The sequence below is a fragment of the Bos indicus x Bos taurus genome, chromosome 8 (genome assembly GCF_003369695.1).
Source record: "Bos indicus x Bos taurus breed Angus x Brahman F1 hybrid chromosome 8, Bos_hybrid_MaternalHap_v2.0, whole genome shotgun sequence".
NCBI lineage: Eukaryota > Metazoa > Chordata > Mammalia > Artiodactyla > Bovidae > Bos > Bos indicus x Bos taurus.
Genome location: NC_040083.1, coordinates 47,476 through 330,013, shown reverse-complemented (window position 1 = coordinate 330,013; position 282,538 = coordinate 47,476). Strand labels below are relative to the sequence as shown.

Genomic DNA, 282,538 nt, shown 5'->3' with positions numbered 1-282,538 from the left:
TCTTATCCATTGAAATAGCAAATATATTTTTTGCAAAATAATATTTCATTTTGATGTGTGACTGTGAAGTATTTAAGAAATAGACAAGCTAGAATTTACATATCTAGGCATGTGTTGTTGTTTGCCTTGGGAGATTATCAATGATGGCAGTGATGCCCTTGTTTCAGTGATAAAAGTGAATATTTTTTCAGCACCAAATGTGCCAGCTTTGTTCTAAAGACTTTAAATAGTTTAATTTGTTCCTATAAACAACCCTATGAAGTAGGCTTTATTATTTCTCCATAATATAGTTGGGGTTGAATAGATGGAAAATGAGATTCAGACGGTTGATGCTCTGTGGAGCATCCTTGTGTGATGTTTTAGTGAAGATAACGACCTGGAGTGGCAGGCAGGAGAGTCCAGACAAACTATGGGCTTCCATCGAGGCCCCCCACATGGGAGGATGCGACACCCACAGATGGGACCATCACCTGTGGATGTGTGTTGCTTTGGGAGACTTTGCTAGAAGTTTCCAGTGAGATCTTTCTGTCTCTGGTTATGCAGGCAAGCCAGGCTGACTCACCTGCACCAGCAGTTCCTAGTTGTTGTGGGAGTTGTCTGGGGTTAGTTTGGAAGTGCTGCAGTGTGACACCCGCCCTCGATGCAGTAAGGGGTTTCATGATGCAGCCCCTCGCTTTGGGCTTCTTTTCCTTTCAGGTGTCTCAGGCCCATTTTCTAGACAGCATCACAACCCCATGGCTCCTCTCCAACAACTGGCAAAAGCCACTTTTGCTGTTGGCGATTTCCTCTGACTGTGCAAGGAACACTGCTTAATTTTGCCCACACAGCAGGTTTTTCTTTTATCTCTTCAGTTAGTGTAATGCCATCAGCACATCAGCAGAGCACTGTTTTCTAGATGGAACACAGGTTGGTTATCTTGATCAGCGGTTCCCAACCTTTCGGGCACCAGAGACCAATTTTCTGGAAGACAATTTTTCCACCAGCTGGGGATGAGGGGTGTTTTCAGGATGATTCAAGCTTTACATTTACTGTGTGCTCTATTTTTAATCTAATCCCACTGCTGATGATGACAGGAAGTACCGAACCACAGCCTGGAGATTGGGGTCTCCTCCTCTAGATGGTCAATGACCGCCCACCATCCATGCCGAGTGGCAGTCTCTGATAGTGTCACAGGGAAGGGACCACCGGTAACATTCTTTCAATAGTCCACAGGGAAACGGAGGACCTGGAGGAACACCAGCCTCCTGAACATCCACGTGATGAGGTCGCCTAATATGCCCCCCTCCAACCCCCATGATGCTGTGAAAATGCTGCACTCAACATGCCAGCAAATTTGGAAAACTCAGCAGTGGCCACAGCACTGGAAAAGGTCAGTTTTCATTCCAATCCCAAAGAAAGGCAATGCCAAAGAATGCTCAGACTACTGCACAAGCTGCAGTCCATGGGGTCGCTAAGAGTTGGACATGACTGAGTGACTTCACTTTCACTTTTCACTTTCATGCATTGGAGAAGGAAATGGCAACCCACTCCAGTGTTTTTGCCTGGAGAATCCCATGGATGGGGGAGCCTGGTGGGCTGCCATCTATGAGGTCGCACAGAGTCGGACACAGCAGCAGCAGCAGCACACACTAGTAAAGTACTGCTCAAAATTCTCCAAGCCAGGCTTCAGCATTACGTGAACCATGAACTTTCAGATGTTCAAGATGGTTTTAGAAAAGGCAGAGGAACCAGAGATCAAATTGCCAAGATCCACTGGATCATCAAAAAAGCAAGAGAGTTCCAGAAAAACATCTATTTCTGCTTTATTGACTATGCCAAAGCCTTTGACTGTGGATCACATTAAACTGTGGAAAATGCTGAAAGAGATGGGAATACCAGACCACCTGATGCCGGAGTCCAGCCCCGGCTGATCCAGGGAGTTCGAAGGGGAGACGGCGTCAGCGATTAATTTAAATAATCATCAAATATATAAAGAGTAATAGAATGAGGATAGCTCAGTAGGAAAATTCAGCGGAGAAAAGAGGCTGAGTAGCTTGGTTTACGTGGAAAATCAATATAACCTGTGACATCAGGTTACCTCTGACCACAGAGGCTGCAGGCGCCCTCTCGAATAGCGGAAGGTGCCCCACCTTAGGCACCTTCTCGAGTGGGTCTTAGAAGCCCAGGCAAATAAATGGTCACAGAGGACCTCTGCACTCCAGATGGAGACTCAGCCAGAATTTGAAAGAAAGAATGACATGGGGAGACCAAGCTTTGGCGAGCAAGGCCAGTAGCTTTATTTTCAACAGGGGCTTTTATACCCTAAGTTGCACATAGAGGATAATAGGGGATGTGAAATCATGCAAAGTCAGCAGTCTTTGATCCTTATCGAAACCAGGGTTTCTTTTCTGCAAATTTATCATATACACATGGTTTAGGTGATTTACATCATCTTCTGGCTAGAAGGCCTATTAACATTTTATGACTCTGACAAAGATTTGTCAACCTTAAGACTTATTTTCTCTAAGAGTAATTATTTTAAGGTTTGGCGCCATCTTCCGAAGGTGTCAGATAAAGTCGCATTCCTATAGGGCAGAGGTGCAGTGGGTTTACAACAAAGGAAAGAATTTATTACCTTAAGGGTCTAAAGTTGCTAACGCCAAGGCCACTACTTATTTTTTCTACATACCAAGTATATTAATTAATACACTTTCAAGGATACAATACAGGGGATGTGGAAACTTGGCAGCAAGCATTGGCTCATCAATGAAATCTTTTACTAGTTTTATTCTGACAGTTTCTAACTCTCCAAGAGGCTCTAAGCTATTTGAATATCTTAAGCTTCCCATGCCTCTCGTGGTTGGGAGACTGTAAACAATCGTATGTATAGCTGTAGGAGTCCAGGTAAACTTGTCAGGCCAGTTAGAGAGCCATATGAGGGGTTTGGATTTAAACATTCCTATTATGCCCAGGAACTTTATTAACTGGAGCTGTAAGTTAACTCCTTTTCAGAGAGAGCAAGATGGTGGTGGGGGACAGCCCCCTGTAAAGTCAGAGGTGAGAGCACAAAGCAATACAGTAGGCAGACTCCGGTTTTTTTGGGGTAGATGCTCGAGAATATCCAGGGGGACTCCTGAGGCTCGATCCTGCCTTTGCGTATGCCGAGCCTCCTTCCTCATGACCTTTGCCATGGGCGGAGTTCCTCATGCTGGCTCCCGGCAACCTGACCTACCTCTTGAGAAACCTGCATGCAGGTCAGGAAGCAACAGTTAAAACTGGACATGAAACAACAGACTGGTTCCAAATAGGAAAAGGAGTACATCAAGACTGTATATTGTCACTCTGCTTATTTAATTTATACGAAGAGTTCTGCTGCTGCTAAGTCGCTTCAGTCATGTCCAACTCTGTGCGACCCCATAGACGGCAGCCCACCAGGCTCCCTCATCCCTGGGATTCTCCAGGCAAGAACACTGGAGTGGGGTGCCATTTCCTTGTCCAATGCATGAAAGTGGAAAGTGGAAGTGAAGTCACTCAGTTGCGTCCGACTCTTAGCGACCCCATGGACTGCCACCCACCAGGGTCCACCATCCATGGGATTTTCCAGGCAAGAGTACTGGAGTGGGTTGCCATTGCCTTCTCTGATGCTCCGATACTCTATGCAGAGTACATCATGAGAAACGCTGGGCTGGAGGAAGCACAAGCTGGAATCAAGATTGCCAGGAGAAATATCAATAACCTCAGATATGCAGATGACACCACCCTTATGGCAGAAAGTGAAGAAGAACTAAAGAGCCTCTTGATGAAAGTGAAAGAGGAGATTGAAAAAGTTGGCTTAAAGCTCAACATTCAGAAAACTAAGATCATGGCATCTGGTCCCACCACTTCATGGCAAATAGATGGGGCAACAGTGGAAACAGTGTCAGACTTTATATTTCTGGGCTCCAAAATCACTGTAGATGGTGATTGCAGCCATGAAATTAAAAGATGCTTGCTCCTTGGAAGGAAAGTTATGACCAACCTAGACAGCATATTAAAAAGCAGAGACATTACTTTGCCAATGAAGGTCCGTCTAGACAAGGCTATGGTTTTTCCAGTAGTCGTGTATGGATGTGAGAGTTTGACGATAAAGAAAGCTGAGTGCTGAAGAATTGATACTTTTGAACTGTGGTGTTGGAGAAGATTCTTGAGAGTCCCTTGGGCTGCAAGGAGATCCAACCAGTCCATCCTAAAGGATTCTTTGAAAGGACTGATGCTGAAGCTGAAACTCCAATACTTTGGCCACCTCATGTGGAGAGGTAACTCACTTGAAAAGACCCTGATGCTGGGAGGGATTGGGGGCAGGAGGAGAAGGGGACGACAGAGGATGAGATGGTTGGATGGCATCACCGACACAATGGACTCCAGGAGTTGGTGATGGACAGGGAGGAGGCCTGGCGTGCTGCAGTCTATGGGGACCCAGAGTCGGACACGACTAAGCGACTGAACTGAACTGAACTGAACCCCCGTTGTATGTTCTTGAATGTACCTTTTCTTTCAAAGACAATGAATTTCATTAAATTCTTCTCTCCATTTCCCTCCATGTAGGATGACGATGTGACATAACCCACAGTGATGGGCACCTCAAGTCTCATAATGCATCTGTGTCCTTCATAGTGGGCCCTGGTAACAGAAGCCAGTCCAGGGGTTGTCACTCCGTTTCCAGGGAATTACATCAGGTTACTGTCTAGTGCAAGTACCAGTGGACACCACTTGGTGGCAGTGTCAAACTTTTGCCAAGTGCTTGAGTCAGCTTTGATTTTTAGGTAATATGCATGTTACCAGATTTATCTGGGCTTCCCAGGTGGTGCTAGTGGTGAAGAATTGGCCTGCCATTGCTGGAGACTAAGAGATCTGGGTTTGATCCCTGGGTCAGGAAGATCCCCTGGAGGAGGGCATGGCAACCTACTCCAGTATTCTTGTCTGGAGAATCCCATGGGCAGGTTACAGCCCATGGGGTTGAAAAGAGTTGGATATGACTGAGCGACTAAGCACAGCTCAGTGTTCATAACATTAATCCCCCAGTGGTTCATTGGTAAAGAATCCGTCTGCCAAGCAGGAGACACAGGTTCAATCCCTGGGTTGGGAAGATCCCCTGAAGAAGTAAATGGCAACCCACTCCAGTATTCTTGCCTGGAGAATCCCATGGACAGAGGAGGCTGGCGGGCTACAGTCCCATGGGGTTGCAAAGAGTTGGACACGACTGAAGCAACTTAGCACATAACACAGATTTTTTTTTAATTTATATACAGTAATACTTGTTTCTTTTGGTGTATAGGTCAGTGAGTACTGAACTATACTTGACAGGTGCAGTGTCAGGTAACCATAACCACAAATGAGACACAATCTGTCACCTCAAAAATCTCCCTCCTTCACCAGCATCCTCTGATGATCACTAACCTGTTTGCCATCACTGGAGTGCTGCCTTTCCCAGAATGCTATGTAAGTGGGATAATGAATGCAGTGTCAGCCTTCTTGGATTCAGCCACGCTCTTGCACATATCAATAGTTCACTCCTTTCTGTGGCTGAGTGTTCTGTCATAGACGTGCCAGGCTTTGCTGGCCCATTCACCTAGTGAGGGCTATATGTCTTCTTTACAGCTTTGACTAGTATGATGGTGCTGAAACACTGATGGGACTCCCCGGCACTCCAGCAGTGAAGACTGAGCTCCCGGTGCAGGGCCCAGAGTCAGTCCCTGGCTGGCAATCCAAGGTCCTGTGTGCTGCATGGCATGGCCCCCCCCAAAATCACTGATGTATGGGATTTTGTGAAAACGTAAGTTTTCATTTCTCCTGAGTAAAACCTTAGAGTAAAACCTAAGTAGTTGCTTATAAGAGTCCGACAGACTGTCGTCCCAAATAGTGTCAGGAGGTATTTCCACCAAGAGCGTAAGAGTTCTAGTAGTTCTGCATCATCTCTGCTCCAGCCAGCTTTCAAGGGACAGTGGGAGAGTAGAGTTACAGAGGGCTTGATTGTGCTGTGGTTCTTTGGGAGCCTAAGAAAAAGAGCAAAACCTCTTGTTTCTCAAAGCCTCACTCAAATCTAATTTTTTTTTCCCTTGGTAATTTTATGAATGTGTGCATGCATACTCAGTCATTAAACCATGTCTGACTCTTTGTGACCCTATGGACTGTAGCCCACCAGGCTCCTCTGTCCACGGGGATTCTCCAGGCAAGAATACTGGAGTGGGTTGCCATTCCCTTCTCCAGGGGATCTTCCCAACCCAGGGATCGAACCCGTGTCTCCTGAATCTCCTGCTTGGCAGATGGATTCTTTATCACTGATCTACCAGGGATGTTATGTCCAGGATATTATGAATGCTGTGCTGTGTTTAGTTGCTCAATTTTGTCTGACTCTTTGCAACCCCATGGGCTGCAGCCTGCCAGGCTCCTCTGTTCATTGGATTCTCCAGGCAAAAATAATGGAACGAGTTGCCATGCTCTCCTCCAGGGGATTTTCCTCACCCAAGAATTGAACCCAGGTCTCCTGCACTGCAGCCAGATTCTTTACCAGCTGAATTCCTAGGGAAGTCCCAATGTTATAAATAGGGGCTGATAAATCTCTCAGATGTTATTATGTGGTTTTTCTAGAAATCACACAATCAATTTTCGGGCCCCTCACTTTGATTTTGCAGTTGGCAGGACCAATAACTTATTTCTGGTTGTCTGAGGCATGCCCTAGTCATCCCCGTCTTAGAGATGTTTGAGCATTTCATGGGTATCCTTTGCTGAGCCCTGTTCTTTAGTTGGCTTACCCAGCCTCTTCTGGTATTGTATGGCTAACCAGTACTTCCAGTTTAGTTTTAGTGTAGGGTTCAGGAGATCTGATCAGATTGAGAAATACACATAGCAATAATGTAATAAATAACTGTACTTTCAGTTGGATCAAGTTTATCTTTAATGGCAAAAATATGTACAGAATTCATACAAGTCAGCAGGAAAAAAACAATTTGATTAAAAAATGGAAAGAGGAACTGAATAGACATTTTCCCCAAAGAGTTAATTATACAAATGGCCAAGAGGTGTGTGAAAAAGTGTCCAACATTGTTAATCATCAGGGGAATACAAACCCAAATCACAATGAGCTATCACCTCACACCTGTCAGAATGGCCATCATCAAAAGACCAGAGATAATGAATACTGACAAGGGTGTAGAGAAAGGGAGCCCTCCTGCACTGGTGATGGGAATGTAGACTGGTGCAGGCACCATGGAGAACAGTGTGGAGGCTCCTCAAAAGACTAAAAACAGAGCTACCGTGTGACCCGGCAATCCCACTCCTGGGTGTACATATAAAGAAATGAAAACAGGATATCGAGGCGATACCTGCCCCCATGTTCACTGCAGCTTTATTCACAGTAATCAAAACACGAAAATTGCCTGAGTGTCTGTCAATGGATGAGTGGGCACAGAAGATGTGATATGGAATGTTGCCATTCAGCCACGAGGAAGAGGGAGACTCTGCCATTTGTGGCAAAAGGGCATTTGCTGAGTGCAGTAAGTCAGAGAGAGGCCCACACTGCATGATCTCGTGCGTGGACTCAGAGATCCAGAGAGTGGGATGGTGACTGCAGGGCTGAGGGCGGGAAATGGGGATGTCACTCAAGGGTAAAGACTTCCAGCTGTAAGATGAGTAAGTTCCCGAAACAGGACAATTTAAATACCCTCACGGAAACACAGTGCAAGTGTATTTTCCCATCTATCTCACATGAATGCAGCTTATCTTTGAATTTCTCTGTGAGTAGAAATGGAGAGAAAGCATTGACCAACCTCCTCATAGAACCACAGTCTCCTTCAGCACATCCCCCAGTTTGAATATTCATTGTTACACTCTGCACTGTTGTGGCCTGGGGGCCAGTATTTATTAAAATTTGTGTCATCTTCAGTAATGACACATCCAGGGTTCTTAAGCTTTTCTCACAGGACATTAAATGAGGAATTTTTGGGTATTGATGTACCTGCCTCTAGAAGAACTTTAATTAAAATCAAAATTTCTGTATGCCCCTCAGGTGTCCAACCCTGGTCTCTCCTAATTTTTTTAAATTAGACACTTGAGTGGGCTGAGAGAATTGTCAGAGTTACCATTACCCAGCCCTGTTAAAAGAGAATGAAGACCAGATTGGCAGGATACCATCCCCCCAGTCATTTGGGTGAGATAAGACCTTCCATTCGAGCATCACGTCTGTTCCAACAATACAGTCTGGTGGATGAAACAGCCAGACATACACACACACTCACACAAACACACACCCCTTTGATTCATACATCGCTGTGTTTAAGCCACACTCTTATCTGTAACAGGAAATGAGCAAGACCCTGGGAGCTCCTGAACACAGAAGCCTTTCTGAGTCCCCCAGTTTCTTGTTTGTAGGGAACAGACTCCAGCCTCCATGAGCTTCCCTGAGTCCCACAGGGAAGATGCAAACAGATGCTGTTCAGGGAAAGGGGTGGATGTAGAGACAAGGAAGGAGCAGCCGAGAAACAAAGGAGCAGCTTTGGAGCAGGTCCTGGTTTCCCCTCAAGGGATACAGATGACAATCTTTGAGCTCTTCTGCAGAACTTTTTAGTTCAGTCACTCAGTTCTGTCCGACTCTTTGTAACCCCATGGACTGCAGCACACCAGGCTTCTCTATCCTTCACCATCTCCTAGTTTGCTGAAACTCTTGTCCATTGAGTCGGTGATGCCATCCAACCATCTCGTCCTCTGTTGCCCCTTCTACTCCTGCCTTCAATCTTTCCTAGCACCCCCAACAGACGTAATATGTCAGCATTCTTCATTCCATAGAACGTCACAGATTGATGAGCTTAAGAAGCTCTTCAGGAGGCCAGTTGAGGCCAGATTAAAGGACTGCAGTTCTTGTACACACTCTGATTCTTGTCAGTACTCCCCCACCTTGAACTGTCACTATAAAACTCCTCACAAGATCTGCCCAGGTTGAGACAGTTTTTCAAGGCAGGGCCTCACTGTGGCCCCCTTTGCCTGTTGTTGTTGTTCAGCCACTCAGTCATGTCTGACTCTTTGTGACCCCATGGACTGCAGCATGCCAAGCTTCCCTGTCCTTCACTATCTCTTGGAGTTTGCTCAAACTCAATCCATTGTTAAAGTGCTGCACTCAATATGCCAGCAAATTTGGAAAACTCAGCAGTGGCCACAAGACTGGAAAAAATCACCTATCATTCAAATCCCAAATAAGGGCAATGCCAAAGAATGTTCAAACTACCGCATAATTGCACTCATCTCAGATGCTAGCAAAGTAATGCTCAAAATTCTCCAAGCTAGGCTTCAATAGTATGTGAGCTGAGAACTTCCAGATGTTCAAGCTGGATTTAGAAAAGGCAGAGGAAACAGAGATCAAATTGCCAACATCTGTTGGATCCTCAAAAAAGCAAGAGTGTTCCAGAAAAACATCTACTTCTGCTTCATTGACTACACTAACGGCTTTGACTGTGTGGATCACAACAAACTGTGGAAAATTCTTAAAGAGCTGGGAATACCAGACTACCTTACCTGCCTCCTGAGAAATCTGTATGCAGGTCAGGAAGCAACAGTTAGAATGGGACATGGAACAGCAGACTGGTTCCAAATTGGGAAAACAGTACGTCAAGGCTGTATATTGTCACCCTGCTTATTTAACTTATATGCAGAGTACATCATGAGAAATGCTGGGCTGGATGAAGCACAAGCTGGAATCAAGATTGCCAGGAGAAATATCAATAACCTCAGATATGCAGATGACACCACCCTTATGGCAGAAAATGAAGAGGACCTAAAGAGCCTATTAATAAGGGTGGAGGAGAGTGAACAAGCTGGCTGAAAATTTAGCATTCAATAATTAAGATCATGGCATCCAGTCCCATCACTTCATGGCAAATAGATGGGAAAAAAGTAGAAACAGTGACAGACTATTTCTTGGGATCCAGAGTTACTGCGGATGGTGACTGCATCCATGAAATTAAAATACACTTGCTCCTTGGAAGAAAAGCTATGACAAACCTAGACAGTGTATTAAAAACCAGACATTATTTTTCTGACAAAGGTTGGTCTAGTCAAAGCTATGGTTTTTCCAGTAGTCATATATGGATGTGAGAGTTGGACCATAGAGAAGGCTGAGCACCAAAGAATTGATGCTTTTGAAACGTGGTTTTGGAGAAGACTCTTGAGAGTCCCTTGGATGGCAAGGAGCTCAGTCATATTCATTGGGAGGACTAATGTGGAAGCTGAAGCTCCAATACTTTGACCACCTGATGTGAGGAACTGACTCAGAAAAGACCCTGATGCTGGGAAAGATTGAAGGCAGGAAGAGAAGGGGATGACAGAGAATAAAATGGTTGGATGGCATCATTGACTCAATGGCCATGAGTTTCACCAAGCTGTGGGAGATGGTAAAAGACAGGGAACCCTGGCATGCTGCAGTCCACGGGGTCACAAAGAGTCGGACACAACTGAGTGACTAAACAACAACCCACCTTTATTAACACCTGTTTCTGTTTCATGTATGGTTCACAAACAGGAACTGACTCACAGACAGAGAACAGGCTGGTGGCTGCCAAGAGGTGGGGGGTGAGGAGGGATGGAGTGAGAGTTTGGGATTAGCAGATGCATACTGTTATATACAAAATGGATAAACAATAAGGTCCTACTTACTGAAAAAGAATATATATATATATATATACACACACACACACACATATATATATGTATAAGTGAATCACTTTTCTCTACAGCAGAAACTAACACAGCATTGCAAATCAACTATATTTCAAATTAAAAACTTTAAAACAAAATAAAAAATAAAACCTTTGGGGGTGTGTGTTCTGTGGCCTCTTTTGAGTCCTCTCAGTTATGTAACCAGTTGCAATGTGCGCAGCTGGCAGACTTCACTCTAGAATTTAATTAACAGAGATGTCTGTTTTGGGGGAAATAAGCAGTGAAGAAGAGAGGGCCAGGAACCCAATGCCCTCTCTCCACATCCCTGGCAGGAACTGGCACCAACGTGGCAGCCACTGTGGGGAGGATGCCTATCAGTGGCCTGGGGGGCAGATCCCAGCCCCGGCAAACAGCTGGATGGATCTGAGTCGCCCCCTTGGCTGCTTTGTCTCTTGGGGAGAAAACGACACTGAAGAGAACTAGCTGGTTGCTTTCGAGGCCACAGACTGTGACACATAGCTCAGCTTGTGATGCCAGAGTGGGCTGGGGAGATACTTGTTTTGTCAAAATAACCTCACTAGCAGAAGTCAGTCTCTGTTCACCTGGGGGAAGGGTAACTACAGAAACCCAGGGACAGCCAGCTGCACAGTCACAGTACTGTGGAGACGGTCACACACTCACTTCTGAGCCACCTTGGAAACCACGCTCTGTGCATGGACACTGTCCAAGCACAAGCCTGTCCATCTGTGCCCACGGCCCCCACTTCCTGCAGCTTCAGCTGTGATGCAGAGGGCACACCCCAAAATGAATCTCTGCTACGGGAAAGGAGAATTGTCCTGACCCACCCTCAGATAGTGCAGCGCTTCTGAGGTCACCAAAGTGTGTCAATCAGCCAGTCAGTTCAGTCGCTCAGTCGTGTCCGACTCTTTGCGACCCCATGAATCCCAGCTTGCCAGGCTTCCCTGTCCATCACCAACTCCCAGAGCTTGCTCAAACTCATGTCCATCGAGTCAGTGATGCCATCCAGCCATCTCATCCTCTGTCGTCCCCTTCTCCTCCTGCCCGCAATCCCTCCCAGCATCAGAGTCTTTTCCAATGAGTCAACTCTGCGCATCAGGTGGCCAAAGTACTGGAGTTCAGCTTCAGCATCATTCCTTCCAAAGAAATCCTAGGGCTGATCTCCTTCAGAATGGACTGGTTGAATCTCCTTGCAGTCCAAGGGACTCTCAACAGTCTTCTCCAACACCACAGTTCAAAAGCATCAATTCTTTGGTGCTCAGCCTTCTTCACAGTCCAACTCTCACATCCATACATGACCACTGGAAAAACCATAACCTTGACTAGACGGACCTTTGTTGGCAAAGTAATGTCTCTGCTTTTGAATATGCTCTCTAGGTTGGTCATAACTTTCCTTCCAAGAAGTAAGCGCCTTTTAATTTCATGGCCGAAGTCACCATCTGTAGTGATTTTGGAGCCCAGAAAAATAAAGTCTGACACTGTTTCCCCTGTTTCCCCATCTATTTCCCATGAAGTGATGGGACCGGATGCCATGATCTTCATTTTCTGAATGTGGAGCTTTAAGCCAACTTTTTCACTCTCCACTTTCACTTTCATCAAGAGGCTTTTGAGTTCCTCTTCACTTTCTGTCATAAGGGTGGTGTCATCTGCATATCTGAGGTTATTGATATTTCTCCCAGCAATCTTGATTCCAGCTTGTGTTTTTTTCCAGTCCAACGTTTCTCATGATGTACTCTGCATATAAATTAAATAAACAGGGTGACAATATACAGCCTTGACGAACTCCTTTTTCTATTTGGAACCAGTCTGTTGTTCCATGTCCAGTTATAACTGTTGCTTCCTGACCAAGTATAGAGTACATTATTTTATTTGTTTGTATAAGATAAATGATTTTTATATTATTTTTGAAATTTTTGCCATCTGCAATTAATGAACTGAATCTATCTTCCTTCAAGACACGCTTGCTAGTATGGATGTTTTCCTTCTAATTAAATTTGAGTCAAACTGTATTTCATTGCACTTTTTATTTGCATTTTGAAATTATATTGTGTGTATCAAATTTTCAGTTTCACATTAATTGATTTTTACTCTTGTATGAATTGGAGGAGGAATTGGCAATCCATTCCTGTATTCTTGCCAGTATAATTCTATGGACAGAAGATCCTGGCAGGCTACAGTCCATGGGGTTGCAAAGAGTCAGACATGACTGAGATACTGAGCACGCACATGCACTTGTATGAATAGTTCATATGCTTAGCCCATTTTTCTTACCATATTTCTTGTAGATCTGAAGAGATTTTTTTTTTAATTTAATGTGCTGCTGCTGCTTCTGCTGCTTCTGCTAAGTCACTTCAGTCGGTCCGACTCTGCGACCCCATGGATGGCAGTCCACCAGGCTCCCCCGTCCCTGGGATTCTCCAGGCAAGAACACTGGACTAGGTTGCCATTTCCTTCTCCAATGCATGAAAGTGAAAAGTGAAAGTGAAGTCGCTCAGTTGTGTCTGACTCTTAGCGACCCCATGGACTGCAGCCTACCAGGCTCCTCCATCCATGGGATTTTCCAAGCAAGAGTACTGGAGCGGGGTGCCATTGCCTTCTCCAATTTAATGTGCACCATAATGTAGTTTATGTCAGTGCCCCAACAGTCCGTTGTGAAAGGTTGTAGTTGAATCACGTGAATGCACCGGGATTCTTGGCCCCCCGGAGGAGAAGAATTCAATCCGGGGCCAGAAACGAGGCTTGATCACTCAGAGCTTTTGTGTAATAAAGTTTTATTAAAGTATAAAGGAGATAGAGAAAGCTTCTGACATAGGCATCAGAAGGGGGCAGAAAGAGTACCCGCTTGCTAGTGTTAACAATGAAGTTATATAATACAAAGAATGTCTGGAGGTTGTAAAGACCTCATCAGACCTACTCCCATAATTTACATTTTAAGATAACACTGTCCTCAGGCAGGATACATCCTTGTAAAGACCAGGTCTACTCACATAATTTACATTTTAATGTAACAGAAGGTTTAATCCAAAGACTGTCCTTAGGCAGGATACATTATTGTTATATAATCCTAAGGAATGTGGAGAAAGAAAAAAAGCTTGTCCTTTCTTCCTCCTTGAGAATTCCAGACCCCTCTCTCCTTGGGGACCCCTAGACTCCTTATCAACCTGCCTAGGAAATGACTCTTTCAGTTGTAACACAGTTCCTGGTGAAGAAGTTACTCACTTTTGCCGTTAGGCAGTCCTGCTTGTGGCTGAGGTCTTTTTTGTCCTTCCATTCTGCGGAGGCTGGTACGGGACTGTGGGCATGAGAGAGCCTTGTTTAGAATATTCATGATCACCACATGTAATCCTGTTAGAAAGTGTCTCTTTTCCATTTATGACAACAAATGCAGAATCTTGGTGGGGTGGATTTATGTTGATCTACATGTGAATTTGAGATGGTGAGAAGGTGTATTAAAGCATGATTAAAATATGATGCTGCTGCCTGAAGGTGGTTGAGGACCAGTTTTCAAGACCAGGCAGTGGAGCGGGGAGTGGAAGGCAGTGGACAAGTCCATCATTACACAAAGTATGCTCCTGGCTCCTACCTCAGGAGTCATGAAGAATGTCGTGTGTTCAGCTGACCAATGTCCATACATGAACATTGTGACCAGCATGTGTGTTTTCACTTCTACACAAGATGGAGAGGTAGAGGTTTAAATATCCTGATAATCTTCATGCAATCCAGTGAGATGAGAATGGTCATGTCTTAGACTAGGAAACCAAGGCACCAAGAACTAGATCACAGCCACCAGGTTTATTAAGGATGATATTTATTTCAGTCTGTTTACTAGACTGCTGCATTGGAGTTCTCTAAAGGAGTTATTATAATGTGTGGAACAAAGTTACAAAGTATTATTGAATTGCTCTATATGACTGTTGAATTATTACAAGTACACTAAATGCTGGGCTGGAAGAAGCACAAGCTGGAATCAAGATTGCCCGGGGAAATATCAATAACCTCAGATATGCAGATGACACCACCCTTATGGCAGAAAGTGAAGAGGAACTCAAAAGCCTCTTGATGAAAGTGAAAGAGGAGAGTGAAAAAGTGGACTTAAAGCTCAACATCAGAAAACTAAGATCATGGCATCTGGTCCCATCACTTCATGGGAAATAGATGGGGAAACAGTGGAAACTGTCAGACTTTATTTTTGGGGGGTCCAAAATCACTGCAGATGGTGACTGCAGCCATGAAATTAAAAGACGCTTACTCCTCAGAAGGAAAGTTATGACCAACCTAGACAGCATATTAAAAAGCAGAGACATTACTTTGCCAACAAAGGTTCGTCTAGTCAAGGCTATGGTTTTTCCAGTAGTCATGTGTGGATGTGAGAGTTGGACTGTGAAGAAAGCTGAGCGCTGAAGAATCGATGCTTTTGAACTGTGGTGTTGGAGAAGACTCTTGAGAGTCCCTTGGATTGCAAGGAGATCCAACCAGTCCATTCTAAAGGAGATCAGTCCTGGGATTTCTTTGGAAGGAATGATGCTAAAGCTGAAACTCTAGTACTTTGGCCACCTCATGCGAAGAGTTGACTCATTGGAAAAGACTCTGATGCTGGGAGGGATTGGGGGCAGGAGGAGAAGGGAACGCCAGAGGATGAGATGGCTGGATGGCATCACCGACTAGATGGACGTGGGTTTGTGTGAACTCCAGGAGTTGGTGATGGACAGGGAGGCCTGGCGTGCTGTGATTCATGGGGTTGCAAAGAGTTGGACACGACTGAGTGACTGAACTGAACTGAACTGAACTGAATGGGGTTTATTTATTTTTTGATTTTAATATAATTGCTTTACAATGTCGTGTTAGTTTCTACCATGCAATGAAGTGAATCAGCTACATATGCCCTCTCTCTCTTGGACCTCTTCCCACCCCTCAGCCCCATCCCACCCCTCTAGGTTATCTAGGTTGAACTCCCTGTGCTATACAGCAGCTTCCCACTGGCTGTCTGTTTTACACATGGTAGTGTATGTATGTCAGTGCTACTCTCTCAATTCATTCCCCCCTCTCCTTCCTACTGTGTTCTCAAGTCTGTTCTCTATGTCTGCATCTCTATTCCTGCACTGCAAATAGATTCATCTGTACCATTTTTCTAGATTCCATAAGAAAGTGTTAGACGCTCAGTCGTGTTCAACTCTTTGCAACCCTGTGGACTGTAGCCCACCAGGCTCCTCTGTTCATGGGATACTCCAGGTAAGAATACTGGAGTGGGTAGCCATTCCTTTCTCCAGGGGATCTTTTCAATACAAGGATTGAACCCTGATTTCCTATGTGTTAGTATACAGTATTTATTTTTCTCTTTCTGATTTAGTTCACTCTGTATAACAGGCTCTAGGTTCATCTACCTCACTAGAACTGAATCAAAACCATTACTTTTTATGGCTGAATAATATTCCATTGTATATATGTACTGCAGCTTCTTTATCCATTCATCTGTTGATGGACATCTAGGTTGCTTCCATGTCTTGGCTACTGTACATAGTTCTGCAGTGAACACTGAAGTCCAGGTGTCTTTTTCACTTACAGTTTTCTTTTGGTATATGTCCAGTGTTGGGATTGTTGAGTCTCATGATAGTTTTACTCCTAGTTTTTTTAAGAAACCTCCATACTCACCTCCATAATGGCTGTATCAACTTACATTCCCACTAACAGTGAAGTAGGGTTCTCTTCTCTCCATGCCCTCTCCAGCATTTATTGTTTGTATATATATATACATATATATATATATATATATATATATATTTTTTTTTTATGATGGCCATTCTGACTGGTGTGAGGTGATACCTCATTGTAGTTTTGATTTCCTTTTTTTTAGTAATGAGCAATGCTGAATATCTTTTCATGTGTTTTTTGGCTATCCATGTGTCTTTGGAGATGTCTGTCTAGGTTTTCTGCCCATTTTTTGATTGGGTTGTTTGTTTTTCTGATATTGAGCTGTGTGAGCTGCTTGTATATTTTGGAGATTAATCCTTTGTCAGTTGCTTTATTTGGTTACTTTCCCTTCTATGGCAATACCATGCCGAACATGCCCAATTTTATCTGTCATTGCTGTCTCCTATTCTGAGCATTGTCTTTTCACCTTGTTTATGATTTCCTTTCCTGCAGTGCATTTGCTGAAATGTTTTGGTATGCTCAGTACACCTCCCCTATACCACACAATCCATTAGAGTGATCTGTATTTACATGTAGCCTTAAATATTATATTGCTTATTCACTTTATACTTTCAATTTATGTATCTCATTTCCAGGAATTTAATTAAACAAAGGAAAGGTCTTAGCCCCTACCTTGTTTTATATTAGTGTTCCTGATAAGTCTGTTTGACCTTGTTAATTTCTTTTTCTTTTTTTTTTATTGAAGTATAATTGTTTTCTCATTAGTTTCTTGAATTCGTGTTGTTTTACATATTTTTTCCAAATCCATGTATACAGACTAAGGATAAATAAATACTGCCAAGTTTTACAGTAATGTAATTGTATTACTTATAAAACCCACTTGAGTTTTGTATATATGTGCATATACTGAAACAGTCTGTTGGTTGGAATTGAGCTACAGAGACGCCACCAGAAAATTACTAGAACTAATCAATGAATATAGTAAAGTTGCAGTGTATAAAATTAACACAGAGAAATCCCTTGCATTTCTATACACTAACAATGAGAAAACAGAGAAATTAAGAAAGGAATCCCATTCACCATTGCAATGAAAAGAATAAAATACTTAGAAATATATGGACCTAAAGAAACAAAAGACCTATATATAGAAAACTATAAAACACTGATGAAAGAAATCAAGGGGGACACAAATAGATGGAGAAATATACCATGTTCATGGATCAGAAGAATCACCTTAGGATTGACTGGTCTGATCTTGCAGTATACTACCCAAAGCAATCTATAGATTCAATGCAATCCCTATCAAGCTACAATGGTATTTTTCACAGAACTAGAACAAATAATTTCACAATTTGTATGGAAATACAAAAAACCTCGAATAGCCAAAGCAATCTTGAGAAAGAAGAATGGAACTGGAGGAATCAACCTGCCTGACTTCAGGCTCTACTACAAAGCTACAGTCATCAAGACAGTATGGTACTGGCACAAAGACAGAAGTATAGATCAATGGAACAAAATAGAAAGCCCAGAGATAAACCCACACACCTATGGACACCTTATCTTTGACAAAGGAGGCAAGAATATACAAGGGAGAAAAGACAATCTCTTTAACAAGTGGTGCTGGGAAAACTGGTCAACCACTTGTAAAAGAATGAAACTAGAACACTTTCTAACACCACACACAAAAATAAACTCAAAATGGATTAAAGATCTAAACATAAGAGCAGAAACTATAAAATTCCTAGAGGAAAACATAGGCAAAACACTCTCTGACATAAATCACAGCAAGATCCTCTATGACCATCTCCCAGAGTAATGGACATAAAAACAAAAATAAACAAATAGGACCTAATTAAACTTAAAAGCTTTTGCACAACGAAGGAAACTATAAGCAAGGTGAAAAGACAGCCTTCAGAATGGGAAAAAATAATAGCAAATGAAGCAACTGACAAAGAATTAATCTCAAAAATACACAAGCAACTCCTGCAGCTCATTCCAGAAAAATAAACAACCCAATCAAAAAGCAGACCAAAGAATTAAACAGACATTACTTCAAAGAAGACATACAGATGGCTAGCAAACACATGAAAAGATGCTCAACATCACTCATTATCAGAGAAATGCAAATCAAAACCAAGTGAGGTACCATTTCACACCAGTCAGAATGGCTGCTATCCCGAAGTGTACAAGCAATAAATGCTGGAGAGGATATGGAGGAAAGGGAACCCTCTTACACTGTTGGTGGGAATGCAAACTAGTACAGCCACTATGGAGAACAGTGTGGAGATTCCATAAAAAAACTGGAAATAGAACTGCCACAGAAGCAGAAGATATTAAGAAGAGATGGCAAGAATACACAGAAGAACTGTACAAAAAACATCTTCACGACCCAGATAATCACGATGGTGTGATCACTGACCTAGAGCCAGACATCCTGGAACGTGAAGTCAAGTGGGCCTTAGAAAGCATCACTACGAACAAAGCTAGTGGAGGTGATGGAATTCCAGTTGAGCTATTCCAAATCCTGAAATATGATGCTGTGAAAGTGCTGCACTCAATGTGCCAGCAAATTTGGAAAACTCAGAAGTGGCCACAGGACTGGGAAAGGGCAGTTTTTATTCCAATCCCAAAGAAAGGCAATGCCAAAGAATGCTCAAACTACCACACAACTGCGCTCATCTCACACGCTAGTAAAGTAATGCTCAAAATTCTCCAAGCCAGGTTTCAGCAATACATGAACCATGAACTTCTTGATGTTCAAGCTCGTTTTAGAAAAGGCAGAGGAACCAGAGATCAAATTGCCAACATCTGCTGGATCATGGAAAAAGCAAGAGATATCCAGAAAAACATCTATTTCTGCTTTATTGACTATGCCAAAGCCTTTGACTGTGTGGATCACAAGAAACTGTGGAAAATTCTGAAAGAGATGGGAATACCAGACCACCTGATCTGCCTCTTGAGAAATTTGTATGCAGGTCAGGAAGCAACAGTTAGAACTGGACATGGAACAACAGACTGGTTCCAAATAGGAAAAGGAGTACGTCAAGGCTGTATATTGTCACCCTGCTTATTTAACTTCTATGCAGAGTACATCGTGAGAAACCCTGGACTGGAAGAAGCACAAGCTGGCATCAAGATTGCTGGGAGAAATATCAATAACCTCAGATATGCGGATGACACCACCCTTATGGCAGAAAGTGAAGAGGAACTAAAAGCCTCTTGATGAAAGTGAAAGTGGAGAGTGAAAAAGTTGGCTTAAAGCTCAACATTCAGAAAACGAAGATCATGGCATCCGGTCCCATCACTTCATGGGAAATAGATGGGGAAACAGTGGACACAGTGTCAGACTTTATTTTTCTGGGCTCCAAAATCACTACAGATGGTGACTGCAGCCATGAAATTAAAAGACGCTTACTCTTTGGAAGGAAAATTATGACCAACCTAGATAGCATATTCAAAAGCAGAGACATTACTTTGCCAAAAAAGGTCCATCTAGTCAAGGCTATGGTTTTTCCAGTGGTCATGTATGGATGTGAGAGTTGGACTGTGAAGAAAGCTGAGCACCGAAGAATTGATGCTTTTGAACTGTGGTGTTGGAGAAGACTCTTGAGAGTCCCTTGGACTGCAAGGAGATCAGCCCGGGGATTTCTTTGGAAGGAATGATGTTAAAGCTGAAACTCCAGTACTTTGGCCACCTCATGAGAAGATTTGACTCATTGGAAAAGACTCTGATGCTGGGAGGGATTGGGGACAGGAGGAGAAGGGGACAACAGAGGATGAGATGGCTGGATGACATCACTGACTCGATGGACGTGAGTCTGGGTGAACTCCAGGAGTTGGTGATGGACAGGGAGGCCTGGCAGGCTGCGATTCATGGGGTCGCAAAGAGTCGGACACGACTGAGCGACTGAACTGATGACCCAGCAATCCCGCTGCTGGGCATACACACCGAGGAAACCAGAATTAAAAGAGACACATGTACTCTAATATTCATCACAGCACTGTTTATAATAGCCAGGACATGGAAGCAACCTAAATGTCCATCAGCAGACGAATGGATAAGAAAGCTGTGGTACATATACACAATGGAATATTACTCAGCCATTAAAAAGAATACATTTGAATCAATTCTAATTAGGTGGATGAAACTGGAACCTATTATACAGAGTGAAGTAAACCAGAAAGAAAAACATCAATACAGTATACTAATGCATATATATGGAATTTAGAAAGATGGTTACGATAACCCTGTATGTGAGACAGCAAAAGAGACACAGATGTATAGAATAGTCTTTTAGACTCTGTGGGAGAGGGTGAGGGTGGGATGATTTGGGAGAATGGCATTGAAACATGTATATTATCATATGTGAAATAGATCACCAGTCCAGTTTCGATGCATTAGACAGGGTGCTCAGGGCTGGTGCACTGGGATGACCCTGAGGGATGGGATGGGGAGGGAGGTGGGAGGTGGGTTCAGGATGGGGAACACGTGAACACCCGTGGCTGATTCATGTCAATTTATGGGAAAACCAATACAGTATTTTAAAGTAATTAGCCTCCAATTAAAATAAATAAATTTATATTAAAAAAAAAAGAGAGAATACTGAATGAGTTGACATTCCCATCTCCAGAGAATCTTCCCAACCCAGGGATCAAACTTGAGTCTCTTGTTTCTCCTGCAGTGCAGATGGATTCTTTACCTGCTGAGCCCTCAGTGAAGCTCCTAAAATGAATGTTCAGTGCAGCTCAGTTGCTCAGTCATGTCTGACTCTTTGTGACCCCATGAACTGCAGCATGCCAGGCCTCTCTGTCCATTGTCAACCCCTGAAGTCTACTCAAACTCACGTCCATTGAGTCCATGATGCCATCCAAACATTTTATTCTCTGTACTCCCCTTCTTCTCCTGCCTTCAGTTTTTCCCAGCAGCAGGGTCTTTTCAAATGAGTCAGCTCTTCCCATCAAGTGGCCAAAGTATGACAGCTTCAGCTTTAGTATCAGTCCTTCCAATGAATATTCAGGATTGATTTCCCTTAGGATTGACTGGTTTGATCTTGCCGTCCAAGGGACTCTTAAGAAAGTCTTCCCCAGTACCGCAGTTCAAAAGCATTAATTCTTCGGGATTCAACCTTCTTTATGCTCCATTTCTCACATCCATACATGACAACTGGAAAAAACGTAGCTTTGACTATACAGACCTTTGTTGGCAAAGTGATGTCTCTGCTTTTTAATATGCTGTCTAGGCTTGTCATAGCTTTTCTTCCAAAGAGCAGATGTCTTTTAATTTCATGGCTGCAGTCACTGTCCACAATGATTTTGGAAACCAAGAAAATTAAGTCTGTCACATTTTTTCCTCTTCTGTTTGCCATGAAATTATGGGACCAGGTGCCATGATCTTCAATTTTTGAATGTTGAGTTTTAAGCCACCTTTTCTATTCTCCTCTTTGACCTTCATCAAGAGGCACTTTAGTGGAACTTCAGTTCCTCTTTGCTTTATACCATTAGGGTAGTGTCATCTGCATCTCTGAGGTTATTGATATCCTCAATCAAGCTTTATTCCAGCTTTGGATTTATCCAGCCTAGTGTTTCACATGATGTACTCTGCATATAAGTTAAATAAGCAGCGTGACAATATACAGCCTTGATATACTCCTATCCCAATTTGGAACCAGTTTGTTGTTCCATGTCCAGTTCTAACTGTTGCTTCTTGACCTGCATACAGATTTCTCAGGAGACAGTAAGGTGGCCTGGTATTCCCATCTCTTTAAAAATTTTCCACAGTTTGTTGTGATCCACAAGTCAAAGGCTTTAACACAGCCAATGAAGCAGAAGTAGATGTTTTTCTGAAATTTTCTTGCTTTTTCTATGATCCAGTGGACGTTGGCTACTTGATCTCTGGCTTTTCTGCTATGTGGAACCTTAGAAAGTTATATTAGTGATTTCTTGTTAATTACTAACACATGTGCCAGTTGTATTTACTTTTGTTTCAACTTTCACCAGAGACACAGAGAGAAGTTCTAGGAAGGCGAGCAATTCAAAGGAGCAATTCCTCTTGCTTCCTCTGGGTTGCCTGAGACCTCTGCTTCCTCCCAGGGAGCAAGGACAGTTTCATGAGCAGAAGCCAAGTCCATAATCCTCATCACGTTTTGGCTGCAGGTCCCCAGAGGTGAGGCTGCCCATGAAAGCAGATGTCAGCACAGTATTTCTGTTTGGGCAGGTCCTCTCCAGATTCCATTCGACACCAGAGCCTGAGCCTTGGGGCTGGGAGGTGACATGGAGTCCCTCCCTTCCCAGTGAGTGAAACATGCAAAAGAGAGAAAAGTATAAAAGGGGACCCTATTACACAGAAGCCTGGAATTACAAGGGAGGAAAAATAACATGCAGTTGTTTCCTTTTTACTATTGATTTTATTTTTTAAAATTAATTTTTATGGTTGATTTTCAGGCTTCCCTGGTGGCTCAGTGGTAGAGAATCCACTGGCAATGCAGGAGACATGGGTTTGATCCCAGGGTTGGGAAGATACCCTGCAATAGGAAATGGCAACCCACCCAGTATTCTTTCTTGGGGAATCCCATAGACAGAGGAGCCTGATGGGCTACAGTCCACAGGGTCACAAAGAGTTGGACATGACTTAGTGCTAAACCATCACCACCCCACCAGCTGACTTACAGTGTTGTGTTAGTTCCGGCGTACAGCAAAGCGAGTCAAGGGTATATATACAAACATATCCTCTGTTTCGTACTTCCTCCCACTCAGGTCACGGCAGAGCACTGAACAGAGTTCCCTGAGCTAGCCAGTAGGTTCTCAGTAGTCACCTATTAGTCTCAATAGTGTATATGTGTCAAGCCCAATCGTTTCTTATGGGACAATCAGTGCTATTGTTTTTCTTTCTCATATTGAGGCTGATTGAGATTGTAGTTTCCATATTCAGAAAGTTCCTACCTGTATCGTTTAACATCTTTAACTAAAAACTGGGAAACCTAGTACTGCAGGTCCTCATCCAAGTGTATTCACAGCTTGTATAATCTCATATATCATGAAGCCTGGAGCCAGTGAGCATTCCATGATAATCCTCCTAAGTTCCAGACATCACAGGCAAGAGATTTGTCTTCTGGTCTCCAGTTACCTAGAGAAACATTAAATCATCCCCTAAATTATAGGCATGTCCTATAAGTAGAAAATGGTCAGTTACCTAACCCAGTTGATGTGCCATTATTCAATGTTTAGTGATTTTCCTTGAAAAAAATATAATATGGCTATTTCCATTTAAATGCCCTGCCATGAAAGAAATGAAGTTTTGGGATCCCAGTGATATAACGATGGAAATAGGAACAAAGAAAACCATGAATTTATAGACATTGCTACTACCTCCTTTTCTTCTTATTGTCCTTCTAAGTTAATATTAATGTCCATCTTATTCATGGCTTCTCAGGCCAGATGTGGCAGATGTGGCAACACTCTAAGACCTGGGTCTTTCACCTGAAGGTTTCATACTAGTCACCCCACGGGTGCCCTCGGTGAGCCGGCCCCGCTGGAGGGCAGTGACGTGCTCTGAGCAGACAGTGACATCCTGTCCCAAGTCCATGGTCCCTGCACACAGAGACCTTACCAGCAACACCTCAGGACAGGGCAGTGGCTCCCCAACCATCATGGGAGGTAGGGGCCACACACAGGGTCATGGGAGTCTCCACAACATCACAGCAGAGGGAGGGTGGCCCCAAAAGGGGGTATAGTGAGATCTCCACATCACAGGAGGGAGAGGACTTCACATGGAGGGGCCTGTGAGGGTCTCTACAGCATCACTGGATGGGGATCCTCACGTGGGGCCCCCTGGGGGTCTCCACACTGTCACAGGAGAGAGGGGGTTGCACACGAGGGATTGTGAGGGTCTCAGGAACAGCTGTTACAGGACTCTGAGACTTCAGTCATGAGTTGTCAGAAAGTGGGGTGGTCCTTTGCTTGTCTCTCAGGAGATTTTGGCTTTTTGGCTGTGCTGTGTCTTCGTGGCCCTGCAGGCTTTTCTCTAGTTTGGTGAGCGGGAGGCTGCTCTCTAGTTACAGTGAGCAGGCTTCCCACTGGGAGGAGGAGGAGCCACTGCAGGCTGTCATTGGAAGTTGGAACAGGCACCGGCCAGCGTCTGCTCCCCTGACTCCCAGGAAGACCCTGTTCTGCTCTTGATGCCCTGGCCCATCTGTCCATGAGCCTTCTCTCTCCTTCATACCTGGTTCCAGCCCCAGCCTCGCTCATCTCCCTGTCCCCCTATTTCCCCAGCCCCCAAACCCCCAGCCTTGTCACCGTCTCTGCCCAGACAGGATCTTGGCTGCTCCTGCTCCCAAAGCTCAGTTCTCTGCAGGGCTCCAGTTCACAGTGCTTCAATCATGGCCAACTCTTTGTGGCCCCATGGACTGTAGCCCACCAGGCTCCTCTGTCCATACGGTTCTCCAGGCAAGAATATTGGAGTGGGTAGCCATTCCCTTCTCCAGGGGATCTTCCCAACCCAGGGGTCTAACTAGGGTCTCCTGCATTGCAGGCAGATTCTTGACCATCTGAGCAATATGGGAAGTCCGTTACTCCTGCATGTTGCCTCAGAAGCCACCATAGTAGTGGTAATGGGGTTTTGTGGATGAACTTCAGAGAAGTGTGGCCCTGGGTGCATAATGTAATCACATAGCAGTACCATAAGCAGGACCATCACACAGCAAAGCTAGGACCCCTCCCTGCTGGTTGGAGGTCTTCACAGTCCGCTTTCAGCATCTAGCAGGTAGACCGAGATTCAGGACTTCAGTCCCGTCCTGAGGAGGACTTCAAGGGTCACAGTGGGTTTTGTCCCTGTGCTTACTCTCGTGGGTCTGGTCTCACCCCAGTCCCCTCCAGCTGCCCCATGGGCTTCCCAGCATGCCCTTGCTCTTCTCCTCAGTGTCCTGCACTTTTTTTTTTCTTTTTTTTAAATTTTATTTTATTTTTAAACTTTACAATATCGTATTAGTTTTGCCAAATATCGAAATGAATCCGCCACAGGTATACCTGTGTTCCCCATCCTGAACCCTCCTCCCTCCTCCCTCCCCATATCCTCCCTCTGGGTTGTCCCAGTGCACCAGCCCCAAGCATCCAGTACCGTGCATCAAACCTGGACTGGCGACTCGTTTCATACATGATATTATACATGTTTCAATGCCATTCTCCCAAATCTCCCCACCCTCTCCCTCTCCCACAGAGTCCATAAGACTGATCTATACATCAGTGTCTCTTTTGCTGTCTCGTACACAGGGTTATTGTTACCATCTTTCTAAATTCCATATATGTACATTAGTATACTATATTGGTGTTTTTCTTTCTGGCTTACTTCACTCTGAATAATAGGTTCCAGTTTCATCCACCTCATTAGAACTGATTCAAATGTATTCTTTTTAATTGCTGAGTAATACTCCATTGTGTATATGTACCACAGCTTTCTTATCCATTCATCTGCTGATGGGCATCTAGGTTGCTTCCATGTGCTGGCTATTATAAACAGTGCTGCGATGAACATTGGGGTACATGTGTCTCTTTCCCTTCTGGTTTCCTCAGTGTGTATGCCCAGCAGTGGGATTGCTGGATCATAAGGCAGTTCTATTTCCAGTTTTTTAAGGAATCTCCACACTGTTCGCCATAGTGGCTGTACTAGTTTGCATTCCCACCAACAGTGTAAGAGAGTTCCCTTTTCTCCACACCCTCTCCAGCATTTATTGCTTGTAGACTTTTGGATTGCAGCCATTCTGACTGGCGTGAAATGGTACCTCATAGTGGTTTTGATTTGCATTTCTCTGATAATGAGTGATGTTGAGCATCTTTTCATGTGTTTGTTAGCCAGCGTCTGTCCTTTCTACTTCCCTCTGGGGGAGGCTCGCCCCATGGCTGAGAACCCCCTGTTACTTAAGCTTCCTGTAAATGTTCTCAGGGGTCATGACTGCTTGCTCTCCAGGAACCCTTGCCACATGAATGGAGAGCTGATCAATCTAAGTCACAGCTGGCTGGGGACAGTGGACACCTGTGGGCAGGTTACTTGTCAGCCCCTCCCTCAGTTCTGGTGCAGCAGACCACAGGTGGGCATTCTGCCATGCAAACCTACCTGTTTGTGGATGTGAAAAGCCTCAGGAGTAGGAAGCTGACTTGAGGGAAAAATACAGTCATATCTTTGGGTGAAAGTGTTAGTCCCTTAGTTGTGTCTGACTCTTTGCGACCCTAGGGACTGTAGCCCACCAGACTCCTCTCCAGGGGATCTTCCCAACCCAGAGATTGAACCTGGATCTCCTGCACTGCAGGCTGATTCTTAACCATCTGAGCTAAATAATAGCCAGGCCTGGAAAATGACAGGAGCAGAGATAACTGGTAAAAGGAAAACTCTCCATGGATGTCTTTATAAGAATTCACCTGCCTATCCAGACAGCAGAGTCTCTTGAGTTATTCTTTACAGAGATTTTTAACTCTACTTGGTGGTTTTTCAACTGTCTACATTCTTTTATCTTTATTACATATATGGCTTTCCACCCTGAGGCTGGTATACTTGGCTCTGCTCTGATTTAATACCCACATTAGCGTCTATTTTAAATATCCTATTAGTGCATGTTAGACATGGTGTCAGCAGACCCATAAAGAGCTGTGCTGATGTGTGAGGCAGCTTTAATTGTTCAGTTGCTAAGTCATGTCTGACTCTTTGCAACCCCATGGACTTCAGCATGCCAGGCTTTCTTGTTCTTCACGATCTCCAGGAGTTTGCTCAAACTCATGTGCATTGAATCAGTGATGCCATCCAACCATCTGTCATCCCCTTTTCTTCCTGCCTTCAATCTTTCCTGGGATCAGGGTCATTTCCAATGAGTCAGCTTTTTGCATCAGGTGGCCAACGTATTGGAACTTCAGCTTCAGCATCAGTCCTTCCAATGAACACCAGGAGTGATCTCCTTTAGAATGGACTGGTTGGATCTCCTTGCAGTCCAAGGGACTCTCAAGAGTCTTCTCCAGCAGCACACTTCAAAAGCATCAATTCTTCAGCACTCAGCTTTTGTTATGGTCCAACTCTGACATCTGTAATGACTACTGGAAAAATATAGCTTTGGCTATGTGTACCTTTGTTGGCAGAGTGATGTCTCTGCTTTTTAATACTCTGTTCTCTCATAGCTTTTCTTCCAGGAATTAAAGCTGAGCTCCCTGCATTGAGAGCACAGAATTTTTAACCACTGGACCACCAATAAAGTCCCTGTAATTCATTTTCATATGTGCAGACATATATTTCCTGTTCCTGCATTTGTTGATCTTGCTTCCTTGGTTGCTTCAGTTCTGTCCAATTCTTTGCGACCCCATGGACTGTCGCCAGCCTCTTCTGTCCATGGGATTTTCCAGGCAAGAAGACTGCAGTGGTTTGCCATTTTCTCCGCCAGGGGATCTTTCTGACCCAGAGATTGAACCCGCATCTGCTGTGTCAGCATATGCTGAATTGGCGGGCCTGTTTGTTTGTTGATAGGTGCTGCTTTTTGCTGATCGCAGACTGTGGGCGGAGGGATGAACTGACACTTGTCCTAAATCATAGCACATCAGAGGCAAAACATCATTCCTGATTTTCTCTCACCTTTATATCATAAGGCAAAATCTTAGCGTAGTTTTCCTCTAGCTGTCAAATTAGCTGAAATGTTCTCTGCCTTTTGGAGATGCAGTTTTTAATTATTCATTGGAGTCATTGTGTTCATCAGAAAGAATAGGCAACATAGATGTGTGACATGTGGGGACACACCTGTGCAGCTTTCATCTGTATCACATCCTTTAGAGCTGCTTCATGTGGGGGTGAGGTCACTGCTCTTTGCAGCCTGTGCTGGGTGGGGACAGAGGTGGGACCCAGTATTGTGCAGCCTTCCTAGCAGTTTGACTTGAATGTTTGTGCTAATATCTGTTTCTGTGGCTTAACTCCTATATTGATGAGTTTGGTTTTGTAGCTCATCCATCTGGCTTGGTTTCTTTCTTCAAACAGTTCCTTTTATTGTATTTTATGAAAAGCTTGTTCTGAAACAATTTGGGAAAAACAAACATCCTCCCCACAGCCTGACCCTTCTAAGGCCCTGCTGCTTCACACAGGCTGATGGTGAGGTGACTGAATCCTGAAGTTAAAGAGATGAGGCAGAGTTGAAATTCCTTTTCTAGAGAACCCTGAGGGTGGATAAATGAAGTGTTCTGTGTCCAAAGCATGGGAGGTCTCTAGCACCTGGAGCCTGCCCACCAGCCCCGCACCCCCATCCTAGTGGTCCTCCTTCTGGGCTTGGATGGGGCGGGTCCAGCCATAAGCTGTGAACAGGTCAGAGGAGCTGCAGTCCTGAGCTTAGAGTAGGGAGACCCTTCTGTGTGCCACGTTCCCGGGAGAGTCCTCACGTGGATGATGGCCTCCTGAGCCATCCTGAGGGGACCCCTTCCTTGTGGCAGGCAAGGGACTGAGCCAATGAGAAGTGGTACCCCCATTCAGAAGGGAGCGAGTATGCTACATTACTAAAGATGCCTGAATGTAGGCAGCTCTTGGTGAGGCCTCTAGAACAGAGTGTAACCTGGTTGGCCCCTTGCCTGCACCTGGCAGAGACTTTGAGCTGCACATTCTTCTTGACTTCCCAGAACTCCTAAGATGGATGGTTACTGTTCTAAACCTCTAGATTTTTCCCTGAAAGGTAGGCAAGCCTGCATTATCTTCTCCCTGTGTGCAGAGAAGCCGATGGCTCCTGGGGACTGTGTTTTAGTCACTATCCTCCATGTAATCCTTTCTTTACAGATTGCAGCTGTTGTTTTCAGCTTTCTGATCACAGGGCTGTTTTTAAAAACTACTCTGTGGATGGTGTCAATGGTATTGTTTCCATGTTTTAAGAAGTCTGAAATGTAAACCTTAAGTATTGAAACAAACTCTAAGCAGTATATATTACTGACTTTTTGAATTGAGCAAAGGGTCATTCTTTCATAAAGTCTTCTCTCAGCAACACCAGAGAAGAAGATTATAGTCACAAAGCAAAGCTTCTAGGGTGAGAATACAGCACACTTTGGTTCAAAGATTTTAAAAACCAGTAAACTGTGAGCTTCACACTTACTATATAGACAGTAGCAGACATGCATCAGAATCCCAGCTTATACATGAGAAAATAAAGTTACAGTAAACCATGAGCACAGGTCAGAAATTGTATTAAACATAAAAGTGACATCTCAGAGTGAGCAAAAGAGCTTCAGTTTGTGTCTAAATATGTGTTCAGAAAGGTTTCAGCATGAATAAGGACACAACTGTGTGTAACTGGGGTAAGTGTATAAGTATATCCTGCCTCCCCATTGGTGTAGCATCTAATATTTTAGATGTTGGGAATTTTTAAAAAGGATGTAAATATACAGTACCCTTTGTTTCTTAGCATAGCACATTCTAAAACAGAGAAATACTATGTTGCTTTCATTTATACTGAGTAACTTCCATTTTGTGTGTGTGTGCTAAGTCGCTTCAGTCATGCCTGACTCTTTGTGGCCCCATGGATTGTAGCCCATCAGGCTTCTCTGTTCATGGGATTCTCCAGGCAAGAATATTGGAGTGGGTTGCCCTGCTATCCTCCAGGGGATCTTTCCCAACCCAGGGATGGACTCTGAGTCTCTTTTGTCTCCTGCATTGGCAGATGTGTTCTTTACCGCAAGTGCCACTCGGGAAGCTCCAACTTTACATAGTATTTATGTTTTGAATATTGCTGTATTTTCATTTACTTTATGCTAATAATTAGTATCAGACTTATGGTAATATTTGTATATGATATGTGTGTGCTTAGTCACTCAGTCATGTCTGATTTTTTTGACCCCATGAACTGTAGCCCACCAGGTTCCTCTGTTCATGGGGATTCTCCAGGCAAGAATACTGGAGTGGGTTTCCATGCCCACCTCCAGAGAATCTTCCCAACCCAGGGATTGAACCCAGGTCTCCCTCAATGCAGGCAGATTCTTTACCAGCTGAGCCACAAGGGAAGCCCAAGAATATTGGAGTGGGTAGCCTATCCCTATCCCGGGGAACTTCCTGACCCAGGAATCAAACCAGGGTCTTCTGCATTGTAGAGTGATTCTTTACCAGCTGAGCTACCAGGGAAGCCCTTTATATGGTATAAACTTATTTACATTTGGTATGATGAAACATTAGTATATTTGAATTACGATGTATGATGAATATTTAGTTTCATGTATTTGTTCCATCAGTTTGCTTATGGTTTTCATTTTAAACGGAGGTTCATAATGTCATAGGGAATTCTGAGGCATCCAGTTGTCACACGTTTGCCATGTTAGCCTGAAATGCTTCTATTGTGTAAAAATAGTAAAGCTTTTTAGAATCATGCTCTTCCATGATTCTGGATTAGACATCTTGATTCCTTGTGCTGAAATATGGTAAACAGATCTGTGGTTTACATCCAGGGATATGTAATATAATTATGTTCAGAAAGTGGGAATGAAATACTTGGAAAGTCATAGGTCTTAACATTTGGAAATTTAATCACAGATTCAGAACATTAAATACATTAAACACCTTTTTCCTTCACCCAAAATACTTATTGTCCTACATTAATGGAAATAGAGAGGCATTCTGTTAAATCTTGTCTTTGTATTTTCACATGTGTTCTTTTATGAGGTGGAATAGACCAGTGCTTCCCTGCTAGCTCAGTTGGTAAAGAACCTGCCTGCAATGCAGGAAACTCTGGTTCGACTCCTGGGTTGGGAAGATCCACTGGAGAAGGGATAGGCTACCACTCCAGTATTCTTGGGCTCCCCTTGTGGCTCAGCTGGTAAAGTATCTGACTGCATTGAGGGAGACCTGGGTTCGATCCCTGGGTTGAGAAGATCCCCTGGAAAAGGAAAAGGCTACTCACTCCAGTATTCTGGCCTGGAGAACTCCATGGACTGTATAGTCCATGGGGTTGCAGAATCAGACACGACTAAGTGGCTTTCACTTTCACAAACCAGGATAGGGCTTCCCAGGTGGCTCAGTGGTAAAGAATCCATCTGCCAATTCAGGAGACATGGGTTTGATCCCTGGGTCAGAAGATCCCCTGGAGCAGGAAATGGCAAGCCACTCCAGTATTTTTTCCTGGAGAATCCCATGGACAGTGGGCCTGGCGGGCTATAGTCCATGGGGCTGCAGAGAGTTGGACATGACTGAAATGACTGAAAACAACACAGACCAGGTTAGGAGGATCTGTGTTTTCTTCTAGTTTAAGACCTGCTTTGCAGGCCTCAAGGGCTCAGTGAGTACGATTCCCCTGGGCTGTGGGGGGTGTCAGAGTGGCCTCATCTCAATAAAATTTTGTTTATAAAGACAGGTTCCAGAGGGAGGGGACATGTGTATACCTACAGAATGGGAAAGACTAGAGATCTCTTCAAGAAAATCAGAGATACCAAAGGAACATTTCATGCAAAAATGGGCTCGATAAAGGACAGAAATGGTATGGACCTAACAGAAGCAGAAGATATTAAGAAGAGATGGCAAGAATACACAGAAGAACTGTAAAAAAAACATCTTCACAACCAAGATAATCACGATGGTGTGATCACTGACCTAGAGCCAGACATCCTGGAATGTGAAGTTAAATGGGCCTTAGAAAGCATCACTACGAACAAAGCTAGTGGAGGTGATAGAATTCCAGTTGAGCTATTACAAATCGTGAAAGATGATGCTGTGAAAGTACTGCACTCAGTATGCCAGCAAATTTGGAAGACTCAGCAGTGGCCACAGGACTGGAAAAGGGCAGTTTTCATTCCAATCCCAAAGAAAGGCAATGCCAAAGAATGCTCAAACTACCGCACAATTGCACTCATCTCACACGCTAGTAAAGTAATGCTTAAAATTCTCCAAGCCAGGCTTCAGCAATACGTGAACCGTGAACTTCCTGATGTTCAAGCTGGTTTTAGAAAAGGCAGAGGAACCAGAGATCAAATTGCCAACATCCGCTGGATCATGGAAAAAGCAAGAGAGTTCCAGAAAAGCATCTATTTCTGCTTTATTGACTATGCCAAAGCCTTTGACTGTGTGGATCACAATAGACTATGGAAAATTCTGAAAGAGGTGGGAATACCAGACCACTGGATCTGCCTCTTGAGAAATTTGTATGCAGGTCAGGAAGCAACAGTTAGAACTGGACATGGAACAACAGACTGGTTCCAAATAGGAAAAGGAGTACGTCAAGGCTGTATATTGTCACCCTGTTTATTTAACTTATATGCAGAGTACATCATGAGAAATGCTGGACTGGAAGAAACACAAGCTGGAATCAAGATTGCCAGGGGAAATATCAATAACCTCAGATATGCAGATGATACCACCCTTATGGCAGAAAGTGAAGAGGAACTCAAAAGCCTCTTGATGAAAGTGAAAGTGGAGAGTGAGAAAGTTGGCTTAAAGCTCAACATTCAGAAAACGAAGATCATGGCATCTGGTCCCATCACTTCATGGGAAACAGATGGGGAAACAGTGGAAACAGTGTCAGACTTTATTTTTCTGGGCTCCAAAATCACTGCAGATGGTGACTGCAGCCGTGAAAGTAAAAGACGCTTACTCCTTGGAAGGAAAGTTATGACCAACCTCGATAGCATATTAAAAAGCAGAGACATTACTTTGCCAACAAATGTTCGTCTAGTCAAGGCTATGGTTTTTCCTGTGGTCATGTATGGATGTGAGAGTTGGACTGTGAAGAAGGCTGAGTGCTGAAGGATTGATGCTTTTGAACTGTGGTGTTGGAGAAGACTCTTGAGAGTCCCTTGGACTGCAAGGAGATCCAAGCAGTCCATTCTGAAGGAGATCAGCCCTGGGATTTCTTTGGAAGGAATGATGCTGAAGCTGAAACTCCAGTACTTTGGCCACCTCGTGCCAACAGTTGACTCATTGGAAAAGACTCTGATGCTGGGAGGGATTGGGGGCAGGAGGAGAAGGGGACAACAGAGGATGAGATGGTTGGATGGCATCACTGACTCGATGGACGTGAGTCTCAGTGAACTCCAGGAGTTGGTGATGGACAGGGAGGCCTGGCGTCCTGCAATTCATGGGGTTGCAAAGAGTCGGACACGACTGAGCGACTGATCTGATCTGATGGCTGATTCATATTGATGTATGGCAGAAACCAACACAATATTATAAAGCAATTATCCTCCCATTAAGAATAAAATAAAAAAGAATAGACTTGTTATTTTTTAGAATAGAATAAATGCATATCAACAATGAAAACAAACAAACAAACAGGCAGTGGCTGTCCCCTCTGCACGCTGCCTCACCTTTTCTGTCCGGGAGGGTGTATGTGTGTGGACCCAGCTTCACCTGCTCCGTGTCAGTGAGCTGAGCGCACGGCAGCAGGTGGCTGCCTTCCTCTGTTCCCTGGCCCCACCTGTGAAGCAGGGATGACAGGTGCTGAGAGGAGGGAGCTGCGAACCTGTTCCGGGGCCGGTGCGATGCTCCAGGCCACTGTCGCCAGGTTCAGTCTGTGTCAGTGTCCTTAAAGGTACATGCAGCCCAATACGCCCCATATTTCAAAGTCCTTTTTTATGTATTAAGGCAAGCTGTTCTGTGTGTCTTTCCTTGAAATCAGTGAATTGTACATTTTGTGTATGTGTAAAAGTAAGCAGCCTGCCCACATAGTCAGGAGAACTTTAGCTGCAATGTGTAGGGATTTTCAGACAGTTGAGAAATCACCCCCAATGCACATTCCTTTTGATACAATTTATTTTGTTTATGGGTTTAATCTGTGGTGAGTCAGGGAGCCTAAAATGCTCTCTGAAAAATAAAGGGCTCACAGAAGTAGTACGACTGAATTCTCTCAGGTCCTAGTACATCTGCTGGAGGGCTGAGTGGGGCTTCAGTCATACATGTGGAATCGTTGGTTGTCTCGTGGATAATTCCTCTGTTCCCAGACAGAGCTTACTTCCTCTATCTCAGGGTCAGATCTCGAGTTCAGGGGGGTCTCCTCTTTCTCATAATGTCTGGCTTCACTCTTAGATTTGACCTTCCTCTCACGATAGGTGAGGTGTGTCCATGAGGCTGTCACAACTGAGAACACATTCCACAAAGCAAACAGACTTTCCTTGCATATCTTCAGCTCAGAACTAGCAATCCTTGTGAGTTCACTGAGCAGTTGAAATACAGCAAAAACAAGAGGTCGTTTTAGTAGGAAAATCCTGAAGTTTAGCTTGGCGGGTTTAGAGGATGCAAACACAAATCACAGAAATTCTAGGAAACTCCCGCCCTGCACCCCAGTCCCTCAGCATAGACCCACACAGGTGTCGTCACACTGACTTTTGTGGACATTTATGAAGATTATGACACTCAATATGTCAGCAAATCTGGAAGACCCAGCAGTGGCCACAGACTGGGAAAGGTCAATCTCATCCCAGTTCCCAAGAAGGGAGTACTAAAGAATGTGCTATCAGACAGTCACATTTATTTCCTAGCCCAGTTAAGGTCATGCTTAAAATCTTGCATGTTAGGCTTCATCTTTATGTGAACCAAGAACTTCCTGAAGCCCAAGCTGAGTTTAGAAAAGGCTGAGAATTGCCAGCATTCACTGGATCATAGAGAAGGCATGGGAATTCTTGAAAAACGTCTACCTCTGTTTCATTGACTTTGCTAAGCCTTTGACTGTGTAGATCATGACAAACTGTGGAAAGCTCTAAGAGAGATGGGAATACCAGACCATCTTACATGTCTCCTGAGAAACCTTTTTGCGGTTCAAGAAGCAACAATTAGAACACTGTATGGAAAACTGATTGGTTCAGAATTAAGAAAGGAGTATGACAGGGCTCTCTGTTGTCACCCTGTTTGTTTAATCTATATACTGAGCACATCATGTGAAATGCCCAGCTGGATGAGTTACAAGCTGGAATCAAGACAGATGGGAGAAACATCAACAACCTCAGATTTGCAAATGATACCACTCTGAAGGCAGAAAGTGAAGAGGAACTAAAGAGCCTCTTGATGCGGGTGAAGGAGGAGAGTGAAAGAGCCGGCTTAGAACTAAATATTAAAAAAACTAAGATCATGGCATCTGGCCCCATTACTTCATGGCAAATAGAAGGAGAAAAGGTGGAAGTAGTGACAGACTTCCTCTTCTTGGGCTCTAAAATCACCGTGGATGGTGACTGTAGCAGTGAAATCAGAAGACAATTACTTCTCTTCAGGAAAACTATGACAAACCTAGACAGTGTGTTGAAAAGCAGAGACGTTACTCTGCCATGGTCCATATAGTCATGACTATGGTCTTCACAATGGTTACATATGGTTGTGAGAGATGGGCTGTAAAGAAGGCAGAATAACAAAGAATTGATGCTTTCAAACTGTGGTTCTGGAGAAGACTCCTGAAATCCCTCGGACTGCAAGGAGACCAAACCAGTCAATCCTAAAGGAAATCAACCGTGAATATTCAGTGGAAGTACTGATGCTGAAGCTCCAGTACTTTGGTCACCTGATGTGAAGAGCTGACCCTGACGCTCAGAAAGATTGAAGGCAGAAGGAAGAGAGGTCGTCAGAGGATGAAATGGTTGGATGGCACCACCAACTCAATGGACATGAGTTTGAACAAACTCCAGGAGATGGTGAAGGACAGAGAGGCCTGGCGTGCTGCAGTCCATGGGATCACAAAGAGTTGGACGTGACTGGGAGACTAAATAACAAAAACAATGAAGATTGTTTTCTTTTTTTAATAAGTGGAGCAATAGTTTCTCTTTGCTTTCATTCTGGAGGTTTGAATAAAAAAAATATGATTGTAGAATGGTTCAGAATTTGGTCATTCTGTCTTTTATGTTTTTACCAGATGTAGATGCTTTGCTGAGTCATGTGCTTCTGGGGAACAACAGAGCTTTCCTCTTCCCTGGAAGAGGACTGGGACCCAAATTACTCTCTTTAATTTTGACTGCATCTGTGACCATGTCTATTAGGGTGAGCAGGAAATCACTGTCTCCTACCACTTGTGAAAAAGTATTGGCAGTTGTGATGGTTGCCTGGAATTGGGACTTAATCAGATGGAGGCCAGAGGGTCTAGGCCGTGAAGTCAGGGGCTTGTGTGTGGACACTGAGTGACTGATGGGGGCCTGGGGACTCAGGGAAGTTCCAGAAACGGAAAGGATGTCAGAGGGTGAGCAGGGGAGTCAGAGAACAATGCATGGAGGACAGACTGACGTCCACACACAAAGTCGGGGTGCTGAGGACAATCAGGATGGACCCAGAGTCCCCCACAGGTCCAGGGGCCCAATTCAAGGCCAAAGCCATCATCCTGCATCAGAATCCCAGGGGGCCTCATCTGGGAAGGGTTTACCTGATGGATCTCAGCTGGAATCCTGCCAATAGGGGCTCTTTGGAGTCATGGACTGGGTATGGGGAGTGTGGCTGGGGGTGGAGAGCTGGTGTGCACCTCTTCATCCTCTAGCTCTCCAGCTCTTCATTATTTCTAATAGGCTAGCCCCAGAGTTAGGGTTTCCCAGGTAGTGCTACTGGTAAAGAACCCACTTGCATATGCAGGAGACATAAGAGATGTGGGTTCAATCCCTGGGTCAGGAAAATTCCCTGGAGGAGGGTATGGCAACCCACTCCAGTATTCTGGCCTGGAGAATCCCATGGACAAAGGAGCCTGGCAGACTACAGTCAATGGGGTTGCAAAAGAGTCATACATGAATGAAGCGACTTAGCATGCACATACACACAGCCCCCAGACTTAGTGGCTTAAAACCACAGATTTTTATTCTCTCTCATGGTTCTGAGTTCTGACTGCTCAGTGTGATATGTATCACTCTGAGTCTCTTAAGAGTGATGGCTGTTGATTTCAGATGCTGTTGGGAAACTCAGGACAGGATGGGGCAAGTGGCTTCTCCTCCCTACTTGCACAGCTCCCATTCCCTCCTGTGGCTGAGGCTGGTTTCCTACGGACCAGCCTTTGGTGTTCCTGAGACCTGCCCCCCATGTTCTGTTGGCCAGCAGGTCATGGGGCCAGGCTGGGCTCAGGGGAGGGGGATGCCCTGCACGCCTTGTAGGATCAGCAAGATGGATGGACACATGAGGGGAAAGCCTCTGATGGGCTCCGTCCATCGCCTTCTCCCCCGAGCCAGGGAGCAGGACAGGCTGTCAGAGCCCGGGGAAGCCCCCCTCAGGTCTCTGTAGGACATGGGTGTGGGAGATGGCTCACCCACATCTCAGGTTACCTGCTTGCTTCCTTTGAACCTCCGATTCCGTGTGGGCTGTGTCCTCCTTCATGTCGGGTTCTGAGCTCCCTGAAGTCACAGGCCCCGCGTCACTATGTTTTATTTTTCCTTAGCATTTGCTGTGTTGACCACAAATTTGGGTTGGGTTTTTCTGTAAGAGCTTATGGAAAAATGCAAAAGAACATTTTGGCCCACCCAGTACTAGAAGCAAAATAAATGTTAAGGTCAGAGTTGAAATATCAGAGCTAGTGGTAGATACAGGGTCTAAATATTTGCTTTTCTCATTCTTGGGCCTCATTCTTGGCCCTAATGTCCTATTATATGTTTCTCTTTATTTTTCTTTCCTTGTAGTTTTTACTCTAACTCATTAATTTAAGTTGTCTATGTGGATTTGCAAATTTGTAGCAAAATAAATTTATCTTTAAAACTTCCTAATTATTATTTTTGACATTTTGCAAACTTTCATTTTTTCATGGTAATACAGTCAAATATTTGAAACATAATTATTATATGAAAAGCATGACTGATGAAACTGTTGCTTTTGGAGGTATCCATTTTTTGGAAAAAAAATCAAAATGATATTTTAAATAGTGTATCACTAATGAAATACATTGTGTAAATTCTTAACATAATAAAATAGAGTTACAAATGCCTTGGAGTAAAAGATACAATCTAGGTGGGACTCTGCCAGTTAAAAGCAAGACTGGGAGAGGAATTCCTTGATTGACCAGTGGTTAGGACTCCATGCTTCCATTGCAGCGGGCACAGGTTCAATCCCTGGTGAGGGAACTAAGATCCCGCATGCTATGTGGCATGGTAAAAAAAAATAAACTAGAAAAAATAATAATAAAAGCAAGACTAGTAGAGAGCTGTTGTAAGGGGCTTTCCACTTCTTGGGCTGACACCATAACACCAGGGGAGAGTTTACCCCAAAACAGTTAATATAATGATAAATGTCAGTGCACGCAGTGGCTAATACCACAGATATCTGTATACTTTTTCACTTTTCTCTGGGGTAAGATTTTTGGGTTCCCTAGTCATAAATAGTAATTGTGCAAATCTTTGAAGAAATCTTCTCAATTTTATACCAAATGGATTTATTTTGGGGGGAGAAACTGATTGGGTAAAACATATCTGCTTGTTAGTGGCCTTATATGACTAAAATATTATTTATGTATCATTTAAATATAATACAAACACTAATAAAATGTACCTCTATAATGTGTTAGTCACTCTGTTGTGTCTGACTCTTTGCTACCCCATAGACTACTGTTGCCAGGCCCCTTTGTTCATGGAGTTCTCCAAGCAAGAATACTGGAGTAGGTTGCCATTCCCTTCTCCAGGGAATCTTCCCATTATAATAGACTCATCTATTTTAAATGTACATTTTTGTGTATGTATGTAGACTTCCCAGGTGGTGCTAATAGTAAAGAACTTGCCTGCCAGTGCATGAGACGTAAGAGATGCAGGTTTGATCCCTGGGTGGGAAGATCCCTGGAGGAAGAAATGGCAACCCACTCCAGTATTCTTGCCTGGAAAATCCTGTGGACAGAGGAGCCTGGTGGGCTACAGTTGATGGGACTGCATAGTCAGACATGACTGAAGTGACTATGCACACAGCACGTGTGTGTGTATTTCAGCATACATTCCTGAGTGTGTTGTGTGTATGTGTACGTGAGTGTTCTGAATGGATGACTAATACAGATGGCCTCCCATGACATCTTGGGTGCTCCAGTATCAGACTTCAGGGAGAGAAGATGGGTCCTGTGGAATACATTTGCCTAAGTGATCTTGATGCGGTTGACCCTAAATCCTATACCCCACCTGGAACAGGACTCTTGTATGCTGGGGATATGAGTACGGTGTTTCAGAAATCCCCACCATTGATAACCATCACTTATTTTATTTTTGTAATGTCTCCAAAAGTATTATCTTCTGTGTCTCAATTTTGTACTTGTATAATACTTTTTTTATAGCTTAAAAATACTTTAAAGCAGTTGTTTAATATAAATTGCAGCATGCTTATGGTAATATAGGACACAAGGTGTCCAGTAGTCATCAATAGTACCTCTATCGACTATTATTTAAAAGCTGCATGCCCTGTTAGTAATTTTCAGATAAACTTTTCAGAAAGGTTCCGTTGTGTACACATCCATTTATGGACTTGGGAGCAGGTTAGATGGTTAGCACCCGCTATGTGATGCCTGAGTGCAGCTCTTCTCCTATTCAGCTCTTGCTCTTGGGGGGTTCATGAGTGCCTGGAGTCTCCTTTTCCCCATCAGTCAAAGTTTCAGAATTCGTGAGGATCTCAGTAATCCCTGCCCTGCTTCCTCACCTGTATGATTCCTTCAGGCAACGTGAGAACTGATCACCACATGCTGCTACTGCTGCTAAGTTGCTTCAGTCGTGTCTGACTCTGTGCGACCCCATAGACAGCAGCCCACCAGGCTTCCCCGTCCCTGGGATTCTCCAGGCAAGAACACTGGAGTGGGTTGCCATTTCCTTCTCCAATGCATGAAAGTGAAAAGTGAAAGTGAAGTCGCCCAGTCGTGTCTGACTCTTAGCGACCCCATGGACTGCAGCCTACCAGGCTCCTCCATCCATGGGATTTTCCAGGAAAGAGTACTGGAGTGGGTTGCCATCGCGATCACCACATACATGTCAGTAAATGAATAATCCAGACTGTTCATCCACTTATAAAGTTGCTCTCCCCACCTGTTTCCCCTGGAGAAAACCTGGTTCTGACCAGCTAGGTTCTCTGTTCTGGGCAAAGAACAGAGTGTTTTGGATGTTTATTTCAAATACGTACTCTAAATGTATAAGAAGGTACTCGTGTGTGGGTGCTTAGTCGCTCAGTAGTGTTTGTGCAATCCTATGGACTGTGCTCCTCTGTCCATGGGATTTCCCAGGCAAGAATACTGGAGTGCATTGCCATTTCCTCCTTCAGCGGGGTTCCCAGGGATTGAACCTACATCTCTTGTGTCTCCTGCATTGGCAGGAGGGTTCTTTATCACTGTGCTACCTGGGAAGCCCAAGAAAGTACTTAGTCGGACATTTATGTGTGAATGGGCTGTCATTAAATATACAAACAATGTGAAAACATATCTATGAGGGGATAATTCCGTTCAGTTCAGTTCAGTCACTCAGTCGTGTCCGACTCTTTGCGACCCATGGACCACAGCATGCCAGGCCTCCCTATCCATCACCAACTCCCGGACTTTACCCAAACACATGTCCACTGAGTCGGTGATGCCATCCAACCATCTCATCCTCTGTCGTCCCCTTCTCCTCCCACCTTTAATCTTTCAAATGAGTCTTCAAATGAGGGTCTTTTCAAATGAGTCAGCTCTTAGCATCAGATGGCCGAAATACTGCAGTTTCAACCTCAACATCAGTCCTTCCAATGAACACTCAGGACTGATCTCCTTTAGGACGGACTGGTTGCACCTCGCTGCAGTCCAAGGGACTCTCAAGAGTCTTCTCCAACACCACAGTTCAAAAGCATCAATTCTTTGGCGCTCAGCTTTCTTTATGGTCCAACTCTCACATCCATACATGACTACTGGAAAAACCACAGCCTTGACTAGATGGGCCATTGTTCGCAAAGTAATGTCTCTGCTTTTGAATATGCTATCTAGGTTGGTCATAACTTTCCTTCCAAGGAATAAGTGTCTTTTAATTTCATGGCTGCAGTCACCATCTGCAATGATTTTGGACCCCCCAAAATAAATGCAGCCATTATTTCCACTGTCCCCATCTATTAGCCATGAAGTGATGGGGCCAGATGCCATGATCTTAGTTTGCTGAATGTTGAGCTTTAAGCTAACTTTTTCACTCTCCTCCTCTTTCACTTTTATCAAGAGGCTCTTTAGTTCTTCTTCAGTTTCTGCCATAAGGGTGGTGTCATCTGCATATCTGAGGTTATTGATATTTCTCCCAGCAATCTTGATTCCGGCTTGTGTTTCTTCCAGTCCAGCATTTCTCATGATGTACTCTGCATATAAGTTAAATAAGCAGGGTGACAACATACAGCCTTGACGTACTCCTTTCTCGATTTGGAACCGGTCTGTTGTGCCATGTCCAATTCTAACTGTTGCTTCCTGACCTGCATATAGGTTTCTCAAGAGGCAGGTCAGGTGGTCTGGTATTCCCATCTCTTTCAGAATTTTCCACAGTTTATTGTGATCCACACAGTCAAAGGCTTTGGCATAGTCAATAAAGCAGAAATAGATGCTTTTCTGGAACTCTCTTGCTTTTTCAGTGATTCATAAGATGTTGGCAATTTGATCTATGGTTCCTCTGCCTTTTCTAAAACCAGCTTGAACATCTAGAAGTTCACAGTTCATGTATTGCTGAAGCCTGGCTTGGAGAATTTTGAGCATTACTTTACTAGCATGTGAGATGAGTGCAATTGTGCAGTAGTTTGAGCATTCTTCGGCATTGCCTTGCTTTAGGATTGGAATGAAAACTAACTTTTTCCAGTCCTCTGGGCACTGCTGAGTTTTCCAAATTTGCTGGCATATTGAGTGCAGCACTTTCACAGCATCATCTTTCAGGATTTGAAATAGCTCAACTGGAATTCTATCACCTCCAGTAGCTTTGTTCGTAGTGATGCTTCTTAAGGCCCACTTGACTTCACATTCCAGGATGTCTGGCTCTAGGTCAGTGATCACACCATCATGATTATCTGGGTCATGAAGCTCTTTTTTGTACAGTTCTTCTGTGTATTCTTGCCATCTCTTCTTAATATCTTCTGCTTCTGTTAGGTCCATACCATTTCTGTCCTTTATGAAGCCCATCTTTGCATGAAATGTTCCCTTGTTATCTCTAATTTTCTTGAAGAGATCTCTTTCCCATTCTATTATTTTCCTCTATTTCTTTGCATTGATCACTGAAGAAGGCTTTCTTATCTCTTTTTGCTATTCTTTGCAATACTGCATTCAAATGGGTACATCTTTCCTCTCTCCTTTGCTTTTTGCTTCTCTTCTTTTTACAGCTATTTGTAAGGCCTCCTCAGACAGTCATTTTGCTTTTATGCATTTCTTTTTCTTGGGGATGGTCTTGATCCCTGTCTCCTGTACAATGTCATGAACCTCCGTCCATAGTTCATCAGGCACTCTATCAGATATAGTCTCTTAAATCTATTTGTCACTTCTACTGTATAATCATAAGGGATTTGATTTAGGTCATACCTGAATGGTCTAGTGGTTTCCCCCACTTTCTTCCATTTCAGTCTGAATTTGGCAATAAGGAGTTCATGATCTGAGCCACAGTCAGCTCCCAGTCTTGTTTTTGCTGACTGTATTTCCATCTTCGGCTGCAAAGAATATAATCAATCTGATTTCGGTGTTGAACATCTGGTGATGTCCATGTGTAGAGTCTTCTCTTGTGTTGTTGGAAGAGGGTGTTTGCTATGACCAGTGTGTTCTCTTGGCAGAACTCTGTTAGCCTTTGTCCTGCTTCATTCATATTCCAAAGCCAAATTTGCCTGTCACTCCAGGTGTTTCTTGACTTCCTACTTTTGCATTCCAGTCCCCTATAATGAAAAGGACATCTTTTTTGGGTGTTAGTTCTAAAAGGCCTTGTAGGTCTTCATAGAACTGTTCAATTTCAGCTTCTTCAGCATCACTGGTTGGGGCATAGGCTTGGATTACTGTGATATTGAATGGTTTGCCTTGGAAACAAACAGAGATCATTCTGTCATTTTTGAGATTGCATCCAAGTACTGCATGTCAGAGTCTTTGTTGACCATGATGGCTACTCCATTTCTTCTAAGGGATTCCTGCCCTCAGTAGTAGATACAATGGTCATCTGAGTTAAATTCACCCATTCCAGTCCATTTTAGTTTGCTTATTCCTAGAATGTCGATGTTTACTCTTGCCATCTCTTGTTTGACCACTTCCAATTTGCCTTGATTCATGGACCTGACATTCCAGGTTCCTATGCAATATTGCTCTTTACAGAATCGGATCTTGCTTCTATCACCAGTCATATCCACAACTGGGTATTGTTTTTGCTTTGGCTCCATCCCTTCATTCTTTCTGGAGTTATTTCTCCACTGATTTCCAGTAGCATATTGGGCACCTACCAACCTGGGAGTTCCTCCTTCAGTATCCTATCATTTTGCCTTTTCATACTGTTCATGGGGTTCTCAAGGCAAGAATACCTAAGTGGCTTGCCATTCCCTTCTCCAGTGGACCACATTCTTTCAGACCTCTCCACCATTACCCACCCATCCTGGGTGGCCCCACACAGCATGGCTTAGTTTCATTGAGTTAGACAAGGCTGTGGTCCTAGTGTGATTAGGTTGACTAGTTTTCTGTGAGTATGGTTTCAGCGTGTCTGCCCTCTGATGCCCTCTCGCAACACCTACCATCTTACTTGGGTTTCTCTTACCTTGGACGTGGGGTATCTCTTCATGGCTGCCCCAGCAAAGTGCAGCCACTGCTCCTTACCTTGGACGAGGGGTATCTCCTCACCGCCGCCCTTCCTGATCTTGAACGTGGAGTAGCTCCTCTTGGCCCTCCTGCACCTGCGCAGCCACCGCATGCCCCAAATAAATTGCTTTGGGTCTCTCTGCCTAGAATTTTCTGTGCAATTACTTCTGTTCTTTAGCCAACAGTACATAAATTGACTGAAAAATAGTTTTAATGTGGACATGCATCTTGAACAGGACATAAAAATTCTGTGTTTGCCAAGAGAAAATGAAGTAGTTCAGGGATAAACCCTAAGTGGTAGCTGAATACAGATTTTAAATAAGTTGATAAATGCTTTGGCTAAATGTGCTGTAGATTTAAAATACAGTCACTTTTTTCCTTTTCACCACATTCTTCCTGTCTTGTTTTTGGTTAGAGATTAATTTGGAGAATAGCTCAGTTGCTGAAATTTTGCCATCATTCTTTTGTGAAATTATTTGTAATTGATTAATGATTGGCTTACAATACTGGTTTGATTTCTCTCATACATCAATATGAATTAAACATAGGTGTACATATGTCTCCTCACTCTTGAACTTCCCTCCCACCTCCCACCTTTTCCCAACCCTCTAGTTTGTTACAGAGTCCCAGTTTGAGTTCCCTGAGTCACTGCAAATTTCCATTGGCTATCTATTTTACATATGGTAGTGTATATGTTTCCATGCTCCTCTGTGCATTCATCTCACCCTCTCCTTCCTGTCCCCAACCCTTGTCCATTAGTCTGTTCTTTATGTCTGCTTCTCCATTGCTGCCCTGCCAATAGGTTAGTCAATATCATCTTTATAGATTCCATATATATGCATTAATATACAATATTTGCTTTTCTTACTTATTTCACTCCATATAATAGGCTCTAGATTCATCTACCTCATTAGAACTGACTCGAATGCATTCCTTTTTATAGCTGAGTAATATTGCACTGTGTTTATCTACCACAACTTCTTTGTCCATTTATCTGTTGACGGATAACTAGGTTGCTTCCATGTTCTAGCTGCTGTAAGTGGTGTTGCAATGAATGGGGTACATGTGTCTTTTTAAGTTTTGGTTTCCTCAGGGTATATGCCTCAAAGTAGTATCGCTGGGTCATATGGTGGTTTTATTCCTAGGTTTTTAAGGAATCTCCATACTATTCTCCATAGTGGCTGTTTCAATTTTCATTCCTGACAGCAATGCAAGAGGATTCCCTTTACTCCGCACCATCTCCAGCACTTGTTGTTTGTGGATTTTTGGATGATGGCCATGGGGTGAGGTGATATCTCATTGTAGTTTTGATTTTTTAGCCATCATTAGTGAGCGCTGTTTAAGACATCTACTTGTCCTAAAGTACTATGTCTTTAAGGATCACTTTTTATCCAGAAGTTATTTTCTCCAGCATTTGATATCGAGGAGCCCCAAGATGAAAGGGTTTCAGGCTAAATATACTGTCTGTATTTCTCCAGTTCTGTCCTCCACACCAGCTCGGAGTCCTCTGGTTGGTCCTTACCATGCAGTGAATGACACTGAGAAGCTGAATTCAGTAGACGCAGGGACCACAGGCAGACAAGTTCCCTGTTATGATGTGTTTCACCTGCTGGTGTGGGTCTCCACTTCTGGGATGTGGAGCCAGACAGGTGATGTAGCCGAGCACTTTCCATCAGCGTCTCTGTGTCACTTTGGTTTTCTGCTGTGCTCTCTTTCTGAATCCTGACCTCTCTGCACTGGGCAGCCTGATTCTGCCTGGGTGGTGAAGTTGTATTTAAATTCAACAAGAGTTCCTGAACAGGTGATGTGCTGGGACACCATTCAAAATGCCAGCCACTCAAAATCTAACTGCAAGAGAAGTGTGGCAGTCATCCCTGGATTTATATGAGCCATTCTTTTTGTGGGGATGAGGGTTTTAGATTGGGGGCTTTCCAGGTGACAGCTAGTGGTAAAGAAGCTGCCTGCAAATGTAGGAAATACACAAAGGTTTGATCCCTGGATCAGGAAGATCCCCTGGAGGAGGAAATGGCAACCCACCCCAGTATTGTACCCTGGAGAATCCCATGGACAGAGGAACCTGGCAGACCACCGTCCATGAGGTCGCAAAGAGTCAAAAACAACTGAGCATGCAGATATACATGAACCATTCTTCAGGAGCGGAGGGCTGAGAAGACTTAGTTGTATACTCACCCACTGCTTCTGTGGAGAACCACGTGCTTCTCATTGCAGTGGCTTCTCTTGTTGTGGAGCATAGGCTTAGGGTGAGCAGGCTTCAGCAGCTGCAGCTCCCGAGCTCTGGAGCACAGGCTCAATAGCTGTGGCGCATGGACATAATTGCTCCGTGGCATGTGGAGTCTTCCCAGACCAGGTATGGAACCTGTGTCTCCAGCATTGGCAGGCAGATTCTTAACCACTGGCCCGTTGAGGAAGCCCTGTTTTTAGTTTATAAGCTACAATCAAGATGAATGTTACCTCACTTGAGTCATACCACGGTAGTCTATGTAGGTGGCAAGAAGGAGATTATATTCATTTCTTTTCATTCATCTTTTGTTGTTGTTCAGGTGCTAAGTCATGTCTGACTCTTTGTGACCCCATGGACTGCAGCATGCCGTATTTTCTTTTCCTTTACCATCTCCCAGAGTTTGCTCAAATTCGTGTCCATTGAGTTGGTGATGCCATCCAACCATCTCATACTCTGTCGTCCCCTTCTCCTCCTGCCCTCAATCTTTCCCAACATCAGGGTCTTTTCCAGTGAGTCAGCTCTTCACATCAGGTGGCCAAAGTATTGGAGCTTCAGCTTCAGCATCAGTCTCTCCAATGAATACTCAAGATTGATTTTCTTTAGGACGGACTGGTTGGATCTCCTTGCTCAGTCCAAAGGACTCTCAATAGTCTTCTCCAGCACCAGTTTGAAAGCATCAATTCTTCTGCATTCAGCCTTCTTTGAGTGACCTAATGTGTTACTAAATTGTGAATCAGGTTTATAGAGCTAGAGATTGATTAAAATACTTCAAAGTTGTTCCCATATATAAAAGATAATAGTTTTATCTAAACCTGGTTCATCTAACCTACTAATAAGTATTGGAAAGTGTGAAAACCAGTAGAGGTGTTCAAGAAGTGGTATCTCAACAAGAATCCTCTGCTAATTTGGAAAGATTTTCTTCCTGCCTCACACGAGAATCACCAAACACCCAGTTAAAGTGTAGCTGCTGGGGTTAATCCCTGAACATTTGACTTAATTTATGTGAGGCAGATTGGGTACACTTCCTGTGTGTTTTTGTGAAAAAATTGTGGTAAAATATACATAATATAAAATTTACTGTTTCACATATTTTCTGTGATGTTAAGTACATCACACTGCTGTGTAGCCATCACAACTGTCATCTCTAGGTCATATCCATCTTCCCAAACTAAAGCCCTGCCCCACCCATTAAACACCCCTTCCTCGTCCCCCTAACCCCACCCCCCACCCCCCGGCAACCATAGTCTACTTTCTGTCCATCTTATTTGACTCCTCTTAGTTCCTCTGTAAGTGGAATTATGCAGCATCTGTCCTTTTGTGACTGACAGTTCAGTTGACCTGATGTCTTCAAGATTCATCCTTGTAATGCTCAAAATTCCTTTCCTTTTTAAGGCTGAATAATGTGCCCTTGTATGTAGATGCCACAGTTTCTGGATCCATTCATCCATTCATGTCCCCAGGGGCTGCTTCCCTGTTTTGGCTATTGTGAAAATGGAGCTATGGACATTAGGCACAAATATCTGTTTAAATTTCTGCTTTCAGTTCTTCTGAGTATATACCCACACATGGAATTGCTGGAACTTGTGGTAGTTCCATGATTAATTATTTTTAGAACCATTATTCATTCTCCAGAGTACCTGTACCATTTTGCATTCCCTGAAGCAGTGCAGAAGAGTTCCAACTTCTCCATGTCTTTACCAGCATTTGTTATTTTGTGTGTGTGTGTGTGTTTTAACGACACTACCCCTCCTGATGGATACATACGTGTTTTAAGCTCTACAATTTTTTTATTTTATGCAAATACAGTTGAGAGTTACAGGGTACAAGCAATGATTTATTAAAATGGTTCCTCTCAATTCCTCTTTCCGTTCTGCAGCACTAGGAAGTTTTGGGTCTTCTTCAAAAAAATCTGCTGTTTCTTTGAAGGCAACCAAAAGTGTCACGGAATTTTATTATTCTGTCTGGAAATTTTATTTATTTGTTGTCAGGGAATTTTACATGCCTGCTTCACCATTTCAGATCTGGTTCCAGAAGCAGGTACAAAGGGATTTGAGGATGGACTGTGGGAATCCACCCCCCACCCCGCCAAACAAAGATGGAGTCATAGTTTCCAGGGAACAAGCTGCGCCTGTGTCAGCCTTTAAAAGTAGGCACATTCTTCACAGGGGAAACAAGTTGAGAGAAGTAGATAGAGGTCACCGAGCTGGTAGGCCTGGCTGGGTCTGAAGTCTTGTCTTACTACGCTATGCTGTGCTAAGTCGCTTCAGTTGTGTCCGACTCTGTGCGACTGCATAGACTGTACCCCGCCAGGCTCCTCTATCCATGGGATTCTCCAGGCAAGAAAACTGGAGTGGGTTGCCATTTCCTTCTCCACTTGTCTTACCGGGTGAAGTCTTTTTCTATATGCACCTGTTCAGTCTATATCTTAACTCAGACATAGTTTTTATGAAAACACATGGTAGGGATTGAAACTGAAGGATTGAGTGTATGCATAGGGGGAGATTTCCCAAGGGGTTCTGTATATCCAGGTGCAGAAAGAATTCATGTGTGTGTGCTAGGTTGCTTTAGTTGTGTCTGACTCTTTGAGGCCCCATGGACTGTAACCTGCCAGGCTCCTCTGTCCATGGGATTTTCCAGGCAGGAATACTAGAGTTGGTTGCCATGCCCTTCTCCAGGGGATCTTCCTGATCCAGTGGTAGAGCCAGGTCTCCTGCTTTGGCAGGTGAATTCTTTATTCTAGCACCACTTGGGAGGCCCCAAAAGATAGGTAAAAAATGATTTATTAGTATAGAATGCTTGTGAGAATTACTAGTGGGCTACATATTTACCATCAGAGGAAAATGGAGAGGGAGAGAGATCACCTTCTTCCTCATTCTTGAGTAGACATCAAGTTCCCACCATCAGCTCCTCTGCCATGTTGGTTTAGGGGAGTTCTCTTGTCCCTATGTGGTCCAGCCACAACTGTTCCGGTGCTGCTGAAATTAGAGAAGAGTGGTAACAAATGCCAAAATATGGTAAATCAGCTCAGATTCAGTCTAATGTCACCATTTCCTTGTATTTTTGTTTTTTGTGTGTCCGGAGGAGCATGTCCTAGGAATTATTAACTAACTGAGCTCACTGGGCAGGATGTGGTCTCCTGCCATCATAGTTTTATTGTTTTAGAGCACTTCATGTGCTTCTGTTGCTTGGTTTTGTTGTTAAGCAAGCATACTTTTCTGGAGTGGTCATTCACTTACAGGGTCTCCCATATACCTTTCTCTACTTACAGTCAACCCCCCAGTGGGAGTAACTGTCCACCTACTCCATCAGGATCAGGGTGACACAGTGATTGGACCCATCACCCAGTGCACATTGTGCCCTGTTTAGAGTCGGTCCACCACCAAGGAAAGGAGGTGTTTGTAACCTGTATTCTCATTATCACTTCAGTTCAGTCACTCAGTTGTGTCTGATTCTTTGTGACCCAATGGAATGCAGCACACCCAGGCTTCCCTGTCCATCACCAACTCCCAGAACTTGCTCAAGTTCATATCCATTGAGTCAGTGATGCCATCCAACCATCTCATCCTCTGTCGTCCCATTCTCCTTCTGCCTTTGATCTTTCCAAGCATCAGGTTCTTTTCCAATGAGTCAGTTCTTCACATCAGGTGGGCCTTAGGAAGTGGACCATCACTATGAATAAAGCTAGTGGAGGTGATGGAATTCCAGTTGAGCTATTTCAAATCCTGAAAGATGATGCTGTTAAAGTGCTACACTCAATATGCCAGCAAATTTGGAAAACTCAGCAGTGTCCACAGGACTGGAAAAGCTCAGTTCTTATTCCAATCCCAAAGAAAGGCAATGCCAAAGACTGTTCAAATTACCTTACAATTGCACTCGTCTCACATGCTAGCAAATTAATGCTTAAAATTCTCCAAGCCAGGCTTCAACAGTACATGAACCTAGAAGTTCCAAATGTTCAAGCTGGATTTAGAACGGGCAAAGGAATCAGAGATCAAATTGCCAACATCCATTGGATCATAGAAAAAGCAAGAGAGATCCAGAAAAACATTTATCTCTGCTTTATTGGCTATGTCAAAGCCTTTGACTGTGTGGATAAAATTACATATATGTAGAGCAGCTTTTTTTTCTTTGTAAATCATCTGTGCTGGATTCTTCATGTTCACTTTCTGTTATATTTTCCATCTCCTGACAAATGCTGCTGCTCTTTTATTTGACCATTTATGTAGAGTTTAATGTCAGACTTGCATGAAACTCTTTTTCATGTGCTATGTTTGTTCTGATGATTTCCTTTTTGCTATACAGCAATTTTGGGGTTTACTTTATTAAATAGGTACAATTTGAAAATCAACTAGTTGGGCTCTATAAGGTAAAGAAGACTGAATGAGATAACTGAATATAACCACCACGAGTCTGCATTCACTGTGCAAGTAGATTAGATGAACCATTATAGTTTTGTATGTACTATAATGTTCTATTTCAAGGTGGGAGCACTGCTTTTTCAGAATGATGTCCTAGATTAAATATATAAGTAGTAAAAAATATGACATGTATGTACAGATTATGCAATGACATTGTTTAATTGTTAGAATTGTTTAATTTTAATCAGTTTTTTAAAGTGATATTGATAATGAAAATCAAAATAAACTAAGGACAAGAAATATCTCTAAACAGTGCATACTACGTTGTTCTGTATTTTTCTTTTATGTTGTCATAAACAAGATATAATATAGTTCTAAGGTATAAAAGTTCAACAATACAGTTTTTAATTAATGACAGTTTAAACTCTGACAGCATGATGTGAATGAAATTTGCATTTCATACTGAGCAAAGAATGTTCAACATTTTACAGAGAATAAAGTAATATTGTTGACTTCAATTTTTGGTCTCCTTAGAAATTAAGAGAAATTATAATTGAGCCAATCATTGCTTGTCATGAAGTATTTTCCCTAGAGTGGAAGAAATGGAAGATTTATGTTGCAAATTCATTATTTAATATATTAACCATTTTATCATGATATATTATGTCTGTTAAGGCAATGGCAACCCACTCCAGTACTCTTGCCTGGAAAATCCCATGGACGGAGGAGCCTGGTAGGCTGCAGTCCATGGGGTCGCGAAGAGTCAGACACGACTGAGTGACTTCACTTTCACGCATTGGAGAAGGAAATGGCAACCCACTCCAGTGTTCTTGCCTGGAGAATCCCAGGGACGGCAGAGCCTGGTGGGCTGCCGTCTGTGGGGTTGCACAGAGTCTGACACAACTGAAGCAACTTAGCAGCAGCAGCAGCAGCAGCTATTTTATTGACTGTATGTGTTTGTATTCTTTATTTTAAACCTCATGGTTATTTGAAATCTCAAGCATTTTCCACAAATCTACTTTGCATTTTTAAAGGAAGAAAATATGTATACATTTACAGACACATAATACATACATATATATATATATATATATATATATATATATGTTTATATCTGTATTTTGTTACATTAACTGATTGTCAAAATGAACTCACTTATGTAGGTTATTGCCTAAACATTTCTACAGCTTCATGTTTGGAAAGGTAAGTTCAATTTTCAAGATAGATGTTCACTCCTGTTTATCCTAGATTTGTCCATAAAATATTGGCTCAAATCTACATTTCATGTACAGTGAAAAGCCCTGGGCCCTGTCAAATATTTTTCATATTCCAAATGCACATTTTTCTGGTTACTCTAGCTTCTACATGCACTGGAATGTTACTTTCAGCTTGCTGTCTTTCATGGATTCTTTCTCTCAACTTTGACCTGCACCCACACTGGACACTCAGCCTATTTCTCCCTTGCCCGAGTCCAGCTCCAGCAGCCAGGGTATCGGCCTGAAGAGATGAGCGGTGTCGGCGAGTAATGACGCAGCCTCTCAATTTTCTTGGACTGCGTATTTATTTCAAGTTTAAGATTCTCTTTTATACTTTTACAAAAGCATTATGTCAGAGGTTTGACATTTTCAGTTCCCCCTCATCCAGATTTATTATCTCCATAAATCATTATTGCCCTTCAAACAGAGTTCCTGCTTCAGCAATTCTCTAGCAATCAGCTTTACCATTTATTATCTACTTCCTCTTATGTGTCCTATAGTTAACTTGTGATTACATTGTAACTCATGCAACATTCCTCAGTTTATTTATCTTTATAAATCCTTTTTGCCCCTAACATCCTGAGCTCACTATCTCTTTAAATAGGCTTCTAGCTATTAGCATCTCTAAAATTCCTGACCTCTATAAGCTATAGTAAAATATGCTAACATTATGGAATTCCTTAAATCTTTAACTTCTAACTATTTTAATTATTTCTAAGCCCTAAATTCAGTAAACTCCTTTGCCATAAAAATTTTCCTCACAAATAGGCTTCAGATAGCAATCCCTCCTATGGCCTCAAGCTGTGGTCTATGTGCTCATCCTGGAACGCTCTTTTGTAAAAGTCCTTGAACAAATGTCAATAATTAACTTTATGAATTATTCTCTGAGCACAGCTGCAAAAGGCTTTGTGCCTCTCACGCTCCTCTCAAGAACAATAAGCACCTTAATATTCCTTTTCAGTCAACTCAGCCGAGGAAAGGGAAAAACAAGTCAGAATCACAAGGCCTAACTCCTTCATCCTAGGTCCGTGCCTGTGGGACAAAGAGAGGGGGTTGGGGCCATGCCTCCATTTTGTCAGTAATGTCTAACGCGGCTCCCGACATTCCCTCTCTGACACTGACCCCCAATCATAAATCAACAAAACTGCATTGATTATCTCTGATGTAGATCACCAACGGGTATATTATTTAAACTAAACAACACTCAGGAACAGCATGATACCTATCAACTATTGAATGGATAAATGGATATGGCGTAGCTGTGCAGTGGAATATTATTCAGCAGCATAAAAAATGAAGTAAAGATGCAGCTACAACATGGATGGACCTTGAAGACATTGTTCTAAATGTAGGAAACCACTCAGGAAGGACTACATAGTATACAATTCCAATGGTGTGCAATCTGCAGAGGCAAAAATCAGATTAGTGAGTGATATTGGTAGTCATCATAGGTTGGGAGGAGGATAACTCTTGGATGAGGCTAGTTTTTCTGATATAAGGAGCCTCTTCTAAAATTGATTATGTATGAACCCATACACCTGTGGGCACCCTATTTTGATAAAGGAGGTAAGAGTACACAGTGGAGAAAAGACAGCCTCTTCAGTAAGTGGTGCTGGGAAAATTGAACAGCTACATGTAAAAGAATGAAACTAGAACATTTTCTAACACCATACACAAAAATAAACTCAGAATGGATTAAAGACCTATGTAAGATTGCTGCTGCTGCTGCTAAGCCACTTCAGTCATATCGGATTCTGTGCGACCCCATAGATGGCATCCCACCAGGCTCCCCTGTCCCTGGGATTCTCCAGGCAAGAATTCTAGAGTGGGTTGCCATTTTCTTCTCCAATGTGTGAAAGTGAAAAGTGAAAGTGAAGTCACTCAGTCGTGTCTGACTCTTCGCGATCCCATGGACTGCAGCCAACAGTCTCCTCCGTCCATGGGATTTTCCAGGCAAGGGGACTGGAGTGGGGTGCCATCGCCTTCTCCGCTACATAAGACTAGAAGCTATACATCTCTTAGAGGAAAATATAAGCAAAACACTCTGTCATAAATTACAGCAAGATCTTCTATGACCCACCTCCTAAAGTAATGGAAATAAAAACAAAAACAAGCAAATGGAACCTAATTAAACTTAAAAGGTTTTGCACAGCAAAAGAAACGATAAACAGGATGAAAAGACAGCTCTCAGAATGTGAGAAAGTAATTGCAAATGAAACAACTGGCAAAGGATTAATCTCCAAAATATGCAAGCAGTTCATGCAGTTCAATATCAGAAGAACAACTGAATCAAAAAGTGGACAGAAGTAAACAGACATTTCTCCAAAAAAGACATACAGATGGCCAACAGACACATGAAAAGATGCTCAACATTCTCATTATTAGAGAAATGCAGATCAGTACCACAACAAGGTACGACCTCACCACAGTCAGAATGGCTGTCATCAAAACATCTATAAACAGGAAATGCTGAATGCTCTGTAAATTCCTTATTAAATTATTTAATGAGATTAAAACCTTCATTGTACAGAAATTCACTTTAATATTTCCTGTGCTTTTTTTTTGTTTTTTGTTTTTTAGCTTTCAGATCAGATCAGATCAGATCAGTCACTCAGTCGTGTCTGACTCTTTGCGACCCCATGAATCACAGCACGCCAGGCCTCCCTGTCCATCATCAACTCCTGGAGTTCACTCAGATTCACGTCCTTCGAGTCAGTGATGCCATCCAGCCATCTCATCCGCTGTCATCCACTTCTCCTCCTGCCCCCAATCCCTCCCAGCATCAGAGTCTTTTCCAAAGAGTCAACTCTTCACATGAGTGGCCAAAGTACTGGAGTTTCAGCTTCAGCATCATTCCTTCCAAAGAAATCCCAGGGCTGATCTCCTTCAGAATGGACTGGTTGGATCTCCTTGCAGTCCAAGGGACTCTCAAGAGTCTTCTCCAACACCACAGTTCAAAAGCATCAATTCTTCGGCGCTCAGCCTTCTTCATAGTCCAACTCTCACATCCATACATGACCATAGGAAAAACCATAACCTTGACTAGATGAACCTTTGTTGGCAAAGTAATGTCTCTGTTTTTGAATATGCTATCTAAGTTGGTCATAACTTTCCTTCCAAGGAGTAAGCGTCTTTTAATTTCATGGCTGCAATCACCATCTGTAGTGATTTTGGAGCCCAGAAAAATAAAGTCTGACACTGTTTCCACTGTCTCTCCATCTATTTCCCATGAAGTGATGGGACCAGATGCCATGATCTTCGTTTTCTGAATGTTGAGCTTTAAGCCAACTTTCTCACTCTCCACTTTCATTTTCATCAAGAGGCTTTTGAGTTCCTCTTCACTTTCTGCCATAAGGGTGGTGTCATCTGCATATCTGAAGTTATTGATATTTCTCCTGGCAATCTTGATTCCAGCTTGTGTTTCTTCCAGTCCAGGGTTTCTCATGATGTACTCTGCATATAAGTTAAATAAACAGGGTGACAATATACAGCCTTGACGTACTCCTTTTCCTATTTGGAACCAGTCTGTTGTTCCATGTCCAGTTCTAACTGTTGCTTCCTGACCTGCATACAGATTTCTCAAGAGGCAGATCAGGTGGTCTGGTATTCCCATCTCTTTCAGAATTTTCCACAGTTTATTGTGATCCACACAGTCAAAGGCTTTGGCATAGTCAACAAAGCAGAAATAGATGCTTTTCTGGAACTCTCTTGCTTTTTCCAGGATCCAGCGGATGTTGGCAATTTGATCTCTGGTTCTTCTGCCTTTTCTAAAACCAGCTTGAACATCAGGAAGTTCACGGTTCACATATTGCTGAAGTCTGGCTTGGAGAATTTTGAGCATTACTTTACTAGCATGTGAGATGAGTGCAATTGTGCGGTAGTTTTTAGCTTTAGACCCAACTAAAGACCCATGCTTAAGGGTGAAATGTAGTCACCATGAAGTGTGTGTAGTTCAAAGTTCTGAGACCGTGGTCTGCGTTGGTCAGTGGAGACTCACCCACAGGTAACCCTTGTGAAGTCAGTCCTACTGGCTGAATTGTAGGAGTCGCTTCAGAATGTAAAGGTTTGACAATGTCTGCTAAGCTTTTATCCAGAGTTCACTGAAACATTTGCAATTTTCTTAGCTAATACGGTTCACTTGGGTTAAACATCGTTATCTATCAGAACTACTACAGATTATAGAATTTTGGAATTTTCTGTTAGATAAAGAGGATTTTGGGAAGACTGAATTAAAGGATTACATCAGCATGCTTACACTTTTTTCAAGTTTAAGGAAAGTACAGTTTGTTTACGTTCTGAGTATTTCTGCTTATGCAAGCTCAAGCATATGATTTCCCTCAGGGAGAATTAGGAACAAAGTTCATAGGAAAGAAAGTGAATGATTGATATTCATTAAAAAGGAGAAAGAGAGGCAAAGCCACAGATAGAGATCTGTGTTTTCAAGGAAGCACTGGTACTAGTGAAGCCCTGTCATCCATTCCCTGAAGGCATATGCAATGTCCCAAGAGGAGAAAGGGTGTAGGTATCTCATGCAAGGATTAGCACTGCCTGTGTAGAGCAGGCTGCGTGTTGAGAAGTGTCAGTAGTTTAGAAACAGGCTGTAGAGTTTGATGCTGTGTCTTTAGGACAGAACATGCTTTTGAAACTGTGCACTCAGACTGGGACCTGAACCCACATGGCTGGGACCTCAGCTCGGCCAAAAGTCCTGGTCTTCTGGCCGAGGTCACACAGCTGGTCTCAGCACTTAATGAAGATCAGGTTGTTGATGTCTCATCTCAGAAAGTATTCAGTATGAGACAAAATGATAGGTAAGAAGTGGATTTATTTGGAGAGATACATGGTCCACAAAATGTGGTCCATCTCAGAGGGTGAGAACATCCCAACATCTGGTGAGGTTAGCTTTTAGGGGCTTGGTAATTTCATAGGCAATGTTCCAGCTATTTTGGGGAAGAGTTAGGGATTTCCAGGAACTTTTTGACGGTTGCCCACTTTTTGACGGTTTTGGTCACGGCGTCTCTGGGTGTGTCATTTAGCTGGCTGATGTGAGCATGTACTCAAGGTGCATGGAAATGGACTCGTCCACCATCTTGGACCCATTTAGGTGTAACCAGTTTATGTCAGGTCCTCAGGCTGTGTCATCCTTTAAAGGTTGTGCCCTGCCCCCTTCCCTCCTGTTTCACCAGGTAATCAATGGAGGAATCATTCCTGCCCATGTGGAACCAATGAGGCAGGCAAGTGTAATCACTCCCTCAGGTCCTCTAAAAGGAATCCTGTTTACAAGTTCACTGTATTCTGTGGTAGTGGCTGTAATTCATGTTTTGCATTTACATCAAAAGAGCAAGAGAATTTCACTATCTTTTGTATGTTCAGAGACAAATTGGGTTTTGATTTTAGTGTGCTGTGCTGTGTTTAATCGCTCATTCATGTCCAACTCTTTGCAACCCCATGAACTGTAGCTTACCAGGCTTCTCTGTCCATGGGGATTCTCTAGGGAAGACTACTGGAGTGGGTTGCCATGCCCTCCTCCAGGAGATCTTCCCAACCCAGGGATTGAACACAGGTCTCCGCATTGCAGATGGATTGTTCACCTTGTAAGCCACCAGGGAAGCCCAAGAAAACTGGACTGGGTAGCCTATCCCTTCTCCAGGCGATCTTGCCCTTCTCCAGGGGATCTTCCTGACCTATGGATTGAACCCATGTCTCTTGTATCTCTTTCATTGGCAGTGGGTTCTTTACTACTAGTGCCACCTGGGAAGCCATCTGCAGACAAAATGAAACTTTCTTAACCTGATAAAGACTCCTAGAGTCAAGAATTAAATAATATTGAGTATAAGTAGATATCGCATCCTGAATCAGGACCACAGCGAGCCCCACCTGGGCCACAGTGGGGAGCTGGAGGTTTGGGGGATGTGCTTTGAGAGAGTGGGCTTCAGAGAGTTTCTGCAAACAGTGTTTAGTTCCTTTCTGTTTCTGGTAGAGACTGTTTTCTTTTTTCTTTTTAAAAATTTATTTATTTTAATTGGAGGCTAATTACTTTACAATATTGTAGTGGTTTTTGCCATACATTGACATGAATCAGCCATGGGTGTACATGTGTTCCCCAGCCTGAACCCCCCTCCCACCTCCCTCCCCATCCCATCCCTCAGGGTCATCCCAGTGCACCAGCCTTGAGCACCCTGTCTCATGCATTGAACCCCGACTGGCGATCTGTTTCACATATGGTAATATACATGTTTCAGTGCCATTCTCCCAAATCATCCCACCCTCACCTTCTCCCACAGAGTCCAAAAGACTGTTCTATACATCTGTGTCTCTTTTGCTGTCTCGCATATAGGGTAATTGTTACCATCTTTCTAAATTCCATATATATGTGTTAGTATACTGCATTGGTGGTTTTCTTTTTGACTTCACTCTGTATAATAGGCTCCAGTTTCATCCACTTTATTAAAACTAATTCAAATGTATTCTTTTTAATGGCTGAGTAATATTCCATTGTGTACATGTACCACAGTTTTCTTATCCATTCATCTGCTGATGGGCATCTAGGTTGCTTCCATGTCCTGGCTATTATAAACAGCGCTGCTATGAACATTGGGGTACACGTGTCTCTTTCAATTATGGTTTCCTCAGTGTGTATGCCCAGCAGTGGGATTGCTGGGTCGTATGGCAGTTCTGTTTCCAGTTTTTTAAGGAATCTCCACACTGTTCTCCATAGTGGCTGTACTAGTTTGCATTCCCACCAACAGTGTAAGAGGGTTCCCTTTTCTCCACACCCCCTCCAGCATTTACTGTTTGTAGACTTCTAGATAGCAGCCATTCTGACCGGTGTGAGATGGTACCTCACTGTGGTTTTGATATGCATTTCTCTGATAATGAGTGATGTTGAGTATCTTTTCATGTTTGTTAGCCATCTGTATGTCTTCTTTGGAGAAATGTCTGTTTAGTTCTTTGGCTCATTTTTTATTGGGTTGTTTATTTTTCTGGAATTGAGCTTCAGGATCTGCTTGTATATTTTTGAGATTAATTCTTTGTCAGTTGCTTCATTTGCTATTATTTTTCCCATTCTGAAGGCTGTCTTCTCACCTTGCTTATAGTTTTCTTTGTTGTGCAAAAGCTTTTAAGTTTAATTATGTAGCATTTTAAAAATTTTTGCTTTTATTTCCATTACTCTGGAAGGTGGATCATAGAGGATCCTGCTGTGATTTATGTCAGGGAGCGTTTTGCCTGTTTTCCTCTAGGAGTTTTATAGTTTCTGGCCTTATGTTTAGATCTTTAATCCATTTTGAGTTTATTTTTGTGTATGGTGTTAGAAAGTGTTCTAGTTTCATTCTTTTACAAGTGGTTGACCAGTTTTCCCAGCACCACTTGTTAAAGAGATTGTCTTTTCTCCATTGTATATTATTGCCTCCTTTGTTAAAGATAAGGTGTCCATAGGTGCGTGGATTTATCTCTGGACTTTCTATTTTGTTCCATTGATCTATATTTCTGTCTTTGTACCAGTACCATACTTTCTTGATGACTGTAGCTTTGTAGTATAGTCTGAAGACAGGCAGGTTGATTCCTCCAGGTCCATTCTTCTTTCTCAAGATTGCTTTGGCTACTCGATGTTGTTTGTATTTCCATACAAATTGTGAAATTATTTGTTCTAGTTCTGTGAAAAATACCATTGGTAGCTTGATAGAGATTGCATTGAATCTATATATTGCTTTGGGTAGTATACTCATTTTCAATCAATATTATATTGATTCTTTTGATCCATGAACATGGTATATTTCTCCATCTATTTGTGTCATTTTGATTTCTTTCATCAGTGTTATATAGTTTTCTCTATATAGGTCTTTTGTTTCTTTAGGTAGATTTATTCATAAGTATTTTATTCTTTTTGTTACAATGGTGAATGGAATTGTTTCCTTAACTTCTCTTTCTGTTTTCTCAGTGTATAGGAATGCAAGGGATTTCTGTGTGTTAATTTTATATCCTGCAACTGTACTATATTCATTGATTAGCTCTAATAATTTTCTGGTGGAGTCTTTAGGGATTTCTATGTAGAGGATCATGCCATCTGCAAACAGTGAGAGTTTTACTTCTTCTTTTCCAATCTGGATTCCTTTTCTTTTTCTTCTCTGATTGCTGTGGCTAAAACTCCCAAAACTATGTCGAGTAGTAGTGGTGAGAGTGGGCACCCTATTTAAAACATTTTTAAAATGTCATGCAGGTGGGATTTAAATAGATAAGGAGCAGTTAGATACACATGCAGATAACTAACATTTGCTTTGCTAATATGGATCACTGTAAATCTAAGACGGGGCATAGAACAATAGATTAAAACATTTATGCAACCAACTAAACAGGAGAATTACCTACTTGCCATGGAATTTTTAATTGGAAAACTGCTGATTAGATCCAGGTATGGTTCACTTCAATTCAGTTGAGTTCAGTTCAGTTCAGTCGCTCAGTCGTGTCCAACTCTTTGCGACCCCATGGACTGCAGCACGCCAGTCCTCCCTGTCCATCACCAATTCCCAGAGTTTACTCAAACTCACATCCATCGAGTTAGTGACGCCATCCAACCATCTCATCCTCTGTCATCCCCTTTTCCTCCCACCTACAATCTTTCTCAGCATCAGGGTCTTTTCCAATGAGTCAGTTCTTTGCATCAGGTGGCCAAAGTATCGGAGTTTCAGCTTCAACATCAGTCCTTCCAATGAACATTCAGGACTGATTTCCTTTAGGATGGACTGGTTGGATCTCCTTGCAGTCCAAGGGATTCTCAAGAGTCTTCCCCAACACCACAGTCCAAAAGCATCAATTCTTCTCCGCTCAGCTTTCTTTATGGTCCAACTCTGACATGCAAACATGACTACTGGAAAAACCATAGCCTTGACTAGACAGACCTTTGTTGACAAAGTAATGTCTCTGTTTTTTAATATGCTGTCTAGGTTGGTCATAACTTTCCTTCCAAAGAGTAAGCATCTTTTAATTTCATGGCTGCAGTCACCATGCAGTGATTTTGGAGCCCCCCAAAATAGTCTGTAACTGTTTCCACTGTTTTCCCATCTATCTGCCATGAAATGATGGGGCCAGATGCCATGATCTTAGTTTTTTGAATGTTGATCTTTAAGCCAACTTGTTCACTCTCCTCTTTCACTTTCATCAAGAGGCTCTTTAGTTCTTCTTCACTTTCTGCCATAAGGGTGGTGTCATCTGCATATCTGAGGTTAGTGATATTTCTCACAACAGTCTTGATTCTAGCTTGTGCTTCATCCAGCCCAGCATTTCTCATGATGCATATAAGTTAAGTAAGCAAGGTGACAATATACAACTTTGATGTACTCCTTTCCCTATTTGGAACCAGTTGGTTGTTCCATGTCCAGTTCTAACTGTTGTTTTCTGACCTGCATACAGATTTCTCAAGAGGCAGGTCAGGTGGTCTGGTATTCCCATCTCTTTCAGAATTTTCCACAGTTTGTGGTTATCCACACAGTCAAAGGCTTTGGCATAGTCAATAAAGCAGAAATAGATGTTTTTCTGGAACTCTCTTGCTTTTTCAATGATCCAGCGGATGTTGGCAATTTGATCTCTGGTTCCTCTGCCTTTTCTAAAACCAGCGTGAACGTCTGGAAGTTCATGGTTCACGTACTGTTGAAGCCAGGTGTGGTATGGCATTTTAAATTAGTGTCTTCATTTATCAGGTAATTCAATAATTTGAGGATGTGAGAAAGAGCACCATAACTTTTGTCTTCCATAGTTCGTGATTGCCTGAAATGGATGTTGGATATTCTACATTCAAAAGAGTGGAATGCTCTTAGTCTTCAGGGCAGTAAGCAGTATGTTGTAACTCTGTTCCCTTGTGCTGGAACTTTAGAACTTCTCGTAAACCCAAGTTCAATGCTATTCCTTTGCTTAAGTCTCACACCTCTGAGTAAGCTGGTAGTCATGGTACCGTCAAGGAGCATGGGTAGACAAGTTTCATCTAGAGAACTAGAGTGCATGCTCACAGAATTTCATGGAGAGAGAAAACAATCCTTCATTCCGAAGCACGAGGTCTTGTCTAATAAACACAATGTGTATCTTCTTGGCTATTGCTCTTATCAAAACTCTAATAAAACTTCAAACAACCCAGTAGAATTAGGAGAAAATTTGGCTAAAAAAGGAGTCTATTTTCCCTGCCAGGAGAAAGCTCTAGATAACAATACTTGACCGAGAAATGTGTCCACTCTAGGCTATGTGACTACAGCAAATGTTTTCCGTTTTTCTTTCACATATTTATATGTATGGACTTCCCAAGTTGTGCAGTGATAAAGAATTTGCCTGCCAGTAAAGGAGGCACAGGAGATGAAGGCTGGGAAGTCCCTCTGGAGGAGGAAATGGCAACTCACTCCAGTACTTTTTCCTGGAGAATCCCATGGATAGAGGAATCTGGCGGGCTACATTCCATGAGGTTGCCAAAGAGTCTGACATGACTGAGCACAATCATTTAGTAGTTATTTAATTTTTAATTTGATAAAATAAAAGCTGATGCACGATTGAGTTCTCAGAAGCTAGAACTGGATATTCAGCCTATTAAACTGATCATGTCACCAAACATTAGCACAGTCCTTCATATTCCATTCTTACAAGCAACTCATTATCTGTACAGATTTTTAACAATGCAAGAACTGAAACAAAACAGAAGCTGGGAACACACAGTTTGCTTTGATCTGAAAATTCTATTAGCAAAAGAGCATTTTAAATGTTGAACAAGGAATGATGAAGCCCTCCAACTCTTTGGAACTGTCAGTTCCTGCTGATTAGTTTTATTTTCAGCACTGTTTGCAAAGTTTGTCTCAATATAGATAGATAATTGGAGGGAGAATTTTCTGAGTGGGGTCTGAGATCACCAGATCCAGGGCACTCTCTTACACCTTTAAAGACAAAACTAGAGCAAGCACTCCTGATTGATAACTTATTCTTGGCCTGTGGATCCATCAGACTGGTTTTTACCTGGAAGTTGCTAACATAAATGTGTGGTTTAATTTGCATCTCAAATCCAGGACACCTGAACACTTGCTCAAGATCCCCAAGTAAAACAGAGATCATGAGTGGACATAGCAGACTTCATCACCAGCTCCTTTGTGATGGTCTGCAGTGGTGGATGTGACAACATGAAGAACATGCTGACGTCACAATGTGCCCAGAGCCCAGGACCCCAGCAGGAGGACCACAGCCACAACCAAAGGTCACCCAACTGGCAGTATCAGACCTTTAGTCCCTACCATGTCTCCCAGCACACAACAAATAATTGATTTTGTTGAACGGATGAGACAGCATCACCCTCCTGACAATGAGAGATGATCTGGAGCAAAGGGCATGGAAGAAGGAAACCGTGCTTGTCTGATCACCTACTAGGGCTCATCCCCATGAAATGTGAGAGTCCATGGCCTTATTATGCACAACACACACACACAAAGAACACACACAGAGAACACAACAACATACACACAGCATACAGATGGAGCACACACACACACACACACCACACACACAAACAGAACATTTTTTAAGGGAGTAGAGTGAGGGGAGGGCCTTGGTTCCTTTGGGACTGCTGTAATAAAATGCCACAGCCTTGGTAAATTATAAACAAAGGTGATTCTGGAGGCTGAAACACAAGTGTGGTTGGGGTCAGGGTCAGGGCTGGGTCCCTGTGGGCCTCACAGGGAGGCAGACCTCACAGGGAGGGGCTCTGTGGTCCTCTGTAACAGCACTGACCCCATTCTTGAGGGCACTACTCTCACAATGAAGTGTCTCCCTTGGGTCCCACCTCCTAGTGCCATCACATGGGCATCAAGATCTCAACACATGAATCTGGGGGAGACACAAACATAGCAGGAGCCAAAGTGAACATCCCTGGGCCATACTTTTGACATTGCTTTTTATATCTTTTTACTTAATGAGATAAATTTAAAAGCCAGATGTGATCAACCAGGATTATTCTTCTTTTTAAAATTAATACAAATGTTGCACCAACTTTACATACTTGGGATGAATCACCCTTGATTATAGTATATAGTTATTTTTATACATTGTTGAGTTCTATTTGCTAATATTTTATGAAGATTTTTGCATTTATATTCGTAAGAGATTGATACGTAGTCTCCCTTCATTTTTTTAAAATTTATTTTTGAATGTGCTGGGCCTTCATTGCTGTGTGGACTTTTCTTTAGTTATGCAAGAAGGGGCTCCTCTCTGTTTGTGGTGCATGGGCTTCTCATTGTGGTGGCTTCTCTTGTGGAGCACAGGCTCCAGAGCACAGGTTCAGTAGTAGTGGCACACAGGCTTAGTTCTGTGGCATGTGAGAGCTTCCTGGACCAGGGATCAAACCTGGGTCCCCTGCATTGCCATGTGGATTCTTACCACTGTACCAACCTGGAAGTTCATTATATGATTTCTGTTCTTTTAAATTTGCTACAGTGTGTCTGTGGCCCAGAATGTGGCAGATCTTTGTAAATCTTCTGTGTGAGCATGAAGATAATGTGTGTTCTGCTGTTGCCATAATTCATAGATGTGCATTGTATCCAGTTGATGAAAGTTATTTTGTTGTTGTTGTTATTGTTCAGTTGTTCGGTTGTGTCCAACTCTTTGCCATCTGCAAAGACTGTGGCATGGCAGGCTTCCAGGTCCATAACCATCTCCTGGAGTTTGCTCAAACTCATGTCCATTGAGTCAGTGATGAAGTTATTTTTAATATTTGTTGATTTGGTTGTGTTGGCTCTTAGTTGTGGCATGCAGGATCTTCATTGTGCCATCTGAAATGGTTTGTTGCAGTGAACAGACTCTCTAGTTGGGACATGCAGGCTCATTAGTTGTGGGGTGTGGGCTCTAACGCTTGTGGCTTCAGTGGTTGCAGAACACAGGCTTAGTTGCTCTGTGGCATGTGGGATCTTAGTTCCCATGCCAGATTTTGAACACGTATCCCTTGCATTGCAAGGTGAATTCTTAACCACTGTACCACCGCAGGAGTCCCTAGATGTTATTGTTGAGTTGAACTGTGTCCTTCCTGATTTTCTGTCTGATGATCTGTCCATTTCTAACAGGTGCTGAAATCTCCAGCTCAGATAATGGTTTTACCTATGTCTTTTGCAGTTCTATTAGTTTCTGTTTCATGCAGTTTGTCCATCACTAGGTTCATTCATGTGGATTGTTATGTCTTCCTGATAACTGATCCCTTTATCATTATTTAATGCCCTCTTTAGCCCTGATATTCTTCCTTGATTTGAAGTTTGTTCTCTGTGAAATTAATAGGCTACTCCTGCTTTCTCTTGACTCCTGTTTACATGTGTATTTTCCTTCATCTGTTTGTCCTTATACTCAGCATGGGTTTCCTATAGACAATGTATGATTGAGTCTGCAGTTTTGACCCAGCTTACAGTCAATGATTGGTCATTTAGATCACTGACTTTCAAAGTGATAGTTGATGTAGTTGGATTAGTATCTACCATATTTGTTTCTGTAGTTTATTTGTTGCCATTTTCATCTAATTTTTCTACACTTTTTCTGCCTTTTGTGATTTTAACTGAGAATTTTGTATGATGTTATTTTCTCTCGTTGATTAACATACCACTTAATTTTTTTTTAACTCTTTTTAGTGGTTGTCCTAGAGTTTGCATCATACATTTACAACTCATTGAAGGCCACTTTCAAATAATGTCATATTCAATGGTAGTATAAATACCTTATAATAACAAAATAATCCTAGTCCATTCCTTCAAGTCTTGAATCTTTGCTGTCAGTTTTAAAATTTATATACAAGCATGTTATTTTTTAGTCACTAAATCATGTCCAACTCTTTGTGACCCCATGGACTATAGCCTGCCAGGGTCCTCTGTCCATGGTATTTCCCAGGCAAGAATACTGGAGCAGGTTGCCATTTCCTTCACCAGGGAATCTTCCTGACCCAGGGATCGAACCTGCATCTCCTGTATTGGCAGGCAGATTCTTCACTACTGAGTTACCTGGGAAGCCCATATGCAAGCATACACAAGCATATCTAGGTATGTAATATGTGCTTACATAATTGAATATATTGTTGGTAGTATTATTTAACAAACTGTTATCTGATAAGTGAGAAAAGAAAAATAGAAGTTTATTTTGACTTCATTTATTCTTTCCTCAGAGCTCTTTCTTACTTTATGTAAGCCTGAGTTTCTGACCTTCTCTCTAAACAACTTTTTTTCTCCCCTTCTGTCTAAACAATTTATTATTTTCCTTCTCTAAATTACTTATTTTTACCATTTCTTGCAAGGCAACAAATTCAGTCTGTGTGTGTCTAACAAAGTCGGTATTTCTCCTTTATCTTTGATAGATAATTTTGCAGGGTATGGAATTTGAAGTCGGTCATCTTTTCTTAACACTAAATACTGTACTCCTTGTTTTCATGGATTCTGAGATATCAAATGTAAACCTTAGCTTTGTTCCTCTAGGGTGTTAGAGAATGATTAAAGAAAGTTTAAGTGATATAAACAAATTTTAACCCTTCATGAAGCAGTCTCCATTTGGAAAACTACAAAATGGAGGAGAAGGAAAGAAGCTTTTATAGGAAAGAATGAAAATGAAAATGAAAACACAACAACCCAAAACCTGTGGGACACGGTAAAAGCAGTCCTAAGGGGAAAGTTCATAGCAAAACAGGCACACCTCAAGAAACAAGAAAAAAGTCAAATAAATAACCTAACTCTACACCTAAAGCAACTAGAAAAGGAAGAAATGAAGAACCCCAGGGTTAGTAGAAGGAAAGAAATCTTAAAAATTAGAGCAGAAATAAATGCAAAAGAAACAAAAGAGACCATAGCAAAAATGAACAAAGCCAAAAGCTGGTTCTTTGAAAGGATAAATAAAATTGACAAACCATTAGCCAGACTCATCAAGAAACAAAGGGAGAAAAGATCAAATCAATAAAATTAGAAACGAAAATGGAGAGATCACAACAGACAACACAGAAATACAAAGGATCATAAGAGACTATTATCAACAATTATATGCCAATAAAATGGACAACGAGGAAGAAATGGACAAATTCTTAGAAAAGTACAACTTTCCAAAACTCGACCAGGAAGAAATAGAAAACCTTAACAGACCCATCACAAGCACGGAAATTGAAACTGTAATCAAAAATCTTCCAGCAAACAGAAGCCCAGGTCCAGACGGCTTCACAGCTGAATTCTACCAAAAATTTAGAGAAGAGCTAACACCTATCCTGCTCAAACTCTTCCAGAAAATTGCAGAGGAAGGTAAACTTCCAAACTCATTCTATGAGGCCACCATCACCCTAATACCAAAACCTGTCAAAGATGCCACAAAAAAAAGAAAACTACAGGCCAATATCACTGATGAACATAGATGCAGAAATCCTAAACAAAATTCTAGCAATCAGAATCCAACAACACATTAAAAAGATCATACACCATGACCAAGTGGGCTTTATCCCAGAGATGCAAGGATTCTTTAATATCCACAAATCAATCAATGTAATACACCACATTAACAAATTGAAAAACAAAAACCATATGATTATCTCAATAGATGCAGAGAAAGCCTTTGACAAAATTCAACACCCATTTATGATAAAAACTCTCCAGAAAGCAGGAATAGAAGGAACATACCTCAACATAATAAAAGCCATATATGATAAACCCACAGCAAACATTATCCTCAATGGTGAAAAATTGAAAGCATTTCCTCTAAAGTCAGGAACAAGACAAGGGTGCCCACTTTCACCATTACTATTCAACATAGTTTTGGAAGTTTTGGCCACAGCAATCAGAGCAGAAAAAGAAATAAAAGGAATCCAAATTGGAAAAGAAGAAGTAAAACTCTCACTATTTGCAGATGACATGATCCTCTACATAGAAAACCCTAAAGACTCCACCAGAAAATTACTAGAAATAATCAATGATTATAGTAAAGTTGCAGGATATAAAATCAACACACAGAAATCCCTTGCATTCCTATACACTAATAATGAGAAAACAGAAAGAGAAATTAAGGAAACAATTCCATTCACCATTGCAACGAAAAGAATAAAATACTTAGGAATATATCTACCTAAAGAAACTAAAGACCTATATATAGAAAACTATAAAACACTGGTGAAAGAAATCAAAGAGGACACTAATAGATGGAGAAATATACCATGTTCATGGATTGGAAGAATCAATATAGTGAAAATGAGTATACTACCCAAAGCAATTTATAGATTCAACGCAATCCCTATCAAGCTACCAACAGTATTCTTCACAGAGCTAGAACAAATAATTTCACAATTTGTATGGAAATACAAAAAACCTCGAATAGCCAAAGCGATCTTGAGAAAGAAAAATGGAACTGGAGGAATCAACCTACCTGACTTCAGGCTCTACTACAAAGCCACAGTTATCAAGACAGTATGGTACTGGCACAAAGACAGAAATATAGATCAATGGAATAAAATAGAAAGCCCAGAGATAAATCCACGCACATATGGACACCTTATCTTTGACAAAGGAGGCAAGAATATACAATGGATTAAGGACAATCTCTTTAACAAGTGGTGCTGGGAAATCTGGTCAACCACTTGTAAAAGAATGAAACTAGAACACTTTCTAACACCATATACAAAAATAAACTCAAAATGGATTAAAGATCTCAACGTAAGACCAGAAACTATAAAACTCCTAGAGGAGAACATAGGCAAAACACTCTCTGACATACATCACAGCAGGATCCTCTATGATCCACCTCCCAGAATATTGGAAATAAAAGTAAAAATAAACAAATGGGACCTAATTAAACTTAAAATCTTCTGCACATCAAAGGAAACTATTAGCAAGGTGAAAAGACAGCCTTCAGAATGGGAGAAAATAATAGCAAATGAAGCAAGAAAAAAAAAAAAAAAGGAAAGAATGAAGAACAAGATGGAGACAAATAGAAAATTTCTGGTTGTCTGGGCAACACAGTCAACCTTGTTTAGGATGAGAGGGAGCAAGGTAATAAGTCTAGAGCAGAGAATTAGCTTGACCTTTCAGGACTGACTGACTGGATATGCAGTGTTTCTGGTCAAGAGGAACATGTCCAGAGACACAAAAGTCATGTAAGTTTCAACTTGCTGTCATGGCTTCCCAGGCAGGAGCAGCTCCATCTTGGACCTAGAAAGTTACTTCAACACCAGAAAAAGTATTTTATTTTTGCTTTCCCCCATCATGTCTTTCAGGATTTCTTGTTTATCTTTGGTCTTATGTAGATTGAGCATAAAATTCCAGCCAGTATCCTTTCATAACCCTAAAAATGATGATGCCATTAAAGTGCTACACTCAATATGCCAGAAAATTTGGAAAACTCAGCAGCGGCCATAGGACTGGAGGGCAACGCCAAAGAATGTCCAAACTACCGCACAACTGTGCTCATTTCACATGCTAGCAGGGTAACCTTCAAAATCCTTCAAGCTGGGCTTCAGCAGTATGTGAACAAGAACTGCCAGATGCACAAACTGCATTTAGAAAAGGCAGAAGAATCAGAGATCAAATTTTCAACACTTATTGGGTCATAGAAAAAGCAAGAGAATTCCAGAAAAACATCTACTTCTGTTTCATTAACTATGCTAAAGCCTTTGAGTGTGTGGCTTACAAAAAAATGCGAAAAATTCTTAAAGAGATGGGACTACCAGGCCATCTTATCTGCTTCCTAAGAGACTTGTATGCAGTCAGCAACAATTGAAGAAGCAACGATTAGAACCAGAGATGAAGCCAAGAACTGGTTCCAAATTGGGAAAGAAGTACATCAAGGCTGTATATTGTTACCTTGCTTATTTAACTTCTATGATGAGTACATCATGCAAAATGCAAGGCTGGATGAGTCACAAGCTGGAATCAAGACTGCTGGGAGAAATAACAACCACCTCAGGTATGCAGATGATACCAGAAAGTGAAGAGAAACTAAAGAGCCTCTTGATGAGAGTGAAAGAGGAGAGTGAAAAAGCTGGCTTAAAACTCAACATTCAAACAACAAAAATCATGGCATCTGGTCCCATCACTTCATGGTGAATAGATGAGGAAAAAATGGAAGCAGTGATAGACTGTATTTTCTTGGGCTCCAAAATTACTGCTTATGGTGACTACAGCCATGAAATTAAAAGATGCTTGCTCCTTGGAAGAAAAGCTATGAGAAACCTATTAAAAAGCAGAGACATCACTTTGCTGACAGGGGTGTGTATAGTCAAAGCTATGTTTTTTCCAGTAGTCATGTATGGATGTGAGAGTTGGATCATAAAGAAGGCTGAGTGATGAAGAATTGATACTTTCAAATTGTGGTACTGGAGAAGACTCTTGAGAGTTCCTTGGACAGCAAAGTGATCAAACCAGTCAATTCTAAAGGAAATCAACCCTGAATGCTCATTGGAAGGACTGATGCTGAAGCTCCAATACTTTGGCCACCTGATGTCAAGAGCCAACTCGTTGGAAAAGACTCTGATGCTGGGAAAGATTGAAGGCAGGAGGAGAAGGGACAACAGAGGATGAGATGGTTTGATGACATCACTGACTCAATGGACATGAGTTTGAGCAAACTCCAGGAGATAGTGAAAGACAGAAAAGGTTGGCTTGTCTATGGGGTTGCAAAGAGTTGGACACAACTTATTGACTGAGCAACAACAAACTGTTTCATATATTTAACTTGTTTCTTTCTCTCCCCTTTCAGTTAGGCTCTGATGATCCCCAGGTGGTGTTCTCATTCCTAGGCTTCCCCAAGTGCAGCCTTATTAATAAGAACAGAGTGCCCTGTTAGAGCATAAAGGATTTTCTCACTGATTTTTAATGTGAGGGCCTAGTTGAGCTCCTCAGGGTAAACTCCACAATCTTAAAGATGTCCCTCCATCACTAGGTCCTTCTGGAGTTTTTAACAGTTTGTCCCCACTGAGCTTCCAACAATTCCTAAATTATAGTTAAGGCTTTCCTACCCAGGGACTGGCTCCTATGGTACCTTCTACTTGTGTGTCTCCACTCCAGATGTTTTGTTCTCCCATGTGAGATGCAGGAGAGGAACCGAGGTTGGTAGTTCCTGGCCCTAGGGCAGCTAGGCAGTGAGGAAACCTGAGTAAGTTAGTCTCCGTAAAGTGATTTCTCTTGAGTTCAGGTCTGGTGAAGTCCTGTAGCATTGGGAACAAACGATACTCAAACATAAAAGTCAAGAGAAGTCCATGGACAGTATAAGCAAAAGTAACATTCCTTAGTGCCAATAAAAAGTGTGTATTAGGTTTTGACTTGATTTACTGATCATCAATCCTTGAATCAAGAAGACCCCTTGGAAAACAGAATGACTACCCAGTCCATATTCTTGCCTGGAGAATTCCATGGACAGAGGAGTCCATGAGGTTGCAAAGAGTTGGATGCGACTGAAGTGACTGACACTCTTTTACTTACCCAGTGTAATGGAGTAAGATGTCACCAGTGACATTACTTTTTCAATGACATTTATATAATAATAACTTTTGAGGCTTTAAAAATGCAGTTTTGCTAGTCCAACATCATCTTCTCTATACTAAGAAACCACACATTGTAAGCACAAGTTGGGAAGACATCTGTGCAAGTAATTCAGGGAAGCTTGAGAACATGACTGTGTTGGCAAGATGTGATGAACTCCATAGCAAACAAGTGTGTGTGAGTGACTGGTTGTCTTGGAGATGAGATATTCAAGGCCACATAGGAAGACAATTCAGACATTTTCTTGACCAAGGCCTTCCCAACAGGGTGACAGACTCTAAAGAATAAGTAGTCTGTTCCTGGAAACTAGATGAACATCTTCTCATTAGATGTTTGTTTATGTAAGGAATCATTGCCTGAGATACTGAACCACCCTGAATCCTTGACACACTGCTTGTGTGCAACATAGAAACTCAGAAGTGTTGTCTTATGTGACTGTACAAGCCACCTAAAATATTTTAGCAGGCTCAAGGCCACTTCTGCTTTCACTTGACTCATTTTTCTCGAGAGACCTGTTTTGAAGGTACAGTTTAAATGGTGCCTAAGACCAGAATCTCTTGTTTTCTTTTGTAAAAAAAATTATTGGAGTAGAGTTGCCTTACAATGTTGTGTTAGTTTCTACTGTACAGCAAAGCGAATCAGCTCTGTGTATAGCTATATTCCCTCTTTTTTGGGTTTCCTTCTCATTTAGGTCACCAAGGGGGACAGAGGGATGGGACGATTTGAGAGATTGAGATTAACACATATACATATACACTATTGATACTATGAAAAAATAGATAACTAATGAGAACCTACTGTCCAGCACAGAACCTTTTTAATTTTTTTTTCTTAATTTGTTTATGGCTGTGCTGGGTCTTCATTGCTGCACAGGTTTTTCTCTGGTTGTGGTGCTCGGGCTTCTCATTGTGGTGGCTTCTCTTTTTGCATCTCCCGGGCTCTAGAGCACAGGCTCAATAGTTGTGGCACAAGTTTAGTTGCTCTGCAGCAGGTGGGATCTTCCCGGACCAGTGATTGAACTCATGTCTCCTGCATTGGCAAGTGGATTCTTTACCACTGAGCCACCAGAGAAGCCCCCAGAATCTTTTTAGAATACTCTTCCCTCAGCCATTAACACACTCTGGCAATCAGATTGATATACTTTTTAAATTTGTTTCTTTTTCTCTGAGTAAGGGAAGTTAATACTGCTTCAAATATTTTATACAATTAGGTTTTAAATTTCCAGGAGGTAGGCAGGACTTTCCAAACTATGACAGTAAGGGCCAACCACACTTAAATTCATGTATAATCATAACATGCATACATTGTGGAAATGTGCATAAATTATTAATTATAGCTCATTGCTGCTAAGTCACTTCAGTCGTGTCCCACTCTGTGCGACCCCAAAGATGGCAGCCCACCAGGCTCCCCCGTCCCTCAGATTCTCCAGGCAAGAACACTGGAGTGGGTTGCCATTTCCTTCTCCAATGCATGAAAGTGAAAAGTGAAAGTGAAGTCGCTCAGTCGTGTCTGACTCTTAGCGACCCCATGGACTGCAGCCTACCAGGCTCCTCCGTCCATGGGATTTTTCCAGGTAAGAGTACTGGAGTGGGGTGCCATTGCCTTCTCCATTTTCACAAAAGGCAACCCACTCCAGTGTTCTTGCCTGGAGAAACCCATGGACAGAGGAGCCTGGCAAGCTACAGTCCATGGGGGTGCAAAGAATCGAACACAACTGAGTGACTAACACTTTCACTGTCAACTTTTCTTAAGCAGAAAAATCTAGACATCTAGGCATCTTTTGTTCTTACTCTCATAAATTAAAAGACTGCCTTGTTAAAATCTGTTGGAACTGTAGCTTGATCTTCATGGTCTGAGTTTCTGTGGCCTCTTCTCAGAATACCTCCAGCTTAGGCCAGACCTGCTCTGAGTCTCTGCTCAAAACCTGCCATCCCCCACTCTTAGCAGGAATGAGCATACATCTTTACATTAAAGCATCCAGCCATCTCAAGCCCAGCCCCTCAAGAAGTTTCCAGTCTGTTTTTCAGGGGCTGTAAACCTAATTCCAGAATACCGACCAAGATGACAGCTCTCACAGGAGACAACATCTCCAGAAGACCCAGAAGGCAAGCTCCCAGTATCAGAGACAGGTTGTCCTCTTTTGGTCTGCTCTCCTGAGTCCCCTCCTTGCATCTCACTGTCTTCTCCACTTACTTAAGGATCTAGATTATTAACAGATACTCAAACCTCTTATCCACAGTGTGTATGTTTCCCATCTCTCATTTTTCTTTTCATGCTTTGAGTCAGTCCTTTGTGTGTCTTTTGATTAAGATGCACATTCAATATATTTATTGTTTATGCTTGTGTTCCTTTGAATGACAACCAGCTTCCTCTGATGCTAGTTCATTGCATTAAGAAAGGCGATTTTCTGTGTAATTGGAATCAAGCAATAAGTGCTTTGTAAATGATTAATTAAACAATGGGTCAAATGGCCAGAAAAAGAAAATTTCCATCAAACCTAGACATGAAGGTGTCTGTCTGAACAATAACAACACTTGGCATCTTTGCCACCCATTTTTCACAGAAATAGAGCTTGGGTACCCCTAACTCCTGCTGAACGCAGGACAACAAGCCCTGAGACATGTTTTTCTTAGTATTACTCCATGTCGCTTTGATCAGATGTGTCATCAACAAAATCCAAAATACTGATAAATGCACTTTGTCCCTTCAAGTGATCCAATACAGTGATCTTGAGCAAAAGGAAATAGCAAATCTGACACTAATAGATTCTAGAAAACTGCCAACAGACCCTTATCATGTATCCACAGCTCACCAAGAAGCAGTGAAGATTGAAATCGCTTCTGTTTGCAGACAGTAGTGTTATGATGTCCATCCTGGGCTGACATGAATGTCAAGGGGGAAGAGCTGAGAGCTTAAAGACATGTGGTTTTGTTTTTACTTCTGATTGGAAAATATACGTCCCCAAGATACATTCCTGTCACCATGTGAAGACTGAGAAAAATGAAAGACATGGTAAGTCTGGCTCCGGGATACGTATCCGTGAAGATCAACTGAAAACACCTGAATTATCAAGACTGTTGAGCAAACTCACTGAAAAATCAGTGAAAACACCCAAACTATGAAGACTGTTGAGCAAACTCGGCTCAGAACTTGGTCTCGTATGCACGAGTGTAAAGCTACTGTGTCTCATGTGCTGCCAGGTCCCAAGGAGTTCCCAACCTCACAAGGCTTGTCTGAGAACCTGTCACCTAGTCAGACACTAAAGGCCCATTACTCCACTCTTCCTGTCTAGACTTTTAAGATTCTGCTAAGGTATTTTCCTTTCTTGTTTCAGCAGATCCAACAAAGTAAGCCTTGTCTGCTCAGCGGGGGTTTCTGATGGTGTTTTGCTAAAGCTGAAAGTTGACAAAAGCTATAAACATAAAAATCAATAGTTTATCTATAGAATAGCAAGGCATGCCTAAAGAAATAAAATTTGGAAGCAATCTTTCCACAATACATAGAGCAATAATAAAATGCTTAGAAAAAATGTTCACAAGAAAGACACAAGACCTGTATAAAGAAAGCAATTGAATTATACTGAAAGAAGTAATGGAAAACGCTAACAAAATGGAAAAGTAGGAGAAGAATAAAAGTGTCAATTTCTGCCAAATTATCATAGAGTCCATACAGTCTTAAAGGATCACAATAGTTTAAAAACATTTAAAAAAAAAATTAAAAAACAAAAACATTTTACCATGTTTAACAATTAGCACCATTCTCAAATTGGTAGCTTTAGATGAAATGAGTGAAGTGTTACATCCATAATTTACTTTGGCAGGTAAAATGATATTAAACTAGATTAGCATCAGTCTTTATAAAAATAAATGACTTAATTACATATTCAAAAGCATTTAAATTCAGCTTAAGTCATTCTGATTTGTTTCTTTATATTTTTCATTCTATCTTTTAAAGATAATGCTGAAGTAATATAATTTTCATTGAACAAATCAAAGTGATATACTGAAGGGATGTTTAGATGGAAAAAATTGTCGTATTTTGTAAACTTTTATTACCTTCATTTTAGTAAAATCACTGTTTTCAATTATTTATATAAATATCCCTTCCCTTCAACAGAACAGGAAAGCTGTGCAGTGGTAGTCAGCAGTCTTGGATATTTTTGTCAAATTTCAGTCACATAGCACTCATAATTTCACACATTTTAAAGTTTTGTCTTGAAGACCCACATATTATTTGATAGTTTATTGGCATTTGTATTTTTATCTTTAAAAATGTAAGCACATCACACACTCACCTGTCTTGTACTGTTGCTCAGGACTGTTAGGAGGGACTGCAGGAGGGTTCCTGCTTTATCTGAAAAGTTGGCAGGGCAGTTAGGCATCCCGAGGGGCTGGAGTGGGGCAGGGCACATGCGGGTCTTGGAGGGGCTGGAGTTAGGGTAGGGCACATGTGGGGCAGGCATCCCGAAGGGCTTGAGTGAGGGTAGGGCACACGTGGGGCCTGGAGGGGCTCTAGGCCCAGAGAAACTGTGGAGGGACTTTGACCATGGTGTCGACTCAGTGATTCACATCAGTACTTATTTATTTTATTTTTACTTTGGTATCTTTATGCTTTTATTTGTATGTTTTGTTAGTGTGATATAGACAAAATGGAAGACCAGTATTGGACTGTGGTAAATTAAGTGACGTCATGTCACTTAATGGCCCATCTGGTCTTTGGTGAGGATTATTCTCAACATTATACTCTGTAAAGCTACAACATCAATTATTGTAAAACTCATTTTACATATGTATGAAAATACAGTATCATGGATCTGAAATGTTTTTGAAACAATCTTATAAGAGATAGAAACTTTTACTTATTTTTTACAAATATTTGTTTATTTATATGCACCTGGTCTTGTTTTTGGCATGTGAGATCTAGTTCCTGACCGGTCATCAAACCCAGGCCCCTTGCATTGAGAGAAAAAATATTTTTTCTCTCTTTTTTATTTCCTTGTTAGCTCTGAATATGGCAACTAAGGTTTCATACAGGAAGATTTGGTCTGGATGTGATTATAGGTCTGGATGTGATGAGGAATTTAACAATAGAAGACTTAGGAGTTTTGTTATGGTAAATAAAGCAAAACAGGAAAAAGGGTAGGTAACACTTTGCTTTAAATGTGAGACAAGTGTAAGTTCAGAAACAAGAGACGTGGTCTCTCCCGTATATATTGAGGAAATATTTTGTGATGGGCCAGACAGGTTCGCATCCCTTGAATTGTACATTCTACTGGGCAGACCCCCTTTTCTGAACCCTAAGCATGCCACTGATGTGTTTTTACTAGAGAATGTGGTTGGACCTGTTTGAGTTGTGTGAATCGGTAGAATCAGGTGAGTCAAGAATGCTTGAGTTCTGACATTCTGCAGCTTATAGGAAGGATTTACAAACAGGTTTTAGTGAATAGATTTCATTCCTCATGTTGCTTCCATTAAATATTGACAGTTCTGTGATGAGGCAGAACCAAACAGGGTCAAAATCACAACATGGATCATTGGAGTTAGTCTCCTTTTTTAAAAAAAAAATATTTATGTATTTTTTGCTCAGCTGGGTCTTCGTTGCTGCACAGGCTTTTCTCTAGTTGCAGAGAATGGGGGCTCCTCTCTAGTTGCAGTGAGTGGACTTCTCATTGCAGTGGCTTCTTTTGTTGCAGAGCACAGGCTCTAGGGCACTCAGGCTTTCATACTTGCCACAGGTGGGCTCAGTAGTTGTGGCTCCCAGGCTCTATGGTGTGTGTGCTTAGTATTTGTGGCTCACAGGCTTAGTTGCTTCACAGCATGTGGTATCTTCCTGGATCAGTGCTCAAACCCATGTCTCCTGCATTGGCAGGTGGGTTCTTCACCTCTGAGCCACCAGGGAAACCTTGGAGTTAGTCTTTTAATAACTGAGCCTCAAGGATGACAATGGTCATCTTACTTGCATTCATCTCCCTAATAATAATCACTAGTATTTATTGAGTGCTTGGTGTGTACCAGGCATCAGTACACACTTTAAATGCATTATCCAATTTGTTACATAATTGTAACAAAAATATGTTGGATATTGATGTTTAAGGCCCCGATTTCAAGTAAATTGCACTCACCACCATCTATTACTACTCTGTTTCTGTAAGCTCAGTTTCTCTGGCTTAATCCTGTTATCTAAGGCTTGTATGGCACACATCTCAGTAGGTTATAGTTGAAGGGTTTTATTCTAATGTGTTATCATTCACATTTAATATTTTCATGTTATGCCTATTGGTGTTACATTTCTTACTGAAATTAGTCCATTTCTATCATGACATCTGGTCCCATCACTTCATGGGAAATAGATGGGGAAACAGTGTCAGATTTTATTTTTTGGGGCTCCAAAATCACTGCAGATGGTGATTGCAGCCATGAAATTAAAAGATGCTTACTCCTTGGAAGGAAAGTTATGACCAACCTAGACAGCATATTAATAAGCAGAGGTATTACTTTGCCAACAAAGGTCTGTCTAGTCAAGGCTATGGTTTTTCCAGTGGTCATGTATGGATGTGAGAGTTGGACTGTGAAGAAAGCTGAGTGCTGAAGAATTGATGCTTTTGAATTGTGGTGCTGGAGAAGACTCTTGCGAGCCCCTTGGATTGCAAGGAGATCCAACCAGTCCATCCTAAAGGAGATCAGTCCTGGGTGTTCATTGGAAGGACTAATGCTGAGGCTGAAACTCCAGTACTTTGGCCACCTCATGTGAAGAGTTGACTCATTGGAAAAGACCCTGATGCTGAGAGGAATTGGGGGCAGGAGGAGAAGGGGACGACAGAGGATGAGATGGCTGGATGGCATCACTGACTTGATGCACGTGAGTTTGGGTGAACTCCGGGAGTTGGTGATGGATAGGGAGGCCTGGCGTGCTGTGATTTATGGGGTCACAAAGAGTCGGACACGACTGAGTGACTGAACTGAACTGAACTGAAAGAACTACATCTCATGATGTCAACATATTATGTGTGAATTCCATAATTGTAACTTAAATTATGGATGATACTTTGGCATGAATTAATTTTTAAAATTTTGTAATCATATTTTATTTAGTTTTTATGTAAAGCCTTCTCCTGATCATCACTTTCTCCTTTCCTAGCTGTCTGTGATTTTTATGTCTCTTACAACTTAACTTGATTTGTTAAAAAAATCACAGCATCCAGGTGGCATGTAAAATACTTTCTATTATTTTTAGATAAGAAAAGGAGGAAATGAGTTCCCTGGTAGTCCAGGGGTTAGGGCTCCATGATTCCACCGCCGGGGGCTCAGGTTTGATCCCTGGTCGGGGAACTAAGATCCCACATGCCACTGGGAAACCAAGCCCACAAGCCACAGCCAGAGAAGAGCCATGTGCTGCAAGAAAGATCTAGCACAGTAAAAATAAAAGCATTCCCTCCCTTCGGCACCCCACCACATCCCGCAGCTCTAGGCTGATACATATGTATACTTATGGCTGATTCACATTGTTGGATGGCAGAAACCAACAAAACATTGTGAAGCAATTATCCTTTAAACATTTTTTTTTAAAGTGATATCAGGCACCCCCACCCCCCCCCAAAAAAAAATCACTGAAATACGTAATGAAGGTATATGGGTCAAAATTCAATTATTTGAAAAAATAAAAATATATAAATTTAAATGAAAAAACTATAATGTCATGAATTTTGCTTTATCTTCCTGGCTTATGCATTAACCCTTTCTCTTCCCAGTAGTTGGGGGTGGAAATCTCATGAACTGAAACAATATATTCAAGAAAGACAAGTATTTGAGAAGAATATCACAGCAAATTTACAGATATTTATTGGCTTCCACAGATTCAATAGTTAAATCACGTGATGAATTTTTCCTTTTTCTCTCATTAACACTTTCTAAATGACCCAAGATGCTGTCACTGGCAATTCACATGGAGCCTGGCTATTTTTAATTATTGGATCAGAATTCAGAAAGACAAGTGAATATATATGCATGTGTTTGTGTATTCATTAAAGCTTCCATTTAAAATTTCAGAATCAGTAGTAAGTGAATACATTAACTCTTTTGCTCTGGTCTACTTTCAATATTGGGGGTCTCAGTCATGAGACTGAGAGTCATTTAGTCTCTCAGTCATGTCCGACTCTTGCAACCCCATGGACTATACCCACCAGGCTCCTCTGTCCATAGGATTCTCCAGGCAAGAGTGGGTTATCATTCCCTTCTCCAGGGGATCTTCCCAACTCAGGATCATTCCCTCCTCCAGGAGATGAAACTGCATCTCCTAAATTGGCAGGTGGATTCTTTACCACTGAGCCACCAGGGAAGTCCATTTTCAATATTAAATTCTACAATTACTGTGTATTTTTCAGCTGAAGAAAGTAACCCAGAATCAAATTTTTATATTTTTCTATTAATGAAACAATAGTTAATATGATGAAACAAGGGTAAAGTCATCTTTGAAACTGTGTATCAGAGAAGAAATACCTCATTAAATTAACTTTTAACACAAGATGTCCCTGCAGTGGTGATCTGACATTAATTACAGTTGTATTAAAACTACAGAGTGTGTGCACAAGACTGTTTCAGAAGAAAGAAAAACTTGTAACTATGCATCTAGGTATATCTTCCCTTCCTGAAGTTGCAGTGGCTTTCAAAAATGCATGTCCCAGAATCGATTTTCAGGTGTGCACAGTTTCAATCATTAATCACTACTGAATCCTGGGAAATAAATCCTTTCTTAGATGCACTCATCTTAACCACCAACATCATCCTTGACTTTAGTTACATGCAAACATCAACCTTTCACCTCACTGTCATCTGCCTTTGGATCCACATACATTTCTGGTATTTTTTGAGACCAGAAAAGCCTAAAGAAGAAGAAAGCCCAACAAATAAGTAATTATGTTGTTTTCTCCATGTGTGCTTGTGAATTGGCAGAAATTTCTCATTTTTCCCATGACCTGAATTTAGTTTTCCCTTAGTGACTTTTTCTTCACACCTTTAAAAATGTGCTGAGTTTTATCACAGAAAATACTGCTTTTCAATGAACTCCAATCTCTTCTGTGAAAACTCTCAGAAATGTTTGGCCTTCTGTGAATAAAAGAACAGAAACCACCTAGGACAAATCTGAAACTGTAATATCTGAATGCTGTTCTGCACAAAGAAATAAGCAAGTGTTTTAGAACAAGAAAATGGTAATGTAATAAAAATAAGGATGGGGGTCACAGAAGAATCAAGCAGTAAAGTTAGAAGACATGTTTTAGCTTGAGAAAGCAAACATAAGACTTAGATAATCCAATGTTGGTGCTCCAACAAGTTAGTGCACTTTCAGGGTGAAATGCAGATTGCTTTGTTTAAAGATGCTTCTTTCTATTTAGACAGACATCTTGATGCCAAATACAAGTGGAAGATATCTAAAAGTCACATTATGTGTACACACTGATGATATCATCCCCATAGTTTGAATAATTCTGTGTTTGTGTATTTACATAAAAAATTTCACTGGAAATCCAGAGCCACAACTAAATTTGTCCAAAAGGTCAATGGCGTTGATGGGTAAGAAGCAAAGTCAGGTGAGTCAGCTGCAGAACAGAGCAGAAACTATTTTAAAGTAAACACCAGTTTAAACTATTTTGACTATGGCATTTGTTTTGCATGAATAAACATGATATTGTTTCATTAGACAATTTAAAAACATCAAAAAGAAAACAGCCTTTCAAATAAACGGCTTAATGTCCATTTGAAATAGCATTGAAATAAAAAGGACAATAAGTTAAAAAAAGATAAGAATCAATAAAAACACGATGTTTGTGAGGAGATGAAAGTACCCACTTTTTGTTTAAATAATGTATTGGTTGGATATTGGCTCTGATTACTGCATTCAGCAGTTGCACCCACAGCCCTGAGGCTGGCTTCCAGTGTACTGTCAGGGCTGGGTCACCAGAACCAGGTGCTGGGGTTTGACTTGTAAGGCTTTGTGTTGCCCCATCTCAGCGAGGACCACAGGGGATCGTGGGAGGCATTCAGGGCCTCGGGCAGATCAGGGTGAGGATGAGTATGGCCGCTCTAAGTAGATGTGCTGGTGATAACTCACATCCTAAGATGCAACTTCAGAGGCAGATATTATTGAATGGTACAAAAAAAAAAAAATAGCCTTGATATGAAATTAACCCTCAGCCCTCATTACTGTGTATAAAATAGATAGCTAATGAGAACCTACAGTATAGTGCAGGGAACTCTATTCAGTGCTTTGTGGAGACCTAAATGGGAAGGAAATCCATAAATGAGGGGATTTATGTATAAGTATAACTGATACACTTTGCTGTATGGTAAAAATGAACACACCATTGTAAGACAGCTATACCACATTAAAAAAAAGAAAACTGCATATAAGGCACTTGTGTAGGCTTTAGGGTTGCAAGCATTGGATAAGCAATCAAAACCTGTCCTCATGCAGCTCAAGTTGCAGTGGGGAGAAAGAGAAGATGGGGGATTAATAAATCCATAAACAAAGGAAACTGCAGAGATATATGTCGTTAAGTACTGTGAACAAAACAGGCAGGGAAGCGATTTGGGGAATTTCTGGTGATAATACAGTGTAAAGATGGCTAAGGGTATCTCTCTAAGAAGGTAACATTTGAACAACAGCCTGAGAAGGCAGGAGCTCCGTGTATGCCAGAGACAAGGGCACACTTGTGGAAGCATGTTCTCAGGAGAGGGAACAGAACCTGCAAAGACTCAGAGGCAGGGGCACAGAAAGGAAGCATGTCTGTCTGGGGCCAGTGAGAGGAAGCAGGATAGAGGAGGTGCAGGCTTGCAGGTTATTTATTGTGACGACTGTGGCTCCTGCTCCAAGTGACAAGAAGGCTTTGGAGGGGGTGGCAAAGAGACTTCATTGACTTATGAACAGCTGGTAGATTTACATTTGGCCTCCACTTCTGTCACACAGGAGATTTGTATTAAGCTTCTAACATAATATTATGGCTTCTTAGGTGATGCAGTGGTAAACAATCCATTTGCCAGTACAGGAGATGCAAAAGACACAGGTTTAATTCCTGGGTCAAGAAGATTCCCTGGAGAAAGAAATGGCACCCACTTCCAGTATTCTTGCCTAGGAAATCCCATGGACAGAGGAGCCTGGCCAGGTAGAGTTTATGGGGTTGCAAAGAGTTGGACATGACTGAGCGACTGAGCACACTGTCAAATGAAGAAAAACATTAGCGATGCTCAGGGGTCCAGGGGCAGCTGGAGAATGTGTGGACTGTGTCTCATGGATGTTAAACCATCTTAGGAGATGATGCACACTTCCTCTAGTATACAAACCCTTCTGTTACCACATAACTCTAAAGAGACTTTCCCATTTTCATGTATTTCATGTGAATGTATTTTTTCTGTTGTATAGAATGTAATTTAGTAATAGCACACTTTATTATCATTAGAAAATATTTGCTTAAGAGAAAGTTAATTTTTAAAAGCAGATAAACACTTAGCAAAGATCATTAAACTAATTTATTTTTAAACTCCCTTCTTAGAGTAGGTAAGTCACTACAGTGAATAAATGTATTATTCATACTTTTCAGAACTGTCATAGTTTTGCTATTTAAGACTTATAGCATGGACCTCTTCTTGTTTGCTTGTTTGGTTTTTACTTTATTTTATATTTGGCTATGCTGGGTCTTCATTGCTGCACTCAGGCCTCGTCTACCTGCTGCAGGTGGAGGCTACTACTCTCTGCTGCTGCTGCTTGTGCTGAGTTGCTTCAGTCGTGTGGACTCTGTGTGACTCTCTAGTTCCCCGTTAAGTGTGTGGGCGTCTCCTTGCGGCAGCTGCTTTTTTGTTGTTGTGAAGCATGTTGTGGGCTCTAGGTGAAGGAAAGTTACACAGCTCAAAATAGCCTAGAGTTAAAACTCCCCTCCGGGTCCTCCCCACCATTCTATGCAAAACAAAGAACTCTTTAACCCGAAGAAAAAAATGGACATTAAGGCTGATTACGACCAGCTCCCAGCCAGTCCAGCCTCTGGCAGACCTCCAGAATTCCTTGCCCCAGCCGTTTAAGAGATAACTAACCGGAACAACCTTGGAGAACAACAGGCCCCCTTAAGACAGTAGATTTCCACATGTATGCCTATATATACTTACTCTTTTCTTGGGTTAGTGACTGCTGCCCTTTCTCGCATCATTAAAAGTGATCTGTTCCTGTACGGTGCCAGTCTCATTCTTTTTCCAAACCTTGCCTTCTCTAACTCCTTTACTCTATACTTGGGGCACAGAGTTACATGCCTAAATATGATAATTTCCGCATTTCAGACAGGTAACTCAAGGTGCAGAGTTTCCTGCCTGAAATACAAAATTCTCCACCTTTCATTCTAGAAAGTTGGGGTGCATAGTGTTCTGCCTGAAATACATTTTCCTCATTTTAGGCCAGTAACTCAGGGCATAGAATTTCCTGCCTGAAACCTGACATTTTCCGCATTTCAGTCTGGAAACTTGGGGCACAGAGTTGCCTGTCTGAAAAATGAAATCCTCATTTCACTGGAAAACATGGGGAGCAGATTTTCCAGCCCAAAATGGTTCATCCTGGACCATAAAATGATTAACTTGAATCCTGAAGAAGGGCAGATCACCATACAAATAGTTTCCTTTACATAGATTAGGGAAACAATATCTGAGTATAACATACTGGTTTGTCAAGTAGGTTCTGAGCCCTGAGGCGGAACGACTTGAAGACAGAGTTTGGGGTAAATGCATAGTATGTTAGCATAGCTTAAGACAAACATTTCCATAAGAAAAAGGCATTGGTTATCTCTAGGTTTGGGAATAGTTAACTTCAGGTGAAACCAGGTGTCATTATGGCAACACAGTATTTTAAGAGAAACCTCTTTTTAAATTTGTATAGAGAAGGAAAAAATATCGCTAGTTTGTTTCCTCCTGCCGCTTAAGAGAGAGAAAAATGTCTGACACTTGCAGGCTATTTCCTCCTTTTGGAGACCCCTGGCCTTCCTGCCTGTTACCCTCTCAGTATTAAACTTTCCTCATTTCAGCCCAGAAATTTGGGGCACAGATTTCCTGCCTGGCATATATGACATTTTACACATTACAGCCCTCAGCCTTGGGGTGCAGTTTCCTGCCTGAAATATGACACTTTCTGCATTTCAGCCTGGAATCTTGGTGTATAGAGTTTGCTGCCTGATTTATGCATTTCTGCCCCAAACCTTGGGGTGCAGAGTTTCCTGCATAAAATATTAAAAATATCTGCATTTCACTCTGGAAACTTGGGCAGAGAATTACCTGCCTGAATAATGAAATACTCCGTATTTCAGCCTGGAAACTCGGGCCACAGAGTTCCTGACTGAATTATGAAATTCTCCAAATTTCATCCTGGAAAGTTGGGACACATAATTTCCTGCCTGAAATATGACACCTTTAGCATTTCAGCCCAGAAACTTGGGGTGCTGAGTTTCCTGCCTGAAATATGAAAACCTCTGCATTTCAGCCCATAAACTTGGGGGTGCAGAATTTCCTGCCTAAAACATGAAATTCTCTGCCTTTCAGCCTGGAAACTCGGGGCACAGAATTTCTTGCCTGAAATATGAAATTCTCTGCATTTCAGCCCAGGTTCTTGGGCCATAGAGTTTTCTGTCTGAAATTCTCCTCATTTCACCTGGAAACATGGGGTGCAAATTTTCATGCCCAAAACGAGATTTTTTGTATTTCAGCCCAGAAACATGTGGTGCAGAGTTTCTCACCCAAAATTTGAAATTTTACATATTTCAGCCTGGAAAATAGGGATGCAGAGTTTGTACTAGCCAAGAGTTTGAAATAGCCAAGAAACATGCTTTTGTGAACCCGGAATTGGGCCCTTATGGCAAAAGCAATATTTTCTACCTGTGGAAGCTGGTTCACACTTGTTCATTTTTCTCTTCATTCCAACAACAGCTTTGGTCAAGTTTTTGGATTATCTGTAAGAAATAAACTGCTTGCCACTTCTTTCTGGGAAATCACCTGACAGTACTGTTTCAACTAATCAGGGTATGAAAGTTTGCGGCTACGAGCCATGAATGATGCCAGGATTCATGGCCTCTGGAAGAGAGGAATTCGATCCAGAGCCAAAGACAAGGCTCGATCTCTCAGAGCTTTTGTGTCAATGTTTTATTAAAGTATAAAAGAGATAAAGCTTCAGACATAAACAACAGAAGGGGACAGAAAGAGTGCCCCTTTGCTAGTTTTTTAGGTGTTTTATACCTGTTAGCAAGCTGCTAACCAGATAAAAGAAACACCTCAAGACTAAGAGAGTTGCACCTGGTCCCTCTCCCACAACATACGTTTTGAGATATCATTGCCACAAGGGGAGTCATCTCTGGTTGTAAAACAATTGACATCAATGTTAAAGATAGATTCTAAAGCAAATACATAGTTTTATTAACATAGTTTAAGAAGAACATTTCCATAAGAAAAACACATTGTTTAGGTGAAGGTTTGAGAAAAGTTAAGTTCAGGTGGAACCGGGTGTCATCATGGCAACACATGATTAGAAGAAGTTTCCTGTAACTTTGTATAGAGAAGGAAAAAAATGTCTGCCACTTGCAGTTTATTTCCTCCTGCTAATTAGGGACCTCTGGCCTTCCTACAGAGGCTGCTAACCCTCTCAGGTAACAACTGGTATGGCAATCAACACTCAAAGAACACCTTCCCATGACCTCTTTTCTAATGGAATGGTACAGTGTTTTCTAGCTGTGTCTTTACAAAGCTTTGAAAACACCAGAAAACATGTTTTTGTGAACCTGGGAATTGGGCCCTGATGACTAAAAAAGTATTTTCCATGTGAATGCTTGATAGTTGCAGCCTTAATCCTGCCAGAAAATTACACTTACTCATTTCTTTCTTCATTACCACAACAACTTTGGTTTAGTTTTGAGTTTTCTGAAGGGAACAGTCTGCGTGTCACTTCTTGCTGGGAAGTGATTTGATAGTACAGATTCACTAATTAGGAAGCAAAGGTATGGCAGTCAACACCCACAGAACTCTCTCTTCTGACATCCTTTCTCATGGAAAGGTACATTGTATCCCAGGAGTGTCTTTACACAGCTTTGAAACTGCACCAAACATGTTTTTGCGAACCTGGGAATAGGGCCTGATGGCGTAAGAAGTATTTTCCCACTATGAAAGCTGGATAGCTGTAGCCTTAAACTTGCACTAAAACACATTGGTTCATTATTCTCAACAACAGCTTTCACCATGATTTTGAGTTTTCTGAAATAAAAAGGATGCTTCCAACTTCAGGCTGGGAACTCATCTGACAGTAATTTCTAGTGATTTTTAGTGATTTCACCTAATCATAGTAACAACAGGTATGGCAGTCAACAGTCACAGAACACTCTCCCCTGCCATTTTTCTCATGGAATGGTACAGTGTGTCCTAAGTGTGTCTTTACACAACTCTGAAACAGCCAGGAAACATGCTTTTGTGAACCTGGGAATTGGGCCTTTATGGTAAAAGCTGTATTTTTCACCTGTGGAAGCTAGATAACTGCAGCCTCAGAGCTGCCAGGAAAACACATGGATTCATTTTTCTTTTTATTACAACAACATCTTTGATCAAGTTATTGAGTTTTCTGAAAGAAACAGGGTGCAGGCTACTTCTTGCTCAGAAGTCACCAGACAGTACTTTTTCATCTAATCAGGGAAACAACAGGTATGGCAGTCAACAATCACAGAACGCTCTCCCTTGACCTCTTTTCTCATGGACTGGTACAGTGTTTCCTAGGTGTGTTTTTACAAAGCTCTGAAAATGAAGGGAAACATGCTTCTTTGAACCTGGTTATTGGGGCCTGATGGCAAAATAAGTATTTCCCCACTGTGAAAGCTGAGTAGTTGTAGCCTAAAACCTGCTATAGAAACATATTGGTTCATTGTTCTCTTCATTACAGAAGCAGATTTGGTCTAGTTTTTGAGTATTCTGAAAATAATGAGCTGGTTTCCACTTCTTGCTGAAGTCATCTGACAGCACAGTTTCAGCACACACAGAACACTCTCCCCTGATGTTTCTTTCTCATGGAATGGCACAGTGCTTCCTAGGAGTGTCTTTACAAAGCTCAGAAAGCTCCAGGTTCGTGCTTCTATGAGCCTAGGAACTGAGGCCTGATGGCAAACCAAGAATATTCCCACTGTGAAAGCTGGAGAACTGCAGCATCAGTCCTGACAGAAAAACACTCTGGTTCTTTTCTCTCATCATTACACCAACATCTTTGGTCTAGTTTTTGAGTTTTCTGAAAGAAACAGGCTGCTTGCCACTTCTTGGTAGGAAGTCATCTGGAAGTACAGATTCACCTAATCAGGGTAACAACATGTAAGTCAGTCAACACTCACAGAACACTCTACTGTCATCTTTCCATATGATGGTACAATGTGTCCTAAGTGTGTCTTTACACAACTCAGAAACTGCCAGGAAACATGCATTTGTGAATCTGCAAACAAACAAAAACAAGTAAAAGCTGTCTTTCCCACATTTATAAAATGGATAATTGCAGCCACAATCCTGCCAAGAAACAGACTGGTTCGTTTTTATCTTCATGATAACAACTTTGGTCAAGTTTTTGTGTTTTATGTAAGAAACAGGCTGCTTGCCCCTTCTTTCTGGGAAGTCATCTGACAGTTCAGTTACACCTAACCAGAGTAACGACAGGTTTGGCAGTCGACATTCACTCACAGACACTCCCCCCGGCTTCTTTTCTCACGGAATGACGTATTGCATCCTAGGAGCGTCTTCAAATAGCACCAAAACTACAGGGAACACTGCGTTTCTGTGAACCTGGAAATTGGGGTCTGACGGCAAAATCAGCACTTCCCCCAGTGAAAGCTGGACAGTTGCAGCATTAAACTTGTCAGAAACTCCCTGGTTTATTTTGCTCTCCCTTATAATAGCTTTGGTCGTGATGACTTTGAGTTTTCTGAAACAAAAAGGATACTTCCAGCTTCTTGAGGGGAAGTCATCTGACAGAACAGTTTACCCTTATCAGAGTAACAACTGGTATGGTAGTCAACATTCACAGAACACTCCCCCCTGACACTTTTTCTCTTGGAATGATACAATAAGTCCTAGAAGTGTCTCACACAGCTCTGAAACTGCAGGGAAACATGTTTTTGTGAACCTGGGCATTGGGGCCTAATGGCAAAAGAAGTGTATTTACCCAGTGAAATCTGGGTAGTTTCAGCCTCATACTTGCCAGAAAAACATACTTCTTCATTTTCCTTTTCATTTCAATCACATCTTTGGTCATGATTTTGAGTTTTCTGAAACAAAAAGCAGGCTTCTGACTTCTTGCTGGAAAGTCATCTGACAGTACCTAATCAGAGTAACAACAAGAATGGCAGTCAACACTCACAAAACACCCTACCCCCTGACATTTTTTTTTTCTCTCATGGAATGATACAGTGTTTCCTAGGAGTGTCTTTACAAAGCTCTGAAAACGTAGGGCGACATGTTTTTATGAACCTGGGAATTGGGGTCTGATGGCAAAAGAAGTATATGCCCATTGTTGAGGCTTGAGAGTTGCAGATGAACCTGCCATAAAAACACATTGGTTCATTTCTCTGTTCATTGCCAACATTTGCTGGATCATAGAAAAAGCAAGGGAATTCCACTTGCTTGGAGAGGCAACCCACTCCAGTATTCTTGCCTAGAAAACCCCATGGACGGAAGATCCTAGAGGGCTACAAGAGTCGAACACGACTGGAGCGACTTTGCATGGTTATTTCCCTTCCCCCAGATCAGTTAGGCTGTTAATACCCCAGAAAATTAGGCTCCTGTTAACTAGTTTCTTCTAAGAGCAGGCCTTGTTAAGAACAGGATGCTCTGGTGTATTTCAAAATGGTCCACCCACTCAACTCTCCAGGTCAGAAACACATTTTCCCCCAGGATTTACCATAAGAGCTTGGTCAAGCTCCTAGTGGTGAATCTCATGAAACTGTGGGAACTCTCCAAAGATTTGGTCTTCTGGGGTTTTTAACTCTCAAAGTTGTTCACACTGAGCCTCCTGCAATTCATCGATTACAGTTCAGTGTTCACAAATAAGGCGGTTTCTATTCATGAGTCTTTGCTCTCTTAAGTTGAGACTTTCTGAATTCATCTGTCTGTGTCTCTAATCTTGAGGACAGGCAGTGACTTGTTCCCCCATGTCTTATGGACCCAAGAATAGTTTTTGAGTTTTCAGTCTCTTCAGTTTTTTTATTTATTGTTAGGATGAAGTGGCAACTTCTAAGCTCCTTATTAGCAGAACTAGAAATTTGGAATTTTAGTTTGTTCATTTTTACTTATGACTAGTGCTTCTGATATAGTTTAACAGCTCACCTATTGAACAACATCTGGATTGATTCATTTCGATTTATTTATTTGTTCATGAGCAAATAAAACCTCTATGAACATTCACCTACAGGGGTTTGTGTGAACATAAATTGTATGTTCGTTTTGATTTATTTATTTGTTCATGAACAAATAAAACCTCTATGAACATTCACCTACAGGGGTTTGTGTGAACATAAATTCTCATTTCCCTGGGATAAATGTCCAAAGGGTGCAATTGATGGGTAATTGCACGTTCAGTTTTATAAGAAAGTGCCAAACTGTTTTCTAGAGTCATTGTAATCTTTATGTGTGTGTGCGCAGTGAAATGATCACTTACTTAATATCTATCACCACATAGTAAATTTTTCTTGTGATAGAACTTTTAATATTTATTCTTTCAGCAACTTTCAAATATACAACAAAGTATTAACAATAGTCATCATGCTCTATGTTACATCCCTTTGACTTATTTATAACTGGAGTTTGTACATTTTGGTCACCTTCACTCATTTTTGCCACCCCCCACAGCTGGAAACCACCAATCTCTTCTCTCTATTCTCTATATTTATGGGTTTAATTTTGTTTTTTAGACTCCACATATAAGTGAGATCATGCAGTATTTGTTTTTCTGTCTGATTTATTCATTTAGCATAAATGCACTCCAGGTCCACTCATAATGTTACAAATGGCAATATTTCCTTTTATGATGACTGAATAATATTCCATTGTGTGTGCACACGTGCACGTGAGTATGCTGTTGTTGTTCAGTCATCAAGTTGGACTCTTTGCAACCCCACGGACTACAGCTAGACTTCCCTGTCCCTCACCATCTTGTGAAGTTTGTTCACGTCCATTGAGTTGGTGATGCCATTCAACCATCTCATGCTGTGTTGCCCATTTCTCCTCCTGCCTTCAATCTTTCCCAGCATTTTAGGTTTTTTCTTTTTTTTTCCAATGAGTCAGCTCTTCACATCCAGTGGCCAAACCTTCAGCCTCAGTCTTTCCAATGAATATTCAGGACTGATTTCCTTTAGGACTGACTGGTTTGACCTCCTTGCTGTTCAAAGGACTCTGAAGTCTTCTTCAGCACCATGATTTGAAAGCATCAGTTCTTTGGCACTCAGCCTTCTTTATGGTCTAACTCTCACATCCATACATGATTATTGGAAAAACCCTAACTTTGACTATGTGGATCTTCTTTTATTTTTTTAATTGAAGGATAATTGCTTTATAGAATTTTGTTGTTTTCTGTCAAACCTCAACATGAATCAGCCATAGGTATACATATATCCCCTCCCTTTTGAACCTTCCTCCCACCTTTTGCCCCTTCCCACCCCTCTAAATTGATAGAGACCCTGTTTGAGTTTCCTAAGCCATACAGCAAATGCCCGTTGGGTATCTGTTTTACATACGGTAATGTAAGTTTCCATGCTACTCTTGCTGTCGGGAGCTGCGTTAGGCATTACTGACAAAATGGATGCATGGCCCTAAACCCCCTCCCTTTGTTCCGCAGGCACGGACCCGGAATGAAGCAGTTAGGCTTTGTGATTCTGACTTGTTTTTTCCTTTCCTTGGCTGAGTTGACTGAAGAGAATATTAAGGTGATTATTGTTTTTGAGAGGAGCACGAGAAGGCATAAAGCCTTCTGCAGCTGTGCTAAAAGAATAGTACATAAAGTTAATCACTGACATTTGTTCAAGGACTTTTACAAAAAAATGTTCCAGGGTGAGCACACAGGCCGCAGCTTGAGGCCATGGGAGGGATTGCTATCTGAAGCCCATTTGTGAAAAAAGTGTTTATGGCAAAGGAGTTTGCTGAATTGAGGGCTTAGGAATAATTAAAATAGTTAGAAGCTAAAGATTTAAGGATTAATGTAATATTAGCATATTCTACTATAGCTTATAGAAATTAGGGACTTTAGAGATATTATTAGCAAGAAGCCCTTTCTAAGAAATAGTGAGCTTAGGATACTAGGGGCAAATGGACTTAGAAAGATAAGAATTAAACTGAGGAATGTGGTATGCAGCCCAGACATTAGCATGAGTTACAGTGTATTCACAAGGACACATGAGAAAAAGTAGATGAGAAAATTGCTGAGAAAGGCACTCCTTTAGAGGGGCAACAATGATTTTTGGAGAAAAATAAATCTGGGTCAATGGGAACTAAAAATATCAAACCTCTGACCTAATGCTTTTGTAAAAGTACAAAAGAGAATCATAAGCTTGAAATAAACAGGCAGTCCAAGCAAAATGAGAGGCTGCCTCAGTTTCTCGCCGACACCGCTCATCCCTTCAGGTTGAATCCCTGGCTGCTGGAGCTGGACTCTGGCATCTTGCCAGATGTCACCCTCTCCTCCCTTCACCCCATGTCCATAAGTCTATTCTCTGTCTGTTTTTCCACTGCTGCCCTTAAAAATAAATTTTTCAGTACCATATTTGTAGATTCTGTATATATGCATTAGAATATGATATTTATCTTACTCTTTCTGACTCATTTCACTCTGTATAATAGGTTCTAGGTTCATCTACTTCATCAGAACTGACTCAAATGCGTTCCTTTTTGTGGCTGAATAATATTCCATTGTGTGTATATACCACAACTTCTTTATCCATTCATCTGTTGATGGACATCTAGGTTGCTTCCATGTTCTCTGTGGTCAGAGAAGATGCAGAAAATTGAAATCATATATATATACAAGACTTCAATTTTCTTAGATTTACTGAATTTTCTTAAATTGATATGATTTTAATTTTCTTAAATTTACTGAATTTTTGTGACCCAAGATGTGGTCTATCTTGGAGAATGTTCCATGTGCACTTGAGAAGAAGGTGTATTCTTCTGCATTTGGATGGAATGTCCTGAAGATATCAATGAGATCCAACTCATTTAACATATCATTTAAGACTTGTGTTTCCTTATTAATTTTTTGTTTTGATGATCTATCCATTGGTGTGAGTGGGGTGTTAAAGTCTCCTACTATTATTGTGTTACTGTCAATTTCTCATTTTATATCTGTTCGTGTTTGTCTTATGTTTTGAGGTGCTCCTAAGTTGGGTGCATAGATATTTACAGTTGTTACGTTTTCTTTTTGGATTGATCCCTTGATCATTATGTAGTGTCCTTCTTTGTCTCTTGTAATCTTCTTTATTTTAAGGTCTATTTTGTCTGATATGAGGATTGTTACTCCAGCTTTCTTTTGCTCCCCATTTGCATGGAATATATTTTTCCACCCTCTCACTTTCAGTCTATATGTGTCTTTAAGTCTGAAGTGGGTTTCTTGTAAACAGTATATATACAGGTCTTGTTTTTGTATTCATTCAGCCAGTCTGTGTCTTTTGGTTGAAGCATTTAATCCATTTACATTTAAAGCAATTATTGATATATATGTTCCTATTGCCATTTTCTAATTGTTTGGGGTTGATTTTGTAGATCTTTTTTCTTCTGTTGTATTTCTTGACGATATAAATCCATTTAACATTTGTTGTAAAGCTGGTTGGGTGGTACTGAATTCTCTTAACTGTTGCTTGTCTGCAAAGCTTTTGATTTCTCCATCAATTTTGAATGAGATCCTTGCCAGGTACTGTAATCTTGGTTGTAGATTTTCCCCTTTTAATACTTTAAATATATCCTGCCATTCCCTTCTTGCCTGCAGAGTTTCTGCTGAAAGACCAGCTGTTAAGTGTATGGGGCTTCCCTTGTATTTTACTTGTCATTTCTCCTTACTGCTTTTAATATTCTTTCTTTGTGTTTAGTCTTTGTTAGTTTGATTTGTATGTGTCTTGGAATGTTTCTCCTTGGGTTTATCCTGTATGGGACTCTTTGTGCCTCTTGTACTTGATTGCCTATTTCCTTTTCCATGTTGGGGAAATTTTCAAGTATAGTCTTTTCAAAAATTTTCTCATACCCTTTCTTTTTCTCTTCTTCTTCTGGGACCTGTATAAATCGACTATTGGTGTGTTTGATGTGGTCCTAGAGTTCTCTGACACTGTCCTCAGCTCTTTTCATTCTTTTCACTTTATTCTGCTCTTCAGAAGTTGTTTACACCATTTTATCTTCCAGCTCACTGATTCATTCTTCTGCTTCAGATACTCTGCTATTGATTCTGTCTAGAATATTTTTAATTTCAGAAATTGTGTTGTTTGTCTCTGTATGCTTATTCTTTAATTCTTCTAGGTCTTTGTTAATTGATTCTTGCATTTTCTCCATTTTGTTTTTCAAGGTTTTTGATCATCTTTACTATCATTATTCTGAATTCTTTTTCAGGTAAGTTTCCTATTTCCTCTTCATTTATTTGGACTTCTGTGTTTCTAGTTTGTTCCTTCATTTGTGCAGTATTTCTCTGCCTTTTCATATATTTTTTAAAGTTATTGTGTTTGAGGTCTCCTTTCCCCAGGCTTTAAGGAAAGATGAATTCTTTCCTTGAAGAAGGTTGTATTCTTTATTCCTTTTGGTTTCTGCTTTCCTAAGGTTGGTCCAGTGGTTTGTGTGAGCTTCTTATAGGGTGAGATTTGTGCTGTTTTTCCTCTGATGGACAAGGCTGAGTGAGGTGGTACTCCTGTCTGCTGATGATTGGGTTTGTATTTTTGTTTTGTTTGTTGTTTAGATGAGGCATCCTGCACAGGGTGCTACTGGTGGTTGGCTGATGTTGGGTCTTGTATTCAAGTGGTTTCCTTTGTGTGAGTTCTCACTATGTGATACTCCCTAGGGTTAGTTCCCTAGTAGTCTAGGGTGTTGGAGTCAGTGCTCCCACTCCAAAGGTTCAGGGGTTTGATCTCTGGTCAGGAATGAGGATTCCACAAGTGGTTTGTTATGGTATTAAGGGAGAGTGAAACAAATATCCAAAAACGAGAAACCAAAGATGAACTCCAGACAAATGGCATGTACAAAATCAGGCAAATAATAATTAAAATAATGGAATATACACAGGTACATATACACCCATGAAAAAAGTGAAAGCAGTCCAACAAAAATAAAGTACAGTAGATTGATCCAGTGAAATCAAAAATTATACTTACCAGTTAAGAACAAAACTAACTTAAGCACAAACTGGAAAACAAAAGGAAAGCAAAGTGCCAAGTGGGGAATAAAGCAATGAAAACAAAACTAACAAATATGTTGAGTGGAAAGGAAAGAAAGAAAGAGTAGATATGCAAAGTTAAATAGAGGTAGATGAAAAAGATTTATATACATTAAAGATTAATTCAAGGGGAAAAGAACAGTAGGAAAGGAAAATGAAGGAATAAATGTAGAAAAAGTATAATAGGTTTTAAAAATTAAAACTTATAAAAGGAGAAAAGAGAAAAAAAATGGAAGAAGAAAAAAGGGAAAAAACAGGAAAACTTCACAGAACTGCAAAAGTTCAGTGTAGAGGCAGAGGTTTATAACAATAAAAAGTGTGACTGAATATATACATTTACATATACACCCATAAACAAAATCAAAACAGTTGAAAAAATATTAAGTACAATAGATTGACCCAGCAAGCAAAAGAAACAAAAAATTATACCTACCAAAACAAAACTAATTAAAGCACAAACTGGAAAACAAAACTAAAGCAAGGTGCCAATTGGGGAATAATGCAATGAAAATAAAACTAACATATATGTTGAGAGGAAAGGAGAGAAAGAAAAGAAAGAAATAGATATGCAAAGTAAAATAGAGGTAGATATTTATATACATTAAAGATTAACTGCAAGGGGAAAATAACAGTAATAAAAGCAAACAAAGGAATAAATGTAGAAAAATAATAATAGGTATAAAAGTTAAAATTAAAAAAAGAGAAAAGAAGAAAAGAGGAAAACTCCCCAGAACTGCAAAAGCCCAACCTAGAGGCAGAGGTTTATGACAATAAAAAATGTGACTGAGGAAAAAGAAAGGAATAAAAAAAAAGCTGAAAAGCTTAACTGGATATCTTAGTGCCAATAAATCGACAACTACAATGAGGGGTCAGGGGGGTGCGGAGAAAAAAACCCAAAAGAATCTACAGAACAAGTCAAAAAATAAGAATAATAAATATTTCTCTTGAGTCACTGCTGTCAGTCCTTTCTCGTGCTGCAAATCATAGTCCACCTCACCTCACTAGGATGCCCTCCAACATTGTGCTGATCTCTGGACCTGCTGTGGGGGCTGCTGAGATTCTAGTCTGGTCCTACTTCTGTGTGTTCTTGCCTCCAATGTCCAGAGCTATCAGAGCTAGTGTGTTTTCTTTTGCGGGAGCTCTCAGTGTCCTTTTATATATTCCATAGATATAGAGTTTGCCTATTTGATTGTGTGGATTTAATCTGAAGCTTGTACAGCTGGTGGGAAGGTTTTGGGTCTTCTACCTTAGCCACACTACCCCTGGGTTTCAACTGTGGTTTTATTTCCACCTCTCCATGTGGGTCGTCCAGTGGGGTTTGTTCCTGAGGCTGCCGTGGAGGGCTTGGGTCTGTCCCTGTGAGGGCCAGATGTGGAGATGGTGCAGCTGCTTGGGTCGCAGGGGTTCTGGCAGCACCAGGTACTCAGGGGAGTTGGCGGATAGGGGAGCAGGAAATACAGTGCTCTAGAAGGGTATGGCAACCAGTTTTGGCCAATACGCTCCAGTATTCTTGCCTGGAGAATCCCCCTCTCTGACAGAGAAGCCTGGCAGGCCACAGTCTACAGGGTTGCAAAGAGCCGGACAGGACCAAAGTGACCCTGTGCACATAAACACAAGACTTTATTATTATTATTATTTTGCGTGTGGTAGCTCTGCCCCAGTGAGAGTTGAGCGTGAAGGTGGTGCAGTTGCTTGGCTTGCAGGGACCCTGGCAGCACCAAGTGTGCAGGGACACAAACTGCCTCCGTGGCAGGAGTTATGGCCCTGTCAGTCTTTTCTCGAGCCTCTTGTAGCTGGCTATCAGAAGGCCTCTTTGGCCAGTCTTTCTCCATAGCTCCGCCTGGTCAGGCACTTAGAGGGAATCCCTTGCCTGGGGTCCCTCTCTGTTGTTCTACATGTCAGGCACATAGAGGCCCTCCCGCCCCTGACTGGGGTCCTACTCCATAGACCCCATCAGGGACTCAAAGGGGCACCCTGGGTGGGGTCCTACTCTGTAGTTCAGTGCCTCAGGTGTTTGATGGGCCAGCCTCTCTATTGTTCAACTGCCAATGCTGGCATGTGGAGAGAGGCTATGGTGATGGCTCTACATTCTGTGAGTGACTCAGCAGTATTGCCTTGCTCCCATGGCTGCCCAGCTTTCCTCTGCAGGCATTTCCCACCACGATCTCCCCCTTCATATCCCCTTGATCCGTCTCTGCACAGTCAACAGCAGCTCTCGAACTGGGTTTGCTCCACAATCCCTAAACTCCAGCTCCCAGCTGCTGCGCCTTCTAGGGTACCCGCGTCCCTGCCCAGGGTATGTATGGCTGTGGCAAGGACTGTCTGATTCTCATTCCGTTTAGGCTGCCACAGATCAGCTGTTTCACTTAAATGTTTCTCCTCTGACTCAGACAGTTGCCCCACTGTGGGGATCGGACGCCTGCTTCCATTCCCCCACCTGCTGAGGATATGTCCACTCCTACTAACACTCCTATTTTTTCCCCTAGTTCCTTCATCCTACTGAGTTTTGCGTGGTTCTATATAAGATTTTCCACTGGTCAGGTCCTCCTGTATGCTTTCAGCTGGTGTTCTGTATGCACGTCTGTGTCTGAAGGTGTATTCCTGATGTATCCATGGAGAGAGATGTATTCCACCTCCACCTACTCCTCCATCTGTTCCCCCTCATCTTTATTTTTAACTGTACAAAAAATAAACAAATTAACTTTATTACTACTTCAGTCCTTATGTTGATTGTTTATAAAAATATCAGTTTGAAATACATTATTGAAAGTGAATACACAATAAATAGAAAATAAGGATGCATGGTGCTGCAGACATATAAATCAACTTATCTTGATCTATTGCCCACTGCTGTAAGCAAAATTTGACATGGATTCAGCACTACTGACTCAGCAGTCAGAGTATCAGGGTGAGGGTTGCAAACTATGAGAAAAGTAGCTTAAAACTCTGGACCAAAAAAACCCTCTGGATCACTCACCAAAAGGAAAAAAAAAAAAATTGTTGTTTATCTGGAAGTTAACCTTAGTATAATACTGAATTATCTACTACTACCTATAGGGACAATTTAAAAATAAGAAAAGTGTCAGGGAACCTTCACTAACAGTATTTTTAAGTCAGTTTTTTTTTTTTTTTTAAATATCTGGTTATTACTCAAATATCCTAAGCCATGAGGCAGGCCCTAAGGCAATAAATTACAAATAGTCTGAAATTAATAACTTAAATGTGACATGGTTAATACAGTATACACTGCATGAGTATCTCAACCAACCTCTTTTAGGTGAGGTAATAATTAAAAGGTTTAAATTTACAGTTTCAATTTCTGCTCAAATGAATGATGTCAGTATTCTAGCAACAGTGACGACATCCTATTATTGTAAATATGCTAACATACATACTTCTCTAAATTATACTTGATTGAATTCTATGTACATGTGGTTCCATATTCCAAGTGTAAATTTTCAACGGTATGGGTTTATAATCAAAGCTGAGTTCGACATATGCTTTCTGACTTCTGAAAGCAAATGATGAAAACACTTCCTAAAAGTGAATAAACTAGATACAAGTAGGTGACCATTTCATTTTCTCTTTACACGTGATGAATTTCATGAAACATCATTTCCTGAGGTATGTTTGTTTCTGGAACATACAGCTTACATGCTCTTCTTTCAAAGGCAGCCACCATCTACTTTACAACTTCATTGAAAAAATATTGTGGCAAGCTGAGAGTGTAGAAGTGAGCAAAATTCAAAAGAAATTGAAAAATCCAAAGTACAAGTTCTTGGGTAGCCAGGAAGACCTGGGTGAAAATGCCAAATCGTCTCCAAATGATTGAAGAGCTTCCCATCAGTACAGGATACCTTCACCAAATGTGGTTTCACCAAGGTTACTACTGATGTACTGCACTTCAGTTCAGGTGGAAATTCAATTTCTAATCGTGTTTTATAGTATTCAGATTTCCTTGATATTATATCTGATTTTTTGCACCAAAGAACAAAATGCTTGTAATTCTCCATTTCATCATACATTTCCTGCATAGAATAACCTACAATTCTCCTTTCTGAATATTCTTTTGTTTATTAATGGTGCAGCAATTCTGAAGAAGGTTTTTGCGTTTATCTTCTTAGGCAAAATTGAGGTATGTAGTGGAAGAGTTCTGCTCATCAGTATACCACAGGAAGCTAACTGACATTCCTCACAGGCATTGCGCTAGAGCGAGGGTTCTGGCGGCTGTGCTGACTTTGGAAGGCATCCCGAGACCACCTTTGGGCTCTCTTACCTGTCTGAGGTGCCATGATCATCTTAGTGAAGCCCGTCACCAGTAAGCCGGGACCAGGCCCCAATTATCATCTTTTCAAGTGAATTTTGGTCTCTTAAAAACTCTGAGAGAAAGAATATTTTTTGTGTTTTTAATGGCAGGAAAGTAGATTTTAAATCTATTTAGACAAAGGCTTTTTGATTCTTATATAATTATAAAGCAACAGCCATACAACAGAAAATTCACAATTTTATCTTTGCTGATATCCTAAACTCTCAAGTTTGAAACCAGCAATTGGCGAGACTTAGAACTTCCCTAAGTGAAATTCTGGCAGCTTGTCACACTGATAGAAAAGTCAGACTAGAACAAGGAAGACTCAATCACTCTTACACAACAGAAGAGGACAATGCTGTCTTCTAAAATTACTATGGTCAGAAAAGAAAATAGATGAATGTACTTTTTAAGCTCTTACCACTCTTCCCTTTTACTCTTCTTTTTATTTACTGTTCAAGAATTTTGGTATGCAGATATTTAAAAATGCCCATTGTCACAAAATTGTTTTTTTTTTTTTTTTAAAGTTCTAATAGAATCAAGCAATGCTCTGCATTAGCCCTAACTGTGAAAACCACTGTCTAACCACTGTCATCTAGTGGTCATATTTTAGAACACAATGATTCTACTCATTATTACCTTCTTTCCAAGACAAGTAACAGCTTTATAAAAATGGCCATGATGACCATTAATGCAGCTATACACACATAAACCATAAAAAAATCCCCAAATAGCTAAAATACTGAAGTACCCTAATACATCTAATGCATCTTAATATTTTGTAATACATTTATCTTTACCTGTTCATGTTCTTGAGCATTATAAATGATTCAACTTAAAGAAGCTAATCTCAGGCAGAGTTGAAAAGAAAATTCCAATTAATACTTAAGTATGAACAGACTAATAATCTCCACATTACCTCACCTCTGCCCTCAAATATCATGGGGTTGTTCATAACATTTTTACAAGTTATGTTCCCTTTTAAAATTTTAGAAAATATAAGCCTTTTTATTCTTCTTAGCCCAAATGACCAAAATATAAAATAAAGTTATTAGAACTAAAATAATTACAGCCAGTATTAGAGATCAATGTATTTTAGTATCCCAAAGACAAACATGCACAGTTACTCTTAGTTGATACATAAGACATTTGAGAGTCACTGCAGAGAACCTCATAGCTCAGGCCATTCCAGTGGAGCTGCACTGGTAATAGGAGTGAGATAGAAGATTTCTGGGCTCAACATCAAGGAGGATCAGGCAAACACATAAACATTAAAAATAAAAAGAAAGGGGAAAAGTTTTCAAACACAAGCAAGCTAGAAAGAGACAGGGAGACCTAGCCAAGATGGTCATTCCCTCTGACTTAATCACAGAACTGAGAAAGAAAAAAGCTAAAAAGAATAAAATCCAAGCTCCATAGCTTTGTATGGGAAATGATATAGCATACTCTCAGAGCCAGAATATAAGGAATTAAGACACCAGGGAGGAAGTGAAGGGGCTTCTCTTTCCATCACAGTTCAGTTCAGTTCAGTGCAGTCGCTCAGTCGTGTCCGACTCTTTTTGACCCCATGAATCGCAGCACTCCAGGCCTCCCTGTCCATCACCAACTCCCGGAGTTCACTCAAATTCACGTCCATCGAGTCAGTGATGCCATCCAGCCATCTCATCCTCTGTCGTCCCCTTCTCCTCTTGCCCCCAATCCCTCCCAGCATCAGAGTCTTTTCCAAAGAGTCAACTCTTCGCATGAGGTGGCCAAAGTACTGGAGTTTCAGCTTTAGTATCATTCCTTCCAAAGAAATCCCAGGACTGATCTCCTTCAGAATGGACTGGTTGGATCTCCTTGCCATCCAAGGGACTCTCATGAGTCTTCTCCAACACCACAGTTCAAAAGCATCAATTTTTCAGCGCTCAGCTTTCTTCACAGTCCAACTCTCACATCCACACATGACCACTGGAAAAACCATAGCTTTGACTAGCCGGACCTTTGTTGGCAAAGTAATGTCTCTGCTTTTCAATATGCTATCTACGTTGGTCATAACTTTTTTTCCAAGGAGTAAGCGTCTTTTAATTTCATGGCTTCAGTCACCACCTGCAGTGATTTTGGAGCCTAAAACAACAAAGTCTGACACTGTTCCCCCATCTATTTCCCATGAAATGATGGGACCAGATGCCATGATTTTAGTTTTCTGAATGTTGAGCTTTAAGCCAACTTTTCCACTTTCCTCTTTCACTTTCATCAAGAGGCTTTTTAATTAACCCTCTTTGCAATTCTGAGATGCCAGTTGGAGAGAAGTGGGTAATGCTGCTATGAGGTGAAACATCTATGGTTCCACTGCACTGGGAAATGAGACTCCTACTTGGCCTCCTCATGCCACTGAGGCAGGAGACAAAGTTGCTGCGAGTGAGGGGAAAGGAGAGCTATGTCCAGAACTCTAGGGATTCTCTGAGATAGTTCTTAGTACTCCATGCCTAGTAACAAGATTACTGAAAAATTACAGGTACCAATGATAATGATGATGATGGTGGTACAACTACTGAGGGTGCAGATCCGTTAGTAATTCAGATCTTGGTTACCTGTCAGAAAACACCAACAAGCTGAAGTTCTATCGAAGGTCAAGGAAATGGAATGGGTAGAAGCAGAAGTTTTAAATATTAGCCAATTCTAGAAAAAATCTACTTCTGTATCATTGACTATGCCAAAACCTTTGACTGTGTGGATCACAACAAACTGGAAAATTCTGAAAGAGGTGGGAATACCAGACCATCTTACCTGCCTCCTGAGAAATCTGCATGCAGGTCAAGAAGCAACAGTTAGAACCAGACATGGAACAAGGGACTGGTTCAAAATTGGGAAAGGAGTACATTGAGGCTGTATATTGTCACCTTGCTTAATTAACTTATATGCAGAGTACATCAGCAAAATGCCAGGCTGGATGGAGCACAAGCTGGAATCAAGATTGCTGGGAGAAATATCAATAACCTCAGATATGCAGATGACACCACTCTTATGGCAGAAAGTGAAGAGGAACTAAAAAGTCTCTTGATGAATATAAAAGAAGACAGTGAAAAAGTTGAGTTAAAACATAACATTCAAAAAACAAAGATCATGGATATGGTTCCATCACTTCATGGCAAATAGATAGAGAAACAATGCAAACAGTGACAGACTTCATTTTCTTGGGCTCCAAAATCACTGCAGATGGTGACTGCAGCCATGAAGTTAAGATGCTTGTCCTTGGAAGAAAAGCTATGACTAACCTAAACAGCATATTAAAAAGCAGAGACATTACTTTGCCAACAAACGTCTGTCTAGTCAAAGCTACGGTTTTTCTAGTAGTCATGTATGGATGTGAGAGTTGGACTATAAAGAAACCTAAGTACTGAAGAATTGATGCTTTTGAACTGTGGTGTTGGAGAAGACTCTTGAGAACCCCTTGGACTGCAAGGAGATCCAACCAGTCCAGTCCTGAATATTCATTGGAAGGACTGATGCTGAAGCACCAATACTTTCACCATCTGATGCAAAGAACTGACTCATTGTCAAAGTCCCTGATACTGGGAAAGATTGAAGGCAGGAGGAGAAGGGGATGACAGAGGATGAGATGGTTGGATGGCATCAGTGACTCGATGGACATGAGTTCGAGCAAGCTCTGGGAATTGATGATGGACAGGGGAAGTCTGGTGTGCTGCAGTCCATGGGACTGCAAAGAGTCAGACATAACTGAGTGACTGAACTGAACCGAAGGTCACGTGACCAGTCACAGAAGCGAGGACAGGACAGGTGACTATCATCTCCTTCCTTTTGCTGGTGTGTGTGTACATGTAGAGTTAGCATTTTCTTCTCTTCTGATTTTATACAAGTTTTATTGCAGGTTAATTATACCTTTTGCTAAAAGAATTTTCAAATGGGACTATGATTATTTGGGGATTGAGAAGTAATCAACATAGTTCAGTGACAGATAACTCACTACTAAGATTTTGTGCCTCCTAATTTTGTGGACAGGGCGGATGCATCACTTGCAAATAAGAGTTACATCTCATTAAATAGAAGAACGGAGTTTGTTGGTGGCCACACAGGAGCTCACACCAGTTGTAGCAACCAGTGATTCAGTTACGGTCTTTCAGTTCCAACTTGCCCTTTAGTTGGCATGCCCATTCTGTTTTTGTCAGCTCATATGTTAGCTCTACCAATGGAGGGTGCTTAGAAGGAGGCTGCAAACTGAAGAGGAAGGGGCACTGACTGACTCCCTCCTGTCTTCTCATTTCTCATACCTTCATACCAACAATTTCTTTACCCTGGCAAAGGTAGTTCCTTCCCATAGCAGCAGTTAAATCCAGTTTTCAGTTTTCTCATCATGGACAGAACCCCGGGTACACTGTATCACCTCCATACACACCTTACTTCCAGGCCTAGAAACACCATCAGTTGTTCTTTGAAGATGTCTGAGACCCAACCACATGGAGAATCTTCCCTAAGATTTTAATAATTCGAATTTGTTCCCTTTGTTCCCTCATTCTGGATAAACTACAGTTGTTAACCCCGTGATACATGCTTCTCAGACTGTGGTCCCAGAATCAGCAACATCAGCACGTCTTGGGAACTGGTTAGAAATGCAGATTTTCTAGCACTATCCAACCTGCTGAGTCAGTGACTCAGATAGTGTGAGCAGAAATCTGTGTTTAACAAGCACTCCAGTTGACCTTGATGCATGTCGAAATTTGAGAGCCACTACCCACTGCCTTAGAGTTCTCGCTTCACTCTTTTGGTTGCCTAGTTAACAGTATAGTTAACTACTCCTTATATTAAATTCTCTGTTCAAATACCTGGTGTGGGGTAACTTAATACTGTAGTGTTCTATCAAATGTTTAAAGTACTATCAACACTAATTCTTTTTAAACTCTTTCAAAAACAGAAGAGAAGGAAACATTTTCTATGAAACCAGCATTACCAAAGCTGGAAAGACATCATTAGAAAAGTCCAATACTCTTCGTGAATATAGATGAAAAAATCTTTAAAAAGTAAAAAATGTGCACGGTATCCAGCAACATATTAAAGATTATGACCAAGTGGGATAATTACTGGGAATTATCCCAGTAATTTAAGAGTGGATCGACGTATGAAAACCAACCAATGTAATACACTACAATAATAGAATGAAGAATAAAATACCACAAACATCTCAATGCAGAAAAAAACATTTGACAGAATCCAACATCCTTTTATCATAAAACAAAACTAAACAAATAACAAACAAAAACTCCACTCAAAAAACAAAGGGGAACGTCCCACAACATGATAAAGGTTGTCTATTAAAAAATCTGTAACTAATATACTCAAAGGTGAAGAGCTGAAAGCTTTCCTCCTAAGATAAAGAAGACAGAAAGCAAAGATATACTGGAAGTTCTAGTCAGAAAATCAGGCAAGAAAAATAAATAAAAGACATCCAAACTGGAAAGGAAAACTACCTACTTGGAGATAACATGATCCTTAAGACAGAAAATTCTTAAGAGTAACACACACATACACACACGCAAACCCAAAACTACTGGAGCCAATAAATTCAACAAAGTTTCAGGATACACAATCAACACACAAAAATCAGATGCATTTTATACATGAGAAATGAAGTCTAAAAGTGAAATTAAATGTAAAGACACCCCATGTTCATGGTTAGGAAGGCATAATGTTATTAAGATTATTATCTTACTACACCCAAAATGATCTACAAGTTCAGTTCAATCCTTAGCAAGATACTGATAGCTTATGGCGGTGATCTCCAAAGATTTTTCTTCAGGATCAGGGACCAGGCTTGATCACTCAGAGCTTTTGTGTGGCAAAAGTTTTACTGCAGTGAAAAAAGGCAGAAAGCTTCTGACATAAGACATCAGAAGGGGGACAGAGAATGCCCCCTCACTAGTGTTAGCAAGACAGCTTATACTTTTTCAGTTGGTTATTAACAATAAATCAAAAGAATGTCTCAAGTTTGTAAAGGTTCTACCAGAACCACTCCCAGAATTTACATTTTAAGATGACAGGATTAGTCAGAAGGTTCTTAAGAGAAACATGTCCTCAAGCAAGACACCTTGTTGTTATATAATCATTGGTACAGAGTTTAAGGAAAAACATATCCCTAAGTAAGATGAATTGTTTTTTGTTGTATAATCATTAGCTCTGGGCTTAAACAAAAAAATGTTTCATGTGACTAACATGAAGGAATGTAGGAAAAAAAAGTTTGTCCTTTTCTCCTCCTGGGGACCCCCAGACTTCTTATCAATCTACTTAAGAATTAACTCTTTCAATACCAACTACCTTCCCCTCCCTAAAATGGAAAAGCTGGTTTTACAATTCCTGAGGAATTTCAAGGGACACCGACTAGTCAATAAACCTTTAAAAAGAACAAAGTTGGAGAACTCATACATTCTGATCTAAAAACTCAATATGATAAAGCTACAGTAATCAAAACTGTGTGCTACTGCCATTAGGATAGAAAAAATAGACCAAGAGACAAGAAAGCTCAAAAATAGACCCATACATCATTGTTCACTTAATTTTCAATAGGGGGTGCCAAGACAATTCAGTGGGGAAAGAATCTCTTCAACAAATGATGCTCAGTCACTAAATACTCACGTGCAAAAAAGAATGACACTGAAATCCTACCTCACACCACATACAAAAGTAAGTTCAAGAAAGGCCAAAGAACTAAATGTGAAAATGCAAACTATAAAACTCTTTTAGAGGAAGAAAACATATTAATTCATAACCTTGGACTTGATAGGACACCAAACAAAGCACCAAAAAGAAAAAAAAAACTGATAAACTGGACTTTATCAACACTAAAACTTTTGTGCATCAAGATACAATCAAGAAAGTGAAAAGAGAGCCCACACAATGGGAGAAATTCACAAATTATACATTTGATCAAGAGTACTGTGTCCAGTGGGTACTGTGGAAGTGAGAAATAGATTTAAAGGACTAGATGTGATAGACAGAGTGCCTGATGAACTATGGACAGAGGTTCGTGACATTGTACACGAGACAGGAATCAAAATCATCCCCAAGAAAAAGAAATGCAAAAAAGCAAAATGGCTGTCTGAGGAGGCCTTACAAATAGCTGTGAAAAGACAGGAAGTGAAAAGCAAAGGAGAAAAGGCAAGATATACCCATTTGAATGCAGAATTCCAAAGAACAGCAAGGAGAGATAAGAAAGCCTTCCTCAGCGATCAATGATCAATTTGATCAATGCTGATCGCGATCAAAGAATTAGAGGAAAACAATAGAATGGGAAAGACTAGAGAACACTTCAAGAAAATTAAGATACCAAGGGAACTTTTCATGCAAAGATGGGCTCAATAAAGGACAGAAATGGTAGGGACCTAACAGAAGCAGAAGATATTAAGAAGAGGTGGCAAGAATACACAGAACTGTACAAAAAAGATCTTCACGACCCAGATAATCACAATGGTGTGATCACTCACCTAGAGCCAGACATCCTGGAAGGCAAGTGGGCCTTAGGAAGCATCACTATGAACAAAACTAGTGGAGGTGATGGAATTCCAGTTGAGCTATTTCAAATCCTGAAAGATGATGCTGTGAAAGAGCTGCATTCAAAGTACCAGCAAATTTGGAAAACTCAGCAGTGGCTACAGGACTGGAAAAGGTCAGTTTTCATTCCAATCCCAAAGAAAGGCAATGCCAAAGAATGCCCAAACTACCGCACAATTGCACTCATCTCACACGCTAGTAAAGTAATGCTCAAAATTCTCCAAGCGAGGCTTTAGCAATACATGAATCGTGAACTTCCAGATGTTCAAGCTGGCTTTAGAAAAGGCAGAGGAACCAGAGATCAAATTGCCAACATCTGCTGGATCATGGAAAAAGCAAGAGAGTTCCAGAAAAACACCTATTTCTGCCTTATTGACTATGCCAAAGCCTTTGACTGTGTGGATCACAACAAACTGTGGAAAATTCTGAAAGTGATGGGAATACCAGACCACCTGACTTGCCTCTTGAGAAACCTGTATGCAGGTCAGGAAGCAACAGTTAGAACTGGACATGGAACAACAGATTGGTTCCAAATAGGAAGAGGAGTATCTCAAGGCTGTGTATTGTCACCCTGCTTATTTAACTTATATGCAGAGTACATCATGAGAAAACGCTGGACTGGATGAAGCACAAGCTGGAATCAAGACTGTCGGGAGAAATATCAATAACCTGATATACAGATGACACCACCCTTATGGCAGAAAGTGAAGAATTAAAGAGCCTCTTGATGAAAGTGAAAGAGGAGAGTGAAAAAGTTGGCTTAAAGCTCAACATTCAGAAAACGAAGATCATGGTATCCGGTCCCATCACTTCATGGCAAATAGATGGGGAAACAGTGTCAGACTTTGTTTTTCTGGGCTCCAAAATCACTGTGGATGGTGATTGCAGCCATGAAATTAAAAGATGCTTACTCCTTGGAAGGAAAGTTATGACCAACCTAGACAGCATATTGAAAAGCAGAGACATTATTTTGCCAATAAAGTTCCGTCTAGTCAAAGCTATGGTTTTTCCAGTGGTCATGTATGGATGTGAGAGTTGGACTATAAAGAAAGCTGAGTGCTGAAGAATTGATGCTTTTGAACAGTGATGTTGGAGAAGACTCTCGAGAGTCCCTTGGACTGCAAGGAGGTCCAACCAGTCTATCCTAAAGGAGATCAGTCCTGGGTGTTCATTGGTAGGACTGATGTTGAAGCTGAAATTCCAGTACTTTGGCCACCTGATGTGAAGAGCTGACTTATTTGAAAAGACCCGGATGCTGGGAAAGGTTGGGGACAGGAGGAGAAGGGGACGATAGAGGATGAGATGGTTGGATGGCATCACCGACTCAATGGACATGGGTTTGGGTGGACTCTGGGAGTTGGTGATGGATAGGGAGGCCTGGCGTGCTGTGGTTCATGAGGTTGCAAAGAGTAGGACACAACTGAGTGACTGAACTGTACTGAACTGTGTCCAGAATTTATAAAGAACTCTTACAACTCAACAATAGAAGAGTCATCCTGATTCAAAAATAGGCAAAGGATTTGAATAGACATTTCTTTAAAAAGAAAAAAAAGAATATATATATATATATATAAATGGCAAATAAGGACACAAAAAAATGCTCAGTACGATTAGTCATTATGGAAATGCAAATCAAAACCATGAGATACCGCTCTAAACCCACTAGAATGTCTACAAACAGTGGCAACAAAACAGAAATTAACAAGTATTGGTAAAGAAATACAGAAATGAAGCTCTCCGACATTACAGATAGGACAGTAAAATGTGGAGCTGATGTGTCAGTTCCTCAAATGGTTAAATAGTACTAAAGTGAAAGTGAAGTCGCTCAGTCGTGTCCGACCCTCAGTGACCCCACGGACTGCCGCCTTCCAGGCTCCTCCATCCATGGGATTTTCCAGGCAAGAGTACTGGAGTGGGGTGCCACTGCCTTCTCCACTAAATGACCTAGTAATTCTACTCCCTGATATATACCTAACAGGATATGCTCACCAAAAAACATGGACAAGAATGTTCACAGAGAGTTAATATTCATATTAAAAGTGAAAACCATCCAAATACCAAATGATATTATCAACTGATAAATGAATAAAGGAAAATTCCATTTTGTGCATTTGGTATATGCACAAAATAGAATATTCACCCTCAAAAGGGAATAAAATTTGACACATGATACAACATGGATGAACCTTGAAAACATGGTATGTAAAAGAAGCCAGACACAAAATGTCACATACTGTATGATTCCATTTATATGAAACATTCAAAATAGGCAAATCTACAGACACAGAAAGTATATTACTGGTTTTCAGGGGATGGGCATGGGGAAATTGGTAGTGATTGCTAATGGGGATGGGGTCTACCTTTTGGGATGATGGAAATGTTCTGGAATTGATGCTAATAGTTGCACAACTTTGTGAATGAACTAAACGTCACTGAACTGTACACTGTAGAATGGTTAAAATGGTGACTTCTATCTCAATTTAAAAAATCTACCTAAGTTTTAAAAAAACTGTGACAAGATATACCTAATAATAAAATGGATCATTTTAACCATTTTTAGGTTAGTTCAATGGCATTGAGTACATTTACATTGTTGTGCAACCAGCCTCACCATCCATCTCCAGAATTTTTCTTGCAAATCTTTGCAACTCCATGGACTGTAGCCCGCAAGGGTCCTCTCTGTCCCTGGGATTTTCCAGCCAAGATACTGGAGTGGGTTGCCATTTCCTTCCCCAGATCTTCCCGACCCAGAGATCAAGCCCATATTTCCTGAATCTCCTGAATTGCAGATACATTCTTTACCACTGAGCCACAGGGAAAGCCCAAAACTGAAAATCTATCCATTACATAATAACTTTCCACTTCCATTTCCCCCAAGTCCTGGCAACCACTACTTTCTGTGTGAATTTGACTAGATATTTCATATAAGTGGAATCATACAGTTTTTTTCCTTTTGTGACAAAAGTATGCATCCTGCTTATTTCACTTAGCATAACATTAAGGTTCATCCATGTTATAACATGTGTTAGAATCCTTTTAAAGGCTGAATAATATTCCATTTTTGTATATACCATATTTTCTTCATCTACTCACCCAACAATGTACACTTGAGTTCTTCCACCTTTTGGCTACTGTGAATAATGCTGCTAATAAACATGGGTGTACAAGTAACTGTTTGTATCCCTGCTTTTTGAAAAATTTTTAAAAAGTTGTGAACTCATTTTGAAGATTGTGAAATGAAACTAATTTTGAAAATACACATATCTTTTGCATTAGCTTAAGGACTAAAAACTTATTTTAGCTGAAAGTCACCCAAAGGAGAACCTAAAGATCAATGGTACCATTTGCTTTAAAGAAATACAAAAGACATAAAAGTATCCATTGCAAATTTATTATGCATTAGGAAGCTTAACTTAAAAATCAACAGCATAGTAAAAAAAGATATGTTATCTTTGTTCATAGCAGAACAGGTTTCAAAATATATTTTCTTTTAAATGTATTCAGTCAGTACACAATCCTTTATAAAAGTTGTATATATATTTTTTCTGTCAATACTTTCATTATATTTATAAATACAAGATTTACACAGCACCCCATCAAAGAAAATTAAAACTCCTTATGATATAGCTACATATATTTCATACCTATAAAACTTTCAAAGGAGTGCTATGTTAAAGATGGGCCCTAGTTAATGCTCCACTTACCGTGCAGCAAAACACATAAATCTGTAAAGTTTTCTTTGTCCATAAAACATCTTGAAAAATTAGCAAGACACTTGTGAAACTGAGCTTCCTAAACCCATATTTTAGGAAGGGATTTGCTGTGCATATTCCTATGAGATTTAAAATGCAGATAACAGATGAAAACGAAGACTGAAAACAAATGCCTACATATAACAGTTAAGGTAGGGATGTGATACAGTCAAAAGCAGGACACAGGATATGTGGGTGGGAGTAAATAGTAAAAAAAACATTACATGAGTCTAAACTTGGATATAAACTCCACTGGCATCCAGTTACTAACTCTCATCTGCACTTAGGAATGTTTACCTTGTTGAGAACCTTCTTACAAGCACCCTCCAATTTCTATGTTGCCACCAGAATGCTTGATGTATCCTTTTCTTCTGTAAAATCACCATGGATCTAACCAAGACATTAGGTCCAGGAATCTGAACTGCTAGTTCTTCATGATTTAGATTTATTAAAAAATTTTCCTTCCTCTGGTAAAAGTATTAAATAATACTAATCAGTATTGTTACTATCCAGAGGTGTATATGCTGAATTTCATTCTAGCCAAGAATAGGAAGTAGAGAAAGAAAGGAGAGTAAGACTAGATTTTTGCTGACCTTAGAACAAAGGCAACAGATCCCTGATACTGAGCAACTCCTGAAGCAGCCACTCACAAACTGTCATGGGATAAACGCACACAGTTCAGAGGAACAGGAAAGGAGAAAATATGGGATTTTTTATCTTAAATTTTGTCAGAGACAGCAGTTGTATTACAATCCTGCACCTTTTGAAAAGGACATGATCACTCCTACACTGACATTATTAAAGGAAAGCCATCATTTCTACCACAGATTTTGAGTGTCTGAATGTGGATCCCAGATAACTTGCAGAAAAGTATATTTCAAATCTTATTTAGTTCTAATGTATAATGAAAAGGAAAAGAATGGGGTAAGAGGCACAGGAGGAGGAAGGGGAGGAAGACAGAGGGACAGAGGTGGTTACTTCTCAAACTCAGCCCTGAAGGGTGCCACTGGTATCCCCGCCCCAGCACCATGAAGTCTCCATGTGGTGTGGCTCCCCCATGGCTCTCAGAGATGGCGTCCACAGAATCCTTTCTGCAGAATTTATAGCTCAGTGCACTGATGCCCAGGCTCTTCGAGGGAAGAAAGCTCCCAGATGCTGCTGTCCTGCAGTAGTGGCTCAATGTCCTCATCACTGCCCCGTTCTGGAGTGTTGGCCAGGCTGCCACTGATACTGTTGCTGTGTTTTTGAATTCCACCTTTACTGTACTCAGGGATGAATACAGCAACCAGGAAAGACATAAAAACTATACACGCCCCAAACAAAAATGGTGGGCCTGGGATGACAGCTCCCTGGTGGGTGTGGAAACAAATGAAGATGAAGAATTTGGTTAGCCTTTCAAACTAAAATTAGTACTGGATAAACCAAAAAAATAAAAAAATAAAAACCACACCACTGAAAAGTGAGTTACTTTCTCATTAGCAAATGTTCATTAACTGTCATGGCAAATTCTAACAAAGCCTGGTGTCTGGAATACAATGGAGGGCAACTAATCACTGCTTTCCGACAGCTTAACCAAATATGTAAGCACAGCTGTTTATCTCTAATCTTGCCCTGTGACCAGAGATCATGCAGTCTGTATATGTAAGAACATTAATTCCAGTTTTGTGCAGAAATCTATATTATACATAGATTGGAAGCAGGGAAGTAACAGCAAATAAAAGGTAGAAAAAGCACTTCAGCTCAATTTGTAGCTGGAAGTTTAGGTTATTTCATCTTTTATTTGGCCTCAGTTTCACCAGAGGACAGCATTCTGACCACAGAAATTATGCAGGTGAAAACAGAATCTGAACAAAGGCAAGACAAATATTTTACATAAGACATTATCACTGAAATGATCCCGCCCTAGTCTCAAGAAGCAATGAACACACACTACTGTCAAATACAATAGTAATATTATAAAAATAAGAACACTTTCCAAATTTAAGGTCACAAGATTTTGCTCTAATCAGATACAATTGTTAAAAACTAGGCTTATTACCAAATTACCTGTAGGGCGGCATTGTTAGAAATCAATTCTGGTTCCAACTCAGTCAGTTCCACATGGAACATGTAGAATATGAAGCCATACAAGGCTGGCCCCAGTCCATTACAGAGTCCTCTTATTCCAGTTATGATACCCTGGGCAACTCCTAAGTCAGAACAAAGAAAAGGGAGCCAGTCTTCTCAGAAAAGCATCTCAAGATTGGAGACTTTAGAGCCCTTTTTTTCAAACTATAAAATACTGATTAAGCTGGACTGAGTACCCATCATACTGATATCCATTCATTGTACAAATCTTGTCCTTTTCTATGCCCTTACAATACTCTCCTCACTACCTGTCCTAAGATCTATAAGGATATGAAATGACACCAATGTCTCTAAAATCCCTTTGAGGCTGAATTCCCCCCTGAACAACAGATCTTCCTATAAATACGGAATGATAAAATGAAAAATTTTAATACTCTCAATTTATAGGCAATTTCTACTTTTTTACGGATTGAGATTTTCCTCTTCTACTTATTTAATGGTGCTTTTACAACAAAAATCTGTCCTTTGCATCTTGGATCCCTGCCCAAGTGTCAGTCCATAGGGGTCCTGAATCTGTGTGCTTCTAGCACCTTCTGACAGATTCTGTTCCTCACAGTGATAGCTGTACTCCAAGTACACCTGTACTGAAAAATTCCAGAAGTGTCAATTTCTAGGTATCTCTGGTGTCTCATGTGGCAGGTAAAAAATTAGCATGAATCATGAGATAGATATTTCTGTAAGTCAAAAACAGTCAAATATAATTCAACCTAATATACTGTGTTCTAATAAGTTTATTTGTTGACATTTAGAAACATCTGTATTAATACATGTAAGCATAAAAGAAGCCAAAGCAAATTCATGCCCTGAGAGACAAGATAAGAGTCTCTTAGAGCCCAGGCAATGCCCATCCTTCAGATAGCTCATGCCTTTACTTCAACCACAGCATCTCCCAAGGATGCTGTCAGCTAAGTGACCGTAACAGGATAAAACACAGATTTGAGGTCTTCAAATGATAACTGCTATATTTAAAATAGATAACCAGCATGGATCTGTTGTTAAAAAAAATAAAAAACAAAAGTAGATATGAATAAAATGGCTAATTTCCAATGTGAAAAAATAAGTGCAACCAATAAACTATCTTTTCCAGTCTAGTTTCTTTTTTTATTGAAACTTTTTAAAGATCTCTAAGACATAAATTTTTTCTTCTTCTAAAATTCACTATTTTCTGACTATAGTCAGGTAAACCATTAAGTGATGGAGAAGAAAAATAATTAATTTCAGCAGTAAGAAGTACCTGATAGGGAAGCCAGAGGCACAAGAAGGATGAAGAGTCTAGACATTTACAGTGCTACTCTATAGAGTCATCTTACTTTTGTCTCTCACTCTGCAATTCAAATATCAAGAACTACGCAGATTTATTTGCTCAGAGAATCATTTTCTAAACTGAGTAAATAATGGACTTTGAGTGATTCCAAATTAAAGAAACTTCAGTGATTACAGTGATTAAATAAAGAACTCATTGTTTTAGTAGCTAGTCTATCAATTATTTAACAGATATTTGTTAAAATATGAGTATAGTCTAGTAAATTCTGACAGTAACATAAAAGAAGAGTCAAAACTGAAAAGAGAAATTAGATAGTTGTATTTCTAAGTATTCTGACTTGCTGTGTCCAGATTTCAAAAATATGAGTATAAAATCAAATCAGGAAGGAAAAGAGAATTTTCCTATTTGTCAAAGTAAAGAGGTATGATTGTTCAGCAGGGACCATACAGCTGTAACCTGTTTCTATGCTGATGTGGAAAGACATCAGAGATGCTCATGATTCTGGCAGGTACATCTCCACTGAGGGAAAGAAACAGTGAGGGGGACAGTGACCTCACCTTGCTGGTTTGAGTCTGCGTTCTGAGAGACGAGGGTACTGACTGCTGGGAACGTAATGCTGGACACGGCGGCCACAATCCCTGCTGCCCACATCATCCTGCAATGACAGGTCAGGCTGTGGTCAGGCGGCAGGCCAGCCCCAGTGAGAGAGCTGTTCAGAGTACAAGCGGCAAAAGCACAAAATGCTTTCTGTTGTCTTATATTAAGTTGTATTTATTTTTTTTCCTCTTTGAAAATTGTTTTTTTTTTTTTTTTTTTTTTTAAACGTAGAACGTTACACAGCACACTGTTTATACTAATACTGATCACTTCATGAGCTGGGAAAGTTTCATTTCTTTATCTTACCTGTCAAAATATGTTTTTCTTCCTGGTTTCTCTATTGTCATCTTTAAATGCAAGCTCAATGAAATTCAAAAGGATTTCTTGTTTCTGTAAAGCCACACTTTTTCTCACCAATTTTCCACTTTTTTCTTTGTACTTTCCAAAGGCTCGCCTCCAAACTGCCCTTAGGCTGCTCAGTTTCCTACCCTCAATAAAGTGTTATGTGCAACCAACTGAGAAAAATGGAGACCTGGAGTTCAGGATGGCATCTTGCAGACTTCTAAGTCTGCTTCCTTTAGACCTTTGTCTCAATGAAAGGAACTTATGTTCCTTTGAACTTATATGTGTGTTAGTATTAAGCGTGAGTGTGAGCAAAGTCCAGTGCCAATTGAGCTAAAAACCTGTTTGGCCAGACTGTCTTGGGGATGACAAGAATAACCTTACTTAAAAGGAGAAACCCTTTAGGTTGATAGAATCAGCTGTTGAACCAAAGTTCCTAGGACTAAAATTAAGGTTTCCAAGAACAAGAAGAATCTACTACTAACCACCTAAAGCATTTAAAGTTCTAAACTGTGTCATTCATTTCCAGTTGGAAAATAAGGACCAAGTCAAACATTTTAAGTGAAGATATGAACTGTAGTATTTGGTAATAGGCACATAAGGAAACTTGCCACGCAACAAAACAGTACTCACTTCTTTTTACTTTTTCTTATTGCACAGGGCTTAATTTGACTTGCTTTCCTATTAACAGGAATCTAACTGTTAGAAGTAATAACTGCCTCTGGGTACAGAAGCTTTTGGAGGAGATCTTAGTGTTCATCTAACTCACATACTTTGTATTATAAAGATTATGTCACTGGCCAATGTCACTCAGCTAATTATAGCAGTAAATCCTGCCATAATCAGTCATTTTTCCTTGTTTTCTTTTTGACTATATGTGCTGTCACCAAAAACTGACAAATGTGTTTAACAATTAGGCATAAAAATTTTTTTGGAGGGCTGGAGAAAGAGATACATATATTTAGTTAAGTAACATCTCACTGAAGCTTGCTGAGGTGAAGGTAATCTGTCTGAATAATGTGGAATTATCTAGCTGTACCCTTCCTCAAACTAAGGCTAAAGGGTTTTTGAAATTTTGAATACACTATGCTAGTAAAGTAACTCCTGCTTCTTTTGCACGAACACTCAACTAATTCAAGCTCCTCTAAAAGATCAATCTGTCATGAGAATCTATTGGAGAGACTTACCATGCTTGAGATCCAAAACCATACCAGGCTAACTGGAACATCTGGAAGCCCAAACCAAGGAGAACAGTGTTCTTATTCCCTAATGATCTCATCAAGCTAGTAAGAAAGACCGTCTGCAAAGCAAAGGGGATAATCATTAGAAATCATATAAGCACAGAGATCTGATGCAAGCTCTGTGGAAAAGCCCATTAATGGTGATCAAGAACCTCTAATTGCAGCCCACTTGACCTGAGACCTTGGAAACCATATAGTACTGATGCAGCTCCAAAAGGAGTGAAGCTTCAAGGGCTTCCCAAACTGACTTGGGCTCAGGGCCTTCAGCCTCCTCCCCAAAAATCTGTTTATGTGTTGCTTGTTGCTGTTCAGTCACTAACTCTTCGACCCCATGGACTGCAGCACATCAGGCTGCACTGTCCTCCACTATATCCCAGAGTTTGCTCAAACTTATGTCCATTGAGTCGTTGATGCCATTGAACCATCTCATCCTCTGTTGCCCCGTTCTCCTCCTGCCTTCAATGTTTCCCAGTATCAGGGTCTTTTATAATGAGTTGGCTCTTTGTTATCAGGTGGCCAAAGTATTAAAGCTTCAGCTTCACTCCTTCCAGTGAATATTCAGGGTTGATTTCCTTTAGGATTGACTGCTTTGACCTCCTTGTAGTCCAATTGGTGGGAGTTAACAGTTTCACAAAGTTGGATTGATACAAATATGATTTTAACAAATATAAAATGCATTAGTCACTCAGTCATCTCTGAGTCTTTGCAACCCCATGGACTACAGAATGCCTGCCTCTTCTATCCATGGAATTCTTTAGGCAAGAATACCAGAGTGAGTTGCCATTCTCTTCTCCAGGGGACTTTCCTAACCCAGAAATTGAACTCGGGTCTCCCACACTGCAGGCAGATTCTTTACTCTCTGAGCCTGCTAAAAAAGTAAGTGAGATAGACTGAAAGGGGATAAGATAAAAGATGAATCTGGGCTAATTAACCAGAGTTAATATAAAAAAAAAATCATAAGCAACTTGAAAGTTTAACATAATTTACACAGACTGGTAAGAGTTAAAAAGTAAAAGGTATTTACCTGAATGTATTCCTATGAGGTATTTGTGGCATTCTCATTTCTCTTCCAGATACACTTATCACAGAAGAGTGTTCCACATGGTCTACCATGCTTTAAAACAGCATATAGCCCCTTCATAGATCCCAGCCTTGTGGTGAAGGGGCTTGCATAACTCAATGAAGCTATGAGCCATGCTCTGCAGGGCCATCCATCACAGACAGGTCATAGTGAAGAGTTCTGAGAGAAGGTGGTCCACTGGAGGAGGGACTGGCAAACTCCTTCAGTGTTCTTGCCTGGAGAACCTCACGAGCAGTATGAAAAGGCAAAAAGATATGACACCAGAAGATGAGCCCCCCAAGTCAGAAGGAATGCAATATGCTACTGGGGAAGATCAGAGGGCAATTATGAATAGGTGCAGAAAGGATTATGTGGGTTGGACAAAACAGGGATGACACTTAGCTGTGGATGTATCTGGTGATCAAAGAAAAGTCTGATGCTATAAAGAACAATACTGCATAGGAACCTGGAATGTTATGTTTATGAATCAAGTTGGACGTAGTCAAGCACAAGATTGAAGAGTGAACATCGACATTTTAGGAATCAGTAAACTAAAATGGACTGGAACGGGTGAATTTAATTCAGATGACCATTATATCTACTACTGTGGGCAAGAATCTCTTAGAAGAAATGGGGTAGCCCTTATAGTCAACAAATGAGTCCAAGACACAGTACTTGGGTGCGATCATAAAAACTATAAAATGATCTCAGTTCATTTTCAAAGCAAACCATTGCAACATCACAGTAATCCAAGTCTATGCTCCAACCACTAATGCTGAAGAAACTGAAGTCAAATAGTTCTCTGAAGACTTACAAGACCTTCTAGAACTAACACCAAAAAAAGATGTCCTTTTCATTATAGGGGACTGGAATGCAAAAGTAGGAAGTCAAGAGATATCTGTAGTAACAGGCAAATTTGGCCTTTGAGTACAAAATGAAGCAGGGCCAAAGCTAACAGACTTTTGCCAAAAGACTGCACTGGTCGTAGCAAACACCCTCTTCTAGCAATACAAGGGATGGCTCTACACATGGATTTCACCAAATAGTCAATACTGAAGTCAGGTTGATTATATTCTTTGTAGCCAAAGATGGAGAAGCTTTATACACTCAGCAAAAACAAGACCTGGAGCTGACTGTGGCTCAGATCATCATCTCATCATTGTAAAATTCAGGCTAAAACTGAAGAAAGTAGGGAAAACCACTGAGCCATTCTGATAAGATCTAAATCAAATCCCTTATGATTATACAATGAAGATGATGAATAGACTCAATAGATCTGGTAGAGTAACTACAGAACTATGGATGGAGGTTTGTAACACTGTACAGGAGTCAATGACCAAAACCATCTCAAAAGAAAAAGAAATGTAAGAAGGCAAAGTGATTGTCTGAAAGGCTTTACAAATAGCTGAGGAAAGGAGAGAATGAAAGGAAAGGGAGAAAGGGAGAGATATACTCAACTGAATGCAGAAAGTAGCAAGGAGAGATAAGAAGTTGTTGTTTCAGTAAATCAGCAAATTTGGAAAACTGAACAGTGGCCACAGGACTAGAAAAGGTCAGTTTTCATTCCATCCCAAAGAAGGGCAATGTCAAATAATGTTCAAACTACCATACAATTGCACTCATTTCACATGCTTTCAAGATTATGCTTAAAATACTTCAAGCAAGGCTTCAGCAGTACATGAATCAAGAACTTTCAGATGTTCAAGCTGGGATCAGAAAAGGCAGAAGAATGAGAGATCAAATTGCCAACAATAGATGGATCATAGAGAAAGCAAGGGACTTCCAGAAAAACATTTACTTCTGCTTCACTGACTATTCTAAAGCCTTTGATTGTGTGGAAAACAGCAAACTGTGGAAAATTCTTAAAGAGATGGGAATACCAGATCACCTTACCTGTCTCCCAAGAAACCTGTATGTAAGTCAAGAAGCAAAGTAAGAATTGGACATGGAACAACTGACGGGTTCCAAATCAGGAAAGAAGTACGTGAAGGCTGTATATTGTCACCCTGCTCATTTAATTTATATGCCAAGTATATCATGAGAAATGCTGAGCTTGATGAATCACAAGATGGAATCAAGACTGCTAAGAGAAATAGCAACAACCTCAGATATGCAGATGACACCATTCTAATGGTAGGAAAGCAAAGAGGGACTAAAGAGCCTGTTGATGAGAGTGAAAAAGTTGGCTTGAAACTCAACATTAAAAAAACTAAGATCAAGCCATCCAGTCCCATCACTTCAGAGCAAATAAAAGGGGAAAAAGTGGAAACAGTGACAGATTTTATTTTCTTGGGCTCCAAAATCACTGTGGACAGTGACTGTAGCCAGGAAGTTAAAATACACTTGCTCCTTGGAAGGAAAGCTATGACAACCATAGACAGCATATTAAAAAGCAGAGACATCACTTTGCTGACAAAGGTCCGTATAGTCAATGCTATGGTTTTTCTGTAGTCACATACGGTTGTAAGCTGTGTCATAAAGAAGGCTGGGCACTGAAGAATCGATGCTTTCAAATTTGGTGCTGGAGAAAACTCTTCAGAGTCTCTTGGACTACAAGGAGATCAAACCAGTCAACCCTAAAGGAAATCGACCCTGGATACTCATTGGAAGGACAAATGCTAAGGTTGAAGCTCAATAGTTTGGGCACCTGATGGTAAGAGCCAATTCACTGGAAAAGATCCAGATGCTGGGAAGATTGAAGGCAAAAGGAAAAGGGGGCTACAGAGGATGAGATGATTAGATAGCATCATTGACTCAATGGACATGAATTTGATCAAGCTCTGGGCAATAGTGGAGGACAGAGCTTACATGCTGCAGTTCACAGGGTCATAAAAAGTTGGAGATGACTTAGCAACTGAACAACATAGCTATTTCAGGAAAACAGCCTCTCTGCCATCCCATACAATATAGTGAATGTACCTAAGCATAGCAGTGAATTAACTCAAAACACATATGCCCTGCTTTTTGTGGTTCTGTATTTATAAAGATGGGCTTGATAAAGGACAGAAATGGTATGGACCTAACAGAAGCAGAAGATATTAAGAAGAGATGGCAAGAATACACAGAAGAACTGTACAAAAAACAGCTTCACAACCCAGATAATCACAAGGGTGTGATCACTGACCTAGAGCCAGACATCCTGGAATGTGAAGTCAAGTGCGCCTTAGAAAGTATCACTACGAACAAAGCTAGTGGAGGTGATAGAATTCCAGTTGAGCTATTCCAAATCTTGAAAGATGATGCTGTGAAAGTGCTGCACTCAATATGCCAGCAAATTTGGAAAACTCAGCAGTGGCCACAGGACTGGAAAAGGTCAGTTTTCATTCCAATCCCAAAGAAAGGTAATGCCAAAGAATGCTCAAACTATCGCACAATTGCACTCATCTCACACGCTAGTAAAATAATGCTCAAAATTCTCCAAGCCAGGCTTCAGCAATATGTGAACCGTGAACTTCCAGATGTTCAAGCTGGTTTTAGAAAAGGCAGAGAAAACAGAGATCAAATTGCCAACATCTGCTGGATCACGGAAAAAGCAAGAGAGTTCCAGAAAAACATCTATTTCTGCTTTATTGACTATGCCAAAGCCTTTGACTGTGTGGATCACAATAAACTGTGGAAAATTCTGAAAGAGATAGGAATACCAGACCACCTGATCTGCCTCTTGAGAAATCTGTATGCAGGTCAAGAAGCAACAGTTAGAACTGGACATGGAACAACAGACTGGTTCCAAATAGGAAAAGGAGTACATCAAGGCTGTATATTTTTACCCTGTTTATTTAACTTATATGCAGAGTACATCATGAGAAATGCTGGACTGGAAGAAACACAAGCTGGAATCAAGATTGCTGGGAGAAATATCAATAACCTCAGATATGCAGATGACACCACTCTTATGGCAGAAAGTGAAGAGGAAATAAAAAGCCTCTTGATGAAAGTGAAAGTGGAGAGTGAAAAAGTTGGCTTAAAGCTCAACATTCAGAAAACGAAGATCATGGCATCCGGTCCCATCACTTCATGGGAAACGGATGGGGAAACAGTGGGAACAGTGTCAGACTTTATTTTTCTGGGCTCCAAAATCACTGCAGATGGTGACTGCAGCCATGAAATTAAAAGACGCTTACTCCTTGGAAGGAAAGTTATAACCAACCTAGACAGCATATTCAAAAGCAGAGACATTACTTTGCCAACAAAGGTTCGTCTAGTCAAGGCTATGGTTTTTCCTGTGGTCATGTATGGATGTGAGAGTTGGACTGTGAAGAAGGCTGAGTGCCGAAGAATTGATGCTTTTGAACTGTGGTGTTGGAGAAGACTGTTGAGAGTCCCTTGGACTGCAAGGAGATCCAACCAGTCCATTCTGAAGGAGATCAGCCCTGGGATTTTTTTGGAAGGAATGATGCTAAAGCTGAAACTCCAGTACTTTGGCCACCTCATGCGAAGAGTTGACTCATTGGAAAAGACTCTGATGCTGGGAGGGATTGGGGGCAAGAGAAGGTGACGACAGAGGATGAGATAGCTGGACGGCATCACTGACTCGATGGACATGAGTCTCAGGGAACTCCGGGAGTTGGTGATGGACAGGGAGGCCTGGCGTGCTGTGATTCATGCGGTCGCAAAGAGTTGGACATGACTGAGCGACTGATCTGATCTGATTTATAAAGATGGGGAAACGTTTAATTGTTGTTGTTCAGTTGCCTAGTCACGTCAAACTCTGCAACCTCATGGACTGCAGCACACCGGCCTCCCTGTCCCTCATCATCTCCTGAAATTTACCCAAGTTCATGTCCATTGCATTGGTGATGCCATCCATCCATCCATCCTCTGATGCCTTTTTTTACTTCTGCCCTCAATCTTTCCCAGCATGAGGGGTTTTTTCCAATGAGTCTGCTGTGTACATCAGATAACCAAATACTGGAGTTTCAGCTTCAGCACCAGTCCTTCCAAAGAGGATTCAGGGTTGATTTCCCTTAAGATTGACTAGTTTGATTTCCTTGCTGTCCAAGGGACTCTTAGGAGTCTTTTCCAGCACCACAGTTGGAAGGCATCAGTTATTTGGTGCTCTGTCTTCTTTACTGTCTAGCTCTCACAACTGTACGTGATCACTGGGAAGATCATAGCCTTGACTATTACGGACCTTTGCCAGTAGGGTGATGTCTCTGCTTTTCAACACACTGTCTAGGTTTGTCACCGCTTTCCTGCCAAGAAGAAATGTCTTCTGATTTCATGGCTGCAGTCACCATCTGCAGTGATTTTAGAGCCCACGAAGAGGAAATCTCTCACTACTTCTACTTTTCCCCCCTCTAACTGCCATGAAGTAATTACATACAATCCTAACATAATGACTTACCATATTTCTTCAGTTTTGTGGATAGCAAAAATTGTAATATTTACAAATTTTCACTTGTTTTTCCCTTTCACTTTTTTTCAGTATTAAAATAATATTGAAACATTCTTCTGGTTAATTTCAGACCAGTGGAGAAAGACTGTGGTTGGTGGCTATAAAAGCAAATTTTTATGTGCCAAACCTATGCATTAGGGGTAACCACACATATTCTAAAAAGCACTAAAAATTTATATTAAATTCTAAAAGGAACGAGATGGTGGAGGAGTGGATGTGGAGTACATCTCTCTCTATGGATACATCAGGAATATACCTTCAGACACAGAAGTACTTGCAGAACACAAGCTGAGAGCAGACAGGGGTACCTGACCAATGGAAAAGAATATATAGAACCACACAAAACTCAGTAGGATGAAGGAACTAGGGGGAAAAACAGGAGTGTTAGTAGGACCGGACCTGCCCTTGGCAGGTTGGGAAATGAAGCAGGGATCCGATCCCCACATTAGGGCAATTGGCTAGGTCAGAGGAGAAACACTTAAGGCTGAGAGTGAAGCAGCTGATCTGTGGCAGCCTAAATGGAATGAGAATCAGACTGTCCTTGCCGCAGCCATACATACCCCAGAACTGGAAACAACTTAGATGTTCATCGACAAAGGAATGGATAAAGAAGTTATGGTACACAACATAATGAAATATTATTCAGCCACAAAAAGGAATTTGAGCCAGTTCTAATGAGATGGATGAACCTAGAGCCTATTATACAGAGTGAGGTAAGTCAGAATGAGAAAGATAAATATTGTACACTAGCGCACATATATAGAATCTAGAAAGATGGTACCAAAGAATTTATTTAGAGGGCAGCGAAGAAGAAACAGACATAAAGAATAGACTTATGGACACAGGGAGAGGGCTGTAGAGGGTGAGATGTAGGGAGAGAGTAACATGGAAACTTACATTACCATATGTAACATAGATAGCCAATGGGAATTTGCTGTATGTCTCAGGGGAATCAAACAGGGTCTCTGCATCAGCTAGAGGGGTGGGATGGAGAGGGAGATGGGAGTGAGGTTTAAGAGGGAGGGAACATATGTATACCTATGGCTGATTCATGTTGATGTTTGACAGAAAGCAATAAAATTCTGTAAAGCAATTATACTTCAATTAAAAAATTAATTTTTAAAAATTTATATTAAATTCCTCCTATATCACAACCTCCAGATTTTATTAAAAAGAGAATAATTCTATGATCTGTATCCACATCAGTGGATACAGTGGGTATGATATTGCTCATAGCTATATAACATGCTACCATGGCAGGGAAGGAGCGGAACTGATGTAGGGGTGCAAGAAATCTTCCTGAATATCTCTTTGCAGCTTCCTGTGAATCTATAGTTATTTCAGATTAAAAATGTTAAAAAAAAAAAAAAAAAAGTGGGGTGGATGGTAAAATAACACTCACCTGAGCCACAATAGATAGAATTCCTACCATGGCTATGAAAGCTGCAATTTTAATAGATCCAAATCCTATGACCTGTGAAAATGAACACATTTTGCAATATAGACATTATATAAATAATAAGAAATGTTATGTTCCATTAAAGCTATAGAATAGTTGAGGAAAGTTCATGAAACCTTGATAATGGAAATTTAGGCGGTGCTCAAAGCTAAACCTATTTAACCAATAATTTATAGCTAAATCTGCCATGAGAAATCACTGTAAGCAGGCACACTTTAATATAACTAAGATTAACTACTAGCACAATATTTTCTATTACAGGTCTCCCTACTGTTTTCATATGCTTTCCCCTCTACAATCCACCAAGAACTATGTAACATTATCCACTACTAGGGAAAAAAATGAAGAAAAGAAAAATTTGATTTTTGATGCTGTCAACATAGAATATGTTCACTTGGAGAGTTAAGTGGCTCTCAACTTTGGTTGCATATTAAAATCATGTGGGCAACCGAGAAAGGGAAAGGGGAGAAGAGAGATGCTGGAACTCGCTTGATATCAATTAAATCAGACTCTCTGGGCCCAGACACAGGTATGTTTTAAAAAGCTCTCATGGTTATTCCAATGAGCAGCCAAAGTTAGCTAGCAATGATTTCTAAGCCTCTTAATCTTAAGAGCAGCTATGAAATGCCTGAAACTTTTAAGTTTTAAACATCAAGTTTTTAAAGCTAACTTGCCATCTATTAAAACCATAAAACCCAGAAAAATTTTAAGAATAATTGTAAGTAATCTTCACACTTCATAAATGATTATCTTGCTTCAAATCACACAATTAGCTAATGAAAGAGAGCCAGAACTTCTGGTTCCCAAACCAGTGCTGCTGACATTAACACTATTCCATCACTCTCTAATTGAATGCAATTAAAAAAATTGGACTCTATGGTGGTGGTGGTTTAGTTGCTAAGTCATGTTGACTTTTGCAACCCCACAGACTGTAGCTTACCAGGCTCCTCTGTCCATGGGACTTCTCAGGCAAGAATACCAGAGTGGGTTGCCATTTCCTTCTGTAGGGGATCTTCCCAACTCAGGATAGAACCCACGTCTCCGGCACTGCAGACAGAGTCCTTACTGTTGAGCCACCAGGGAAGCCCATATATGTATTTTTTAATTGAAGTACAGTTGATTTACAATGTTGTATTAACTTGTGCTATATAGCAAAGTGACTCAGTTATAAATACTATACATTCTTTCTTATATTCTTTTCCCTGAATATACAGTGTGCCATATACACTGTACTATATAGTAGGACTTTTTTGTTCATTCATTCTATATGTAAAAGTTTGTATCTACTAACCCCCAAAACCTAGCCCACCCCCCCTTATTCTCCCAATAAATATATTTCTAAAACAGCTTTATTGAGGTAGAATTAAAAATACCGTACAATCCACCCATTACAAGTGCACAATTCAATGGTTTTAGTATTGATATGGGTTTCCCTGGTGGCTTACATGGTAAAGAATCTGCCTGCAATGTGGGAGACCTGGGTTCGATCCCTGGGTTGGGAAGAACTCCTGGAGGACAGCACAGCAACCCACTCCCTGCCTGGAGAATCCCCATGGACAGAGGAGCCTGGTGGGCTACAGTCCATGGGGTACCAAAGAGCTGGACACAACTGAGCAACTAAGCACAGTACAGTATTGATACAGAGTTGAGCAATTATTACCATGATCTTTTTAGAAGTTCTCATCACTCTTCAAAGAAACATGGTACCCCATTAGGAGTCCCATTCCCACAACCTACCCCACCACCCAGTCAGTAATCTATTTCCTGTCTCTCTGTATTTATTCAGAGCATTTCATACAAATGGAATCACACTATATATGGTTCTGGGTTCTTTCACTTAACATAACGTTGTCAAAGTTCACCCATGTTGTAGCATGTATCAGTGCTTCATTGCTTTTTATTGCCAAAAAAAAATATCTGTACATTGCATTGTACAGATGTATCATGTTTGTTGATCCATTTCATCAGTTAATAGGCAGATAGGCTATTTCTATTTTGCTTCTACTTTTTAGCTATATGAATAATAATTTGTGTTAAGAGTTTTTGTACAGATAGGTGTTTTCAATTCTCTTGGCTTCAATTCTCTTGGCTATATACCTAGAAATAGATTTGCTGGGAACCCTATGCTGGACACTCTGAGGAACCACCAGGCTCTTTTCCACAGTGGCTACTCCATTTTACATTCACACCAGCATGTATGAGGGTTGCCATTTCTCCATATCCTAGGTCGTTGTTTCCTTTTTATTACAGCTTTCTTAGCGGGTGTGTTTGATTTCCTTGATGGGTAATGGTGTTAGCCATCCTCTCATGTGCTTATTGGCCATTTGTATATTTACCTTGAAGAAATATGTATTCAAAATCTTTTGCCTACTTTTTTAGTTGTTATATGTCTTTTTATTGTTGAATAAAGTTTTAAATATATACTCGATATTAAATATATACTGGATATTATATTTTCTTATAAAATAGATGATTTATAAGTAAACACAATTTAAACTAAAAATACATGTGTGTTAATTATATGTTAGCTCTAAAAAGTGAGCATAAATACAGAACAACAGAATTATTCTGATTTGTTGTAACTGTTGTTGTTGACGGTGATAAAAGCATATGTATAGGAAAAATGGATAGAGAAGAAAATAGTCACTGTTATTAACTATACATGTGAAGAAAGGAGACTTTTTTTTACTTTCTTCCTTGGGCTTACCCATTTTTCCTACATTATTTTCCACATTAAATGTACATTTAGAGATGCATATGTAATTTTCTACATTTAACACCTGGGCTTCCCAGGGGGCGCCAGTAGTAAAGAATCCATCTGCCAGTGTGGGAGATGCAAGAGACATGGGTTTGATCCTTGGATCAGGAAGATTCCCTGGAGTTAGGAAAAACCCCACTCCAGTATTCTTGCCTGGAAAATTCCATGGGCAGAGAGCCTGGTGGGTTACAGTCCATGGGGCCACAAAGAGTTGGACACAACAGACTGACTAAGCAAGTATAAAAACACACACACACACACACACACTAATAACAGTATCTCACTACTTTTCCCTCTATATCTCCAGCATCCTCCAACCATAAATGTGTAAAACAAAAAAAGAACTGCTTGAAAAAAGAGCTTTACTTAAATGTTCTACCATATAAAATATTATAGTCTCACACTCTCAGGAAAACCATGAGTGGCAAACTTAACAAATTTTATTTGAAATATCTCTAAAAATAGAGGAATTTATCTTAGGGGGAGGCTTGCTCTGAAAAAGTGGAGTAAACCATTAGGAGAAGGACTTCCAGTGAAATCAGTGAAAGACCAAGGCAGGATTGCAATGCTGAGCAACCCCAGAGACCTAAGACAGCAGTTGGAAAAGCAAACTTTTTTTACTTGCCTTAAGTCAACTGCCTTTTGGGGGAAAATGTGAAGCATAAACTTTTAAAGGGAGAAAAATCAGAAGACAGAAAAGATTACTTTGGTCATTATTTGTGGCCTACCTTGAAGTCCACAGTGGTGTGTTTTTGTTTTTAGTGGGGACTGTGTGTGTCGGGGGCAGGTGGGGGTGGTTTCAACACGTAGGATCTCACTTCCCCAACCAGGGACTGAACCTACATCATCTGCATTGGAAGCATGGAATCTTAACCACTGGACTGCAAGGAAAGTCCCTATAGTGGCCTACTGTAGATGGCTAAGCAAACTGAATGTGATCGATTAGACCCAGGGGTCATGGTTCTTCTGAAATAAATTTTACCTCTCTGAAATTTAATGAATATTATTAAAGATTTAATAAATTCTGTTTCTACTAATTCTTTTTGTGTAATTCTCATAATTTTCAAGGAAATTTTTCCCACAGTAAACATTTTATTTTAAAAAATTATTGGACTAGAGGTCTCCTGACTACTAATTATATGTCAGCACCTACATTTACAACTAGAAGTAAGTCAACACATTTTTTCCTCTTACAACGCTGTGCGCTTAGCTGCTCAGTCATGTCTGACTCTTTGTGACTCCACGGACTGTAGCCCACCAGGCTCCTCTGTCCATGGGGATTCTCTATGCACAAATACTGGAGTGGGTTTCCATGCCCTCCTCAGGGGATCTTCCCAACCCAGGAATTGAACCCAGGTCTTGTGCATAGTAGGTGGATTCTTACCAGCTGAGCTACCTGGGGTTTTTCCATAAAACACTTTAAGACAGATACCAATCTCTGATTTTCCGGCATTCCTTACTCACCTGCCTGAGATAGAGAAAAAAACTTGAATACTGTCCAGCTTCAGGAAGGTATGAAAGAAAAACAGTGATGCAGATTAGCAAAATGGTAGAGTCTTTTCCAACTTTCTTCAGTGACTAGAAATAAGCAGAAACAGAAACAGAAAAATAAAAAGCAAATAGATACTGATGTCACTGATATTCTGGGATATTAGCTTCACTGTTTTTTGATTTCTTAAGGTGGATAACAAAAGATGAATGGATTAAAAAAGGAAGTAAGCCTTAACATTAAATCTATTACCACCTCTCTAAGGACGTTACAAGTCCTAATTTCAGAGGTACATATTTCAAATGTTACAGTCTTTTCTCTTTTTAAAAAAAAACATTTTTGCTCATCTTTGTTAACAATACTGGTTCACATACTGAAACAAACCCTGAACATACTATGAACAGCCTCTGAAAAATAAAAAAAAACACACTGCTACAGAACCTTTTAAGAAAATCGCATCTCTTTTTACTCATAATACAACTCCTTTAAAGCCACAAACATTACAGGTTTTTCATTACACATAAATTTATTCTTTAAAATGTTAATAATAAATTTGCCCACACAATTGGCAGAAAAATAAATGTGCTCCAGGCATGGGGTCAGTGACAAGATTCTCTGACTAGTAACAACTTTTTCAATATTATACCTTTGCCCAAAATCCTTACATCCTTTTCTACACAGGATGTCTGAATAGACCAAAAGGTGCACCAAAAGCGCATCTCTTGTCTCTCATGGTAACTACATACTTTCGTTCAGTCACTCAGTCATGTCCGACTCTTAAGAATTATCAATTTTATATATTCTTTGGTGTACCGTTCACCTCTGTCCCTTATTTTCAATTAAGTTTTTTCTATTTTTACTAGAGAAAAAAATAAACCAGCAACTGCTAGGATGCTAGAATCTGCAGAAATGCACTTTTATTTGCATGGTTTAGAAAGATATTCAGGAAAGTAAGTGTTTTCATGTTTTTATTTACCGCAAAAGGGTCTGCTTGTTTCCAAGAAATCCGGGCTCCCCAGGAGAGAGGTCTCATTTTCTCTGGCAAAGATTCTGGAACAGCCAATAAGATGAAGCAGATGTCTAGAAGAGCTACCACTGTGGCTACTAGCACAACAAGGCTGTCTCCATAACTGGCAGAAAGGTATGCTCCAATGGCTGGGCTGCTAACCAGACTGGCTGCAAAAGTGGCTGAGACCTATGGAGAAAGAACACTCTCACCCAGGGTTGCTTCTACAGCAGGTGCGCACTTACACTCCTGTTTCCAATTAGGGTCTAAAACCATCCTTCTCTAACTGTAAAAATACAAAAGGACTATATTGCACACAACTTTTAAGAATGAAAAGTAATTTTCTTTTAAGAATTTGCTCACAAGTTATTAATTAATTTAAATAACTTTCTAATCCTTGTAGCTTTCTAGAAGTTACTCTAGAAAGCTACACGAATTAAAAAATGATTTATTTAGAAATAAAAATTGTAAAACCTTCTCCACAAATAAACGATACATATTTTAATCTTCTGTAATTAGGGAACAGTGATACAGAGAGAAAGGAACAAAAAAAGTTTTTGCAGGGTTGATAACAAAATCTACAAATTACTCAGAAACTAGGCTTGATTTCATCTTCCAAAACTGTGCACTGTTTCACCATTTCCTTAGCACTAACTGGGGGTGGAAATCCCTGGAAGTCTTAGAAAAAGCTATATAACAACAACAACAAAAATCCAAAAAGATTTGTTGAGGGAGACCTCAAAAGCTTTTTAATTAGAGAAATCCTTGGGCTAGGAGTTTCTGTCATGCTGTCACCCCCAAGGTCCTAATACCAAAGATCACTGAGTCAACTGATCACACTTACAACTTGAATCCATGTGAAGCTTCTTCACACTGCTTCCCTATAAGCATGTAGAAGGTTCTCTTTATTTTGAAATGTAGTCTGAATGTTCAGAAGCTTAAGTGGACAGCCTCCAAATTACAACCAGACTGAGTGTGAAAAGCACATTTATAAGCCAGTCACCTAAACTTCTAATGGGTTTTAAAAGGAACTACAGAAATCATTAACTATGACTGAAATTATGACTCCTGGGTAACCGATGATATTCTTCCTTTATCCATAACCCCCAAGTGACTGTAAAAATACAATGTATTGGAAATCAGTATTATAACAAAATTATAAAAGCCAAAAGTTAAAAAATTTCTGGGGGAAAAAAAGGAAGTACATAGAATTCCAATTTGAGGAACAGGAATTCTCTGGTTCAATAAATATTGAGTATTTATATGTGCTAGAAAAATAAGAAAACAGAGCTCCTGCCCTTAATTACATAGCATTCCAAGTGTAAAGAACTAAAGATCATGGAGCATACAAATATCTCATTATTTGTCAAAGGACATTTTTAATTCTATCATCATAATTCTATTCTGTATCTGTAAGGTAGCTTGCAAGCTTTTTTTCCTTTTTCTTTTTTCAGGTTTGTCATCTCAACATCTAACACACAGAGTTAAACGTAAAGGTTAGTCATTGGCCAAACCCTGAGTCCTATGGTTCAGTCCAGGTAGCCTTATGGCCTGGAGGGCATACTTCAGCAGGGAGCTCCTCTAACTAACTTCTCTCAACATACCTATGACCAGGCATTATTATAACTGGCATTTTACAGATGAAGAACTGAGCTAGAGATAGGGAAACTAAGTCATGATCATTTTGGTTCCAGAACTCTCTCTCTGAAATCCTTCCTTAAATACTACTGCTTAGCACAACAGCTTTGTGAGGGATTTTTCTGATGAAGGCAAAAGAACAAAAATCTAATAAAACTGAAGAGGAATGAGTGTTTCCTGCAATGTTGAGAAAAGCTTCACAAGTGTTATAAATGAGGCTTCTGGCACCCTTCAACTCCACTGACCACCCTTCAAAAGCCCACCTTGAACATCCTGCCTTCTTTGAAGCTTTCCTATCTGTTTCTCCCTCTGTCCTCCTCCACAGCACTCAGGAGATGTCTCTGTTTTAGGACATGACGTGAGAAACATTCAGGGGAGGTGGGGAGAAGGAAGGAAGGAGAAGCAAGTAGTAGCTAGAGGGCAAGTGGCTTGGAGAAGTTTTTAAACTACTGATGTCTAAAGTCAACAAACCAAAAATGACTGTTGTGTTTTGTGGAACAACAGTAATTGGCATATATGTCCATCACTGAGCCATACAATTATTCACTCAGTCAACACTGAATGACTGCTTACTGTCTTCCAGGAAGTGGAATTTAACAGAAAGAATAAGACTCAGGAGAGAAGTAACCTGAGTTTCTGGCATTCAGTCCCTCTCCAACCATTAAACAATCCAGTCAGGTTACCTTTCTTCTTCCATCTTCTTACTATACACATTTCAAACAGAGAGACTTAAAAGAAGAACAAAATGTACACTAAAGGGGAGCAAAATAAGCTACCCCAAAATGTGCCACTTTGGCATGTGGATTGTTTCAGTTCAGTTCAGTTCAGTCGCTCAGTTGTGTCCGACTCTTTGCGATCCCATGAATCACACCACACCAGGCCTCCCCTGTCCATCACCAACTCCCGGAGTTCACTCAGACTCACGTCCATTGAGTCAGTGATGTCATCCAACCATCTCATCCTCTGTCGTTCCCTTCTCCTCCTGCCCCCAATCCCTCCCAGCATCAGAGTCTTTTCCAATGAGTCAACTCCTGGCACGAGGTGGCCAAAGTACTGGAGTTTCAGCTTTAGCATCATTCTTTCCAAAAAAATCCCAGGGCTGATCTTCAGAATGGACTGCTTGGATCTCCTTGCAGTCCAAGGGACTCTCAAGAGTCTTCTCCAACACCACAGTTCAAAAGCATTAATTCTTCGGCACTCAGCCTTCTTCACAGTCCAGCTCTCACATCCATACATGACCACAGGAAAAACCATAGCCTTGACTAGATGAACCTTTGTTGGCAAAGTAATGTCTCTGCTTTTGAATATGCTATCTAGGTTGGTTATAACTTTCCTTCCAAGGAGTAAGCGTCTTTTAATTTCATGGCTGCAGTCACCATCTGCAGTGATTTTGGAGCCCAGAAAGATAAAATCTGACACTGTTTCCACTGTTTCCCCATCTATTTCCCATGAAGTGATGGGACCGGATGCCATGATCTTTGTTTTCTGAATGTTGAGCTTTAAGCCAACTTTTTCACTCTCCACTTTCACTTTCATCAAGAGGCTTTTTATTTCCTCTTCACTTTCTGCCATAAGGGTGGTATCATCTGCATATCTGAGGTTATTGATATTTCTCCCAGCAATCTTGATTCCAGCTTGTGCATCTTCCAGCCCAGCGTTTCTCATGATGTACTCTGCATAGAAATTAAATAAGCAGGGTGACAATATACAGCCTTGACATACCCCTTTTCCTATCTGGAACCAGTCTGTTGTTCCATGTCCAGTTCTAACTGTTGCTTCCTGACCTGCATACAGATTTCTCAAGAGGCAGATGAGGTGGTCTGGTATTCCCATCTCTTTCAGAATTTTCCACAGTTTATTGTGATCCACACAGTCAAAGGCTTTGGCATAGTCAATAAAGCAGAAATAGATGTTTTTCTGGAACTCTCTTGCTTTTTCCATGATCCAGCAGATGTTGGCAATTTGATCTCTGGTTCCTCTGCCTTTCTAAAACCAGCTTCAACATCAGGAAGTTCACGGTTCACGTATTGCTGAAGCCTGGCTTGGAGAATTTTGAGCATTACTTTACTAGCATGTGAGATGAGTGCAATTGTGTGGTAGTTTGAGCATTCTTTGGCATTGCCTTTCTTTGGGACTGGAATGAAAACTGACCTTTTCCAGTCCTGTGGCCACTGCTGAGTTTTCAAGCAGAAGGCAATTATGACCCAGGAGACTCAGGCAAAGCTTTTTACCTTTCCCAGAATAGCCCACTGCAGTCCATAGGGTCTAAGAGTCAGACAGGACTGAGGGACTAAACTTAGCTGATAAAAACCTAAAAGAGCTTAGAAAGGAGAAATACTGGTAAATACTAAAGTTAACCTATACCAAGAAATACTGGTAAATACTAAAGTTAACTTTTTACATTAGATACTAAATACTAAAGATAACCTTTTGTATTAGAAAGATATTAATAATACTATGATAAAGATACTAAGTACTAAAGATAACTTTTTATATTAGAAAGACTTACCTACATGTAATGGCAAACATTTGATTTGCTCTCCTCATCTTCCTGTGAATTATTTTCCTCCCCTTTGAAGTCCCAGACCCCTATAGTCTTTCTCCTTAGCTCAGGATGGTATATAAGCCTCACCTGCTGACAGTCCTTGAGCCTCTCACATCTTTGTAAGACTCCCACACACATGAAATTAAATTTGTTTTTCTCCTATTAATCTGTCTGTGGTTTTAGTTGTTAAGTCGTGTCTCACTCTTGCAACCCCATGGACTGTGTAGCCCACCAGGCTCCTCAGATTTCTCCAGGTAATAATACTGGAATGGGTTGCCATTTTCTTCTCCAGGTTCTCTCCAACTTTATGTCAATTTAATTATTTTGCTCACTCTTCCCTTGTGGCTCAGCTGGTAAAGAATTCACCTGCAATGCGGGAGAACTGGGTTTGATCCCTGGGTTGGGAGGATCCCCTGGAGAAGGGAAAGGTTATCCCACTCCAGTACTCTGGCCTGGAGAATTCAATGGACTGTATAGTCCATGGTGTCACAAAGACTTGGACACAACTGAGTGACTTTCACTCCCTTAACTCAAAGAACCTAAAAGGGAAGAAGGGAAAACTTTCCCTGTTCATACCCACATACCCCAAGAGGTTCACACATTGAACACATGCCCACAAATGCTCACCTGTCATTTTCCCCCCTTGAACCACTTAAGTATTTCTCAGAGTTGTGACATTCTGACCTAAATGGCTTCAGACTGCCATCTTTTATAGGTCTTTCTTCTCCTACATAATCACAATGCCAGTATCTTGCCCAAGAAAATTAGAAGTGACTTTCTAATATTCAATTATGCCAAAAAGTTCTCCTATAACTTTTGTTATTGACTCAAAAATTATTTACTGAATGAATGTAGTCCTTTTTCTGTAGTGCTACATTCAAATAAGTGTCTTAGTCACATAACCTGTAATACAGTGACAATGAATCAACATAACTGAGGTTCAGTCACCTCTCCAATTCTAATTAGGTGCACAGAGATCTATGATTGCAGCAACTGTTTACTGTTTATGGTTCCTTAAGAGATCAGCTAACAAGAAACAAATCAGACCACATTTAGAAAAACTTTGCAAGTGACAACTCACATATCCTGCCAATCTTCCAACACTAAAACCAAAGGATAAATCCGTAGCAATTTCTATCTTGCTATTTTTAGTTTCTCACAAGTCTCCTTTTTTATTTCAACTGTTTTGGATTTTCTTTACGTAATTAACACTATTTTAATAAAAGCTCACTTTCTAGTAAATTTTTAGTAGAATGTTTATTATTTCTCTGGTTAAAAAACATAATCTATTATCTTACCCATCCATAAGCAGTACTTCGCTCATGCTCCTGAGTGACATCAGCTACATAGGCAAATATCACAGAGAACGTGACTGAGAAGACTCCAGATATGGAAATCATTGCAAAATACCACCTATAAAAAGATTATTTAAAAAAAAAAAAGATTATTTTAAGCATTCATGAGAGAAGTAGTGTATATACACTTTTATAATCAAATCAAAGATATCATGTAAAGGTTATAAACCAAAATATAAATTGTAAAAATACCTGTATATTTAAAGATATAAAGGACAACTAATAAAATTATAATCAAGATGGAGAGGAAGTAGAAACATACCAATACTGTCATTGCTCAAGGGGTGTCAGTACATGCAGTTTAAAAAAAGTGAAAAAGTAGGAGTATGCAGTAAAGTTAGTTTTAATGATAGCCAGAACATAAATGAAAACTTTCTAAATTTCTGAGTTTTAGCTGAGAAAAATACATATACACAAAAGCAGGAAGAATTTTAAAAATTAATATAAGACAAAAAAATTTCTACCATATAAAATATATGCTTAACAAAAATCTAGTTAAAATATTAGCCAACAGAATCTCATAGAACAAAAAGTAGTGTTTTAATTCTAGGATGTAATGATGTTTCAATATTAGAAATCTATTAATATAATTAATCATGTAATAGATTTAAGGAGAAAATTCAAATCATCTCCACTGATACTAATGGCATCAAAACTTGATATTCCCTTGATTTTAAAAAAGAAAATCTCTAAACAAAATAGGAACTAGTATTTTTCAACCCAAAAGCTAGTTTGATACTCAAGGATAAAACATAAAATTTCCTTCATATACATAAGGAAGATAGGTCCATAATCATTACTTTTATTTAATAATAATAAAAGATTTTTATTTTATGCATTAGTCAATACAAGCAATAGAAGCAGCTGCATGACAACTGGAAGAGAAGAGGTAAAATCATTTTAAGATTCTAAATAAAAAAACTGTAAGATATTGAGAGGACATTGAAAAAACAAAAAACCTAATGCATCAGAAAAGCAGGACTTGTTCTTGAACAGAAAGAATCAATACCAAAAAATATTTTTAAAAAATCTATCTGGTAGGAACCAAAATGATTCCTTATAGGTACCCAACACATTTAGAACATGACAAATATTGACATAAAATTCCTATCAGATAACCAAATGAGAGTACTCACATTTAGTATCCCCCAAATCTATCAGTTGCATTTAAACCCTAAATGAACAAAACACAAAAGACCCTTCCATTCTAAACTGTGTTATTCACATAGGAACAGCATCTCAGCAACAGGAATTCTGACCAAAATATCATTCTTTGGGCTCCAGAAAAACTAAGTTACAGCTCAGGTACAAATTTCAACACATTTTTATTAACTAAATGACTTTGGTTATTACATGCTAATTATTCTCTCCCTATTTATCATGAAAAAATAAGATCAAATTAAAATTCACATTATGATTTAGAATAGGCTGCTGGACATAATACAGTACACACTAAAGTGACTCCTGCCCCCCTTTAAAAAATTAATTTATTTTTGTCTGCACTGGGTCTTTGTTGCTGGATGCAGGCTTTTACGAGTGGTGGTGGGTGGGCTTCTCATTGCGGTGGCTTATTGTGGGGCACCAGCTCTATGGCACGCAGGCTTCAATAGTTGTGGCACACTGGCCTACTTGCCCAGTGGCATGTGGAATCTTCCTGGGCCAGGGATCAAACTCGTGTCCCGTGCATTGGCAGACAGAATTCCAACTGGACCATCAGGAAAGTTGGACTCTTGACTTTTGATGTAAACTATCATCATGTCAGTGCCCTAGAACAGGGGTCCTCAACCCCCAGGCAGCAGACTGTGGCCTGTTAGGAAGTGGGCCATCCAATGAGCAAGAGAAGCTTCACCTGCTGTTCCCCATGGCTCCCCACTGCTTGCATTACAACCGGAAACACACAACCACCCCTCCTTGTCTGTGGAAAAATTGTCTTCCATGAAACTGGTCCCTGGTGCCAAAAACCTGGGGGATTGCTGCATGAGCTGACAAAAACAACACATCTGCAAAGTCAAATGAGCCACAACTGAGTGAGTACAGACTGCTTGCCCCCTCCCGGGACCCAATCATGTAACTTACCTCATGACAAAAACAACTGCCCTTAGAGACATCTTTTATTTTATTTGCTCACCTAAGTAACTATCTTAGACTTAATTTCATGTCCTCATTTATAAAATGGGCATGATGGCAACTGCCTACTTGTTTTCAGTATTAGCAAAGAGTTCAAATGATAATACAGGTACAACTGCTCTGCAAAGGTTGAAAAGTGCACTGTAGATGTATTGTCCATATGTGACCCCAAACAGACAGTCGTGACGGAGGGCCTAGTCACTCACCATGGACTGATTCTCATCAGTGGAATTGGGAAGCAGGTGAAGAAGACAGTGCCAAGAAGAAAAGGCTTCCTTCCCCACACATCAGACAGTGCACCTATGAGTGGGGCACTCAAAAAAGAGAGCAGACCCTGGAGAAGAAAGCAGAAGCAAGGGTCAAATTTATAATGTGATTCCCCCAATTACTTATAATTTTCATTTTCTAAATGAATTTCTAAATGCTCTAATTCATTTTAGTGGCTCTGAAACAGAATAATTTGTAACATTAAATAAAACCTGTTTTTTTTTTTTTTTTTTTTAATTCTAACAAAATTTGTAAGCATGCTATTTGAGAGGGAAGAAAAGGATAAAAGCTTGTTTTCTGGGTGAAACTGGAAAAGTGAGGTGATATGAAATATATATACTCACAGCTGGCCCTTAATGTGAACACACAACAAAGGTATGGGAAGAAGCCAGACACTTAATTCATTTTATAAATACATACAGCATATCTATTACGTGCAAAGCTCTGAATTAAGTGGTGAAATGAAGATACTCAGATGAATACATACCTTCTGCTCTCAAAGGGCTTGTAAGCTAATAAGAATAAACAGGATGAATGTGCATATACTAAATGTCCATAAAAGAAGTAGATTCTATTTGTCTGATGAATTTAGGATAGAGATAATGAAAAGTTGCACAAGAGTTGAGGCTAAAGGGAGGCAAGAGCACCATCACACATAAGCAAAGAAAGTAAAAAAAAAAAACACTCACATTTATCACTTCCTCATTATTTGCTAGTCACTCTGCTGGCTGACCACTTCCATATCAATTTCTTTTTTCATGTCAGGGCCCTTTGAGGTGGCCACAGGCCTGCCTCTCAGACTCTGTTGGTGCCACTGTCCTCCTTTAGATGCTCTGCCTATATGCATGGCCACCACCACCTACTTTATAAACAGCTTTCCAATCTCTCTTCTGAGTTCTGTGTCTACAGTCAAATGGACTTTCCTACTTGGACATTTAACATGAACACTGTTCCCTATAAATCTGACCAAACACCCACACTTCCCATCTTGGCTAAGAAGCTGTCCAAAGCTTCCCCATCATTCCTTCATTCCCCATGGTGATTTTCCAGACCATTCTCTTATAATGACTTCTCTTGGTCTATCCCCCGCTGTGATGCATTTCAACATTTCTTGCCTGGATTTAAACAAAATAATCTTCTAACTGTTCCCTGCCCCTGGTTCTACTTCCTTTCAATCTGTCCTCCACATAACCCCAAGAGAAACCTTGATGAGCTGCAGACTTCAGTTCTTTGATCCCTTGTTTAAAATCTCAACTGTGCAGAATTGAAATCAAGTGTCTGAACTCTGCTTTTAAATACTAAAATTAAAAATGAGTGGTGGAAAACCAAGATAGATAAGACCGGGGAGATGCTGATGGTGATGAGTACGTGGGTAAGTTTATTATCTTATTCTCTCCTTTTGTATATCTGAATTTTCATAGTACATTAAAAAAAAAATCTTCAGCACAGCCTACAGATAGAACCCTCCAAAATCTAGTACCTAGCATGCATCCTATGCTTTGGCTATATGCAATATTTCTTAGTTTTCTCAACATACTACATTCCTTTGTGCAAACGGGCATTTGCAAAGCCCTTGTGCTTGTAGGCATTTTCCACACTTGGACCTGGTAAACTACTAGTCATTCTTTTCAACTCTGGGCCAGGAGTACCTCTTCCTCTATTTTCTTAGCTACTCAAATAGAATTAATCACATTGGTTTCTGAGGGGTACAAAACAAATAACTCCTATCCCCACCCTGGCACATATCTCTTCTATTATAATTATAATACTCTATTACAAATTACTTGTTATTTGTCTATCTTCTTTATTAGATTAGAAATTGAGATTAAGGTCAGAGAAACGATTTTCTTTCATCTCTGTACCCTTGGTACCTACCATACAGTCTGGTGATAAAGGCTTGCAAAGAGGTTTGGTAAGCTGAAGAGAACTTTTATGAGGCAATCAACTCATGTTTCTAAGGCTGAGAAGAGAAAGAACAGGATTCTAATCCCCTATCAGCCACTAGTAAACCCAGAGACAATGGACCAGGAGATGGGTAAACTGAAGCAAGGGGAGGTAAGACTAAGACTAAGTGGAGGGGAGGTAAGCTTAGGAGAAAAGCACTGGACTCCTCTGACTCCTCTGAAATAAAATATTAATCTATGCCTATCCTTGGAAGAAAAGCTATGACAAAACTAGACAGCATATTAAAAAGCAGAGACATTACTTTGCCAACAAAGGTCCTTACAGTCAAAGCTATGGTTTTTCCAGTAGTCATGTATGGATGTGAGAGTTGAAGAACTGTGAAGAAGGCTGAGCGCTGAAGAACTGATGCTTTTGAACCGTGGTGTTGGAGAAGACTCTTGAGAGTCCCTTGGACTGCAAGGAGATCAAACCAATCAATCCTAAAGGAAATCAATCCTGAATATTCAATGGAGGAACTGATGCTGAAGCTGAAGCTCCAATACTTTGGCCACCTGATGGGAAGAGCTGACTCATTAGAAAAGACCCTGATGCTGGGAAAGATTGAAGGTGGGAGGAGAAGGGGATGGCAGAGGACTAGACAGTTGGATGATACCACTGACTCAATGTGCCGGGAGCCAGCGTGAGGAACTCCGCCCGTGGCAAAGGTCATGAGGAAGGAGGCTCGGCATACACAAAGGCGGGATCGAGCCTCAGGAGTTCCCCTGGAAATTCTCGAGCATCTACCCCCAAAACCAGAGTCTGCCTACTTTACTGCTTTGTGCTCTCACCTACATCTCTGACTTTACAGGGGGCTGTCCTCTACCACCTCTCTCTGAAAAAGAGTTAACTTACAGCTCCAGTTAATAAAGTTCCTGGGTGTGATAAGAGTGTTTCAACCTACAAACTCCTTTGGAAGTCCTCTAGCCTGCCTGAAGGTTCTTCTGGCCACATGTGATTGTTCACAGACTCCCAACCGTGAGAGGCATGAGATGTTCTAAACTGCCTAAATACAGATTACTTTGAGCAGTTAAAAGATTGATTAGAAATTGTATTGGTGAAGGGTTTTTCACTTGTTGGGCCAATGTTTGCTGCTAAGTTTCCATATCCCTTACCTACTGTGTCCCTGGCAGTGTATTGATTAATATAATTGGTGTATAGGAATGTAAGTAGTAGCTTTAATGTTTGTAAACTTGGACCCTTGAGTTAATTCTTTTTCTTGTTATAGCCCACCACACTTTTGCCCTATAGGAATGCAACTTTATCTAATGCTTTCGGAGGGTGGTGCCTGACTTTAGAATAATCACCTTTAGAGAAAAATGTTTTCTGAAAAAAGGATCTTAAAATGTTGACAGCCTCCGGGCCAGAAGATGATGTAAATCACCTAAACTTTTGCATATGATAAGTTTGCAGGAAGAAAGCCTGGCTTACTGCTGACCCTACTTCCCCATTATCCTCTATGCACAACTTAAGGTATAAAAACTACTTTGGAAAATAAAGTGCGGGGCCTTGTTCACCGAAACTTGGTCTCCCCATGTCGTTCTCTCTCACTTTTCGGCTGAATTTCCATCTTGAGCGTGGAGGCTCGACAAGCCTACTAATTATGCCTGGGCTTCTAAGATCTGGCCAGGGAGGCCTTAGTGTCTCCTCTTCTTCAGGAGAACGGGAGGATGCCTGCGGCCTACGTAGGTGACGTAAATTCCTTATTTTGGAATTTTATTAGCTTTCCACGTAAACCAAGTATTCAGCCTCTTTTCTCCACTGAATTTCCTCACTGAGCTATCCTTATTTAACCACTCTTTATATCCTTAATTAACGTTTAATTAAGCAATTGTTTCCTGATCCTCGCCAACGCCGTCCCCACTTCGAATTCCCTGGATCCACCGGGGCTGGACCCCGGCTGGACATGAGTTTGAGAAAGCTCAGGGAGATGCTGATGGACAGGGAAGCCTGGAATGCTGCAGTCCATGGGATTGCAAAGAGTTGGACAAGACTGAGGGACTGAACAACAAGGCATCAAACCCTGCAATTTATAAGACACATTGGATTTCCAGCATTTGGTCTGTTTTTGCATCAAAAGAGTTAAACGATCTTTTTAAGAGCCAAACAACTGCAGAAGCAGGGCTGAAATTCACGACCTGCAACATCAGTTTTATAAATTTAGAAAAGAAAATCTTTTACATTGCTTTAAAATTTTCTAAAAATATCAAATACCCGAGGTCTTGGGTAGTATAGAACTGGTCAAGAAAAACATGGAAATAAATTTAAGAGGACAAAAGAACAGAAATAAGAAGCACCATAAAAACAGTAACAAAATCTGAACACAAAGAACCCTGGAAAATTTTTTGGACAGTTCTGATTTTAGATTTCATACAATAAAATACAGAATGCATGTCATTAAAACAAAGGACATGAGAAGGCCAAGAATTAAAGTTTTATTTAAAATGATGCAGTTTCTAAAAAAAAAAAAAAAAAGATACTATTATCTAGATTCTGGATTTCAATTGTAATTTAATCTATTCATTAAGTAAATATTATTTTAAAATAATGCTCAGTGACAATTGTTGTTCAGTTGCTCAGTTGTGTCTGACTCTTTGTGACCCCATGGACTGCAGCCCACCAGGCTCCCCTGTTTTACATCATCTCCCAGAGTTTGCTCAAACTCATGTTCATTGAAAAGATGATGCCATTCAACTATCTTATCCTGCCACCCCCTTCTCCTCCTGACCTCAATCTTTCAATTATTAAATCATTAAAAGATCACTCAGTTCAGTTCAGTCACTCAGTCGTGTCTGACTCTTTGTGACCCCATGAATCGCAGCACACCAGGCCTCCCTGTCCATCACCAACTCCCGGAGTTCACCCAGACTCATGTCTATCGAGTCAGTGATGCCATCCAGCCATCTCATCATCTGTCGTCCCCTTTTCCTCCTGCCCCAAATCCCTCCCAGGATCAGAGTCTTTTCCAATGAGTCAACTCTTCGCATGAGGTGGCCAAAGTACTGGAGTTTCAGCTTTAGCATCATTCCTTCCAAAGAACACCCAGGGCTGATCTCCTTTAGAATGGACTGGTAGGATCTCCTTGCAGTCCAAAGGACTCTCAAGAGTCTTCTCCAACACCACAGTTCAAAAGCATCAATTCTTCGGCGCTCAGCTTTCTTCACAGTCCAACTCTCACATCTATACATGACCACAGGAAAAACCATAGCCTTGACTAGATGGACCTTTGTTGGCAAAGTAATGTCTCTGCTTTTGAATATGCTACCTAGGCTAGTCATAACTTTCCTTCCAAGGAGTAAGCGTCTTTTAATTTCATGGCTGCAGTCACCACCTGCAGTGATTTTGGAGCCCCCAAAAATAAAGTCTGACACTGTTTCCACTGTTTCCTTATCTATTTGCCATGAAGTGATGGGACCAGATGCCATGATCTTCGTTTTCTGAATGTTGAGCTTTAAGCCAACTTTTTCACTTTCCTCTTTCACTTTCATCAAGAGGCTTTTGAGTTCCTCTTCACTTTCTGCCATAAGGGTGGTGTCATCTTAAATAATTATTTTTTAAAAATAATTCTCAGTGACAACAGATACTCAAAATAGCCTCTGGGAGAACCTACATTTATTATGATGCTGAAATACAATCTAATAAAATACTTGCCTCTTGGGAAAACTTGTATTTCTCAAAAATCAAAGACTTTCTTCTGTTTCAGAATTACTTCTTCACCACCCAATCTAGTCCTAGATCTTATCATGCCACATTATTAGAATAGTAGATTGAGAAGGATATCTGTACCTTGATTAGGCAAGTACTGCAGCAGTCCTAAAGAGGAAAAGCACGATTTGCAAATGAGAAAATATTTAAAGACTAAAACCAGACTGGGACTTCCCTGGTGGTCCAGTGGTTAAGATGCCACACTCCAAATGCAGGGGGCACAGGTTTGATCCCTGGTCTGGGAACTAAGATACCACATGCCACAAAGCATGGGCAAACAACAACAACAACAACAACAACAACACCACCACCAGAGTGACATCAAAATCTTAGCCTTTAGCATAAATATAGTTGGCTTTCATTATCTCATTATCTACACTGGTTATGTTCTGTAAGTTTTCCAGGAACACCAAATTAAGAGAATCTGGAACTGCTGTTGTAGAGGAAACACAAGCTTGTATTCCTACCATTCTCTGGTCACATATTTTAATTAACTGATCAATATATAACCTTGGTTTATGTATATTTCTCTTTAAAGATGACTTATTTAATACGTAGACTGCTGATTTATTAACACTGATGTCTCAGCCATCAGCACTATGATTCATGTCTCAATGAGGCTTATCTAACACAGTATTTTCTCCATAATGTATATCAACACCCCCCTACACTTAGAAACACTTAACAACACTTTGGCACTACACTTGAGGTCATTTTAAACAGAGAAATTGTCAACAAAAGGAACAAAAATGCAAGATGCATAGTGCAAAATGGACATGCTCACAGTATGAGACCTGAAACAAAAAGTGTCCTTTGTCCAATCTCAGCTGGAAACATGCAGCTGGGCAACTCAGACTCCCTCCTCATGCCACACATGCATGAACATGAAAGCACTGTACTGACTCAGAGGTTGCAGAGTAGGCAGGTTTTGCACATATGAAATCTGGAAGTAACAAGGGCTGAATGTACTAAGCCATGCTATCAGGGTCCAGTGACTACTGGATAAAACATGGTGTGGAGGAGTCCAGTGTGGACCAAGAATTACTATGTCAGTTTTGTAAATTAGCTTCCCAGTCCAGTAGATTTTTAAGGTGGCATAATTAACTGGTCAGTAATGCTAACATGGCCTTCAGTTCACTTCAGTTGCTCAGATGTGTCTGACTCTTTGTGACCCTCTGGACTGCAGCACTCCAGGCTTCTGTGTCCATCACCAACTCCCACTGCTTGCTCAAACCACATCCACCAAGTCGGTGATGCCATCCAACCATTTCATCCTTTGTCATCCCCTTCTCCTGACTGCTGCCTTCAATCTTTCAGGGTCTTTTCCAGTGAGTCAGTTCTTTGCATCAGGTGGCCAAAGTATTGGAATTTCAGCTTCAGCATCAGTCCTTCCAATGAATATTCAGGACTGATTTCCTTTAGGACTGACTGGTTTGATCTTCTTGCAGTCCAAGGGACTCTCAAGAGTCTTCTCCAACACCACAGTTCAAAAGCATCAGTTATTCAGAACTCAGCTTTCTTTATAGTCCAACTCTCACATCCATACATAATTACTGGAAAAACCATAGCTTTGACTAGATGGACCTTTGTTGGCAAAGTGATGTCTCTGCTTTTTAATATGCTGTCTAGGTTGGTCATAGCTTTTCTTCCAAGGACCAAGAATCTTTTAATTTCATGGCTGCATTCACCATCTGCAGCAATTTTGGAGCCCAAGAAAAGAAAGTCTCTCACTGTTTCCATTATTTCTCCATTTATTTGCCATGAAGTGATGGGACCAGATGCCATGATCTTAATTTTTTGAATGTTGAGCTTTAAGCCAGCTTTTTCACTCTCCTCTTTCATTTGCATCAAAGAGTCTTTAGTTCCTCTTCTCTTTCTGCCATAATGGTAGACATGGCCTTACAAGCTCTTATTTGACAAAATAGCAATTAAAGCTTATTGTTGAATTAAATGCAATTATTTAATAAACTTTTTAAAGCATACAAAGAATGGCAATTACAACTCGAAGCAAAAATACATAAATTTTATACTTTATACAGCTATCATAAAAGTATTAAGCATATGCTTTCCTTAACAAAAGCAGCTGACAAATATTTGACTAAATAAATGTGTCAATATCGTTAAAAAGTTTTAAAACTAAAACATTTTTTTGTTTTGTTTTCCTTCAAATATTTTAATTAACTCTGCAACACAGTATGAGAGAAAAATGGTACCCATGAAAAATAAGATATAGTCATTTAACTGCTTCTGAAAACTTTAATTTTTCAATGAAAAAGTTCACATCTTATGACATCCTTTGTAAGCCACAAGGATGTACAACATACAGACATAGATTACCCCAAAATTATATTCATTCACTTTGATTTTTCATACAGTATTTTACTAATAATGATTTTCATCTCTTTCATTTTTTAAAAGAGATCAAAGAGAAATTTTCACACTGATGGGACTTTTTATTTATATAACTGACAAATGCAAATTTTTCACATAAAAGATAGTACTAAAACAAGGATCACCTTTCAGACCTAGGACACATTATACCCTACACAATACACAGCTTTTCTTCCCAGGAAGCACAACAATCAGTTTTATAGGACAAATGACAAACATGACAGACTAAAGTCCAGGAAAGGTGATTTGAAAAGCACGAGGAAGGTCTAAGAACAGCTAGTAATCCTGAAACTTCTGGGAGAGACCAATGTGGGCAAGAGGGCTGAAATGCTTTCTTTTGATTGAGGGAGAAAAGGAGATGGATATAGGGAAAATTCACTGAAACAAAATTTTAATTAAAATATAAAGAAACAGACTGTTTTCACAGGTTTTCCCTTATCTTAGAAGTAATAGGGCCATTACTTCAAATTGATTCCAAGAAAAAATAACAGCACATCTATATGCCAATCTGTTCTATGCCTTTCACACAAATGTCTTACCCTATGAGATGGGTATACTACTAGGGTAAGTAACTAGTCTAAGGCTCAGGGCTCATAAGCAGAACCAGGATTCAGCTCAGGCTGAGGTGGCTCTAAGACCTGAGATTAACCCGGCCCATAATTCAAATCAATTATCACACTATTTTTCTTACTCATATTTTAGTGTCTCTGTCCTGAAGCACACAAAGTACTAGACTTTACCTACTTGTGAATTCTCTTAAGCACATTTCAATAAATGTATAAATTACCAGTCTGTTATAAAACAATATTTAAAATTTATGAACTCACCTCTCTCAAGTAGGCTGCTTTACAATTTTGTTTACAGATAATTAAAAGGATAGTTTTTATCCAACTTCCTGTCCAAATTAAGGAAGCAAGATTATTGTGCATGTGTGTGTATGAAAAACACTTCTGAACTTAGTAATACTCAAGAGTAGCTAAAAGGGGACTTTAAAAGTATCTTTTTATTTTTTTAATTCTTAGAGACATCAGTCAACAATTTCTCTGTGTGTTTGTGCTATGCACTGGTTGATGATTTAATTCATTAAATAGCAGGATGAGACAGTTCAGCAGTAATTCCTAGGCTCAGATAAACTCTTGACATATTAAATGTCCCTGTATGAGTGTTCAGGCAGAGGATCTACATGACCATCTCCTTGATCAGACTTAACCATCCAGTCTAGACTGAGAAGAAGCACTCCATGTGAATCCCTGTGGCCAAGCCCTGGGATGGATTGCTGGGTCTTCCACTTTCCCCCTCTTTCAACCTCTTGCTGTGATGTTAAAGCCAGACAAGAATAAAGCAGCATGCTTTTAGAGGCACTTTCTTCATACTGATTGACCCAGCTATAAACCAATCCTGGACATCCAGCCCACTTAGTTTTAGTTAGTTTGGGACACTGATGAAAGTATCTAGTTTTTTTAATAAGTATAAAATAAGCTAAAGAAGAAAGCTTCAAGAAGTTTCAAGGTAGACACTGGGCAATCAGACCAACTCTTTTCATGAAGAATATTATTAGTCACTCCATCTGGTCATGTTAAATCCAGCAGTAATAACTTGACTTCATCTACTAAGTCAAACCACAGCATCTCAGCCTGGTTATACTTCCAATGAAGTGTAGTCAAAACTACTTTAGTGGTTAGTTTTATGTGTCAGTTTGGCTAGGCTATAGTACCCAGTTATTTAGTCAAACACTAGCTTGGGTGTTGCCATGAAGCTAATTTGTAGATGTCATCTAAAATCTACAATTAACTGGCTTTAAAGGGTATTTCTGTTGTTTAGTTGCTAAGTCATGTGCAACTCTTTGTGACCCAATGGACTATAACCCGCCAGGTTCCTCTATCCATGGGACTTCCCAGGTAAGAATACTGGAATGGGTTGCCATTTCCTTCTCCAGGGGCTCTTCCCAATCCAGGGATTGAACCCATGTCTCCTGCATTGGCAGACAAATTTTTTACCAATGAGCCAGCCACCAGGGTAGCCAAAGTAAAGGGTAGTACCCTCATTAATATGGGAGTCTCATTTAAGTCAGTTGAAGGCCTTAAGAGGAAAATCTGAGGTTTCCAGAGGAAAAAATTCTGCCTTAGGACTGTAGCATCAACTCTGGCCAAATTTCCAGCCCTACCCTACATATTTCAGATTTGCTAGCCCCAAAATCATGTGAGCCAATTCCTTAAAGTAAGCCTCTTTATACAAATATTCCATTGGTCTTATTTCTCTGGAGAACTCTAACACAACTTATTGCTAGTCATATAACAATGTCTGCCATATATTTCAATTTCATAAAGATAAAAATTGCTAGTGAAAAAATTTTTGAGTAGGACTTTGAAAACCTGAGAAGTATGATTAAGTATGAGTTTTTCCCTTTATAACTGTTAAGAGAACAGGTACTAAATTAATAATCATTAAAATGAGAGGATTAACATAAAACAAATTTCATTATTGAAAAATTAAGAATTGAACAATCTTTACTAGAAAAATAAAGAATCTGAAGGCACTTCATAAAAGAAGCCAGCAAATAATGTAAAAATACCTAACTTCATTTGTAATTAAAGAAATACAAATAAAATTACAGTGAGACATCATTCTCAAGCTATCAAACTGGTAAAGATCTGAAAAGTAATACTCGTATTAGAGCATGGTGAAACAGATATACATACTGCTGATGGGTGTGTGAAACGGCACAATTGCTCTAGGAGATAATGTGGTACTATATATTCAAGATTTCTTAAAATGCTCACACTTTTCTACTCACTAGTTATAATTTTACAACTCTATTTCTAAGGAAACAGTAAAAATATATAAAGATTTATTTTAAAAATTTACTCAGGATTATCTTCAATAGTGTGCAATTAGAAGGCACTTATACAGGGAAATGGATAAATTATTCATACAATGGAGTATCATATAACCATTGCAGACAATACACGTAGTTTTTACTTTGCATGGTAGTATAGAACTGAAAGAAATGACTCCAAGCTGAAACCATGTAGTTATTTTAATCAATGGGAAAAACTGATTTATTCTTTGACTTTCAGAAATTTTTGTCAGAACACTGAAAACTCTTTTACTATCACTTATAAATGTCTAGTGAAATGAAAGAAATAGAAAAACTAGTATTTATTTAGTACACTGTAATTTAAAGCATTAATAATTAAAATGTTCTTTGTAAAAAAAACATTAAGAGTCATAAGACTTGTGCTTGTCTTTTTTCAAAGTCTTATATGATGCACATATCTTTTATGAACTGGAAAACTGTCATATGCCTTTCTAGGTTTGGATCAGATTCCAACATATTACTGGATCAAAGAGGCAACACAACACACGTTTTGCTTTACACGCGTGAACTAAGAAATGCACGGTGACCAGGTCACCAACACTTTGAAATGTCACAATGGGTTATGATGCGCATCTGTTATTGACATAGTGTTTTGTGGACTGAGGAGTTAGTCATTATTTATATTTTATGCAACTACTCACAGTTAATACACATGGTAGTGGAAATCTGAATTGTGTGTTGGGAGACTCATGCTATTTAACTGAACTGTGGCAACTGAAATTTGTGTGTACTACAACATGCAAAGACAGGGCTGCTTGTACTTCATGTAGTTTTAATGTCATGGGGAAATTAGTAAGGTATAATTAACAAATGCTGATATAAGCGAAAAAGAAACATAGTTAACGGTCTCTAAGTAAGCTGGATCTTGACTTTACCAAAAGGACTAGAAAAAAGACTGGAAGAACTTTTAATTCAACAATATTTGTTGTTGTTTAGTCGCTAAGTTGTGCCCAACTCTTTGGTGACCCCATGGACTATGGCCCGCCATGCTCCTCTGCCCACGGGATTCTCCAGGCAAAAATACTGGAGTGTGTTGCCATTTCCTTCTTCAGGGGATCTTACAGACCCAGGGATCAAACCCACATCTCCTGCACTGGCAGGTGGACTCTTTACCATCTGAGCCACCAGGGAAGTTGAGTGCTAAGAACTATGCTGGGGATAGCAATGAGTAAAGTGGACAAAAATCCACGTCTTTAAGAAACTTTCAGTCTAAAAGAGGAGGAGTGAGGAGAACACAATAACAAGATAAAGATAAAGCAAAATACATAGCATGTCAAAGGAGAGATAATGCTTTGGAGAAAAAGCAGAGAAAGAGGATTAAGAGTGATGAGAACTGGATACATTACTCAAGATGGCAGTCAGTGAAGCCTTCACTGAAAAAATAACATCCAGGTGAGGAGTTGAGGGTTAGGGAGTAAAGCCTGTCAAAACCTGGGAAAAGCAAGCAGAAAAAAACAGTACCTGCAGAACCCTCAGGCAGAAATAGGCTGAGGAAGTTGTGGCTGCAGCAAGGTCAGTAGGAAGTGGAACAGAGTAGAAGGATGCTGTCAAGAGAAAATGGGGGTTTGGGTTGGGTTGGTTAAGAAGAGTGCCACAGGGACTTCCCAGAGGTCCAGTGGTTAAGACTCTGTGCCTCCAATACAGGGGACAAAGGTTCAATCCTTGGTCAGGAAAATAAGATTGCACATGCTGCTTGGCACAGCCTATATATATATATATATATATATATATATATAAAAGAGAGGAAGAAGAATGCCACAAACTGGTTTATATTTGATCATGATCTCTACCAAAGGGCTTCCCTGGTAGCTCAGTTGGTAAAGAATACATGTGCAATGCAGGAGACCCTGGTTTGATTCCTGGGTTGGGAAGTTCCCCTGGAGAAGAGACAGGCTACCCATTCCAGTATTCTTGGACTTCCCTTGTGGCTCAGATGGTAGAGTCCACCTGCAATGCAGGAGACATGGGTTTGATCCCTGGGTCAGGAACATCCTCTGGAGGAGGGCATGGCTACCCAATCCAGTATTCTTGTCTGGAGAATCCCATGGACAGAGGAGACTGGTGGGCTACAGTCCATCAGGCTGCAAAGAGTCAGACACGACTGAGCCACTAAGCACAGTACACACAGCACTGAAAAGGGAACAAGTAGAGTTTTGATGATGGTTCTGTTTTGAAGTAGAATAACAGAATTTGCTGATGGATTGGGTTTGGGATATGTATGGAAGAGAAAGAAGACTGATTCTAAGAATTTTGGCATAAGCAAGAATGGCATGACAAGTAACTAATATGGGGAAGACTTATGAGTTGGTCAGGCTGGAGGGGAAGACCAGGAACTTAGTTTTGGAGCTGTTAACTTTCAAATACTTATTATGCAAGGAAGTACAGATGTCAATTAGGCAACTGAATACACAAAGTCTAAAGTTCCAGCCCAAGGTCTAGGAAGATACTTATTTGAGAGTTTAAAGTCTTAAGTCTGATGACATCATTAAAGGAGTTAAGTATAGAAAGAAAGAAGAAATTGTCCCTGGCTTGAGCCACTTATCTGTCAGAAGTCTAGGAGATGAGGAACATAAATTACTTGTCAGAAATAGGGTTAAGAAAGAAATTAATTTGAAAACACAATTTTTAGAAACTCAAATTACTATATGACCCAGAAATTCTACTCCTAGCAATGTACCTATGATAAAGTGAAAACAATGTTCATATCAAAACTTGTATACAAATGTTCACAGCAGCATTATTCACAATAATATAAAAAACCAGAAACAACCCCGAATGTCTATCAACTGATAAATGGATAAACTGTGGTATGGATACAGGGTGAAATATTGTTTGGCTGTAAAAAGAATAAAGTACTAATAAGTACTACAGGTGAAAGTTGAAAACACCATAAGAAAAGAAGTCAGTAATAAAAGACCATACTGTATATTCCATTTATGTGAAATGTCCAGAATAGACAAACCAATAGAGGGAGAAAGTAGATTTGTGCTTGAGGTTAGGGAGGAATGAGGAGTACAGGATTTATTTTTGGAGCAATGAAAATGTGATAAAATTGACTGTGTTGATGGCTGCACAACCCTGAGTATAATGAAAAAACCATACATACACTTTATGACTTGCATGGTAGGTGAATTATATCTCAACAAAGCTGCTGCAATAACCAAAACCACAAACAAACAACCCCCCGCCCAATTGGAGAATTCACAAACCAAAACTGGTTACTCTTGTATACTTTATTGATGTTCACCCCAAATCTAAAACTTCTCTTCCATGCATTATGATAGTAAACTTACAAAGTGAAAGTTAACTGTAGAAAATCTACAAAGATGAACAAAATATATAAGGAAGAAAATTAAAAATCATCCATAAGTCCACATCCTTTCAAACTTCAGGTGATTCCTTTTTAATCATTTCCCTCCCTGCTTACTTACATTTATTTTGGTCAAAATAAAACTGAAACCATATTATATTACATTATATGTCTATACCACACATATCTATTCTTCTAATTTCAAGGAATTTAAAAAGTTTCTACACGTTTACTATTACAAAGAGTCCTTTAGCCAAATCTCTGAATAACTCAATTTGAGAAGAACAAATTTCTAGAAATGCAATTACTTTGTTAAAATATGTGAATATTTTTTTAACTCTAAAAATACTGCCTTCCAGAAAAGCTATACCAATTTATCCTCTCATCAACAGTACAAGGGGACACAATTTAACACAAATTGAACTAGTTCTTGTCAGTTTAAAATTTTTTACCAATGTGCATGAAAAAATATTATCTTATTTAACTTGGGACTCATTTCTTAATAGTGATAAACTTATTTTCAGATTGTTATCTTTTGTAAACTGCCAGCTTACATCCTTCTTTGCTCTTCTGGGATATTAGTCATTTTCCTACAGTTTTACTTTGAGACTGCTTTTATGTATTCCTCTTTCTATCATAAATAACATTTTGTCATTCGTATTTTAAGTTTGATGATGGTGGCTTTGACTTACCAAAATTTAAAGATTGATGTAAATGACTCAGTCTTTTCATTTATGAATAATTCTTACTCTAAAAAGGAAAATCTTTCCCCAGACTGGTGAGAAAAGTGGTCATCAGGCTTTCCTTCTAACAGTTTCTGTTATTTTTCTTTGCAATATTTACTAAGTATTTAACACATGAATGTAGAGTGCTAATAGTTTTACATATACTAGCTCATTGAATCCTCATAATCACCCTACAAGAGATCTTTTATCTTTCTCATTGCTTTCCAATGAAGGGAAGATTACATTATCTGACTAAGGTAACCATTAATAAGATGCAGAACAGAAATTTAAAGCTAAAGCAATATAAAGCCATACTTGTTCCACTGTGCTCATATCCATATTAAGACATTTTAATAGAGCTATGCTTGGCTGTAGGGTTCTCTCATATCCTCATCTGAGAAACAATGACCAGTTACTAAAACATGTAACTCCTTAAGTTCAATAGATTGAAGTTCAATAGTTGCTGAAGTTAAGTAAGTCCTGGTCCACACCCTTGAATCAACTTAAATACTTTTTGTTCTGTGTTTTTTTACAACAATATTGTGGGTATCTCTAAGTAAAAGTATGATAAGCTCGCCACTTGGCTTTCGGACACAGACCAAGTTGGTTTTATTCTGTAGAATCAGACTAAAATAGATTTTATTAGCTCCACATGATAAAAGAAAAAAATCTACAGAGTAACTTTCAAAGAATCCACTATAATGATAAACTTATGTAGTATTTGTAATCAATGCCCTCTCTCATTTAGTTTTTCTTTTGATCATGTAGATAAAACTGCTCACAAACTAGTGCTTAAATAAAAACACACCAGATTCTTGATAATATTCCTCCTCTCAATGAGTATTAAAAATGTCTTATTTTACTTTATTTAAATTGTCTTGTTTTACTTATGTTATTATTGTAAGCATTCTCAAATTCTTTTTGAAAATCGGCAAAGAATAAATAGTATTTATTACAATTAATGTTGCTCAAAGCTTTCCTCTGACTGAATTTAGCAAAGTACTATGGTATAATTTCAAGTGTGCTTTTCAACACAACATACAATTATGTAGACTGATATTACGTAACTTGAAAAGAACAAATTAGATGCTGAACACATATACTTTACTACAAATTGGGACTGGAACACAGCATTATATTTTAACCCCTTATTTATAAGCTTTTCTGACAAATATCACATTAAAATTTAAACAATGAACTAAGGCTAATTATGTCGAGTGGTTGAGAGCTCAGAAAATTGTGTCTAGAACACCAGCCTTGCCATAAGACTTTACATCCAACTAAATCTTGATGACTCCTTCTTCAATCTCTATCTCAAAAGAAGACATTAATACTTGACCGATTTTTAAGACTGATTTTATTCTGTTAATAGAGGAATTAAAAGTTCACACAATTCTACCCTTCTGTACATGTTAATTCTGCTCTGTACATGTTAATAAAAATAAGGCAGTGCCTTATGGATTTGGGTTGTATTTTGACTTTGATAATTCAACTAAAAATTTGATTTACAAGATTTACAAATGGTAATAGTTTTCCAGAGTCCTATTTAAACTTCCAGAGTTATGCTATCAAGGATTCCTGGCTTTGGTTTGTTGTGGACCAAACAAAAATTGTTCTTACCTTTACACCCTGAATGAGACCATTCATGAGGAATGTGTGTTGAGGAAATGTTTCATGTAGAACCTACAAAAAGCAAACAAACATCAAGAAAAATTCTAAAGTAAATGAAAGGGAAAGATTTCTGACTCTTGTTAATGGCAGACTAGGTAACTAAACCCTGGAATGAAAAATATTAAGGAATAATGAAATATGGAAAATATCTTAAAAGTATGAAAAGGTAACAAGATAATGAGGCAGAAATCTAAATAAAGAACCTAAAAAGGTACACCCAGGATTCAGTTGCTTTTGCTACAAAACCACAAACAATTTAAAGGATGTACTGCAAAGAGTTACTCCAACTCAGTTATGAGCCTGCAGCCCAGCTTCATGGCACGTACATAGTCCAGGAAACCTCAAACCTTAAATTTGGATTACTGATCCAGACTGGAAGCCTCTCCAGATGTTTAGAAGAAAAAAATCTAAAGTTATTTCTGAAAAGGCCATCACTCAGGCTTTCACATCAACCATATATGTACTTTCTCAAATATAAAGACAAGAACATAATCAAAAGTAATCAGATACAAAAGTAAATGAGACATCATGAACAAGAAAACAGCAAACAATACATAACAAACACTCAAAGACCTCATGTTTTGGAATTATTTAACAGACTTTAAAAATAGCATGCTTACTGTGTTACAAGACATATAAAGTAACCTTGAAACTTTGTAGCAGATTTAAAGAACAAAAGTCTAGAACAGAAAAAACTAAATTAAAAACTCAATGGGTATGTTTAACAAGATAAGAGAGAATAACTGAACCAAAAGTTAGGTTAAAAGAAGTTATCCAGAATGCAGCAGAGACAAATAGACAGGATATAAGACAGAAAGTAAGAGACACAGAGGATCCAATAAGAAAGTCTAACAATTTAAACTAGCCCAGTAATAACAGTGAGGCAGAGACAATATTTTAGAAGCCGATGATTGATAATGTACTTGAATCAATGACAGACATCAATGAAGAGATTAAAGCAACCTATCAAATTTTAAGCAGTATAAAAAGAAATCCACATTTGCAATCAAATTAAAATTATAGAGAACCGTAAAAAAAATTCTTTAAAACAGAAATAACAGATTGCTTTCAAAGGAACAACAGTTAGATTATTTCTTAAGACTAACATTTTTGAACCGAGACAAGGAGTGTGCTATTCTATCATCAGGATAGTAAGAAACATAAGACAAATGCCAACCTAAAATTGTATACCCAGTTAAAATGTCCTCTGACACAAAGGCAAGTATCCACAGTTTTCGATTTGGCAAAAACAAGTTTATTAACTTATAGTAATGAGTTTACTAACTTATAGACTTGGCTAATTTGACTGTGTGGATCACAATAAACTGTGGAAAATTCTGAAAGAGATGGGAGTACCAGACCACCTGACCTGCCTCTTGAGAAACCTATATGCAGGTCAGGAAGCAACAGTCAGAACTGGACATGGAACAACAGACTGGTTCCAAATAGGAAAAGGAGTACACCAAGGCTATATATTGTCACCCTGCTTATTTAACTTATATGCAGAGTACATCACGAGAAACGCTGGGCTGGAAGAAGCATAGGCTGGAATCAAGATTGCCGGGAGAAATATCAATAACCTCAGATATGCAGAGGACACCACCTTTATGGCAGAAAGTGAAGAGGAACTAAAAAGCCTCTTGATCAAAGTGAAAGAGGAGAGTGAAAAAGTTGGCTTAAAGCTCAACATTCAGAAAATGAAGATCATGGCATCTGGTCCCATCACTTCATGGCAAATAGATGGGGAAACAGTGGAAACAGTGTCAGACTTTATTTTGGGGGGCTCCAAAATCACTGCAGATGGTGACTGCAGCCATGAAATTAAAAGACGCTTGCTCCTTGGAAGAAAAGCTATGCCAGCTAAACAGCATATTAAAAAGCTAAACAGCATATTTAAAAGCAGAGACATTACTTTGCCAACAAAGGTCCATCTAGTCAAAGCTATGGTTTTTCCTGTAGTCATGTATGGATGTGAGAGTTGGACTGTGAAGAAAGCTGAGCACAGAAGAACTGATGCTTTTGAACTGTGGTGTTGGAGAAGACTCTTGAGAGTCCCTTGGACTGTAAGGAGATCTAACCAGTCCATCCTAAAGGAAATGAGTCCTGGGTGTTCATTGGAAGGACTGATGTTGAGGCTGAAACTCCAATATTTTGCCCACCTGATGCAAAGAGCTGACTTATTTGAAAAGACCCTGATGCTGGGAAAGACTGAGGGCAGGAGAAGGGGATGATGGAGCATGAGATGGCTGGATGGCATTACCGACTCAATGGACATGGGTTTGGGTGGACTCCAGCAGTTGGTGATGGACAGGGAGGCCTGGTGTGCTGTGGTTCATGGGGTCACATAAGAGTCGGACACAACTGAGCGACTGAACTGAACTGAATGCAACCACATTCAAAATTCCCAGCAAGTCATTTTGTGAATATTGAAGAGTTGATTTCACAATTTACATGGATATAGAAAAGGCCTATAATAGCCAAGGCAATCTTTTTAAAAAATAATTTCTTTATTACTATTTTTTACATATACATTTATCTATTCTCCCCCAGTCTCCCCTACATTCCCAGCTATAGCCAAGTCAGTCCTGAGGAAGAAGAACCAAGTCACGTAAGTTATAGAAGATATCAAGAAAATGCTAAAGAAATCAATATAGCATAGTACTGACACAGGATATATACAAAAATAGAACATAAAACCCAGAAAATAAGTCCATGTGACTATAACTGTCTGATTTATGATAAAGTTGACATATGGAGTGGGGAGAGTTTTTTTTAAATAAACAATGCTGGTTCAACTATATTAATATGAACCCAAATGAATTGACCCTTATATAAAATGATTTTTCTAGAAAAAAATCATGAAACTGGTTCATGAAAAAACATGGACTGAGAATTGGTATGAAAGATCTGTGTGTGAAAAATAAACAGATAAATCTTGGGGGAAGAAGAAAGTTTCTTTTTTAAAATTTTTATTGGCATATAGTTCCTTTACAATCTTGTGTTAGTTTCTACTGTACTAAAAAGTCAGTTAGCTACATATGTGCCCCCTCTTTTTTGATTTCCTTTCCATTTAGGTCACCACAGAGCATTGAGTAGAGTTCACGTGCTATACAGTAGGTTCTCATTAGTGGAAGAAAGCTTCCTAAACAAGATTTTAAAAAAGCAACTAAACATAAGAAGCAAAAAAAAAAAAAAAAAAAAAAAAGTCAGTAAATTGAACTGTGTAAAGATTATGAACTTCTGTTCATACAAAGACACCATTAAGAGAATGAAAAAGTAATTCAAGGAGGGAAAAAGACATTATCAATAAATATGTGAGTGTTCAAAAATAAACAAACATTTTGCTGTTACTGTTGTTCAGTCCCTAGGTCAGGTCTGACCCTCTGACCCCATGGACTGCAGCATGCCAGGCTTCTCTGTCCTCCACTATATCATGCTGCTGCTGCTGCTGCTAAGTCACTTCAGTCGTGTTTGACTCTGTGTGTCCCCATAGACAGCAGCTCACCAGGCTCCTCTTTCCCTCAGATTTTCCAGGCAAGAATACTGGAGTGGGTTGCTATTTTCTTCTCCACTATATCATGGAGGTTGCTCAAACTGATGTCCACTGAGTTGCTGATGCTATCTAACTACCTCATCCTCTGAATGTCAGAGGTTGTTGATATTCCTCCCAGCAATCTTGATTAAAGCTTGTGTTCTATCCACCCTGGGATTTCCCATGATGTACTCTGTGTGCATATAAGTTAAATAAGCAGGGTGACATTACAGCGTTGTTCATTTCCTAATTTTGAACCAGTCAGTTGTTCCATGTCCGATTCTAACTGCTGCTTCTTGACCCACATTTACGTTTCTCAGGAGACAGGCAAGATGGTCTGGTACTCCCATCTGTTTAAGAATTTTCCATAGTTCATTGTGATCTACACAGTCAAAGGCTTTAGTGTAGTCAATGAAGCAGAAATATATGTTTTTCTGGAACTCCCTTGCTTTCTCTATGATTCAATGAATGTTGGCAATTTGATCTCTGGTTCCTCTGCCTTTTCTAAATCTAGCTTGTAGATCTGGAAGCTCCCAGTTGATATTGCTGAAGGGTAGCTTGAAGGATTTTGCGCATTTCACTTGCTAGCATGTAAAATGAGCTCAATTGTATGGTAGTCTGAACATTCTTTGGCATTGCCTCTTTGGGGGTCTGGAATAAAAACTGACCATTTCCAGTCCTGAGGTCACTGCTGAGTTTTCCACATTTGCTGACATATTGAGTGCAGCACTTTCACAGCAACATCTTTCAGGATTATAAATAGCTCAGCTGGAATTCCATCACAACCACTAGCTTTGTAGTAATCTTTCTTAAGTCCCATTTGATTTCAGACTCCAGGATGTCCAGCTCTAGGTGAGTGACCACACCATCATGGTTATCAAGGTCATTAAGACCTTGTTTGTACAGTTCTTGTGTGTACTCTTGAGACCTCTTCTTAATCTCTTCTGTTGTTAAGTCCTTACCATTTTTGTCCTTTATTGAGCCCATCCTTGCTAAGTCCTTACCATTTTTGTCCTTTATTGAGCCCATCCTTGCATGAAATGTTCCTTTGATATCTCCAATTTTCTTGAAGAGATCTTTAATCTTTCCCATTCTATTATTTTCCTCTATTTCTTTGTACTGTTTGTTCACATAAGAAGGCGTTCTTTTCTCTTGTTGCTATTCTCTAGAACCCTGCATTCAGCTGGGTGTTATCCTCCCTTTCTTTCTTGTTTTTTGCTTCTCTTCAGGTATCTATAGGCTTCCTCAGACAACAATTTTGCCTTCGTGTATTTCTTTTATTTGGGATAGTCTTAGTCACGGCCTCCTATACAACCTTACAAATCTCCAGTCTATAGTCCTTCAGGCACTCTGTTATCAGATCTAATCCCTTGAATCTATTCATCACCTCTACTGTATAATCATAAGGGATTTGATTCAAGTCATACTTAAATGGCAAGAGTAAACATTGACATTTTAGGAATCTGTGAACTAAAATGGACTAGATTGGGTGAATTTAATTCAGATGATCATTATATCTACTACTGTGGGCAAGAATCCCTTAGAAGAAAAAGAGAAGCCCTTATAGTCAACAAAAGAGTTCAAAATGCAGTTCCTGGGTGCAATCTCAAAAACAACAGAATGATCTCTGACTCTAAGGCAAATGATTCAATATCACAGCAATCCAATCTATGCCCCAACCACTAATGCCAAAGAAGTTGAAGTTGAATGGTTCTATGATGATCTACAAGACTTCCTAGAACTAACAACAAAAAAAGATGTCCTTTTCATCACAGGGGTTCAGTTCAGTTGCTCAGTCGTGTCCGACTATTTGTGACCCCATGAATTGCAGCACGCCAGGCCTCCCTGTCCATCACCAACTATTGGAGTTTATGCAAACTCATGTCCATCGAGTCGGTGATGCCATCCAACCATCTCATTCTCTGTTGTCCCATTCTCCTCCTGCCCCCAATCCCTCCCAGCATCAGGGTCTTTTCCAATGAATCAACTCTTCGCTTGAGGTGGCCAAAGTATTGGAGTTTCAGCTTTAGCATCAGTCCTTCCAATGAACACCCGGGGCTGATCTCCTTCAGAATGGACTGGTTGGATCTCCTTGCAGTCCAAGGGACTCTCAAGAGTCTTCTCCAGCACCACAGTTCAAAAGCATCAATTCTTCGGCACCCAGCTTTCTTCACAGTTCAACTCTCACATCCATACATGACTACTGGAAAAACCATAGCCTTGACTAGACGGACCTTTGTTGGCAAAGTAATGTCTCTGCTTTTGAATATGCTATCTAGGTTGGTCATAACTTTCCTTCCAAGGACTAAGTGTCTTTTAATTTCATGGCTTCAGTCACCATCTGCAGTGATTTTGGAGCCCCAAAAAATAAAGTCTGACACTGTTTCCCCATCTATTTCCCATGAAGTGATGGGACCAGATACCATGATCTTAGTTTTCTGAATGTTGAGCTTTAGGTCTACTTTTTCACTCTCCACTTTCACTTTCATCAACAGGGTCTTCAGTTCCTCTTCACTTTCTGCCATAAGGGTGGTGTCATCTGCATATCTGAGGTTATTGATACTTCTCCTGGCAATCTTGATTCCAGCTTGTGCTTCTTCCAGCCCAGCGTTTCTCATGATGTACTCTGCAAATAAGTTAAATAAGTAGGGTGACAATACACAGCCTTGACATACTCCTTTTCCTATTTGGAACCAGTGGGTTGCAATTTTCTTCTCCAGTGGACAACGTCCTATGAGAACTCTTCACTATATCCTGTCCATCTTGAGTAGCCATGCAGTTCATGGCTCATAAATTCATGGAGTTACACAAGCCCCTTTGACACAGCAAGGCTGTGATCCATGAAGGGAAAACAAACCTACATACATGTAGAAAAAAAAAAATAAAATAACTTATATACAGAATATATAAAGAAATCCTACACATAATGAGAAAAGAATAGACAACACAATTATTTAAAATGGATGAAATACTTGAGCTGACACTTCACAAACATAGTCACAAGACAAATATATATAAAGGACGTTAACTTCATTGATCATTAGGAAGATGGAAAATAAGGCCACACTGTACACATCAGAATCATTAACAATGAAATAACAATTGTGGGTGAAGATGTAGAGCCTGGTTTACTAGAGGGTAAATTGATTCAACCACTCTGGAAACTTTTGGCAGTATATAGGAAACTGAACAAAACTCTGCAGTTTATTCCTAGGTATAAAGAAGAAAAAAACGTATACACATTCACCAACAGACATATACAGGAAATACCATAAAACCAGTATGTGTAATAGGCAAACACAGGGAACCCGTGTCCATCAATAATAGAATGGATTCCTGTGGTTTGTCAAAAGGAGTCACAGGACTCAGAAACAGTTACACTCACAGTTACAATTTAACAAAAGGATATAGCTCAAAACTGCAAAATCAGTGTTGTTGCCTGAAGTTGAATAGCTTAATAAGTAAGTGCTTCTCAGTTTGTTGTCTTCCTCTGGTTGAATTCCAGAGTACTGAAATGGTTGTTTGTGATTGTTTTGTCCAGCTTTATTAGGACAGAATTTGTTGACCTTCTGTTCTGTCATACCAAAATTAAAATTTTTAATTCTGAAAAAAGTGAAAATTCTGGTCAAGCAGGTGAGATGAACTTCACCTCCCAGTCCCTTGACACCTGTAACAATTCAAGTATGATGAGAGTCCCGAATGGAAAAGACAGAAAGGGCAGCAAAAATATTTGAAACAATGATGGCCAAAACTTCCCAAATTTGATTAAAAAATATATACACACACACACACACACACATATGGGAGTGGGTTGCCAGTTCCTTCTCCAACGGATCTTTCCTATCCAGGGAATGAACCCATATCTCTTACATCCACCTGCACTGGCAGGTGGGTTCTTTACGACTAGCACCACCTCAGTTTATTTCAGTCACTCAGTCGTGTCCAACTATTGTCCATTATCAACTCCTGGAGATCGCTCAAACTCATGTCTACCAAGTTGGTGATGACATCCAACCATCTCATCCTCTGTCATCCCCTTCTCCTCCTGCCTTCAATCTATCCCAGCATCAGGGGTTTTTTTTTTCCAGTAAGTCAGTTCTTCACATCAGGTGGCCAAAGTATTGAAGCTTCAGCTTTAGCATCAATCCTTCCAATGAATACTCAGGACTGATTTCCTTAGGACTGACTGGTTTGATCTCCTTGCAGTCCAAGGGACTCTCAAAGAATTTTCTCCAACACCACTGTTCAAAAGCATCAATGGATTGCTACATCAAAATTGCTGAATCAGTGGTTTCAAAAGTGCCACCTGGGAAGCCATATATATATATAAATCTACAGACCTCAGAAGCTAAACAAGTCCCAAGTGAATAACCCAAAAAGAGAATTCCCTGGTGGTCCAGTGCTTAGGACTCTGCACTTTCATTACCATAGCCCAGGTTCAACCCCTTGTCAGGGAAGCAAGATCCTCCAAGCTGCAAGACATGGCTAAAAAAACAAATAAACAAACAAACAAAACACAGTTCAACGCCTAGACACATTACAGCAGAAACTGTTGAAGACAAAAGAAAAAATCTCTAAAGCAGAACGAAAAAGAAAATGAGTTACTACTTATAGTTGGGACCAACAAACTTACTGTGTAAAGGAACACAAACATAAGATAAATATTTTAGGTAAGATGGTGTGTGTTACAACTACTCAACTCTGCCACTGGAAAACAAAAGCTTTCACATTCAGTCGGCACTGCTGTGGTCCAAGAAAATTTCACATTTGAATTTCATACAGTTTTCATGTGTGACCAAAAACATACTTTTTAGAAATGCAAAAAAAAGAAAAATTTTAGTATACAGACCACATAAAAACAGGTAGTGGGCCAGATTAAGCCTGTGGACCACAGTTTACAGACCCGCTGACATCAAGTGAACTACAATACTTGCTAAAAACTCTCTTCCCATTAGATATAATAGATGCCAGAAAGCAATATAATGATATATAAAAAGTGCTGCAAAATTATTTAAAAATCTAGAATGCACACTAAATATTTTATATACCAAATTCTAAGACAAAGAGACCCACCAACAGTTACCCTGCATTGATATTTTCATGTCAACTCTTCTTAAAATTATATTAACTTGGTAAGTTGGAAATCATCATTTTTTAAAGCAATCACAAGTTTATAGATATAAAAGCATGCTACAGATTACAATATACAACACACAATAAGCCAGAAATAAATGCCAAACAAAGATCATTGCATCTGACTAGCTCAGACACGGTAACTGTCAGCTGTGCAAAAGAAGGTCATCATATTAATACATTGGGCTCCCCTGGTGGCTCTGTGGTAAAGAATCCACCTGCCAATGCAAGAGACACAGGGGATGCAGGTTCAATCCCTGAGTCAGAAAGATCCCCTGGAGTAGGAAATGGCAACCTACTCCAGTATTCTTGTTTGGAAAATTCTGTTAGGGGAAGCACACTGACTAAAACCGCCCACCCTGGCCAGGCACCATAGTAACCATTTGCATGAGTTGTTTTAAGACAGGAGGTCCTGGAAAGGAACTCGGAACTAAGAAGCCACCACCAACCACCGGAAGAGTTCAGGAAAGGTCAAAAGGTGACACCACATATTCAACCACCTCCCAGAATCCTTCTCTCTGGCATCCATCTTGGCTGAGCAATATGTGCGCCACCAGGAAGGCCTCTGAGTCAGAATGACTGGCCAAAGACAACCTGGAAACTAATCCCATCACCATATAACCCAAGACTGTGAGCCATGTGGTAGAGCAGTTCTCCTGGGTTCCCTTACCCAACTGCTCTTCATCCAGACACCCCTTCCCAACAAAAATCTTTCTCTGTCAGTATATGTATCTCCTCGGACAATTCATTTCCAAGTGTTAGACAAGAAACCACTCCTGGGCCCTGGAAGGGGCGCCTCTTCCTGCAACAATTCCATGGACAGAGGAGCCTGGTGGGCTACAATCCACAGGGCTGCAAAGCGTCAGACACGATGGAGGGACTGAGCACACAAATATACATCATGTATTACAGGTACTTTTAGTGAATGATACTTAATTATATGACACACAAAATAGTAGTGAGAGGGTAACAAGTAGGAAGGCTGCTGCTACTGCTGCTGCTAAGTCACTTCAGTCGTGTCTGACTCTGTGTGACCCCATAGACGGCAGCCCACCAGGCTCCCCCGTCCCTGGGATTCTCCAGGCAAGAACACGGGAGTGGGTTGCCATTTCCTTCTCCAGTGCATGAAAGTGAAAAGTGAAAGTGAAGTCGCTTAGTAGGAAGGCTAGGGGACCCCAAGTGGAGGAAACAGACTGCAAGTGGAGGATTTTTTTTGTTTTGTTTTTTCCTTCTCTATACAAAATAAAAAGTTTTCTTTTAACTATGTATTTGCTTGGAAATCTGCCTTTCTTTAAGATTCATGTCAATTGTTTTATGGCTGGGGATGTTCACTTTGTGCAAATGCCATCTCAAAATGCATGTTGTGGGAGAGGGGCCTGATACAACTCTCTCAGTTTTGAGGTGATTCTTTAACAGATATATAACTCTTTGCCAAAAACTAGCACACTTTCTGCCCTCTTCTGAAGCCTATGTCAGAAGCTTCCTCTATTCCTTTATACTTTAATAAAACTTTATTACACAAAAGCTTCAAGTGATCAAGCCTCATCTCTGACCCTGGATGGAGATCCTCTCCTCTGAAGGTCATTATTTGCAGCATAGCTCACGGCTTGCAGCAGCAACCTTTCAGTAGGTTCTGGGTACTACGGTCAAAAACACCATTAGGAAATTGTCAAAATCACATAAAATGAGACTGGAACACCTTATGCAGCAAACAATGTCAATTTGCTTATAGTCAGAACTTTACTTCCTTTTCAAGTGCAGAGCAAATCATGCCTCAAAGTGCCTGAGTACTCTGCCAAAAATGCCTGACAAACAGCTCTATCCATCCATCCACCTCACTTCTCAAGAGAAAACACTGGTTATGCAAAGGAAGCAGATGGGCTGGACTGTTGAGCTGATGAGATAGGCTACATGTCTGTTATATGAACATATATGTTGAGAGTAAGTAAGAAGGTATAGGAAAACTCAATGTGGCAGAGAAGCATTTGAAGAGCATTCTTTGGATTAGCAGTTTCCCATACAGAGAGAAGACAGGGTGGTAGGAAGAAATATTGAGTCCTTGAACTTTTAGCAGGATTCCTAAAAGGTGAGTTTACAAAAGAAAATTTGCAAATTGCGAGGGAGGAGCCAAGATGGCGGAGGAGTAGGACGGGGAGAACACTTTCTCCCCCACAAATTCATCAAAAGAGCATTTAAACGTCGAGTAAATTCCACAAAACAACTTCTGAATGCCGGCAGAGGACATCAGGCACCCAGAAAAGCAACCCAACTCTTTGAAAGGAGGTAGGAAAAAATATTAAAGACAAAAAAAAGAGACAAAAGAGGGAGGGACGAAGTTCAGTCCCGGGAAGGGAATCTTAAAAAAAGAGAAGTTTCCAAACACCAGGAAACCTTCTCACTGCCGAATCTGTGCCGAGCTTTGGAAGCACAGAGGGCAACGTAACAGGGAGAAAAAATAAACAAACAATTAAAACTCGCAGATTGTGAGCCCTACGGTAACTCCCCCAGCGGAGAAGCAGCGAAGATGCCTGCATCCGCCATTAGCAAGCGGGGGCTGGGCAGGGAGGCGCGGCGCAGGCTGCATCGCTGAGAGTAAGAATCTGGCCTGAATACCCTGAGCGCTATCTGAGTGAAATAATTTGGGCTAGCAAACCAGACTGTGGGATATCTACCACGCAAAAAGCCAGCCCTAACCTAAGACCGCCAGGCCTGTGCATGGAACAAAGGACTGAACAGAGATAGCTGGCTGCAGACCTTCCCCCTCCGGTGACAGGCAGCTGGAGCCGGAAGAGGGCAATCGCAGCCCCAGAGAGACATTATCTATAAAACTGGAAGCAGGCTTCTTGGCTAACTAAAACTTCTTGGGGGTCTGGACGGTCAACATCTGCCTGAGAAGGTGCGCCGGTTTTACACCCAGATAACCGAGTGGCGGGGAGGCGATAAGTCTCAGCATTGGTGCTCGCCAAACACCTCATCACCTGAGCTGCTCGGACCTGGGAAGAGCACAAAACGCAGGCCCAACCGAGTCTGCGCCTCTGAGGACTACCCGAGTGCCTGAACCTGAGCGGCTTGGACCTGGGAGGTGCATGCAACCCAGGGCCGGCCTCGGATTGTTCCCGGCGGAACAATCTAGAGCCCGAGCAGTGTGGGCAGGGTGGCTACACGCGCCGTGAGCGGGGGCAGACCCAGGGTGGCTGAGGCACTGCAAGCCCACGCCAGTGTTATTTGTTTGCAGCATCCCTCCCTCCCTCCCCGCAGTGTGACTGAACAAGTAAGCCTAAAAAAAAAAAAAAAGTGTCCTCCACCGTCCCCTTTGTGTCAGGGCGGAAACCAGATACTGAAGAGACTAGCAAACAGAAGAAGATATAACAGAGGGAAACGCCTTGGAAGCTACAGGCAATAGATCAAAACCCTGTGGTTACTACGGACTACATAGGAAGGGGCCTATAGATCTTGAGAAATATAAGTCTGACCAAGGAACTAGCCAAAAATGAACTGAACCCACAACACCCACAACAAAACCAAGCAAGTCCTAGATATATTTTTATTATTTTTACGATCATTCTTTTTTTTTTAATTAAAAAAAAAAAATTTAAGTCTTCTATTGTTTCTTTAATTTTCACTTTTATAACCTATTACTTTGCAAAAAAAAAAAGAAGACCCTATTTTTTTCTTCTTCAGCAAACTTCATATATATATATTTTATAATTTTTTGACCGTGTTTTTTTTTTTTCTTCTTCTTTTCTTTAACATTGTATTTTTGAAATTCCAAACTCTACTCTAGATTTTTAATTTTCGCTTTTTGGTATTTGTTATCAATTTTGTACCTATAGTTTTTTTTTTTTTTATATAATTTCTGTGACTTCTTTTTTTTCTTCTTCTCTGTTTCTTTCTCTTCTTCTTTTATATAACATTGTATATCTGAATGATATCAATTTTGTACCTGTATTTTCTTTATAATTTTTGTGACATTGTTTGTTTTTGTTTGTTTTCTCTCTTTATTTTTCTTCTTCTTCTTTTTTTCTTTAACATTGTATTTTTGAAATTCCAAACTCTACTCTAGATTTTTAATTTTTGCTTTTTGGTATTAGTTATCAATTTTGTACCTGTACTTTCTTTATAATTTTCGCGACCTTGTTTGTTCGTTTTTTCTCTCTTTCTTTTCCTTCTTCTTTTCTTTAACATCGTATTTTTGAAATTCCAAACTCTACTCTAGATTGTTAATTTTTGCTTTTATGTATTTGTTACCAATTTTGTACCTTTAAGAACCCAATCTTCAGGACCCATTTTTCACTAGGGAGCGAGATTACTGGCTTGACTGCTCTCTCTCCCTTTGGACTCTCCTTTTTCTCCACCAAGTCGCCTGTGTCTCCTCCCTAACCCCTCTCTACTCTACCCAACTCTGTGAATTTCTGTGTGTTCCAGACGGTGGAGAACACTTAGGGAACTGATTACTGGCTAGATCTGTCTCCCTCCTTTTCATTACCCCCTTTTATCCTTCTGGCCACCTCTGTCACCTTCCTCCTTCTTCTCTTCTCTGTATAACTCCGTGAACATCTCTGAGTGGTCCAGTTGTGGAGTGCACATAAGGAAGTGACTACTGGCTAGCCCACTCTCTCCATTATTGATTCACCTCATCTCATTTGGGTCACCTCTAACTCCCTCCTCCCTCTTCTCTTCTCCATGTAACCCTGTGAACCTCTCTGAGAGACCCACACCGTAGAGACACTTTTCATCTTTAATGTAGATGTTTTATCAATGGTGCTGTATAGAAGGAGAAGTTTTGAAACTACTGTAAAAATAAGACCGATAACCGGAAGCAGGAGACTTAAGTCCAAACCCTGACTCCAGGGAACTCCTGACTCCAAGGAACATTAATTGACAGGAGCTCATCAAATGCCTCCATACCGACACTGAAACCAAGCACCACACAAGGGCCAATAAGTTCCAGGGCAAGACATACCAAGCAAATTCTCCAGCAACAAAGGAACACAGCCCTGAGCTTCAAGATACAGGCTGCCCAAAGTCACCCCAAAACTATAGACATCTCATAACTCATTACTGGACATTTCATTGCACTCCAGAGAGAAGAAATACAGCTCCACCCACCAGAACACCGACACAAGCTTCCCTAACCAGGAAACCTTGACAAGCCACCTGTACAAACCCACACACAGTGAGGAAATGCCACAATAAAGAGAACTCCACAAACTGCCAGAATACAGAAAGGACACCCCAAACTCAGCAACTTAAACAAGATGAAGAGACAGAGGAATACTCAGCAGATAAAGGAACAGGATAAATGCCCACCAAACAAAACAAAAGAGGAAGAGATAGGGAATCTACCTGATAAAGAATTCCGAATAATGATAGTGAAATTGATCCAAAATCTTGAAACTAAAATGGAATCACAGATAAATAGCCTGGAGACAAGGATTGGGAAGATCCAAGAAAGGTTTAACAAGGATCTAGAAGAAATAAAAAAGAGTCAATATATAATGAATAATGCAATAAATGAAATTAAAAACACTCTGGAGGCAAAAAATAGTAGAATAACAGAGGCAGAAGATACGATTAGTGAATTAGAAGATAGAATGGTAGAAATAAATGAATCAGAGAGGATAAAAGAAAAACGAATTAAAAGAAATGAGGACAATCTCAGAGACCTCCAGGACAATATTAAACGCTACAACATTCGAATCATAGGGGTTCCAGAAGAAGAAGACAAAAAGAAAGACCATGAGAAAATACTTGAGGAGATAATAGTTGAAAACTTCCCTAAAATGGGGAAGGAAATAATCACTCAAGTCCAAGAAACCCAGAGAGTCCCAAACAGGATAAACCCAAGGTGAAACACCCCAAGACACATATTAATCAAATTAACAAAGATCAAACACAAAGAACAAATATTAAAAGCAGCAAGGGAAAAACAACAAATAACACACAAGGGAATTCCCATAAGGATAACAGCTGATCTTTCAATAGAAACTCTTCAAGCCAGGAGGGAATGGCAAGACATACTTAAAGTGATGAAAGAAAATAAAGCTACAGCCCAGATTATTATACCCAGCAAGGATCTCATTCAAGTATGAAGGAGAAATCAAAAGCTTTTCAGACAAGCAAAAGCTGAGAGAATTCTGCACCACCAAACCAGCTCTCCAACAAATACTAAAGGATATTCTCTAGACAGGAAACACAAAAACAGTGTATAAACTCGAACCCAAAACAATAAAGTAAATGGCAACGGGATCATACTTATCAGTAATTACCTTAAACGTAAATGGGTTGAATGCCCCAACCAAAAGACAAAGACTGGCTGAATGGATACAAAAACAAGACCCCTACATATGTTGTCTACAAGAGACCCACCTCAAAACAGGGGACACATACAGACTGAAAGTGAAGGGCTGGAAAAAGATTTTCCATGCAAATAGGGACCAAAAGAAAGCAGGAGTAGCAATACTCATATCAGATAAAATAGACTTTAAAACAAAGGCTGTGAAAAGAGACAAAGAAGGTCACTACATAATGATCAAAGGATCAATCCAAGAAGAAGATATAACAATTATAAATATATATGCACCCAACACGGGAGCACCACAGTACGTAAGACAAATGCTAACAAGTATGAAAGGAGAAATTAACAATAACACAATAATAGTGGGAGACTTTAATACCCCACTTACACCTATGGATAGATCAACTAAACAGAAAATTAACAAGGAAACACAAACTTTAAATGATACAATAGACCAGTTAGACCTAATTGATATCTATAGGACATTTCATCCCAAAACAATGAATTTCACCTTTTTCTCAAGTGCACATGGAACCTTCTCCAGGATAGATCACATCCTGGGCCATAAAGCTAGCCTTGGTAAATTCAAAAAAATAGAAATCATTCCAAGCATTCTTTCTGACCACAATGCAGTAAGATTAGATCTCAATTACAGGAGAAAACTATTAAAAATTCCAACATATGGAGGCTGAACAACACCCTGCTGAATAACCAACAAATCACAGAAGAAATCAAAAAAGAAATCAAAATTTGCATAGAAACGAATGAAAATGAAAACACAACAACCCAAAACCTGTGGGACACGGTAAAAGCAGTCCTAAGGGGAAAGTTCATAGCAATACAGGCACACCTCAAGAAACAAGAAAAAAGTCAAATAAATAACCTAACTCTACACCTAAAGCAACTAGAAAAGGAAGAAATGAAGAACCCCAGGGTTAGTAGAAGGAAAGAAATCTTAAAAATTAGAGCAGAAATAAATGCAAAAGAAACAAAAGAGACCATAGCAAAAATCAACAAAACCAAAAGCTGGTTCTTTGAAAGGACAAATAAAATTGACAAACTATTAGCCAGACTCATCAAGAAACAAAGGGAGAAAAATCAAATCAACAAAATTAGAAACGAAAATGGAGAGATCACAACAGACAACACAGAAATACAAAGATCATAAGAGACTACTATCAACAATTATATGCCAATAAAATGGACAACGTGGAAGAAATGGACAAATTCTTAGAAAAGTACAACTTTCCAAAATTCGACGAGGAAGAAATAGAAAATCTTAACAGACCCATCACAAGCATGGAAATTGAAACTGTAATCAGAAATCTTCCAGAAAACAAAAGCCCCGGTCCAGACGGCTTCACAGCTGAATTCTACCAAAAATTTAGAGAAGAGCTGACACCTATCCTGCTCAAACTCTTCCAAAAAATTGCAGAGGAAGGTAAACTTCCAAACTCATTCTATGAGGCCACCATCACCCTAATACCAAAACCTGACAAAGATCCCACAAAAAAGAAAACTACAGGCCAATATCACTGATGAACATAGATGCAAAAATTCTTAACAAAATTCTAGCAATCAGAATCCAACAACACATTAAAAAGATCATACACCATGATCAAGTGGGCTTTATCCCAGGGATGCAAGGATTCTTCAATATCCGCAAATCAATCAATGTAATACACCACATTAACAAATTGAAAAATAAAAACCATATGATTATCTCAATAGATGCAGAGAAAGCCTTTGACAAAATTCAACATCCATTTATGATAAAAACTCTCCAGAAAGCAGGAATAGAAGGAACATACCTCAACATAATAAAAGCTATATATGACAAACCCACAGCAAACATTATCCTCAATGGTGAAAAATTGAAAGCATTTCCTCTAAAGTCAGGAATAAGACAAGGGTGTCCCCTTTCACCATTACTATTCAACATAGTTTTGGAAGCTTTGGCCACAGCAATCAGAGCAGAAAAAGAAATAAAAGGAATCCAAATTGGAAAAGAAGAAGTAAAACTCACTATTTGCAGATGACATGATCCTCTACATAGAAAACCCTAAAGATTCCACCAGAAAATTACTAGAAATAATCAATGATTATAGTAAAGTTGCAGGATATAAAATCAACACACAGAAATCCCTTGCATTCCTATACACTAATAATGAGAAAACAGAAAGAGAAATTAAGGAAACAATTCCATTCACCATTGCAACGGAAAGAATAAAATACTTAGGAATATATCTACCTAAAGAAACTAAAGACCTATATATAGAAAACTGTAAAACACTGGTGAAAGAAATCAAAGAAGACACTAATAGATGGAGAAATATACCATGTTCATGGATTGGAAGAATCAATATAGTGAAAATGAGTATACCACCCAAAGCAATTTATAGATTCAACGCAATCCCTATCAAGCTACCAACAGTATTCTTCACAGAGCTAGAACAAATAATTTCACAATTTGTATGGAAATACAAAAAACCTCGAATAGCCAAAGCAATCTTGAGAAAGAAGAATGGAACTGGAGGAATCAACCTACCTGACTTCAGGCTCTACTACAAAGCCACAGTTATCAAGACAGTATCGTACTGGCACAAAGACAGAAATATAGATCAATGGAATAAAATAGAAAGCCCAGAGATAAATCCACGCACATATGGACACCTTATCTTTGACAAAGGAGGCAAGAATATATAGTGGATTAAAGACAATCTATTTAAGAAGTGGTGCTGGGAAATCTGGTCAACCACTTGTAAAAGAATGAAACTAGACCACTTTCTAACACCATACACAAAAATAAACTCAAAATGGATTAAAGATCTCAACATAAGACCAGAAAGTATAAAACTCCTAGAGAAGAACATAGGCAAAACACTCTCTGACATACATCACAGCAGGATCCTCTATGACCCACCTCCAATAATATTGGAAATAAAAGCAAAAATAAACAAATGGGACCTAATTAACCTTAAAAGCTTCTGCACATCAAAGGAAAGTATTAGCAAGGTGAAAAGACTGCCTTCAGAATGGGAGAAAATTATAGCAAATGAAGCAACTGACAAACAACTAATCTCAAAAATATATAAGCAACTCCTACAGCTCAACTCCAGAAAAATAAACGACCCAATCAAAAAATGGGCCAAAGAACTAGACATTTCTCCAAAGAAGACATACAGATGGCTAACAAACACATGAAAAGATGCTCAACATCACTCATTATCAGAGAAATGCAAATCAAAACCACTATGAGGTACCATTTCACACCAGTCAGAATGGCTGCGATCCAAAAGTCTACAAATAATAAATGTTGGAGAGGGTGTGGAGAAAAGGGAACCCTCTTACACTGTTGGTGGGAATGCAAACTAGTACAGCCACTATGGAGAACAGTGTGGAGATTCCTTAAAAAACTGGAAATAGAACTGCCTTATGATCCAGCAATCCCACTGCTGGGCATACACACTGAGGAAACCAGAATTGAAAGAGACACGTGTACCCCAATGTTCATCGCAGCACTGTTTATAATAGCCAGGACATGGAAGCAACCTAGATGTCCATCAGCGGATGAATGGATAAAAAAGCTGTGGTACATATACACAATGGAGTATTACTCAGCCATTAAAAAGAATACATTTGAATCAGTTCTAATGAGGTGGATGAAACTAGAGCCTATTATACAGAGTGAAGTAAGCCAGAAGGAAAAACATAAATACAGTATACTAACACATATATATGGAATTTAGAAAGATGGTAACAATAACCCGGTGTACGAGACAGCAAAAGAGACACTGATGTATAGAACAGTCTTATGGACTCTGTGGGAGAGGAAGAGGGTGGGAAGATTTGGGAGAATGACATTGAAACATGTAAAATATCATGTAAGAAACGAGTTGCCAGTCCAGGTTCGATGCATGATACTGGATGCTTGGGGCTAGTGCACTGGGACGACCCAGAGGGATGGTATGGGGAGGGAGGAGGGAGGAGGGTTCAGGATGGGGAACACATGTATACCTGTGGCAGATTCATTTTGATATTTGGCAAAACTAATACAATTATGTAAAGTTTAAAAATAAAATAAAATTAAAAAAAAATAAAAAAAAAAGAAAATTTGCAAATTGCAAAAAATAAAATTCTTCACTCATAAGAACTAATATTAAGCATATTTTTATTGAAATATATCCTCTATTTAAATAGACTTTAAAACTTTTAAAGAAATTTAATCAGATGACTTTATTTACATGAAAATGAGATCGGGCACTCTAAAAGGATACACATTTTGATGAGAGGGTAGAATATCAAACAGGAATGTAAGACAAGAGATAAGTCATTTTTATGTATGAGCTAATAGTACTACTGGAAGGTTAAGGCCATTGTGTAAGGCCAACTTTGTGGTTTTGCTTCAGTATATTAGGGGTGGAGACCTTTCTGATGGTGCCTAATTAACAAACTAAAGCTGTAATCTAGGACATGGCCACATGAGAGAGGCAACAAATCTCACAGAGAAAATAATAAGTAAATTCTTGGGAATTCCCTGGTGATCCAGTGGTTCAGAATCTGCCTTCCAGTGTAGGGGATGCAGATTCAATCCCTGTCACGGAATTAAAATCCCACATGCCATGGGACAACTAAGCCCAAGCATGCACATGTCACAATAGAGTCCATGTGCTCGGCAGCCCCCATGCCCCAACTAGAGATAAGGCCACACACCACAATGAAGAGCCTGTGTGCCACAACGAAGACCAGACATAGCCAAAACAAAACAAAAAATATATATTTTTTAAAAGACGTGAATTGTTCTACACTACTTAAAACAGTCCTAATGAATGCTAGGATGCAGTCAGACTGTACCAAAAATGATTATGTATATACCACTCTGTATCTCCACACTCTGATCTCAGGACTTTTTCTTGCCCTGGAAACAGAACAGAGTGCTTGCTATCTACTAGCTACAGCGTAAGTTGGGGCAGGGGTAAGGAATACACATGAACCATCATCCTGAAATTATACCAAGGTGGATGACAGAATCAACATTCCAAGAACTGGAAACAGGATATTAGTAAACTCCATCATAAAGGAAGAGAAAAACAAACTCCAGCTGTCATAAAACAAACCTTGTATTTGCCCCTTCCTTTTTGAACAACCTAATACTATCACTTCTCTGTCCAACCAGAAAAGGCAGAAAGTGGAGGTTGTATGCCAGAGCAAATCTTTCTTTTCAAATATAGGAGTAAACCAGTTCTCCCACATCAAAAACAACAACAACAACAACAAACAAACAAACAAACAAAGTTACCCAACTATGGTGTAAAGTCTGGAGGAGACAGGAAAGTAAAAGACATCTAGCTTAATTTATAAACACCAAAAACTTAGAAAAAGCATGAAAACATGGGCTTCCTTTGTGGCTCTGCTGGTAAAGAATCCGCCCACAATGTTTGATCCCTGGGTTGCGAAGATCCCCTGGAGAAGGGAAAGGCTACCCACTCCAGTACTCTGGCCTGGAGAATTTCATGGATTGTATAGCTCATTGGGTTGCAAAGAATCCGACACAACTGAGTGACTTTCACTTTCACTAACTGAGCAATTCTTTGTCTATGACACTGTAGAGGGACACTAGCAAATCTGTACTTCTCACAAAACTAATCATTTTAACCAAATCTTTGTAAGCAGTAAAACTGCTCAGAATCTGCAAAGAGGCAGTAGAACAGCATTTTAGCTGCCTTCTAAGATTGCATTCCAGATCTAACAGGGACACAGAAACCCTAAGAAAATTATCTGTTTTGGGCAATAAGAAAGAAGATGATATACTAGGCCCCTGGGGCACTTTAGCTAATCAATTAAATTTAAAAGGGATCTGATAATTTGGCAGCAGCTGGCAACTGCGCAGGGGAGGAGAGGGACGGGTGCGTGACAACGCAGGTGCAGGGGGTTGGCTGTGCAATGGCACAGGGGTGGCCAAGAGGAGCTACCCCACATCCAAGGTCAGGACGGCTTAGAGGAGATACCCCATGTTCCTGGTTGGGGCGTCAGCCAAGAGGAGCTACCCCATGCCCAAGTTAAGGGGCAGCAGCCAAGAGGAGGTACCCCATGTCCAAGGTCAGGGGGGCCAAGAAGAGATACCCCACGTCCAAGGTCAGGGTGGCCAAGAGGAGCTACCCCACGTCCAAGGAGCGGCTGGGAGGAGCTACCAAACACCGAAGCTCAGGGACAGCTGCCGAGAGGAGCTACCCCACGTACAAGGTAAGGAGCAGCGGCTGTGCTTTGCTGGAGCAGCCATGAAGAGATACCCCACGTCCAAGATAAGAGAAACCCAAGTAAGATGGTAGGTGTGAGAGGGCAGATTGAAACCACAATCACAGACAACTAGCCAATCTGATCACAAGGACCACAGCTTGTCTAACTCAATGAAATTAAGCCATTCCGTGTGGGGCCACCAAAGATGGAGGGGTCATGGTGGAGAGGGCTGACAGAATGTGGCCCACTGGAGAAGGGAATGGCAAACCTCTTATGTATTCTTGCCTTGAGAACCCCATGAATAGTATGAAAAGGCAAAAAGTTAGGACACTGAAAGATGAACTCCCCAGGTCAATAGATGCCCAATATGCTACTGGTGATCAGTGGAGAAGTAACTCCAGAAAGAATGAAGGGAGGGAGGCAAAGCAAAAACAATACCCAGTTGTGGATGTGACTGGTGATAGAAGCAAGGTCCGATGCTGTAAAGAGCAATATTGCATAGGAACCTGGAATGTCAGGTCCATGAATCAAAGCAAACTGGAAGTGGTCAAACAGGAGATGGCAAGAGTGAATGTCGACATTTTAGGAATCAGAGAACTAAAAAGGACTGGAATGGGTGAATTTAACTCAGATGACGATTATATCTACTACTGCGGGCAGGAATCCCTTAGAAGAAATGGAGTAGCCATCATGGTCAACAAAAGAGCCTGAAATTGCAGTACTTGGATGCAATCTCAAAAACAACAGAATGATCTCTGTTCGTTTCCAAGGCAAGCCATTCAATATCATGGTAATCCAAGTCTATGCCCCAACCAGTAATGCTGAAGAAGCTGAAGTTGAACAGTTCTATGAAGACCTACAAGACCTTCTAGAACTAACACCAAAAAAAGATGTCCTTTTCATTATAGGGAACTGGAATGCAAAAGTAGGAAGTCAAGAAATACCTGGAGTAACAGGCAAATTTGGCCTTGGAGTACAGAATGAAGCAGGGCAAAGGCTAATAGAGTTTTGCCCAGAGAACACACTGGTCATAGCAAACACCCTCTTCCAACAACATGAGAAGACTCTACACATGGACATCACCAGATGGTCAACACCGAAATCAGATTGATTATATTCTTTGCAGCCAAAGATGGAGAAGCTCTATACAGTCAACAAAAACAAGACCAGGAGCTCACCGTGGCTCAGATCATGAACCCCTTATTGCCAAATTCAGACTTAAATTGAAGAAAGTGGGGTAAACCACTAAAACATTCAGGTATGACGGAAATAAAATCCCTTATGATTACACAGCGGAAGTGAGAAATAGATTTAAGGGACTAGATCTGATAGAGTGCCTGATGAACTATGGACAGAGGTTCATGACAAGGTATAGGAAACAGGGATCAAGACCATCCCCGAGAAAAAGAAATGCAAAAAAGCAAAATGGTTGTCTGAGGAGGCCTTACAAATAACTGTGAAAAGAAGAGAAGCGAAAAGCAAAGGAGAAAAGGAAAGATATACCCATTTGAATGCAGAGTTCCAAAGAATAGCAAGGAGAGATAAGAAAGCCTTCCTCAGGGATCAATGCAAAGAAATAGAGGAAAACAACAGAATAGGGAAGACTAGAGATCTCTTTAAGAAAATTAGAGATACCAAGGGAACATTTCATGCAAAGATGGGCTCAGTAAAGGACAGAAATGGTATGGACCTAACAGAAGCAGAAGATATTAAGAAGAGGTGGCAAGAATACACAGAAGAACTGTACAAAAAAGATCTCCACGACCCAGATAATCATGATGGTGTAATCATTCACCTAGAACCAGACATCCTGGAATGTGAAGTCAAATGGGCCTTAGGAAGTATCACTATGAACAAAGCTAGTGGAGGTGATGGAATTCCAGTTGAGCTATCTCATATCCTAAAAGATGATGCTGTTAAAGTGCTGCACTCAATATGTCAGCAAATTTGGAAAACTCAGCAGTGGCCACAGGACTGGAAAAGGCCAAGTTTCATTCCAATCCCAAAGAAAGGCAATGCCAAAGAATGTTCAAACTACTGCACAAATGCACTCATCTCACACGCTAGTAAAATAATGCTCAAAATTCTCCAAGCCAGGCTTCAGCAATACGTGAACCATGAACTTCCAAATGTTCAAGCTGCTTTTAGAAAAGGCAGAGGAACCACAGATCAAATTGCCAAATCCGCTGGATCATCAAAAAAGCATGAGAATTCCAGAAAAACATCTATTTCTGCTTCATTGACTATGCCAAATCCTTTGACTGTGTGGATCACCACAAACTGTGGAAAATTCTTAAAGAGATGGGAATACCAGACCACCTGACCTGCCTCTTGAGGAACCTGCATGAAGGTCAGGAAGCAACAGTTATAACTGGACATGGAACAACAGACTGGTTCCAAATCGGGAAAGGAGTATGTCAAAGCTGTATATTGTCACCCTGCTTATTTAACTTATATGCAGAGTACATCATGAGAAACGCTGGGCTGGAAGAATCACAAGTTGGAATCAAGATTGCCGGGAGAAATATCAATAACGTCAGATATGCAGATGATACCACCCTTACGGCAGAAAGTGAAGAAGAACTAAATAGCCTCTTGATGAAAGTGAAAGAGGAGAGTTAAAAAGTTGGCTTAAAGCTCTTCAGAAACCTAAGATCATGGTATCCGGTCCCATCACTTCTTGGCAAACAGATGGGGAAACATAGTGTTTAGACTTTATTTTGTGTCAGACTTTATTTTGGGGGGCTCCAAAATCACTGCAGATGCTGATTGCAGCCATGAAATTAAAAGACGCTTACTCCTTGGAAGCAAAGTTATGACTAACCTAGGCAGCATATTAAAAAGCAGACATTACTTTGTCAACAAAGGTCTGTCTAGTCAAGGCTATGGTTTTTCCAGTAGTCATGTATGGATGTGAGAGTTGTATTATAAAGAAAGCTGAGGGCAGAAGAATTGATGCTTTTGAACTGTGGTGTTGGAGAAGGCTCTTGAGAGTCCCTTGGACTGCAAGGAGATCCAACCAGTCCATCCTAAAGGAAATCAGTCCTGGGTATTCACTGGGAGGACTGATGTTGAAGCTGAAACTCCAATACTTTGGTCACCTGATGCGAAGACCTAACTCACTTGAAAAGACACTGATGTTGGGAAAGACTGAAGGAAGGAGGAGAAGAGGATGACAGAGAATGAGATGGTTAGATGGCATCACCAACTCAATGGACATGAGTTTGGGTAAACTCCGGGAGTTGGTGATGGATAGGGAGGCCTGGGGTGCTGCGGTTCATGGGGTCACTAAGAGTTGGACACGACTGAGCCACTGAACTGACTGATTGACTGACCAATAATGTGGTATAGGTTCAAAATTTCCCAAGGATTTTAATTGTCTGGAAGGTGGTTTTAGAATTCTCACAGGATATCAAAAATACTAAAATATTCCTCATTTCAATTTGAATTTTTAACAAACAAAGAATGGTTACAGAATAACTTCTGCATTGAGAAACCTGCTGAATAACTACAAGTATAGACAACTGGTTGCATCAGAAAAGCACTATTTTGAACTTTGTAACCTAAAGACACTGGGAGGGGGTGGGAATCAGAAAACACGGGTCAAAAATTAAATTATAACACTCTGTTAAAATGAATAGACTGGTGTGTCTATATTTATATTAAAAATATGTCTTAGAGAAGCAATCACTCAAGACACATATGCCTGTAACACGTACATTTGTTCAAAGAAAATGCACATTTTACACCTTTGTCCCAGGCAGCCCTAGGCACTAGGGACATAGTGAAGAACACGGCAGGCAGGATCTCATGAAACTTGAAATGGAGACCACTTATCCCTCATTAACTAATAACCAATAACCTTCTACAGTAAAGGATTAATGAATAAAAAGGTAATGCAATGAAAAAGAATAAAACAGAGAGTTAAAAACACCGGCAGTTTAACCTTACTATTTCATCCAAGACGTAATTTTAAATGTGCTAGAAGAATTAAAAACTTTAAAAAGTGTATAGCAATGTAATATATAAAGGTAATAGTCACCCTCTCAAGTTCTCTATTTTCTAAACCTAATTTGGGAACAAAGTTTACCTAGATCCAAAGGGATTCTCTGGTAAGGCAAAATGGTGACTGGGAAGAGTTAATCAACAATGAATTTTATAAAACAATTTAAGACAACTGAACTCTTAAGGCCAATTTAAAAATACCTTTATTAAAACTGAGTGTTAAGTAGTTACTAGTCACTTAAAGTCTGCACCCCAATCTTTTCTTCAGCATTTCCCTTTCCTCTAACCACATCATATATCAGACCTCCAAGTTCTTGCTAAGGGATTAAATGGTCTCTGCAAAGAAATGGCTATAGGTCAGCTACCAAAAATGGAAATTCTTCATTCTTTCATTCATCACTGTCACTGTTATATAGTACTTACCAATCTCCTATTACTATGTTCTTAACTCAAAGGCTGTTACACCCATACTAAGTAAGTTACAAACTTCAACAAAGCATTGCAATGTTTTCCTCTAGGACTTCTAAAAGATGTTCCTAACTATGCAGACTAGAGTTCATACACAAGCACTCCCAAGATTCTGGTTCAATGGAAGTAGTCCTGCTATCCAAGAATATTTAATAAGCAGATATTTTGTTGCAAGTGGTTCACAGTCTACAGTGGAAACAACACAATTAAACAGTCTTAAGTTACTGTCAAGAGCTACTCTCAAACACATACCTAGATATACAGCTCATATGCTTAAGGATGTCTCTGCTCTCATAAACAAGGACTTGATTCAGGAATACTTACAGTTAACATTGAGGTTGTCAACAGGCCCCATGCAAAGAATTCAAGGAAGATGACAATAGCAGCATGGTATACACTTGGTCGGCCAAAGCCTTGTAGCTAAAAAAAGAGAGGAAAATTATTATGAAAAACAGTAAACAGTTAAAAGAAACCCATTATCCTAAAATGGTACTTAACACACACAAACTGTATAAACTTAGGACCTACCCATATTAAATAATATTAAATAATATGGGTAGGTCCTACCTATTTTCTAGTAGTCATGTATGGATGCGAGAGTTGGACCATAAAGAAAGCTGAGCACCAAAGAATTGATACTTTTGAACTGTGGTGATGGAGAAGACTCTTGAGAGTCCCTTGGACTGCAAGGAGACCAAATCAGTCAATCTTAAAGGAAATCAGTCCTGAATGTTCATTGGACGGACTGATGCTGAAACTCCATTACTTTGGTCACCTGATGTGAAGAGTTGACTCATTAGAAAAGATCCTGATGCTGGGAAAGACTGAAGGCAAGAGGAGAAGGGGACAATAGAGGAAGGGATGGTTGGATGGCATCACTGAGTCAATAGACATGAGTTTGAGCAAGCTCTGGGAGTTGGTGATGGACAGGGAAGACTGGCATGCTGCAGTCCATGGGGTCGCCAAGAGTCGGACACGACTGAGCAACTAAACTAAACTGATATTATTTAAGATAAAGCTTCATTCTGTGGTATCCCTGATTTCTTCATCTTCCCTTATGGAAGATGTCAAGATTATACACTTTCTACTTGGCCTGTCAATGCAAATCACTGGAACTCTGGTAGAAAATCAACTGGGTCTTTAAGAGACTCAGGTTCCAGGACCTGAATATTCTGTCTGAAGACACTAATTAAGGGTTCCTTAGCCATTTGGCCTAAGTCTGAAGTTGCCCTTGTTACTTGAGAGAGGCAGACAGGGAGTCAACACTAAAAAGCTTCAGGGGCAGCATAGATGATTTAAAATGATAGGAGCTGGGGGAGGAACAATAAGGATTAGGTCAAATCTGAAAACACACTTTGATACATAAAGGTGTCAAAATCTAGCTTTCTGTTTCCCTTTTGTTTTAAAACTGCCTATTCTAATTTTCTTCAGTTTATGACTCTGGAGATAAAATCTAAAAGTCCACTGAATTAATGTTCTTTGACTCTGTGACAATGGTTATTACAAGATCAAGTGCTTTATTAGCATTTTGTATTGGAAGTGATACTTACAAAAGACTCTGTAAAATCCCCACTCTTCCCATGCTTTTCATACTTCAAAAGGTAAAAGCATATCTGCATGGTTTAATTAGAATCTAACCATGAGTAAATGATCAAATTCAGATTATGAGACATCTATAAGACAACCAGCCAGGTCTCCTTAGAAATGTCAATGTCATAAAAGACCAAAGTAAAGGTAGGAGACTAGTACAGATTAAAGGAGACAAGTCATGACAACCAAATGGGGGATCCTGGATTAAAAAGGAGATGAGAGGAAAAAATTTGAATATGTAATATATATTAGATAATCATATGGCATTAATGTTACTGCAACTTACGGCTATCAAATGATTTATCAAAAAAGAAGGTACATGTATACTTTTGAAAGCAAATGTCACAAAATTTAATTTTGTTAATTGTTGAGCCTTGATGAAGGGAATGACTATTCATTTTACTCTTCTTCTAATTTTTTATTGTTTTGAAATTTTTCAAAATTTTCAGGCCAAGAACAATTGTTATTAAAAATCCAAATTTGTAAATTTCTAGATTTTTGCAACAACTAATAAGTAGTTTTAAATGCCACTTAAATAAGACATTTGCAAAACAGAAAGCATTTTACAAAATTTTAAAAACAAAAAAGGACCATTTAAGCACCAAACAATTAAAACAAAGGAAGATCTTTATTATAACACAACCTTCAAACCAGGTTTTGAAACAGGAGGGTAGAGGGCACAATCTTTAGAAGAATGACATAGCCTAGGATATATAGAACATAAACTGGTTAGAATCAACTAGGTCTCCTGAGAAACCTATGTGCAGGTCAAGAAGCAACAGTTAGAACCGGACATGTAATGACTGGTTCCAAATTGGGAAATGAGCATGACAAGACCATACATTGTCACCCTGTGTATTTAACTTATATACACAGAGTACACCATGTGAACTACAGGCTGGATGAATCACAAACTGGAATCAAGACTGCAGGGAGAAATATTAACAACCTCAGATATGCAGATGATACCACTCTAATGGCAGAAGCTGAAGAGGAACTAAAGAGTTTCTTGATGGGGGTGAAAGAGGAGAGTGTAAAAGCTGGCTTGAAACTCAACATTAAAAATACTAAGATTAGGCATCCAGTCCCATCACTTCATGGCAAATAGAAGGGGACAGAGTGGAAATAGTGACAGATTTTATTTTCTTGGGTCCCAAAATCACTGTAGATAGTGACTGCAGCCATGAAATTAAAAGACACTTGCTCCCTGGAAAGAAAGCAATGACAAACCTAGACAGCATATTAAAGAGCAGAGACGTCACTTTGCCAACAAAGATCTGTATAGTCAAAGCTATGTTTTCCCAGTAGTCATATAAGGATGTGAGTTGGTCCATAAAGGCTGAGCATCCAAGAATTGATGCTTTCTGGCTGTGACGCTGGAGAAGACTCTTGAGAGTCCCTTGGATGGCAAGGAGACCAAACCAGTCAATCCTAAAGGAAATCAATTGTGAATATTCATGGGAAGGGTTGTGGCTGAAGCTCTAATACTTCGGCCACCTGATGCAAAAAGCTGACTCACTGGAAAAGACCCTGATTCTGGGAAAGAATGAATGCAAAAGGAGAAGGGGCAGCAGAGGATGAGATGCTTAGATAGTATCACTGACTCAATGGAGATGAATCTGAGCCAACTCCAAGAGACAGTGGAAGACAGAAGAGCCTGGCGAGCTATAGTTCATGGGGTTGCAGAGTCGGACATGACTCTGTCTGTCCATCACTAAACTCCTTCTGTAACACAACATTAAGAACCCAAGCTTCATTAAGTCCTGAGCCCAGGTGTGGGATCTCAATTAAAACAGAGGTGGGTTCAAGTCCCATCTGAGTTGTAACTGCACCAACTATAGAGTAGCTTTTCATCCTAGCTCCTTCATCTCTTGCAAGGTAGCCAGAGCAACCATTTAAATGTAAATTGATCCTCTTCTGGACCCTCCCTGGCTCCTACTGCATGGAACCACACATCTGACACATCCAACATGGTCCTACACTCCCTATTTCCTTTGTTATCTGCTATGGTTCTCTACAAGAGGTCTAACAAACTTCATTTTTGTTTACTGTCTACCTCCCCTAGACTGGAAATGTAAATGCCATGAAGGAAATGGATTTTTAAAATCTGTTTTGTTCAGAGATGTACTCCAAATAGTGCAACCCACTATAACAAGCCCTCAACAAAATGCAGGTGAGATGGAAGAAGGAGCTCTTTGGAAAGTAATGGTTTTTCTCTGGTCTCTTACACCACAAAATCTAGAATTTAGAAAAAATGACCCATATTCCTCAAAGACATGGTATGGAGAGTATAAAAAGAACCACATACTACATTAGTATACAGAGTAAAACAAATTTGACCAATACTAGCCAAAAGCAACATGTAGACTTTGGGTTTTGACCAACGGGAAAAACGGAGTCAACTGTGAAGTAAAACTCACATTTTAAACCAAGATAAAAAAAAATTAAACATAATAAATTTTCTCTGCCCTCTGGCCTCCCCTCTCCCCACTGTGGATAGTTTGTCTGCCTTATGCATCAACCAAATCTTTCCCATCAGTAGAAATTTCCCCTCATCCATAAATGGCAATATTCTCCTAAGATAACACCTTAAATATAACATTCTTTCTTGATAAGGGGTCACACGGCTCTCTGATATGGATTGTGAAAGCTGTCAATAATATGATAGTTGATGTATAGCCCCTCTGTCTCAAAAACACTGGATATAACTGTTCTTGACCTCTAAAGAAGTGCAATGATATAACCGTGTATGGACCAAACGATTTTCAGGGTTTTCTGACATGCTCCTCCTGGTTAAAAACCTCATGCTTAGCTCAAACAAAAATTTTCATTTCTTTCTTAGATCAATTTATTTTTCATCAACCCAATCATAGAAATTTGGAAATAGAATAGGTATTAAGTGATACTCAAGACTTATACTCATCGTAATAATGGTACTGAAGACTTCTTTAAGTTCTTAAATCTTAGAGTCACAAACTAATGTATTAAAATTTTAAACAGAAGATATCTGTAATTTGTTTTAAAATCTACAGAATGAAAACAAAAGCAGAAGTAATGGTAAAAATATATTTTAAAAAGTAAATAGCTTATATGCATTTACCAATAATTTCCAAATTATCTACAGTTAAATTACCCACCCCACACTGCAAAGAATCTATTCTCAAAACGTGGATGAATATATGTCAACAAATTGCATAACTATCATTGTAAATCATTCATTTTATCAATCATCATGCACACAGAATTTTTTAAAAAGCAAATAAAAACACCCCAAAACCTTTGAAAACTGCTCACACTAGGAAGCAAAGGAGGGTCACCTTTTTCTCATTTGCAGTTTCTGTGGTTTAGTGTAGTACTCTTTCCCAGGCAAGTTCTATTTATGAAGACCACTGGGATAGAGATCCACGTGGCTACAATGCTAATTAAATATAAAAACAGGCACTCAGTTTGCGGGCATATACCATTAGACAATTATGCTGTGTTTAACACCTTGCAAAAAAAATAGACAACCCGCCTTTTGTTCAAATAGTAAATGTTTATATCTGTCAGTTAAAATTTGTTTAAATTTACATCTCTTCTAAAATGCAAACACTTTCTTTCATCTCCATGTAAACTACCTTAATTATCATTCATCCCTAGCAAATCTTGACAGCCAGGCCTTGATATAGTGGGAATTTTGTGTAGGCAACTATATAGGAGACGGTGGCAAAAATAAATCTGCTTTCTTTCCAATTCTTCCGTAAGTTCTCCGTGTCTAGTATGCTGATGAAAAAAGCAGCACATGCTTCTTTAAATTATGATCTAATTAGAAACGATTTACTAAACTTTTAATTATTTCCAGTTGAGCATGATGTAGCAAAACCTCTCTGGATCAGTTCAATGTCTCCCCTCTCCATTTTCAGTCATCAGTCAGTTCAGTTCAGTCACTCAGTCGTGTCCAACTCATTGTGACCCCATGGACTGCAGCATGCCAGGCTTCCCTGTCCATTACCAACTCCAGGAGCTTGCTCAAACTCATGTCCATTGAGTCGGTGATGCCATCCAACCATCTCATCCTTTGTCATCCCGTCTCCTCCTGCCTTCAATCTTTCCCAACATCAGGGTCTTTTCAAAAGAGTCAGTTCTTTGCATCAGGTGGCCAGTTACTGGAGTTTCAGCTTTAGCATCAGTCCTTCCAAAAAATATTCAGGACTGATTTCCTTTAGGATCAACTGGTTGGATCTCCTCGCAGTCCAAGGGACTCTCAAGAGTCTTCTCCAACACCACAGTTCAAAAGCATCAATTCTTCGGCGCTCAGCTTTCTTTGCAGTCCAGCTCTCACATCCATACATGACTATTGGAAAAACCATAGCTTGACTAGATGGACCTTTGTCAGCAAACTCTGCTTTTTAATATGCTGTCTAGGTTGGTCACCGCTTTTCTCCCAAGGAGCAAGAGTCTTTTAATTTCATGGCTGCAGTCACCATCTGCAGTGATTCTGGAGTCCCCAGAAACAAAGTCTTTCACTGTTTCCCTATCTATTTGCCATGAAATGATGGAACCGGATGCCAGGATCTTAGTTTTCTGAATGTTGAGTTTTAAGCCAACTTAAATCCCTCTGCATTTTGCCCCTTTATAAATCAGTATGGGACATCTTGAGATATTTTGAAGCACAGGATGAAAAGCATGTGATGTCTTTACACATTCACATCTCTCCCACAGATGATGATCCCACCTTGACTCTTAACTCACTACGTGCTCCAAATCTTTCTTGACACTACACTCAACAGTGATCATTCTAAAATACAAATCTCATCCCATTAGTCCTGTGTGTGTATGTGTGTTAGTTGCTTAGTCATGTCCAACTCTTTGTGACCCCACGGACTGTAGCCCGCCAAGCTTCTCTGTCCATGGAATTCTCCAGGCAAGAATACTGGAGTGGACTGCCATTCTCTTTGCCAGAGGAACTTCCCAACCCAGGGATCGATTGAACCCTGGTCTCCTGTCTCACAAGCAGATTCTTTACCATTTCAGCTACAGGGAAGAACTGTAGAAGACTTCAAAAAATGAACTACAGATTGTTCCTATTCCTGTACACTAAACCTTTTAATAGTATGACTGTGCTGTCAATTCCATTAGGTTTATTCCTCCACTTCCTGAGATATGGAGGGGCTTAGCAACTTGATCTAACCAACATATATCAGATAAAGTAACAACACATACCTCTGATGAAGGCCTCCAGAGGCCTTCAGAGAAATCCCATCTAGGCATACAAGGATGGGAGCATATGAGACTCTCCCTATGAGGCCATCTAGATAAACCAAGGGCCTGATACAGGGGCAAGGCCAGCTGAGATCATCCAACTCCAATCAAGCCAGCAGATGACTGAAAAAGTATGAGTAACTCCCTCCACCTCCACCCCTCGCCCCAAAAGAAAAATGCAGTGAAGAACCCCACACTGAGATTAACTGAAACTGCTAATCCAAAGAATACTTGTTTTAAGTCAATAAATTTTAGGGTAGTTCCTTATAAAAAGCAAATACTAATAGGAACTGATATAAACACCACCCCCTTGCCCTCATGATTAAACTCAAGACTGTTTTGAGTCTCCTCTAACTCCCCAATCTCACCCTTAGTCCAAACACAACACAATGAAAAATGTGTGAGATTAAAGAATAACCTCCATCACAAACATCCTTTTTTACTTCTATTTTAAAAAATAGATGGAGTAATCATTATATTTATTATAAGTGTTTGCAGTTACGAGCTTCCCTGGTGGCTCAGATGGTAAAGCGTCTGCCTGCAATGTGGGAGACCCGGGTTCAATCCTTGGGTTGGGAAGATCTCCTGGAGAAGGAAATGGCAACCCAGTCCAGTATTCTTGCCTGGAGAATCCCATGGACGGAGGAGCCTGGTAGGCTGCAGTCCATGGGGTTGCAAAGAGTCGGACACGACTGAACGATTTCACTTTCACTTTTCACTTTTGTGGTTACAAAGAGAAACAAGAATTTCTGAGAAATTATTTTTTGAACACTAAGCTACAAAAAATTAGTTCACATGTGAAGTCAAGTGGGCCTTAGAAAGCATCACTACGAACAAAGCTAGCAGAGGTGATGGAATTCCAGTTGAGCTATTTCAAATCCTGGAAGCTGATGCTGTGAAAGTGCGGAAGTCAATATGCCAGCAAATTTGGAAAACTCAGCAGTGGCCACAGCACTGGAAAAGGTCAGTTTTCATTCCAATCCCAAAGAAAGGCAATGCCAAAGAATGCTCAGACTACCACACAACTGCACTCATCTCACACGCTAGTAAAGTAATGCTCAAAATTCTCCAAGCCAGGCTTCAGCAATATGTGAACCATGAACTTCCTGATGTTCAAGCTGGTTTTAGAAAAGGCAGAGGAACCAGACATCAAATTGCCAACATCCACTGGACCATGGGAAAAGCAAGAGAGTTCCAGAAAAACATCTATTTCTGCTTTATTGACTATGCCAAAGCCTTTGACTGTATGGATCACAATAAACCGTGGAAAATTCTGAAAGAGATGGGAATACCAGACCACCTGACCTGCCTCTTGAGAAATTTGTATACAGGTCAGGAAGCAACAGTTAGAACTGGACATTGAACAACAGACTGGTTCCAAATAGGAAAGGAGTATGTCAAGGCTGTATATTGTCACCCTGCTTATTTAATTTCTATGCAGAGTACATCATGAGAAATGCTAGGCTGGAAGACGCACAAGCTGGAATAAAGATTGCCGGGAGAAGCATCAATAACCTCAGATATGCACATGACACCACTCTTATGGCAGAAAGTGAAGAGGAACTAAAAAGCCTCTTGATGAAAGTGAAAGTGGAGAGTGAAAAAGTCGTCTTAAAGCTCGACATTCAGAAAACGAAGATCGTGGCATGCGGTCCCATCACTTCATGGGAAATAGATGGGGAAACAGTGGAAACAGTGTCAGACTTTATTTTTGGGGGCTCCAAAATCACTGCAGATGGTGATTGCAGCCATGAAATTAAAAGACACTTACTCCTTGGAAGGAAGTTATGATCAACCTAGATAGCATATTCAAAAGCAGAGACATTACTTTGCCAACAAAGGTCCACCTAGTCAAGGCTATGGTTTTTCCTGTGATCATGTATGGATGTGAGAGTTGGGCTGTGAAGAAGGCTGAGCGCTGAAGAATTGATGCTTTTGAACTGTGGTGTTGGAGAAGACTCTTCAGAGTCCCTTGGACTGCAAGGAGATCCAACCAGTCCATTCTGAAGGAGATCAGCCCTGGGATTTCTTTGTAAGTATTGATGCTAAAGCTGAAACTCCAGTACTTTCGCCACCTCATGCCAAGAGTTGACTCATTGGAAAAGACTCTGATGCTGGGAGGGATTGGGGGCAGGAGGAGAAGGGGACGACAGAGGATGAGATGGCTGGATGGCATCACTGACTTGATGGACATGAGTCTCAGTGAACTCCAGGTGTTGGTGATGGACAGGGAGGCCTGGCGTGCTGCGATTCATGGGGTCACAAAGAGTAGGACACGAATGAGCGACTGAACTGAACTGAACTGAACGGTGGTGGGAGCAGGGGAACGAGAGTGACATCTGGACTTGTGAAACAGGCTACAACATGAATGAACCTTGAGGACACTATGTTAAGTGAAATAAACCAGTCACACACACTAAAAAACAAATACCTTATGGTTCCACTTATATGAGGTATCTAGAGTAGCTGAACATAGAAACAAAATGTAGAATGGTGGATGACAGATGGAGTATGGTGAAAGAGGAAATTGTTATTTACTGGGTATAGTTTACTTTGCAAGATGAAAATGTTCTGTTAACAATGCAAATATACTTAATACTACGGAACTGTACACTTAAAATTTAACATCTTAATTGTTTTATGTTATCTATATTTTACCACAATTAAAGAAAGTTTATATGTACATATATATATGCCTGCAATGCGGGAGACTTGGGTTGGATTCCTGGGTCAGGAAGATCCTCTGGAGGAAGAAATGGCAACCCATTCCAGTACTCTTGCCTGGAAAATTCCATGGACGGAGGAGCCTGGTAAATTATAATCTGTGGGGTTGCAAAGGGTTGGACACGACTGAGTGAGTTCACTTACACACACATATATATGCATATGAATATTCAAAATCATGTAAGAGACCCCCAAAGAGCATTATTTTCCTCCTTTGGAGAAGAAGATCTATAAAAGCGGCTGAAACTGAAGGAAAGGGACTCTGTGTTATTAAAGATGATGAGAGGCCCATATAGATTAAGACCTATTTCTTTCAAACATAAACCCCAGATAGAGACATCCAAGAGCAGCCAAAGGTCTAGACTTGTTTTAGAGTTTCCTTTCACACACAGGGTGCTCCAGGGTGCTTTCTACAGGAGTTATTTTTTAACTTAGTGATGATTTTCCTAGGATATTCAAAGTTAACTTGTAAGTAAATCAAAAGCATGGTCCATAGCATTCTGTTTAAAAGACTGTGTATTACTCATTATAGGAAAAGAGTAAGCACTCATTTTTTTATTTTTTAATGTGAGGAATTAAGATTGTATGCTTAAGAAGGAAAACAACTTCAACTCTCAGCTCTGTTAATTAAGCCTACTGTGATTCTCTCCTCAGGAGACATACCTAGAGGATTAACATCACTCTGGCTACACAGGAGTTTGTAAAAAAGTGAAAATGTTTGTCACCCAGTTGTCTTTGACTCTTTGTGACCCATGGACTGTAGCCCGCTAGGTTCCTCCATCCATGGAATTCTCCAGGCAAGAATACTGGAGTGGCTAGCAATTCCCTTCTGCAGGAGATGTTCCCAACCCAGGGATGAAACCTGTGTCTCCTGTACTGCAGGCAGACTCTTTACCTTCTGACCACAGGAGTTTGTAACTAGTCATCAAAACAATACACAATGCAAAACAAGTACTCCCTGGACTTCATTCAAAGCCAGACACAGCAATCAGCCAATGAATCACTGCACATATAATCCTAAAAGTTACCTAATGAGCTTAACACAAAAAGCCAAAATATCAAATACATGAAAGGCATTATTAAGGGAATTAAATACTTGGACTTAGCACTTCTCTTTTATCTTAATGTTTTATATAACAGTAGAGACTAATAAGAGAGTTAAACAGTAGAGACTAATAGTTCAGTTCAGTTGCTTAGTTGTGTCCGACTCTTTGTGACCCCATGCACTGCAGCACACCAGGCTTCCCTGTCCATCACCAACTCCCAGAGTCTACCCAAACCCATGTCTATTGAGTTGGTGATGCCATCCAGCCATCTCATCCTCTGTCGTCCCCTTCTCCTGCCCCCAATCCTTCCCAGCATTAGGGTCTTTTCCAACAAGTCAACTCTTTGCATGAGGTGGCCGAAGTATTGGAGTTTCAGCTTCAACATCAGTCCTTCCAATGAACACCCAGGACTGATCTCCTTTGGGATGGACTGGTTGGATCTCCTTGCAGTCCAAGGGACTCTCAAGAGTCTTCTCCAACACCACAGTTCAAAAGCATAAATTCTTCAGCACTCAGCTTTCTTCACCGTCCAACCTTCACATCCATACATGACTACTGGAAAAACCACAGCCTTGACTAGACAGACCTTTGTTGGCAAAGTAATGTCTCTGCTTTTAAATATGCTATCTAGGTTGGTCATAATTTTCAATACTAAGACAGTTAATTTTTAGGTAGGTTGATAGAGAGTCCAGGGCCCTTGAGGAAGAGGAGGAGGCAACCCTTTTTTACATTCTTTCCCCTTAGGCCTGTGAGCTGCTATGGCAACAATCTATTTGTCTAAGACTAACTCTAACCCCAGAGCTAATGATTATACAACAAAACAATGTACCTATTCAGAAACCTATTTTTCTTCAAAAACCTATGCCCTTGATTATATGGATACAATATATCCCAACCAAAGACATCTTGTTCAGAGACCTGTTCCCCTTGATTAATCTTGTTTTGATGTTATCTCAAGATGTATGTTGAGGGAGAGGAGCCTGGTAAAACTTTCACTGCCTTGAGGTATATATACCTTGAGGTATATATAATATCCCACTAAAGCAGCAAGGGTGGGTATACTCCTATCCCCTTCCAGTGCCTTTCACTGAAAGCTCTTCTCTATTCTTTCACTTTAATAAAATCTCTGCTACACAAAGCTCTGAATGACTGAGGCTACGTCTTTGGTCCCAGAGTGAATTCTTCTCCTTCGGAGACCTTCTCCTTCGAATTCACACACCATTCACCGTAAGCTATCGCTAATGAGTTAATTATCTTTCTGCATTCCTTTTTATGGAATAGACATACATAAAAACCTTACAACTGTTACATGAACATACGAAAGTCATAAAACATTAAAGTAAGGGAATATATTAATTAATATATGTTCTACTTTCCATAGGCAATCACGATGCTAGAAATCCGTCAATATTTTTACACATGTACATTATAGGTAAAAACATTCTTTTACATAAATGGTAACAGAAAATGTATCTTCTTCCTTTTTTATGAATACCTTAACCTATTTTTCCATGTCACTGTATACAAATTCTTGTTCTCTGTAGCTGATAAACTGTATTCCACTGTATGAAAATACCATTATTTTACCCATTCCATGTTGATGGACATCAATGGAGTTTTGTCTTTTTTAATGTTGTTGAAATAATAATTTTTATTTTAAAACATTTTAAAGATAATTTTAAAGATACAGAAACCAGTAGAGTCTTTGTATATCCCTTACGAGTGTCCCCAAATGTTAACATATTAAATAACTATGGTATAATTATTCAAATCTGGAGGCAAACATCACTATGCTACTTTAGCTAATTCATGAATCTTATGTGAATTCACTTTTTCTCCACTAATTTATTTTTCCTAGTTTAGGGTCTAATCAACGATTTCACACTGCATTTTCTCATGTTTCCTTAGACTCATGTTTATGAGTTTAAAACTCTAAACTCATGTTTAGACTCATGAGAACTGGTTCTCATGTTTCCTTAGACTTTTCCAATCTGAGATGATTCCTAAGATTTTTATTTTATATTTTCATGATCTTAACACTTTCAAGAAGTACTGGTATATACTTAGCAGTTATTTTGTAGAATGCCCTTCAATTTGAATTCGTCTAATGTTCTCTCATGATTTGGTTAGTGATAATCACTAAAAATGTTTCAGTTCAGTTCAGTTCAGTCGCTCAGTCGTGTCCTACTCTTTGCGACCCCATGAATTGCAGCACACCAGGCCTCCCTGTCCATCACCAACTCCCGGAGTTCACTCAGACTCATGTCCATCAAGTAAGTGATGCCATCCAGCCATCTCATCCTCTGTCGTCCCCTTCTCCTCCTGCCCCCAATCCCTCCCAGCATCAGAGTCTTTTCCAATGAGTCAACTCTTGGCATGAGGTGGCAAAAGTACTGGAGTTTCAGCTTTAGCATCATTCCTTCCAAAGAAATCCCAGGGCTGATCTCCTTCAGAATGGACTGGTTGGATCTCCTTGCAGTCCAAGGGACTCTCAAGAGTCTTCTCCAGCACCACAGTTCAAAAGCATCAATTCTTTGGCACTCAGCTTTCTTCACAGTCCAACTCTCACATCCATACATGACCACTGGAAAAAACATAGCCTTGACTAGACAGACCTTTGTTGGCAAAGTAATGTCTCTGCTTTTGAATATGCTATCTAGGTTGGTCATAACTTTTCTTCCAAGGAGTAAGCGTCTTTTAATTTCATGGCTGCAGTCACCATCTGCAGTGATTTTGGAGCCCCCCCAAAAAAAGTCTGACACTGTTTCCACTGTTTCCCCATCTATTTGCCATGAAGTGATGGGACCAGATGCCCAAGTGATCTTCGTTTTCTGAATGTTGAGTTTTAAGCCAACTTTTTCACTCTCCTCTTTCACCTTCATCAAGAGGCTTTTAGTTCCTCTTCACTTTCTGCCATAAGTGTGGTGTCATCTGCATATCTGAGGTTATTGATATTTCTCCTGGCAATCTTGATTCCAGCTTGTGCGTCTTCCAGCCCAGCGTTTCTCATGATGTACTCTGCATATAAATTAAATAAGCAGGGTGACAATATACAGCCTTGACGTACGTACTCCTTTTTCTATTTGGAACTAGTCTGTTGTTCCATGTCCAGTTCTAACCGTTGCTTCCTGACCTTCATACAAATTTCTCAAGAAGCAGGTCAGGTGGTCTGGTATTCCCATCTCTTTCAGAATTTTCCACAGTTTATTGTGATCCATACAGTCAAAGGCTTTGGCATAGTCAATAAAGCAGAAATAGATGTTTTTCTGGAACTCTCTTGCTTTTCCCATGATCCAGTGGATGTTGGTAAATTGATCTCTGGTTCCTCTGCCTTTTCTAAAACCAGCTTCAACATCAGGAAGTTCATGGTTCACGTATTGCTGAAGCCTGGCTTGGAGAATTTTGAGCATTGCTTTACTAGCGTGTGAGATGAGTGCAGTTGTGTGGTAGTCTGAGCATTCTTTGGCATTGCCTCTCTTTGGGATTGGAATGAAAACTGACCTTTTCCAGAGCTGTGGCCTCTGCTGAGTTTTCCAAATTTGCTGGCATATTGAGTGCAGCACTTTCACAGCATCATCTTTCAGGATTTGAAATAGCTCAACTGGAATTCCATCACCTCCAGTAGCTTTGTTCGTAGTGATGCTTTCTAAGGCCCAGTTGACTTCACATTCCAGGATATCTGGCTCTAGGTGAGTGATCATACCATCGTGATTATTTGGGTTGTGAAGATCTTTTTTGTATAGTTCTTCTGTGTATTCTTGCCACCTCTTCTTAATATCTTCTGCTTCTGTTAGGTCCATACAATTTCTGTCCTTATTGAGCCCATCTTTGCATGAAATGTTCCCTTGGTATCTCTAATTTTCTTGAGGAGGTCTCTAGTCTTTCCCATTCTGTTGTTTTCCTCTATTTCTTTGCATTGATCGCAGAGGAAGGCTTTTTTTTTATCTCTTCTTGCTTTTCTTTGGAACTCTGCATTCAGATGCTTACATCTTTCCTTTTCTCCTTTGCTTTTTGCTTCTCATAAAATTCACCTCTCCATATATTCACAAAGTTTTAAAACTATTACCCAAAAAGAAGTCCCATACCCCATTTTCTCCTCACCCCATCCCCTAGTAACAATCTAACTTCTAAATCTGTCTCTACAGATTTGCCTACTCTAGAATCATATATAAATAGAATTCACAAATGGAATCATACAACATGTGGCTTATTGTGTCTTGCTGTTTCCATCCAGCATAGTATTTTCAAAGTTCATCATTGTTCATTATTCAATTCTATGGCCAAATAATATTCCATTATGTGAATGTACTGCATTCTGCTTATTCATTTATAAGTTTAATAGACACGAGTTCTTTCTACCTTTGGCTATTACAAATAATGCTAGTATAAACACTGATGTACACATTTTTGTAGAACATAATTCTCTTGGCTATGCATTAAGGAGTAGAACTGCTGGGACAATTAATGTCCTTTTATATATACAAATGTACAGTATTCTAGGATAAATTCCTGAAAGTGGAATTGTAGGGGCAAAGGTTAAACACACTTTAAGTTATAATCAATAAGAAATATTATAATAAAAAAGCAATATAAACTGTGAGTGAAAAAAAAAACAAAAACACTTCAGATTACATGAGCTAATCAACAAATGTCTCTAACACACACAATGCTTCTTTAAAAAAAAAAATCAAGGAAGACTAAAAACCCAACAGTAAGATGGGCAAAAGACAAACTGTTCATAGAATAAGGTATTGTATCAAATAGCCCTTCAACAACTTCATTCATAATAAGAAAACTGCAAATTGAGCTTTACTCAGATAATGTCTCATTGTCAGATCAGGCAATCTTCCAAAGTTTGACAATATTCCCTCATATTGCTAACCGCATGAAAAATCATACAATGTGGCAACATCTAGCAAAATTACTTACATATTTATCCTTCAAAGCAACAATTCCACTTTAGGGATCTGTGCCAAAGACAAAACAGGAATAATATGAGGTGTCATATAGACAGGGCTCTGCAACACTTCAATAGGGTTTCCCCCTCAAGGGACTCAGTTCATTCAGTAAAGTACTACCAGAATAGTCTATAGTAAATCCACACACTAGAGTATTATACAGTGATAACATATTGCTTCGTAGCAATGATCAGAATATGTTGTTAAGTAAAAAAAGCAAGGCACATACAGTACTTTTTAATCCAAGAGATCAAATACTATTAATACCTATGCACACACATACATTTGGTTATAATAAAATACAAAACATAGGTGGAAAGAAGCATCCAAAGCAGTATCCAAAGAAAACCAGTTACATACATGAGAAGGAGGGAGAGAAATGGGAGTGACAGATGGAGTAAAATTTCACATCTTGTTTTATATATTTGCTTTTGGAACAAAGGATTATAGATGCTTTGAAAGTGAAAGTCACTCAGTTATGTCCTACTCTTTGTGATCCCATGCAGCCCACCAGGCTCCTCTGTCCCTGGAATTCTCCAGGAAAGAATACTGGAGTGGGTAGCCATTCCCTTCTCCAGGAGATCTTCTCAACGCAGGGATTGAACCTGTGTCTCCTGCACTGCAGGCAGATTCTTTACCATCTGAACCTAAAACATAATTAAATCCAAATGAAATAAATCAACCTGTGTATCAAGGTGTTGTTTAGTTGCTTTTTAAAATACAGAATTTGAATGCACGTCCTAAGGATCCAAAAAATTAGAAACACACACACACACACACACACACACACACACACAAAGTAAGCTGTTTTAAAGTAATCCTGGTGATACTAGAAACACTTTTATTTTCTGAAACTTCAAATGCATCTAATAGCACAGTAAATAAGTTACCATGCTATTATCTCTATGAACAAAGATTTTCATTGTTTCAGAGAAAAAGATACAAATGTAAAATGAAAGAAGTAAAAACTTGAAATCTTAAATTTGATTTAAAAATATTAATATAGATTGTGGTATAATTACCTTAAAGGAAAATAGGATTTCCTAATTCTATTCACTGAAAAAGTGTACAAAAAATGAGCCACCTAACAGGAGTGAACACCTCCTAGAGCACAGATTGTGGTCTTGAAACATCATTTCCCACTAAAAGAAAATTGAAATTTTTGACAATAAGTTGACTAAAGGTTTTCGGTCAAAAAATGTACACGATCTTGGAACATATTTTGCCAAAAGCAAAGATGCTATAGACAACTATGGTCATATCAAAAGATTCAGGAACCAATCTAAAGGGACCCCCAGTGGGGAAGGACTGAGTAAGAAGGGCAATATCTGCATGAATTGAAATGTAAGATCTTTGGTGGATGTTAGAAAACTAAGCTATTATTCTGAAAACTGGTAAATGTGTGAAAAAATGAGAGAGAAGCATGTATTCCCCTTTTCTACATCTCAGGATAACCAAACACTGATTAGCTAAAGTTTTTTTTAAGAATTTTGATAATGAATGAAAAAGGAATGATTAACTTATTATCTTCACACTTTGTAAGCTCAATGAAATAGTAAGTCCAGGCAATTAACTATTAATGGGCTTAAAGTCATTACGTCCCTTCATGAATCATAGCCTTGTCATGGCAATGGGGCATATGTCATGCAAGGCCACACAAAATGGATGGGTCATAGTGGAGAGTTCTGACAAAATGTGGTCCACTGGAGGAGGGAATGGCAAGCCATTCCAGTATTCTTGCCATGAGAACTCCATGGACAATATAAGGCAAAAAGATATGGCACCAGATGATGAGCCCGCCAGGTCAGATTGTGTCCAATATATTACTGGAGAAGGAAATGGCAACCCAATCCAGTACTCTTGCCTAAAAAATTCCATGGATGGAGGAGCCTGGTGGGCTAGTCCATGGGGTCACGAAGAGTAGGACACGACTGAGCGACTTCATGATACTACTGGGAAAGAGTGGAAGACAATTACAAATAGCTCCAAAAAGAATGAAGTAGCTGGGCCAAAGCAGAAATAATGCTCAGCTGTGATGGTGGCTGGTGGTGAAAGTAAACTCTGATGCTATAAAGAACAGTACTGCATAGTGTGGGGAAAGAGCAAAGTAGCCAGGATGGTGTGGTCAGGCTCTCTCGCCCCATGCTCTGTAAACAATGACCCTGCACAATTATGGAACATCTGAGATCACTTACAGTGCTGCACATGTGCATCACGAGGTACTTGCTTGGTCATGGGCTACTCTGTGAGGTACACCAGTAAAAACTTCACTTGGAAAAGCCCTGAAGGGTTGTGTGTGGTTATGTTGTGTTCTGTCTAATGCTATGGCTGCTGCACCAGCCAGGAGAGAATAAATGTATCTGCAGTTCCCATGGAACCTAGCATTTTTTTCCAGCCTCTTAGCTCGCACCTTGCCTGCCATGGGTTCAGCGAACAATGCAGACAGATGAACAGGATGAGCAAGACCACCGGCACTGTGAGCGGGGATCAGCAGCACACAGAGGAACCTGGAATATTAGGTTAGTCAACAAGAGTCCAAAATGCAGTACTTGGGTGCAATCTCAAAAATAACAGAATTGTCTCAGTTCATTTCCAAGGCAAACCATTCAACATCACAGTAATCCAAGTCTGTGCCCCAACCAAGGATGCTGAAGTTAAAACTAAATGGTTCTATGAACACCTATAAGACCTTCTAGAACTAACACTGAAGAAGATGTCCTTTTCATTATAAGGGATTGAAATGCAAAAATAGGAACTCAAGAGATACCCAGAATTGTAAGCAAGTTTGGCCTTGGAGTACAAAATGAAGAAGGGCAGAGGCTAACAGATTTTTGTCAAGAGAACACACTGATCATAACAAACACCTCTTCCAACAACACGAGATACAATCCTACACAAGGACACCACCAAATGGTCAACACCGAAATCAGACTGATTATATTCTTTACAGCCAAAGATGGAGAAGCTCTTACAGTCAGCAAAAACAAGGCCTGGAGCTGACTGTGGCTCAGATCTTAAATTGAAGAAAGTAGGGAAAACCAGTAGGCCATTCAGGTACAACCTAAATCAAATTCTTTATGATTATACATGGAAGTGATGAATAAAAGGATGAGCCCTGGTGACCAGGGTACATTAAGAACTATGGACAGATTCATAATATTGTACAGGAGTCACTGACCAAAACATCCCAAAGAAAAAGAAATGAAAGAAGGCAAAGTGGTTATCCGAGGAGGCTTTACAAATAGCTGAGGAAAGAAGAGAAGTAAAAAAGCAAGGGAGAAAAAGAAAGATATATCCAACTGAACAGAGTTCTAGACAACACCAAGGAGAGATAACAAGGACTTCTCACAGGAACAGTGCAAAGAATAGAGGAAAATGATAGAATGGGAAAGACTAAATACCTCTTCAAGAAAACTGGAGTTATCAAGCGAATAGTACATGCAAGGGTGGGTATGATAAAGGATAGAAACAGTAAGGAACTAACAGAAGCATAAGAGATTAAAAAGAGATGGCAAGAATACACAGAGAGTGAAAGTGAAGTTGCTCAGTCGTGTCCAACACTTTGCGACCTCATGGACTGTAGCCTACCAGGCTCCTCTGTCCATGGGATTTTCCAGGCAATAGTACTGGAGTGGATTGCCATTTCCTTCTCCAGCAGATCTTCCCAACCCAGGGATGGAACCCAGGTCTCCCGCATTGTAGTCAGACGCTTTACCATCTAAGCCACCAGGGAAGCAATTCAGGTGATATTTAAAGACCTGTTTACACAAAATATAGGTGAAAAAGAGATAATGTTTCAAGAACAACATGGCAGAGGAGTAGGGGGGCATGGAGTACATCTCTCTCCATGGATACATCAGGAATACACATTCGACACAGAAGTGCATGCAGCACACCAGCTGAGAAGGGACAGGAGTACCTGACCAGCAGAAAATAATATATAGAACTATGCGAAACTTGGTAGAATGAATGAACTAGGGGGGAAAAAAGGAGTGTTAGTAAACAGTAAAACTGGACCTGCCTTCATCGGGTGGGGGAACTGAAGCAGGGATCTGAACACCACATTGGGGTAACTGTCTGAGTCAGAGAAGAAACATTTAAGGCTGAGAGTGAAAACCTGATCTGTGGCAGCCTAAATGGAATGAGAATCAGACAGTCCTTGCCACAGCCATACATACCCTGGACAGGGACGCAGGTGCCCTAGAAGATACAGCGGCTGGGGGCTGGAGTTTAGGGATTGTGGAGCAATCCCAGGGCGAGGCCTGCTGTTGACTGCGCAGAGATGGATAGAGGGGATGTGAGGGAGGAGACTGTGGTGGGACATGCCTGCAGAGGAAAGCAAGGCAGCCATGGGAGAAAGGCAATACTGCTGAGTCACGCGTTGGGCGTGGAGCCATCACCATAGCCTCTCTCTCTCCAAACGCCAGCATCGGTAGCTGAACAACATAGAGGCTGGCCCATCAACTGCCTGAGAGGGCGAACCACGGAGTAGGACCCCACCCAGCGTGCCCCATTAAGTACCTGATGTGTCAATCTACAGAGCAGGACTCCAGCCAGGGGACCCCTCTATGTGCCTGACATGACAAAAAACAGAAAAGGATCCCCAGCAAAGGAGCCCTCTAATTACCTGAACGGGCAGGGCTGCAGAGAAAGACTAGCCAAAGAGGCCTTCTGATCACCAGCTACCAAAGGCTCGAAAAAACACTCTGATAGAGCCATAACTCCTGAGGCAGAGGCAGTCCTTTCCAAGCACACTTGGAACAGCCAGGGTCCCCGTGACCCAGGCAGCTATGCCACCTTCATGCTCAACCTTCACTGAGCCAAAGCTGCCACATGCAAAAATACTCTGACATCTATGCAAGCGAGGTCGCTTCTGTTGTGTCCAACTCTTTGCAACCCTGTGAACTGTGGCCTGCCAGGCTTCTCTGTCAGGAGAGTTCTCCAGGCAAGAATACTGGAGTGTACAGGCCAAAACTGGTTGCCATACCCTTCTAGAACACTATATTTCCTGCTGCGCTAGCCACCAACCCCGCTGAGTGCCTAGTGCTGCCAGAACCCCTGCAACCCAAGCACCTGCACCACCTTCATACCTGGCTTTCACTGGGGCAGATGCAAGTCCTCCAGGGCAGCCTCAGGAGCAAAACCCAGTGGATGATCCACATGCAGAGGTGGAAATAAAACCACAGTTGAAACCCAGGTGCACTGTGGCTAAGAAAGAAGACCCAAAACCTTCCCACCAGCTGTACAAGTTACAGATAAATCCACATGATCAACTAGGCAGATTCTGTGTCTGTGTTATAAAAGGACATTGAGAGCTCCCACCAAAGAAAACACACTAGTTCTGATAGCTGTGGACATTATTGGCAAGAACACATAGGGGCAGGGCCAGATTAGAATCTGAGCTGCCCCCACAGCAGGTCCAGAGATCAGCACAGGGCATCCTAGGGAGGTGAGATGGACGTGACTCCCACCAAGGGCAAGGACTCTGACAGCAGTGACTCTAGAAATGTATTTATTATTCTTATGTTTTGACTTGTTCCATAGTTTCTTTTGGATTTTTTCTTCTCTTTTTTCTTTTCTCCCCTCCTCTGTTGTAGTTGTTGATTTATTGGCATGATGAAATCTAATCAAGTGTTTGAGTTTTTGTTGTTGTTAAATTACTTTTTAGTGTTATAAACCTCTGCCTCTACATTGGGCTTTTGTAGTTCTGTGGAGTTTCAGTTTTTCTTTTTTATTTTCTTTCCTCTTTTAAAAATTTTAACTTTTAACTTTTTAAAACCTATTGTTATTTTTTTCTACATTTCTTTGCTTGCTTTTCCTACTAATCTTTTCCTCTTGCAGTTATTCTTTACTGTATACAAACATTCTTAATCTACCTCTATTTAACTTTGCATGTCTATTCTTTTCTTTTCTTTCTTTCCTTTTCCCTGAACATATTTGTTAGTTTTGTTTTCATTGCTTTATTCCTAACTTGGCACCTTGCTTTAGTTTTGTTTTCCAGTTTGTGCTTAGTTAGTTTTATTCTTAACTGGTAGACAAAATTTTTGGTTTCCTTTGTTCACTGGCTCAATTTATTGTACTTTATTTTTGTTGGACTGTTTTAATTTTGCTTTTGAATGTGTATGTTTCTATTCCATTATTTTAATTTTTATTCGCCTGATTTGCAACTGCCATTTGTCTGGGGTTCATCTTCGGTTTTTCATCTTTGGGTATTTGTTTTAATCTCACTTAATGCCATAACAAACCACTTGTGGAATCTTCATTCCTGACCAACGATCAAGCCCTGAGCCTTTGGAGTGGGAGCACTGATTCCAAGACCCTAGACTACCAGAGAACTAACCCTAAGTATCAAATAGTGAGAACTCAAACAAAGGAAACCACCTGAATACAAGACTTGGCATCACCCAAACACCATACAGGATGCCTCATCCAAAAAACAAGCAAAACAAAACTACAAACCCAATAATCAGCAGACAGAATTACCACCTCACTCAGCCTTGTCCATCAGAGGAAAAACAAGACAAAAGAAAACAAAACAAACAAAAAACTCAGCACAAATCTCACACTACATGAAGCTTACACAACCCAATGGACCAAACTGAGGAGGGTAGAAATCAAAACGAAGAAAAAATTCAACCTTGAAGCCTGGAAAAAGGAGACCTCAAACACAGGAAGTTTTAAAAAAAATAATGAAAAGGCAGAGAAATATTGCACAAATGAAGGAACAAACTAGAAACACAGAAGTCCAAATAAATGAAGAGGAAATAGGCAAGCTACCTAAAAAAGAATTCAGAGTAATGATAGTAGAGATGATTAAAAACCTTGAAAATAGAATGGAGAAAATACAACAATCAATTAACAAAGACCTAGAAGAATTAAAGAACAAACAACACAATTACTAAAATTAAAAATACACTATAAGACATCAATAACAGAATATCTGAAGCAGAAGAACAAATCAGTGACTGGAACATAAAATGGTGGAAATAACTTCTGAAGAGCAGAATAAAATAAAAAGAATGAAAAGAACTGAGGATAGTCTCAGAGATCTCTGGGACCATATTAAACACACCAACATTTGAAAAGAGGGGTCCCAGAAGAAGAGAAAAGAAAGGGTATGAGAAAATTTTTGAAGGGATTATAGTTGAAAATTTCCCCAACACGGAAAAGTGAAATAGTCAATCAAATCCAAGAGGCACAAGGAGTCCCATACAGGATAAACACAAGGAGAAACACGCCAAGACACATACTAATCAAACTAACAAAGATTAAACACAAAGAAAGAATTTATTAAAAGCAGCAAGGAAAAAGTAACAAGTAACATACAAGGTAAACCCCATATGTTTAACAGCTGATCTTTCAGCAGAAACTGTGGGCCAGAAGAGAATGGTAAGATATATTTAAAGTACTGAAATTCCCTTTTAAATCTACCACCAAGATTACTCTACCCAGCAAAGATCTCATTCAAAATTCATGGAGAAATCAAAAGCTTTGAGCACAAGCAAAAGTTAAGAGAATTCAGTACCACCAAACCAGCTTTAAAACAAATATTAAAGGGACTTGTATAGTCAATAAATACAAAAGAAGAAAACAATTTACAAAATCAAGCCCAAACAATTAAAAAAATGGAAATAGGAATATCAATAACTACCTTAAATGTAAATGAATTAAATGCTCCAACCAAAAGAATCAGACTGGCTGAATGAATATAAAAACAAGACCCATATATATGCTGTCTATAAGAAACCCACTTCAGACCTAAAGACATATATAGACTGAAAGTGAGAGGATGGAAAAATATATTCCATGCAATTGGAAAGCAAAAGAAAGATGGAGTGGCAATCCTCATATCAGACAAAATAGACCTTAAAATAAAGACTATTACAAGAGGTTAGGAACACTACATAATGAACAAGAGATCAATCCAAGAGGAAGACATAACAATTGTTAATATCTATCCACCCAACATAGGAGCACCTCAACATGTAAGACAAACAATAAGAGACATAAAAGGAGAAATTGACAGTAACACAATAATAGTAGGAGACTTTAACACCCCACTCACACCAATGAACTGGACAGATCATCAAAACAGAAAATTAATAAGGAACCACAAGTCTTAAATGATACATTAGATGAGATGGATCTCATTGATATCTTCAGGACATTCCATCCAAATACAGAATACACATTCTTCTCAAGTGCACATGGAATATTCTCCAGGATAGACCACATCTTGGGTCACAAATCAAACATCAGTAAATTTAAGAAAATTGAAATCATATCAAGCATCTTTTCCGACTACAATGCTAAGAGACTAGATATCAATTACAAGAAAAAAAAAAACTGTAAAAAACACAAACCCATGGAGATTAAACAATACGTTTCTAAATAACCAACGGGTTAATAAAGAAATCAAAAGGGAAATAAAAAAATTTCTAGAAATAAATGACAATGAAAACAAGACAACTCAAACCTACAGGATGTAGCAAAAACAGTTCTTAGAGGGAAGTTTACAGCAATACAATCCTACCTAAAGAAATAAGAAAAACATCAGAGACAATGTAAGTTTACACCTAAAACAACTGGAAAAAGAACAAACCACACACCCCCCTCCATCCTGCAAAATTAGCAGAAGGAAACAAATCATAAACATCAGAGCAGAAATAATTGAAAATGAAAGAAACAATAGTAAAGATTAATAAAACTTAAAACTGGTTCTTTGAGAAGATAAACAAAATTGACAAACCTTCAACCAGACTAATCAAGAAAAAAAGAGACTAATCAAATCAACAAAATCAGAAATGAAAAAGGAGACGTTACAACAGACAATGCAGAAATACAAAGAAGTCTAAGAGATCATTATGAACAAACACACAGCAATAAAATGGACAACGTGGAAGAAATGGACAGATCCTTAGAAAAATTTAACCTTCCAAGACTGAACCAGGAAGAAATGGAAATGATAAACAAAGCAATTACAAGCACTGAAATTGAAACTGTGACGAAAAATCTCCCCCCAAAAAACAGAAGCCCAGGACCAGAATCACAGGAGAATTCTATCATTTAAAAAAGAGCTAATGCCTATCCTTCTAAAACTCTTTAAAAAAACTGCAGAGGAAGGAACACTTCCAAACTCATTCTATGAGGCTACCATCACCCTGATATCAAAACCAGACAAAGACAACACACAAAAAAGAAAACTACAGGCCAATATCACTGATGAACATAGAAACAAAAATCCTCAAGAGAATTTTAGCAAACAGAATTCAACAAGATATCAAAAAGCTTATAAACCAGATCAAGTTGGGTTTATTCCAGAGATGCAAAAAATATATGCAATATACGCAAATCAATCAATGTGATGCACCATATTTACAAATTGAAAGATAAAAACCATATGATAATCTCAATAGGTGCAGAAAAAGCCTTTGACAAAATTCAGCACCCATTTACGATTAAAACACTTCAAATAATGGGCACAGAACTTACCTCAACATAGTAAAGGCCATACATGATAAGCCTACAGCAAACATTATTCTCAATGGTGAAAAACTGAAAGCATTCCCCCTAAGATCAGGATCAAGACAAGGGTGTCAACTTTTATCACTATTATTCAACATAGTTTTGGAAGTGCTAGCTACAGCAATCAGAGAAGAAAAAAATTAAAAGGAATCCAGATCAGAAAAGAAATTCTCACTGTGTGCAGATGACATAATAGTACACCAAAGACATTAAACATACTATCAGAAAATTAGTAGATCTAAACAGTGAATTTAGAAAAGTCATAGGAAACAAAATCAATACAGAGAAATCACCTGCATTTCTATATACTAACAATAATAAATCAAAAGAGAAAGAATCAATCCCATTCACCACTGTAACAAAAAGAATAAAATATCTAGAGATAAAGTTACCGAAAGAGACAAAAGAAATGTACAAAGAAAATTATAAGATACTGATGAATGAAATCAAAGATGACAAAAGCAGATGGACAGATATTCCATGTTCCTGAGTAGAAACAATTGATATTGTGAACATGACTATATTACCAAACACAGTCTACAGATTCAATACGATCCCCATCCAATTACCAATGGCATTTTACACAGAACTAGACAAAAAATTTCACAATTCATATGGAAACACAAAAGACCCTGAATAGCCAAAGCAGTCTTGAAAAAGAAGAATGGAGCTGGAGGAATCCACATTCCTGACTTCAGATTATATTACAAAGCTACAGTCACCAAGACAGTATGCTACTGGCCCAAAAGCAGAAATACAGACCAAAGGAACAAAACAGAAAGCCCAGAAATAAACTCATGCACCTATGGGTACCTTATTTTTGACAAAGGAGGCAAGAATATACAATAAGGCAAAGACAGCCTCTTCAATAAATGATGCTGGGAAAACTGGACAGCAACATGTAAAAGACTGAAATTAGAACACTTACTAACACCATACACAAAGATAAACTCAAAATGGATTTAAGACCTAAATGTAAGACCAGAAATTATAAAACTCTTAAAAGAAAACATAGGCAGAACACTCGATGACATAAATCACAGCAAGATCCTCTATGACTCACCTCCTAGAGTAATGGAAATAAAAACAAAAGTAAACAAGTGGGACCTGATTAAACTTAAAAGTTTTTGTACAGCTAAGGAAGTTATATGCAAGGTGAAAAGACAACCCTCAAGATGGGAGAAAATAATAGCAAGTGAAACAACTGACAAAGGATCAATTTCAAATATACAAGCAGTTCATACAACTCAATACCAGAAAAGCAAACAACCCAATCAAAAAGTGGGAAAAGACCTATACAGACATTTATGCAAAGAAGACATACAGATGACTAACAAACACGTGAAAAGATGCTCAACATTGCTCATTATTAGAGAAATGCAAATTGAAACTACAATGAGATATCACCTCACAGTGGTCAGAATGGCCATCATCAAAAAACCTACAAACAATAAATGCTGGAGAGGGTGTGGAGAAAAGGGGAAGCTCTTGCACTGTTGGTGGGCATGTAAATTGATACAGCCACTATAGGAGACAGTATGGAGACTCCTTAAAAAGCTAGGAATAAAACCACGATATGACCCAGCAATACCACTCCTAGGCATATACCCTGAGGAAATCAAAACTGGAAAAGACACATGTATCCCATTGTTCATTGCAGCACTACTTACAATAGCTAGAATATGGAAGCAACCTAGATGTCCATCGACAGATGAATGGATAAAGAAGCTGTGGTATATATACACAATTGAATATTCAGCTCAGTTCAGTTCAGTCGTGTCCGACTCTTTGCGACCCCATGAATCGCAGCACGCCAGCCCTCCCTGTCCATCACCAACTCCCGGAGTTCACTCAAACTCATATCCATCGAGTTGGTGATGCCATCCAGCCATCTCATCATCTGTCATCCCCTTCTCCTCCTGCCCCAAATCCCTCCCAGCATCAGAGTCTTTTCCAATGAATCAACTCTTTGCATGAGGTGGCCAAAGTATTGGAGTTTCAGCTTTAACATCAGTCCTTCCAATGAACACCCAGGACTGATCTCCTTTTGGATGGACTGGTTGGATCTCCTTGCAGTCCGAGGGACTCTCAAGAGTCTTCTCCAACACCACAGTTCAAAAGCATCAATTCTTTGGCATTCAGCTTTCTTCACAGTCCAACTCTCACATCCATACATGACCACTGGAAAAACCATAGCCTTGACTAGACAGACCTTTGTTGGCAAAGTAATTACTCAATCATAAAAAAAACGCGTTTGAGTCAGTTCTAATGAAGTGGATGAACCTAGAGCCTATCATACAGAGTGAAGTAAGTCAGAAAGAGAAAGATAAATATTGTATACTAATCCAAATATATGGAATTTAGAAAAATGGTACTGAAGAATTTATTTACAGGGCAGCAGTGGAGTAACAGACAAAGAGAATAGACTTACAGACACAGGGAGAGGGGAGGAGAGGGTGAGATGTATGGAGAGAGTAACATGGAAACCTACATTACCATATATAAAATAGATAGCCAGTGGGAATTTGCTCTTACGTCTCAGGGAACTCAAACAGGGGCTCTGTATCATCCTAGAGGGGTGGGATGAAGAGGGAGATGGGAGGGAGGTTCAAAAGGGAGGGGGTATATGTATACCTATGGCTGATTCATATTGAGAATTGACAGAAAACAACAAAATTCTGTAAAGCAATTACCTGCAACTAAAAAATTAAACAAATTTATAGCTAAAAAAAAAAAAAAAAAGAGATAGTGTTTCATATACAATAAGGTGATAAATACATGGGTATATTCATAACAAAACAGTAAAAACACCAAAAATTTATTAAGTTACCAAAAATTAAGAAAACAACTTGCCACATCAAGAGTGCTTGAAAATACCTATCTCCTCATATTCTAAGATTACTAATAAGTTTCACATTTTTGTTAGATTTTAAAAAATGATTATCTCATTCTATTTTGGATTTCCCTGATTACAAATGAAATTGAGCTTCTTTCCTATGGTTATTAGGCATTGTATTTTTTTTTCTATGAATTGTTTACCTTTTGTACTTTTCATTAAAAGTGTGATATGTCATATTTATTTACAGAACCCCTTTACGATCAATATAAACAGTTTTCCTGGTGGCTCAGATGGTAAAGATTCGGCCTGCAATGTGGGAAACCAGAGTTTGATCCCTGGGTTGGGAAGATCCCCTGGAGGAGGAAATGTCAACCCACTCTGGTATTACTGCCTGGAAAATCCCATGGATGATGGAGCCTGGCAGGCTGCAGTCCACAGGGTCACAAAGAGTTGGACATCACTGAGCAACTTCACTCACAATCAATATCAAAGATATTTATAGTGTGCAACATTAAGTCAACCACCCTCATCCACTGGCACCGACACCCTTTAAAAAAGGCCCAAACAGAAAAATCAACAATTAACTGGAGACTTTGATATCCACTTCCAATAATGGATAGAACAATTAGACAAGATTGACAAATAAACAGAAGATTTCACCAACACTGTACACTAACTAGACCTGACAGATGTTGAGTATCCTGCCCTACTACAGAAGAATACACATTCTTCTCATGTGCACATGAAAAACTATAAAACAAGTCTGAATAAATTTTAAAGAATTAAAAATCACACAAAGTATATTCTTGACCACAATGAAATGAAACCAGAAGTCAGTAACATACAAAAATTTGGAAAATTCATAAATGTGAATATTAATCAATGTACACCTAAAAATGATGATGGGTGAAAGATGAACTCACAAGACAAGTTACCAAACTATCAGATGAAGGAAAAGGAAAACATATCAAATCTTCTTGAGTGCAGCTAAAGCAGTGTTTAGAAGCAAACTTATAGCTGTAAATGCCTGATAACAGAAGATTTGAAGTCAGTTCTTTGGAAGGATTGATGCTAAAGCTGAAACTCCAATACTTTGGCCACCTCATGCGAAGAGTTGACTCATTGGAAAAGACTCTGATGCTGGGAGGGATTTGGGGCAGGAGGAGAAGGGGATGACAGATGATGAGATGTCTGGATGGCATCACCGACTCGATGGACATGAGTCTGAGTGAACTCCGGGAGTTGGTGATGGACAGGGAGGCCTGGCGTGCTGCGATTCATGGGGTCGCAAAGAGTCGGGTACGACTGAGCAACTGAACTGAACTGAACTGAACTGAATCTAGCTTTTCACTGTAAGAAACTAGAAAAGACCAAACACAAAGCAAAAAAGAAAAAGAAAGAAAGAAAGAAAGAAAGCACAGATTATAGAAAAAGTAAACACAATATAGAAAAGCAACAAAATCAGAAGTTGATATTTATGAAAATATCAAAATATTGGCAAATCTTTAGCAAAACTAACAAGAAAAATAGAGGGAAGACTTAAATTGCTAAAATCAGAAATAAAAGAAATGTCACAAGGGATTACTCAGTACTTAGGCATGTGTATGCCAACAAATTGGATAAACTAGTTGAAAGGGACAAATTCCTAGAAACACAAAATCTACTAAGGCTGAATCAAGAACAGATTATAAAAACAGACCTAGAACTAGTAAGAAGAATGAATCAGCGATCAAAAACCTCCTGACAAAGAAAAGCCCTGAATCTGATGGCTTCACTTTAAACCAAACATTTAAAGAACACCAATCCCTCTCAAACTCTTCTCACAACTGAACACATTCTATGAAGCCTCTCTATGATGACAGCATTACCTGTATAAAGTCAGACAAACACACTTCAAGAAAAGACAACTAAAGACTAGTTTTCCTATGTTGTTGATGCAATAGTTCTTAACAAAATACTAGCAAACCAAATGCAGCAGCATACTAAAAGAGCTATACACCATGACCAAGTGAGATTTATTCCTGAAATGTAAAAACAGTTCATATATGAAAAGCAACCAATGACATACACCACATCAAAATGAAGGGGGAAAAACTCACATGCTCAACCTCAAATGATGCAGAAAAAGCATCCACAAAATTAACACCTTTCTATGGTTAAAAAAAAAAAAATCCAAAAAACAAGCATCTAAGGAAACTATCTCAATATAATAAAGGGCACATATGCAAAATCCATACCTAACATCAAAATAGTCAAAGGTGGAAAAAACTTTTTACCCAAGATCAGGAAGATGCCCACTTTCACAGTTTATATTCAACACAGTAGTGGAAGTTCTAGCCAGAGTAATTAGGGAAGAAAAAAAAGAATTCAAAATGGAAAGGAAGGATCAAAAGTATTTCTATTTAAGATGTTGTGATCATATACGGAACTCTCAAGGAACCTTGAATAGCCAAAAGAAATCTAGAAAAATTAGAACAAACCTGTAGTTCTCACAATTCCTGATTTGAAAACATATTACTGGGTTAGCTAGAAAGTTCCTTTGGCTTTTAAGTTAAAAAATAAAAGACGTATTTTTAATTTTCACCAAGAACTTTATTGAATAATGTATTCACCATTTTGTTCCACTACCTTCTGCCATTTTGCAGGCAACTTCAAAATTCCATCATCCAAAGCTTTTATCTTTTTGAGCAAAGAACTGCTCTAGGTGCCTTCTACAGTCTTCCATGGAACTGAAACTTTTTCCATTAAGAGAATTTTATAAATACTGAAATAAATGGAAATCTGGAAGTACAATGTCTGGCTAATATAGTGGATAAATCAGAACTTCCCAGCCAAGATGCAACAGTTTCTGCCTGGTCACCAAGGAAACATGCAGTCTTGCGTTATCATGATGGAAGAGTATGTGTTTTCTGTTGACTAATTCCAGATGCTTTTTGGTCAAGTATTGCTTTTAGTTTGTCTAACTTGGAGCCGTACTTGTTGGAAATAATCAATTGGTTTTCCAGAAGGAGCCATAATAGAAGACTCCCTCCAATCCCACCATACACACAACATCACCTTCTTTGCATGAAAACCAGCCTTGGTTTTCATTTGCTTGGTGGTTCATTTTGCTTGCCCCATAATATCTTTACTTCTACATTACTGTACACTACCCACTGTTCATCACCTGTAACAATTTGTTTTAAAAACAGAATGTTTTCATTATGTTTAAGTAGAGAATCACGTGCAGAAATATAGTCAAGATTTTTTTGGCTTAATTTAGGTGGAACTCAAACATCAAAGTGATTAACATAACCAAGCTGGTACAAATGGTTTTCAACACTTGATTTGGATATTTTGAATGTGTCAGCTATCTCCTGCATGACATAACATTGACTGTTCTCGACTAATGTGTTGATTTAATTGCTTTCAACTTCAACTGGTTTACCTGACTGTGGAGCATTGTCCAGCAAGAAATCTCCAGCATAAAACTTTGGAAACTACTTTTGACATATTCAGTCAGTCACAGCACCCTCTCCAAACACTGCACGTATTTTTTTTTTCTTGTTTTGCATTTCAGTTGCATTTTTACCTTTCTTGAAATTATAAAGCATAGTGTCCAAAATGTTGTTTTTTCCATCTTCAATATTAAAATAGCTACACAAAAATTCACCAATTTTGGTTTTTTATTAAATGCATACTGATATAAGAGCTGTCACAATAAAATCTAACAAACTTGCTCTAAATGAACTTAAAGACAACTAAGCACTACTAGAGCCATCTTACGGAAAAACCAGAATGAACTTTTTTGCCAACCCAATACAAAAATAATCAAAACAGTGTGGTACTGTGATAAAGACAGACATGTAGACCAAATTAGTATAAGAGAATCCAGAAATAACACTTGCACAATGGTCAAATAATTTGCAATAAGGGTGCTAAGACCATTCAATTGAGAAAGAACAGTTTCTTCAATGAACAGTGCTAGGGAAGTGGGATATTCACATGCACAAGAACAAAGGAGACCTTTTTACTTTACATCATGTATAGAAAGGGCTCCCCTGGTGGCTCAGCTGGTAAAGAATCTGCCCACAATGCGGGAGACCAGGGTTCAATCCCTGCTTTAGGAAGATTCCCCTGGAAAAGGGAAAGGCTATCCACTCCAGTATTCTGGCCTGGAGAATTCCAAAGGGTTGGACATGACTGAGTGACTTTCACTTTCACTTTCTCATGTGCAAAAAACAAACTCAAAATGGATCAATGCCTTGAACATAGGAGCTAAAACTATAAAACTTAGATGACAACATAAAACAAAAGCTTCATGACACTGGACTTGGCAATGATTTATTGGATAGTAACACCGAGAGAAAAAGAAAAAAATAGATACACTGAACTTGATCAAAACACAAACCTCTCTGCTGCTCTGTGACAATGTGGAGGGACAGCATGGGGAGGAAGGTGGGAAGTAGGGGGTTCAGGGGAGGGAACATATGTGTGCCTATGGCTGATTCATGTATGGCAAAAACCATCACAATGCTGTAAGATAAGTATTGTCCAATTAAAATTTTTTTAAAAAGTAATACAAGAAATCCATATGTTGATAGCCTTACCTACAACCCTAAATAAAAATAATTATACTCAAAAAAAAAAAAAAAATACAAACCTTTTGTATTTAATGTCCTTGTATCAAAGGACATTATTAACAGAAGGAAAAGACAACTCATAGGAGAATCTGCAAATCACATATCAGATAAAAGATTAATATCCAGAGCATATCACACACACACACACACACAAATCAAAAATTGGGCAAGAAGAAATAAATACATGAAGGGGTGCTCAATATCACTAATCATTAGGGAATGAAAACCAAAAGAAAAATGTGATATTACTTTGTGTTTATTAGGATGTCTAAGAGTGAAAAACAAAAATTAAAACCAGAAAATAACAAGTGCTGACAAAGATACAGAGAAATTGGAACCCTGGTGCACTATTAGTGAGAATGTAATATGCTACGGCCATTGTGAAAAACAGTATGGGGTTCCTAATAAAATTTAAAATAGATCCAGTATTCTACTTTCTATATGCAAAAGAACTGAATGCAGGGTCTTAAAGAGGTATTTACATCTACATTCGTAGTAGCATTATTCACAACAACCAAAAGGTAGAAGCCACCCAAGTGTCCACTGGTGTATTAATGTATGAACAAAATATGCTATATGAATGTAATGGAATATTTTTCAGCAACAAAGACAGGAAACTCTGATATGTTACAACATGGATAAACCTTGAAGAGATTATGCTAAGTGAAATAAGCCAGTCATAAAAGGACAGATGCTGTATGATTCTATTTATACTAGGTACCTAAAGTAGTCAGATTCATAAAGACAGAAAGTAGACAGTGGTTGCCAGGGGCTGGGAGGACAGGGAAATGGGGAGTTAATAGTTTAATGGGTACTGACTGAGTTCAGTTTGGGATAATGAAAAGTTCTGGAGATGGACAATAGTAATGGTTGCATAACAATTCTAATGTATTCAAATGTCACTGAACCATACATTTAAAAACATTCAACACGTTATGTATATATATAGTATTAATTTTTTAAAAAAAGTAATTCAAAATAGATCACAGACTCCAAAATTAGGTCCCTTAGTTTCATGATAAGCTTGTATACACAATATTATCATCACCATCCATGCAAGAAAAAGTTATGGTGGACTCCATTAAAATAAAAAATTTGTGTTTAACAAAGAGTTAAACTTTTATGCATATATAATAGCAAGTAAATATAAAGAAGAGCCAACCTGAGATGAAGAATACAATGCATGAAATGAAAAATCCACTAGAAGGAATGAACGAGAGAGAATGGTACAGAGGAACGGATCAGCAAGCTGAAAGCTTAGTAGAAAAAACTAAAGCACAACTGAAAAAAGGAAGAACAGAAAAAAAGGAGCACAATGTAAAAGACCTTTAGGACAACATCAAGCATACTATAATACAAGTATTACAGGGGCCCAGAAGGAGAAAAGAAAAAACTTACTTGAAGAAACAATAGCTGAACATTTCCTTGACTGGGGAAAGGAAAGAGACATCCCAAACAGTCCAGGAATCACGGACATCTGAAACATGGTCAACCCAAAGAGGACCACACCAAGATAAGTAGTAATTAAAATGGCAAAAATAAAGAGAGAATACTGAAAGCTACAAGTTAAGTACAAGTGAACTACCATAAGGCTATCAGCTGATGTCTCAGCCTAAACTAAGCAGATGAGAAGGGAGTGGCACAATATTTAAAATGATGAAAGGAAAAAGACCTACAAAGAATTTCATTCAGATTTGATGGCAAGATCAAAAGTTTTACAGACAAGCAAAAGCTTGTTCAACACCACCAAATCAACTTTACAAGAGTGTTAAAAGGGACTTCTCTAAGCTAGAAAACAAAGGCCACAACTAGAAACAAGAAAATGTAAAATGAAAAGTCTCATCTGTAAAGATAAACACAAAGCAGCTAATAAACAAGCCATGTATAAAGCCAGCAGGGATAATTAGCAAAATCGGCTAGCAATAATTAGCAAAATCATCTATCTATGATAAGCAGATAAGGGATATAGAAAACACAAAGATGTAAAATAGAATGTCAAAAACAGTAACTGTAGGGTAACAGGAATAAAAATGCAGTGTTGCTAAGATGTATTTAAACTTAAGAGATCAGCAACTTAAATACAGAAAGAAAGCGTTAGTCACTCAGTCATTCCGACTCTACAACTCCATGGACTGTAGCCTGCCAGGCTCCTCTGACCATGGGATTCTCCAGGCAAGAATACTTAAGTGGGTGGTCATTCCCTTCTACAAGGGATCTTCCCACAGTGTTCCAGGTCAGTTTTACTTCAAAAACAAAGAAACAAACTCATAGAAAAAGAGAGCCAATCTGTGGTTACCAGAGATTGGGGGGAGGGATTGCATAAGGAAGTCAAAAGGTATGAATTTCCAGTTATAAGTACTAGGAATATAACATACAATATGATACATATAATGAACACCACTGTATGAAAATTAAGATAGTAAGTCCTAAGAGTTTCATCACACAAAAAAATTTTTGTCTTTAACTTTGCATCCATGAGATGATGGATGCTCATTAAGTTTATTGTGATAACCATTTCATGATATATATATATATATATATATATATAAGTCAAGTCATTATGCTGTACACCTTAAACTTACAGATGCTGTGTATCAATTATATCTCAATAAAACTAGAAGAAAAAATTTGAAGCAAAATTAAAACTTGTGCTCTATAAAATGAAAATGGAATGGAAGTAAATATTTGCAAAACTCGTATCTGATAAGGCAGCAGTACTCAGCCTTTCTGGCACCAGGGACCAGACAGTTTTTCCATGGTGTGGGGGGTGGGGTTGATCTTGGGATGATTCAAGCACCATTACATTTATTGTGTACTTTATTGCTATTAATATTGTATCAGCTCCACCCCAGATCCATTAGGCATTATTAGATCTTGGAAGGTTGGGGATCCCTGTGATAAAGGATCTGATATAATAATATATAAAGAGCTCTTAGAGCTCACTAATAAAATGACAACCCAATTTAAAAATGGGCAAAAGAAGACAAACAAGTGGTCAATAAGCACATGAAAAGATGCTCAACTCATTAGCCATCAGAGAAATGCAAATCAAAACCACAGTGAAATACCTCTTCCCACCCAGTTTAGGGGCATTACTGTGTAAGGACATGTTACTTGAGCAGTTAGCCATCTTGAAACCACAATGGGTTGATCCTAAAGACCAGAAGTCAACATACTGAAAAAAGCAAAGTCTGTGAATGCAGTGAGCCTTCGAGGCACACCAAGAGGTGATATTAAACTGCTAAGCTAAGCACACTGTTCCTGGACTTATGTACAATAATAAATCCCTTTATCAAATACATTATTGCATCATGCACACTTAACCTGTTAAAAATGAAAATATTTGAGATTGAACCAAGTCTGTAACTATATAAACTATCGTCTCTATTATACTTCTGAACAAATATATTCTAATTAAAAGTTGGTACTCCAGAGTTGGAAATTACTGCCATAAGATTCAGTCAGCCATCTCTGCATCACTATAAAAGACGTATGTGAAAAATGTTTCACTATGAGCCTTCAATATTTTAATAATTTTTACATATGCTTTTTGCCTATATCATTTGTACCTACCTGGTTAGTAAAATGCCCCATCAAAAATAATTTTTTTATTAGAAAGCTTTTAAAATACAAACACAAGGAGAAGAACACAAATGGTTTTAAAAAACAAGTAAATGACTATTACCTAAAAGTGTGCTTTTCTTTCTCCTAACATTATTAAATATTGAAATGCAAGTTGGAAAAGCAGTTTTACTGCCTATTTCTTCAGCTGAAATAATTTCCACAGAAATTATAAAAATTTTCTCAGTTCTACATTAAATAGCTGAATAAATGACACAGTTGGTAAGATCAAGAATTCATAAGATATATATAAAATAACTTTTTCCTCATCAAGTTCTCCAACTTAATTTACCAAATGCCACCCAACTTAAAGCAAATCAAGATCCCAAGAACTGCTTTTGTAAATATTCTACTTCTATCAGGATTCTATTTTTTTTTTATTTGAAAATATTTAGTTTTAATTAGAGGATAATTGCTTTACAATGTTGTGTTGGCTTCTGCTGTACAATGTGTATCAGTTATTAAATATACATATATCCCCTCCCTCTTGAGCCTCCCTCCCACCCACCTCCACCAGCATTCTTTAACAATAAAAATATTCAACTCCAGGGTGTTCCCTATCAGTCCAGGACCTGGCACTTTTATTGCCCTTAGTCAGTTTGGGGAACTAAGATCCCATAAGCCAAGCAGCACAGCCAAAAGAAAAACATCAATCACTCCAAGAGATCAATTCATTCAACACATATTTGCTGAGTTCTGCTATATGTCAGCTAGATTCTTAGAATAATAGTAGCAATAGAAGAAACTATCCCTGCTCCCACTTCATGTAATGTACAATTTAAAATGGAAATAAACACTATGAAGGACAGGAACACAGGTCAGGGACAGTCTATTACAAAAGGTCCTGAGATATAAACAGGCAAAAATTATCCTTTTAGAGCAACAGACACCTTGATAAAAGCACATAACTATCATTTTATTCTAACTATAATCTTTTGAGATAGGAATTGTCCCCATTTTATAGATGACAAAACTCAGACGCACAGAATTTAAGGAATTTCCCAATTCACGTGATTAATAAGTGCCAAAGCTGGTATTACATCTGGAGAGTCACATACCTCCAGAGTACATGCTACTAACCATTTGTATTACTTATACTGCCTTTCTTTCTCCACAAATAGAATCAGGACATATATAAAGCAGGTAGCCTGGACTACAACAACTTCAGTTAAGGGATAATAGAAGTCAAAGGTAGACAGTTTCTCAGGCAAAGTAAAGCATAGACCTTTATTTACTCACCCATTTCTTTCCCAGAACTAAGAAGTCTGCCCTAGACAGTGTGTACCTAGGTGAAAGATTATTTTCACCAACCCCTTCAACTGCTTTCCCAACATGGCTTGAAAAGTTCAGATGAATGAGGACATCTGACTTTTGTCAATCAGGTCATCTGCTGCCAACTGGAAAAAATATAAGGTTGTCCCACGCATAACCCCAAACTCAAAGATCATAGTATATCGGAACTTGTCAATATAGAAGCAAGAAGGAGGCTATCATACATACCAACTGAATAAAACTGAGAGTCCACAAAGAAATTCCTGTATCTATGTCCAATTGTGGAGAAGGCAATGGCACTCCACTCCAGTACTCTTGCCTGGAAAATCCCATGGATGGAGGAGCCTGGTAGGCTGCAGTCCATGGGGTCACTAAGAGTTGGACACGACTGAGCAACTTCACTTTCACTTTCCACTTTCACACGTTGGAGAAGGAAATGGCAACCCACTCCAGAGTTCTTGCCTGGAGAATCCCAGGGACACGGGAGCCTGGTAGGCTGCCGTCTATGGTGTCGCAGAGTAGGACACGACTGAAGCAACTGAGCAGCTGCACATCCAATTGACTGTTGCCAAAAAACAGTGTCAAATCCATTCAATGAGCAAAGAACAGTCTCTCCAACTAACTGTGCTTAAGACAATTCAATTTCCACATATAAAGAATGAAGGTGGACCCCTACCTCACACCACATACAAAAATTAACACAAAATAGATGAATGACCTAAGCTAAAACCATAAAACTCCTAGAAAACAGAGGTAAATCTTGGATTTAGGAATGGATTCTTAGACACGACTCCAAAATGACAAGCAACAAAAGAAACAACAGATATTGGGCTTCATTAAAATTACAAACTTTTAAAATGAACTGAAGACCTATGGAGAGAAATAAATTAGTAGTTTAAGATAATCAGGAAAGAAAAAAAAAACACCTAAACATAAGACCTAAAACTCTAAAACTCTCAGAAGACAACACAGAGGAAAAGCTTCATGATACTAGATTTGACAATGATTTTTTTTGGATATGGTACCAAAAAACACACAAAACAAAAGTAAAAACAGATAAAACTGGACTTTATAAAAATTTAAAACTTGTACATCAGTGGACAAGATCAACACAGTGAAAGACAACCTATAGAGAAAACATTTGTAAAGTGTGCATCTGATAAGAGTTAACCCAAATAACCCAATTTAAAAGGAGGCAAAGGACTTGACTATACAGTTCTCCAAAGAAAATATACAAATGGCCAACACACATATGAGAAGATTCTTGAGACTTCCCTGGTGGTCCAGTGGTTGGGATCTCACCTTCCAATGCAGAGGGGCAGGTTTGATCCATGGTCAGGGAGCTAGATTCCACATGCCTTGTAGTCAAAACATAAATCAGAAGTAATATTGTAACAAATTCAATATAGATTGTAAAAACGGTCCACATCACAGTAAAAAATCTAAAAAAAAGAAAAGAAACACCCCATAATTTAAAAAACAAACAAACAAAAACACATGTCCAACATGCTAATCATTAGGAAACTACATAATCAAAATGAGGTATCACCTCACACAAATCAGGATGGCCACTATCTGAAACAAAAATATGTTCACAATTGCCAAAAAACAGAAGCAATGTCATGTTCATCAACAGATAAATGGAAGAACAAAACTTCTTCCATTACATATACAGAAAATGGAATTATTCAGTCTTGAAGGAAATCCTTATACATGCCACACATGCCTTCAACAATCTTAAAGACAACATGTCTTGAGGGCATTATACTAAGGGATATAAACTAGTCACAAAATGACAATGTATGTGATTCCACTTATGAAGTATCTAGTCAATACTTCGAAACTTAAGGCAGAAAGGTGGTTAGCAGGAGTTGTGGTAAATGGGAAGGTGCTATTTAACAGATATAGTTTCAGTTTTAGAAGATGAAAAAGTTCTGGAGATTGGTTGCACTACAATATGAATATACTTAACACTACTGAATTGTACAGTTAAAAATAATTAAACTTGATAGTTTTAACTGTACTGTCCAAATAACTGAATTGTAAATTTTGTCACATATCACAACTAAAAAAATTTTTAAATCAATTGTATACATTGGTTCACAATAAACAATTGGGAACTTTAAATTTCTTAGTAATTTACATTTATAGTACATCTGGGCTCCGCTGGTGGCTCAGCTAGAAAAGAATCCACCTGCAATGTGGGAGACCTGGGTTTGATCCCTGGGTTGGGAAGATCCCCTGGAAAACGGACCAGCTACCCACTCCAGTATTCTGGCCTGGAAAATTCCATGGACTGTATAGTCACAAAGAGTCACAAAGGGTCACAAAGAGTCGGACACAACTGAGTGACTTATACTTCACTTTCATCGTACGTTTACATTACACGTAAGGTATGAGTGTGACAAGTGACACAAAAGAACTATTAAAAATTATAAAGCACAGCTGAGAAATTAAAGATATAAAATAAATGGAGAGATACCCTGTTTATGGATCTATACTTTTTCAACTCCTTCTAAACTGATTTTCTGGACTGCCATAATCCCAATGAAAATATCAGCTGACTTTTTTGTAGAAACTGACAAGCTGATTTTGTAATTCTAAAACACAAAGGACTCAGAATAGCAGCCATGAAATTAAAAGACACTTGCTCCTTGGAAGAAAAGCTATGACAAATCTCGACAGCATGTTCAAAAGCAGAGACATCACTTTGTTGACATAGGGCCACACAGTCAAAGCTACGGTTTTTCCAGTAGTCATGTAAGAATGTGAGAGTTGGACCATCAAGAAGGCCGAGCTCCAAAGAATTGATACTTTCGAACTGCGGTGCTTTAGAAGACTTTGACAGACTCTTGGACAGCAAGGAGACCAAATTAGTCAGCAATATGTGAACTGTGAACTTCCTGATGTTCAAGCTGGTTTTAGAAAAGGCAGAGGAACCAGAGACCAAATTGCCAACATCCACTGGATCATGGAAAAAGCAAGAGAGTTCCAGAAAAACATCTATTTCTGCTTTATTGACTATGCCAAAGCCTTTGACTGTGTGGATCACAATAAACTGTGGAAAATTCTGAAAGAGATGGGAATACCAGACCACCTGATCTGCCTTTTGAGAAATCTATATGCAGGTCAGGAAGCAACAGTTAGAACTGGACATGGAACAACAGACTGGTTCCAAATAGGAAAAGGAGTACGTCAAGGCTGTATATTGTCACCCTGCTTATTTAACTTATATGCAGAGTACATCATGAGAAACGCTGGGCTGGAAGAAGCACAAGCTGGACTCAAGATTGCTGGGAGAAATGTCAATAACCTCAGATATGCAGATGACACCACCCTTATGGCAGAAAGTGAAGAGGAATTAAAAAGCCTCTTGATGAAAGTGAAAGTGGAGAGTGAAAAAGTTGGCTTAAAGCTCAACATTCAGAAAACAAAGATCAGGGCATCTGGTCCCATCACTTCATGGGAAATAGATGGGCAAACAGTGGAAACAGCGTCAAACTTTATTTTTTTGGGCTTCAAAATCACAGCAGAGGGTGACTGCGGCCATGAAATTAAAAGACGCTTACTCCTTGGAAGGAAAGTTATGACCAACCTAGATAGCATATTCAAAAGCAGAGACACTACTTTGCCAACAAAGTTTGGTCTAGTCAAGGCTATGGTTTTTCCTGTGGTCGTGTATGGATGTGAGAGTTGGACTGTGAAGAAGGCTGAGTGCCGAAGAATTGATGCTTTTAAACTGTGGTGTTGGAGAAGACTCTTGAGAGTCCCTTGGACTGCAAGGAGATCCAACCAGTCCATTCTGAAGGAGATCAGCCCTGGGATTTCTTTGGAAGGAATGATGCTAAAGCTGACACTCCAGTACTTTGGCCACCTCATGCGAAAAGTTGACTCATTGGAAAAGACTCTGATGCTGGGAGGGATTGGGGGCAGGAGGAGAAGGGGACGACAGAGGATGAGATGGCTGGATGGCATCACCGACTCGATGGACATGAGTCTGAGTGAACTCCGGGAGTTGGTGATGGACAGGGAGTCCTGGCGTGCTGCGATTGATGGGGTCGCAAAGAGTCGGACACGACTGAGTGACTGAACTGAATTGAAAGGAAATCAACCCTGAATATTCACTGGAAGGACTGATGCTGAAGCTCCAATACTTTGACTACCTGATTCAAAGAGCCTGATCATTAGAAAAGACCCTGATGCTGGGAAATATTGAGGGCAGGAGGACAAGGAGGCAACAGAGGATGAGATAGTTAGATGGCATCATCAACTCAATGGACATGAGTTTGAGCAAACTTTGGGAGACAGTGAAGGACAGACAAGCCTGGCATGCTGCAGTCCGTGGGGTCTCAAAGAGTTGGACATGACAACAGAATAGCCAAAATCATTTTAAAAGAGAAGAACAAGGATGTAGGACAAACTCGACTTGTTTCAAATCTTATTATGAATCTCCAGTAATAGAGATTGAATGGTATTGATGTAAAGATAAACAAATCAATTAACAAAATAGAGAATCCAGAACAGACTGACACACATATGGGAAAACTGAATTTTGACAACGGTACAAAGGCAATTCAATGAATAAGTCTTTTCAACAGATGATAAAACAATTCATTGCCATATACAAAAAAAGAACTCCCATCCATACTTTGCACCATATAAAAATAAACTCAAAAAGGGTCATAAAACTAACTGTAAAATCTAAAAAGATTTTAAAAATATAAAAGGAAATAATTGTGATATTGAGTTAGGATTTCTTAGATATGAAAACAAAAACAATCCTTAAAAGAACATACTGATAAAATTAAAACTTCATCAAAATTAAAATATCTGCTCAGAATATTTGCAAACATGTATCTGATAAAAGACTTGTAACCCAAATAAATAAAAAAAATAAATATTATCTTATATCTCAATTATAAGATAATAACACAAAAACAATAAATAAAAAGGCATAAGAGGTGAATAGACACCTCACCAAGAGGATATACAGATGGCAAGTAAGCTTAGGAAAGATGCTGAATAAAATTAGCCATAGAGAGATGCAAAATAAAAACACAGGAAGACACTACTACAGATCTAACAGAAGTATGAAAATTGACTGACCAAGGGTTGATGAGGATGCAAATGAACTCTCACAGGGCTGGTGGCAATAGAAAATTTTAAATTAAAAATTTAAAATTTAAAAGTAGTTTGGCAGTTCCTTAAAATGTTAAACAATACACCTACCATATGTTCTAGCCATTCTACTCCTAAGTATGATATTTACTTAAAAGAAAATAAGGTATAGTTCATACAAAGATTGGTTGATGACTGCTCATTGCAGTTTTATCTGTAACTGCCCCAAACTGGTGATAAATGAAATGTTTACCAAGGGATGAACGAAAAACCAAACTGTGATATATCCATACAATTGAACACTTTGTTGTTGTTGTTCAGTCATGCAGTCATGTTCAACTCTTTGTGAGCCCATGGACTGCAGCACACCAGGCTGCCCTGTCCTTCACCATCTCCCAGAGCTTGTTCAAACTCATGTCTATTGAGCCAGTGATGCCATCCAACCATCTCGTCCTATGTCACCCCTTTCTCATCTTGCCTACAATCTTTCCCAGCATCAGGGTCTTTTCTAATGAGTTGGCTCTTTGCATCAGGTGGCCAAAGTACTGGAGCTTCAGCATCTTTAGGACTGACTGATTTAATCTCCTTTCACTTCAAGGGACTCTCAAGTGTCTTCCCCAACACCACAGATCTAAAGCATCAATTCTTCGGTGTTCAGCCTTCTTTATGGTCCGACTCTCATATCCATACATGACAGTGGAAAAATATATATACTCCTGTTAAGTGGAGGTTGTACACGTTTATCATCACTACTGAATGTTTTCCTCAATAGTCTAATTCATATAATACAGAAATACAGGACTAAGACATGAAATTATTGCCATTTGAAAAACTTGTGACTATCCAGAAGACATCAGAGAATTAATGTATTTTAAAGGTAAAAATTACCAATATCAGCAATAAAAAAAAAAGACTAAAGATCCAACAGTAATTAAAAAGAGCCTAAGAGGCTGTTAGGAACAACTTTATGCCAATTAATCTGAAATTTTAGATGAAACAGACAAGTTCCTAGCAAAATACAACTTACTAAAACTGACAGAAAAAAATAAAAAATCAAACAGAAAATCTGAATTGTTGTAAAACTACGTTAGCCCAAAAAAGTGAAGAACTACAAAGTTCTGTAAACGTATTATCAATCTTACACAAACTCTTTAGAGAATAAAACAGAACTCTCCAATTTGTTTTATAAGGTCAATCAAAACATCATATAACAGCAACAAGTTAATTTCACTGATAATCATAATTGCTGGTTTAAACTTGACTGATTTACTTCTCTAATACATTTACTGATGATGGCCTAAATATTTAGAGTAAAAGATACACATCTGTAGTCCCTGTCTTCAAAGACTTAATCTGGTAAGATAAACAGAGGGAAAGGATGCTTAGATACCCAAAGAAGCAAATTCTGAAAAATCCTGCCTTTATCAGGCCCAAGAACAATAAAACAACTATAAGTCTGTGTTCTGATAAAGACTAGGCTTAATAACAGAAAGCTGTCTAGATATCTGCATAATTCTAAATATGAAACATAAATGTCTCTGATATGAAAGCATGATGCAGTTACTCATAAATTGCAATAGATCAACTACCCATTAACGAATGCTTTTAATCTTTTTTCTGCTACCATTTATTTAACAGAGTTTGGTTGCACTACTGTCCCTGCTGCTAAGTCGCTTCAGTCGTGTCCAACTCTGTGCGACCCCATAGACAGAAGCCCACCAGGCTCCTCCGTCCATGGGATTTTCCAGGCAAGAACACTGGAGTGGGTTGCCATTTCCTCCTCCAATGCATGAAAGTGAAAAGTGAAAGTGAAGTCGCTCAGTTGTGTCTGACTCTTAGCGACCCCATGGACTGCAGCCTACCAGGCTCCTCCATCCATAGGATTTTCCAGTCCCAGTACTGTTTTATTACTGAAATGACATACTGATTCCTAATAGTGTTAAGAACCAAAAGCTGATTTTAAAATAAATTTCCCCTAAAATGTCCATAGGACCTCTTTCACTTTTTTTTTTTTTGTCTATACCACTCAGCACGTGGGATACAGGATCCTAGTTCCCTGATTAAGGATCAAACCAGTGCTCCCCTACAGTGGAAGTGAGGAGTCTTAACCACTGGACCACCAGGGAAGTCCCCTTTTTAATTTTTTACAAACAAAACATATCTAGTGATTTCAGCCTTTTTGTTTGTTTGTTTTGTTAACAAACTGCTCTTTGATATTATTTCCATTTTTCCCATATGACATTTTTGTTCCTGTAAATCAAAATTAGTCTGTACAGGGGCCCTCTCTGAAACAATCTGAGGAAAATCAACTAAATAGACATCAAATGTAACCAGAATGGCACTGATCCTGAGAAGCCATCCATCAGGGATCTTAACTGGTATCCTAGTACTGGCTTTTTTTTTTAAAGGTTTAATTAGAGAATAATTGCTTTATAATAAGGCAATGGCACCCCACTCCAGTACTCTTGCTTGGAAAATCCCATGGATGGAGGAGCCTGGTAGGCTGTAGTCCATGGGGTCGCTAAGAGTCGGACATGACTGAGCGACTTCCCTTTCACTTTTCACTTTCATGCATTGGAGAAGGAAATGGCAACCCACTCCAGTGTTCTTGCCTGGAGAATCCCAGGGACAGAGGAGCCTGGTGGGCTTCCGTCTATGGGGTCGCACAGAGTCGGACACAACTGAAGCAACTTAGCAGCAGCAGCAGCATTGTGCTGGTACATTAACATCAATCAGCCACAGGCATACATCTGTTCCCTCCCTCCCATCTCCCACCCCTCTAGGTTGTCACAGAGCACTGGGCTGAGCTCTCTGTGTCACACAGCGAATTCCCACTGGCTATCTATTTTACATATGGTGGTATACGTGTTTCCATACCACTCTCTCAATTCATCCCACCCTCTCCTTCTCCCACTGTGTTCACCAGTCTGCTCTCTATGTCTGCATCTCCACTGCTGCTCTGCAAGTAGGTTCATCAGTACCATCTTTCTAGATTCCATACACATGCGTTAATATACAATATTTCTTTCTCTTTCTGACTTACTTCACTCTGCACAATAGGCTCTAGGTTCCTTCACGTCATTAGGACTGACTCAAATGTGTTCTTTCTTATAGTTGAGTAATATTCCATCATGCATACATACAATTTCTATATCCATTCATCTGTCAGTGGACATAAAGGTTGCGTCTATGTAGTTCATGAACATTGTGAAATACCGTATGCTAAATTCAGTTGTATTTTCTTTGCAGAAAATCTTTAATTCTCATTAGATGCTCAGAGGTAAATGACTCCAAAAGGAATTTCTCTTTACCTGGTAATAGGCAATACGCTTTCAATGATAATGCAAATAATTCTGACACAATGTTTCAAGGTGTCACAAACACATACAGCTAGGGAGAGACAGAGCAAAGAAAGGACACTAAAACAAGAACTTATTTGTTACACACACCTCCCTTTTCTAGAATGCAATGATCTTTTAGAATAAATAGATGATTCCCTTCTATTATTCAGGTCAACACATCTCTTTGCCAAACAAGATAGAAAACGGTTCAACCAAATCCCTGGACATGTGCAGTCTTGCTTGTGATTATTAGTAACATCTAAGAACCTGAAATGATGAATGCACTCTTACACAATCAAGGTATAAGGAAATTCCAACACATCAAAATAAATCAATTCTTCTTGTTTAGTTGCTAAACAACTGGGGGCGTGGTGGGGGGGGGAGCGGTGGAGGCAAAGAATGTAGCACCTGTTAGCAACACTAGAAAGAAACTACAAGCAGGAAAGACGTATGATTTGGGGGTACTGGCATATGACATGAGCATATTAAAGGCATTCACTTCTTTCCCAGGCCACACACATTACAAAATGTGCCACTGGCTGAACTCTGTTACCTGCCCATTCTACTGGTCTCACTGAACAGAGCAAGCACCAAAACTCATTGTCAGTATTCGCTGCAATTTATCAATACTGACTAGATGCACCCTCAGAGACAAGGGAAGACTGGACAGGAATCTATTTATTCCTAATTAGCAGCAAGACTCCTATCAGTTTCATTGAATACACATCTCTCAAAAGTTTCTGCTCTAAGCACATAAACTTACCAATTTTAATTTTTAGGTTGGGGTCTGGTTCCTGTATAGATTAGTACATGGGAGAGAACTGAACACTTTATCAGTCAGGGATCACTTATACATTCTGACCAATCATTTATGTCCAAAATATTGAGAAAGGTTGTATAACTTGCCATAAGTTATATAGGTAGTAAAAGGTGGAAAGGGAAATTCCAAGCATGCTCATCTAATCATTATGCTATAATGTGTCAAGTTGTCAGGTTTTTTTTTTTTTTTATACAATAAGCCAAGGAAAGCCAATGAAAATATTTGACATCAGTAATGATCATATTTACATTCTTGATTCCACTAATCAATAAGGTGGAGAGCAACCTGATGGTAAAGCAACAATATCAAAGTCAAAATCCAGCTCAAAAATGCTGAGGAACTGAACCACAGGAATGCAGAAAGGATAAACAAACAAACAAACAAACAAACCTAAAATCTTCACCTGGTAAACTTAGATAGACTTATTACTGTATTAGATGAAAAGATGGAAAAGGATGAAGGAGGCTACCTCCAAGGTTAGTATCTTGGCCAATGGTCAGTAATTATGGTCTACTGATTGAAAGACAGGAGGAGGAGCTGGCAATTTGGTCTCCTTTAAGCGGCAGGAAAACAAATCTACTTTTTATGTAATTAAAAACAAAACGAGAAAAAGCCAATTCTACAGAACTTCCCTCCTACCAAAAAACCTTCCCACTTTCCAGAAATCTTATCTTTGAAATGAGGAACCCTTAAAGGTTTTTGTTTTTCCAAAAATAAAAAGTCATTTGGGCAGAAGGGGGTCTTCAACATCATTTAGCATTCTTTAAAAGCAAATTAAATCCGAAGCCGATTGCATATAATTTAATTTTCCTAAAGTTTCTATTTTTCTTTGGAAGTCTCGTTGGCATTAGTTTGTATTCATTGTACCATTTCTATGTCTCCTGTCTAAAACAAACTCCAAAAAAATATTTTAAGAAATGACACTCTATGCTTAGAGTTCCACCGTCAGACATATAAACGCCACGAACATAGCCTGTTCTGCCAACCCAGGCCAATAAAACCAGTGTTTCAGAAGTCATCTGAATCTCACGTGAAACTGTTAAAGAGATTGGCCTGAATAAACTCCTCAGCTGGGCCCTGGGATAGGCAGCTCCCTCTGAATCCTGCTCACCAAACACTGCAGCGACAGCCTAGAGAACCAAGAAGGAACAGGAAGGAGCTGCCCAGCCTCCACGCCACCTTCCGGGTCCAGGATCCAGGGCCCAAGGCAGGTTCTGAATGCTCTTCGCACATCTTCTAAGTTGGCTCAAGCCAGAAATGCACCATGAAAGCAGTACCCGCTGTCACGTGTATGGAGAACTCTGAAAAAATCAAATTACTTATATTCACAATCCCACATCGGGCGTCTTCTGAAACAACCAAGTCGCCTAAATTTTAATCTAGCGGTGAGCAACGCTAGGAAAGCCTAGCAGTGAAGTCGGCTGGCTGAGTCGGAAAAGGAAAAGCTTTCCGAGAGCCAGAGCCCCCGCGCCGAGCCGACGGTCAATGTCTCATCCCCAAGGGAACCAGATCCCAGTCCCGCACTGGACGGCCCTGGACTCCGGCCGCTACACGGCCCGACATCCCCTGACTCCGGGTTTCGGGCTGAGCGATGCGTCCGGCCTCCAAGCCCACGCTCACCGAGTTGCCGCCCGCGGCCCGGGAGCCCGCGCGCTTCTCTGGCATGGCTCCTGCCTCCGCTTCCGACGCTGCTTTCTCCTCAGGAGGTTCCGCGTTCATGCTGCGGTCATGCCTCCGTCGGCTCCGGGCGCCCCTGGATTACAGCTCAGCTGCAAAAGCGGCGGCGGGTCCCGCGCTCTCATGGGCTCTGCGGCCCAAAACGGCCGTAGGTCAAGCGGCAGGCCAGCGGCGAGGCCGTGGGTTGTGAGGGATGCGGAGGCAGCAAGAGCGCGACTGCAGTGGCCGCAACCACAGCCGCCGAACCGAACACAACTCAGGTAGCTGCCCACCTCTTCCTCGGCCGGCCTGGGTAGTCAGAAGGCCGAGCGCCCGCCCCGCCCCGCCCCCGCTTCCCCACAGGCTGCCGCGGGGAAGGAGGCCTCGCCCCGGATCTCAGCTCACGCCAGAAGCTCAGCGCCAGCGCCGGAAGCCTCAGCGGCGCCCGCCCACCTCAGGCCCCGCCTCCACGCTTCCGAACCTCCTTGGCTTCCGGATTCCGCAGCGCGCAGGAAATGCGTCATCTCCTAAGGCCTCCAATCGTATTTTCTTCCTGAGCTGGTGTGGCTAAGTGAGTGTCGGTGCGTTGTTGTTAGTGACATGCACTTTTGGCCTTGGTTTGGAAGCCAAACCGCCGAACTAATTTTTTCTGATGCCGCCAACAGTTATGTGGATGGGCACGTTCACAGTTCAGTTCAGTAGCCAAGTCGTGTCCGACTCTTTGCGACCCCTATGGACAGCACAGCCAGGCTTCCCTGTCCATTACCAACTCCTAGAGCTTGCTCAAACTCGTGTCCATACAGTTGGTGATGCTATCCAACCGTCTCATCCTCTGTCGTCCCGTTCTCCTGCTTTCAAACTTTCCCAGCATCAGGGTCTTTTCCAATGAGTCAGTTCTTCCCATCAGGTGGCCAAAGTATTGGAGGTTCAGCATCAGTCCTTCCAATGAATATTTAGGATTGGTTTCCCTTCAGATTCGCTGATTTGATCGTTCTAATATGGAAATATCTCCCGATTCTGAAATCCTGGAATGGGAACTGTAACTAACCATAACTATAACTAACCATATTTTGTTCCTATTCAGAATCTGAAGCAGAATCTGAATCCCACCTGGTCTGTGGGATTATTGGGAGGACATACAGTTCCCTGTTCCAGCTCAGAGCTACTTGATGGTACCAACACGTTGAATGTGAACTGATTACTTTGCTGGCCAAAAGCTTGGCTTTCTTTGCCCACCGAAACCGAATAAAAAATATAGAGATAGAGTTTGGAGGAAATAGAAAAATGGCTTTAATGCTCAGCCAGTGGAGAGGGGAACACAGTAGGCTCATGCCTCAAGAACTGTGCCCTCACCTCATGAGCTCTATGCTATCGCTAAGTTGCTTCAGTCACGTCTGACTGTGTGAGACCCCCATAGACGGCAGCCCACGAGGCTCCCCCATCTCTGGGATTCTCCAGGCAAGAACACTGGAATGGGTTGCCATTTCCTTCTCCAGTGCATGAAAGTTAAAGTGAAGTCGCTCAGTCATGTCTGACTCTTAGCGAGCCCGTGGACTGCAGCCTGCCAGGCTCCTCCATCAATGGGATTTTCCAGGGAAGAGTACTGGAGTGGGGTGCCATTGCCTTCTCCAACATAAGCGCTATAGAGTCTTATGTAAGATCAGGGCTTGCAGTCAGGAGTCAGTGATGAGGAACAAAGGTGTAAGGAGCTTGTTTTCTTCCTCTTGCTTTGTTTCAAAATCAGTCATAGGCTGGTGTCAGTAACCCAGTAATCAAGTCTGACAATTTGTGGCTCTGTGGCCTTCTTTTTGATATGTAAGAAAGAAGAACTACAAGGGGAAAAGTGTGCTATAAAGATGAGCACCAGATACAGTTTGTATTTAGCATACAGTCAAAGGATAATAGGTGCAAAATGTAGCTCCTGCAGTTAGGGGGCAGAAAAGCAAACTTACTTATAGGCATGCAGAGTTAGGATCAGTTAAAGTAAGAAAAGTAAGAATGTTCAGGCCTGCTCACTGTTCTCTTTATCTTCATTATTCTCAGTAGAGGAAACAAAAAACTTATTTCATCTTTTTTTTTTTTCCACTGAAACAATTACTCAAAGTCTCAGATCCTCTTTGGATAAAATGCTGATGTACAGAGACCAGGTAACACTAATGGTTGTGATTCTGTAGATGCTATTGTTATGATTACTGGCTGGAAAGGACCTTGTGAGATATTACATCCTACTTTGCAGATGCCAATCCAAGTTTCAAAAGCAAAGTGGCTTGGCTAAAGAGCTAATGTAACAGACAAAATCTCCAAAAATTTTGAGTACAAATATAGCCAGGATATTTTTTATTAGATGTTTGAGCAGTGTAATGAAAATATCTCCTGAATATCAGTAAACAACAAATGTCACAGCCATCGGCGATTTCTGGCCTCCAAATGTGATTGAAAGCTGCCCAAACTGCAATCCAGTGGATGCTGACACCCCCTCTCCCATGGTGATTCAGAGGAGCAGGGGGAATGCAAGAAACAAGGTGAACAAGGAAACAGGATTGACCCCAGATAGCTGAGGTGCACATGAAAGGAGTGAATTCAGTGAGCCCAGAGGCTTGCCTCTTCCAATACATAGAATGCTACATTCCTTAACTTGATACCTGATCTTTGATGTTCAGACTGCCTGCTTCCTTTTTTGCAAACCTGTATACAGCCGGACTTTCCGTCCTGCCTCATTTGAGCAGTTTTCTCAGAGTTACTGAGGTGCTATCTCCCAGTTTCAGAGTCCTAAACATTTCCACCAATTAAAATAACACTCTACTTTCAGATTGTGAAAATATTTTTTAGTGTCCAGCATTCGATGCCTCTTTGAATGAAGACAAACACTTTGAAGAATTTATGTCTTTCTCCTTATTACTGAGCCACCAGGGAAGCTAAGTCAATGGATACACTATAGCAAATCAAACAAAAATCTTTAGGGTTGTAGAAAACCTACTTGAAACACTAACAATATAAGATGTAAATCAGTAGTAAAAAGATTTTTGTTTGATTTGCTATAGTGTATCCATTAACTTGACTTCCCTGGTGGCTCAGTAGTTAAGAATCTGCCTGAAATGCAGGAGACTTGCAGGAGACACAGGTTTGATCTCTGGTCGGGAAGATCCCCTGGAGATGGAAATGACAACCCACTCCAGTATTCTTGCCTGGGAAATCCATGGATTAAGGAGCCTGGTGGGCTACAGTCCATAGGGTCACAAAGAGTCAACAAAACAACAACAACAACAAAGTCCATTGACTGAGGTCTCTTTCAGTGAAGAGGAAGAGTTAAAATTTTACCTCCTTCTCCTTCTACCTCTGTAACTCAGCTTGCTCCTTGCCAAGTCTAGATCATGTAGGTCTCAGAAAGTGGGGACTCATGATACTGGAAATTGGAGCTTATCTCACTCACCCTTGTCCTAATCTTTGCAATCGCCCTAGCCCCCAACCCATAAACCCACTTAATCATGCCTGTCTGTGTATAAAACCTCTGTAATCCCTTTGTTTGGGGCTCAGAGCTTGGAGTGTTAACTCCTCTGGGCCCACTGGCATAATAAACCTGAGTTCTCCAACTCTCTAAGTGTGGTGCTTGGTTTCTTGAGTACTGGTTCCTGAAATATTTCTGGAGGCCCCAGCGAGATTCCAACCACGCTGGCCCCTTTGAACCGCAGGACTGGTGGCTCAGCAGAGGAGCCCCAAGATGAACAAGGAGGCGCTCCACCTGACAGTATTCCAGGTTCTCTTTTGGACTGGCGTTCTGATATTCTGGAGGGCCGAGCCCTGACCAGAGTCATTGGAGGACCTGATTGACTCACCAGGATCAGCCACAGGAAAAGGTAAGACCTCAGGGCCCATCCCCAAGCAGGAAATCCTACCCTAATGGGTAGAAGAGACTGATCACCTCCTTAGAGCTCGCAGGAAGGGAGCATCAGATAGGGAGACCTGGGGACTCTGGAAAAGGGAGGTATTATGATAACCTGTGAGTGATTGTGTATACATGATTGTTGATTGAAGGAAGTAAAAGTGAGCTCCACAGTCCTCAAACTAGGGAGCCTGAGAGGGTCCAAAACATGCGGTTCCGTGACCACCTCGTAAGGCTGAAAGATGGTGCCAGTCTCTGAGGGATTGACCCCTCCCAGTGAGGCTGGTCTGGGTGGGGGGTTTATACCAACCTGCCAATGCTAAGAGGTGTCTTAGATCTCCCTCGGGAGAGTGTCCAGGTGGAAGAAAAATGAACGTGAATGAGTGTGTGGCCTGATTCACTTGCGCTTCAGGCTTGATTGTGTGGCTTCACGGCCTTCATGGCTACGGAGTCTGAGTGGGCCTTAGCTTGTGATTCCGTGGTAACTTCATATGGCTCAAGGCGGTGTCTGCCTCTGGGGGACCCAGTCCCTCCCTGCGAGACTGATCTGGGTCAGGGGTTTATACTGATCCATCAATGCTAAGAGGCACTTAAGTTCCCCCTGGGGAATGCTCGGCCAAGTGGGCACCTGAATGGTCTCCTCCTTTGAGGGTGCACCCACCTTTGTGCCACCAACTCAGGGCAGGATACACAGGGAGGGAGAAATTATTGGTTACCCATTATTCTTCTGTGGACTGACTCCTTGAGCTGATATCTAAGAGATTAGGTTTTCCTCAAAATCCTGCCAGGTATATTACATTTGTCAACATGGGGGGAAGTTCCTCTAAGCCAACAGTTTTAGATTGCATGATAAAGAACTTTAAGAAGGGCTTTGTAGGAGATCACGGAGTCAGGATGACCCCCAGAAAGCTTCGTAACTTATGTGAGCTCCATTAGTCATCCATTAACTTTGGATGGCCGCCAGAGGGCACTTTCTACCTGCCCACTGTACAAGCAGTGCTCCAGGTAGTCGCTGGGACTCCAGGACATCCAGATTAGTTTACATACATAGAGTCTTGGCTTCTAATGGCACAGACCCTTCCCCCATGGGTAAGATTTTGCATAAACAGACAGGGACAGAGTAGGGTATTTGTGGCATAACCACTCAGAAAAAAAAGAAGGAAAAAAACCTATATTCCAGGGAGATCCAGTGGAAGACCCACTACTGCCCCTGCCATATGTTACCCTGACTCTGTAAGCTCTGGCACAGCCAGCGCCAGACTCACTGCCAGACAGTCTACACCCCCACCCGCCAGTGTCCCCTGCATCACCTCATGAGCAAGACTCCAGCCCTGAGCCAGTAGGGAAGTGGCTCTACTCAGCCAAACAATCTAACCAGCTGGCCACGACCCATCAGATGCCACTGCGAGAAACTCAAGGTCCTCAACAAGTGAACAAGGATGGCTCAGTCCAGCCTGGTAGCTCCATCCTCTATTGCAAGCCATTCAGCACTACTGATCTCCTGAACTGAAAACAGCATAACCCAGCATACTCTGATAAACCATAGGCTATGACTGACCTCCTAGAGTACACTTTCCACACCCATCAGCCTACATGAGACGACTGTCACCAGCCCCTTATGTCTCTCTTCACCACGGAGGAAAGGTGATGCATCTCGACAGAAGCCCAAAAATGGCTCCGAGGACAAGCCCCCCAGAGGTCTTAGATGTGGAAGAATGGGCACCAGAAGCAATGCCAGAGATGAGACCTAATTGGGATTTCAAACCAGAGAAGGACAAGAAACCCTGAGTTGCTACCATGATACCCTTCTACATGGACTTCGAGCGGGAGCCAAAAACCCCAGCAATATGTCCAAAATTACAACAATAATCCAAAAAGCGGATGAGATCCTCACCAATTTCTATGAAAGACTATGTGAAGTGTTCCAGACATACACCCCGTTTGACCCTGAGACAGCCGAGAATCAGTGGATGATTAACGCTGCCTTTGTGGCTCAATCCTGTGCAGACATCCAATGGAAGCTCCAAAAGCTGGAAAGCTTCACTGTGATAAATGCCACACAGCTCCTGGAGGTAGCAAATAAAGTCTTTGTGAACCAAGACCATGAAGCCCAACGAGAAACAGATGAAAAAATGAAACAGAAAGCAGCCCGGCTGGCAGCAGCACTGAGGAGCTCAGATCCAGTGAAACAGACCATTCACTCATGGAAAGGGGAAACTAAGACGTGACCACCACTATGCTACAACGAGTGCGCCCATTGCAAAGAGACCCAACACTGGAGAGATGAGTGCCCCCATCGCAGAGGGACATCTAAAGGGTCAAAGCAGTTCAGTCAACCCAACAAAGAAATCTCTCTGTCCAAAACCTTATCAACCTGGCTGGAGCAGAATCAGTCTAGGGAAGACAGGGCTCCCTGATCCTGGGCCCCCGGGAGCCCACGGTCACGATGAAAGTAGGGGTCCAATCATCGACTTTTATGGTGGATACTGGAGCTGAACACTTCGTGGTACCCGCACCTGTGGCTCCCCTCACAGGCCGAACAGCAATTATTGTTGGGGCCACAGGGGACAGGGCAGCCCGCTCATTTTGCAAGGCCTGTTCATGTCACCTAGGGAGCCATCTGGTGACTCACGAATTTCTGTACTTAGTGGAATGCCCATTACCTGCTGGGTAGAGACTTACTGACCAAAGTGGGGACACAAATCACCCTTGTCCCCAGGAAGCCTGTGAGCCTCACCCTGGGGAGCCAATCGGCTCTGATGATGGCCGTGCTCGTGCCCAGAGAAGGTGAAGTGTCAGGAGCCATGTTAGGCATTATTGACAAAATGGAGGCACGGCCCCAGCCCCCTCTCCTCATTCCGCAGGCACGGTCCCGGGATGAAGGAGTTAAGTTTTGTGATCCTGACTTGTTCTTTCCTTTCTTCAGTTGAGTTGGCTGGAAGGAATGTTAAGGTGCTTATTGTTCTTGAGAGAAGTGTGAGAAAGCACAAAGCCTTCGCAGTTGTGCCCAGAAAATAATCTATAAAGTAACCATTGACATTTGTTCAAGAATTTTTACAAAGAATGTCCCAGGATAAGCACAGAGGCTGCAGCTTGAGGCCATGGGAAGCATTGTTATCTGAGACCTGTTTTTGAGGGAAATGCTTATGGCAAAGGAAGTTCACTGAGTTTAGGGTTTAGGAATAATTAAGAATAGTTAGAAGCCTTTTTAGGAGATAGTGAGCTTAGGATACTAGGGGCAAGCAGGATTTAAAAAGATAAGAAATAAACAGAGGAATGTGGTATGCGGCCCAGACATAAGCATGAGTTACAATGTAATCACAAGTAAACACGATTCTGAAAGAATCGCTGAAGCAGGAACTCTGTTTGAAGGACAACAAGGAGATAATAAATCTGGGTGAGGGGAAGCTGAAAATGTCAAACCTCTGACCTAATGCTTTTGAAAAAGTATAAAAGACCTGATGCTTGAAATAAACATGTAGTCCCATACCTCGAGTCAGAGGCTACATCATTTCCCTCCAACACCGCTCATCCCTTCAGGCTGATTCCCTGGCTGCTGGAGCTGGACTCTGGCAGTGAAGGTCTATTCCTCAGGGAGGGAACAAATAAATCCCCCCCACCCCCAGCCTGCTAAATAATTCCTTGATGTCTGGGCAGAGAAGGGACCCCCAAGTTTAGCCAAAAACCATGCCCCCATTGTAGTGGACCTGAAGCCAGGAGCCACTTCTGTTAGAAACCATATCCAGTACCACGGGAGGCACGCCTGGGAATTCTGACCACATCCAGCACCTACGAGATGCTGAGATCCTAATAGAATGTCAGTCTCCCTGGAACACTCCACTCTTACCAGTCAAAAAGTCTGGAGGGAACGATTATGGTCCTGTCCAGGACCTCAACTCAACCAACAGTTCAGTGATCACCGTCCAACCAGTGGTCCCAAATCCCTACACTCTCCTGAGTCTCTTACCTGCTCAAGCAAGCCGGTTCACATGCATCAATCTCAAGGACTCATTCTTCTGCCTCCAGCTGCCCTTGTTTGCCTTTGAATAGCAAGATCCACACACTGGGAGAAAGACACAGCTGACTTGGACTTGACTGCCACAAGGCTTCAAAAACTCACCTACCCTGTTTGGTGAAGCCCTGGCTGTGGACCTTGCTGCGTTTCCCAGAGAAACGTTAAACTGCACCCTACTCCAGTACGTGGATAACCTGTTGCTAGCCAGTCCCACCCAAGGGGACTGCTGGAGAGGCACCAAACTGCTGGAGCTGGCTCTACTCTCCACCACAGGGTACAAGGTGTCATGGAAAAAGGCTCAGATCTGCAGACAGGTGGTCAAGCACTTGGGGTTTGTCATCTCAAAAGGGCATCAGGCCCTCGGACATGAGAGGAAGCAAGCCATCTGTTCAATACCTCTGTGGAGCACCAAGAAAGAAGTCTGCGAGTTGCTTGGGGCTGTAGGATTCTACCGGATCTGGATACCGGGTTTCTCTGAAATTTCCAAGCCTTTATTTAAAGCCACAGTGGGTCTGGTAAGGACCACCTAGAGTGGAGACCTGAGCAGGGAAAGGCCTTTAAGGAGATAGAGACTCTTGACCAGTGCTCCAGCATTAGGGCTGCCAGATGTGACACGGGACTTTAACCTCTTTGTACATGAGAAAAATCCCACTGCACTGGGGGTCCTCACACAAACAGCTGGGCGATGGCAGTGCACAGTTGCATTCCTATCCAAACAACTGGATCCAATGGCCACGGGATGGCCACCACGCCTCTGGGCATTAGCTGCTACTGTGATTTTGGTCAGAAAAGCAGATAAGCTTAATCTAGGACAAAATATAAATGTAAAGGTTCCCCATGCTGTTACTGCCCTGATGAACAGCCAGGGGCATAATTGGCTGACCAACTCCAGGATGACTCACTATCAAGGACTGCTTTGCGAAAACCCGCAGGTCCAACTCAAGACTGTGTGGACACTGAACCCCACCACCATTTAACCTACGGAAGTGGGATCAAAAGTATGAGGAGTTCGTAGATGAAATTTACTTTAGCCAGCTGGACTTGACAGACATTCCCCTCTAGAACCCAGAACTGGAACTGTTCACTGATGGAAGCAGTTTCATCCAAGATGGGCAGTGCAAAGCAGGCTCTGCCATAGCAACGACTGACAAGATAGTGAAGGCTGAGTCCTTGCCACAAGGGTGGTCAGCACAATGGGCTGACTATGGGCACCGGCCCAGGCACTAAGGCATGCCGAAGGGAAACGAGTCAACAAAAATACTGATTCAAGGTATGCCTTTGCTACTTTACATGTTCATGGAGACATTTATAAAGAAAGGGGACTATTGACAGCAGGGGGAAAGGAGATTAAAAACAGAAAAGAAATTCTTCAGCTGTTAGAAGCAGTCTGGAAGCCTTCCCAAGTGGCAGTCATCCATTGTAAAGGCCATCAGTGAGGAACTGATGCAGTCAGCAAAGGGAATCAGTTGGCGACCAGGCAGCCAAGGAGGCAGCATACCCAACTGAGCCCCACAGTGGGCCCCGAGTCAATCTTTAAGGTCCTCTTGTCACTAGAATTGCCTCCATCCCCAGGGTATACCAGGGAAGATCAGTGGGCTCTAAATGAGGGAGGGATACAAGAAAAGGAGGGCTGCTGGAAGCTCCCAGACCAAAGACTCTTTGTCCCCAGCAGTATAGCAGTCCAGCTGGTAAAACAACATCATGACACAACTCATTCAGGAAAAACTGCCTGGAGAGTTTACTGAGCCACTACTATTTCATTCCTAAGCTCTCAACCCTGTGTGCCCAGATCAGTGCTAGATGTGTGACTTGTGCACAAAGCAACGCCAGCCAAGGACCAAGACCCAACCCAGGGGTGCAGTTGGGACACTGCCCTTTGAAGATCTAGAAGTGGACTTTACTAAAGTCAAGCCCTATAGGGGCTCTAAGTATTTACTTGTGGCAGTCTGTATCCACTCGGGATGGGCAGAAGCCTACCCCATATGCACTGAATGGGCACAAGAAGTGGCCAAGGCCTTACTAAGACACATAATCCCGAGATATGGGCTGCCTCTCTCCATAGGGTCTGACAGTGGGCCAGCTTTTGTGTCTGAGTGAATCCAAACTTTATCCAGGACACTGGGAATCAAATGGAAGCTTCACATCGCTTACAGACCACAGAGCTCAGTGAAAGCTGAATGCATGAATTGGACCCTCAAGACTACATTAGCTAAACTCTGTCAGGAGACCCAGTTATCTTGGGTCGACACGTTATCCCTAGCCTTACTCAGAGTCTGATGCACCCCAAGGTCCTCAGGCTATTCTCCTTTTGAGATCTTATATGGGAGAACACCCCCAGTGATTGATAGGAAAACTCAAGGGAGACCCCCAGCAACTAGCTGACCTGGAGATGTCCTGACACCTCCAGGCCCTGGGAAATGTCCACCATATTGCCTGAGAAACTTTAGAAAGGACAGCCATTCCTTTGGGCAATTGAGTTCATCCTTATCAGCCAGGAGATGAGATATGGGTTAAGGACTGGAAAAAGGAACTACTTCAGCCAGTTTGGATAGGCCTTCACACCATTGTCCTCTCAACCCCTACTGCTGTTAAAGTTACAGGTGTCACTCCTTGGACCCACCACACCAGAGTCAAGAAGGGAGCAGCTTCCTGTGATGAGGACACCTGGAAAACATTTTGGGACCCCAAAAACCTCCTCAAGAGGGGCTTCCAAAAAGAACAGCCCTCACCCACAAAGGACGCTGAGCCATGTTTTAGTCACTCTAGAAGCTGACTAGTCAATGCACGGCAGAAGCTTGAGGATCCAGCTATCAAAATTTCGATGGATTTTCATTGTCCACACTGGCCGGTATCCCTGATTGGTATTATTGCTGTGCTCTTCACTACAGGACTAGCTTCAGTCACACCCCAAGACTGGGATTTGGGTCAGAAGCTGTGGTTAGCAGTCTGTTATCTTGCCGTAGCGGGAAGCTTCATTCTTTTTAGATGTCTCTTATGGTCGATTCTCCCTACTAACTAAATTGCTCCACAGTATAGTTGACTCCCATTCACAATAAGCTCAGTTGCTATAGCCATGACAACCCAAAGATGGGGAGAAAACCTTTTGCTAGTGTTCAGTTATCTGTTATGTGCAGGCTGCTGTGCAGCCTTTTGGTGCCCTTGCTGTAACAGATGGTGCCATTCCTTATCCATCATGTACCTGTCAACATTACAGTCAACCCTTGGAAAAACTCTTACTTAACCATCAGCTAGAACAATGTATAGATAGCCAACCCTATAGGCCAACCACCTACAGCTTTCATAACCATGTGATGTATATCCAGGGGCCTGGGTGCCAAAAAAAATTGTTTTCAAGATATGTCCTCCACGGCTGCTACATTTTCCCCACCAGAGGATCCAAACTCGTACCCATTCAGAGGATCTGACACTGTGGCACTGCCATAATGCCCCTATGCCTCCATCTACCCCCAAATGCCACGCAGATTGTTACAACCCAGAACAGGTGTCTGTCTGACAAATACATGGAAAAACCTACTGGACAGGGACAATAAAGCAGACAAGCAAAATCAGGGACCAACTTTGCCATAAAAAATCAGTCTCTGCCTGTTGGCAGTATGACCCAGGTTACAGAATTAACTACCCCTTAGATCCTTGTCTGTACCAGTTTCTCAATGCAACTCATCACCTTCTTAATGACACCGACCCCCAGCTGGCCAGGGGTTGCTGGCTTTGCTTATCCTTAGGAGCTCCATGGTACTTAGCTACACCCGTACCATCATACAACAGCCATGGGAACCTCTACATATCCACACTGACAAGGGCCAGTCTTAAGGACAATTGAGTTAACTCAAAAGGCTCCAGAATGCTTTACAAATGATAAAGTCGCTCAGTCATGTCTGACTCTTTGCAACTCCATGGACTATAGCCTACCAGGCTCCTCTTTCCATGGGATTTTCCAAGCAAGAATACTGGAGTGGATTGCCATTTCCTTCTCCAGGAGATCTTCCCAACCCAGGGATTGAACCCTGGTCTCCTGCATCGTACACAGATGCTTTACCATCTGAGCCACCAGGGAAGTCCAAACCTGAAGGCAATTTAGCCAGGGACCAGTATAATCAAACTTTAAAAGGTGAGTGGCCCATTCATCCTCCCACAAACACAATATGGCACCACCCCCATCAAGGCCTTTTCTTTGTTTGTGGGACAGATGCTTACTTATGTATACCAGTCAAATGGATGGACCTTAGCTTTCCTCACTCCCCAGATGAGTATTGTCCCTAACAACCAGACTCTCACCATACCTTTGGAAGCAAGTAAGTGGTAAAAAAAAGAACCATCCAGTTATGAAAGTGAAAGTGGAGAGTGAAAAAGTTGGCTTAAAGCTCAACATGCAGAAAACGAAGATCATGGCATCCAGTCCCATCACTTCATGGGAAATAGATGGGGAAACAGTGGAAACAGTGTCAGACTTTATTTTTCTGGGCTCCAAAAATCACTGCAGATGGTGACTGCAGCCATGAGATTAAAAGACGCTTACTCCTTGGAAGGAAAGTTATGACCAACCTAGATAGCATATTCAAAAGCAGAGACATTACTTTGCCAACAAAGGTCCATCTAGTCAAGGCTATGGTTTTTCCTGTGGTCATGTATGGATGTGAGAGTTGGACTGTGAAGAAGGCTGAGTGCTGAAGAATTGATGCTTTTGAACTGTGGTGTTGGAGAAGACTCTTGAGAGTCCCTTGGACTGCAAGGAGATCCAACCAGTCCATTCTGAAGGAGATCAGCCCTGGGTGTTCTTTGGAAGGAATGATGCTAAAGCTGAAACTCCAGTACTTTGGCCACCTCATGTGAAGAGCTGACTCACTGGAAAAGACTCTGATGCTGGGAGGGATTGGGGGCAGGAGGAGAAGGGGACGACAGAGGATGAGATGGCTGGATGGCATCACTGACTTGATGGACATGAGTCTGAGTGAACTCTGGGAGTTGGTGATAGGGAGGCCTGGCGTGCTGTGATTCATGGGGTCGCAAAGAGTCAGACACGACTGAGCGACTGAACTGAACTGAACTGAGTTAGTCTGGGAGTTATGGCTGGGATAGGTGTGGTAATAGGAGGAATTGTTTCATCAACCACCTTTTACCGTACACTATCCAAGGACTTCACAGATGACATTGAGAGAGTAAGCAAATCTTTAGTGGCCTTACAGGACCAACTAGACTCCCTGGCTGAGGTGGTTTTAGAGAATAGGATAGGGCTAGACCTATTGACAGCTGAAAAGGGAGGGCTCTGCCTCTTCTTAAACAAAGAATGCTGCCTTTATATAAACCAATCAGAAATAGTCAGGGACATGGCCCAACAGCTAAGGGGACAAATCACAAAAAGGAGAGAGAAACTAGTTAATTCCTGGGGTAATTGGAACAATATCTGGAGCTGGACATCGTGGCTTCTCCCTTTAACAGGTCCTCTCTTCATGTTCTTGACAGCACTCTTGTTTGGCTCTTGTTTTCTCAAAGCAATTACCTGATTTATAACCTCTCAGATTGAATCCATAAAGTTACAAATAATAATAGCTCAATATAGCCCCCTAAACGATGAGGAGCTCTGAATGCCCTACCAAAACATGAGAGGATGCTTTCTATAAGTGATAGAAGCATCAAGAGTGAGGAACAAAGAGGAAAGTTAAAATTTTACATAATCTCCTGCTCCTTCTGCCTCTGTAGTTCATCTTGCTCCTTACAAAGTTTGGATCATGTAGGTCACATAGTCTCAGAAAGTGGGGACTTACAATACTAGGCACTGGAGCTTATCTCACTCACCTGTGTCCTGCTCTTTGCAATTGCCTGGCCCATGCAAACCTGCTTAATCATGCCTTTCCATGTAAAGGTCAGGCATCCCCCTCCCAACCTTGACTACTGTTCCCACATGCAGGAAACCCCTTAGTTTAAACCAGCCTATTAACAACTAGTGTTGCCCACTATAGTAGGCCTATAAAAACTCTGTAACCCATTTGTTCAGGGCTCAGAGCTTGGAGTGTTAACTCCTCTGGGCCTGCCTGCATAATAAACCTGAGGTCTCCAACTCTCCGATTGTGGTGTTTGGTTTCTCAATTATTGGTTTCTGCAACTTTCGAGTAAATAACACCTGTCTTCAAGGAATGTTCTAGGAGTGTTCATCAAGTCATAGCACAGACATTCAAGAATCAATTGCAAGATGTTTCACTCATACCATTCAAAAAAAAAAATCACAGGAAATGATGTCAACCTTGCTAAATATTAGAGAAATCCAAATCAAAACTACAATGAAGTATCACCTCACACCAGTCAGAATGGCCATTGTCAAATAATCTACAATGAACCAAGATTGGAGAGGGTGTGAAGAAATAAGAACCCTCCTTCATCAATGCTGGAATGTCAACTGGGAAAAGCCACTATGGAGACAGTGTAAATGCATGCTAAGTCACTTCAGTCGTGCCTGACTCTTTTCAACCCTGTGGACAGTAACCTGTCAGGCCCCTCTGTCCATGGGATTCTCCAGGAAAGAATACTGGAGTGGGCTGCCATGCCCTCCTCCAGGGGATCTTCCCCACCCAGGGATCAGAGCTCTGTCTCTTATGTTTCCTGTACTGGCAAACAGGTTCTTTACCACTAGTGCCACCTGGGAAGCCCATGAAGACAGTGTGGAGGTTCCTTAAACAATGAAACTGGGAACGAAATTAAAATATTTCTGTTGACTTAAAAATATTCCCAACCTAAAAGTTGAGATTTATGTTTTATTCGGTGGGAATTTTTAGGACTTTAAGCCCAGGAGACACCATCTCAAGCAACCCTGAGAGAATTGCTCCCAGGAGGTGAAGGGAGGAGCCAGGTTACAGAGAACTTTGTAACAAAGGGCAGGTAGTCTGAATATCAAAAGATTGTTGTTAAAGAAAACCAGATATCCTGAGCCAAGGAATTTAGTGCTTCTCTGTGTAAGGGAAGATGCAAGGGTCCCGGCTCACTGAAATCATTCCTTTCATATGCACTTCACCTATCTGGGGCCAGCATCCTGTTTTCACATCCTCAGCTTCCTTTCCTCAGGGCTCACCTTAGGGAGTGTCTGCAGTCTACGGAGAAGGCGATGGTACCCACTCCCGTACTCTTGCCTGGAAAATCCCATGGGCGGAGGAGCTTGGTGGGCTGCAGTCCGTGGGGTCGGGAAGAGTAGGACACGACTGAGTGACTTCACTTTCACTTTTCACTTTCATGCATTGGAGAAGGAAATGGCAACCCACTCCAGTGTTCTTGCCTGGAGAAACCTGTGGACGGAGGAACCTGGTGGGCTGCCGTCTATGGGGTCGCACAGAGTCGGACACAACTGAAGCAACTTAGCAGCAGCAGCAGCAGCAGCAGCATGGAAATGAATGGCTTGGTAATGAATCAGTAGGGGAGAGGGAGGATGAGATAATCGCTCTCCTCACTGGAAATCAGGCGGTCCCAGTTACAGAACCAGACTGGGACTACAACACAGCTAAAGGAAGATGGGATCAGAGTCATTTTGTCAGATGTATTCCTGAAGGACTCAGACAGGCGTATGCTAAGCCTTTAAACTATGGCAAATTGGCAGACATAGAACAGGAGGAAAAGGAAGCTCCTGGTAAATTCCTAGATAGACTGAGAGAAGTCCTCCACAGATTCACTGAGATTGATCCCGAAAATGAAGAGGTAAAAATGATCTTAAAGGATAGATTTCTCACTCAGTCGGCTCTAGATATCCACCATAAGCTATTAAAACGGGCGTATGGACCAAATCAGTCTTTAGATAATCTGTTAGCTACTGGCTCAGACAGTCTTATTATGGTAGGGAACATGAGGAAAAGAAAGAAAGGCAGGAACAGACAAAGGAACAGGCGGAAGCCCTCTCAATGGCTATGAAAACCGTTCTTAAACAGCCTGAGAAAAATGCCCAGAGGGACCCAGGTGAAAAGGGATGGGCTTGCTATTACTGTGGAAAATAGGGGCACCTCAAGCGAGATTGCTCTCAGGCATCCAAGCCACACCCAGCTCCATGTCTGGTCTGCAAAAGACCACAATGGAGGAGAAACTGCCCCCCAAAGGTCTCAGGGGTCAGACTCTCAAGACAATCAGGACTGAAGGTGCCCGGGTGACCCCCACACAAGCTCCCGTCCTAATTACACCTGAGGAACCCTGGGTATTAATAACTGTGGGGGGCCAATCCATGGATTTCCTTTTAGATACTGGGGCAACTTACTGCATGCTTACTGAAGCCCCTAGCCCACTTTCTTCCTGATCCACTTCTGTAATGGGACTGGTTGGAGGAGTCAAAAGGTATTACTTCAGTGTTTCTGTCAGTTATGACTGGTATTTGGTGCTATTTTCACACGAGTTTCTGATTGTGCCAGAGTGTCCCTCATCCCTTTTGGGGAGGGATATACTGAGCAAGGTCCATGCTTCTGTTTTCATGAATATGGAACCTTCCCTTTCTCTCCCTTTAATTGAACAAAGTGGAAATCCTAGAGTATGGGCTGATGGAAAATCTGTGGGTTGAGCACAAAATGATATTCCTATAATTGTCCAGCTCAAAGACCCGCACTTATTTCCACATAAGAAGCAGTATCTACTGAAACTTGAGGTTAAGGAAGGGTTAAAACCCATCATCAAAAATTTAAAGGAGCAGGGACTATTAGTTCCCTGTAACAGTCTGTGAAACACTCCTATTTTGGGTATAAAGAAATCAAATGGTAAATGGAGACTAGTCCAAGATTTATGAATAATAAATGAGGCTGTAGTTCCTTTACACCCAGTGGTGCCTAATCCTTACACGCTATTGTCTGAAATTCCTGAACAAGTCAAATATTTCTCAGTAATTGACTTGAAAGATGCCTTCTATTTAGTGCCTTTGGCAGAGGAAAGTCAATTTCTATCTGCCTTTGAGGACTCTATGCAGCCAGGTTCTCAGTTAACCTGGACAGTTTTGCCCTGGGGATTTCGTGGCAGTCCTCACTTATTTGGACAAAGTTTGTCACGGGATCTACAAAACTTTAGTAGCTCTGAAGCAGTGGTGTTACAATATGTAGATGACATTTTGCTCTGTGCTGAGACAGAGGAAGCTTGTTCATGAGCCTCAGAAGATTTCTTAAACTTTCTGGCAGGCTGCGGTTACAAGGCATCAAGAGAAAAGGCTCAGCTTTGTCAACAATCTGTTAGCTATCTGGGCCTAATATCAGAAGGGACTAGGGCCATAGGCCTCGAGAGAATTAAACCTATACTAAATCATCCCCTACCTGTGACTTTAAGACAATCAAGAGGATTTTTTTGGAATCACGGGTTACTGTCGCGTTTGGATTCTGGGTTATGGGGAACTTGCCCGGCCTTTATATAAACTTATAGCTGAAACTCAGCAGGCCCAAACTGACAAACTGGTTTGGTCTCCAGATACTCAAAAGGCTTTTAAGGTTCTTCAGACTGCTCTCCTGCAAGCTCCTGCTCTGAGCTTGCCCACAGGGTCAGAATTTAATTTGTTTGTCACTGAAAGAAAAGGTGTGGCCTTGGGAGTTTTGACACAACTCTGAGGGTCTCACCAGCAACCTATTGCTTATCTAAGCAGAGAATTAGATGTAATTTCACGTGGGTGGCCCCACTGCCTAAGAGGAATGGGGCAGCAGCTTTATTAGCACCTGAAGCTTTAAAAATAATTAATGGACGAAACCTCACTGTACTGACTTCTCATGATGTGAGTGGAATCTTAAATTCTAAGGTTAATTAATATTTGGGTGACAGACAGTAGGCTTCTTAAATATCAGTCATTGTTGTTAGAAGGACCAGTAACTAAGCTTAAAGTTTGTGGAAATTTAAGTCCTGCCACTCTCCTTCCTGAGAAGGAAAATGAAACACCTGATCATGATTGTTCCCAATTTCTAACTTTATGCAGCTCGGGAAGATCTAATGGATACCCCATTAGACAATTCTGACATGGAAATATTTACAGATGGCAGTTCTTTTGTTCGGGATGGAAAGCACAAAGCAGGTTACACCGTGGTGACTGCTGAACAGGTTTTAGAAGCAAAATCTCTCCCCCAGGAAACCAGTGCTCAGTTAGCGGAGCTTGTGGCTCTGACCCGAGCTCTAGAGTTAAGCAAAGGGCAGTGGGTAAATATCTACACTGATTCTAAGTACGCTTATTTGACTTTACATGCTCATGGTGCAATATGGAAAGAAAGTTTAAAACAGCAACAGGAGAACCTATTAAACATTTCAGAGAGATCTAGAGACTTTTAACTGCTACATATTGCCCTAAAGAAGTAGCTTTTATGCATTGCAAAGGACACAACAGGGATGGGAGTAAAGTAGCTGAAGGTAATCAGCTGGCTGACTGTCAAGTCAGGAAAGCAGCACTTTATGAAACCCCTTCACTACAGACGCCTTTGATCTGGACAGGTCCTGTGGAACAGGAAAAATCACAATATACTGAGGAAGAATTAGAAAGATATGAGAAAAGAGGAGCAAAGATTACTGATAAAGGATGGTTACAGTCTGAGGATGGACAATTAATAATTCCTGAAAGTACTCAATGGAAAATTCTTAAGGGTTTACACCAGAGTTTTCATTTGGGTGCAAAGAGTACGTACCAGATGGCTTCTCGTTTGTTTGAAGGTAAAAATGTAATGAAAACTTTAAAGAACATTATCAAAAGGTATGAGGTTTGTCAGAAAAATAACCCAAAGACTGAAAAGCTAGCAAAATCTGGATTACAACGAAGTGGAAAGTATCCTGGAGAGGACTGGGAAATTGATTTTACTCATATGCCAAAAGCTAATGGGTATTCTTGCTTACAAGTTTGGGTAGATACTTTTACTGGATGGATTGAGGCTTTTCCCTGTCGTAGTGAGCAGGCTAAGGACGTTATAAAGATTTTATATGAAATCTTTATATTTCATAAAATATAAAAAAATCACAAAAAAATCAAAATTCACAAAAAAATCAAAAAAATTTTATATGAAATTATCCCCAGGTTTGGGCTGACACAGAGCCTTCAGAGTGACAATGGCTCCACCTTTAAAGATGCTGTAACTCAGGGGTGTCTAAGGCTCTAGGAATAGAATATTACTTACACTGTTCCTGGAGGCCCCAAACCTCAGGAAAGGTTGAAAAAGCTAATGACATTATCAAAAGACATCTGTGCAAATTAACTCAAGAGACGCAGGACAGTTGGATTAAAGTCCTACCCATAGCTTTAATGAAGGCTCAAACTGCCCCCAAAAAGGAGGGACTGTACACTTTTGAATGTATTTATGGAAGGCCTTTCTTTTTTTTTTTTTTTTAATTTTATTTAATTTTTAAACTTTACATAATTGTATTAGTTTTGCCAAATATCAAAATGAATCCACCACAGGTATATATGTGTTCCCCATCCTGAAACCTCCTCCCTCCTCCCTCCCCATACCATCCCTCTGGGTCATCCCAGTGCACTAGCCCCAAGCATCCAGTATCATGCATCGAACCTGGACTGGCATCTCCAGCAATCCCACTGCTAGGCATACACACTGAGGAAACCAGAAGGGAAAGAGACACGTGTACCCCAATGTTCATCGCAGCACTGTTTATAATAGCCAGGACATGGAAGCAACCTAGATGCCCAACAGCAGATGAATGGATAACAAAGCTGTGGTACATATACACAATTAAAAAGAATACATTAGAATCAGTTCTAATGAGGTGGATGAAACTGGAGCCTATTATACAGAGTGAAGTAAGCCAGAAGGAAAAACACCAATACAGTATACTAACGCATATATATGGAATTTAGAAAGATGGTAACAATAACCCCGTGAACGAGACAGCAAAAGAGACAGTGATGTATAGAACAGTCTTATGGACTCTGTGGGAGAGGGAGAGGGTGGGAAGACTTGGGAGAATGGCATTGAAACATGTAAAATATCATGTATGGAAGGCCTTTCTTAAGCACAGACATTGTTATAGACCCTGAAGTCTTGGAATTAACTAGTTATGTAACACAGCTCTCAGATTTTCAACAGGCATTAACAGAACTCCAGGAGATGACTCCTAAACCAGCCTCTGAGTCAAGCAAACCTCTATTTGAGCCAGGAACCGAGGTCCTCATAAAAACATTGGGATCTGGGAGCCCATCCCTTGAGCCCCTCTGGGAAGGCCGTTACCAGGCTATTCTTTCTTCTCCCACAGCTGTCAAAGTGCCAGAAATTGATTCGTGGGTACATCACACTAGAGTTAAGAGGTGGCACCCTGACCAGAACTAAGTAACTTCATTTTATGTCTTTACTTTCTATGCTCTGACTTTGTACTTTTTTGATAATCTATGTGAGCCTACTTCTGCTGACTCCAAAAATCCTGAGTCTGCCATTTGATCCTCAAGACAATGCCTTTGTGTCCTGGGCTAACTCCTATGCAGCATTTCACAATCAGTCTAACTGCTGGGTCTGTGGAGTGCTCCCCTTTTCATCAGTGGAAGGCTTCCCGTGGTGGACATCTCCACTTCAAGAAAAAGATTTTCTCCAAGTCTGCAAATACTTTCAACAACATTCGCATGTGATGCTTCTTCTAAAACTGATGACATCTAACAATCCTAAGATGGATTGATGTAACTATGGACATAATATGACTTTTAATTTTAATTTTGACTTGTTTTAATGACTATTTTGCCTTGCATCTGTAACTGTGTAATTAGATTTGTTTCGAGTCGCATGAAGCCTTTTAAGTTACAAATGGTTCTTCAAGCTCCTACAAATGCCACAGCCTCCTCCAACTATTACTTAGGGCCTCTGGATCAGAAACCCTCAAATGAGGGTTAGGAGGATATGTTGCCTTAACAATTTAGGGACCATGCCCCTAAACAGCAGGAAGTAGTTATGGAACGAAAATGATGCCCCCTTCCCTTGGCAACATAATTCTCCTAAAAGAAAAGGGGGGAATGAGAGAGTTATTTCCTAGGCAGATTGATAAGAAGTCTAGGGATCCCAAGGAGAGAGGGGTCTGGAATTCTCAAGGAGGAAGAAAGAACAAACTTTTTTTTTCCCCTCCACATTCCTTAGGATTATATAACAATAATGTATCCTGCTTGAGGACAGGCTCTGGAAAAAACCTTCTGTCTAATCCTGTTATCTTAAAATGTAAATTATGGGAGTAGGTCTAGTGAGGTCTTTACAACCTCCAGACATTCTTTTGATTCACTGTAACAACTAGAGAGTATATAAATCCATGGCTAACACTAGCAAGGGGGTACTCTTTCTGCCCCCTTCTGATGCCTATGTCAGAAGCTTTCTCTATCTCCTTTATACTTTAATAAAACTTTATTACACAAAAGCTCTGAGTGATCAAGCCTTGTCTCTGGCCCAGGATTGAATTCTTCTCTGGAGCCCCAAAATCCTGGCGTCTTATCATGGTTCCGCAACAACCTCTCACTCAGTGATCAGTGCAAAGAAATAGAGGAAAACAGTAGAATAGGAAAGACTAGAAATCTCTTAAAGAAAATTAGAGATACCAAGGGAACATTTCATGCAAAGATGGGCACAATAAAGGACAGAAATGGTATGGACCTAACAGAAGCAGAAGATATTAAGGAAAGGTGGCAAGAATACACAGAAGAACTATACAAAAAAGATATTCACCACCGAGATAATCACGATGGTGTGATCACTCAACTAGAGCCAGACATCCTGGAATGTGAAGTCAAGTGGGCCTTAGGAAGCATCAGTACCAACAAAGATAGGGGAGGTGATGGAATTTCAGTTGAGCTATTTCAAATCCTGAAAGATGATGCTGTGAAAGTGCTTCACTCAATATGCCAACATGTATGGAAAACTCTTCAGTGGCCACAGGACTGGAAAAGGTCGGTTTTCATTCCAATCCCAAAGAAACTCAATGCCAATGACTGCACAATTGCACTAATCTCACATGCTAGTAAAGTAATGATCAAAAATCTCCAAGCCAGGCTTCAATAATACGTGAACTGTGAACTTCCAGACGTTCAAGCTGGTTTTAGAAAAGCCAGAGGAACCAGAAATCAAAATGCCAACATCCGTTGGATCATCGAAAAAGCAGGAGAGTTACAGGAAAAAAAAAAAAGCATCTATTTTTGCTTTATTGACTATGACAAAGCCTTTGACTATGTGGATAACAGCAAACTGTGGGATATTCTGAAAGAGATGGGTATACCTGACCACCTGACCTGCCTCTTGAGATATCTGTATGCAGGTCAGGAAGCAACAGTTAGAACTGGACATGGAACAACGGACTGGTTCCAAATAGGAAAAGGAGTACGTCAAGGCTGTATATTGTCACCCTGCTTGTTCAGCTTATATGCAGAGTACATCATGAGAAACGCTGGGCTGGAAGAAGTACAAGCTGGAATCAAGATTGCTAGGAAGAATATCAATAACCTCAGATATACAGATGACACCACCCTTATGGCAAAAAGCGAAGAAGAACTAAAGAGCCTCTGATAAAAGTGAAAGAGGAGAATGAAAAAGTTGGCTTAAAGCTCAGTATTCAGAAAGCTAAGATCATGGCTTCTGATTCCATCACTTCATGGCAAATAGATGGGGGAACAGTGGAAACTGTGGCAGACTTTTTTTTTTTTTGGCCCCAAGATCACTGCAAATGGCGACTGCAGCCATGAAATTAGGAGGCGTACTCTTGGAAGAAAAGTATGACCATTCTAGACAGCATGCTAAAAACCAAAGACATTACTTTGCCAACAAAGGCCCATCTAGTCAAGGCTATGATTTTTCCAGTAGTCAGGTATGGGTGTGACAGTTGGAATATAAAGAAAGCTGAGTGCCAAAGAACTGATGCTTTTGAACTGTGGTGTTGGAGAAGATTCTTTTGAGTCCCTTGGACTGCAAGGAGATCCAACTAGTCCATCCTAAAGAAAATCAGTCCTGAATTTTCATTGGAAGGACTGATGCTGAAGCTGAAACTTCAATACTTTGGCCACCTGATGCAAAGAGCTGACTCATTTGAAAAAACCCTGATACTGGGAAAGATTGAGGACAGGAGGAGAAGGGGATGACAGAGGGTAAGATGGTTGGATGGCATCACTGACTCAATGGACATGGGTTTGGGTAGACTCCGGGAGTTGGTGATGGACAGGGAGGCCTGGCGTGCTGCAGTCCATGGGGTCACAAAGGGTTGGACATGACTGAGTGACTGAACTGGAACTGGAACAAAGCAGAAATAGAACCACACACGTTGCAAACAAACTTAAAGTTATCAAGAGGGAAAGGTGGAAGGGAGGTGTAAACTGAGAGATTGGGATTGAAATATACAAACTAACCTGTCTAAATAGATAGCTAGTAAGAACCTACTGTGTGGAGAGGGAAATGGCAACCCATTCCAGTGTTCTTGCCTGGAAAATCCCACGGACAGAAGAACCTTGTAGGTCATGCGGGTGTTGGACAGGGAGGCCTGGCGTGCTGCAGTCCACCATGGTCACAAAGAGTTGGACACAACTGAGTGACTTTACTAACTAAGAACCTACTGTACAGCACAGGAACCCTACTCAATACTCAACAATAATTTATATTGGAATAGAATCTTAAAAAGAGTCAAAGTAGTCATGGAGGAGCTAAGATGGCGGAGGAATAGGACGGGGAGACCACTTTCTCCCCCACAAATTCATCAAAAGAACATTTAAACGCCAAGTATATTCCACAAAACAACTTCTGAATGCCAGCAGAGGACATCAGGCATCCAGAAAAGCAACCCATTGTCTTTGAAAGGAGGTAGGAAAAAATCTAAAAGACAAAAAAAGAGACAAAAGAGGGATGGAGCTCCATCTCGGGAAGGGAGCTGAGTCTGTGCCGAAACTTGGAAGCACAGAGGGCAACATAACAGGGAGGAAAAATAAATAAACAATTAAAACCTACAGATTATGACCCCAACAGTAACCCCCCAGTGGAGAAGCAGTGCAGATGCCTGCACCCGCCAGTAGCAAGCAGGGGCTGGGCAGGGAGGCGCGGGTTGCTTGGCTTAGAGTAAGGATCTGGCCTGAATGCCCCGAGCGCTATCTGAGCGAACTAATTTGGGCTAGCAAACCAGACTGTGGGATAACTACCACGCGAAAAGCCAGCGCTAACCTAAGACACCACCAGGCCCACGCATGGAACAAAGGACTGAACAGAGATAGCCAGCTGCAGACCATCCCCCTCTGGTGACAGGCAACCAGAGCCAGAAGGGGGCAATCGCAGCCTCAGAGAGACATTATCTACAAAACTGTAAGCAGGCTTCTTTGCTAACTAAGACTTCTTGGCGTTCTGAACGGTCAACATCCGCCTGAGAAAGTGTGCTGGTTGTACACGCAGAAAACCGAGTGGCAGGGAGGCGATAAGTCGCAGCAACCTCCCTCGCCAAACACCTCATCACCTGAGCTGCTCGGACCTGGGAAGGGCACAAAACGCAGGTCCAACAGAGTCTGCGCCTCTGAGGACTACCCAAGTGCCTGAACCTGAGCGGCTTAGACCTGGGAGGTTCAAGCAGCCCAGGGCCGGCCTCGGATTGTTCCCGGTGGAGCAACCTAGAGCCTGAGCAGTGTGGGCAGGGAGGCTACACAAGCCGTGAGCAGGGGCAGGCCCAGTATGGCTGAGGCACTGTGAGCACACGCCAGTGTTATTTGTTTGCAGTGTCCCTCTCTTCCCACAGCGTGACTGAATCAGTGAGCCTAAAAAAAAAAAAAAAAAAAAAAAAGTGTCCACCACCGCCCTCTTTGTGTAAGGGCGGAAATCAGACACTGAAGAGACCAGCAAATAGAAGAAGCTATAACAGAGCGAACCACCTTGGAAGCGACAGGCAATAGATTAAAACCCTGTCATTAGTACTGACTACATAGGAAGGGGCCTATAGATCTTGAGAAATACAAGCCGGACCAAGGAACTAGCCAAAAATGAACTGACCCCACAATACCCACAACAACACCAGAGAAAGTCCTAGATATATTTTTACTATTTTTATGATCATTCTTTCTTTCTTTTTTTTTTTAAATTAAAAAAAAAATTAAGTCCTCTATTACTCCTTTAATTTTCACTTTTGTAACCTACTATTACTTTGCAAAACAAAAACGCCCGATTTTTTTAAAAAAGCAAACTTCATATATATATTTTTTATAATTATTGTGACCTTGTCTTTTTTTTCTCTTTCTTTCTTTTTTTTTTTTCCTTCTTTTCTTTAACATTGTATTTTTGAAATTCCAAACTCTACTCTAGATTTTTAATTTTAGGTTTTTGGTACTTGTTATCAATTTTGTACCTATATTTTATTTTTTATAATTTTTATGACTTTTTTTCTCTCTTTCTTTCTCTTCTTTTCTTTAACATTGTATTTCTGAAATTCCAAATTCTACTCTAGATTTTTAATTTATGCTTTTTGGTGTTTTTTTACCAATTTTGTACCTATACATGCTTTATAATTTTTGTTACCTTGTTTGTTTTTGTTTGTTTGTTTTTTCTTTCTTCTTCTTCTTCTTTTCTTTAACATTATATTTTTGAAATTCCAAACTCTTCTCTAGATTTTTAACTTTTGATTTTTGGTATTTGTTATCAATTATGTACCTATATTTTCTTTATAATTTTTGACTTTTTTTGGTTTGTTTTCTCTCTTTCTTTTCCTTCTTCTTTTCTTTAACATTGTATTTTTGAAAGTACAAACTAAATCTAGATTTTTAATTTTTGCTTTTAGGTATTTGTTACCAATTTTGAACCTTTAAGAACCCAATCTTCAGTACCCATTTTTCACTTGGGAACGAGATTACTGGCTTGACTGCTCTCTCCCCTTCTGGAATCTCCTTTTTCTCCACCAGGTCGCCTGTGTCTCCTCCCTAACCCCTCTCTACTCTACCCAACTCTGTGAATTTCTGTGTGTTCCAGACGGTGGAGAACACTTAGGGAACTGATTACTGGTTGGATCTGTCTCTTTCCTTTTCATTCTGCCCTTTTATCCTCCTGGCCACCTCTGTCTCCTTCCTCCCTCTTCTCTTCTCTGTATAACTCTGTGAACATCTCTGAGCAGTCCAGTTGTGAAGTGCATATAAGGAAGGTATTACTGGCTAGCCTGCTCTCTCCTCTACTGATTCCATCTCATCTCATTCGGGTCACCTCTAACTCCCTCCTCCCTCTTCTCTTCTCCATGTAACGCTGTGAACCTCTATGGGTGACCCTCACGGTGGAGAAACTTTTCATCTTTAACCTAGATGTTTTATCAATGGTGCTGTATAGAAGGAGAAGCTTTGAGACTACTGTTAAAATAAGACCGATAACTGGAAGCAGGAGGCGTAAGTCCAAACCCTGACTTCAGGGAACTCCTGACTCCAGGGAACATTAATTGACAGGAGCTCATCAAACGTCTCCATACGTACACTGAAACCAAGCACCACACAAGGGCCAACAAGTTCCAGGGTAAGACATACCAAGCAAATTCTCCAGCAACACAGGAACACAGCCCTGAGCTCCAATATACAGGCTGCCCAAAGTTACTCTAAAACAACAGACATCTCATAACGCATTACTGGACACTTCATTGCACTCCAGAGAGAAGAAATCCAGCTCCAGCCACCAGAACACGGACACAATCTTCCCTAACTGAGAAACCTTGACAAGCCACCTGTACAAACCCATACACAGCGAGGAAACTCCACAATAAAGAGAACTCCACAAACTGCCAGAATACAGAAAGGACACCCCAAACTCAGCAATATAAACAAGATGAAGAGACAGAGGAATACCCAGCAGGTAAAGGAACAGGATAAATGCCCACCAAACAAAACAAAAGAGGAAGAGATAAGGAATCTACCTGATAAAGAATTCCGAATAATGATAGTGAAATTGATCCAAAATCTTGAAATCAAAATGGAATCACAGATAAATAACCTGGAGACAAGGATTGAGAAGATGCAAGAAAGGTTTAACAAGGACCTAGAAGACATAAAAAAGAGTCAATATATAATGAATAATGCAATAAATGAGATCAAAAACACTCTGGAGGCGACAAATAGTAGAATAACAGAGGCAGAAGATAAGATTAGTGAATTAGAAGATAGAATGGTACAAATAAATGAGTCAGAGAGGAAAAAAGAAAAACGAATTAAAAGAAATGAGGACAATCTCAGAGACCTCCAGGACAATATTAAACGCTACAACATTCGAATCATAGGAGTCCCAGAAGAAGAAGACAAAAAGAAAGACCATGAGAAAATACTTGAGGAGATAATAGTGGAAAACTTCCCTAAAATGGGGAAGGAAATAATCACTCAAGTTCAAGAAACCCAGAGAGTCCCAAACAGGATAAGCCCAAGGTGAAACACCCCAAGACACATATTAATCAAATTAACAAAGATCAAACACAAAGAACAAATATTAAAAGCAGCAAGGGAAAAACAACAAATAACACACAAGGGAATTCCCATAAGGATAACAGCTGATCTTTCAATAGAAACTCTTCAAGCCAGGAGGGAATGGCAAGACATACTTAAAGTGATGAAAGAAAATAACCTACAGCCCAGATTACTGTACCAAGCAAGGATCTCATTCAAATATGAAGGGGATATCAAAAGCTTTACAGACAAGCAAAAGCTGAGAGAATTCAGCACCACCAAACCAGCTCTCCAACAAATATTAAAGGATATTCTCTAGACAGGAAACACAAAAAGGGTGTATAAACTCGAACCCAAAACAATAAAGTAAATGGCAACGGGATCATACTTATCAATAATTATCTTAAATGTAAATGGGCTGAATGCCCCAACCAAAAGACAAAGACTGGCTGAATGAACACAAAAACAAGACCCCTATACATGTTCTCTACAAGAGACCCACCTCAAAACAGGGGACACATACGGACTGAAAGTGAAGGGCTGGAAAAAGATTTTTCATGCAAATAGAGACCAAAAGAAAGCAGGAGTAGCAATACTCATATCAGATAAAATAGACTTTAAAACAAAGGCTGTGAAAAGAGACAAAGAAGGTCACTACATAATGATCAAAGGATCAATCCAAGAAGAAGATATAACAATTATAAATATATATGCACCCAACATAGGAGTGCCGCAATATGTAACACGAATGCTAACAAGTATGAAAGGGGAAATTAACAACAACACAATAATAATGGGAGACTTTAATACTCCACTCACACCTATGGATAGATCAACAAAACAGAAAATTAACAAAGAAACACAAACTTTAAACGATACAATAGACCAGTTAGACCTAACTGATATCTATAGGACATTTCACCCCAAAACAATGAATGTCACCTTTTTCTCAAGTGCACACGGAACCTTCTCCAGGATAGATCACATCCTGGGCCATAAATCCAGCCTTGGTAAATTCAAAAAAATTGAAATCATTCCAAGCATCTTTTCTGACCACAATGCAGTAAGATTAGATCTCAATTACAGGAGAAAAACTATTTAAAATTCCAACATATGGAGGCTGAACAACACACTGCTGAATAACCAACAAATCACAGAAGAAATCAAAACAGAAATCAAAGTTTGCATAGAAATGAATGAAAATGAAAACACAACAACCCCAAACCTGTGGGACACTGTAAAAGCAGTTAAGGAGAAAGTTCATAACAATACAGGCATACCTCAAGAAACAAGAAAAAGGTCAAATAAATAACCTAACTCTACGCCTAAAGCAACTAGAAAAGGAAGAAATGAAGAACCCCAGGGTTAGTAGAAGGAAAGAAATCTTAAAAATTAGGGCAGAGATAAATGCAAAAGAAACAAAAGAGACCATAGCAAAAATCAACAAAGCCAAAAGCTGGTTCTTTGAAATGATAAATAAAATTGACAAACCATTAGCCAGACTCATCAAGAAACAACAGGAGAAAAATCAAATCAATAAAATTAGAAATGAAAATGGAGAGATCACAACAGACAACACAGAAATACAAAGGATCATAAGAGACTACTATCAGCAATTATATACCAATAAAATGGACAATGTGGAAGAAATGGACAAATTCTTAGAAAAGTACAACTTTCCAAAACTGGACCAGGAAGAAATAGAAAATCTTAACACACCCATCACAAGCATGGAAATTGAAACTGTAATCAGAAATCTTCCAGAAAACAAAAGCCCAGGTCCAGACGGCTTCACAGCTGAATTCTACCAAAAATTTAGAGAAGAGCTAACACCTATCCTACTCAAAGTCTTCCAGAAAACTGCAGAGGAAGGTAAACTTCCAAACTCATTCTATGAGGCCACCATCACCCTAATACCAAAACCTGACAAAGATCCCACAAAAAAGAAAACTACAGGCCAATATCACGGATGAACATAGATGCAAAAATCCTTAACAAAATTCTAGCAATCAGAATCCAACAACACATTAAAAAGATCATACACCATGACCAAGTGGGCTTTATCCCAGGGATGCAAGGATTCTTCAATATCTGTAAATCAATCAATATAATACACCACATTAACAAATTGAAAAATAAAAGCCATATGATTATCTCAATAGATGCTGAGAAAGCCTTTGACAAAATTCAACATCCATTTATGATCAAAACTCTCCAGAAAGCAGGAATAGAAGGAACATACTTCAACATAATAAAAGCTATATATGACAAACCCACAGCAAACATTATCCTCAATGGTGAAAAATTGAAAGCATTTCCCCTAAAGTCAGGAACAAGACAAGGGTGCCCACTTTCACCACTACTATTCAACATAGTTTTGGAAGTTTTGGCCACAGCAATCAGAGCAGAAAAAGAAATAAAAGGAATCCAAATTGGAAAAGAAGAAGTAAAACTCTTACTGTTTGCAGATGACATGATCCTCTACATAGTAAACCCTAAAGACGCCACCAGAAAATTACTAGAACTAATCAATGACTATAGTAAAGTTGCAGGATATAAAATCAACACACAGAAATCCTTGCATTCCTATACACTAATAATGAGAAAATAGAAAGAGAAATTAAGGAAACAATTCCATTCACCATTGCAACGAAAGGAATAAAATACTTAGGAATATATCTACCTAAAGAAACTGAAGACCTATATATAGAAAACCATAAAACACTGGTGAAAGAAATCAAAGAGGACACTAATAGATGGAGAAACATACCATGTTCATGGATTGGAAGAATCAACATAGTGAAAATGAGTATACTACCCAAAGCAATTTATAGATTCAATGCAATCCCTATCAAGCTACCAACGGTATTCTTCACAGAGCTAGAACAAATAATTTCACAATTTGTATGGAAATACAAAAAACCTCGAATAGCCAAAACAATCTTGAGAAAGAAGATTGGAACTGGAGGAATCAACCTGCCTGACTTCAGGCTCTACTACAAAGCCACAGTCATCAAGACAGTATGGTACTGGCACAAAGACAGAAACATAGATCAATGGAACAAAATAGAAAGCCCAGAGATAAATCCACACAGGTATGGACACCTTATCTTTGACAAAGGAGGCAAGAATATACAATGGATTAAAGACAATCTCTTTAACAAGTGGTGCTGGGAAAACTGGTCAATCACTTGTAAAAGAATGAAACTACAACACTTTCTAACACCATACACAAAAATAAACTCAAAATGGATTAAAGATCTAAACGTAAGACCAGAAACTATAAAACTCCTAGAGGAGAACATAGGCAAAACACTCTCCGACATACATCACAGCAGGATCCTCTATGACCCACCTCCCAGAATATTGGAAATAAAAGCAAAAATAAACAAATGGGACCTAATTAAACTTAAAAGCTTCTGCACAACAAAGGAAAGTATAAGCAAGGTGAAAAGACAACCTTCAGAATGGGAAAAAATAATAGCAAATGAAGCAACTGACAAACAACTAATCTCAAAAATATACAAGCAACTCCTACAGCTCAATTTCAGAAAAATAAATAACCCAATCAAAAAATGGGCCAAATAACTAAACAGACATTTCTCCAAAGAAGACATACAGATGGCTAACAAACACATGAAAAGATGCTCTAAAGCACTCATTATCAAAGAAATGCAAATCAAAACCACTATGAGGTACCATTTCACGCCCGTCAGAATGGCTGCAATCCAAAAGTCTACAAGCAATAAATGCTGGAGAGGATGTGGAGAAAAGGGAACCCTCTTACACTGTTGGTGGGAATGCAAAGTAGTACAGCCACTGTGGAGAACAGTGTGGAGATTCCTTAAAAAAACTGGAAATAGAACTGCCTTATGATCCAGCAATCCCACTGCTGGGCATACACACTGAGGAAACCAGAATTGAAAGAGACACGTGTACCCCAATGTTCATCGCAGCACTGTTTATAATAGCCAGGACATGGAAGCAACCTAGATGTCCATCAGCAGATGAATGGATAAGAAAGCTGTGGTACATATACACAATGGAGTATTACTCAGCCATTAAAAAGAATACATTTGAATCAGTTCTAATGAGGTGGATGAAACTGGAGCCTATTATACAGAGTGAAGTAAGCCAGAAAGAAAAACACCAATACAGTATACTAACGTGTATATATGGAATTTAGAATGATGGTATCAATAACCTTGTATATGAGACCGCAAAAGAGACACTGATATATAGAACAGTCTTTTGGACTCTGTGGGAGAGGGAGAGGGTGGGATGATTTGGGAGAATGGCATTGAAACGTGTCTAATACCATATATGAAACGAGTCGCCAGTCCGGGTTCAATGCACGATACTGGATGCTTGGGGCTGGTGCACTGGGACGACCTAGAGGGATGGTATGGGGAGGGAGAAGGGAGGAGGGCTCAGGATGGGGAACACATGTATACCTGTGGCAGATTCATTTTGATATATGACAAAACCAATACAATGTTGTAAAGTTAAAAAAAAAAAGAAAGAAAAAGGATCAAAGTATGTTTATGTATCACTGATTCACTCTACTGTATAGCAGAAGCTAAATAACATTGGAAATCAACTGTATTCCCATAAAATTAATTTAAAAAGAGTAAGTGTAAAGCAATAATAGAAAGCAAAAGATAACGTTGTCCATATAGGAGTATTTTCTTTTCAGGATCTCAACATTTTGCATATTAAGCTATATAATTTATTTAATGATAGGTTGTATTAGGCAGGTATTTATTTTGCAAACTCTACAGTTACAACTAAAAATTAATAAGGAGCATTGGATTAAAAAATGGTTCAGTTCAGTCTCTCAGTCATGTCCGACTCTTTGCGACCCCATCAATCGCAGCACGCCAGGCCTCCCTGTCCATCACCAACTCCCGGAGTTCACCCAGACTCACGTCCATTGAGTCGGTGATGCCATCCAGCCATCTCATCCTCTGTCATCCCCTTCTCCTCCTGCCTTCAATCTTTCCCAGCATCAGGGTCTTTTCAAATGAGCCAGTTCTTCGCATCAGGTGGTCAAAATATTAGAGTTTCAGCTTCAGCATAAGTCCTTCCAATGAATATTCAGGAGTGATTTCCTTTAGGATGAATTAGTTGGATCTCCTTGCAGTCCAAGGGACTCTCAAGAGTCTTCTCCAACATCACAGTTCAAAAGCATCAGTTCTTCAGTTCTCAGCTTTCTTTATAGTCCAGCTCTCACACCCATACATGGCTACTGGAAAAGCCATAGCTTTTACTAGAGAGACCTTTGTTGGCAAAGTAATGTCTCTGCTTTTTAATACACTGTCTAAGTGATACATAAATACTAAAAATATATTAAAATCACAAAAAATAATAAGAAAAAACAGTGAAAATATATATGTATAAGAGAAAATATATGTATAGAAGAAATAAAACACAAACAGCAAGGCAATAAATTTAAATTTAGTCATATTTATAAAACCACTATTAAAATGTATAGCAATCCAATCAATGTACAGCATGGTGTTGATGTTGTTCAGTGGTTAAGTCTCATCTGACTCTGTAACCCCATGGACTGCAGCACGTCAGCCTTTCCTATCCTTCACTATCTCCTGGAATTTGTTCAAACTCATGTCCATTGAGTCAGTGATGCCATCTCATCCTCCATCATCCCCTTCTCCTTTTGTCAGTGAGCTGGCTCTTTGCATTGATGTAACCAAAGTATTGACGCTTCAGCTTCAGCACCAATCCTCCCAGTGAATATTCAAGGTTGATTTCCTTTAGGATTAACCAGTTTGATTTCCTTCCTGTTCAAGGGACCCTCAAAAGTCTTCTCCAACACCACAGTTTGAAAGCAGCAATTCTTCGGCACTCAGCCTTCTTTATAGTCTAACTCTTATATCCATATGTGACTACTGGAAAAACGATAGCTTTAACTATATGGAGCTTTGTCAGCAAAGTGATGTCTTTGCTTTTTAATACCCACTCTAGGTTTGTCATAGCTTTTCTTCCAAGAAACAAACACCTTTTGATTTCATGGCTGCTCACCATCCACCTGGTTTTGGTGCCCAAGAAAATAACATAGAGCATGGTGGCTATAGTTAAATAATGTTGCATATTTGAAAGTTGCTAAGAGAAATTTTTAAAAATTCACATAACAAGAAAAAAAATGCATAACTTTGGGTGGTGATGAATATTAACATTGATGGATATTAACATTAGACATTGTGATGATCATTTAAAATATATTTATGTTGTACAGCAGATGTTAATATAATGCTATAAGTCAAGTATATCTCAACTAATCACTGAATTTTAAAGGTCAAGCTTTATGTTATGTAAATTATGCCTCACTACTATTACTAATTTAAGCATCAAAGCCTAATGAAAATAATAATGATGTTGTGTTGTTAGGCTCAAATATATCTATAAAACAAATTAATATGCATAAATATGTACCATGAATACTTATTCTGTTATGTGTCATGCTAAGTCATCAGTCTAAAGGTATACATGTTGCAGCATGCTATAACACCCTTTTTTAGTGACCAAAAGTGAGGACTTTGGCAGAGTCTGGCTTTATGCTCTTCAAATACATCTGTTTTATTGACATACAATGAACATCATTCCCTAACCTTCTCAGAGCTACATTGGACCAGGTGATTAGTTTCTACAATGACATAAGGGTAGAAGTGATGTGTTTATTACGTATAGAGGCTCTGAATAGTGTATTTATTTCCTTATGTTCTGTCTGGCGTCTCAGGTTTCTGCATGCTGAAGATCCAGTAGGAAACTACAAAGAAGAAGTAGGAACAGTGGGACCCCTAGATGAAAACAACCAGGGTTTCTTCATCACTGACTGCAAACGTGTGTTGTAATATAATAGTAAAATGTTTCTTTATTTTGTTACACTGATACATTTGAGGTATTGTCCCAGAGTGTAGATTTGTTTTCAGGCGATGATGATATTGAATTGAACACAGAAACATTCAATTCACTATACTAACTATAGATTTAAGGATTAGATCAGTTTACTCATATGGGAGATGGGTGATGGGTGATGGACATTCAGATTGTTCCATCCTGTAAGTAAAACTTAGTTGAAACAAATCATCAGTGCAATTCTCATTTGTAAATAAACATGACACTAAATGACATGGATACAACATCAATCCTGAAAAAGAGTACATAAGTCCAATTTATGAGGAACATGCTGTTATAAAGAGAAGCAAATTTAAAATACAAAAAAGAAACACAATTTTAGAAACACGAATAATGTTTCAAATTGTCAAAGAATCTCAAAACAGAAAAAAATGTGCTTATGAGCAGAAGTGGATATTAGCCTTGTAACCTCATTCCTGATACTTTTACCTACATACCTGCCTGGAAGTAGCTGAAATAGAAAAAGCATTTTGACAGGGGAAGGTTTTTTTTTTTTTTTTTTTTTTTTCTGTCTTAATTGGGTTTAAATTTTTTAAAAATTATTAATTGGAGGATAATTGCTTTACAGTGTTGTGTTGGTTCTGCCATTAAACAAAGTAAATCAGTCATAGGTGTACATACATCTCCTCTGTCTTTAACCTCCCTCCCACACCCCACCCCATCGCCCCCAGGTTGTCACAGAGCTTCAGGTTGAGCTCCCTGTTTTATCTATTTAGAAACTTCCCACTAGCTATCTGCTTTACATGTGGTGGTGTATATATCTCAATGTTAATCTTTCTGCTTGTTCCATCCTCTCCTTCCCTCGCTGTGTCCACAAGTCTGTTCTCTCTGTCTGCATCTATATTCCTGTCTTGCAAATAGGTTTTTCAGTATCATTTTTCTTGAGCACTCACACATATATGTGAGTGCTCAAGAAAAATGATACTGAAAAAAGTACATATATATTTATGTGTTAATATAGGATATCTGTGTTAAATATATATATATAAATATATATATATATTTATGTGTTATATATAAAAATATATATATATTTATGTGTTAATATAGGATATCTGTCTTTTTGACTTACTTCACTCTGCATAACAGGCTCTAGGCTATTTTTAAGGTGCTAGATACCTACGTTGATGACCAACTAGATATCCTAACATGAATAAAACTACCCAGATTTTTGTCAGCATATAAAACATGCTTTAATTTCCACAAAAGTTAATCTAGGAACAGTGTTCCACTTCTGAAAAGGGATCTAATCCTCCCTGCAGTGTATTGGAAAGAACAACCATATCACTTTAAAAAAAATTATTTTATTTTTTGAATTTACAATTGTATTGGTTTTGTCATACATCAAAATGAATCTGCCTCAGGTGTACATGTGTTCCCCATCCTGAACCCTCCTCCCTCCTCCCTCCCCGGGTCGTCCCAGTACACCAGCCCCAAGCATCCAGTATTGTACATCGAACCTGGACTGGCGACTCATTTCATATATGATATTATACATGTTTCAATGCCATTCTCCCAAATCATCCCACCCTCTCCTCTCCCACAGAGTCCAAAAGACTGTTCTATACATCAGTGTCTCTTTTGCTGTCTTGTATACAGGGTTATTGTTACCATCTTTCTAAATTCCATATATATGCGTTAGTATACTGTATTGGTGTTCTTCTTTCTGGTTTACTTCACTCTGTATAATAGGCTCCAGTTTCATCCACCTCATTAGAACTGATTCAAATGTATTCTTTTTAATGGCTGAGTAATACTCCATTGTGTATATGTACCACAGCTTTCTTATCCATTCATCTGCTGATGGACATCTAGGTTGCTTCCATGTCCTGGCTATTATAAACAGTGCTGCGATGAACATTGGGGTACACGTGTCTCTTTCAATTCTGGTTTCCTCAGTGTGTATGCCCAGCAGTGGGATTGCTGGATCATAAGGCAGTTCTATTTCCAGTTTTTTTTAAGGAATCTCCACACTGTTCTCCACAGTGGCTGTACTACTTTGCATTCCCACCAACAGTGTAAGAGGGTTCCCTTTTCTCCACATCCTCTCCCGCATTTATTGCTTGTAGACTTTTGGATTGCAGCCATTCTGACGGGCGTGAAATGGTACCTCATAGTGGTTTTGATTTGCATTTCTTTGATAATGAGTGCTTTAGAGCATCTTTTCATGTGTTTGTTAGCCATCTGTATGTCTTCTTTGGAGAAATGTCTGTTTAGTTATTTGGCCCATTTTTTGATTGGGTAGTTTATTTTTCTAGAATTGAGATGCAGGAGTTGCTTGTATATTTTTGAGATTAGTTGTTTGTCAGTTGCTTCATTTGCTATTATTTTCTCCCATTCTGAAGGTTGTCTTTTCACCTTGCTTATAGTTTCCTTTGTTGTGTAGAAGCTTTTAAGTTTAATTAGGTCCCATTTGTTTATTTTTGCTTTTATTTCCAATATTCTGGGAGGTGGATCATAGAGGATCCTGCTGTGATGTATGTCGGAGAGTGTTTTGCCTATGTTCTCCTCTAGGAGTTTTCTAGTTTCTGGTCTTACATTTAGATCTTTAATCCATTTTGAGTTTATTTTTGTGTATGGTGTTAGGAAGTGTTGTAGTTTCATTCTTTTACAAGTGGTTGACCAGTTTTCCCAGCACCACCTGTTAAGGAGATTGTCTTTTCTCCATTGTATATTCTTGCCTCCTTTGTCAAAGATAAGGTGTCCATATGTGCGTGGATTTATCTCTGGGCTCTCTATTTCACATTTGTGTATTAGTAAGTGACACACTTTTCTAAAGATGTAAAAGATGAGATCTGAATTAATTATGGGAATAAAATTAAGGAAGGCAAACTTGAAGCAATTACTAATGGCCTGAAATTCAATAAATTGAAAGTTTTATTTTTTTTTTCCAGAAAGTACTATACATACTAGATAATTAAGTGTCATTTTTCCACCCCCACAGAGGGGAACTTTTATGCCAAGAAGGAGCTTCAGAGGACAAATCACCTACAGAAAAAGTAGTCTTAAAACATAAACCCAGATGATCACTGAACAGAAGCAGTCTTCTAGAAATTAAACTGATACTCAAGAGAAAATGTCCCTCAGGGTGAGCATGATTACTTCCTACATAAGAGCAGCTGATCTTTGAAGAATACTCCAGAATGACAGTGACTTCCTGATTCAAAAGAATTGTAAAAATTTACAGGGTCAAAACATCTATATTCTCATAGATAACTTCATGAAAGTCGATGTTAAATGAAGGTAAGGTGTTAGATGGTTTTATTTAAAAGTAGTTCTGAATTTGATGTTTAAGATAAAAAAGGATAAAACAGGAAAATATGAAATTCTGAGACCTTTATCTGAAAATTAGTTAACAACTTAAATTAACCAATGTATTTCTTAACTTTTTTTAATGATAAAATAAAATTAGAAATAAGTGAAATAGCAATAATAATAATAGTATTTATAATAAAACTTTCACTTAAGGTAACTTTGAAAACTAATTGTAGTGGAAATAGAGAAATAGGAAAGGACATTTGTTGACTCAATTTTTTAAATCAAAGTACTAATGCAAAAACAATAGTTTGTGGAGCTGGAAGATGGGAACAGACATAGTAGATTTAATGAAATATGAAAACACAGAGAGCAAACATTAATAAAGTGTTATTAAAATTGTCACACAGTGTTAACTACCTGATATCTGATTACATGAACTTGAAGTGAAGCAAGATAACAGGCCTCTGTGTGTGTGTGTTAGTCCCACTCATATGCTTTTTCCATTTGCATTCCTAAAATAAATAATCATAGGGTTTTAATACAGTTACATTTATTAGATAAAATTACAAAGGGATTATATAGGAAGTATTTTATTTGGTTGTAAGAGAAGTAGATGACAATGGATCAGAGAATTACATAGGTTAAGAACAGACTATATTAAAACATCATGAAAGTGAAAATCACTCAGTCATGTCTGACTCTTTGTGACCTCATGGACAGTCCATAGAATTCTCCAGGCCTGAATACTAGAGTGGGTAGCCTATCCCTTCTCCAGTGGATCTTCCCAACCCAGGAATCAAACCAGGGTCTCCTGCATTGCAGGTGGATTCTTTACCAACTGAACTATCAGGGAACCCCAAATATCATGAAGAATGGGTCATATTTATGGACTGAGTTAAAAGTTAATTGGTATTTGTAATGCAGTATACAATGGTATTAATAGGGAACGTTATTGGACCCCATGATGTAACATGCTTTCCATGTGTAGCATAACTGATGGGTGAGATACACAGTAGAGAACAATACTATTACACGTATCTGTTCCCCCAGGAACAAGGAATGTGTTTAAGAAAGTCAGTCCTCAGTGGAGTAGAAATGGGAGAGCTTAAAATGTTTTGAATAAGAATTAGGCAAAAGTTTTAAGTGAAAAGCTTTGAATTGAAAGGAAATGGAATAAGTCAATAGGTACAGAAAAAGAAATTGATGAACCCAAAGAAAAACAATAGCAAGCCCGTGTCATATATAATCTCACTTTTAAAAGGGGTGAAATAATTTAATAATATTCCTGTACAATCAGCTCTAAATAAAAATTCATACATCTTATTGTTTCTGGTATCATTACTGCTGCTGCTTAATCACTTCCATCATGTCTAACTCTTTGTGATCCCATGGACCATAGCCCACCAGGCTCCTTGTCCATGGAATTCTCTAGGCAAGAATACTGGAGTGGGTTGTCATTACCTCCTCCAGAGGGTCTTCCTTGCCCACAGATCAAACCTACATTTCCTGTATCTCCTGCATTTCAGGCAAATTCTTTTACTCCCAAGATACCAGGGAAGTCTTCTGGTATCACTACAACTAAGTATAAGAAAATAAGGATTTTATTTCTTGAATTGACTTTAACTGCACATCAGTTCATTGCTGAGGTTTCAAATCTCATTTCTTAGAAACTGAGCAAGGCAAAGGCAGCAATACTTGCATGGATTATGTAAGTAAGTTCATGCATCTAGTTCAGTTAACAGAAGGGAAACGTTGCTCAAAAGCATTAATGAATTGACCATCTTGAATTTACCATATCTACAGATGGAGTACAAATTAAGAACAGAAAAATCAAACATCACTACAATGATGGAATTTATCCTCCTGGGGTTTTCTGATATTTCCAATTTCCAATGGATTCTTTTGGGGGATATTTTTAGTCCTCTATCTGACCATCCTGATGTGCAATAGTGTCATTGTACTGATAACAAGAATTGACCCTACTCTCCAGACCCCTATGTACTTTTTCCTCAACCACTTTTCCATTTTAGAAATCTGTTATGTAACTGTTACTATCCCAAGAATGCTCACAAACCTCCTGAGCCAGAAAGGGCACATTTGTTTCATTGCCTGTGCTACACAAACGTGTTTCCTTCTGTTTGGAGGTTTAGAGTGTCTCCTCCTGGCCATGATGGCCTATGACTGCTACATGGCCATTTTAACCCTCTTCACTATGGTCTGATCATGAGCCCCTAGTCTGTGCCAGCTGGTTACTGCCTCCTGGGTCAGTGGAGTTCCTGTTGTAATGGGCAAACATGGCAGGTTTCCTCTCTGCCTTTTTGTGGGTCTACCACAGTTAATCATTTTTTTCTGTGACCTCCCCTGAGTATTCAAGCTTGCTGTGGGAACCCATTTGTGAATGAGATAGCAGTCTATGCAGTTGTAGTGGTATTCATCATGGTTTCATTTCTGTTGATTGGTGTCTCCTATGGCAAAATCATCTCCAACATTCTGAAACCGCGATCCGCCAGAGGGAGGGCTAAAGCCTTCTCCACTTGCTCGTCTCACCTCACATTAGCGGTCTTATTCTATGGCACAGCCTCTACCACCCATTTACAGCACAAAGCAAATCAATCTGAAGAAACTGGGAAGCTGATCTCTCTTTTCTACACAGTTTGGATCCCAACATTGAATCCCATTATATTTACTCTGAGGAACAAAGATATCACCGTAGCACTGAGAAAACTATTAAGTAAATTATCAACTTGACTCGAAGGCTTGAAATTACAGAAGCAATTATTTGTTTCTATGGTTATCATGTAAATACATCAGAAAATATCTAGTTTATTTCTATGTTCCTATAAAATGATAGTTAATATCATCACTGCCACCTCACATTATGTGAAAAGACCTTAGTTTCAAAGAGTTAAGGGTTTCTGGGTTATCAAAGCACACATTATCTCCATGGCAATGATCTATTTTGAAAACCTATCTTTCCTCCCACTAGGAAAGAGTGAGTTAAGAGATTTCCTGATCAATAAAATGATAGTTAACTGCTATATAACTAATGATCATGGTCATGCCCTGTAAGAAATTTGCTTGAAACTTCCCATCCCTTCAACGATTGGATTTAGACGATGAGAAAACAACAACCACATCCAAGTTGGTGGAAGTAGGGGAATCTGAGTGCTTTCTTGCAGTTTTTCCTTCTTTCTCTGTTTTGCAACTGTCCATATCCCTTTCAGAGTACAAACCCTGAAAGGATCCTTTGTTACCTCAATGCTGACTGTTTTCTAGTAACGTCATTTCCTCCAGCTTGTAACTTCATGTTTTGCTTTTGTAGTGTCTCCTTAGTATAAGGAATATTAGGAATTTAAACTATAAACTGTATTGGGTTGAATGTTGATCCTCTAAATATATGTCAGGTTACAACTTGCAAATCTGAACTTATTAAGAAAATAAAAGCCTTTGCACATGTAATTCAGTTAAGGACTTCGGAATAAGATTATCTTAATTTAAGGGAAGGGCATTATATCCTATGATCAGTGTTCTTAGTTTTTATAAGGGGGGAAGAGAGATTAAGTTAAAAATAGACATGCAGCGATACATAGAAGAGTATAATGTGAAGATGGAGGAAGCAACCGGGAGAGACACATGACACAGCCACAAAGCAAAGGAGGTCAGGGACCACCAAAAGCTGAAAGAGGCAAGGAGTGACTATCCCTTTAGAGTCTGTGGAGGAAAACCCTGCCAGCACTGTGATTTGGGACGCTGGCTTTTAAAGATTTGAGAAAGTCAACTTTTATTCTTTAAACCACTCAATTTGTGATAATTTGTTACAATAGATCTAGGAAAGTAATACACTGTGTATGCAGTCATTTTATTAAGGTGTTTTTATTCTAATCATCTGGAATAAATTCTGTATCTTTTGGGAACAGTGATTTTAAAAAATATGCAGTTTTTTTTTTTTTACTTTAAAAACTATATCAATGAAGACTCAAAAAATAGTTGCCCAAGATGGTTAATTGTGTTTGTTCAAGAATGTTTGTTAAAAGCTTTTTAATACTGCAAAAGAGAGAACACTAGCAAAGCAAAGGTAAGCTGTTCTCATTTGGAGCATAGTAGACATGGGCGCCCGTTTACCATGTCATGCTGCACAGTCTCTCAAGACAATGTTTTAGAGCCACGCCAGAGAGGAAATCCCAAGCTTTTCAGGCATGTAAGTAAGTACATAAGTACATGTATAAAACATAACTCTATTTTTGCAAAACAAAGGGAGATAGCATCCATATATTCATATAACATTTCATATGTGCATCTTTCTAGTTGGTGTATATATATGTCAGCAATATCTGGATGTGCATTAGAAGAGAGAAAGGACTGCTTTACAGTGACAGGAGTTCAGATAATGTTTATTTATACTTATTTATTTATACTTTTTTGGAATGTGGATTTATTACAAAGAGTATAATATACACATCACAAAAATAATAAATTTTATTCAGAACATAAAAACTACATATGGAAGAAAATTACTACACTTCTTCTTTTCTTATTGCCTTCCAATATTTTATAGAATATTTAGTAGCTAACAGAGAAATTTCAATATCAGCCAAATAATCTTTGATATTTTAAAGAAATAACATTTTTTATGCACTAAACAGAATCAGAATATATAATACTTGATCATTTATTTTAAAAAAGGACTAAAATAGCTTTCAGAGAAGGCAATGGCACCTCACTCCAGTACTCCTGCCTGGAAAATCCCATGGACAGAGGAGCCTGGTAGGCTGCAGTCCATGGGGTCGCTGAGGGTCGGACATGACTGAGCAACTTCATTTTCACTTTTCACTTTCCACTTTCCTTCATTGGAGAAGGAAATGGCAACCCACTCCAATGTTCTTGCCTGGAGAATCCCAGGGACGGGGGAGCCTGGTGGGCTGCCGTCTATGGGGTCACACAGAGTCGGACACAACTGAAGTGACAGCAGCAGCAAAATAGCTTTAATAATAGTTACAAATAGAGATACATTTAAGATTATGAAATGGATATATATGTACATAGGCACTATTGCATATGTATAATATATATTATATATCATGTAAACATATATATTTCAATATTCATTGGAAGGACTGATGCTGAAGCTGAAGTTCCAATACTTTGGCCACATAATGCAAACAGCTGAATCATTAGAAAAGACTCTGATTCTGGGAAAGATTGAAGGTAGAAGGAGAAGGTAGAAGGAGAAGGTAGAAGGAGAAGATGGCATCACGGATTCAGTGGACATAAATTTAGGCAAACTCCAGAAGATGGTGAGAGACAGGATGGCCTGGAGTGCTGCAGTCCATAGGGATGTGAAGTGTTGGACACGGCTGGAAGACTGAACAACAACAACAAATATATATTTATATATAGCTAAGCACGAAGCCCGGGGTGACGGGCGGGAGGAGCTACCCCACGCCCCTAAGCCCGAGGCCAAGGGCGGCGGCGGGAAGGAGCAGCCGCACGACCAAGGATGGTGCGGTGGCCGGGAGGACCAACCCTACATCCAAGGAGCCGTGGCTGCACGGGCCCGGGAGGGCCTAGAGGAGCTATCCCACATTGAAGGACAGGAAGGGCGGCGGTGAGGAGATACCCCTCGTCCAAGGTAAGGAGCAATGGCTGCACTTTGCTGGAGCAGCCGTGAAGAGATACTCCATGCGCAAGGTAAGAGAAATCCAGGTAAGATGGTAGGTGTTGCAAGAGGGCATCAGAGGGCAAACACACTGAAACCATACTCACAGAAAACTAGTCTATCTAATCACACTAGGACCACAGCCTTGTCTAACTCAATGAAACTAAGCCATGCCTGTGGGGCAACCCAAGACGGGAGGGTCATGGTGGAGAGATTTGACAGAATGTGGTCCACTGGATAAGGGAATGGCAAACCATTTCAGTATTCTTTTCTTGAGAACCCCATGAACAGTATGAAAAGGCAAAATGATAGATACTGAAAGAGAAACTCCCCAGGTCAGTAGGTGCCCAGTATGCTACTGGAGACCAGTGGAGAAATAACTCCAGAAAGAATGAAGGGATGGAGCCAAAGCAAAAAGAATACCCAGCTGTGGATGTGACTAGTAATAGAAGCAAGGTCCGATGCTGTAAAGAGCAATATTGCATGGGAACCTGGAATGTCAGGTCCATGAATCAAGGCAAATTGGAAGTGGACAAACAAGAGATGGCAAGAGTGAATGTCGACATTCTAGGAATCAGCGAACTGAAATGGACTGGAATGGGTGAATTAAACTCAGATGACCATTATATCTACTACTGTGGGCAGGAATCCCTCAGAAGAAATGGAGTGGCCATCATGGTCAACAAAAGAGTCCAAAATGCAGTACTTGGATGCAATCTCAAAAACAACAGAATAATCTCTGTTCGTTTCCAAGGCAAACCATTCAATATCACAGTAATCCAAGTCTATGCCCCAATCAGTAACGCTGAAGAAGCTGAAGTTGAACAGTACTATGAAGACCTACAAGACCTTTTAGAACTAACACCCCCAAAAGATGTCCTTTTCATTATAGGGGGCTGGAATGCAAAAGTAGGAAGTCAAGAAACACCTGGAGTAACAGGCAAATTTAGCCCTGGAATACGGAATGAAGCAGGGCAAAGACTAATAGAGTTTTGCCAAGAAAATGCACTGGTCATAACAAACACCCTCTTCCAACAACACAAGAGAAGACTCTCTACATGGACATCACCAGATGATCAACACCGAAATCAGATTGATTATATTCTTTGCAGCCAAAGATGGAGAAGCTCTATACAGTCAGCAAAAACAAGACCAGGAGCTGACTGTGGCTCAGACCATGAACTCCTTATTGCCAAATTCAGACTGAAATTGAAGAAAGTAGGGAAAACCACTAGACCATTCAGGTATGACCTAAATCAAACCCCTTATGATTATACAGTGGAAGTAAGAAATAGATTTAAGGGCCTATATCTGATAGATAGAGTGCCTGATGAACTATGGAATGATGTTGGTGACATTGTACAGGAGACAGGTATCAGGACCATTCCTATAGAAAAGAAATGCAAAAAAGCAAAATGGCTGTCTGGGGAGGCCTTACAAGTAGCTTTGAAAAGAAGAGAAGCGAAAAGCAAAGGAGAAAAGGAAAGATATGAACATCTGAATGCAGAGTTCCAAAGAATAGCAAGAAGAGATAAGAAAGCCTTCCTCAGTGATCAATGCAAAGAAATAGAGGAAAACAACAGAATGGGAAAGACTAGGGATCTCTTCAAGAAAATCAGAGATACCAAAGGAACATTTCATGCAAAGATGAGCTCGATAAAGGACAGAAATGGTATGGACATAACAGAAGCAGAAGATATTAAGAAGAGATGGCAAGAATACACAGAAGAGCTGTACAAAAAAGATCTTCACGACCCAGATAATCACGATGGTGTGATCACTGACCTAGAGCCAGACATCCTGGAATGTGAAGTCAAGTGGGCCTTAGAAAGCATCACTATGAACAAAGCTAGTGGAGGTGATGGAATTCCAGTTGAACTATTCCAAATCCTGAAAGATGATGCTGTGAAAGTGCTGCACTCAATATGCCAGCAAATTTGGAAAACTCAGCAGTGGCCACAGGACTGGAAAAGGTCAGTTTTCATTCCAATCCCAAAGAAAGGCAATGCCAAAGAATGCTCAAACTACTACACAACTGCACTCATCTCACACGCTAGTAAAGTAATACTCAAAATTCTCCAAGCCAGGCTTCAGCGATACGTGAACCGTGAACTTCCTGATGTTCAAGCTGGTTTTAGAAAAGGCAGAGGAACCAGACATCAAATTGCCAACATCTGCTGGATCATGGAAAAAGCAAGAGAGTTCCAGAAAAACATGTATTTCTGCTTTATTGACTATGCCAAAGCCTTTGACTGTGTGGATCACAATAAACTGTGGAAAATTCTGAAAGAGATGGGAATACCAGACCACCTGATCTGCCTCTTGAGAAATTTGTATGCAGGTCAGGAAGCAACAGTTAGAACTGGACATTAAACAACAGACTGGTTCCAAATAGGAAAAGGAGTTCATAAGGCTGTATATTGTGACCCTGTTTATTTAACTTATATGCAGAGTACATCATGAGAAACGCTGGACTGGAAGAAACACAAACTGGAATCAAGATTGCCGGGAGAAATATCAATAACCTCAGATATGCAGATGACACCTCCCTTATGGCAGAAAGGGAAGAGGAACTCAAAAGCCTCTTGACGAAAGTGAAAGTGGAGAGTGAAAAAGTTGGCTTAAAGCTCAAAATTCAGAAAATGAAGATCATGGCATCCGGTCCCATCACTTCATGGGAAATAGATGGGGAAACAGTGGAAACAGTGTCAGACTTTATTTTGGGGGGCTCCAAAATCACTGCAGATGGTGACTGCAGCCATGAAATTAAAAGACGCTTACTCCTTGGAAGGAAAGTTATGACCAACCTAGATAGCATATTCAAAACAGAGATATTACTTTGCCAACAAAGGTTCATCTAGTCAAGGCTATGGTTTTTCCTGTGATCATGTATGGATGTGAGAGTTGGACTGTGAAGAAGGCTGAGCGCTGCAGAATTGATGCTTTTGAACTGTGGTGTTGGAGAAGACTCTTGAGAGTCCCTTGGACTGCAAGGAGATCCAAGCAGTCCATTCTGAAGCAGATCAGCCCTGGGATTTCTTTGGAAGGAATGATGCTAAAGCTGAAACTCCAGTACTTTGGCCACCTCATGCGAACAGTTGACTCATTGGAAAAGACTCTGATGCTGGGAGGGATTGGGGGCAGGAGGAGAAGGGGACGACAGAGGATGAGATGGCTGGATGGCATCGCTAATTCGATGGACGTGAGTCTGGGTGAACTCCGGGAGTTGGTGATGGACAGGGAGGCCTGGCGTGCTGCGATTCATGGGGTTGCAAAGAGTCAGACACGACTGAGTGACTGATCTGATCTGATCTGATCTGATACAAAAATAGAAGAATGACTGATTTCACTCTTTTCACATGAAACACACACACAACCCAGAAGCATATCTCACTTCAGTGATAACATTAGTTCCTTGGGGATTTTTCTGTATTTCCAATGTCTGAGTGTTTCTTTTTGTAATATTTGTTTTTTTTTTTTTATGTGATTATCCTGGTGAGAAGCAACATCAATATTCTCATAAACAGAGTTGACCAGGCTCTCAAATTTCCATGTGTCTTTTCCTCAGTAACTTTTCCTTCTTGGAAATCTGTTATGTATCTGTCATTCTTTCTAGAATATCCATAAACCTTCAGTCAGAATATATATATATATATATATATATATATATATATATATATATATATATATACACACACACACATACATATATATATGTGTGTATATATATATATATATATATATATATATATATACATTTTTTAAAGGAACTACAAAGATATATTTTATTTGTATTCTTGGGGACACAGAATATTTGATCTTGACAGTAATGGCCCGTGACTGCCATGTGGCCAATTGTAACTTCCGCAACTTCCCTGACTTATAAACCAGGAGCTCTGTATTCAGCTGATGACATTTGGCTCTTGGATCAGTGGTGTTACAGCCAGGATAAGGCAAACATGCCAGATTTCCCCTCTGTCATTTTTGGATCTAACTACAAGCTGGGCTGTGGCGATGTTTTTCTGAATGAGATGTCAGTCTCTATAGTTGTACTATTAATGAATCGTTTGTCATGATCCCTTTTCAGTTGACACTTGGCTCCTACAGTAAAATCACTTCTCCATCCTATGTTGCCATCGGCAACAGGATGAGCCAGTTTTCTCCACCTGCTCACCTCACATCATGTGTGTGCACTAAGGTGCTTCGGTTGTGTCCGACTCTCTGCAACCCTGTGGACCGTAGCCCAGCTGGCTCCTGTGTCCATGGGATTCTCCAGGCAAGAACACTGACATGGGCTGCTGTGCCCTTCTCCAGGGGATCTTCCCTACACAGGGATCAAACCTGTGTCTCTTATGTCTCCTGAATTGGCAGGTAGGTTCTTTACCATTAACACCACCTGGGAAGCACCATAGTTGAGCCTTTATTTTGTGGACCCAGAACTATTACATATTTATGTCATGATTCCAACATTTTTACAGGAAAGATTTTTTTCTCCTTTCTATACTGTGTTACCCTGATGTTTAATCCCATGATATATACTCTGAGGAATAAGGATGTCACGACAGCCTTGAGAAAATGACTGCCTTGATGTTTAACATCTTATCCACTGCTTTGAGCTAGTGATCTTTTCCCCCACCTAGTTCTACAGTGTCTTAATCAGACATTATTTGGAATTTTGCTTCCCACATTAATATAAATTGATTATCCTCATGATCCTGCCATTTTATGCTTGACTTTCTGATATCAGGATTATCTCCCTAGAGTTTGTATTTATAAGAAATTATTATTATTATTATTATTTTGCTGATCTCATATTTAACGGAGTAGTCTCTGTCAGCAAAAAATTCACTGCTTATTTGATTTGTTGTTCAGTTGGTAAGTCATGTCCGACTCAGTATCTTCATGGATCGTAGCACGCCAGGCTCCTCAGTCTCCGCTGTCTCTCGGAATTTGCTCAGATTCATGTCCATTGAGTCAGTGACACTATTAATATCCAACTGTCTCATCCTCTGCTGTCTCCTCCTTTTTGCCTTCATCTTTACTAGCATCAGGGTCTTTTACATTGAGTTGGCTCTCTGTATCAGGTGGCCAAAGTACTAAAACAATATAGTATATTTTATCTATCAATTGGCCTCCTGATATTTTTATCCAAAATTCATAATGTATATTCTAATTTGTCTCCCTCTGTATTTTTATAACTTATTTAAAACCAAAAGATTTCAGCTAGCAAAGATTACTGCATATGGAAAGATTTAGAAAATACTTGTTGAATAACTATAGAGCATGGGCACACTTGAATAAGCAAAAGTTCATACTGCAGAAAATGTAGAAAAGATGGTCTTTTAATAAATTATATTAATTTAAATATATATAAAGTTAAAAAAAAAGAGTTGACCCTCACTTCACAAAATTTATTTTAAAATGTAATCTCAGAAAATTTGTAAACTTAAGTAAAAATGCATAACAACGAGTCTTTACCAAGATAATGTTTACTAACTTCATGACGTTGGTGAGAGAAAAGTGTTTTTGATAAAATTGTTAGTCATAATGTAAACATTAATCAGTTGAACTTCCTGGACTAAGAAATATTGCTATGCAGAGTGAAATTTTTCTATATAAAAATTTTAAGTACACTATAGTTAAAGGAGTGCTCTAAATCAAAAGCATCAAAAATTCAGGAGAAAAATTGACAACAGACTTAAAGGTGCATTTCACGACAGAATAATCTAAATGCCCAGAAAAAAGAAGAAAATAACTCATTAGCAACGAGTAAATGCAAATTAAAACCAAATGAAATCTATGACACATTCATTACAAGGATGAAATAAATAAAAAGACTCACCTTATCACACACATAAAGGATGTGGAGTAACGAAAGCTCTTGCCTGGTGCTGGTATGTGAATTGTACAGCATATTAGCACACAGCCTGCCTTCATGGAGAAAATCTTACCTTTAACCATGTACCAGAAGAAATGTGTGCACATGTGTGCCAAGGGACGCATCTGAGAATGCTCATTTTGCATCATTCGTAATGTCAAATCTTTATCAAACTAGAATTATATGTAATTGTGATAATTTCACACAGAGGAAAACCAAGAAGTTATAGAAATGAATAAAATACAATTACATACAGCATGGATTAAGCATATTTTTAAGCAAACCAAATCATAATCATATGTACATATCCCTTTTGTTAAGTTAAAAAGCCATATTTGGAACACCATTTATCATATGTATATATATAATTCCCCCTATTTCTTAAATTTTATTTAATGAGCATATTCTATCATGGAAAAAAGTATTATGCTTTCTTATTTTTGGCTATGCTTTTATTTTTTCTGAAACTTTTTCAGAAAAATGAATTACCTTTTATTATAAAAAAGTAGTAATCAAGCAACAAAAATATGATTCAAGACTGCTGATGCCACTGAATTGCTTTGAAAAATAAATTAACATCTTTATAAAAGGACATACTTAAAGCCAAGTTTAATTTTCCAACCTCTAAAACAACAACAACAAAAAAATAACTTTCATTTGTGTTTAAGAGGCACTGGGTCACAACAAGCCAGTCTAGTTTCAAGCACTAGACTTTTTTGATAAGTTACAGAACATATTTTAAACGTATCATATAACTGTGGGAGAAAAAAGAATAGATGACAATATTGAAATCAAGGTTCATTAAGTCATAAAATATTGACACTTTTCCAAGCCACTTTGTCGCAGTATCATGTTACTGCATATCTTAGTATGTGTGCATGCTTACTGATTAATTCAGAGGGTGATCACAATTGTGATATTGGTCGACTGGATATTCCTCTTCACACATACACACGCATAGGAAAATGTCTCAGATTTTTTACTACTGTATCATTGTTCAGATTACAATTTACTTATTATTATTTTTTTTTTTACAAATGAAGCTGTTGTCTGTATGTTGAAAGAATAATTTTCTTCTGTGAATTGTTAATTCGTCTGTTTTACCCATTTTTTAAACTTATACTTTGGACTTTTCCTCTGTATTAAAAGAGGAGCCAAGATTATTTTATTTGAAATGAGTTGTAACAATTTTTCCCTTATGTTAATTATATTTGATACTTATTGGGCTTGCTACTTTTTAGCATCTAGAATCATTTATTTTTACACAGTTTGTGTGTGTTTGTGTGTGTGTGTGTGTGTGTGTGTGTGTCCTGCATTCTAAATTTTAATGAGTTAAACTTTCCTTACTTCAAAATTATAAAACACATTTCTTAGAATACTTTCATCATTTCACTCTAAAATATACAAAATTGTGTATCATTTGGAGTTTATCCTGCTGTGGGATAGTTATCAAAAATACATATACTGTTTTTTTTTTTTTTTTTCCCCTCTAAGGTTGCCCAGTTGTCCGAATAACAGTTACTTTAAATGTCCACGCTTTACCAATTTGGTAGGCTATTTTAGTCAATGACAAATGTTCATGTATATTTGAGCCTTTTCTGGAATTTCTATTCTATTCCAGCAGAAAGCTTCTTTATTTATGCATGATACTGCGCTGAGCTGTGCTCAGTCGCTCAGCTGTGTTGGACTCTTTGTCAGACGCCATGGACGATAGCCCGCCAGAATCACGAGGTCTTGTAACTCCTTCCCAGCACTAGCTATTTCTTGGATGAGCTCCTGCAGGAGCTCAGCCTGCCTGGCTTCTCACTCTCCTTCTGTCCTTTATCACATTCGGTCCCGTGAGAAGCCTGTCCCACCACCCACTACGCACGGGCCTTCTGTGGTCTTTGCCGTGAGGCTCCTGATACTTTTAAATTAACGTTCCAAATCATTCGCACTGTCACATTACTATATGTGTTCCCTCTTGTAAATATTTTCTCTTCACAATCATAAACCTTAAGAAATCACCATTTACTAAATAATTGGAACCAATATAGAGAAGGAAATAGCAACCCACTCCAGTATTCTTGCCTGGAGAATCCTGTGGATGGAGGAACCTGGTGGGCTGCCCTCTATGGGGTTGCACAGAGTTGGACACGACTGAAGCGATTTAGCAGCAGCAGCAGCAGCAGCAGGAAACAATATCCAATTTTTGGGGTCGTGAGAAACTGGCTCTAAGCCAAAAATTTTAAACACTTTTTATGTTGAAGAAATTTCTCCATATTTGAAATGTATAACTCACAAACTTTTTGCTTAGCATCTTTCCCATGATCTCAGCTGGACTTATTCCAGATTCTCATTTTATTGTAACTAGAGTCTGAAAGTATTCACATCTTGAGCATGTAAAATAAATTTGGGAAAAATTGGTGGTAGGCTGCAAAAGAGAGGAAAATTTTCTCCTACTATGGTTAACCTTGGGTTAAATTTTTAAATTTTGATGTATGTTTAATTTTGATTTTAATTTTGATGAATGTTCATCAGCTAAATCTCAGGTTGCTTAAGAAATCGATAATACATTAATTTTGCACATAAAAATATTTGCCATCAGAATATGTATTATAACTATTACACATATCTGTCCTCTAACTAGGAATCAAGGAACATATCATACAGAGGCTCTGCATAATGCATTCATAACAGTTAAGGTAAGAATTGAATGTGTGTCTATTTGATCCACTCAAATAATATTGTGTGTGTGTGTGTGTGTGTGTGTTCAGTCATGTCCGACTCTGTAGCCCAGGCTCCTCTGTCCATGGAATTCTCCTGGCAAGGATTCTGGAGTGGGTTGTCATTTCCTACTCCATATGACTTTCACGACCCAGGAATCAAACCTGTATCTCTTGCATCTCCTGCATTGGCCTCTTGCATCTCTTGCATTGAAAGGCCAATTCTTTACCAACTGTACCACCTGGGGAGCCCACAAATAATATTAGTTAGTACCCTGTTCACACCTAAGAAATAAAATGCATTGTGTCCTCTTCCCTGGAGAGGCTAAAGAAAAAAAATATTCTGAGTAGAGTGAGAGCTATCTGGGGAAAAAAATACAACAAATCAGAAAATTCAGCAAGTGATGATTTTAATTAGAAATTTAAATGTGCCAGGTGGCAGAGATCCCTTGGGTAGAGATAACTACTTTTATTTAAGAGCACTTTATGTTTAGAAAGAATAGAATATTTAAAGGTCAATTGAATTACTTTGATGAAACAAGTAATTCCACTTACAGTAAATATTCAAAGTCTCTCTAGTGAGAAAAATGAGCAACATTTTAAGTAAGAAAGGTAAATATGAAAATGATAGTAAGGCTTAATTCTTATTTTAAATTTAAAATTAATCATGTACACAGGTTTTTAATGTGTAAATTATTAATTTTACACATGGTAGCAATATTTTTGTTCGTTAAAGCAACTTCTATATACTTATTATTCTATTAAATAAAATTTACAATCAAATAATTATAATAAATAATGGTACTAAGTCACTTTGAAATGCCAAAAAATGTAATAGCTAAAGTCTAGGTATAGATAATATTTTTTTTCCTAGATTAGGAAAAAACTTTATTTTTCAGATAAAGTCAAAACTATTAAAAGTGTTTTGTGACTAATCAGAATATTCAAGTAGTATAACATTAAAAATTTCTAAGCATTCCAGCACAAAATGTGAAATATACAAATGCATATAAATTTGTATATTAATATAAAATTACAAGTAAATTAAAAATTTTATATTTTCTCAGAGGTACAATACTTCCAGCAATAGAAGGCCAAAAACAATTCTATTTGAATTACTCATTGACATATTATTCAACCAAGAGCTCTTTTTTTTTCAAGTTTATATTTATATATTTTTTTTATTTTTTAACTTTACAATATTGTATTGGTTTTGCCATATATCAACATGAATACGCCACAAGTATACACGTGTTCCCCATCCTGAACCCTTCTCCCTCTTCCCTCCCTGTACCATCCCTCTGGGTCGTCCAAGTGCACCAGCCCCAAGCATCCAGTATCGTGCATTGAACCTGGACTGGCGACTCATTTCATATATGATATTATACATGTTTCAATGCAATTCTCCCAAATCATCCCACCCTCTCCCTCTCCCACAGAGTCCAAAAGACTGTTCTATACATCAGTGTCTCTTTTGCTGTCTCGTATACAGGGTTATTGTTACCATCATTCTAAATTCCATATATACGCGTTAGTATACTGTATTGGTGTTTTTCTTTCTGGCTTACTTCACTCTGTATAATAGGCTCCAGTTTCATCCACCTCATTAGAACTGATTCAAATGTATTCTTTTTAATGGCTGAGTAATACTCCATTGTGTATATGTACCACAGCTTTCTTATCCATTCATCTGCTGATGGACATCTAGGTTGCTTCCATGTCCTGGCTATTATAAACAGTGCTGTGATGAACATTGGGGTACATGTGCCTCTTTCAATTCTGATTTCCTCAGTGTGTATGCCCAGCAGTAGGATTGCTGGGTCATAAGGCAGTTCTATTTCCAGTTTTTAAGGAATCTCCACACTGTTCTCCATAGTGGCTGTACTAGTTTGCATTCCCACCAACAGTGTAAGTTGCATTCCCACCAACCCTCTTACACTTTTCTCCACACTCTCTCCAGCACTTACTGTTTGTAGACTTTTGGATTGCAGCCATTCTGACTGGCATGAAATGGTACCTCATAGTGGTTTTGATTTGCATTTCTCTGATAATGAGTGCTTTAGAGCATCTTTTCATGTGTTTGTTAGCCATCTGTATGTCTTCTTTGGAGAAATGTCTGTTTAGTTCTTTGGCCCATTTTTTGATTTGGTCATTTATTTTTCTGGAATTGAGCTGTAGGAGTTGCTTGTATATTTTTGAGATTAGTTGTTTGTCAGTTGCTTCATTTGCTATTATTTTCTCCCATTCTGAAGGCTGTCTTTTCACCTTGCTTATACTTTCCTTTGTTGTGCAGAAGCTTTTAAGTTTAATTAGGTCCCATTTGTTTATTTTTGCTTTTATTTCCAATATTCTGGGAGGTGGGTCATAGAGGATCCTGCTGTGATGTATGTCGGAGAGTGTTTTGCCTACGTTCTCCTCTAGGAGTTTTATAGTTTCCGGTCTTACGTTTAGATCTTTAATCCATTTTGAGTTTATTTTTGTGTATGGTGTTAGAAAGTGTTGTAGTTTCATTCTTTTACAAGTGGTTGACCAGTTTTCCCAGCACCACTTTGTTAAAGAGATTGTCTTTTCTCCATTATATATTCTTGCCTCCTTTGTCAAAGATAAGGTGTCCATACGTGCGTGGATTTATCTCTGGGCTTTCTATTTTGTTCCCTTGATCTATGTTTCTGTCCTTGTGCCAGTACCATACTGTCTTGATGACTGTGGCTTTGTAGTAGAGCCTGAAGTCAGGCAGGTTGATTCCTCCAGTTCCAATCTTCTTTCTCAAGATTGCTTTGGCTATTCGAGGCTTTTTGTATTTCCATACAAATTGTGAAATTATTTGTTCTAGCTCTGTGAAGAATACCGTTGGTAGCTTGATAGGGATTACATTGAATCTATAAATTGCTTTGGGTAGTATACTCATTTTCACTATATTGATTCTTCCAATCCATGAACATGGTATATTTCTCCATCTATTAGTGTCCTCTTTGATTTCTTTCACCAGTGTTTTATGGTTTTCTATATATAGGTCTTTAGTTTGTTTAGGTAGATATATTCCTAAGTATTTTATTCCTTTCGTTGCAATGGTGAATGGAATTGTTTCCTTAATTTCTCTTTCTATTTTCTCATTATTAGTGTATAGGAATGCAAGGATTTCTGTGTGTTGATTTTATATCCTGCAACTTTACTATAGTCATTGATTAGTTCTAGTAATTTTCTGGTGGAGTCTTTAG

General features: G+C 40.1%; 1 protein-coding gene and 2 pseudogenes across 3 annotated transcripts; 1 reads left to right on the top strand and 2 right to left on the bottom strand.

Moving 5' to 3' along the window:
• Positions 1-97,733: 97,733 nt before the first annotated feature.
• LOC113897773 lies at positions 97,734-99,023 on the bottom strand (annotated as a pseudogene).
• A 10,919-nt stretch (positions 99,024-109,942) lies between these two features.
• MFSD14B (major facilitator superfamily domain containing 14B) lies at positions 109,943-228,016 on the bottom strand. Of its 3 annotated transcripts, XM_027548908.1 has the most exons (12): positions 227,627-228,016; positions 179,614-179,709; positions 153,566-153,628; positions 136,935-137,062; positions 134,545-134,659; positions 129,034-129,252; positions 128,033-128,146; positions 123,754-123,825; positions 115,843-115,955; positions 114,274-114,371; positions 112,372-112,514; positions 109,943-111,674 (listed from the first exon to the last, which is right to left on the bottom strand). In XM_027548908.1, exons 1-12 carry the CDS (start codon positions 227,723-227,725, stop codon positions 111,426-111,428), a joined length of 1,509 nt encoding a protein of 502 aa, XP_027404709.1. In that variant the 5' UTR covers positions 227,726-228,016; the 3' UTR covers positions 109,943-111,425. The 3 variants fall into 3 exon arrangements, with proteins under 3 accessions (XP_027404709.1, XP_027404711.1, XP_027404710.1); XM_027548910.1 differs by lacking the exon at positions 129,034-129,252 and having other exon boundaries at positions 227,627-228,005; XM_027548909.1 differs by lacking the exon at positions 153,566-153,628 and having other exon boundaries at positions 227,627-228,003.
• Positions 228,017-266,884: 38,868 nt separating this feature from the next.
• LOC113897867 lies at positions 266,885-267,829 on the top strand (annotated as a pseudogene).
• Positions 267,830-282,538: the final 14,709 nt, after the last annotated feature.

Coding starts and splice junctions, on each gene's coding strand:
- MFSD14B (XM_027548908.1), bottom strand. CDS start 227,725: ATGAACGCGGAACCTCCTGAGGAGAAAGCAGCGTCGGAAGCGGAGGCA. Junction 123,826..128,032: donor TTTTTCTCTATCTCAGGCAG/GTGAGTAAGGAA, acceptor TCATTTTCACAG/GTCATAGGATTTGGATCTAT. Junction 115,956..123,753: donor TTCTATCTATTGTGGCTCAG/GTGAGTGTTATT, acceptor TTTGCTTTGCAG/ACGGTCTTTCTTACTAGCTT.